Source organism: Eubalaena glacialis, chromosome 3 (assembly GCF_028564815.1).
Source record: "Eubalaena glacialis isolate mEubGla1 chromosome 3, mEubGla1.1.hap2.+ XY, whole genome shotgun sequence".
NCBI classification, from domain to species: domain Eukaryota; kingdom Metazoa; phylum Chordata; class Mammalia; order Artiodactyla; family Balaenidae; genus Eubalaena; species Eubalaena glacialis.
In genome coordinates this window covers 98,929,187-99,175,795 of record NC_083718.1, presented here as the reverse complement: position 1 = coordinate 99,175,795, position 246,609 = coordinate 98,929,187, and the positions used below count along the sequence as shown (strand labels likewise).

General features: G+C 38.5%; 6 protein-coding genes across 10 annotated transcripts; 2 read left to right on the top strand and 4 right to left on the bottom strand.

Annotated features, from left to right (window-relative positions):
• Positions 1-7,051: 7,051 nt before the first annotated feature.
• AKNAD1 (AKNA domain containing 1) lies at positions 7,052-36,724 on the bottom strand. The gene is made up of 10 exons (XM_061186234.1): positions 35,750-36,724; positions 33,664-33,703; positions 32,979-33,127; positions 32,820-32,882; positions 28,119-28,252; positions 19,927-20,083; positions 13,982-14,067; positions 10,713-10,810; positions 7,299-7,421; positions 7,052-7,203 (listed from the first exon to the last, which is right to left on the bottom strand). Exons 1-10 carry the CDS (start codon positions 36,722-36,724, stop codon positions 7,052-7,054), a joined length of 1,977 nt encoding a protein of 658 aa, XP_061042217.1.
• A 36,800-nt stretch (positions 36,725-73,524) lies between these two features.
• On the top strand, positions 73,525-122,866 carry GPSM2 (G protein signaling modulator 2). Its single transcript, XM_061186233.1, has 14 exons — positions 73,525-73,583; positions 82,267-82,488; positions 82,871-83,006; positions 83,362-83,504; positions 84,036-84,159; positions 84,273-84,388; positions 86,898-87,053; positions 88,172-88,280; positions 89,159-89,288; positions 105,755-105,825; positions 109,266-109,442; positions 111,734-111,893; positions 112,807-113,024; positions 122,604-122,866. The coding sequence occupies exons 1-14, from the start codon at positions 73,528-73,530 to the stop codon at positions 122,829-122,831; spliced, it is 2,046 nt and encodes a 681-aa protein (XP_061042216.1). The 5' UTR covers positions 73,525-73,527; the 3' UTR covers positions 122,832-122,866.
• A 1,389-nt stretch (positions 122,867-124,255) lies between these two features.
• Positions 124,256-150,628, bottom strand: CLCC1 (chloride channel CLIC like 1). Of its 3 annotated transcripts, XM_061183767.1 has the most exons (12): positions 150,541-150,628; positions 139,500-139,640; positions 138,997-139,098; positions 136,610-136,717; positions 133,615-133,836; positions 133,208-133,348; positions 131,755-131,848; positions 130,398-130,495; positions 129,970-130,116; positions 127,981-128,322; positions 126,221-126,511; positions 124,256-124,552 (listed from the first exon to the last, which is right to left on the bottom strand). In XM_061183767.1, exons 2-11 carry the CDS (start codon positions 139,626-139,628, stop codon positions 126,251-126,253), a joined length of 1,644 nt encoding a protein of 547 aa, XP_061039750.1. In that variant the 5' UTR covers positions 139,629-139,640; positions 150,541-150,628; the 3' UTR covers positions 124,256-124,552; positions 126,221-126,250. The 3 variants fall into 3 exon arrangements, with proteins under 3 accessions (XP_061039750.1, XP_061039751.1, XP_061039752.1); XM_061183768.1 differs by lacking the exon at positions 150,541-150,628 and adding an exon at positions 150,497-150,524 and having other exon boundaries at positions 124,256-126,511; XM_061183769.1 differs by lacking the exons at positions 133,208-133,348; positions 133,615-133,836 and having other exon boundaries at positions 124,256-126,511.
• A 3,868-nt stretch (positions 150,629-154,496) lies between these two features.
• Positions 154,497-205,897, bottom strand: WDR47 (WD repeat domain 47). Of its 3 annotated transcripts, none has more exons than XM_061186230.1 (15): positions 205,630-205,897; positions 188,993-189,159; positions 186,404-186,487; positions 182,673-182,757; positions 180,328-181,130; positions 177,547-177,670; positions 172,067-172,245; positions 168,133-168,393; positions 165,247-165,322; positions 163,252-163,409; positions 159,962-160,131; positions 159,229-159,399; positions 158,413-158,544; positions 156,811-157,029; positions 154,497-155,098 (listed from the first exon to the last, which is right to left on the bottom strand). In XM_061186230.1, exons 2-15 carry the CDS (start codon positions 189,148-189,150, stop codon positions 154,956-154,958), a joined length of 2,763 nt encoding a protein of 920 aa, XP_061042213.1. In that variant the 5' UTR covers positions 189,151-189,159; positions 205,630-205,897; the 3' UTR covers positions 154,497-154,955. The 3 variants fall into 3 exon arrangements, with proteins under 3 accessions (XP_061042213.1, XP_061042214.1, XP_061042215.1); XM_061186231.1 differs by lacking the exon at positions 205,630-205,897 and adding an exon at positions 187,493-187,729 and having other exon boundaries at positions 188,993-189,046; XM_061186232.1 differs by lacking the exon at positions 156,811-157,029.
• A 17,314-nt stretch (positions 205,898-223,211) lies between these two features.
• Positions 223,212-231,088, bottom strand: TAF13 (TATA-box binding protein associated factor 13). Its single transcript, XM_061186229.1, has 4 exons — positions 231,027-231,088; positions 230,110-230,188; positions 226,488-226,585; positions 223,212-224,401 (listed from the first exon to the last, which is right to left on the bottom strand). The coding sequence occupies exons 1-4, from the start codon at positions 231,051-231,053 to the stop codon at positions 224,231-224,233; spliced, it is 375 nt and encodes a 124-aa protein (XP_061042212.1). The 5' UTR covers positions 231,054-231,088; the 3' UTR covers positions 223,212-224,230.
• A 9,296-nt stretch (positions 231,089-240,384) lies between these two features.
• On the top strand, positions 240,385-243,289 carry TMEM167B (transmembrane protein 167B). Its single transcript, XM_061186228.1, has 3 exons — positions 240,385-240,509; positions 242,435-242,566; positions 243,124-243,289. Exons 1-3 carry the CDS (start codon positions 240,500-240,502, stop codon positions 243,204-243,206), a joined length of 225 nt encoding a protein of 74 aa, XP_061042211.1. The 5' UTR covers positions 240,385-240,499; the 3' UTR covers positions 243,207-243,289.
• Positions 243,290-246,609: the final 3,320 nt, after the last annotated feature.

Sequence of the window (246,609 nt, the reverse complement as noted above, 5' to 3'; positions counted from 1 at the left end):
TATGAGAATGTATGCTAGATATTGTCTCTTAGCACTTGGCATTATGTCCCATGCCTCCCCATTCCATACCACAGGGGATGAAAGCTAAAAAGGAAGTTTTGCAGACTCAAAGGTAAGGGGTTCTGAACAGGTTAGATTCCACCAACGACATGCATTTGGTCAAGTTTTGAAGCTAGAAAGGAGGCAGAGGCCATCTGCTGGAGCTGTGCCAATGGACAAGCAAGTTCCTGCCGACAGGAGTTGTTTGTAGCAACCAGACTCCACATTTTAGTGTCACCTGCTTCATGGGTATGAGGCAGTGCTGGTGGCAACTGGTGGCACTAGCTTCCTGTTCTCTGGATCAGATGGTGATATGACCTTGAGTCTAAAAATATGGCCCCTAGTTTCTGCCCCTACAGCTTTTTCCATGATTTTTAAGGACTTAATTCTCTATGCTAAAACACTTCTTGAAATATCTAGAGGAGTTTCTGTTCCTTCCATGAACCCTGACTGATACAGTATTTAACAGAGATCCATCCTTATTTCTTTCTAAATAGATACTATACCAAATTTTATTGGGTAATCCCTCTTTCCCCAACTGAACTGAAATACTACCTTTCTCATAAACTAAGTTTGTATTTTGGTCTATTTCTGGATTCTGTTTTATTGACTTACAGTTTGTATCTCTTTTTCTCTATTTTATTTTTTTAAATTTTTATTGGAATATAGTTGATGTACAAAGTTGTATTAGTTTCAGGTGTGCAGCAGTGAATCATTTATACATATACCATTCTTTTCCCATATAAGTCATTACAGGCTATTGAGTAGAGTTCCCTGTGCTATACAGTAGGTCCTTATTAGTTATCTATTTTATATATAGTTGTGTGTATATGTCAGTCCCAGGCTCCCAGTTTATTCCCTATTTTGATTCATGGTGTGTTAATATGTGGACATAATCTTTATTCCACCCATACCAAAATTACCATTATTTTTCAGAAATTCCCTGGGTATTACATTTTTTAAAAATGAACTTTAGTCTCATTTTGTTAATACCAAAAGTTATTTTGATATTTTCATTAGGTTTACAGTAAATTTATAGGTTAATTTAGGGAAAATAAGACCTTAAGAATCATTGTTTTCTTTATATAGATACTGCATATCGCCATAATATTTTTCATGGTTCCATGTGAATTGGATCTTCTATTATGCTTTTCAAACAGATTTTTTTAAATTAATTTATTTTTTTGGCTGCGTTGGGTCTTCATTGCTGCGCGCGGGCTTTCTTTTTAGTTGCTGCGAGTGGGGGCTACTCTTCGTTGCGGCTTGTCATTGCGGAGGCTGCTCTTGTTGCGGAGCATGGGCTCTAGGCGCGCAGGCTCAGTAGTTGTGGCTCACGGGCTTAGTTGCTCCGTGGCATGTGGGATCTTCCCAGACCAGGGCTCGAACCCGTGTTCCCTGCATTGGCAGGCGGATTCCTAACCACTGCGCCACCAGGGAAGACCTGGATTTTTTTATATATAGGAAAGTTTCTGTTTTTGATATATTAATTTTAGAACTTGCTATTTTACTAAGTAATGATAACAAAATAATAATGTGCAAATGCTTACTTTGTGCTTTATATGTGAGGCACTGTTCTTAAGTGTTCATATTACCTCATTCAGTCTTCTCATTTAATCCTGTGAGGATAGGCACTATTATCATCTCCATTTTAAAGCTGAGAAAAACAAAAGGCACAGAGAGGTTATATAATTTAACCTGGATGACATGGATATGTGGAGAGGAAAGGTGACAGTAATAAACAGCTCTGTTTTTTTTTTAATTGAAGTATAGTTGATTTACAATGTTGTGTAAATTACTGCTGTACAGCAAAGTGATTCAGTTATACATATATATGCTTTTTTTTTAATGTATTCTTTTCCATTATGGTTTATCATAGGATAGTGAATATAGTTCTCTGCGCTATACAGTAGAACCTTGTTGTTTATCCATTCTATATGTAAAAGCTTACATCTGCTAACCTCAACCTCCCACTCCATCCCTTCCCCAACCCCCTGCCCCTTGGCAACCACCAGTCTAACAAACAGCTCTCTTTGAGACTGAGCATGAGAACAGTACGTTGCCAGTGAGAGGGTTAATTTTTTGGTGTCTGCATTTTATCTGAGATCTTTGTATGCCTTCGTAACTATCTGTCCAGGGTTAGTACATGTGTGGAACAGAGATTCATAGTAATCCAATGCCCTGTGACAAATGGAACTAAGAGTGTGATGACAGCAAACATTGGTCCATTCATTCAATCACTGCACACCTCAGTGATCACTCTGCCCTATCACACTGATAGGAGATCCTTTGAGGCCTACATTTTAGGCCTCAAATTTCACATACGTTTTAGGCTTAGAGTTGGAGAGACCCTTTGTTTCCTAAATTTCTTACTGGATTTGAAGACATAAGAGGTCATCACACATAAATTCCTAGTATAAGCTGATTCCCTACCCCACTCCACCCTCGATAGAATGAGCAGTTACAGATTCTGGTATCAAGACCCTGAAAAAGACTTTTTTCGTTGTTGCTCCTAACTGAAACGATTTCCTATCTCTGAAGCACATTTTTACTTCCTTTCAAACTTTAGTTTTTGCCACACTAATAGGTAAAAGTATATTTCATTATTTTGATTTCTTTTATTATGAGTTAGGAATAACATAGATTTATTTTTAAGCAAATATGTGTTGATTTTGATTTTTAAGAATCAGAGGTCCATTTTTGGTTTCATTTTAGCACATTGTGTCCCCCATTTCTTGCAGTTTTGGTGTTTTCTCTAGAAAGTCATCTTCATAAGTTGTGTAATAAGTAAAATACTTTTGGGGTGAAGACCAAGTTTTCTCTGCATTTTTTTTTAATCCTTGGTTGCCTTGAGTCAAACTAGTATTTCAGTCTATTCCTCCATCTCTGTACTTTGGCAAGATCTTCTGCAATAGTTCTAATCATTTGATCAGTAGTTTGTTTCAAAATGGTTGCTGTCCTTAGGGCATGATCCAAAGACGAGTTTAAAATCTACAGAGGAAAAGTCCACACGTTTTAGTTACATAAATTTACTACTGCTTCTGTTAATTGGGTTCCCTCATTATAGAACATTGCAAAGTGGAATTTTTGGAGTATTCTGTTTTCCACCCAGTCTATTTCTGTTTTTGAGGCTTGGTTTCCTAGGAAACCAGTCTGAGATGGAATATATTTTGTAGTGAAAGGGACAGAAAAAAGACCAACACGTGACTGATGAGCATGAATCAGAGGGTGAAGTCAGCAACCTGCTGGGCTGTTTCCCTGCTGTGGAAAAAGAGATCCGTGACAAAGAAGAAAAGCTCTTGGCGGGAGGGGCATTGAAGGAGATTTAGGGGCCATAACCACTGAGAGGGCACCCAGGGATGCAGCACATGCTGTGGCAGCGTTTGAAAGCAACCTGATTGAAAATAGGAATCTACTGATGGCTCTAACCCCAGTGTCCCTGGAACAAACTTGTGAGCGGCATGCCTTCAGGTCTGCGCCGGGGAATCCTGTAGCTGAGGCACCACCCACAAAACATTTTCTCCAGGAAATTTCCCTTGGAACCAATTTAGGAATAATACAAACCATGTGACTGCTCAGGCTGTCTTTATGTTAGTGCTGAGCACAAGCTGTTTTAGCAGAGCATTTTCTGATGCTCTCATACTGTAATAATTTAAAAGCCATCGGTTTTGTGGTCATCAAGACCAAACTTACAAGCTGCAAAGATTCTAGAGTGTTTTTTTCTAAGTCCTCACCTCAGATTCCGTTTCTTCGATACTGGTAAAGTTGCTTGAGGATGTGCTTTCAGAAATCCTGCAGGAGTGGGAATGCGGTGAGGGTGTAGCAAGGTCTGAACTGTAAAAAAGGCAAAAGCACATTGATACTTGTATAAAGTGCCGTCCTCAACTCTGTGGTTCAGTAGTGGCTGTGTGTGTGTGTGTGTGTGTGTGTGTGTGTGTGTGTGTAGGGGGCGAGGAGTTTGTGCACCCTCTGCCCAAGGACACACAACCAAGACACAAACCCAAGAACTCCCCAGTGGCTACATTCATACACACTGCACTGCACTATGGTAGTGGGTAGTGGGGTTCAGACAGAGTGAGTGTGACTGCACACAGCCTGAACTCCGGTCACTCAGCTACACTGTCGATTCTGCCTCCTAAGTAGCTCTTGAATACTAGACTTCTCTCTTTCCTTTTCTACCACCCTTGGCCAAGCTGCCATCATTCCACCTGGATTACTGTACTAGCCTCTTACTTGGCCTCTGTGCTCCAATCCTTGACTCCTCTAATCCATTCCCTCTCCCTTAGTAGTTAGAGTGATTTTTAAAACACTGGAAAACTTTAAAAAACACTCTGGTTAAAAAATCTCATTGGCTTCCCATTATACCTAAGAGTCTGAAATCCTTCCTGCAGCCGACAAGCCCCTGCACAGCCTGGCCCTGCTCATCTCACTGCCCCATCTTTCCCCCACTGCCTCTCCCTCTTTTAGGCTCCAGCTACATTGTTCCTGAACTTGCCAAGGGCTTTTCCACACCAGAAGGCTCTCTTAGACTGGCATGTTCTTCACTCTTACTCCTCCATCCCCTTGCTAGTTCATTCATACTTATCCTTTGGAACTCAGCTTCCCTAAACCCCCAAATTAGGTAATAGCACTCTGTATGCCCCCTTTTCCTCTACCAAAAAAGTAAGGGCAGGGACAGAAGTTGACTTTGTCACTGTGTCCTCAGCACCTGCACAGTGTCCTGCTATTTACACTCAAATATTTGTTGAATGAATAACTGAATGATTGAAATATTAGCCAGACTTAGGTTTGAATCCTGGCTCTACTACTTATGATCTAGGTGATCTTGGGCAGGTGATCTAATGCACTAAGCACATTGCATGCATCCAAACAATGGGTAGCCATTTTGTTAATCATACTTACTTTCCTGGTATGAGTTCACATTCATCATAAGAGGATTTTGAATTTGCACTCTGGAAACAGATCCATTTTGGTTTTGAATGAGCTGAAAAATGTTAGCTGTGATCAGATTCTGAGCATCAAAAATGATCCCCAAATGGTGGATATATGGATATCATTTCCTGAACTTTTCTGTATGAATGAAATCTTTCATAAAATTTTACTAAGTAAATAAAACTAGGGAACATGGAAAATAGCCATCGAGTATTCTGAATTCAAGAAAAGAAATTCAACATTTAAAAGGAGTTTTATTAGCAGACAAGAGACCAGACTCTAGGTTCCCTTGGTGCTAGCTGTGTGACCTGGGCATGTCTACGGGCTCAACTTCTTCATCTGGCAAATGGAGGGATAATATTTTCCAAGAGTTTGAACTGAATGGATTTCTGAAGTCCTCTCCACTTTAGGAGCAAGGATTCTAGGAGTCAGAAACGAAATTATGTTACTAAGACAATTCCAGAAAATAGAGACTAAACAGAGAAGAAGATAAATGTCACCATGGAAGACAAGAAGAACACCAGGGGAAGGAAGAGAAGAAAGTCAGTAGCCAACAAATCTGCCTTCTCTGTCGCTGAGGCTCTCTTCTCCCCCTTCTCTTGCCTCTCCTCCTCTCTTCTCTATCTTCCCCTCTTTCTCCTTCATTCTCCTGTCATATCCACTGGTCTCTAGTAGCTTGGCTTCACTCCCCCTCAGGAGGGTCCCATTTGACAAAGGAACAGGGAGAGACACAGAAGGCAGGGCAGAAGTCAGAAAGTCCAGATTTAGTCATGCTGTACCCACTCAGACTTAAGTCATGACGAACAGAGGTACTAATGAGCTCAGTCTTAACCCCTTGGTCACCTCCAAATATAGTTGTGGATTTTATTTGAAACACAGAAATTCAGAGTTGGAAAGGGTCATAGGGTCATCTGGTCCAGTTCTCATAGTCTACAGATTACAACATCCTGACAAAGTACATTGTCTCTCAGTCCACAGGTGGGACTCATGACATCCTGCAATAGCCCGCTCCATTTTCTGTCCGTTCTGGAGGTTCTTGTCTAACACTGAGCAAAAGATGCTTCCCTGGGGCTTCTACCCTCTTGGCCACTATATGTTTACTAATGGAGTTCAAGATCACATTTCAAGTGACTCAGTTGCTTTCTTCATTCGTATGTTGGAATAAGAGGTCTCGTGGGCTGTAGACCCCCAAACCAAGGCGATAGTAAAGAAATCTGCCTGTTGCTTCTGCAGAGTCTTAGGGACTATCGTCTCAACAGAACACATCCAACTGGAGGATCTGGCAGCTGGGGGTAAGTAGGGGAGACATAGCTGAGGGCAGCCAGATAAACACCATTCTTTAGTCTTGGACATTGGCAGTTGTAAAAGATCAGAAACATTCTCTCTGGTGCCCTGTCCCCAGTGATGGAGAGAAAGCGCTCTGAAGGTATGAACTCACCCATGAGGAAAGGATGTCAGAGAACCAGATACAGCTGTCGTTCAGAAGCAAGACAAGGGCGTTCCCTTCCCTCCTTTGTGTTCCCTTAGCACACTCTGTGCTCTTAGCTCTTATCACATTTTTCCATGAATTTTCCTTATTTGGGTAGGAGTTCCTTTCTCTCAATAGGTTGTAAACTCCTTGGGAGGAAGGAGCCATGTTTTATTCATCTTTATAAATAAATGTTTGTAGGATTTTAGTTATTTCCAAAGACAGCAAAATTTTGCATTGAAATTAGCAATATGATGTTTAAGGAGTGTAAAATAGTCTATTTATGTGCTGAATTTTAGTGGGGATAGATCTAAAGCTTTTGCCATTTCTGAATAATAACAATAATAGTGACAGTTATTCAGTCAGTTACTTGTTCAGCAAATATTTATGACTTGTTACCAACTTACACTGGTATAGCACTTAGTAACTTTCAAAGTCCTTTATTGCTAGGATTGCGTATCTCCCAGTCCCAGCCCAGCCTCTTGCCATCCAGGTGTCAGGCTGGATGTGGAAGTGTCAGATGAGTGCTGGAGACCTGGCGGCAGACTAGACAGGGCAGGGGCTCCCCATATGGAAGCAGTGGTTGGTATGATATGGGTCTCCCATGCAGGGAGATTAGGTTGTGTACAAAGATGGGATCTTGCAGGAGATGTACTTACAAGGTGAAGAATTTTTATTTTCATTTAAATAGCGGAGCTGGGCAAAGGCATTTCTTTTGCTGTGATTAAAGAAATTCTGTCCCGGGGTGTTGAATATGTAATGAAATTCTAAAAAGAAAAGATTAAGAATACAACTCATTGCCTGGGAGCAACAGCTGTCCCCATTTATGCCTTGTTTTCTGAGGCGGCCCAGTCACTCTCACCTTTAGATGATGCTTTACCACAGACTCTCTGGGAGTTATGAATCTTAGTGCTGCAGTTCTCACATTTATTACTCTGCAGTCCAGTTCCAGAAGCAGAATAGCAGCTGAGTCCTGTATCAGAACCTGAAAAAGCCCAAGTTACACAAAGGAAGTGTGAGTTTTTTTTATTATAGTCCTAAAATATGCTCTGGAGAGTAGAGCCCTGATCGTGCAAGGTATGCATTAGGCCCCAGAGTGTTCAATTTCCCCAAGGGGAAATTTACCAAGGGGGGTTGCCAGCCTAGGGGTGACATTTGGACTCCCCTTATGACAACTGAGAGATGTTTTGATAGGTAACAGTTCTGATAGGAAAGTCTTAAGATTTGCCTAGCACATGTAGGTGTTTAGTAAAGGTCCTCTGAATGGATGGATCTGTGTGAATTTCGTCCATTGAATTATCAGACGATCTTGCATTTGTAGTTATTTTTCCAGATTAGCCCTGATACATCCATATTCTCTTCTTAGACCCTGCGGTGGCCAAGAGCTTGTGTTTTGTCATCCAGGCAATTGGAAAGATGGTTTTCCTCACATCACGTTCCTAAGTCCATATGGGAACTTGAATCATAGCTTTGCCCTCATCAGTACCACAGAGAGGCTAGCAGTAGAGAGCATGTGTGTCCGGTGCAGGTCTGGGTCTTATTCGGCAGGCTGTGGGCAGTGGAGTTCTCCAGGTTAGGCCAGAGTGTGGGAGCATGGGCCCGGCACGTGAGCATATCACACTTGGGTGTCCAAGCAACGTCTTAGCTCCAGGAGAGATGAGGCTTGGGGACAAAGCTTCTGCCAATGCTACCTGCCTTGCTGCACTCATGATTGCGCTCATTTGTAACATTATCTTCCAAAGTGTAAATCACAAATGGAATGAGCTCTGGGAAGGATGTTTTCTTTCCCAAATCTCAGTCAATAGTCATTGAATGCCTTCTAATCCAGAAGTCAAGGAAATTACAAATAGAGGAAGAAGGAGCTACACCCTGGGAAGGTTGTGTTGTACAGGAGAAAGGACATGGATTCAGATAGGCCTGATTTGCAGCCTGGCTCTGCCACTTATTGGCTATGTTGGTTGACAGTATGTCCACAAATTCTTTAACATGATTTTCAAAGGATAGAGTCTAATTCCTCTCTCCTTGATTGTGACAACTCACAATTTAGTGACTTGCTTCTAACAAATAGAATAAAGTGGTAACGATGGTGTATAACTTCCAAAATTAGGTCATAAGAGACATTGAAACTTCCATCTCAGTCTTTCTCTTGGATCACTTGCCTGGGGGAAGCTGGCTGCCCTGTCCTAATGACACTCAAGCAGCCTTTTGGCCCACAGGGTGAGGAACTGAGACCTCCTGCCGGTGGCCATGTGTGTGAACAATCTTGGAAACAGATTCTCTAGCCCTAGTCAAGCCTTCAGATGATGGCAGTATTGGCCAACATCTTGACTGCAGCTTCATGAGAGACCTTGAACCTGAACCACCCAGCTAAATGGCTCCCAAATTCCTGACCTGCAGAAACTATGAGATAGCAAATGTTTGTTGTTTTGAGCCATTAAGGTTTGGGATACATCATTACACAGCAATAGATAACACACCAGGCTCTTTGACCCTGGCAAGTCACTTAATTTCTCCAAGCCTCCATTTACTTATCTATAAAATAAAGATAATAATTCCTACCTTGCAGGGGTATTATGATAGTCAAGTGATGTATACTATATGTCAACCGTTCTCAGTTCTTTAATTTTAGAACGCTCTTACTTACACTCTTAAAATTGAGACCCCTAAAGAGCTTTTGCTTATTATAGTTTTTATCATATATCATAATATATGAAATTTTTTATACCTGTAGTAAAAATCCACCCTCCCCTTGCACTGGAGAAGAGCTGTCATACAACATTCAGTCAACTGAATGTGGATTGGTAGAGAGGTATTTATAAATTTCAAGTCATTTTTTTTTTTTAACTTTGGGTTTATTTATTTAATTAATTTATTTATTTATGGCTGTGTTGGGTCTTCGTCTCTGTGCGAGGGCTTTCTCTAGTTGTGGCAAGTGGGGACCACTCTTCATCGCGGTGCGCGGGCCTCTCATTATCGCAGCCTCTCTTGTTGCGGAGCACAGGCTCCAGACGCGCAGGCTCAGTAATTGTGGCTCACGGGCCCAGTTGCTCCGCGGCATGTGGGATCTTCCCAGACCAGGGCTCGAACCCGTGTCCCCTGCATTGGCAGGCAGATTCTCAGCCACTGTGCCACCAGGGAAGCCCCTCAAGTCATTTTTGCTGTGTAGGAGCATTCAGCTTTTCCTAAGACTGAATGGGCAGACTCAAAGCTGGTTTTTTTTTTTAGAATTTTAAACTGAAGCATTTAAAAAATACTTTGTCATTTAAAAACAGTAATAATCCACTTCATGTTCACAAAATAACATTTTTTATGAAAAATAGCTATTTTTGAAAAAAAATCAGTGAGAAAAATGGCAGTGTTTTACGTTTTGGCAAATTTCTAAAACATCTAGCTTAACAGAAGGCAGCTGGACTTTATAGCTGTATCTCCATTCAGTCTGTTGCAATATTGTTCTTGCACAGAAAAGAGAGGACCTCACGGCCCCCCAGGGGCCCTCTGACCACACTTTGAAAATCTCTACTCTGTTCTGGTGTCTGGTATACAGTAAGTGTTCGATCAATTAAACCTACTATTATTATTAGAAAATGTGTCATCTACAGAGAAGAAATAGAACTAAATGTGACATAACAGGAAGAATACTGAGTTGAAGGAAAAAGCAAGCCTGGTTAGCTCTCTGGCCCCCAGGTTCCTGCTGTATAAACTGGGTAGATTAGGCTCGGGCACTGATTTTCTTCTCAGGAGCTGCCTAAGCCAGCAGGCCTCAACTCCAACTCTTCCTCACCCAGGGCAGTCCTGCCAGGGGATGTTTTTCTGCTTAAATTGTCTTTGGAGAAGGGCCCCTATGACTAAAAATCATTGGATCCCATGCACTGGTGCTCTCTGGGTCTGCTCCCCACTCTAATTTCTTTGCTCCTATGAAACGTGTATGGACGAGTCAGCAGCAACTCTCCCGTGGCGGGTGAGCTCCCCAGGTGCAGATTACAGGTCATGCTGGGGGGCTGCCACGCAGAACTGAGGCCACCTCGTGACTGAGTCACGGAGCCCTGTGACTCCAGGCACAGACAGGTGTGGGCACTTTCACCCTGCTTGACCACATCTCATTTGAATCAATTCATTATTAATTCTTTACATTTTGCAACAACAACAATAATAATAATAACCAACGTGCAACACCCTAGTCTAAGTAAAGCTATTTGACGTGGCAGATGGTCTGCTGGCAGTGAGTGGACCCCAAGGAGAGGGACCATGACAACTGGCCCCAGACCCCTCAACTTACCGAGAACTGAGTCTGGGTGCTGTGCCTTGTCTTGCATGGCAACAGGAAACCTTCCATGGTTGATTCCTCTGTGGCCTTTTTTCTCCATTTTTTGCTTCCTAAAAAAGGTGCATAAAATCCCATAAACTTTTAGTATACTGCAAATGGCGATAGTGAGAGGACTGGTAAATCTGAAATGTGACATTTCTTACATCAGAGCCTGGAATGATGGAGGATGCATGTCATCCTCAACGCAGCTATCCCTCTGCCTGCCTGTTTGAGAGCTTCCCCGTGAGAAAGTGCACCCAGCACAATTTGGCCTGAAAAGAACATGCATACCAAACATTAAAAGTATATCTGTTTTGTTTCCCTGAGGATACTATCTAGTCATGATACACATAAACAATATAGAAATTTGAAGTATGGTATTATAAAATTTGGAGTTTAATTCATTGTCTCAAAATCAGTTCTTCTCAGGGGAAGAAGCTGTACTGCACGTCAGTACCAGATCACGTGGCTTTGGATCCATAAGCACAAGCTGAGCAATCCAAAAAGTCCAGCAAGGTGGATTTTGTCCAGTGTCTACGGGGCTAAAGGCTATGAGAGCATGTGGGGTTAATTTTAGCTGTGCAAGGCCAACAGGGGGCATCAGAAAGATGCCCTACGATTGTCACTTACCGGGACACTTCCTCCGACCTGTCTGTAGCTTCTGTCTCCCTCCTTCACAGAAATTCTAACTCCTCCAAAGGAATTTTAGTTGATAGCAATTCTTAAGAAAGCTCTAGCTCAGCCCCTGGAATACTATAATAGCCCCTAGGGAACGCTGTGCATTCTTAGCATGGAGGGCACTGTGCCCAAGTTGTCCTGGATGTAGCCAGTGAGTCAGGAATGAGACTGATTCCCGGGGATGGAGTTTGAGCCTCAGGCCTTGCTTGCAAATGTGTGCATGTCCCACTGTGCCTGGGCCTGCTGCCGGTGGAGAGAGGCACCGTGCTTGGAGTTTGTGAGGTTGGGGGCTGAGAAGCCAGGCCCTTTCCCTCTTCTTGGAAAAATATGCTCTCCTCATGAGTCACATATTTTCTCACACCTCATTTTCTGTCTCCACCCTCCTCCTCTGGGGCATTTGAACATCTGCTCTCCAAAGTGGAAAACTTGGATGGCACTCAAGTGAGTTTAGTCCAACACATGACTTTCTTTTTCTGCCTCTTTTAAACTTCTTTGTGCACTAAAATCTTCTTGCCAACAACAGCTAAGGGCAGTTCTACTTGAGAAGACAGTTTTTCAACAAAACCAAAAAGCTGAAGTATACTCTTAAATCCAAAATTCTGCATCAGACATAAAGGGATAAGCGTTTTACACGTAGTATATATGTTATTTATCTGCATATATATAAATATCCTTCAAACAGTACGTACATCAGTAGGCTAAATAAAGAACACATCCCATCTGAGAGAGAGCTAATCTTCTAAAAGAGTAAAGAGTATATATAGCCCTCTGTTCAATTAATTCCTCAGGGATGATATAGTTTACCAAGATTTCAATTTATAAATCATGCATATCGCCACATCACACCCCAGCAGTTGATTTACTGTTAGATCTGATTTTACACTTGTGTAAAATTGTGTTTTGCCTTCCATCTTGTTCATTATAAAAGAGAAAATGTAGTCTAGAACACCAGTCCCTGTCTTGGTACTTTAGTGGCTCTGTGAGGTCTAGACTACGAATTTGGAAGAGAAATATTTAGTACCTTGAAAGCTTAATCAAAATGTTTTTTTAATGTCAAACTATTTTTATTATACTTACTAAAACCTAAAAAAAAAAGGTCAAAACCTAGGTTTTAATTCAATAAAAAAAAAATAGTGGATCTGGGATGACTCAGGGATTTGGCATCATTTGTGACCTTTGTATTGAAAGGAGAGTCAAAGCTGATGACGGACACGTTGGTTTAAAATAATGGTCCACACCAGATGACACACGGATATTTAACCACAAAACCATGCTGTTTCTTTTTTTAGAGGGCGGAAGCTCAATAGGATCCTTATGACAAGTGCTCATTCCCGTGCTGGCATGCTTTCCAACAGGAAACTTCGGTCTTTCAGACCTTGTCATCTGCCTCTATTAGAATCCATTATGTTCATGTAATAGTGGTGGCCAAACAGCCCCTCCCTCCTTGCCTCTCCACCTTTCTAAGGTCAATGAGCCAAGCTTTGGCTCCAGTCCACAGTGCCTCTCGAGCTTGGAGGAGGCACCTCTTGCTGACTGATAGAAGCTTCAAATAAATGATTCTGAATCCACGTGGGCTAACAGCTGACCAAAGAGTGTTTCAAAACCATTAAGGATTTCTCCTTAGGATTTCACATCTACAGCTTCTTACCCGATTTACAGCTTGTCACCTCTGGAAGATTTCTTGCTGAGGGATGTGGAGAAGTAAACCCTGGGGCACGGGATTAGGCTTATTTCCAATGGGATTGGGAGGCAGAGGTGGGACCCAACAGGGTAAGTTTTCATTCATTGTGAGGAGAGAGTAGTGAGGCTGCAAGCTGGTACACAATGGTGTATAATAATCTCCCACGTGGGCAAGGTTCAAAGGGAGCCTAAAGGCCAAACCACCCTCCATACGCTGTGGTCATGATTCTTAACCAAGAGGCCTATCAGAATCATCTGGGGAGATTTAAAAGAAAGATTCCCAGGCTTCCCTGGTGGCACAGTGGTTAAGAATACGCCTGCCAATGCAGGAGACACGGGTTCGAGCCCTGGTCCGGGAAGATCCCACACGCTGCAGAGCAACTAAGCCCGTGCGCCACAACTACTGAAGCCCGCACGCCTAGAGCCCGTGTTCGGCAACAAGAAAAGCCACCACAATGAGAAGCCCGCGCACCACAACGAAGAGCAGCCCCCGCTAGCCGCAACTAGAGAAAGCCCGCGCGCAGCAACGAAGACCCAACACAGCCATAAACAAACAAATAAATAAATAAATAAAAATTAAAAAAAGATTCCCACCAGGTCTTCACCCCGGGGAAGGTGATACAGTAGGTGGGGCTGAGGCATGTGCATTATTTTCAAGTCCCCTGGTAAGGTTGATGCTCTCCGCAGTTGAGAGCCGCTGCTAGAGGGATTTGTCAGTTGGGAGGGAGACCGGGCTGCGTGTCCAGCCCTGAGGTCTGTGATTCTGTAACTCGGCCCGTGGCTGCTGGCACCTGTGCAGTTAGTTGATGCCCATCCTCACTGGAGTTACTATCCCAGGACCGGCTCCCGCCCACCCTGGGAATTTAGCAGCCGGAAGCCCTCACCATTCAAGGACCCGGTGGCAGAAGGCACAGCTTGCACCGGTCGTCTCTGCACTGTCCTGCCTTCCCGAAGCGTTGTTAGGCTCCTCCTGCACCACAAAGCACACACAGATGTGGATGTGACCGAGGAAGTGACTCATCCCTCGGCTGCTCAGGCACAGCCCAGCAAGCCGCGTGGACCCCGCCAAACTCACCATCTCAGGACTCCTCCACTCTGATTTCTGGCTCAGTGGGGCCTGTGCTTAATGGCCTGGGGCTTAGAGAAAGAAAGCTTCTACCCTGTCTTGACTTCCTTCCTTCTCCAGACATTTAAAAATCTAGTACAAATGAGAAAATACTCTCCCCACCCTGTTTTCTCTTTCCTTTAGTTTCAAATTACACCAAGCTCCACCAGAGGATGAACCAATTTAAGATGATTTTTAAATCCTTCAATCTGACCACTGGTTAGCAGAGTCTAAAAGCCTTTCCAAAGCAATGTATTCAACTATGAATTAAAACAAGGTTTAGGGACTAACTAGAGGCCTAAATTATTGTTTATATGTCCCTGTTTAACACACAAAAAAATCACACTGTGGAACTAAAAAGGCTGACACCACCCTTACTATGGTTTTACCCTTTATGTAAACAGAAAATAAACGTACTTTTCTCACCATTATAAACAATAGTGAGAAATAAGCATCATTGTACAGACAGCTTTTTCTATATTTTGAATTACTTCCTTAGGAAATGTCTGGGTCGAAGGTTGCGAAAGTGCTTGTGTGATGATACGTGTGACCTAATTGCTTTCCACCAAAGCTGTACAAATTACATAGCCGCCATCAACGTTGGCGGCTCGTTTGTCTACACCTTCCTCTGCATCAGGAATTATCCCTTGAAAATATTCTTGTTAATTTAAAAAGTAGGGGTGGCTCCTTGTGTTATTAACATTTCCTCTGTTATTAAAGGAGATAAACATTTCCCCATATGTTTATTTATTGGTTGTATTTCCTACTTGTGACTTTTAGTTCTAATCTTTTATCCATTAATTTTTTGGAGGGTTTCAGTGTTTTCTTATTAATAAAAACAACCATTTGTTGATTGCTCCTTGTGCCAGGTACCTCTCATATCACCTCCTTTATCCCTTACCACCATCCTGGCATGTCGTCCCCATTTTAGTGATGAATAATCTGCGGCTCAGAAAATTTAAGCAGCTCGTCAAGGTCACACAGAGTGAGTGGCAGAGCTGGCATTTGAGCCTTTCCCCGTACGCTTGTGTCCTTAACCACAGAGCTACTCCTCCTTCGTGCCCTTGTCAGAGCAACTTTGTATGATAAAAATCTTAATTCTGAACAGTGTTTGCTCTTACTATTTTCCAAGTTGTCTGACTTTCTTAAAAAGATTTACTGTGGTTTCAGTTTTGCAAACATTAGTTGAAATGTTGATATTGTCAAAGAGGTGGTGGAAATGGCCAAGAAACATATGAAAATGGGTAAATTTCACAAATAGTCAAAGAAATACAAATTAACACAGTGAGATATCAGTTTTCATTTATCACTTTAGCAAAGGTTGGAGAGAAAAAGAAAACAGATACCCTGGTTTGGCTCAGGTTGGAAGGCACCTTCATTCCCAGGCACTGTTGTGGGCACCACTTTGCTAAAGGCCAGTTTATCCAAATTTTCACTGTGTATCTTTTGAACCATTAACTGCAATCCTAGGTTTTTATTCCAAGGAACTTATCAACTATGGCCAAAGGTTTGCATATAAAATGACTTTACTGAAGCAGTGTTTCTAATATCAAAGAACTGGAAAAAACTAAATGTCCATCAATAAGGGACTGGTTTAATGAATCAGGGTACACCCATGCAATGAAATACAATGCAGTCCTTAAAAATGAAGCTGTAGGTTTATTCAATAACTTTTGAGAGGCCCACAGTATAATGTTAAATGTAAAAAGCATATCCTAAAACAATACATGTATGGGGACTTCCCTGGCGGTCCGGTGGTTAAGACTTCGCCTTCTAATGCAGGGGGTGTGGGTTCAATCCCTGGTCGGGGAGCTAAGATCCCACATGCCTCTTGGCCAAAAAACCAAAATGTAAAACAGAAGCAATATTGTAACAAATTCAGTAAAGGCTTTAAAAATGGTCCACATCGGGCTTCCCTGGTGGCGCAGTGGTTGAGAATCTGCCTGCCAATGCAGGGGACACGGGTTCGAGCCCTGGTCTGGGAGGATCCCACATGCCGCGGAGCAACTGGGCCCGTGAGCCACAACTGCTGAGCCTGCGCGTCTGGAGCCTGTGCTCCGCAATGCGAGGGGCCGCGACAGTGGGAGGCCCGCGTGCCGCGATGAAGAGGGGCCCCCACTTGCCACAACTAGGGAGAGCCCTCGCACAGAGGCGAAGACCCAACACAGCCAAAAATAAATAAATAAATAAATAAATAAAAATGGTCCACATCAAAAATTCTTTAAAAAAACCCCAGTACATGTATGATCCCATTTTTGTAAAAATGTGTATGTGTATCAGAGAAAAAAAAAGACCAGATATACACTAAAATATTAGCAATGGTTTTTCTGTCAGTGAAATGTTCCTCTGTATACTTTTCTCTATTTTCTGATTTTTTTGCAATAAGCCTGTATCGCTTTTATAATTTAAAAAATAATGAGTTTTTTTTTTGCTTCATTTTTCCCCTGTGTTTTCTTTTATTACTTCTGGGCCTTCAGGGAATATCTATGCACTTCACAGTTAAGGCAGATTTACATTAGCAGAATGTACGGGGGGTGCCCTCCGCCTGAACTGGGAGACCTGGGATCCAGTGTCTCCTGTCATTTGTGCTGGGCAAATCTCTTCACCTTTCTAAGCTTCCAACTTTTCTTCTGCAAAAAGTCTATGCAAACAGCAAAGCTCTGAACCAACAGAATTATTACTGTTTATTGCTTATTATAATTTTGTCATTATTATTTTAGACCCAGGGCTTTTAATCCCAGTATTTCCGATTCCTTTATAATGAAATCATCTCAAAGTGTGGTCCCCAGACCAGCAGCATTGACATCACCTGGGAGCTTGTTAGAAATGCAGAATTGCAGGCTCACCCCAGACCTACCGAATCGAAGCCAGCGTTTCAGTAAGATCTGCAGGTGAGTCCACAGCAGGCTGCAGTTGCAGAAGCCCTGCTCTAGAACAGGTACCTCAGGCAGGTTTCTCCTGAGTTCTGAAAGAGTGGAGAGGGTTAGCAATACGGGCAGCTCTCACCAGCACTAACGCCCAGGGCGCCGGATAGTATAAGAGCCAAATGATCTTAATTATGCCAATTTCAGAGTCATGTTCAGCCATACTGGTTGGTTAAAGAGCCAAGGCAATGAACTGAGCGGAGCCAGGACGGGGCTGCAGGACATTACTCCGGAAGCCGAAGACAACCTCATGGTCATTTGATCTGGTTAGTCTAGTTTTTTTTTAAAAAAAAAAAAAAGCAGTTTGAATTTTAGAGTCAGTCCTTGAGCTTCCTGGGCGCCCCACTTTGGGGGATTATTTGGCTTTTGTTTAATCTGGTGAAGTCACTGGGAATTTAATTTCAGCACTCCTGGGACAGTGGGACCAAGTGACCACTTGCCCTGTTCCCACCCTCCCTCCCCTGGGCGTCTCTATGGAGAGAGGGCCCCCAAGGAAGCCAGGCTCCCAGAGGTGGAAGCGGTGGGCCAAGCCCACTTCTCCCTTCTCGGACCCTCGGGAGGGGCCCGTCTCTGCCCTCTTTGCTGGGCTGTGGGACCAGCCTGTCAAGTTCCTCGGAAGAGGGGGCCTCCTGTGTCTGTGCCCGGGGGGCAGGGCGCCCTGTCCACTCTCACCCACATGGCCCCAGCGCCACGCAGGACGGCCAAGGTGCTCCTTGGGTAACTGGGGAGCCGCATAGAGGGACTTGCCATTAGGGCTGCAGTCCCACAGGAGGTGATTCAAAATTGGTTCTGCATTTCCACACCACCCCTAAGGCATCATCACATCCTGCCTGGAGTCCCTTTCCCCGGCCTCCTCACCTAGCTACCTCCTTCTTATCCCCCAGTACTCAATTCAGATCTCACCTCTGACCCTACCCTCCCACTGTGAGTTACTTTTGGTCATATCCCGTCACCTAATTGTCACGGTACCTAACACCCAGGTAATGTGCTTACTGTGAGCCAGGCCCTGTTTTAAGTACGTATATTAACTCATTTAAACGTCCTAATAATATCATTAAAATTTCTAAGAAGCTGGCAGGTGAAGCCAATGCTGCTGGTCTGGGGACCAACTTTGAGATATTTCATTATAAAGGAATTAGAAATAATGGAATTAAAAACCCCTGGGTCTAAAATGATAATGACAAAATTATGGTAGACATAATAGTTCCGTTGGTTCAGACCTTTACAGTTTGCAAAGACTTTTTGCTAAAGAGGAGTTGGAAACTTAGGCAGGTATTATTATCCTCACTTTATACAGGAGGAAACTGAGGCACAGAGAGTTTATATAACTTTCTTAAGGTCACAAAGCTGATTAGTGACAGAGCTCGTATTGATATTTGAACCCAAGCAGTCTGGCTTCACAGTCCTAAGGAATGCATTATTACTTTCACCTACATAGCACTTTTAACATTCTGTAATTCCACATTAATTTTATCTGTTCATTGTATGTGTCCCTCATGGAAATGTAAGCATCTTGAGGGCAGGTGGTTTGTCTACCTTGTTTATATTGTATCCCCAATACCTAGAAAAGTGCCTAGCATTTAGCAAGAAATATTTACTGAATGAATGGATAATACTAGAGGTAGACTCTCTTTTCAGGGCTATTTATCACAAAGTTATAGAGTCCTCATCATCTCTCAACAGTTGCTATAAACTTGGGACCAGTTAAGAAGAACAAACCCAGACCTGAGGGGAGTGCTGAGCAGGAGGCTGGGCTGCCTCACTAGGCTCCCTCACACCATGTTGAAGCTTATTTCGGTTCAGGACTAGAGAGAGAACCAGCTGTGAACCTTGAGGATCATTTGTTAAATCCACAGTGGCTCAGAGTTTACTATACTGAGTATTCACTCCATACCAGGCATTCAGTCAGTTGTTCGGGCTACAAAGATGGGTACAAAGGCACAAGGACAAATGAGACACGATGCTATGGGGACACAGAGGCTGGGGTGAAGAATTCTGCCTGGAGTGGGCGGCTATGCATCAAGGTTATATAAATGGGCTAACTCTGAAGATGGGCCTTGAATGAATGGGATTTTGCCAGGCAGGTAAGGGTTTTGAGGAGGCAAACATACTTGTTTGGAAGGGCTAACATTTATATAATCTTCAATATCCTGTCCTAAACTCTGACAAAAACCTATTCAAGTTTTGAATAACAGCCACGGGCTGTGTCTTCAAATACAATCAATTTAAAGCAATTATCCAGATGATTCCATTTGTCAGAATTTTCATGTATTCTGAAATGTTCTGATAGTTGAGGTTACAAAAAGTACTATAGAAAGACACTGGTAATTGATTTGAATTCCTGGTTTTGCATATGTAGACAATCCAAAAGAATTTAACTTGAGAGAAAGAAAATGTAGAAGTGGACTCATGAGAAATGGTTCTTTCACTGAGTGTGTTATTCTTTATGTAGCAGAGATAGTACAAAACTATTAAGAAGAAAAATTATTTCTTCCAGGCACGCAAGATCTACAAAAAATGTTACTATTCATCCAGAAGAAATAGCTCTTCAGCAGTTCATCAGTTTAAGCTGCATTGTTACATCCTAAACCAATAAGAGATTTCAAAAACCAACACTTGAAATAGCTTCTAATTCTTAAAAGCTGGTTCCACTTTAAATAATATGATTCATAGGCCTTTGGAAAGTTAAATTTTCATGAAATGTTAAGATAGAATTCAGTGATTCCATTAATTAGGATTCTATAAATACATAAAAACCATTTTTCCTGGCATGAAATTTGGCTGTAGGCTGCTATATTACCTCATTTGAGGATGGGGAGGATGTGGATGACAAGTCATCCGGGTTGATTTGAGAACTCATGGGAAGAGAGACAGCTGAAGTATGTTTGCCTTTATTAATTTTCTCTTTAAAATCTTCAAGTAGCATCTCCAACGTGAAGATTTCACCTTCTACTTTTCTAGGTAAGTATAAACACACAGGCATCTTATTGAGTATGCAGTCAACATTCTAATTAGTAACAACAGTTCTTGAATATAGCATTGATCTACATTTTTAACACGGTCGATCTTCAGACAGGAAGGATAATGGGCACCTGCCCTGACAGGCATCCTGTTTATACTTTCACTCCAAAGGCCTGGGCTCTAATACTCATTTTTTTCTTCCAGTTTTATTGAGATATAATTGACATACAGCACTGGACAAGTTTAAGGTGTACAACATAATGACATGACTTACAGACAACACGAAATGATTATCACAACAATTTAGTGAACATCCATCATCTCATATAGATACAATATTAAACAAATAAGAAAAAATTTTTTTCCTTGTGATGAGAACTCTTAGGATTTACTCTCAACAACTTTCATATATAACATACAGTAGTGTTAATTATATTTATCATGTTCTATATTTCTAATTCTCATTTTGTTATTCATTAGCTGTGTATCCTTTGGCAAATCACTGAATCTGTGCCTCCAATGTCTCAACTATAACATGAGATAACAATACTTTGCTTATCTGGATCTGATTATTTTGAGGTCCCTTACAGTTCTAGGAGCTATGATTCTAGGAAAATAGTGATTTATATCAACTGAAAAAGAATGATATGAAAAATCTGAATAACTTAATTAACAAGCTTGATCCATAGGTATATGTACATATAGGTATATGTGTATATATGTACATGCATATATAAATATAAATATATATTTTGCCCCCAAAGAATTAATTTTCCTCAAATTCATTAAATTTATAAAAATTTATCTCATATTACTCCACGAAGAAAAATCTCAACAAATTCCAAAACATTAAAAATTATACCACTTCTTTCCCACTAAGATCAAGAACAAGGCAAAAATATTCCTTCTCACCACTCCTATTCAACATTGTACTTGAAGTCCTAGCTAAAGCAATAAGACAAGAAAAGGAAAGAGAAGGTATACACATTGGAAAGGAAGAAATAAAATTGTCTTTGTCCACAGATGACATGATCATCTGTGTAGAAAATTAGAATCAACAAAAAAACTTCTGGAACTAATAAGCAATTGTAGTGAGGTTGCAGGGTACAAGGTTAATATATGAAAGTCAATCACTTTCCTATATTCTTTTAATGAACAAGTGGAATTTGAAGTTAAAAACATAGTACCATTTACATTAAGATCCAAAAAAATTAAATACTTATGTATAAATCTAAAAAAATATGCACAAGATCTATATAAAGAAAATTACAAAACTCTGATGAGTGAAATCAAAGGACTAAATAAATGGAGAGATAGTCCATGTTCATGGATAGGAAGACACAATATTATCAAAATATCTGTTCTTCCTAACTTGATCTATAGATCCAGTGCAATCCTAGTAAAAATCCCAGCAACTTCTTTTGTGGCTATTGACAAACTGACTCTAAAGTTTATATGGGGACTTCCCTGGTGGTCCAGTGGTAAAGAATCCGTCTTCCAATGCAGGGGACTTGGGTTCGATCCCTGGTCAGGGAACTAAGATCCCACATGACGTGGGGCAAGTAAGCCCGCCACAACTACTGAGCCCACATGCCTCAACTAGAGAGCCCACACGCTACAACTAGGGAGAGAAAACCCACACGCCACAACTAGAGAGAAGCCTGTGCCACAATGAAAGATCCCACATGCCGCAACTAAGACCTGACACAGCCAAAAAAATAAATAAATATTTTAAAAAATAAAGTTTATATGGAGAGACCAAAGACCCAGAATAGCCAACATGATATTGAAATATAAGAACAAAGTTGGAGGACTCAACTTCAAGACTTACTAGAAAGCTACAGTAATCAAGGCAGTGTGGTATTGATGAAAAACTAGACAAATAGATCAATGGAGCAGAATAGACAGCCCACAAATAGACCTACATAAAATTAGTCAACTGATATTTGACAAAGGAGTAAAGGTGATACAGTGCAACAAAGATAATCTTTTCAACAAATGGTGCTGGAACAACTGGACATCCATGTGCAAAAAAAAAATGAATCTAGACACAGACCTTACACTCTTCACAAAAATCAGCTCAGAATGGATCATAGACCGGGAATAGAAGGATCATGTTTATGTATAGAATGAGTTGGGAAATTTTCCCTTTTCTTTTTATGTTCCAGAAGAGTTATTTAAAGTCTTTGTTGAACTCACCCATAGTCCCACTTGGATTTGGTACCTTTTGGGGGTTTGACTGTTTAAAATCTTTTCTATTTTTCTCTGGTTATTAGTATTTTCAGATTTCCTACCTCTTTTTGAGTAGAGTTTAATAATTTATATTTTCCTAGAGATTTGTCCATTTCATCTAGATTTTAAACTGTGTTGATATGAAGTTGTCCAATCCCATTTGATCTAAAATTTTTATTCTGATATTTTTCCTTTCTCATGCTTTATGTTATTAATGCTTTTCAGTCCGACTTTCCAGTGGTTTATTTTATAGGTATTTTCAAAGAAAATGTTTTATTGATCAAATTATTTTAAATTTCATTTATTTCTCCTTCCTTTTATGAATCTCTTCCTTTTGGGGGGTTTATTTTGCTGTTCTTTTTCTGCCTTCCTGGTTTGAATACTTAGTTTTTTGGCTTTGAACTTTCCCCCCTAATAAATGCATTTTAAAACTATAAATTTTCTTCAGAGTACTGCTTTAGCTACATTACATTGGTTTTCATGGTATTTTCTCATTTATTATTGACTTGTAGATTATTCCTAACATCCATTTTTATTTCCTTTTTTTTTTTAAATTAATTAATTTATTTATTTATTTTTGGCTGTGTTGGGTCTTCGTTTCTGTGCGAGGGCTTTCTCTAGTTGCGGCAAGCGGGGGCCACTCTTCATCGCGGTGCGCGGGCCTCTCACTGTCGCGGCCTCTCTTGTTGCGGAGCACAGGCTCCAGACACGCAGGCTCAGTAGTTGTGGCGCACGGGTTTAGTTGCTCCGCGGCATGTGGGATCTTCCCAGACCAGGGCTCGAACCCGTGTCCCCTGCATTGGCAGGCAGACTCTCAACCACTGCACCACCAGGGAAGCCCCCTTTATTTCCTATTTAACACAAGAATTATTTAGATGAGTGTTAAAATTTTCTGATTCGATTTTTGCTATCTTTTTATTATTAATTTCCAGTGATCAGAGAATGTGAGTGGTATAATTTTTTAATACCTTTTTTAGAGAAGTTTTAGCTTCTCAGCAAAATTGAGAGGAAGATACAGAGATTTCCCATATACCCCCTGCCTCCACACATACATAACCTCCCCCATTATCAACATCCCCACCAGAGTGGTACATTTGTTATAATTAATGAACCTATATTGACACATCATAATCACCCAAAGTCTATAGTTTACATTGAGATTTACTCTTAGTATTGTACATTCTATAGGTTTGAACAAATGTATAATGACATGTGTCCACCTTTATGATATCATACAGAGTATTTTCACTGTCCTAAAAATCCTTTGTACTCTACCTATTCACTGTCCTAAAAATCCTTATACTCTACCTAAAAATCCTTTGTACTCTACCTCCCCCCACCCTAACCCCGAGCAACCACTGATCTTTTTGTTTTTGCCAGTTTTGCCTTTTACAGAATGTCACATAATTGGAATCATACAACATGTAGCCTTTTCAGATTGGCTTCTTTCTTAGTAATATGCATTTAAGTTTCATCCATGTCTTTTCATGACTTGATAGCTCATTTCTTTTTAGCACAAATAATATTCCATTGTCTGGATAGACCACAGTTTATTAGTGCAGTTCATCTACTGAAGGACATATTGGTTGCTTCCAAGTTTTGACGGTTCTGAATATAGCTGCTTGAAATATCCATGTGCATGTTTTTGGACATAAGTTTTCATCTCCTTTGTGTAAATACCAAGGAGCATGATTGCTAGATCATATGGTAAGAGTATATTTAGTTTTGAAAGAAGCTGCCAAACTGTCTTCCAAACTGGCTGTAGCATTTTGCATTCCCACCAGCAATAGAGTTCCTATTGCTCTGCATCCTCACCAGCATTTGGTGTTTTTAGCATTCCAGATTTTGGGCATTCTAATAGTGTGTAGTGGTATCTCATTGTTGTTTCAATTTGCCATTTCCCTGATGATATATGATATGGAGCATATTTTCATATGCTTATTTGCCATCTGTATATTTTCTTTTGGTGAGGTGTCTTAAGATCTTTAGTACATTTTTTAATTGGGTTGTTTTCTTACTGTTGAGTTGTAAGAGTTCTTTGCATATTTTGGATAACAGTCCTTTATGAGAAGTGTCTCATCTTCTCATTCTCTTTACATTGTCTTTTGCAGAGCAGAAGTTTTTAATTTTAATGAAGTCTAGCTTATCAATTATTTCTTTCATGGATGGTGCCTTTAATTTTTTATCTCAAAAACCATCACCATAACAAAGGTCATCTAGATAGTCTCCTATGTTATGTTCTAGGGGTTTTATGGTTTTGCCCCTCAAAAGCACCAAATCCAAGTGGGATTATGGGTGAGTTTACCAAAGACCTTAAGTAACTCTTCTGGAACATAAAAAGAAAGGGGACATTTTCCCAACTGATTCTATAGATAAACATTAGGATATTTATTAATATATTTCACTGGATTCATAAAAGAGTTTAAATAGATTTCTAAACCCCATTTGATTAAACTTTTTCCTAAATTTAAAAATATCTAATTCTAGTAAGCTAGGAATGGAAGATGGAAACTTTCTCGATAAAGCTTATCTACTTGAACCTACAGCAGTCATTATACTTGGAAGAATTCCCAATACCATTAGGAACATGACAAGAATGATTGTTTTCACTAGTATTATTCAATGTTTTTTTGGAAAACCTAGCAAATGAAATAAAGCAATAAAAAGAAATGTGATATAGAAAAGTTGGTGGGAAGAAAAGATATAATGTATAAATACTTAAGGGGAAAAGGGAAGTTGAGGGGAACTATTATTATTTTCTGATTGTCATACCTAAAAACTAAGACAATCAACTGAAAATCAACGAAATAGTAAGAAGAAGACTGTGTCAGGTAGCCCCGTATAAGTTAAACATACAATTTTCTTTATTTCCTGTATATGGATTAGAGAAAACATCTATTAACAACACACAGAGGGACTTCCCTGGTGGTCCAGTGGTCAAGAATCTGCCTTCCAATGCAGGGGACGCAGGTTCGATCCCTGGTCTGGGAATTAAGATCCCACATGCTGTGGGGCAACTAAGCCTGCGCTCCACAACTACTGAGCCCGTGCCCCACAACTACTGAGCCTGCCATGCTCTGGAGCCCGTGCACCACAACTAGAGAGCCCACATGCCACAACTACTGAGCCCGCGCGCTCTGGAGCCCATGACACAACTAGAGAGAAGCCCGCGTGCCGCAACAAAGAGCCCATGCACCACAGTGAAAGATCCCGCATGCCGCAAGGAAGATCGCACGTGCTGCAACTAAGACCCGATGCAGCCAAATAAATAAATATTTTTTTAAAAGGTATGTGTATAATCTTGACTCTTAAAAAAAAAAAACAGAAAAAGTATAAAATAGCTAAGAACAAATTTGACAAAACATGTAAAATCTACATGAAGAAAACATGCTGGGGATGTTTTCATGGGAATGGGATGGGAATACTCATTGCAAAGATTTTAATTTTTCCTGAACTGATCTGTAAATTCAACAAAATCCTAAACAAAATTCCAATGGAATTTTATTAAAGAAATTTGGTTCCTAAAACTATATTTCTCAATAAAAGTGACTCTATCAATGAAAAAAGAAGAAATTTGGTGAGCTGATTATAAAGTTTATTAGTAAGAAGAGTGCGCAAGAATAGCTAAAGAAAGTTTAAAAAGAAGAAACATTTAAAAATATACACTAACCTATAGTAATTTAGAACTATGTGGTTAATGTAGAAATAGAAACAGAATAATGGGGAGGATAGACCCAATCCCATGTACACATGGGGGTTTTGTATATGATAAAAGTGGCTTTTCACCAGTGGGGAAAGGCTGCCCTATTCAATGAGTGGTGGGACAAAGATCTAAACATGGAAAACCAGACTGATAAATAAAATATAGGAAAATATGTTCTAGTCTGGCAGGCAGAAGGGAATTCATCAGGTGACAAGGAGAGACTGAAAATTTAAAGGAAGTGAAATGATGGAGCAAGGCCTCAAGGTAGCTGGAAGAGATAGGCTCAAGGACCAAGGCTGGAGAGGTTGGAAGGTGAGTGAAGGAAGAAAGAGGAGGTGAAAACATGCAGATCTGGAGGTGGAGAAAAGACATTTTTTGAGGGAATTTGTGATCTTTTCTGTAAAATGGAAGACAAGAGTGTATGCCAATAATATCAGGGAGGAGGGATTGATGGAGGCAGAACCCCATTTCTTGACTCCTTGGTTTCTGGTGCTAGTGTGTGAAAGAATCAAATGACCATCAGGCTACATTCTGACAAACAAGATACATGAAATCCAAACAATGTTTTTGAATGTTACCTTTCAAAGGCAATAATGAGAAGGTTTTAATAAGAGCACAATAGCTGACTTAAGCAATTGGCCAATTAATTTGCAGAATTCTTTCCTTTATGGAAAGCCATCAACAATGGCCTTTGGACCCATCATTTAGAAGGTTCTCAACACACCAAGACCTCAAGGGTTGGATTGGGTTCTGCTCTTTGCCACATTTTGCCCATTTGAGAACAAGAGGAGCTGAGCACACTTTGCTTGCTCTGAGGCAGTTCTGAGGTGAGTTTTGGGAGAGGCTGAGTCCTTCCCTTGCCCCAGTGTTGAAAGCTTCTCCTGTATATGGGATATAATTGCAGTTGGAACTCTTTTGATTTATACTGGGGCCAGGCGCAGTGTGGGTGTAACTAAGCTATAAATAAGGCATTGCATAACTTTGGTCTTAATGCGCACAGAGGCCTGTCTTTAAGACGACTGCCAAAACAAGTGGGATTTCTTGGAAAATAAATATCCTTACTCTATTAGTTTTTAAACAAATAGTGAAAGCATGTGGAGATCCTTTTTTCCAAGAAAAAAAAGCCTTTGGGGGAAAAAAAATCAATATTAAAACCTCATCCTTGCTGTCTAATTACTCAGTATTGAAATAACAATAGACAGAGATTTCATTCATTTTGAAGAAATAATACCTCAGGACACTAGTGCCAACATATAAACCATTAAAATATTTTGGCATCAAGAATGAATTCGTGTTAAAATGCTATGAATAGAGAGAGCTGAACTTACAAATATTAAGCCTACTAAGTGGGTTCTTTAAATTCATCCCAGGAAATTATATGGAAACAATCCTAGACTTGAGTCCTGGACTACATCTTAAAATTATTTAGATTGGAAAGAGAAGAGCATGGTGCCATCAGAATGGCCAGCTGGAATCTTCATTCAATATGATTGTGCACCCAAGTTTCTAATGTGAATTAATTCAGGAATCATTTGACTTCAAGCTTTAACATTTCGCCTTTATCAGGATTTGTGGGCCCCTCACCCCAACACTAACCAACGTAACAATGATTCATTCCTGCCTGCTGTCTCTCTGGAATTGTCTGTGCATGAGGAAAAAGAGGAACAGAAAAGAAGAACCAGGCAGGGGAAATAAAGGCAGGAGTGGGATGAAGGAGAGGACAGGACAGGAGGAGCTTGGAGAGGAGAGGGTCCTCTGGGGTTAACATGTGAGCCTTTCTAGGGTTTCTTGTACTCTTCTGAGTCTCAGAACCAATTATAATGACATCCAACAAAATGCAAGGTGGTGGCACAATGTCTCTCCTCCAGGAGACCATTATTCATTTGGGGCACTCTATCTGGGTCAGTGCCCTGCACAGGACCTTACACATAGCAGGAATTCCATACTGTTTGTTGCATGGGGTGACACATTCAATGGTGGCACAGTTTTTGCTGACCCAAGACCAATGGCTCTCCAAGCACTAAGCCATCAGCCACATCAGAATCCCACCCGAAGATTACCTGTGACCCTTCCACCTTACACAGTTTAAGCCTCACCTTTCTGGATCAAATTCATCGACACCTGGGGATTCATGCTTGTGGACTTGTTGTTTCAAGGTCAGATGCTTCTCCTTATTGGCCAGAAACTCCTGTTCCAGCAGTTCGAGGTGTCCCTGAACTTTCTCGAGGACCTGTAGCAGTGAAATCACTGGAATCATTCACAGGTAAGTCTGTGTGTGTAGTTGTTTTTCCCCAAAACACAATGAGGATGTACCCCACAGTAGTGTCAAAACAAAGCCATCATCCTTCTCCTGGCAATTGTTTTGTTTCAGAGTCTGACATCTAAAATGTAGACAACCCAAGAGCCATCTCAGCATTTACGACACCTCATAGCACATAGCTGAAAAATATGGTCACTTCTGATTTCTCTCCTAGAACCCACTCGGAGGTGTTTAAATTTTTGTTAATGGGACATTCATAATCCTACATATTTGCAGAATAAATTTTAGCTCATAGAGCACTTTTCCATTCATTATCTTACTTAATCCATGCATCAATGTTGTAAATGTGGCAAAGTAGATTTATTATCCCAGTTTTATAGAGGAGGAAATTGGGGCTCTAGAAAGTATGTCAGAAGTCACATAGATCTTAGAAAAGAACTGAAGTTAGAGGACCTGGGATTGAATCTATGGCACTTGGAGATGAAATGGGGAAGGAACATCAGGAATTTTAGTCAAAAGCTTCAAATGGGTCTTCCAGATGTAGCCTCATGCAGATGAATGTTTAAACTGTACAGTCAGGGTCTTATCTCGATGCACAGAGGCTGCAGCCCAGCAGCCACAGTCACTAAACATTCCCTGAGCACTGCCCGTGTTTGGTCCTGGGCCAAAAGTGTGAGAGACACAAAAGCTGTATCAGGCACAGTCCCTGGTCTCAGGAATTTTATTCCAGTTGGGAAAAGAGGCTGTGGGATGGAATACTTTGCTATGGCTCAATGGAAGAAGTGAGACCTAAGTCAGGCTTAAAGGACTCAAGAGGGCTTGGATCAGGCAGTATCCGTGAAAATGGAGAGGAAAAGATGAATTGGAGAGATATTGCCAAGGGCAAGAATACTGCATCATGGGATTACAGAATCAGACACACCAGGGTTCAAGTTCAGACTGTCACCTACTAATTGTATGATTTTAGTCACCTTGAAGTCTAAGTTTCAGTTTTCTGATTTGAGATAATAATAGCCCTCACCTCATATTGTAAAAATTAAATGAGATAATGCTTAGTGCCAGGAGCATAGTACACCCTCAATAGATGGTAGCTCTCATCTTCATTGTTATTAGTTCTTACTATTATTAAAATAAACAAGCAAGTTTAGAAGCATACTGGCTATAGGGGTATAAAAAATGGCAAGTGTGGTAGATGTTTTCCATTTCTCCCCACTCTGGATCCACCCTCTATCTTTCTCTGTGCCCCAGCCAGGAGGCTGGCCTTCAATGGACTGTATCAATAGGCTCCCATGCCTCTGGCTTTGGTTGATTTCAGCCAATGGAAGACAACAGCAGGAGAGAGGAACTGAAGAAGGATGAGGTAGGGTCTTTATTTCCTTGATTTCCTCCTGTGTGTATCATCATGGATTGGCTGTGTCTCTATCAAAAGCCGCAGAACTTGTCAGCGAGCCCTACAGCTACTGCTACTCTCCTTATGCTGCATTATCTGCTCTTCCTCCGTCCCTCTGCCCCACTGTTCCTTCCATGAGATGGTTTCTGTCCCTTATTGGTTTCCCTTAACCTTGCCCCTGCTTTTGTAAAATAATGCCTTACTAAGCTCTCCTCAATAACGCCACTGGAGTAAGCCATCTTGTTCTTGCCAGGACCCTGACTGATACTATAAATATCACAGACAACACTCAGGTTTCTACTGTGGGAGGTGGGAAGAATGTGAACCCCCTGACGAAACTGAGGAATTTGGAAAGGCTAACAAGTTTGAATGAAGATGTCAATGTTGGACAAGGTAGCATTGTTGGTGAGAGTGGGAGATCCAAAGGAAGATCAACACAAACGTTTGGAGCACCAGATGAGAAGTGAGGACTAGTAATTTAGGAATTGGTAGCATGAAAATGGTGGTTAAAGCCATGAGAAGGAATTAGGTATTCAAAGGAAAGAGAAAAGTGAAGAAAGCCAATTATGAATTATAATTTGGGATCTTGGAATTTTAATTGTGTTCAGAAGAAGATAGGGCATAGTTTTCTTGCCATAAATATACCTCATTTAACTCTCTTAACTAAGATAGGAAGACATGCTACATGTCTAAGCTTGTACAATCAACACATAGAACCAGGATGTTTGCTCCAAAATCCAAATGCTTTCTCCGTGTGCTGCTCACCCTGAGAAAGTTAGTTTCAGTCCTGTCTGGCCTTCCTTCACTGAACCAGATGGGCCCGGAACTCTCAGACCAAGGCTGACACTGGAAAGAGTCACCTCTCTCCTCTTCTCTCAGTCCCGACACGAATCCCCACGTACCCTCTAACATAGGAAGAAACTGCCTGAATCGAGGCCTCAAGAAGGCTAATGCCTTGAACCAGTTTCCTCTGCTTTGCTTGGCCTTTTAAAACTTTATGTTCTCCCAGTTTCTGAAAGCCTGGGTTTTAGGAGATCTCCTTTATCATTCACTCCTTGACTCCTGCAATCTGGCTTCCGTAGATCCACCACTTCATTGAAATCAGGGTTGCCAAGCTCCCTCATGACCTCTCAGTTGCCAAATCCAATGCACATCTTGCTTACCTTCCTTACTTGAAGATTTGATGGTGTGGCCCACTCCCTCTTTCTCAAAACCCTCTTTTCTCTTGGCTTCTATAGCTCTGCCCCTTCCAGGTCTGCCTCGACCATTTGAGTCTCTCCTCATGGATCTCCTTTGTGGACCCCTCTTCTTTTACCTGCCCCTGGTTCTGCTTCCCATGATCCTATCCTTGGATTTCTTCACTGCTTACTCTGCGTGTTTGCCTGAGCAATCGCCTATACCCCACAGCTTCAACATAAAACTATACCCAGATTTACATTTCTGACCCAAACAACTCCTCTGAGGTTCAGATCCATTGCTCTAATTGCCTACTGGACCTCTCCGATTGGATGTCTTATGGGTATCTCAAAATGTCCCAAACTGAACGTGACATCTTGCCTCCTGCCTACCTGGCACACCCATCCTGAACTGGATCCTCCACTTTTATTCCTGGCCTTGGTTACCCGAGCTAGAAATCTGGAATGCATCCAAGCCTCCTCTCTTATTTACCTGGTTCTATCTGCCGCCACTTCCTTAAACTCTTGGATTTCTGCCCTCTCCATCCTCACTGCCAGCCTTGGGTTAGGACTTCATATAACTTGTTACCTGGATTATGGCTTTCTAGCCGATCTCTGTCCCTACAGTCTTGCTCCCATGGTGCTTGCTGTTTCTCAGCTTTAAATCCTCCAGTGTTGCCCCATCACTCCACCTCAGGATGAAATTAATCTAAGCTCCTTAGCGTGGTGTAAAGGCTTTTCATGATGTAGTCCTTATCTACCTCTCCAGTCTCCTCCCTTCCCCCCGAGCTCCATCTGGTCAATTACACTGCCACACAGTTCCTCACACTCTCAGCACTTTCTTGTCCCTGTGCCACTGCACCTGCTGATTCCTTTTCCTGGAATACACCTTTGCCCTTACTCTGCCATATTCTTCCTACAATGCCCAGCTCAGAAGTCCCTTCCAGGAAGCCTTCTAAGGTACCCTCTCACTGGCAAGGGTGAGCCTCTTCAGTGCTGCCATTAGCATCATATGTAACCTTTCCCAAGCTGCATGTTACTTGTTGATTTACTGGTCTGCTGTTCCTAGGAGACCATAAGTTGCTTGAAAAAGAAATGTTCTTCATCTCCAAATTCCTAATGCCTGATACAGAGTCTGAGTCATAGGAAGTACCCCACAAATGTTGTCGAATGAATGTATGAGTTATTTACTTAATATGGTGAAAGAATAATGAACTGTGTGTCAACATTTGCCTCCTCCTAGTTTTTGTCTATACTGTTTGGTTTCTGAAGCACAGACTGCCCTGAGCTTTGCTCGTGTCCTTTATGTCAGGACTTCTGGCCACCTGTCCTGCTGCTGACCCAATGGCCTAAACTACATCTTCAACTTCACACATCCCTGGTTCTAGTAGTCGCAGCTTTTTGCCCCACTGCCATGCTTCACCTCCACTTCCCATGACCCTGACACTGATGAACAAGGCTATGGTTACAACATAAATTAATGATTTGATTAAATGCAACAACAAGCAAGGATGTGAAAGTCAAAGATTTTGATCTGAAAAGCATGTCTTCAAGATTAATTTTAAGTTTTCAAAGTTTTATATATTGAGTTGCCAGATACTGGCAATTTTTATAGCCTGTATCCCTCAGGACCCATCAAATCTGGATGTGCTTGCCCTTTACAACAGCTGACATATTATTCTCTTGAACTTACCATGGTCTCATATTTATTATGGGTTGACTGCTGAGGAAAAACAGCCATAAGTAATAGATCCCCTGAGAAGGAGAAAGGGCTAAATACATATAGAAATAGAAATCTCTAAGCTCTTTTAGACCCTGTAACACAAAGATAGTTTAATCTTCAGGAAAGCATTTCTTACCAGAGCATTTCTATTCCCACCAATGTAGAGAAAACATGATACTATAAAGTCATTTGTATTTTCCCATGGCAAATTCCATAAAAAGATTTTTAAAACTTGACAAAATTTATTACCAGCCTCCTGTCTTGCAAATGATAGGGAGAATCCTGTGCTATGCTTTTGGAAAATTCTTGTACCTGCAGTGAAAAAATGCAATATTTCATTAAGGGCATAGTGTCTTACGTTTGAATTTGGTTATTTCTATTTTTCATAATAAGCTTTAAAAGTATTACTTTAGTCTTCAGTTGATCAGTCTGTTCTTTTAACTTCTGACACATCTGTTTCCCTTGGGATATCTTGTGAAATGTGTAAGAAGAACTTGAGGAAGGGTCTTTCTGAGAAGTCAATGGCATCTTAGAGAGACTTGTCTCAGATTCTATTCCTATGTAAGAAAGAATAAGTTTTGGTTACCATTCATCTCAGCTGCACTGCAGTTTTATGAAGTACAGAAAACAGAAGTCTGTGGCAATCACTACCAATCACTATTTAAAAAAATTTTTTTTTCCAAAATGTATATCTAAATCAAAGAGGTTTAAAAATGCTGGTACCGGGACTGCCCTGGTGGCGCAGTGGTTAAGAATCTGCCTGCCAGTGCAGGGGACATGGGTTGGATCCCTGGTCCTGGAGGATCCCACATGCCTCGGAGCGACTAAGCCCGTGTGCCACAACTACTGAGCCTGCACTCTAGAGCCTGCAAGCTGCAACTACTGAGCCCACGCGCTGCAACTACTGAAGCCTGTGCGCCTAGAGCCCGTGCTCCACAACAAGAAAAGCCATCACAATGAGAAGCCCGAGCACCACAGCGAAGCGTAGCCCCCGCTCACCACAACTAGAGAAAGCCCACGCACAGCAACGAAGGCCCAACGCAGCCAAAAATTAAATAAATAAATAAATAAATATTTTTAAAAATGTTAGTACCTGCAAGATGTTCTTGGTGGATATGTACTGTGGGCTCCATCTGCGCATTTAAAGGAGAAGAAAACATGACTGTTGATAGTGATCATGACGCCATTACTCAGGATGACTCAATGTGTTCTGGTCATCGTGGAGGCCTCCCAGTTGTGTCAAGAGCTGGGGCCCTGATGCCAAGGTTAAATTCCACTCTGACACTTATCTGCCAGGTGACCCAGAGCAATTACTTCATCACTGTAAACCTCAAATTCCTCAACAGTAAAATGGGGATAGTAATAGAACCTACCTCATAGTGTTGTGATGAGAATTAAATGTTACCATAGTGTCTGGCACATGGTAAGCGTTCATGTTAGCTGTTACTACTATCATGTTTGATACTACTACGAGGAATACTCACATATTTCTCCTACAGCTAGACCATAGGTTCCACAAAGGACAGTTGTTGGTCTCGTCACCGGCTCTATTGCTGGTGTTCTCACTAACACCCGGACACATGGTAGCCACACTCCAGAGAATAATAACAGTAAGCGTTAAGTTCCAAAATGTGTCAAGATAGTGATTGTTCACACAGCCCTTTTCTACTCACCACAGGCTAAGTGGATAAGAGTTCAAATTCCGGAGTGATTCACCTTGAGGGTCTTCCCATTGTTTCCAACACACACAGCTCACAAACACGCTAGTGCCAGGGAGCTACTGTAGTGGTCAAACTAGGCTGTGGTTATTATGAATATCTCAATTACATGGTGGCTGTGGAACCTATAGAGTCCAGTTCTCCAACCTGAACTGACAGGACGAGAGAAAATCAGACACCCGACTTCAGACTCCTATTGCCAGAGACAGATGAGCTTGATATTCATTCTGCCCCTACTAACCACAGGGCACTGAGAACTGTGCCCACCGAGGGGCGTTCTCCTGCAAGCAGAATGAGGAACATGGAGACTTCCCAATGTCACAGGGGTGCAGATTTCTCCATGACTGAGAGAAGCACCCCAGTCGAGACCAGGTGGGCTGCTGGTTCCAGGTACGTGTGTATGTGTGTGTGTGTCAGGGGTGGGGGGGTTCTGCTCAAACTCCCCAGAACGTTCAGCTGAAAGAGAAGGCAGCTGAAGCATAAAGAGGTGGAAATGGAAATAGGCAGAGAACGTTCAGTCGGGGGGCCCTTCATAGAATGCTTAAAGGAAAGATCATGCAGTCCTGGCAAAGTGCCAGAGAACTACAGTGTTTACTTTGATCATTATTGTGAACTTACCTAACTATTGAACCTCAAACAATCAATGAGATCCTGAGCCTCAGCATGTTGGGAAGGTGGGTGGAAGGATGGGAAGATGGGGAAAGGGGAAATAGTATAAATTAAACATTAGCAACATTTTGTACTAAATAGTTACCAATATAACAATCTTGAAGCGTGTTATTAAAGATCTTAATTCAGTCCAATTGAGCATTCATAACCAAGGACATAATATGTGCAAACAGAAGGCTAGGCCTCTGGGGGAACTTGGGCAAAGGAAAGATGAAGACGAGGTGGCTGCCTCCAGAGTCTTCAAATCTAGTGGAAGGAACAGATGTTTCCAAGTTGTTAGGATCCAAAGCGGGCTGAGATAAATGCTCTGACAGAATACTAAACAAACAAGGATGGGAAAGACTGTGACTGGGGGCTTCTGAAAAGTCCTGTGGCCAGTGGGGAATTGAAGGAGGCCATGAAAATGAGCAGGTCTTTGGTAAGCAGAGGTGGGATGTTCCACGTGAGGCAGGATCTCAGAGAGGGCAGGGCCAGCCAGGTACCTGAGGATGACTCCTGGGGTGGGAGGGGGGAGTTTAGTTTAGCAGGGTAGGATGACATAAAAAACGGGGAAACGCAAATTCCAGGTTGAAGAACTTGGATTTTATTCTATTATGTGTTGTTGTTAGTTCAGCCCCTGATTCTTCTCAGGAGAAGACCCACTGAGCTTCTGAGAGGTCAAGGTATTGGGCCAGAACTGGAACCCAGAACCTCAGACCTACAATTCAGTTCTATGCACCCTCCAAAGACCCACACTGATATAGATGAGCAGCGGCCCTGCTTATATGTTTGCTGGAGACGGCTTTCACTTACCTCTATCTGTTGTGAAGGTTCAGGAGTTTTCCATTTCTGCTCTTGTTTTTCAACATCGTTTGATCTAGACATGCTTTCTGAAATATCTTGCACAATAGCTGACTTATCTCTCAATTTAGGAGAAAAGCTGGCTTGTTTATCAGTTGTAAGTGGTTTGTCAATTATGTTATTTTTAGGAGCAACCTTAGAGGAATCAGAGAACCAGTAATGAACTTGACCTTGGCCGTATTTGAACCTGTTGCCTGAACTTGCTTTTTCAGCCTGCTGTTTCTGGGGTGTCTGCCCTTGGCAACTTTTTTCTTTATCACCTGGACTCTTGATTTTAGTTAGAAAATTTGAATTTTCCTGATGGCTGCTTTCTCCAGCAGCGACTGGATCCTCTAAATCAGAGGTGTTTTCTTCTGTCGTGGTTGGAAAACAACTGGGCTTATTGCTGTTTTCACCATCGCTTTTGGAGTTGAGTTGGTCAGTGAGTTCTGAGGTTTGTTCTGTCGGCCAAGAATTCTTAACATGCTGCAAAATAATATTTTTAGTAATAGCTCCGTCAAAACTGTCAGCATTAGAGATCTCTGGGAGAGTTTCACAATTAATGCCTTGACCTTTTGAGAATTCCTCTTTGCAAAGATGAAGGAGTAAAATATAAGAAATGTTTGACTTTAAAGGGTCTCCTTGGTTAGATGGAATATGAAGATTTATGGTGCATTGATTCTCTTTATCATATTTTTTGCTGATAGCATTTTCAGTTGTTTTATCCAAAGTCATGGCCATATCTGCCTTTCTGCAAGTCTCTCTATGTGTGGCCTTTTCTTGAAGGTCATCTTCTGTTAAATTCATTTGATTTGAGACATCAAGGATGTCATATTTTGAGGTAAAATTGTAATCGTTGTACATCTGAATTTGGGAGAAGTCCCCATCATAAGGCAAATCCTCCTGTTTCTTAGAATTTGCATCTTCCAAGAAATCGGCTTCATCCATGTATGTGCAGCTTGACCTCCTTTATCGGTTGCTGCCTGGTCTTGATGTTCTTAATTGTAGCAACAGACCTGCTGGTTTTCATTGATTGTCTTCATTGTGTGTCTTAGTCCGTGCAAAACAAAAAGAGCCTCATTATTAAATATAATTTATTTAACGTATGAAACCATGCTTATCCTAGTGTCTATGCCGGAACAAAATGGATGCTTTTCGTTTAGAGAAATGCAGTTATAAACATGAAGGCAGGAAGCTCAGCCAAGAGTAACTCATCCTAAAGCCTACATTAACATAATCAGTGGTATATAAGCAAGGAATTAGAAAGAAGGGGGGCTAAATTTTTTATTCATTAAAATTTGAGGGAGACATTGGTCTCTAGTTAATGACCAAATATTTACCAACTTCTCTTAGGAAGTACTATTTGAAATTTGTTCTCCCCAAATAGAAGCTTGGAATGCAAGTAAAGGATTGATTTTTTTAAAGTACCACGGCTGTCACTTGTCCACACATCACTGATGGGCCTCTATGTGTGGCACCGAAAGCAGACTCAACTCAAACCACCAGCCTACTCTGTTCTGGTGCTTTTTCATCTGTCCTCCCAGACATTCTGGTCCCCTTCTCCTGATTTTCCCTTGTATATTGGAGAAAGGCAGAGAAGGACTGACAGAAATATGAGCAAGGAACCAAAAGGTCTTTTGGACACCCAGAGGCCAATCTGCCATCAAGCCTCCCTCTTCTGATTAGAACCCAGGCAGAACCCAGTTCAAGAGGCTGCCTTGCTCTGAGCAGTCCTGTCAAGCTGCCACAGTCTGATGGTAGCAGCATGTCTCGGGATACTCCTGAAAATGTTCAGAGCAAAACCAGCTGCCATTTGGTATGAGTCTTTTATTCTTTTAAATAAAATTTAAAGCATCCATTTAGATATCACTTCTTGATTTGTAAGCTTTTGGGACAACTTTTTAGAAGTAGTATAATTACCTCCAGTTTTAAGGGAGTAACTGAGGCTCTGACTCAACCAAGGGACCCACAACCACTGGCTGGCCTCCCTTGCCCATATAATGATGGGGTTGGCTGAACAGATTTCTGAGGGCCTCTTCCCCATCTAAATTTTTATGAGTCTGTGGACTTCTGCTTTATTATATAACCTAAAAAGCTAAAGCAATATGTTTGACAAAAAAAGTAAGATTAATTCTCCAAGCAAAAAAAGAGTAAACACTAAATGTGGTAAAGATATCTATAAAACATTGTACAAAAATTTGAATTTATAGATATATGCCAGTGTTAGAGAACTCAAAACTATTTTGTTTAAAGTGAGAGGGAGAAAGAGAGAAGAAAAAGAAGAATTATCGTCATCATCATCACTGCAGGATTACTTTACCAGTCTAATATTTCCTGTAAAGTGAGGTACATGAACAAAATTACAGGCTACTCCAACTGAACTTGAAGAACAAGGGAAATGCTTCCCAGGAAAGTCAAAAGCACAGAGGGGAAGCAGGCGTTGGGAGACCTGGATTTGAATTCCGGCTTTTCCACTCTTTAGCCCTGTGCCATCAGGCAAGTTCCTTAATTTTTCGGAGTCTTAGTTTCCTCTTCTGAAAAATAGGAATAATAACACCTAGCTCACAGGATTGCTAGATGAACATGAGATAAGCTATCTAAAGCTCTTGGCATAGTGCTCGACACAGAGTGAGCAAACAATTATGGTAGCTTAAAAATGAAAAAACCAATCTCGGTGTTGGAGTGCTGAAGAACGCCCAGGTATAGAAGGCTAGGTACTCTTTCTCTGTGGGATATTTACAGGATAAAGGAATACATGGCATATATGAGACATGATCTCTATAGGAGCCTTAAAATGACTTTAAAAATCTACCTGGAAATGAATTTATGGTTTGATGGTGAAAACTATCACCAAATAATTTTAGATAAAACATTGTTTAAGTCGTCCAAATGGCCAACAGGTACATGAAAAGAGACTCAACATTGCTAATCATCAGGGAAATGCAGATTGAAACTATAATGAGCTATCACCTCACACCTGTTAGAATGGCCATCATCAAGAAGAAAAGAGATAACAAATGTTGGTGAGGATGTGGAGAAAAGGGAACCCTTGTATACTGTTGGTGCAGCCACTATGGAAAACAGTATGAAAGTTCTTCAGAAAATAAAAAATAGATTTGCCATATGATCCAACAATTCCACTTCTGGATATATACCCAAATGAAATGAAAACAGGATATCAATAAGATACCTGCACTCCCATGTTCATTGCATCATTGTTTGCAATAGCCAAGACATGGAAACAACCTAAGTGCCATCAATGGATGAATGGATAAAGAAGATGTCATATATATACATTCTTATTCATATTCTTTTCCATTATGGTTTATCACAGGATATTGAATATAGTTCCCTGTGCTATACAGTAGGACCTTGTTGTTTATCCATTCCACATGAAATAGTTTGCATCTCCTAATCCCAAAGTCCCAGTTCATCCCTCCCCCACCTCCCCCTTGGCAGCACAAGTCTGTTCTCCATGTCTGTGCACCTGTTTCTGTTTCATAGATAAATTCATTGGTGTCATATTTTAGATTCCACATGTAAGTGGTATCATATGGTATTTGTCTTACTCTTTCTGACTTACTTCACTTAGTATGATAATCTCTAGGGCCATCCATGTCACTGCAAATGACATTGTTTCATTCTTTTTTATGGCTGAGTAGTATTCCACTGTATATATGTACCACATCTTCTTTATCCATTCATCTGTCAATGGACATTTAGGTTGTTTCCATGTCATGGCTATTGTAAATAGTGCTGCAATGAACATTGGGGTGCATGTATGGAAGATGTCATATATATATATTATGAGAAAGAAGGACATCCTGCCATTTACCATAACATTCATGGACCTTGAGCACATTGTGCTAAGTGAAATAAGTCAGAGAAAGACAAGTACTGTATGGTATAACTTATATGTGGAATCTAAAAAGAGCTAAATGCATAAAAAACAGAGAGTAGAATGGTGGTTACCAGGGGATGGAGGGTGGGGGGATAAGACAGATGTTGTTTAAGGGTACAGACTTGCAACGAGCAGTGAATAAACCCTAGAGATCTAAAGCACAGCATAATGAGTATAGACAACAATTTTGTATTATAATCATCAAACTTTCTAAGAGACTAGAACTTAAGTATCCCAACCACTAAAAAAAATGATAATTATGTAACATGATACAGGACTAATTATCACTAAAATGGTAATCATATTACAATATGTAAATGGATCAAATTAACATGTTGTATACCTTAAAATTACACCTTGTTATACATCAAATATATTTTAATTTTTTAAAGTTGTCTAATTTTTGAGGGGAAAAAGCATCTTTAAATGCCTACAGAGAAAAGAGAAAAGAAAGATGAATTCTAGTTTTGCAGGACTTTTAATGACCCAAGCTATAGCCTGAAACTCATCCTCATGCCTTCTTTGTATCTTGAGGTACTCATTGCTGAGCAGTTCTTGCTATGGAAGCCCTTCTTGCTATGGAAGAAAAGACCCTTTGTTAGCCAGATCCTAATTTCTAAAATATCATCCTGTTTAAACTGATAAAATTTAATTTTTGCCATGACTCTTAAGAAAAAGAAAAAAGAGCAACCACCAAGACAAGCTAGAAGCTTGAGGAACTCTCTCATTACACACAGGAAAACAGCTTCTATTATTATTATAGTTATTTCTGTGTGTGATCGCAAGATATTAAAATGATTTTTTCTGCTAAAGGACAAGCTACATCCTTAGAATCATAATGGGCCCCTTACAGGTAGCTGGAAGCAACTAGACCATCTTCCCACATCAATACTCGGCTCCGTCTTAGAATCCTAAGGTGAATCCTAAGAGGTTCCAGTCAGAACCCAACAGAACTTTTCTATAGAACCCAATTTGATTTACTGAGTTCAGGTGAACATATTTGGGGCCATGACTGCTTTTGCAGCTGTCTTGACCATTATGTGCTCAGCAGTAGCTCACAAATCACCCTGAGAGTGAATACTTTGAGCAAAAGAGGCCAGCACATCACAGCGACCTGGCCCTGTGGAAACAGTTCAGTCTGGGCCCCCGAATAGGGATGAACAGCAAAGTGCTCACCATGCTGACCTCTATTCCCTGTGTGGTTTACTTTATTATGAAGTCCGAATTTGGTGCTGAGGTGCTGGCCTAACCTCACTAATATGCCTAGTTTAAGAGAAGAAAATAACCATGGCTGGGATGACTGCAAATCTGATGGATTCAACCAAGAATGTCTATAGATGGATAAACCAAAACTCCTTGGTGGTTGGAGACCAAAGATGGTCAGCGAATCATTGTTTCTGGCTGGTAGGTGATGTTTGTTCTATCTACCAGGCCCATTTAGTGGTAATACAGATGTTATATATGATGTTATGTATCAGAGGACTGTTTCCATCTTCAAAGGAAAACTGTGGGGCTGTGTGCCTGTGACAGTCTCTTAGCCTCATCCCCAATACTCTCTGTTCTGTGTTTAGACCTCTGCTAGCCTCCAACAGGGTGCACCTGGCCCCGAGGCAGAGGAGAAAACAGGCGTTGTTGCCACCAACGCTTCCCTGCCTCCTTCCACTAAAGAACTTAACACTTAGGTCCTGAACCCCACTCTTCTAAGATCAACCCTACTTTCTGTAATGATAATAGAAGTTGACTGTTGGAAACAATGATTCAACAATCCAAAATCTTCTTACTCCTTTATATGTGTGTCATTAAGAATGTGACTAGATTACAGTTAGGAGCTTTAAGTACATGATCCAATGATATTTTGTGCCCATAAATCAATATGCTCTAAGTCTTCAACCAACAAATGCTGCAGTCAACACGAAGAGATAAAATGACAGCAGTAGCAATAGAAACTCACCTCCATCTTGGGGTCTCTGGACATCAAGGAGTAAACTGGTTGAAGGACCTTGAAATACAGATGAGCAATCCTGTCATTCTAAATCATCTTTTTTTTTTTTTTTTTTTAATAGTTGGAAGTTGGCTGCAATTGAATAATAGAGCAAAACCTGATCATGCTGTGCCTGCTTCTTCTGGGTACCTTCGACTGTAAGAAATCAGCTTTGAAGACTACATAGGGAACCTCTGATGTGATCTAAACTTGTCTTTTTTTGTTGCTGTTGTTGTTCTTTTAAGAGCCTTCAAAAATACTGAGTTTGACTCTGTTTTAATTTGCAAATTCTCTCCCTCTGTTCCTAGCTCACGACTTCTATTTACCCATGAAAGCAAATAGGAGATGGCTCTGAGTAGTATATCCTAGGCCACGCCCAGAGGTCAGGTAGTCACGGATTTTATATCCAGTGTATGGTGTTTCTAGATTAAAATATGTTCAGAGGTAACGTGATAGAAGGCTCCCTCTGCAATGACTGCATTTGATTACGCTCTGGTAATTCTATCAGCTAACTCTATCTCAGAAATGTAGGGTGCCCACAAATGCAGTGTCTGTGACTGTAACCGCACACCATTCAGGGCGATGGTCTGGCTTCATCCAGCTATTGTTGAGTGGCGGTAGGAAGACACTGTGAAGGAGCAACAAACCAATCCAATCCTCCCTCGAGAGCCAATAGATGTATTATTCATAGTCAGCAATGTAGGCTTAGCAATGTAGGCTTAGCAATGTAGGCTTTCCGTGAGTGTACGCAAATTTGATGACCAGCTGCTACAAGTTATTTATCCTGAAACTGTTTTAAAAGAACAAAAAATTTTTTTGAAACTGAGCAAACTAGTGTATGGAGAAGATTCCTCTTGGTGTTTTACCAGCAGCCTTTGCTTATTTTTCTTGCCCTTTGGTGGTCAGTGCTGTCCTTTTATCCAATTTTCCCATTGACATAGCCAGGTAATCATCATAGATTGTTGGATTTGTATTGTAAACAATGGACCTTTGCTGTGCGTTGGGAACATTTAGAAAACTCTTACCAGTTGATTTTCTAAAAATAATTCGTACCACCAATTTCAAAACACGCTTGATTTAAAGAAGTATAATATTTTTAAAAATACCTCATCCTTTCCCTAAACTTTCTAGCTTGAGTTTGGCAACCTCTGCCTAGAGATAAGAAGGGCCAGAATATTTTAGGAAAATTCTTTCTCTTTTGTTTAAAGACTTGCCCTTCTTTTCCTCACATTCTACCCCCTGTCTAAAGGAAGAACATTGACTTGAAATTATCAATAAATGTTTTAAAGAATAAAATGTCAAATATATTGTACACCAATGCCTGATCTATGCTCCTCAAAATGATTTCTGAAAGTTATGATTTTGACAAAAAGTCTAACCTTGCATTAGAAAAAAAATCTAAAGGATGAATCCCCAAATATCTATGTGGTAGGATTACAGGTAAATTTTATTTTATTATTAGAGCTGTCCCTTCATTTATTAAACAGATATTTATTGAAAATACCTAGTAGGTGCAAAACACTATGCTAGGTCGTGGACTGAAAAGGAAATATAGAAAATGGTTAGGCGTGTAGATTTTGGTGCCAGACTGAGTTTGTAGCTAGACTCTGTTACTTATTAGCTGTGCAACTTTGGACAAGTTGCTTAACTTCTCTGTTCTTCAGTTTATCCATCTGTAAAAAGGTGACATTAATAGCACAGATAGGGTTGTGAGGATCATAGGAGTTGTTTTTTAAAATCATCACTTATATAGTACTTACTATGTGCCTTACACTGTTCTAAGCACTTTACAAATATTAATTCATTAATTGCATGCAAAGGATTTAGAATATTGTGTGTTATAAATGGTGATAATTACTATGAAAGATAGGAAAAGAATGTGAGAAAGGAAGGAAAACTTTCCTGAGATAGGATAGGCAGGAAAGAGCTTTCTGAGGACATACTTTTCAAGATGGAGCCCAAAGGATGCAAAACCAGCCATACAAAGAGTTGGGGCAGAGTGTTCTGGGCACAGGTAAAATGTATGCAAAGACTGGAAGATGAAAAAAAACTCTGTGTATTGGTGAAGCTAAAAGGAGCTAGCATGGGTGATGGAAGTGATGAAAGAAATGGATGTCTTCAAGACATAAGGCATATTTTGGAGGAAAAATCAACAGAACCTGGAACTGTGCTTGTGAAGGTAGGTGAGGATAAGGGAGGAATTAATCATGACTCTTTGGTCATGCTTTCTTGTATTTCCAAGTATTTTATAATACAGATCATTTGAATCAATAAGGAAATGACCCCAAAGAGCAAAGGACATGAATTAACAGAAAAGGAAATATACATGGCATTGAAAACTATGAAAAGATGATTATCTAAACATGTAGAAAAATGATCGCCCTTTTTCTATGGTTTAAACATACTTGTAGTCAAATAACATTTACTGAGTACTTAACAATAGTTCTCTATATCTCATACAGACACTTCATGCTCTGGGGACAGCAGGACATGATTTTGAATCCTGGTTCTGCCACTTTCTAGACTCAAAATTTTGGGCAATTGACTTATTTTCCTACTTTGTAAAATGGTGATGACAACTCTACCTCAAAGGCTTAATGTATGAATAAAATAAGACAATGCATTTACTTAGTCCAGTGTCTGTCATGTAGTATGTCCAATAAATGGTAACCATTACTATGGAACCAAAGTCCTTATGCTGTATAAATCGTCCTCCACACTCACCCTCATCCTGATGAACCAGTTATGTATCTGGATATCCATGAAGATAGCAATGCTTTCTAAATCATTGTAGCATGTTGGGGCTGGATTATGCTTATTTTAGCTTTAATGCATGCATAGAGTTCAGAACAGTGTGCGGCACATAATGTCTGATAAATACCACCTTTAAAAAAATTTGTTAACTATTACATAAACTATCTCTTTCAGTACTTCAAAATTTTAGCTTTTTAAACCAATCTGTAGTTTTATCTAAAAGATAAGGATTTAAAATGTAAATCTGTTAAAAATTAAACACTTGTAGAAAAAAATAGCTGGACTTCCCTGGTGGCGCACTGATTAAGAATCCACCTGCCAATGTAGAGGACACGGGTTCGATCCCTGGTCCAGGAAGATCCACATGCTGCAGAGCAACTAGGCCCGTGCGCCACAACTACTGAGCCCGTGTGCCACAACTACTGAAGCCTACGCACCTAGAGCCTGTGCTCCGCAACAAGAGAAGCCACCGCAATGAGAAGCCCGCGCACCGCACGAAGAGTAGCGCACACTCTCCGCAACTAGAGAAAGCCTGCGCACGGCAACGAAGACCCAACGCAGCCAAAAATTTTTTTAAAAAAAGAAAAAAAAAATAACAGCACTATTTCCCTAACCCCTTTCTTATAAAAAGCACAAAGCTCTTTAAATAGTAATCAATTAGACTCCCCCCAAGTAAAGTAAATATTACCTAATCCAACACCAAAATGCCAACTTTTATTGGACAGTTTTAGCTGCTATATTAAAATACTGGAAGTGACAAACATATAAAAAGTAAATAATACTCAACATTTAGCCTTTTATGATAGGCTTGTGTAGGCTTAATAAACAACCATTAATTAAGACAAAACTCAGGTGAGGTATCTCTTCACCCTCTCAAGCAATATCATCATCTCAAGATGGAACCTCGGTACAGTGCTAAACAATTTAGGACAGGAAATAATTACCTGCTCAAAAGATAACAGCTCTTTGCATCTAAATAATGCTTTTTAACCAAGAGTATCTAGCCACATTACAAACTCTAAGAGACTTAATAAACACTCTGAGACTTCATAAAAACACTCTCAGAGACTTAATATCTCCCTTTAACCTCATGGAATAGGTTGAAGGAGAGGAAGCAGTTTAGCCAAAATTATGCAGCAGGTCACTAGCAGTGAGAATTTAGTTCCTTGGATTCAAGTACTAGGTGGGAAGTAAAGAAAGTGAATGTTTATTGAGGGCATACTATGTGCTGGGCCCTTTGTGTATATCCTCTCATCAATTCTCTCCAGGCCCCCCCCCCTCAAAGATAAATACTGTATCATCCCTCCTTTAGGATGAGGAAATGAGCTCAGAGGAGCAGCTAGGATAAGTCAGTCTGATTCCAAATCCAACTTGCTTCCTCTCCTATCAGACCACATGTCACAAAATGGAAGAGGAAATAGAAGTGGTCAGACTCACCATTTTTTTTTAACAGTATTGGTGATTGTATCAGTTTCCTACTGCTGCTTTAACAAATTTTCACAAACTTGTGGCTTAAAACAGCACGAACTTCTTATCTTTCAGTTCTGGAGATCAGAAGTCCAAAAATGGGTTTCACCGAGCTAAAATCAAGGTGTCAGCAGGCTGCATTCCTTCTAGAGGCTCTAGGGGGGAATCCATTTCCTTGCCTTTCCCAACTTCTAAAGACTATCTGCATTCCTTGGCCTGTGACCCCTTCTTCCATCTTCAAAGCCAACATGACAGCATCTTCAAATCTCATTTTGACTCTGACTCTCCTGCCTCCCTCTTCACTTACAAGGACCCCTGTGATTACAAAAGTGGTTCCACTCAGATAATCCAAGATAGTCGCCTCATCTCAAGATCCCTAACTTAATCACATTTATAAAGTCCCTTTTGACATGTAAAGTAGTATATTCACAGGTTCCAGGGACAAGGATGTGGACATCTATGGGTACCATTATTTTGCTTATCACAGTACTCTTACATTTTGGAGAATTCTTAGAAAACTAGAATCTATGCCTCATCATTTCTTCCCCAAGCAGTATCATCTCTTGTACCTCCAGGGGGGATTATTATCCCCAAAGCCCCTCCTAATGTGGAGCTTTGTTATTCCATGGAGCAAATTTGTTGAGATACAGTAAATACTGTAGGAGGGCATACCTCAAAAGTGGAAAGTTTTTTAAAAATGAAAAATGATAACTACTGATACATGCAACTATGTGGATGAATCTGAAAATAATTATGCTCTTTGAAAGAAGCCAGACCAAAAAAAAAGGAGCACATATTTATATAAAATTCTAAAAAAAGCAAACTAATATATAGTGACAAAAAACAGATCAGTGGTTGCCTGGAGTTGAGATGGAGGTTAGGGGAGGAGTTTCCAAGGAGCATGAGGAAATTTTTGTGGATGGATATGATGATTGAGGTGATAGTTTCACAGATGTGTACGTATGCCATTTAAACATCAAACTTAACAAATTATGCACTTCAAGTATGTGCTGTTTATTATTTGCCAGTTACAGCTCAATAAAGCTGTTTTTTTAAAATCCATGAAAAGAAACTTTAAAATCTACCAAGGCACACAAGAACTTCATAAATGAGGTTATAGAGCCAGAGAGAAACTGCATCACACTGCTGTGACCTTATCTATATAGCTCTTCAGAAAATTCTCAAACACCTCATTCAGATGTTATCATTTCAGGTAGACTGAAGATTTGCAAGTATAACACATTGGGGAGTTTCTTTTGCATGTTATCTGAGCTCCTTAGCATGGCACATGAGGCTCCTGGTGAACTGTGGCTTCCTCCCTCTTCAACCTGTCTTCCTGCCACACCTTGACTTGAAACTCATGCTTTAACAATGCCAAGCTCTTTATAGCTGCCAAGCTCACCGGGTGTTCTATGTCTCCATAAAATGTGCTGCTGCCCTCTCCACCTGTAGAATGCCCTTCCTCCCTGGCCTCTTGGGCCAGGAGAGGTCATCACTTCCTCCTCTGCCAACCCCATCCCTTGTACAACCTTCCTTAGTTGCACTTTCCCCACCGTATGGTAAGTAATTGTTTCCGTCTGTCTCTGTCACAGGCCTGTCTGTACTCCCAACCTTGCCATATAACAGACTCAACAGTTACTGCACGGAATTAAAATGCTCCCCATATGTCATGGAGACAAACATCAGAGCCATTAGGGTGTCTGTAGGAAGGACATCCAGCAAAAGAGAAGTTTGGATGTTGAGAGACGAAGGGATAAAGCATGGTCATGAAGTTGGTGGCAGTGACTCTTGCAGCCCAAACTAGAGCAATGGTTCTCAGTAGGAGGCAGGACCACTCCAGAGGATTTCAGAAATCTGTGGGGTGTTTGGGGTCATTACAGTGCCTGGACTAGGGGGGAGGAAGTTGCTGCTGCCATTTATTACTTTTCTCTTCCAGGAGACCAGCCTGGAAGCAAAGTACAACCAGTCCTGTACATAGAAGATTAATCACATCCAGTGCCGATAGGGCTTTCATTAAGAAACACTACTCTAAAGATAGAAAGTGCTTTCTCAACAAAGACTGAAAATACTCCTCTTCCTTAGTGCTTCAGGTGAGTGTGAGGTGCATTCAGTGAAGGACCAGAGTCCTCTCCCCCAGCTACAAGCATTCACTCCCCTTGGCCCCATCTGCCTCGCTGACCACCAAGTTTCCTCTGCCCTCCTACTCTCTGCACTTATTTCTTTTGTTCCTCGAATACCCTGTCTCCTTCCCACCTTGGGGCCTTCCCTTCATGCTGTTCACTCTGCCTAAAGTGTCTGCCCCACCTTCCTGCTTTCTACCTGCTTATTTCTTACCCATCTCCTAGCGTATCTCTTCCTCCAGAACCTTCCCTCATCTCCTATACTAGTTCTGGTTCTCGTGATATAAGCCCTCAGAGCACTCTGTGTATCTTTAATGGCATTTATCACAATTATAAAATATTGGTGGAAGGAAGGGGGGGAGAGAAGGGGACCAGGGGAAGAAAGGAAGGGAGAGGGGAGGAAAGGAAGGGAGAGGGGAGAGAGGGAGAAAGACCCATTTGGCTGTTTGACGAGAGTGGAAAGAGCACACGTGTTTAAAAAAACAGACTCTTAGCTCTGCTCCTTGTTAATTGAGGACCTTGATTAACTTTTCAAAGTGATTTGAACCTCAGTTTCCTCATCCACAATATGGGGATAAAGGGTATTTGTGAGGATTAAATGAGATAAGTATATAGAGTGCCTTGCTCAGTGTCTGACACATGGGGGGGTACTCAATGATTGTCCAGTCTTTCTTCCTTCTTCCTCCTCTTCCCTAGTGGAAGGATATACAAGTATAGAAATTTAATTAAGAAAGCTGGACTTAAAAATTAGCCTTTATACCTAGCTGGATAGAGAGGAGACATGAATAAGTCATCTACATGGGTTTGAGGGGCTCTGAGAACTCATGAACATCTTAAAGAAAGCCTGTGGTCAGTGGGTGGGTGATTGTGACTGATTGTGAGTAAAAGCAATGAAGAGAATTCATAGACGCTGACGTGGTGGTGTTGCTCAATATTCTTAAAAGATCTGCTCTTTTCTGCACAATCCCTCCAGCAAGCAAGCTGGCAAGTATCTGTAGGATGACCACACCTGACTTCTTGGGAGGAATTTGAGCTAACTGGGAAGTAGGGCACCTCTGAAAAGTAACTTAGTCCCTTGCGACTGTGAGTTCTGGGTCCTATCGAGGTCCTACTGATGCAAAACAAAACAATGCTTTGGGAAGGGTCAGTGACACCTATCTGAGGTAGAGTCTAGCTACTAAGGTAGAGAGAGTTCTAAGCAGATATAGTTTAGATTTGCATGATTCCGTCCTCAAAGGGAACCTCTGGGCACATTTGCAATCCCATAATTAAAACTGATAATAACGTCATAAAACAGTGGTTATTATCTTCAGAGGAGAACATCTGAGTATGCATACTATCCTAGAGGCAGACAGACTCTTAGAAGTCAGACACATGGAAGATTGCTGGGGGAGTCGAAAGAGAGTCTCGCTTCCTTTCTAAGCAATCCACCCTCCTAAGTGATCTTTGGAATAATAGGGTAGTAAATAAGTTTCATTGCGCAACTTCTTTCACATGTGACACCATGTGAATTAAGAGCACTTGATTGCTTTGCTAACAGGCAGCATCCAGATCTGCTGTTAAGCTGTGATACTGACCATCTCAACTTTAGATAACCCCAAAAGTTAACCCTGTAAAAGAACACAGCTGTTTCCTGGTTAAAGCCCTGAACTACTTGCTTCTCTTTCTCAGGCTTTGTACACCTACCATCTTTGTTCCACAAGCCCTAAAGGTTGCTGTGCTCACCTGCCTTTACCAACTCCTGTCCTGGATTTAAGATAGAAAGTTCTGCATTCTGAGACCCCCTCAATCCAGGAATGGTTAGTCACCCCAACATAGAATGGATTCCCTCACCCCACCAAATTCCTAACCTCTCTGTTATCCCCTTACTCCTAAGCACTTAATCCCGTTTCATATCTAAGTATTTTTTATACAAAGCCACCAGAAGGAAATGGCAGAGAGGCACACTTATGGGGGGATGGGGATATGCAAATCCACGGTAATTTTTCTTAGTTTTTAAACCTTAAAAAATTCCTTTATGTTTTTCTGCTTATTACAGAAAATGTGAAAAGTAGAGAAAAGTGTAAAGAGAATGCTTCAGCATAATTCTTTCTAGTGTTTATTAAACATTTTTTACATACTTGGGATCATAATACACAATTTTGCAACATGCTTTTTTCACTTAACATCGATTTCCCCATGTTATTAAAAAACTTTGAAGTAAATACCTTTTTTAAATAGTTATATCCACCCTATAGGTATACTGTAATTAATCATTTCCCTAATGACAGACATTTACGTTGTATCCAATTTATCAATGTTTTAAAATAACATAACAGTAAACATTCTTGCTTGTATTTTAAATTATTTCCTCTGGGTAGAGTCTTAGTGGGAAAGTATTAGGACAGAGTGTAAATATTTTAATGCTTTTAACATGTATACCAAATTAGTTTCAAAAGGCATATATTCTCATTAGCAACCTGGGAGTGATATACTGATATATACTCTGTAACACTAAACAGTAACATTTTTAAAATCTTTGTCAATTAAAAAATAATTTCAGGGAATTCCTTGGCAGTCCAGTGGTTAGGACTCCATGCTTTCACTGCTGAGGGCACGGGTTAGATCCCTGGTCGGAGACCTAAGATCCCGCAAGCTGCGCAGTGCAGCCAAAAATTTAAATAATAATAATAATTTCAGTGTTGTTTTAATTTGAAGTACTTTGATAACTGGTGTGGTTAGACATTTTTCATATGTTTACTGGCCTTTTTTTTTTTAATTTATTTTTGGCTGCGTTGGGTCTTCGTTGCTGCGTGCGGGCTTTCTCTAGTTGCCGCGAGCGGGGGCTACTCTTTGTTGCAGTGTGCGGGCTTCTCATTGCAGTGGCTTCTCTTTGATTCAGAGCACTGGCTCTAGGCGCACGGGCTTCAGTAGTTGTGGTGCGTGGGCTCAGTAGTTGTGGCTTGCAGGCTCTAGAGCTCAGGCTCAGTAGTTGTGACACACAGGCTTAGTCGCTCCGCGGCATGTGGGATCTTCCCAGACCAGGGCTCAAACCCGTGTCCCCTGAATTGGCAGGTGGATTCTTAACCACTGTGCCACCAGGGAAGTCCCTATTGGCCATTTTTATTTCTTCATTTGTGAATTATCTCAGTACTTTGCTCATTTATCTATTATCCACAATACGACTAGTTATTTTATTACAAAAGTAACTAAAAAGTAATGAACACGTAAAATGGGTTAGAACATATTAATATTTATAGTGTTTTATAACTTGCTCTTTAAATAACTCAATCCAGTACATTGAGAATATCTTTCTATGTCAACCAGTGTATATCTAAGCCATCATTTTTTTTAAACAAACAACTTTTTTAAACAATATTTATTTATTTATTTACTTTTATTTGGCTGCACCGGATCTTAGTTGTGGCACGTGGGGTCTTCATTGCCACGTGCAGGATCTTCATTGTATCATGCGAGATCTTTTAGTTGTGGCATGAGAACTCTTAGTTGCGGCATGCATGTGGGATCTAGTTCCCTGACCAGGGATCAAACCCAGGCCTCCTGCATTGGGAGCATGGAGCCTTAACCACTGGACCACCAGGGAAGTCCCTAAGCCATCACTTTTAATGGCTGCATAATATTCCATTGTATGGATTAACAAGAACTGTTTTCACCAATCCTCTGGACATGTAAGTTGTGTCTAATATTTCCATACTAAAAATGACTGTGATGAATGTGATGAACATCTGGTTCATTTATTTTGTGTACTTGTCTGATCATTTATGTAGGCAAAGTCCTAAAAAATGGAATTATTTGGTCAAGAGGTACTGAAGTTTTTGACATGTATTACAAAATCTTCCACAATGGTAATACCAATTTCCAGCCCCAAAAGCAGCACGTGAAAGGACTAATTTCACATACCCTCACCAACAGTATTATCGTTCTTTAAAATCTGCAATATGATAGGCAAAAATGGTGTCCCATTGTTTTAATTTGCATTTATTGAAACACTAGTGAAGCTGAAGTTCACATGTGGGCTCATTGTGGTTCCTTGAATTTCCATTGTAAAGTGTTGGTCCCTGCCCTTTGCCTATCAGGTTGTTGCCTTTTTTTCTGTTGGGTTGTTTCATTATAAGAGCTCTTTAAATACTAAGTATTTAGTACTAACCCTTTGTCAGTCACATCTGTCTCCATTTATCATTTTCCTTTTGACTTCACAAGAGGCAGTATAGGCAGAGACACCCTGGCACTGCTATTTACCAGCTGTGGTGGATGCTGTTTAGATGCCCTGTTCAGAGGCCCTTTACTGAATACACATCTCCCAGCTGCTGTGAGGTTGGCTACTAAGGATTACAGCTGCCCTCCTCTCTGTAGAGTTTGCCCTAGAGGGAGCTGCCATACCTGGGGAAGTTACATTTCAGCCCATCCCGATACAGGGGAACTAAAAGCCAGCACCCTTCTCTAAAGTGCGTGAGGTTTATGCTCTAAAACTTCTACAGTGAGGTTTATGCTCTAGACTCTAGAGCCCTCTCTCTACGAATCAGACCAAGGCTAAGATTTCCTTGGAGTTATTCTTGCTCAGCTCTTTTCTGTTCTCTATTCTGTTTCACTCCTTTCCTTACAGGTGCCTCCTGTAGAGCTCTCCCTCAATAAATCATGTGGATCTAAATGTCCGTCTCAGGATCTGCTTCTAGGGAAGCCAATCTAAGAGTCTGTAAAATGGGGATAATATTAGTACCTACTTCATAAGGTTGTTGTGAAGATGAAATATTAATTAAAATAATAGTAATAGCAAAAATTATCTAGTATTTATTATGCACTAGGCATTGTCCTAAGCAATTTACATGTATTAATTCATTTAGTCCTTATATCAGTCAGGGTCCAGGTATAATCCTTAAACAAGTAAAGTGCTTAGAACCGTGCCTGGTACATATTTAGCATCAATTAATCTTATCTATTATTATTGATTGATTCACTCTCCATTTCAAATCAAAGATTAAGCCTGTTAATAGGTTGTTTCCCCTGTATTTTGAGGTCTCCTTCCCATGCCCTTTTTCTTAGGTATTCCTTTGGAAAGCTCCTTCCCCTTCATTTTTTTCTCTTTTATTCCAAAAGGTAGAGCTGCCAAGTCTATATTCTTGCTGAGGAACCTCCACACCCAACATTCTTTTTTTTTTTTAACATCTTTATTGGAGTATAATTGCTTTACAATGGTGTGTTAGTTTCTGCTTTATAACAAAGTGAATCAGTTATACATATACCTATGTCCCCATATTTCTTCCCTCTTGCATCTCCCTCCCTCCCACCCTCCCTATCCCACCCCTCTAGGTGGTCACAAAGCACAGAGCTGATCTCCCTGTGCTATGCGGTTGCTTCCCACTAGCTATCTATTTTATGTTTGGTAGTGTATATATGTCCATGCCACTCTCTCACTTTGTCCCAGCTTACCCTTCCCCCTCCCCGTATCCTCAAGTCCATTCTCTAGTAGGTCTGCATCTTTATTCCTGTCTTGCCCCTAGGTTCTTCTGACCATTTTTTTTTTCTTTTTTTTTTAGATTCCATATATATGTGTTAGCATACGGTATTTGTTTTTCTCTTTCTGACTTACTTCACTCTGTATGACAGTCTCTAGGTCCATCCACCTCACTACAAATAACTCAGTTTCGTTCCTTTTTATCACACCCAACAGTCTGACTTTCTTTCAGTCAAGGGAGCACTGTTATTCTCTGATAGAATTGTTGGAAAAGGAAGCAACAAGCATCATCCACCGGGTTATTCAAATTTGTCTTGACTCAATGGTGTCATTTATAACTCAGAGAAAAGTCCAGCTACCCAGCTTCAGCTTTTAAAAAAAGAAGCTAAGCTTGATCTATCCTAACAACCCAGCAGGTTTTAAGGTTATGCACACTCATTGCTCTCTCCCTTCTTCAAGGCACTGGAAAATGGTCAAGTAAGCCTGTGTCAACACCAGGGCATTCATCTAGTAATGTGGAAATGGTGCAGTAAGAACCCCACTGCTGTTTCCCTAGTACCCAGCGTAGTGTTTGGCACACAATAGGCATTTCAACATATGTGTTATTGAATGGATGACTGAATGAATTTACAAGGCAAGATAGAGCAGTGACATCAGTTAATAGTTGTTTTTATGTATCTATTTATTTGCCACTTAATATGGTCACCATTTCCTTCCTGCATCTTTAACCATCCAAGATCATTTTCCTTCTCGAAGAAGAACCCATATAGCTTCAGTCAGTGAGGGTCTGTGATGGCAAAATCAGTTTTTGTTTACCTGAAAATGCCTTTATTTCATCCTCATTTTTGAAAGATATTTCCACTGGTTAAATAATTCTAGGTTGACAGTCATTTTCTCTGACCGTAATATCAAAGATATTCTGCTTCTGGTTTATTTTTTTGCAGTTGCAAAGTCACATGTCTGCCTAATTGTTCCATTGGTGGTTTTTTTTGTTTTTGTTTTTGGCTGCGTTCGGTCTGCTGCTGAGTGCCGGCTTTCCCTGGTTGCGGCGAGCGGCAGTTACTCTTCGTTGCGGTGCGCGGGCTTCTCACCGCGGTGGCTTCTCTGTGGCGAAGCACGGGCTTCAGTAGTTGTGGCGCACAGGCTTAGTTGCTCCGCGGTATGTGGGATCTTCCCAAACCAGGGCTGGAACCCGTGTCCCCTGCATTGGCAGGCGGATTCTTAACCACTGCACCACCAGGGGAGCCCTCTCTCGCTGGTTTTAAGGTTACTTTGTTTTCAGTGCTCTGCATTTTCATTATCTCATGTCTAGGTGTAAATTTTTTTCTTTTCTTCTTTTTAAAAATCCTGCTGAAAGTGTTGTCTATTTCTCTTCTCATCTTAGAATTTCAATCAGACACGTGTTAGATCTTCTCAGTCTATCCTCTGTGATTCTTTTATATAAAAAAAATTAGTTCATTTCTATCTTCCAATTTGCTCATTCTCTCTTCAGAATGTCTAATCTACTGGTAAACCTGCCCATTGAATTTTAAATTCTATTTATTATGGATTTTTTTAAAAGTCTAGATTGTTTTTAAACCTGCCCATTCATTTTTTGCAGAACTTCATTATTTATATTTTCTATCTTTTATTTCTTTTATATTAAACATACTTATTTATAGTCTATGACTATTTATAATCTATGACTATGATCTATTCCAGTTTTAAAGTCTTTATGTGTTTGATTCTGTTATCTGTTTTTTTGTTTGTTTGTTTGTTTTGGGTTTTTTTTTTTTTTCCTGCTAATTCTTGTACAAGATGCCTTGTCTCTTTGTATGATTTCTGATTTGATTGAGAGTTCACATTTCTTGGAAGTTTTTCTGTGGAAATGTTTGGGGTCTGGCTTAAGTTGGTGTCATAGTCAACTTGGGTTGACAAAATACCGTAAAGTAAAATACCATTGCTTAAAACATCTATTCCTCACAGTTCTGAAGCCTGGAAACCCAAGATCAAGGTGCTGGCAGATTCAGTGTCTGGTGAGGGTGCCTTTTCTGGTTCATAGAAGGCTATCATCTCACTGTGTTCTCACACGGCAGAAGGGATGAAGTTGCTCTCTGGGGTCTCCTTTATAAAGGCACTAATCTCATTCATGAGGGCTCCACTCTTATGACCTAATCACCACCCAAAGCCCTTGTCTCCAGATACCATCACACTGGGGATTAGGTTTAAACAGATGAATTTGGAGGGGGGTGGGGGGGGACACAAACATTCAGCCTATAGCATTTGGATTTCTCTAAACGTGACCTGGTTTACCTTTGCCAGCTGCCTGGGGGCACCACCAACCTGAAACCACTTTAAGGTAAATTATGTGCTTGAGTTTTTCAGACAACTCAGGTAGAGAAGATTATTGCCTTTGGTTAAAAAAAAAAAATCTCAGAGGAAATATTTCCCCCTCCATCCTATGTTAAGGCTGATTATAGGCAATTTCCTTTTGTAGTCTTCTGGAAAGAGGCTGAAGAAGCCTTTTGGGGGATCCTGGCTTTATGTGTGGAGTGTCTTATGAGATTCCTCATCTTGGCAGGAAACTGGCCTTTGTCTCTTCTTTCCATGCCTCATGAGACCATGACAGCTAAAACTCAAATTCATCTGATTTAGCCAAGACAAAGCTTGACTTCAGGGTTCTACTTATCTCTTTTACTAGTTCTTAGCTTCTGAGTAATCAATCCTTACTTTCATGCTAGCTCATTGATAAATTTTCTATTTTTTTTTTTAATATTTAAAAGCATTTTAAGTTGCTTTCAGTCTGAGTTGGACAAGGTATCTATTTCATTACTGTCAGAAATGGAAGTCTACAGAGTGATTTTCTTCCCTACTTTTTATTCTGAAAAATTCCAAATTTCTAGAAAAGGTAAAATAATAATACATGAATAGTAGAGTACAAGAATAGTAGAATAGTATATATATATATCCCCATACATCCTCACCAAGATCCAGTTGTTAATATTTGGTTTGTATTTCTGTCTTTTGCTGAGCCATTTGAATATAAGTTGCAGAAGTCATGGCTCTTTACCCTTAAATATTTCAGCTTGCATCTTCTAAAAATAAATTCTCCTATACAGCCATAATTCCATGTCTGAGAAAAATAACAGTAATTCCGTAATATCATCTAATACACAGTCTACATTCAAATTTCCCCAATTGTTTCTTAAATGTCTTTTATAGTCTCTCCCTTCTTCTCTCTATCTCTCTTTCTCTCTTCTCTTTCCCCTGTCTCTCTCTGATTTAGAACTCCATCAAGATTCACGTACCTTTTTTTGGTTTGTTTTTCCTGACAGTGATGTTTATGAAGAGTCTGGGCTAGTTGGCTAATAGAATGTCTCAAATTCTGGATTTATTTCACAGTGCTTTTTAAAAAAATATAAACAGATCAACTTATTTCCATGTTTAAAATCTCCCACTGGCTTCTATAACAATAAAGCCCAAACACATTCCCCTGGTTTACAAAGGCCTGCACGAGCTGTATGCTCTCCTCTCTCTCTCTGCACTTAAGCCACAGTGGCCTCTTTCCAGTTTCTCAAACCCACAAAGCTTGTCCTCACAGGCATTAGCTTTAGTCCTTGCGTTAGCTGTTCCCTTTGCCTAATGTGCTCTTCCCTGAGCTTGGCTGGAAAGTTGGCTCCTTCTGATAATTAAAATTTCAGTTTGAATACTGTCCTCTCAGAGTGGCCTCTCTTACCTTGACCCTCAATGTAAAGCAGTCCTTCAGTCACTCTTACACCCCCCTACTTTGACTTCTCTGCATGGTCCCTATCACAGCCTGGTATCTTTCTTGTTATTTATTTTAATTGAATTCCAGGAGGGCAGGGCTGTGTTCTTTCTTGCTCGTTGCTACATTTGGGCACCTAGAACAGTTCCTGACACATAGCAAAACAGAATAAATACTTGCTGAATACTGTGATGAATAAGCTGAAAGCTGAGGACTGAAAAGAAGCCAGGCATTTAAAGAGGCTGGGGTAAAAAACTTGCAGAGGGAACTGCCAGGGAGAAGGCCCTGAGAGAACCCTGAGGCTTAGTCTATTCTAGTGTCTGAGGAATGTCCTGTGTCCTTGGAGAGAAGTGAGCTAGCAGGAGGGAGAAATGCAGGAGAGTGGAGAGGTGGGCAGGGAAAGATGGTTTAGGGTTTTGCGGGTCATGGCAGGGAATTTAGATTTTATTTTAAATCAAATGAGAAGTCACTAAAGGTTTTCAAGTAGGAGTAGGAGTCGGACATCTGATTTATACCTTTTAAAAGATAATTTAAAAGATAATTCAACTTGAGTAATATGGAGATAACTAATATGAGTGATAGAAAGTCATATGTGTAAGAGAAGATTTGCAAGGGGGAAATAATGATTCATTTCCGACATGATGAATTTGACATATTGTACTTCCTTTGTGGCTTTCGTATCAACACCCCAAAAAGAATTTATGAGTAAGAAGAGATTATAATACCTATCTCTGAAATAGTACAGCCAGCTAATTCAGTTGTTGCTTCTAAGCACCTGATATTAAGGGTAGTTGTTGATAATAATGATAACAGGTACCATTTATTGAGCAGTCAGGCACGATGTTAACCGCTTAACAAAACTTACCTCACTTAAGCATCACAACCACCTTTATTAAAAGAGGATTTACTATTTGTGTTTTACAGTTCAGGAAACTGAGGCTAAAGAAGATAAGGATAACTCGTTCAAGGTCAATCAACCAGTAAGTGGCAGAGATGGAACTCAAATCCGGGTCTAGTTTGATGCCAAAGCTGTTATTTTAACCCCTTTGCCATTAACACGTTCTTAATAAGAGATACTGAAAGTGGAGTTTTCTTAACACAGCCTTAAGCCTGTAAAAACCTTTAAAGTTCATTTCAGTGGAGAAATATCTATTTGAGAAATAATCCGATTAAATTCATCAGATTAGTTAGCCGAGAGAGATTATAGTCTTAGTATTTTTGTAAAGCACAAACAGACCTATTTTTCAGTTAACTTGACGCGAAGAGGAAGGGAATGGAAATAAAACTTAGCCTTCCTAGTGTCTTTGGAATGTAGTTGCTTGAAACTGAGCAAAGGTGCCACCCAACTTTCCCGGGAACCAGCGATTCTGCAGTCAACACAAGTATGCTTTTTTAACAGCTGGGAACGCCAGAATTGTGACACAGCCTCAAGAACTGAGGCTGCCTTGTTCAGACTTTCACACGGGTCCCTCTGTTCCTTTCATAGAGCCCTCTTTTTCTTAAACATCCCGCAAATGCCGCTGGGGCACTCATTCTCCGGGCCGGAACCAAGCCTTCAGGACCGGCGGCACTTGCTTGGGCTTCCCATCTTTTAAAATGCTCTGCGCCAGACGCCGTCTGAAGGACGCTTTCTGGACGATATTTATCGCCCACCCTTCAGCGTCTGAAGAAGAAACAGGAGGGCAGGAAAGCAACTTCAACTTGGTGGTTGAGGACAGACGCCGGGGCCGCGGAGGGACTAAGAGCGCCAAAGTCCCGCTCAAGCCGATACGCAGTCCCCAGCCCACCCCAGACGGCGGAGGCAGCGCGCCGATGGCCCCGCCCCGCCTCGCCTCCCGCGCTGGCCATTGGCGTGTCCGAAAGACGCGGGGCGTTGTCGGTTTGAATGGGAGCGCCTGGAGCTGTGGGGCGCGGGCGCAGGCGCAGAGGAGGGGCGCGGCAGCGGGCGGGCGGCGCTGCGGGACCCCTGTGTGGCGGCCGAGTGGCCGGGAGGCGAGGAGAGCCTCGAGTTCTGACCCACGTGACCTGTGGGGGCGGGGAGGGTTGTTGCGCGCCGGCCTCCCGCTGTGCCTCTGCCTGGGGACCCGCCGGGGGAAGGGCCGCGGCCACCCGCGCGTAGCCCGGGTGGCCCCTGCTGCAGCTTCGCCGCGCGCGCCGCGCTCCCCAGACTCGCCGGCCCCCGCGAGGTGAGTTCGCAGGGGAGTTTGTGGGCGCCCCGCGGAGGGAGGTGACAGGGAGGGGGCGTGTGTGTGAGTGGGGGGCGGGCTCCTTTGTTCGGGGCGGGAGGTGCCCGGGGTGGTCGCGGGGGCGGGCGTCGAGAAACCTGAAGCTCGGGGTGAGCAGCAGCCCGCTCCGGGTCGAGCAGTCGGGTGCTTTCAGGTTGGAGATTTAAAAAGAAGAGTACATTCCAAGAGCTTCATTCCCTAGTTTTTTTAAAAATAAAAAGTACAGTAGGATACAACGACTTCTTACGTATTCGGAGTGTAACAAACATTAAAAACTCGAAACCCTGTGGAATTAAATCCGAGGCGGGTCGCGTTCACTTGTAGTCGTGGGTTTGGTGTCTAAAGCGGGCAGTCTTTTTCAGACACCTGTGTTTACCACATTGACATTCATGGACTTTGGGGAAACCAACCTGTCGACTTACCGTAGAAATTGATAGTTGCTGCAAAAAGTTTTAGTAAGCATAGAATGTCAAGAAAGCGCTTTCCTGAAAATCTATAGAATATCTTCGAATACTAAAAAGTGGAAAACCTATAATTTCCTTGTATTGATGGTAACCAGTTAGCTCATTTTACCTGGTATCATTTGAACTCTTAAAGAAAACGAGTAAGGATGGAAATTCTATTTGCCTTAATGCATAATTTAACCCTCCCGTGGAGTTGAACGAAGTAGATTCTTGGCTTTCCTTTCAGTCGGCTTGTATTGGAGTCGCTGGTGGCGTGTGTGGGAAGCTGAATTTTCAAGTTGCCACTTTAGAAGGGTGCACGGAAGATTTCTGGCTTGATAATCACCAGTGTGATCACCTCTGACAAATACCACTTTTGCTTGGCTTGTCATTATTCAAGAAGCAGCTTTGGTTGATCGTTTAGAAGTCAGTAAGCAGCATTAAAAAGGGGCAGATCGCTGTTGGTTGACCTGTGTGTGTGAGCGTGTGTAGGTGGGGACTCAGGGGAGGAGGAAGAGTCTCATACCTACTCTTCTTTACACCCTACCATGGATTCCTTCTGGCAAGCTCTTTCTCAGGCCATTATTTATAATATGAGGAATGGAGCAGATACAGAGTAAAAAGTTGTGTGTTATTGTTTTAGAGGCATTCCCTCCAAATCCTCTTTGGCTAGATAAGCTGTTTAGTTGTATTTCCTTCTGTTATTAAATCAGACATGCTGTGTTACAAATATTATATTTTAATATAAATCTCAGACTTGGTACTAGGCTAATTAAAACAAAGATAGGTTATAGTAGTTTTTTAAATGGCCTTGTTCTTAAGCATAAAATGTTTCTAAGATTTACCTAAAAGATAAAAATTCTGTAATTACTTCTCTGGAATTTTAAAATTGAAAACCTGACAAAGATTTAGACTAGTGTTCTAAATCTATTCTAATAGACGTTATTTTTTATAATAACAATGGCAATTATCAGTATTACTACTCTATTGAGTACTTTTAAGTACCAGAGCCAGGCACTGAAGTGCTTTTTATAAATCATATCTCTAATCATCATGACACATGTTGGATAAGTATCATTACGCCAGACCAACACTGAGAGTTTAACTAGCTCAAGATCGTATAACTAATAAGTCACCGTGCTGAGATTCAAACCATGGCCTGGTCCCAAAGCACATACTGTATTGCTTCTGTGTTTGTTTAAATCTCCTCCAGGTCTCTGGATTCCATTTGTAAAGACATAATCCTACTTTTAAGATGCCTGTATGTGCTCTGTTTTGCTGTGAACTGTGCAGAAATATTTCAACCCTTCTTTTAGGACAGCTATTTTCCTTTCAATGCTTTATAAGTCAAATAACATTTTCAGTGTCCTTTTAATCATCTTTATAAAAACAGTAAAAATATGAGTAAGACTTTCCTAAGTTATTTATGTGACTATGAATATACTCTTTACTTTGGAGCAGAAATGTATTAAAGTCTGGTTTTCTCACTACCATAGGATTCTTTGCTGCTTCATAGTTCTTATCTTCTTCCCAGGCAAGAAATCAAAAAAATTTGTTGGACATCGATTATGTGCAAAGCAATTTGCTTGGTGTTGTGAGACAGCGGAGAGAAAGCTTCCTTTTCAGTAATAGTTTCTGGAGTCTTTGCAGTAACTTCCTTCTGTCCTGCTCTATCTGTTGCTGCCAGTTTATCTTCCTAACACAGATCCAGCTTTGCTATTCCTTTGTTGAAAAAATTACAAAGTTTCTCATCATATAAATACAAGGCCAAATACTCCTTCAGCCACGTACATATTCAGTGTCCCTCACAATTTAGCACCTTCTTAGACTTCTCTTTTACTACTGCTAACCCAGTGTGCTCATCCTGGCACACTTTATCTGTGATCCCACCTCCTTACTTTTGCTTGAGCATTCCCCATGACTGGAACGCCTTTTCTGGATTTGCCTAATAACGTTTACCCATCCTTCAAGGTGCAATACAGATTTCCTTGCTTCCAAAAAGCTTTCCCTAGTCCTTTTTACTTAGAATTATTCTTCCCATATCATCTCGTAATGTCACTGAATTGAACAGAAACATTTTTACACTTAATTGTGACAACTTTCAGAAGGAAAAAAGTTATATTTTCCTATGAAGAATTCTGAATTCAAACTCTCTAGGAATTCTTTTTAGGCATTTATAATCATTTTGCATTTGGGATTTATTTCTCCTTAAAAATGTGTTTGAAACCAATTTTGCCATTTCATAGTTCTTCTGTTAAGAGAAATGATTTATTGTCATTTACTAACTCAAGAACAATGCTCAGGAAAAGGGACCACTTCTTTTCTCCTTCACTGTTTAGTTTTTCATACATATATTAATTGATTTAAGCTGATGGCTGACCATCATTGGTAGTAATAAAGGGCTTTTGGTCATATTTCCTGGTGACTTGGTGATGAGTTTTGCTCAAAGTAGTGTTCTCCCCATTGTTTACTAATAAGTATGTCTCTTTTTTTTTTTCTGACATAGTAATGTCCTCATAAGATGATGTTTATTTTGCATTTACTTCTTTGAGCTCCTATTAATTGCATCATGTTTGTCCGATAATTTGTTTATTTATTAACAAAAGATTACAGATTGGAAAGGGCAAAGATTCATGTATATATTTAGGTTTGGTTTTTGTCTTTTTTTTTTTAAGAAATTGGGCTTAGTGTGAATCATAAGTGTTTTTGGATTGCAGACATTTTCTTGTGATCACCTGGCCTTATAACCTGAGTAGTCATTTGGAATGTACTGAAAATACAATTGGGGTTGATTGAATTTTTAAAAAAATTATCATTGTGTCTTCTGTAACCTTGATATTAAAATACTGCTATGTGTCCAATTTTATGTGTTTACAGTAATTAACTAAAAATCATTTATGTGTCTAGTTGAAACTCTTCCAAAAGGTTATTAATTTTACTAATGGATTAAAAGTACAATATACTTTAAATTGTTTTATAGGAGGGAAAATTAACATTATTTGTAGACTCTGGGCTTCAGTTTGAGGAAAAATAAAAACAAGTAATAAGGAGAAAAATACTAATTTTATTCTAATGAACATATATAAGACTTTTCTCCTTTAGTTGGACATACTTATATTCTTAAATATAAATAAGTAATCTTGTTGAAATAGGATTTTTGATTCATTAACTGCTTTGCAGGGAAAAATGGTAACCAAGATTAGAGCTGTTGCATAAAAGAATCTTCCTTTTGTTCTTGAAATTTTTAAGCAACTGTTTCATCCTCTATTAAATTATTGTAATCACTAAGGACTGTAATTTCAGAACAGCAGTTTTAATGATTAGCATAGTCACTGGCATAATTCAGATTGGCTCCATGTTAATCTAAAAATAGCTCCCCTTTCTAGTTTATCACCCCCTTCCCCCAGGAAAATATTCAGTATTCAACTTCTTTCTGATTTATCACAGGCTGCCAAACCTTAAGACACTAAGAGGCTGCCTGTGCAGTAATGATTATATCTGTAGTGCTTCGTGTAGAGACGGTTGGAAACTACTGTTGAACTACAGACTTTCAGCCTATCTCATAAGTAGACTCATACGCTTGGTCCTTTCTCACCGTTAAACAACAATGCTAAGATGAAGGCTTGAAATATTCAAATCCCTTTCTTCTAGGTTACATTTTGTTTTAGTATTTATCTAATTTGAAATTTCATATATGGTGTTTATCAGTGTTTTGTTTATCCAGAGAACATATTCTTTGAAGTCCTTTTAGCTTTATGTGATGGATAAAAATATAAATGCTCTTCACCAAAAAAGGAAGTTTATATATAGTTGTTTAGAATGGTGAGCTTTTAGGTGTAAACCTTGGAAAAAACGAAAAGGAATTCTTGTTTTATATTACTAAAATTGTTTTTGGATTATACAACTTTGAAATAGTTGCATTCATTGTTTTACCTTTTTAATGTCCACAGCTCTAGACCTGAATTTCTTGTTTTCTAATCTGCCAAGAATAAATATGAGAGTTTAAAATCAATAGTGCTTTTACTTTGCATGTATTTGCTGTTTTTCAGAATGACCCATGAGGTTTAATTTCAAATATACATGGGAACCCTTCTGACTGGTGATGTGCCTTTAAGATACAGATTTACTTGGAATCTAGAACCATTATTCTAATCTATTCATTGAATTTATTCTATTTATTTAGCTGATCAGTAGTCACAGTTTATTAGAAAGTTTTTATAATGAAATATGTATTTATTTAACAGTTACACTGTTAGTTACACTTGTTTTTTAACCTAACTTGGCCTAACATCTTACAGACTTATATTTATTGTTGCAGACTTAAAGGTTAGCAATAAATTGAGACGTAACCTTAATTGGAGCACATACTTCAGGATTATATATTTGCTAAAGGAAAACTTTACTGATACAGTTTTTATAGCATACTCTGTGGCAAATTCTCATTTCTCCAGAATGATAGAGAATAGAATCATCTGCTTTACTATGTACTATGATTGTTTATTTTATTAATTTCAGATTGTGTAAAGTAATTTACATTTGATATATACAATTATCAGTTAACATGAAAACTATGTCCAACACTATAGATAGATATAGATAGATACACACATGCGTATAATCTTGAGTTCACAGTATTATGTGAGTTTGATTATATTATTGGTTTAGAAATTTAGTATGTTGAGTAAAGAATCAGACCTTTTTGCATTGCTGTATTTTTTTTTCTCCCATTGCAATTTCTCCTTAATTTTGCCACTGACTCATCACAGTTTTTTTTTGTTTTTTTTTTAAATTAATTAATTAATTTATTTATGGCTGTGTTGGGTCTTCGTTTCTGTGCGAGGGCTTTCTCTAGTTGCGGCAAGCGGGGGCCACTCTTCATCGCGGTGCACGGGCCTCTCACTATCGCGGCCTCTCTTGTTGCGGAGCACGAGCTCCAGACGCGCAGGCTCAGTAGTTGTGGCTCACGGGCCTAGTTGCTCCGCGGCATGTGGGATCTTCCCAGACCAGGGCTCGAACCCGTGTCCCCTGCATTGGCAGGCAGATTCTCAACCACTGCGCCACCAGGGAAGCCCCCACAGTTTTTAACATTGGAATCTCATTGGTACTTTAAAATTTTTTAGTTTTAAAGATGTACAAAATTAAGAATTAGTCACTCATTCTACTTCCCCTCCCCGTCCTTCCCCATTTATCAAATTTTATCTGATATCAAATTTTCTCAAGTTATCTTTTTGTTTCTTTCAGCTATTATTTGTGAACATAGCACTTTACCAAGTATGAGTTTGATACAAATAGTCCATTTTTTTTTTCCTCTCGAAGTATCACTCTTGAAATCCAATTTGTCAGTTACTGTGCATATTGCTGCTGTTCCATCTGTCCTCAAAATTGGAAATCTTGTAAGCTCTCTGTCACTGCTTGACCTTTGCCTCTCACCTAGCCAGTGGGCATTGTTTTCATTTTTTGTAGGTACTCTTAGCTAGATGACTTAATCAAGTACCCAGTCGTACTTGATCCTGACTTCCCTTGCTTTAGGCACTAATTTCCCACATCAGTCGTATATTCTAATGTCAAAATAATTTTTCTTGCCTTTGGCTCCTCAACACCTGCTACACTAAAATCAAGCTCTGAACTCTATGTTGGACTTTGCTTACTACACCCTTTGCTTTTTCTTACACTCTTCATATTCTTCTATGTAAACTTCCTGCTTTTACCTTCCTACTCCTGATTTTACATGTATCGTTCCTTATACCTGCCACCTTGTTTGCACTGTAGCTTCCAGATAAAATGTAATTAGAAATACATGTTTGGATTAGGTGACAAGCCATATTTAGACCATCTACAAATAAATTAGTGTCTGCTTACTGATACATAATTTGACAGAAAATAACCAGTTTACCTAGGGTAGTTACCTGAGTTTATAAGTGGATGTTTTGGCATCCTACTTTGCTACCCCCATTAATACTATGATGTGTATTTGTTACTCTAACCTGTACCCTGAATTCTAATGTGAAAGAACTTTAGTTTAAATGTGTTCTTCATTCTTTCTCAGTATTTATCCCAGTTCCAATTTATAAAGAGCTCCTGTATCTGATTTGAAACATTACAGCTGAAGGGATTTGGAGAATTTGAGCATTGTACCTTAGAGGGAATTATTAGGATAAGAGGAGTTTAAAGAATTTAGATTATCAAACCTGGAGGCAAGAAAAGTAAGTTATATTTATTATCTGATGGGTGTTACCACTTTATACAGACACTTAAATGAAAGAATCAGACCAAAAGTTATTGGCATTTAAGTTGCAGTCAGGAGTAGATAGTTTAGATTAATTGAAAGAAGGACAAAAGATACACAGTTGACTCTTGAACAATGTGGAGGTTAGGGGCTCTGACCCCCTGGGCAGTGGGAAATCCATGAATAATTTTACAGTTGTTCCCCCATATCCGTGGTTCCGCATCTGCAGTTTCAACCATGTGGATTGTGTAGTACTGTAGTATCTATTTATTGAAAAAATTCCCCGTTTAAGTGGACCTTTGGAGTTCAAACCCATTCAAGGGTCAACTGTAATTGTAACTGTCTACCCCTTATTTTTCACAGTCACCTAGTTTGAAGATACTTTACTGCTAATCGAATAAAGCAGGGCTGGGATTTATTGTTTCCTTTGATTGCATACCTTGGACAGTATCTAGAAGTCCACCTAGGTGTATAACGGGAGTCTGCCTGTTTTGACCTCCTAATCAGGTAATTAGACATGAGGTGATCAGAGTTCTCTACTAGTTGATCTTTCTATATGCTTCTGTCAGTTTCTGGGATATGGAAAATAATTATTGCTTTCTCTTTATCTATGGTCAGACCAAAAGATGCTGTGAGCTAACAATTTTGTTAGCAGTGAGGTTTTTGGAGCATTGTTTGTTAAAACCTGGGAGATGCTATTAAGGGCATATGTGTTTCTTGCAAATTATTAGTTGTAAGTCTTAATGGAGGTTGGAGGTTAAACTTGATAACTTCTTAATATTCTTTCAAACCTATAATTTCCATTCCATTTCCTGGTCCTGTCATTAAATTTTATTATCTTAATTATTTTTAAATATTAAAAATAATTTAATATTTGTTGTAAATTTTATTAGTGTTATCTAGTAATATGTAAACTATATGTTAAATATGAAGTGGGTTTGTTAACTCCATGTGGAGCATGAATGAACACGTTAGTAAATTGGTTAGAGAGTTTTTGCAACATGAATCATTGAATCAAGAATTGCTTGTTTGGGACTTCCCTGGTGACACAGTGGTTAAGAATCTGCCTGCCAATGCAGGGGACACAGGTTCGATTCCTGGTCCGGGAAGATCCCACATGCCACAGAGCAACTAAGCCCATGCACCACTGAGTCTGCCCTCTAAAGCCCACAAGCCACAACTGCTGAGCCCATGTGCTGCAACTACTGAAGCCCGCATGCCTAGAGCCCGTTCTCTGCAACAAGAGAAGCCACCACAGTGAGAAGCCCATGCACCGCAATGTATAGTAGCCCCTGCTCGCCACAACTAGAGAAAAGCCCATGCGCGGCAACGAAGACCCAACACAGACAAAAATGAAATTAAAATAAAAAAAAAAAAAGTTAAAAAAAAAAAAAGAATTGCTTGTTTGTTCAGTGAATAATTGTAAGGTAAGAAATGCTACTTAGGGACTTCCCTGGTGGCATGGTGGTTAAGAATCCACCTGCCAATGCAGGGGACACAGGTTCTATCCCTGGTCTGGGAAGATCCCACATGGGCAGAGCAACTAAGCCCGTGCGCCACAGCTACTGAGCCTGTGCGCTAGAGCCCACGAGCCACAACTACTGAGCCCAAGTGCCACAACTACTGAGCCCGAGTGCCACAACTACTGAAGCATATGTGCCTAGAGCCTGTGCTCTGAAGCAAGAGAAGACCCTGAAATGAGAAGCCCGTGCACCACAACGAAGAGTAGCCCCCACTCTCCGCAACTAGAGAAAGCCCACACGCAGCAATGAAGACCCAATGACAAAGACCCAACACAGCCAAAAATAAATAAATAAATTTATTTTTTTTAAAAATGCTACCTAATTGTTATAGAGATTGAAATTTAAGAGTGATTTTTGTTGGGGGGGGGATACTCTTCCTTTGAAGATAGTAAAGCCGTATTATAAATTGTCTTTGGTAAAATGGTGAATTGTGTTCTCTGTTTTCTTGCTTATTTAAAAAGTTTTTTTAGTGGTTCTGTATGCAGTCCTAATCAAGTAAGGTATTTTGCAGCTCCATGTATGTACATTTGTTAATTAAATGCTTACATTTTAATAAGTATGAAGTTAACATTTTTTTAATGATTGGTGAATTTGGGGATTTCATTATGATCTCATGGCTGGAAAAATATTTCAATTAAATTATAATTTAACTTAATTCTAAGTTAAGTTAATTCTAATGCCTCACCTTCTGCCCCGTAGTATAAATAACAACCTAAACCTCAAAGTGGTAGTGGAAGACAGTTTAATTGACAGTGTAGCTGTTGTGTAATTTAGATGCACTTTGGAGCTATTGCTATGAATATCTACACTAATTCCCTTAATGTTTTTTATTAAGGAAAAAAAGTACAGTGGAATTCTGAACAAAAGGAAAAGAGAAGATTTGTTGGATTAATAACTGCTACCTACCTTTTCATCTTTTCTTAAGACGCTGCTTCCTCTGTTGGCCAAGAGAGAGGATAAGAGGAATAATATTTTGTATTTCTTATGTGCCAAACTGGTATTAATATGAAAACCTCATTCCCTCTAGGAAGCTTGTCAGTGTTCCCAAGGCTAATCCTTTCCACCTTCCTCCTCCTGCTCTGTTCCGTACTAACCTCTCTCTAACTATACTTAATTAACAAAGCAGCAGGAGTGTATTATTTAGAGTCTAATTTATAGCTGAAATACTTAAAAGGATGTGGAAGAGGAATTAGGCTCTATTGGATGGCAGCAGAAGGGAGAAATGGGTAGAAATGGAAAGATTGCTCAAAGTGTGGAACAACTGTCTAAAAGGACTATTCAAAATTAAGATTAGCTGCCTTGTAACCTTTCTGGGAGTGTTGTAGTAGTATGTTGGACTAACTGACCTATGGGGTTGTTTATAATGCTGGATTCCAGGAATGAATGAATGAATAAATAAATAAATAAATTTTATTTATATAAGCACATATATCTTAATTTTACCTTATTTGTCTCTCTTAACTGTTACCTTAAAGGTTATAGTTTACTTTCCTCTTTGATTCCATTGTTGACCCATTGGTTTTTTAGTAGCATGTGTTTAGTCTCCATGTAATCATTTTTTTCTCATTTCCTTTTCTGTGGTTGATTTCTAATTTCATGCCATTGTGGTCAGAAAAGATGCTTGAGATAATTTCTATACTCTTAAATTTGTTGAGGATTTTTTTTGTGCCCTAGTATGTGGTCACTGCTAGAGTATGTTCCATGTGCACTTGAAAAGAATGTGTATTCAAGTTTTTTTGGATGTAATATCCTGAAATTATCAATTAAGTCTAACTGTTCTGTTGTATCATTGAGTATCTCTGTTGCCTTATTGATTCTCTGTCTGGAAGATCTGTCTATTGATGTGAGTGGGGTGTTAAAGTCTCCTACTATTATTGTATTCCTATCAATTTCTCCCTTTATGTCTGTTAATATTTGCTTTATGTATTTGGGTGCTCCTATATTAGGTGCGTATATGTTGACAAGTGTAAAATCCTCTTCTTGTATTGATCTTTTATCATTATATAGTGTCCTTCTTTATCTTTCTTTATGGCTTTGTTTTAAAGTCTATTTTGTCTGATATAAGTATTGTGACCCCCACTTTCTTGTCATTTCCATTTGCATGAAATATCTTTTCCATTCCCTCACTTTCAATCTATAAGTGTCCTTTGCCCTAAAGTGGGTCTCTTGTAGGCAGCACATTGTACACTCTTGTTTTTTTAATCCAGTCTGCCACTCTGTGTCTTTTGACTGGAGCATTTACTCCATTGACATTTAAGGTAATTATTGATAGATATGTATTTATTGCCATTTTAAACCTTGTTTTCCCATTGATTTTATATTTCTTCTTTGTCCCTTTTTCTTTTTCCTTTTGTGTTTTGGTGATTTTCTTTTGTATTATACTTATGTTCTCTTCTTTTTGGTTTTTGTGAATCTGTTGTATGTTTTTGATTTGTGGTTACCCTGTTTTTCAAGTATGTTAACCCCTTCCTATATCTAATTGCCTTAGACTGGTAGTCATATAGGCTCAAACACATTCTAGGAGAAAAAAAATCTACATTTTCTTACTCTCCTCCCCCACATTTTATGATTTTTTTTTAAATATTTAATTAATTTATTTATTTATTTTATTTTTGGCTGTGTTGGGTCCTCGTTTCTGTGCGAGGGCCTTCTCCAGTTGTGGCAAGCGGGGGCCACTCTTCATTGTGGTGCGCGGGCCTCTCACCGTCGCAGCCTCTCCCGTTGCAGAGCACAGGCTCCAGACGTGCAGGCTCAGTAATTGTGGCCCACGGGCCCAGCCGCTCTGCGGCATATGGGACCCTCCCAGACCAGGGCTCGAACCCGTGTCCCCTGCACCGGCAGGCAGACTCTCAACCACTGCGCACCAGGGAAGCCCACATTTTATGATTTTGATGTCCTCTTTCACAACTTCATGTTCATCCTTTTGCTGCTCATTGTGGTTATCATCACTTTCACAGAAAATTTTTTGATTTTTTTTTTTAATCTGTGTACTGGCTTATTTAAGTGATTTATTTTCCAATTGTGATTTTCTCTTTCCTATAGATTCTTACTTCTTTTCTATTTAGAGAAGACCTTTTAATATTGCCTTTAGTTTAGGTTTAGTATTGCTGTATTCTTTTATTTTTGCTTGTCTGAGAAGTTCTTTATCTCTCCTTCTATTCTAAATGATAATCTTGCTGGGTAGAGTATCCTAGGTTGCAGATTTTTCCCTTTTAGGACTTTGACTATATCTTGCCACTCCCTTCTGGCCTGCAGTGCTTCTGTAGAGAAATTAGCTGATAGCCTTATGGGGGTTCCTTTGTAATTAACTCTTTGTTTATCTCTGCTGCCTTTAGAATCCTCTCTTTATTCTTAACTTTTGCAATTTTTATTATAATATGTCTTGGTGTAGGTCTGTTTGGGTTTATCTTGCCTGGGACCCTCTGTACTCCCTGTACCTGGATATCTGTTTCCTTCTTTAGGTTTGGAAAGTTTTCAACCGTAGTTTCTTCAAATAACATTTTCGATCTTCTTTTCTCTTTCTTCCTCTTCTGGCATCCCTATTATGCGTAGGTTGGCATGCTTTATATTATCCCATAGGTCTCTTATATTGCTTTCATTTTTTTTTCATTTGACTTTCTGTCTGCTGTCCTGATTGGGTGATTTCCATTATTCTATCTTCCAGGTCACTTATTCATTCTTCTGCATTATTCAATCTGCTCTTCATTGCCTTTAGCTTAGCTTTCGTCTCTGCAAATGAGTTTTCTAATTTTTCTTGGTTCCTCTTTATAGTTTCTAGTTCCGTTTTACAATACTCTGCATTTCTGTTGATAGCCTTTCTTAATTCCTTCAGTATTTCCATTAGCTCCGTTTTGAAATCAGTGTCTGTTAGACTGAAGAGGTCTGCTTCATTTTCTTCCAGGGGAATGCTCTTGGTCTTTTAACTGGGAGTGGTTCCTCTGCTTCTTCATTTTGCTTATATTTCTCTTACTCTGTGAGTTTAGGAGAAACAGTTACCTACTGCGGTCTCGGAGGGCTGTTTATATATGGGGGTGTCTCTGTGTTGCTTGTGTGGGTTTAATATATTTGGTGCGTGGGCTGTTTTAGTATGGATGTCTGTCGCCTCTTTCCTCAGCATGTGCTGGTTGTCATCCCGTTGATAGAGGGTGTGCCCATGCAGTGGCAGGTGCCCCGTCCTGGGGTCCTCGGTGGTGGCGGTGGCGGCTCAGGCACGCCCCTGGAGCACGCGATGGCAGCAGAGGCGGCTTGCAACCACTCTTGGATTTCGGGCAGGCGGTTGTGGGGACCTGTGACCACTCCTGGGGTCCGGGAGGGAGGAGGTGGGGACCCAGGACCACTCCTGGGGTCCGGGAGGGCAGCAGGGGGGGTCCCGCGACCACTCCTGTAGAGGTTATAGTTTATATATGATGGTCTGTTGTTTCTCTGTGGTGTATCTGGATATTGATTCATTTTTATTTGTCCTGCTTAGGACTTAGTATGCTTCTTCAATCTGCTAATTAATGTCTGTCTTTGATTCTGAAAAATTCTCAGTGTTTATCACTGAAGATTTTGCCTTTTTCTGTTTTTCTTTTTGGTGCTCTAGTTAGACCTCTGTTAGAGCCTTTCATTTTTGTCTTCCTTTTCTCTGAAATGCTCTTTAGTATTTTTCATCTCTATCTATTTGTGTATGTCTGGGTAAACTCTTCAGATATTCTTCCAGTTCACTCATTCTGTCTTTAGTTTATCTGCTGTCCTGTTTAACCAGTAATTTGAGTTACTAGTTTCAATGTACATAGCAAAACTTTTAATAGTAGCAAAAAAAAATCTGAAAAACTACAAGCCAAATGCCCATCAACAGCAGAATGAAAAATACATTTGGTATACAATGGAATGTGATACAGCAATAAAACATGCAGATTGTAGCTATGTACGACAAGCGAGGTGAATCTCAGAAACATAATGTTGAACAAAACCATACAAAACTAAACAATATATAATTTAAACCTATACAGACAGTTGTGGCAAAGTTATAAAGAGAAGCAAGGAAATAATGAACACAATTCAGTTTAGAGATCACCTTAGATGGGTTAGGTTGCAGCATCTGGGAGACTTCAAAGGCAGTGCTAATGTTCTTTATCTTAAAGTGGGTGCTATTGTGTCATTCTACCATACACATATTTCCTAAATTTCTTTTGTACTTACTCAGTGAAAACATTTAAAAATCCTCAAAGATTTTAAATAGGATGTGCATTGAGAACGAATATAAGTGTAATATAATTATCAGCACAAACATCTTCTTTGAAGAAATATGTTTACAGAGTTTAGGATTGACTTGTTCAAATGAATTATTGAAATTTCATTTTAATAGCAGTTTTTAAAATCTTAAAGTATCATAATTTTAAGATCCTAATATACATATTCTTCTATGTTTGTAATAGAAAATATTACATAAAGTTATTTATTTCAAACCAATTTAAAAAATTAAAGTACAGGTCTCAAATAAATATCATATACTCACATCCTTATTTAGAAGCCCTCTGACAATTAAGCCCTCTGCTGTTTTTCTCCCGTAATTGACATGACAGCAGTCTGTGAAGTTACCTGTGTGATTATATACAGCTTGGAAGTACTTTAGGTTATTCTTTGAAAATAAGACTTCAAGCAAAACATCTTGTATTCCTTTTGCAGAAATGTTGCTGAAGTGCTGCTGAAAGGGCCAGAGACGCAAGGATTTGGGACACATTTTGAACCTTTAAGCTGTCTGACATTGACCTCCTTTCATTATTAATAAAGAAGAAGCAGGAGCTTAGGATGTATTAACACCAACTCATTAATATACTAACCGGACAATGTTCTGCAACAACTCTACATTGTAGAACTGGATTGGCACAAAATAAAATAATTTTTTATTATACCCAGCTTATAATATGACTCGATGGAGGAAAATCTGATAAGCATGAGGGAAGACCATTCTTTTCATGTTCGTTACAGGTAAGACTACTGCTTTCTTAGTGGGTAATTTTTAATACTTATTTAAACGTGTATTTAACTCTGATCATTTCAGATTTAAATTTGAAAGTACTAAAAATATACTAGCCATAGTTAGAATCTACTTTAAGCAGTGTTTTCTTTTTGTTGTGGTTGTTATAAGTTTTTATATTCTTTCTATAGGAAAATGGTAGTAGAGACCAATTATTTACTATAGTTTGTTTATTAATGTTCTGTGGAAGAGTTTATGAATAGTTACTTTAGACTTCGTTACTCTTTATATAATGCAAATATAAAAATGAAAGATACTTCTGAATCTCCGAGGGCAGAGGATGGATTTTGTAGTGTGGTTGGCTGAATGACCTAATTTTTCTGTTAAAATTTTTAGTGATCTTCTATAAATGAGCTTTTAAAAAATGGGTATTAATGTTGGAATGGGTGGGTACTTTCTAAACATGATAAACTAATAGTTTAATATTTAGTGGTAAAACTGGGGGCTTCCCTGGTGGCGCAGTGGTTAAGAATCCACCTGCCAATGCAGGGGACATGGATTCAAGCCCTGGTCCGGGAAGATCCCACCTGCCGCGGAGCAACTAAGCCCGTGCACCACACCTACTGAGCCTGTGCGCCACAACCACTGAAGCCTGCACACCTAGAGCCCGTGCTCCACAACAAGAGAAGCCACCGCAGTGAGAAGCCCGTGCACTGCAACGAAGAGTAGCCCCCGCTCGCCGCAACTAGAGAAAGTCCATGAGCAACAACGAAGACCCAACGCGGCCAAAAAAAAAAAAATTTAGTGGTAAAATGTTAATGACATTTCTGATACATTGAGGAAGAAAGCAAGAATATCTGCATCATCATTATTTAACATTTATTTTGGAAGTTCTGGTCATTGTACTAAACTAAAATAAAGACAAACATATATTAGAATGGAAGACAGTTATTAGTAAGGTGATTAGATATTAATAGATTCCTTATCAAAACTGTTATAAGTTATTGAATAATATTTTAAAAACATCAGAACTTATGGCTTTGAATTGTATTCAAATCCCTAATGAGTGAAGATGTTTGATACCAAATTTTGGATGTCTTAACACATGCATAGGAAATAGTGAGGAGATTTACTGTCCTTTGCTTTGGAGCAGATGGTCCATGTTAGGGCATGGTGCCAAGGAAGTTTATGTAGCTAAGCTGAGAGCATTTCTATTAAAAATTTAAAAGTTTCAAATAAAAGAAAATGGAAGATATTCACCATAATTAAAATGAGCTTTTAATAGAAATGCTCTCGCTGTACCCTTTGGGGCATAGTTCCAGGAACCTCTGTATCCAATGTGAAGTCTTGCCAGTTTTCCCTCCTAAATGTTGCTCAGATTTATCCATCCATCTAGATCCTCCCCACCACTGCTACAGTTCAGTGTAGCAGTGAACTAAATTGTCTTCCCTCCGGACTCCCCTGCATTCTCCATTCTCTCCACTTGGAATCTGTCTTTTAAATTTGCCTCTAGAGGGCTCTGTCTAAAAACACAGAGTTAACCATGCAACCTGTGCTTTAATCCCTTTGGTGGCTCCTAGTCACCTGTAGGGCGGAGCCACACTTAATATAGCACACAAGAGCTTCCATTGCCGGGCCTCTACCTATTCCTTCACCCTCACTTCCTTCCAGTCCTCACCTTGCACTTTGAGCTCTGGCTCCCTGTGCATGACTCAGTGCCTTTGCTCATGCTACACCCTATGACTTGAATGCCCTTCCCACTTTCTTGGTTTAGCTAATTCTACTCAATATCTAAGATTCAGTTCAGAAATATTCTCCTCTTGGAAACCATTTCTAAACTCCATAGTTTGGCTATATGCCCTCTCTGTGCTCACATATCGTGTGCATATCTCTTTCTTAGCACCAACTGTATTAAAATTCAGTGTATCTGTTTATGTGTTTGTCTCCTCCTCCCTGCCACTCCCTTCTTTTCTTTTTTTTTTAAATTTTTATTTTTTGGCTGCACCGTGTGCCATGTGAGATCTCAGTTCCCCTGACCATAGATAGAACCCGTGCCCCCTGCAGTGGAAGTGCAGAGTTTTAATCACTGGACCACCAGGGAAGTCCCCGCAACTCCCTTCTTTGACCATTTAGCTCCCTAAGGGCAGCCATGATGCCTAGCCTGTGGTCTGGCTTGTAGTCCACATTTGATGGAATTGTCCGTTGAACTTCACTGGACATAACCATCAGATGAACCTGGTAAGGTGTTTATCTGTCTTGCTAAACGTTTTCAAGAGTGGTTTTCCTCTTAATACTGTAACAATAATAGATAAGCAGGAGCGGATTGTACCTCTGCCTATAAGAAGGTCTTAGATTCATCCTTTTTTCATGATATAGCATAGGTCAAACATGGTTATACATTGATATAGGACTTCACCAAAAGAAATTTAAAACTCAACTGTTTGTAGTAAGACTATACCAAACAAATCGCTGGTTTCATCAGTGCTGTAAGATCAGCATTCTATACACTGACTGGATTATTGTATAACTGCAGGTAATAGTTTGTATCCCTTGTGTTAGGAGTTACGGCCCAATATAGGTTATTTTTTTACTCTGCAAAACACTTAGCATGTAAAGGTTTATCCATCTGGTTCTTTCATTGAGGAGATCCTCATCTATCTCTGGAGGAGCTTCTGTGGCACAATAAGTTTGTAATTTTGAAGTGGAATGATTCTTCAGACACTAAGAAACCTCCTGAGAGATATCAGAATGCTTTATGAAATAGTTTACAACTTATTTGTGGAGGCAGAGAGAAATGGAAACTGATAGTAAAATGGGATTTGTTTCTAAACTTTTAAAAAGTGTGCAATTGATTTTAAATAACTATCGTTAAATTTTTTAGGAATGATAATAGTACTTTGATTATATATTTTTTTAAATTTATTTATTATTTATTTTTTGGCTGCGTTGGGTCCTCGTTGCTGTGCACGGGCTTTCTGTAGTTGTGGCGAGCGGGGGCTACTCTTCGTTGCGGTGCGCGGGCTTCTCATTGCAGTGGCTTCTTGTTGCTGGAGCACAGGCTCTAGACGCACGGGCTTCAGTAGTTGTGGGACGCAGGCTCAGTAGTTGTGGCTCGCGGGCTCTAGAGCGCAGGTTCAGTAGTTGTGGCGCACGGGCTTAGTTTCTCCGCGGCATGTGGAATCTTCCCAGACCAGAGATCGGACCCATGTCCCCTGCATTGGCAAGCGGATTCTTAGCCACTGCGCCACCAGGGAAGTCCTGATTATATTTTTTGAAAATGGCTCCTTATCGTTTAGAGTTACATACTAAAATATTTACTAATGAAATTATATGCATTCTGGAATGTACTTCAAAAGAATCTGAAGTTGTAGAGTGAGGGTGGAAGTAAAGATGAAATATATATTGATAATGTATCATATATTGGTAATTGTTGATGTAGAAGGATGGATGTATCAGGTTCATCATACTAGTTTCTCTGGTTTTATATTTCTTTGAGAAATGTTCTTGTTCATACTTGTTACTGTGAATAACAAACATTTCAGTACTTTAATGTAAAAATTAGGTTATCGCACATAAGTTGTAAAGGAATACAGTTTTGGTGTTGAATTCTTCAATTTTGATAGATAAATATAGTTGTTAATATTCTTTCTGAAGAATAGTTTGAGGTAACGTGGAGTGGTGGAAAGAACAGTGGATTTGGAGACAAAGACAGGATTTCACTTCTCAGATTTGTCATCGTATGATCTTAAGCAGGTCACTGAGCATCAGTTTCCGCTTCTGTAATAATACCCATCTCAGAGCATCATTTTGAGAATTAAATTTGGTATAATATATAGTAGAATCACTTTAAAACTAAGTTACCAATCAAAATTTAAATTTAAATCAAGATGGTTTTGCACTTTCCCTTTTATAAAGTAAACTGGAATAATTAGATATATGTGGTAAATTGGATGGATGAAAATTGTTTATGGGGGCTAGGACTGGTAATGGAAAAGATCCACGCCCAAGTAGAACACATAGAAGGTGGAGCTAAGGGCTGTAATGAGAGTGTGGACTGCCACAGAAGACAGCACAATGGAGAAGGTGCAGGGCAGTCTTGCTTTGATCTTAAGTCCTGAATCCCATCATTTATTCTTAATTAGTATGTAAGCCCTTAGAAGGGAGAGTCAGATTTGGACAAAATCGGTTATTAAATTTTTTTAAATGTTGTAGCGTCAAGATTTTAATCCTCTTTTGCTTTCATTGATATACTATAAACACAAGAAACCAAAAATAAGGAGGTAGAAAAAAAATCGAGTTGTAGAAGAAAAGTAAAAAATAATAAAATAAAAAAATTAAAATAAATTGAAATGATGTGTTTGTGCAGAAGATGAGGAATTAAAGCTATAATGTTCAATCTGTTAACAAAAATGAAAACATTTCAGTCAAGGATAGTAATACTGTCTTTATAGTTATTAGAAATGTACTTTTTTGATTATATAATTAAATAGGCCTTTAGGAAGAATAAAAGAAACTTTGTATGTGGGATGTACTTTAATGGAGAGCTAGTTTCCTGGCTTGTCTTCTACTCTGGGTATGTTCTTTGTTTTCAACCCAACTGGTAAACAAATGAAGTAATTCTATTCTCTCATAGAGACAGAGAGGATATGAAATTACGTTCTCTGTTACTATTTCATGATCTTCTAAAAAATTTATAAACCAACCTGCGTTGGCTGTTTTGCAATTAGGTGTATTTGAGGTGTTGGAGATTTTGCCAGAATATTGACTTATTTTCCAATAAAATATACCAGAGCCATAATATATGTCCAAATAAACTCTAATAAGCTAGAGAGTTTTGAGCTTTATTTTGGGCATTTGTTACTGAAATGACTTTTCTAAGGTAGGTTCTCCTGTAGCGCAGTCTCACCTCATGCACTTTAAGGACAGCTGTGTAGCCAGCAGGGTTCCAGGTGGCTATCACTGTTTCCAATGAGAATTATGTAAAATACCTTTTTAAAAATTTGTAGCTCTTATGATACCATTCAGCCTTATAGCTAACTTTTGTTAGATTCAGCAGCATTTGGATTGATGGTTCCATTGTAATGTGTAAGTTTAAGTCCAGAAGGTCAAATATTTGTGGTGAAGATATTTATTTGAAGAAAATGCTTCTCTGTTTTATATGGATATACTGTTATTAACTTCCAATTTTTACATATGAATAGTGCTGACAAAAAATTAATCAATAGTCAATCTTAGAAAGAAAGGGAAAATTTTATTTGCGCCAGCCTGACTGAGGATTATAACCTGGGAGAAAGTCTTTCAGAAAGCTTTAAGGACTGTTCTGTCTTTGAGAGGTCAGTGCACAGTCATAAAAGTTTTTGAGACAAAGGGTTTTACATCAGAGTAACATGTTGACAGTTTACATAGTCCAGCAAGGTGAGTAGTGGATTATTGTGACCCTTACAGGATTGAGAAAGGAATGTTGTGTCTTTACTGAGTTACCTGCTGGCTCCAGGAGGAATTGCTTTTTTTTTTTTTTTTTTTTTTTTGGCAAGTAGGCATTCCTGTGTCTTCTAAGGGGATCTAGTTAATGTATAATGCACGTGCACAATGCACACTAAAGGGGAGAGGGTAGTGGCTCAAATGGCAAAGAAAATTTTATGTTAATTTTTTTTGTCCTGCCTTAAAAATAATTTTGTTTCATCAATAGCCTTATCTCTAATTTCCTGGCCAGCAACCTAATCGTCCTGAACTGATGGTTCTGGTGTGACTATTTCTCTACCTCTCCCTCGGTGAAATCATGTGCCATCATTAGTATTCCATTGTATGGTGGCATGTAATTTTTTTTAAACAATACTCTAGTGATGGGCATTTAAATTATTGGTAGTATTTTGCTGCTGTGACCATCCTTTTACATATATCCTTTTGAATTTGTGTACGTGTAGCTTTAAGATAAATTCCTAGCAGTGAAATTGCTCAATATATAATTTTTTTCCATAATTGGTATCATGCTTAAATTAAAATTTGTTAATAGAAAAAAAGCAATGTATTTTATATGTAAAAATATCTTTTCCAATTTTTTTCCCTATGATAATTTTTAGAAGTTCAGTGGTTTTAGTAGACAAATAAAGACAAGTAGTTCAGGTACTTCATCTAGCAAAAATAAAACCACATTTTTACATATTAATCTTTTGCTGACTCATTTCTCTTCGCACATGTGATACACCAGTAACCTCATAAAACCTTAAACAAAAAAAATCTCTTTTTTTTAACTCTTTCATCTTCAAAAATACAATTCCAAAGGGCAGTTGTCGCTTGTGAAAGACAAAAATTGGCTTTTTTAATTTGAAATGACCTATAAAGAAAAATAAATACAGCAATTTAAGGTTTCCAGTAAACTGATTTATATTTCCACGTGCTTTAGCTCTCCCCCCACCCCCGTCCCCTAGTCTAATGTTGAAGCAAAATGTTAAAAAGAGGTTAACTTGCATTATTTTACCTTGCCCATAAAGTGAGGGTAAAGTCACTAGTCTAACTCTGAACAAACAGTAGCCTTTGGCTAAATCACCTGAATTATTAAAAAAAGATACCTGGATGTAAAACTTAAAAATTACCTGTCAGAGATGACTACTTTCATCTGCTTATTCTGAGCCAGAAGTCTGCTTTGAACCTTTGTTAATTGGCTCTATTAATCTTAGTCCAGACTTTTCATTTAGCTTCACCTGGTTCATTTTCCACTTTTACAATTCCATTTTAATTTATGACTCTAAGGAAACTTGAAGTTTTATAGACTAAAAGCACCTGAAGAAACATTAATTGACCTGCTACTAAAAATACAAAGTGTAATCATATTTGAATGAGTTCAGGGTGAGTGGTGGTTTAATTCATATTTCCTGTTAAAGCAGTGATACTCAACCCTGCCTTGTACATTGGAATTACTTGGGGGCTTTTAAACAATACTGGGGACAGACCTCACGCCCAAGAGAGCGGGACCCAGCGTTGAGTTTTTAAAAATGCTCCCTGTGAGCTCTGCTGTTGTGCAGCCAGGATCAAGAACCACCACTCTGGTAGAGTTGCTCAAAGCTAATTGTAGTAAGGAATAATTTAGTGCTGCTCCAAAAATTAAAATGCTTGATGAGCTAAATCAGAGTCTTCCAAAGGATGGTGTTATACCACTGGTGGTACATAAGGTAATTTTACTCGCTTTTTTATTTTAATACTTCCATATTTGTTTTGAGGTGCATTAGAAAATGAACGTAAGTATCGCATCAAACTCACAGTTTCATAGATACGGCTTTGGGTGAAACTAGATTTTTTTTTTTTTTAACGGCATGTGCCAATTTAAAGGAATTTGCCAAATTTTAGAAACACATTTAAGTGAATGATTATGTAGTACATAGACATGGCAGAAATCATGAAAATGTTGAAGAAACACAATGGCAACTTTGGTGAAGGGCACCTACTAAAGGTTAGGATTAGAATCGGAAGTAATGGTGCTTTTTCTCCTAGATATATTTATAGTAACGTAATTTTTCTGGCTTTTAAAATTCAGTGACAGACTTTGTGAATTAGAATTTCTGCAGATCTTTAAATCATTGCTTCCTAACGTAAAGTTTCTTAACACTTAGTTCTTTCATAGAAGTGTACCTTGTGCATCAAGGTATTTTGCTCCTCTATTTTTCTAAGGTATAGGTGATCCTGTGGTGATAAGACGGGGAAGGGGGTGGGTGTGTGTGTGCTCGTGCACGTGCATGGACACGAGTATGAGATAGGGATGTGTGGTAGGAGGGGTTGATGGACAGGTTGAGTAGATCACCTGCATACCTGGATAGAGAAGAGTATTAGTTATAGGACTTCACCTCCCACAGGCACCCCTGTTCTCCCCAAACTCTCAGAAAGTCTGTAAGTCTGCCACAGTTCAGAACAGTTTAGGAAAAACTACTAGGTTTTCTCATTGGTAAAGTAAGTTGCTCTGGGTGAGCAAGTAAAATGAGCTCTGTCGATGAAAAAATTAATCAGTGGATCTAAGAAAGAAATGGAAAATTTTATTCAAGCCAAATTGAAGATTATAACCCGGGAACACCTCTCAGAAAACTCTGAGAATTGTTCTACCTGTTTGAGTTATGTAAGTTTTTGAGACAGAGGGCTGTAGGTTAGATGACGTATTATTGACATTTTACACAATCCAGATTTACACGTACAAAGCAAGTAATGGGTCAACAAAGCAAGTAGTGGGTCATGGGGTCATCGTGGCCCCTTAAAGATTAAGAAGGAAGGTTATTTCCTAAGGAGTTGTGACCCTTGATGAGATTAAGAAGGAATGTTGTCTCCTAAAGATGTCTGGTTAATGCAGATGTGCAATACACAATAAAGGGGAGGAAGGAGGCCAAATGGTCAAAGAAAAATTTTACGTCTAAATTTTTCTCATCTTGCCATAAAACACGAATTTTATTTCATCAGCTCCATGTAGAGGTCTTTAGCTATCATATAAAAAAGATCTCTGTAGCTGAGAGACATTTGAATAGGCAAATAAGCTTTTGCTATAAATAATAGTTTACTCTTTTATCAATAATGTATATATACTTCAATTATATTGGCTGCTGTTGTAAGCAAGAGTAGCCACAGTCCACATTTAAATTATATTACTGGAAGTTAAAACACTGTGGTGCATTTGTAATGTAATCTTGTAAATGTCTGTCCTATATAATTTTATAGAATGGAAGCTTCTTGCCTAGAACTGGCGTTGGAAGGGGAGCGTCTGTGTAAATCAGGAGACTGCCGTGCTGGTGTGTCCTTCTTTGAAGCTGCAGTTCAAGTTGGAACTGAAGACCTAAAAACACTTAGCGCTATTTACAGCCAGCTGGGCAATGCTTATTTCTATTTGCATGATTATGCCAAAGCATTAGAATACCATCATCATGATTTAACTCTTGCAAGGTAATTAATTTAAGCTGAATTCTCCCTAAATTAACTGTCACTTTAAAACACATTTTCATTCAATTAAAAAAACTAACAGTACAGTACATTTAGTGAGTTCTAATTTATTAGCATTGAATTTTAAAACTAATCTTTAGGCTGAACACAGTTTAATTAAGTAAATGAATAGTAGTGAAATGATGCTAGAGTTTAATTAAATGAATGAAAATTAATTAAATTTAAATACAGAAATGTAAGTTTAAGATTTTTATTTAAAGTAGGTTTCAAGGCTAATGGGTCTTTCTTACCTTAAGCATGTCAGCTGTTCTCTAGGGAAAACTGTATTCTGGCTGCTTTATATTTTAACACACCATTTGCTTTTTTTCTTTTTTTTTCACCCCAGGACTATTGGAGACCAATTGGGGGAAGCTAAAGCTAGTGGTAATCTGGGAAACACCTTAAAGGTTCTTGGGAATTTTGATGAAGCTATAGTTTGTTGTCAGCGACACCTAGATATTTCCAGAGAGCTTAACGACAAGGTAATAAGGAAACATTAGATGGTAGGCCAAATGTTTTCATTGAAATTGCTTTGTGTTTTAATCCTACTTAATTATACTGTAGTTTATCTAAAAGTTAATACCAAAAAAAAAGTATTTGTAGAAAAGTGGAAGAAAAAGGAAACATAATGAAAAATTTTTAATAGATGAGAAAAAAGAAATAACGAGAGGTCCTTCTTTCATAAGTAGTCATGTGTTTGGTTCTGTATGGATGGCTAATGTAAACATTTCTTTCTCTTGACCGTAATATCAAAGATATTATGAATAAATATATGTGATAGCATTATAATACCTGGCCTCTGATTTCCAATTGTAAACTGCTGTTATCTTCATCTAGGTGGGAGAAGCAAGAGCACTTTACAATCTTGGAAATGTGTATCACGCCAAAGGGAAAAGTTTTGGCTGCCCTGGTCCTCAGGACGTAGGAGAATTTCCAGAAGAAGTAAGAAACGCTCTGCAGGCAGCCGTGGATTATTATGAGTGAGTAGCATCAGCAGTCATGTGGCCCACCCAAGCCAGTAGTAAGTTTTTAAGTTTGACAAAGGTTTTAAAATCATAGACTAGTAAGTAAAATAAACCATCAAATCATTGCTAAAATGTTATAGTGTTGTATTAGAAGTAATCCCCTCCCTCCCCAGGAAAACTTTCATTTAAACTGCAGACCAGTGCCACTTAGTGGCACAAACAAGAAGCATCAATAGTTAGTCTAAGTTATTAGGAGTAAACTTAGTCTTTTATCAATAGAATTTCATAGAACTTTTTAGCTATAGGGGTTCTAAGATTAACTCTGTCCTGGACTCTGGGCAGGAACCTACCTGAATGGTTGAGTAAAATGTTCCCAGTTATTTCCTATAATCACCCTCCAGCATAGCTATATCTTTTAAATGTGGCACATTATGGTTGTAAGCTTATTTAAATATTTTTTTCCTGATAAAGAGTTTAGATTTGTAAATAAAGTCAATAAATGTTTTTCTCAAACTCATTTTTTCACAACTTTTTATTATCACTTAGGGAAAACCTATCACTAGTGACTGCTTTGGGCGACCGAGCAGCCCAAGGACGTGCCTTTGGCAATCTTGGAAACACACATTACCTCCTTGGCAACTTCAGGGATGCAGTTATAGCTCATGAGCAGGTATGATGCAAGGCTTTGGAGCCAGGTCGTTTTCTCCATCAGTGTTTTGAACAGTGATTAGATTATTCTTTAGTTTTATTATAGTTACATCTAATTAAAATTTTCTGTTTCAGCGTCTCCTTATTGCAAAAGAATTTGGAGATAAAGCAGCTGAAAGAAGAGCATATAGCAACCTTGGAAATGCGTATATATTTCTTGGTGAATTTGAAACTGCCTCTGAATACTATAGGTTAGTCTAATATTTCTGTAGATAGATGTAAAATGGATAGTTATGCAATCCAAAGAATCATAGGCTTTGGGTTTAAAACTTCTTTGCTGCATACAAGCAGCAGAACCTTGGGCTTTCTAAGTCTCAGTCTTCTCATCTGTAATGGAAGATATCAATACTTGGCTTTTGGAATTGTTATGAGGATTGAATGAAAGAATATATTAAGCACTTATTTAGCACGGTACCTGGCACATGGTGCTCAATACATATTATTGTACCTAATATTTAATAGCAGCAGTATGGCCCCTTTATATTTTTTTTAGCTTTTATCTTTAAAACATTATTTTTAATGAGATTCTAAACATTTAAAATCCTTTAAACCTGTTCAGCATGTATGGTGTGTATAGTTATATGCTCCCACACCACCACCACCAGTTACGGGTTTGCAGAGAGGCCACAAGAAAGCTTGTAACAAATAGATGCCCTAGTTTCCTCCAGTGATCGCTGAATTTCCCGCCATCATCCTACCATCTTACCGAGCAGTTATTCTCCCACCCTCTCTGCCCAGCTTTGATCCTCACTGTAAGCTGAGGCCCCGTTCACTTACTCGAGGAGTTAGTACTCCCAGCTTCTTCTGTGGCAGGGTCTCTTTATCTGTAGACTTGAAGCATACATGATAGCAAAGTTTAAACTGCTTCATATTGCCTGCCCTGTGCTTTCTAGATTATTCAGAGTTTTCTCTAATTAGTGGGAACTGAAGGCCCATCCAGACCTTAGGCAGAAGCCAGTTTGACTGAACCAAAGACACAGTCTTGATTGATTTATATTTTATTGTTGAAAAATCCATGAGAGAGTTCTGGGAAGTTTATCATCTAAAAAAAAAGGTAAAATTGCTTTAGGTCCATCTAAAAAACTAGAATGTCATCCCATCCTCCTTTAAACTTCAACTAATGGTTGATATTTGTTGGTTGACTAGCTATGACTAGTTAGATGTGAAATATCCTTCCAAATAAAGTACATCACTATACAAGGAGCATATGTTTTGATTTTAAATACAAAAGTTTCTTATATTTTAAATCCAAAACACATAGAAAAGTCTTAATAAATGATGTATTAAATACTGAAAAGTTCTGTAATAAAGTGGATGGTGAAGCATGAGTATAAAGTAATGAGTATGAAAAGCATGAGTATAAAGAAAGAAGCATGAGTATAAAGTAATGAAACTTACCCCTGCCCCACACACCCACAAACAGGTAGAACTCAGAACTTTACACATATTCCAAAAATATTGATTAAAAATATTTTTGGAACTCTTCTTTGGAATTGTTTTCAGGGCCACACAGGAAAACTCTCTTAACATTATAGATCCATAATAGAAAGGACAGAAAGCAGTAGTTTGGTAAACCTACTTTAGTAATTGAGTTTGGTTCCAGAAAGACTTCCAACCATTTACAAATTAGCTGTACTCTCAAAGAATAACGGCGTGCCAGAAAGGGTTGTGCCACAGGGCCGGAAACAATTCCAAAAGTCTTCCAAAAGTGTTTGAGAGGGCAGGCAATGTTAGAACAAGCGTGTAGCCTCCCAAGGTAACAGCTTTAAAGGTATCATCATTAAACATATAATTTCAGGTTTGTTTGCTTAAAAAAAACTATCACATTATCATATAGTTATAAATGATATGAAGTATTTATACTGTTTGGCAGAAATTATAGGAAAGAGTCATTTAAATTACTGGATCCAAGAAGCATCTGTAGATTTAAGCACTGATGATAATAATAACAAAACATATTAACATTTATTAGCATCTATTGTGAGCAAGATGCTATTCTAAGCACGTTATATATACTAATTCATTTAATCCTCACAAACCCCTGTGAGGTGTTTTCCCCATTTTATGTAAAAGGAAATTAGTGCATAGAGAGGGTGAGTGGCCTGCCCCAGTCACAGAGCTACTAACTGACAAAGTTGGGATTTGAACCCAGTCAGCCTAGCTCTAGGGTCCATGCTCTTAATTGCTACACTAGCTTCTCGTTGATTCCACAAGGTAGAATTTGGTTAATATTTAAATGTAGCATTTAATATTTTTCATGAATCAGTGACTAATGGCCTATACATAACAATTTTAACTAAGTGTTTTCAATTTTGACAAAATGTAAAGGCAACAGTATGATTGAAAAGAGAGGGTATGTGGACAAACTTACTTTACGTTATTGCACTGCAACAGCGAAAGTTTTTTTTTAATGTTAAAAATACTGTGTTAATCTTTAGAGGCACTTGATCTCATGCATCTGTTCTCCTTTTCTCTGGGGAATTAATGGGACTCCTACATTTATTCTAAAAGTCTGGATTTGCTTTTTGTGTTTCAAGGACATCTTTTCATTTTATCTAGAAGTAATGGAGAAAATATGGGATATTAGGATCTAAAACAGATTTACTTTAAAGGCAGGAGGAAAAGAGAGTTTTATTTTATGGTTATTATAGCCAATATAGTTATAATAGCCATTATGTAAGAATTAATTTCTTTTTTCAGAAAGACACTACTATTGGCTCGACAGCTTAAAGACAGAGCTGTAGAAGCACAGTCTTGCTACAGTCTTGGAAACACATATACTTTACTTCAGGACTATGAAAAGGCCATTGATTATCATCTAAAGCACTTAGCAATTGCTCAAGAGCTAAATGATAGGTAAGTTATATACCTTTTTACTATAGTTATGATAAAATATACATTGTTGAATCCCTAGAATATTTCCTTTAAATTTCTTTTTTTGTTTCCTTTGTTTTCTTTTTAATTCCTTTTTAAGGAATTTCCTCTGTTTCAGTAACATCCTCTGTATGTTACTGTTTGAAGGGCTAGAGTGGATTAGAATGGTTCCATATAACCTTGAACCAAGATCAGTAAATAGGTCACAAACTCAATTGCCTGCAAAGGTCCTCCTGACTAGATCAGAGTGGAAATTGTAGTGAAATTAATAGGCCCAACAGCATTAAGGGGACAGCTGCTATTCAATTCCAGCTAAGTGTTGCCTGGCAGGAATGAGGATCCAGAGCCGCCTCTTTTTTCAAGAGAAGCTGGAAGTCCTGAGTTTCATATAAAATCTTCTGATTTTTAAATGTTGATGGTTAATTATTCTTTTTTTTTTAAACTGTATGAAAAAACAGAATATCTGTGCAGGGCTTTAGTCTGGGATGTTTGCTTTAGTAGGATAGATTTTTATCTCAGTATGAAGAACTCTGTACAGTTATTCAAAATGAAGTATGCTACCTCAAGAGGTGAGTTCTCTCTTCCTCATGGTGTTCAAATACAGACTGAATGATTACAGACTGAATCCTGGTAAGGATGCCATGGAAAGAAAATGGGGTAGTTGAACTGCAAGACCTATCCCTGAGACTTTATTTATAATACACTGCATGTTTAAAAAGGATGTTTTCCATTTTAAAACTTGACTCTGAGTTCATTATTATCTGGTTATTCTAATTCAGTCGTCCCTTGATATCTGCAGGGGTTTGGTTCTAGGATCCCTGTGGATACCAAAAGCCATGGAAGCTCAAGTCTCTTATGTAAAATGGTGTAGTATAGTCGGCTGTATCCGGGGGGTTTCTCAGATCACGGTTGAATCCACGGATGTGGAACCTGAAGCAGGCCGACTGTATGTCTCTAGTATTATGATAGTTTGTTCTTTATAAGAAAGACCAAATAAATCCAAAGCATTGTTTATGCCTTTAATTACTACTAGATAGATTTTATTCTTCACGCAGACCTCCTTTCAGATAACTGCATGTTAGCTTTGAATTATTTTGTAGAATTGGTGAAGGAAGAGCATGTTGGAGCTTAGGAAATGCATACACAGCTCTAGGAAATCATGATCAAGCAATGCATTTTGCTGAAAAGCACTTGGAAATTTCAAGAGAGGTATGAAACTAAAAAATTGTTATCTGTGCTATTGTGATTCACAGATCTGCAGCCCTTTTATTTCTCTAGAATGCTCCTATATGGCTGAGTAATAAATTTAATTATATATTGTTCTCTTGGCATACGAACTGCACAGAGCATTTTGAGATACAGATCAGCGGTATGTTTGCACTGGCCTTGATGTAGGAAGACAGGAAGGAAAGGCTGAGCATGGAGGAATGGGAGAATTACTAACATGTGCCTCCACTGTCCCCCCATCTCTACGTGGAAAAGTAGCATGGTATGAAAGGAAGAACATGGCTTTTAGAATCAAGGACTGGTTCCTGTTACAGTTCTGCCATTTCCTGGCTATTTGAGCTTGGAAACTTTTATGAGCATCATTTCTCTCATCTGTAAAATGGGAATAATAATAATAATATCTGCTTTGCAAATTGTTATACAGATTAGAGATAAAGTATATAAAAGTACCTAGTGTAATGTCTAGTGCTAGCTTAATAAATACTGTTACTATAGGATGGAAATACAGTATTCTAAGGAAATTGTATTCATGTGATGCCAAGTTAACGTGTCACAGAGTAACCTACTTTATTATTTAAGGTGATCATAGAGATTAAGAGCAATCTAATATTTAGAGAAGTAAAGAATTGGTAGAATGTAATTATCTGTCCTCTTGTCATATTTTAGTAACTTTCCTTTTCTTTCTTCTTTAAAATACTATTAATGAAAAAACCCATTTCATTCATAGTATTATAATTTTAAAATAACTATTTTCATCTCCCTATAGTTTCTTCCAGTTTTAGGTTGACAACATTTGCAACTAATCTTCACCATTCTTCACTTTAAATACTACTCTAAAGTATAAATGCTTGTGGTTGTAGGTTGGGGATAGAAGTGGTGAACTAACAGCACAACTCAATCTCTCAGATCTTCAAATGGTTCTTGGTCTGAGCTACAGCACAAACAATTCAATGATGTCTGAAAATATTGAAGTTGATAACAGTTTGCATGGTAAGTATTAGGTCTTCAAAACCCAATTTCTTTATCCTCAAGATTTACATTTAAATTACGTATCTCATGTTTACCATATCCAGAGAGATACATAACATAGGAAGCTCAACTTTTATACTTTTTTGCTTTACCACTGTCCCATTAATTTATCAGTATGGAATACAGTATTTTATAGCTTTTATCATGAACTTAGAAATGGTAAAGGTATAACTATTTTGTTTAAAAAATTTTTAAATACATTTAAATTCTGTATCTCTAGGCTCACTCAAAAATTTATAAATGTGAAGATGTGAAAATTAAAACATTTTATTGTTTAACCTCTTTGTTTCAAATGTCTTTACGTATTTGATTTTTGTTTAGCTTTTATTCCCCCCGTTTCATTTCTAAGGGGGAATCTCTTAGGATTTTTTTTTTTTTTAATTCAGAAAACCCAGAAATTTTCTTTAGGTGCTGATTTGGTTTTGACATTGCTATAAGAAAAGAATATGCTATAATGTCTCTGTTTCTAAGTGAAAAAAAACCACCTACTTTTGATTAAAAAAATAAAAAGGAACAAGAGTAGAACCACATTTTTGGATACCATCTATATGTAACTCTATGTGAGATCCATTTTAAAGATCCAGCCAAGGCTTAAAGAATTCTCAGTCTGAAAAAAAAATTACTGACACAGACAGATATTTTGGACTTGAAAGTCAGTGAAAAATCTAGCTTTTATCTTCCCAATTTCCTCCTTTAATCCATACAAAGAAAAGGAAGAAGAAAAAGAAATTAGTGGCTAGTCATCTAAGACTTTGAAAGAACATTTAATTGAAAAATGATACTGAAGTATGAACAGTATAGTAAACTGGACCGTGTACTTTGTAATTGAATAATGGGCTAAAAGGTTTTCCTGTGTTTAATTTTCAAGTTGGTTAAGTTGTAATAGCTCTCATATTTTAACAAATTATCACTTGTCCTCATGGACCGCTGTAGCTATAGACCTATTCCTTTGTTCTCCTTTACAACAAAACTTGAAAATAACATCACTGTTCCTTGTCTTTACTTCCTCACCTCCCATTCTCTCTTCAAACCACTGGACTCTGGCTTTTGCCCCATCATGATACTAAAACCTTTTCAAGGTTACCAGAGAACTCCATTTTACCAAATACGTTGATCAGTTTTAGATGTCAGCATATTTGATTTCTCAGCAATATTTCCTATAGCTGATCATCCCCTCCTCATAGTACTTTGTTCATTTGGCCTCCAGGGTTACCCTCTTTTCTGGCTTGCCTCCACCTCACTGGCCACTCCGTCTTTATAACTCCCCTCTCTTCCTCATCTTTCCAATCCTTGACATTTGTAGTACCTGGGGTTCGGTTGCTGGACCTCTTCTCCCTTCCCTCTTCCCTCTCTCCTTCTCTATTTTCTGTCCATCCATATCCTTCCTTCCTTTCTGATTTTATCCTTTTTCCTCTTATCCTACACTCTAGATCAGTGCTTCTAATAGAACTTTCTGGGACGATGGAAATGTTCTGTATCTGTGCTGTCCAATATAGTAGCCTCTAGCCATATGTGACTGTTGAGCACTTGAAATGTGACTAGTGCAAAAAGAAGTGAATTTTTAAATATTATTTAACTTTAATTAGTTAAAGTTTTAAAAGCCACACGTGGCTAGTGGCTGCTATATCAGACAGCACAACTCTAGATGATTTCGTTCAGTCGGTTGACTTTTATATCTATATGCTGATGATTTTCAAATTGATATTTCCAGTCATAATTTCTCTCTTGAGTTGGAGTTTCATATATTTAACATTTCCACTTGAATATCTAATTGGCATCTAAAACTTAACACATCCAAAATGGATCAATTGTTTTTTTCTCCCCAAACGTGTTCTTCCTTCAGTCTGCCCTGTCTCAGGAAATGGTACCATGATTCACACCAGTGTTCAGGCCAAAAACCTAAGGGCCATCCTTGTTCCCTTTCTCCCACGCACTCCTACATCCAACCTATCAGAAACCCTACCTTCAAAATATATCCCTAATCTCTCTTACAATGTACACTGCAACAATCTTAGTACAAGCTGCCAACATCTCCCAGTAGAGCATTAGCCTTGCAACTGTTTCTTTTGTTTTCTGCTGTGGATCCCTCACACTGACTTCCACAGGGCAGCCAGAGTGCTTTTATAAAATGTGAATCAAGTCATGTCATTTCTCTGCTCAGAACCCTCCAGTGACTTCCCATCGTACCTAGAACCAAATATTCAGTCCTCATTGTGGCTAAAAGTCCTGTAATCTGGGCCCAGACTGCTTTATCATTTCTTCCCACACCCCCTGCTCACTTTGGCTCCATGAAGACAGGTATTTTTTGGTCTCTTAGGTTCATTGCTGTATCCCTAGTGCCTGGAAAAGCCTGCTGGCTAAAGGAACTGCAAGAAAACTTGTATAGGGACTTCTCTGGCAGTCCAGTGGTTAAGACTCCGTGCTTCCACTGCAGGGGGCACGGGTTCAATCCCTAGTCGGGGAATGAAAATCCCACATGCCATGTGGTGCAGCCAAAAGAAACAAGAAAACTTGTATATTTCTGGTGTTGGCTCAGGGTGGAGAAAAGGAGTCTCCCATAAGAATCTGAATTCATAAGCCTGTCTACACACTGGTTTGGAATTTGACTTATTCTACCTGCACAGTATAAGAAAGCCCAATCCATTAAAGTGCTTTTGGGTTAGAAATGCTCCTAGGGACTTAGCAGAAGTAAGATCAAATATTTTCTGGAGGTAAGCAAGCCATCCTTTATCCAGCCCTATAAAGGCTCACAACAACAACAACAAAATTACCAAACACCTAAAGAAACAAGCCAAAATGAGGAAGAAAACAAACAAAAGCAAAATCAGGTCACCGAGATCTTCAGAATATAAAATGACTATGATTAAATGTTTACAGGAATAACAGAATTGAAACAAAGGAATAGCAAAAATGATCATGCAGATTTGAAAAAAATAATAATAGCTAACAATTATTGAGTGCTTACTATGTGCCCAGGCAGTGCTTTGCCTGTTTTAACTCATTTAATCCTAACAACTCTAGGAGGCAGGAGAGGTTAAGTAAATTTCCTGGGGTTACCTTTGTAAGTGGTAGAGATGGGAGTTCAACCTAGTCAGTCTGGGTTCAGAGTCTGTCTTGGCTGATACTTCTAGCTTAATGTGATTTTAACATACCTCTCAGCAATTGATAGGTAAAAATCAGGAGTCAGAGATCAGTAATAATATAGAGGATTTGACCAGCACAATTAATGGGCTTGATATGTTTTTCAAATTGTGTGTTTGACCCATTTAATGAGTTATAAAATCAATCTCAGGTGTTGCAACTAACATTAAATACACACACACACACATATACATACATATAATGGGGTTATCATACATAATAAGGGCAAGTACTGTTGTGTGGAGATTTTGTTCTACATTTGTGTAAGTGTATTTAGGGTTGCAATGCAAATGTATTTTTTAAAGTTATAGTTGATCTACATTATTATGTTAGTTTCAGGTGTACAACATAGTGATTCAAAATTTTTATAGATTATATTCCGTTTAAAGTTATTATAAAACATTGGCTATATTCCCTGTGTTGTACAGTATATCCTTGCATCTTATTTGTTTTATGCATTGTAGTTTGTACCTCTTAATACCCTACTCCTATCTTGCCCCTCTCCTTTTCTCTCTCCCCACTGATAACCATTAGTTTCTTGCCTGTATCTGTGAGTCTGTTTCTTTTTTCTTACATTTATTCGTTTTATTTTTTTAGATTCCAAACGTATTTCTTAATATGGGTCACAGTTAAAAATATGGGTCACACTGATTTAATGGACATACAGAATACTGTGTCAAGCAACTAATCAATTCACATTCTTTTAAAACATTCATGAAACAGGTCCAAAAATTTGACCACACGCCAAACCAACAAATTTGAAAGAATCTGTATCACATAGGTTTCATGCCCTGAGCACAGTGCAGTTCAGTTAGAAATTAACAAGAAGATAATGTATAAAACATATTCATTTGAAAATACACACTTCTAAGTAACTTATGGTATGATTTAAGAAGAAATCATAAATAAAATTAGAAAATAACTAAGACTGAATTATAATTTATGTGATACAACTTATATTAGTTCTTAGAGCAAAATTTATATTGTATCATATTTTAAAAGGAAAAAGACTCAGTGACCTAAGTATCCAGCTTTTAAAAAGTTAAAAACAAACCAAAAAACAAAAAACTCAAAAGAAAGTAGAAGGCAAGAAATAATAGCAGAAATTAATGAATTTAAAACAAAGATTCAATAGAGAGAATTTTTAAAAACCCAAATTTGGTTCTTTAAGAAGACTAACAAATCTACAGCAAGATTATTTGAGGGAAAAAAAAGAGAGAGAGAAGGGGTTATAATGTAGATGCAGCAGACATTAAAAAGATAAGAGATTGTCCTGAATAATTTTATTTGAAAACCTAGGAGAAATGGACAATTTCTAGAAAAGCAGCTTACCAAAATTGAATCTAGAAAAATCTAATGGTAGAATGTAATGTGAATGGATGGCATCTCCAATGCCTAAAACCATAGGGAAATTTGATGAGTCATTTAAAATCTTTCCACTGAGAAAATACCTGGCCAAGGTGATTTTACAAGTGTGATCTACCAAACATTTAAGAAAATTGATTCCAACCTTCCATAAAATTTTATAGGTAACTAGAAAAGTGGGAACACTTTATCAGTCTGAGAACAGTATAACCTTGATATCCAAACTACACAAGAACAGTACGTACAAGAAAGGAAAATTACAGGCAAATCTTTACTCATGAACATAGATGCAAAAATTTTAAACAAAATATTTGCAAACCAAACCCACAATGTATTTAAAACAAATAAACAGGAATTCAAGTGGACTGAATATCAGGAAATCAATTAATGTAATATACCAGTAAACATAGTAAAGGAGAAAATAGCTCAAATATCCAAATATATCAGTAATTCTATTAAATGTAAATGTTCCATTTAAAGGACCTGGAGTATCAGATTGGTAAAAGAATAAAATCCAACTAAGCCTGAAAGTAAAAGGATTGAAAAAACATACCATGGAAAAACTGATCAAGAGCAAGCTGGTACAGCTGTATTAATATCAGATAAAATGTACTTTAAGGCAAAAGACTTTGTTAGAAATGAAGACAGTCACTTCACAATGGTTAAGAATTCAATTCACCAGGAAGATAAAAGCCTTAAATTTGTATGTATCTAGCAAGCCTAATAACAAAGCTTCAGTGTACATAAAGCAAAACTGACTAAACTAAAAGGAGAAATGGGAAAATCCAGAACCATGAGGGGAAATTTAAACACATTTCTCTCAGGAATTGCACCTATCAGAAAACTAAATATTTTAAAGGATGTCAGTTCTTCCCAAATTGATATAAATTCAGTGTGCTGCCAAGCAAATAATGACAGTTCTTTTGTGGAACTTGACCAGGTTGTTCATGAATGTATATGAAAGAAAAAAGGGCTAAGAACTCAAAGCCAAAACATTCCTGATGAAAAACAAGAGATGAGGAGTACTTTCTCTACAGATATAAAGATTATGAAGCTACAGTAATGAAGACAGTGTGTTACTGGCATAGAGACAAATAGACCAGTGGAATGGAATATAGAGTCTATATTTATAATCCTTGCATATATGGAAATTAATATCACACAAAAATAAATTCTTGATGGATCAAGGATTTAAATATGAAAGACAAGATTTAGACTAATAATTATGATCAGCCAGCTAACACTTGCTGAATGCTTACTACTTACCAGGCATTATACTGACCCCTTTACAGATGATGGTGCATTTATCATCACACAGTGATCTATGAGGTAGGTATTGTTGTCCTTTACAAATGAGAAAATCACAGAGAGGTAGTTGCCCAAGGTCATATCACAATGAGTGATTGGTCTGTTCAATCAGTATGCTGTACTACCTCTGAAAATAGAGGAGAATATCTTCATGATATCAGAGAGGGGAAGGATTTCTCAAAACACAAAAACAAAACCATTACGGAAAAGATTGACACTGAAATTAAGAACTTCATTTCATTAAAAGAAACCGTAAAGAGATAAAACACAAACTGAGAGGACATTTGCCACACAGATGATTAAAAAAGGATTTGTATCCTCAATGTATAAGAACGCCTATGAATTAAATACAAGACAAATAACCTAACTAAAAGATAGGCAAAAGTGATGAACAGAAGAAACACAAATAGCCCATAAATATGTGAAAAGGTATTTAACTAATCAGGGAAAACCATAGTGAGGTAATATTGGTGGATGAGGTGGATGAAAATTAAAAGGCCTGATAACACCAGTATTGAAACAATACAGGTAATAGAAACTTTTATGCAGTGTTGATGGGAGTAGAAATTGGTGTATTCAAAAGAATAGTCTGGCAATATTCTGGTGGAGTTGAAGATGTACCAACCGTATGATCTAGCAGTTCCACTCCCAGTTACACGCATCTGATATCCAGACTGGAACAAAGGCTTGCTCATGTACACAAGGAGATATTTCCAAGAATTTCTGTAGTAATATTGCTTATAATGACAAATGATTGGAAGCAACCTAAATAGCTGTCACCAATAGAAAAGGTATATGCTTTCCTAGTCCTAAAATTGCAATGAAGATTAAACTACTCATACCAACTTGGATGAATCTCACAAACATGAGGTTGCTCAAAGAAAGCAAGTTAGAGAACATACACAGTATGAGACCACTTATGTAATGTTATATAATAAGCTCCATTGCTTAGAGATATATACATATGTAATGAAAATATAAAAAATTAGGGAGGAAGAGGGAAGTTATGGGGGGAATTACAAAAGGGGGAGTTAATGTGTTGCTCATAGTTTCTTTTTTTTTTTTTTTTTTGCTTCTCAAAGTTCTTTTATTTTACAAAGTAAGCACATGATACACAATTTGACTGAAATAATTTTCAGAGTTGGAAAAGTTAGAGATTTTTGTGACAAGAAAACCCAGGGGGCTTCCCTGGTGGCGCAGTGGTTGGGAATCTGCCTGCTAATGCAGGGGACACGGGTTCGCGCCCTGGTCTGGGAGGATCCCACATGCCGCGGAGCAACTAGGCCCGTGAGCCACAACTACTGAGCGTGCGCGTCTGGAGCCTGTGCCCCGCAACAAGAGAGGCCGCAATAGTGAGAGGCCCGCGCACCGTGATGAAGAGTGGCCCCCGCTTGCCGCAATTACAGAGAGCCCTAGCACAGAAACGAAGACCCAACATATCAATCAATCAATCAATCAATAAATCTTTAAAAAAAAAACAAAGAATCCACCTGCCAATTCAGGGAACACGGGTTCGATCCTTGGTCCGGGAAGATCCCACATGCCGTGGAGCAACTAAGCCCGTGCGCCACAACTACTGAGCCTGCGTGCCACAACTAATGAAGCCCGCACGCCTAGAGTCCGTGCACCACAACAAAGAGTAGCCCCCGTTTGCCGCAACTGGAGAAAGCCCGCGCCCAGCAACGAAGACCCAACGCATCCAAAAATAATAAATAAATAAATAACTTAATTAAATAAAATAAAATTTAAAAATAACACAGACTCTTTAAAAAAAAAAAAAAAAAAGAAAACCCAGGGCAGGAACTACTTATGGAAAGAAGACAATTTGTTGAGAAACTACGTTCCCTTACCCCACCCCCGTCAAGTAAAAATCTCAAAGAAAGGGATTGAAAGGGTAGCAACTGGAGAGGTTTACAGATTCACTTTGTACAAAAAGAATGACTTCAGATTTCATTACTTTCTAGTGCATCCAATTTTTTTAAGAAAAATTTTTTCTCTTTATGTAAAATAGCTAAGAATAAATGAAGTAAAAGGCTTGTTACAGATGATGATTCTTCACAAAAATTTATAGTCATAGTTCAAATTACCTTCTCAGTGACTGTGTTTTCCAATTAAACTCAGAGCACTGCAACCAGCCTCATTATTTTGTGAGCTTATTGTTTTAGAAGATGTATTTATTTCATTCTTTATCTTCAAGAGTTTCTTATCAGGGAAGAAAATTCTTGACATCATAAACAGTAACAACCACATTATGTGAGTATTTGTTTTCTGATGGTATGTATTCAAAAGTAATTTAATATTTTTAATCTATTTCCTGCATAACTATTCCCAGAATAAAACTGTCTGAATAGAATAAGGTGTGGGGAGCCAGTTCCTGCTATCACCATGCCTCAAAGAAGATCGTTAGAGTACTTCACATTTAAAATGGAGCTTATAAAGTAGAGCAACAATCTTTTTTTTTTAACATCTTTATTGGAGTATAATTGCTTTACATTGGTGTTAGTTTCTGCTGTATAACAGAGTGAATTAGCTATACATATACATACATCCCCATATCTCCTCCCTCTTGCGTCTCCCTCCGACCCTCTCTATCCCACCCCTCTAGGTGGACACAAAGCACCGAGCTGATCTCCCTGTGCTATGCGGCTGCTTCCCACTAGCTAGCTGTTTTACATTTGGTAGTGTATATATGTCCATGCCACTGTCTCACTTTGTCCCAGCTTACCCTTCCCCCTCCCCATGTCCTCAAGTCCATTCTCTATGTCTGCGTCTTTATTCCTGTCCTGCCCCTAGGTTCTTCAGAACCTTTTTTTTTTTTTTTAGATTCCATATATACGTGTTAGCATACGGTATTTGTTTTTCTGTTTTGACTTTCTTCACTCTGTATGACAGACTCTAGTTCCATCCACCTCACTACAAATAACTCAATTTCGTTTCTTTTTATGGCTGAGTAATATTCTATTGTATATATCTGCCACATCTTCTTTATCCATTCATCTGTTGATGGACACTTAGGTTGCTTCCATGTCCTGGCTATTGTAAATAGAGCTGCACTGAACATTGTGGTATATGACTCTTGTTGAATGATGATTTTCTCAGGGTATATGCCCAGTAGTGGGATTGGTGGGTCGTATGGTAGTTCTATTTTTAGTTTTTTAAGGAACCTCCATACTGTTCTCCATAGTGGCTGTATCAATTTACATTCCCACCAACAGTGCAAGAAGGTTCCCTTTTCTCCACGCCCTCTCCAGCATTTATTGTTTGTAGATTTTTTGATGATGGCCATTCTGACCAGTGTGAGGTGATATCTCATTGTAGTTTTGATTTGCATTTCTCTAATGGTTAGCGATGTTGAGCATCCTTTCATGTGTTTGTTGGCAATCTGTATATCTTCTTTGGAGAAATGTCTATTTAGGTCTTTTGCCCATTTTTGGATTGGGTTGTTTGTTTTTTTGATATTGAGCTGCATAAGCTACTTGTATATTTTGGAGATTAATCCTTTGTCAGTTGCTTCATTTGCAAATATTTTCTCCCATTTTGAGGGTTGTCTTTTCGTCTTGCTTATGGTTTTCTTTGCTGTGCAAAAGCTTTTAAGTTTCATTAGGTCCCATTTGGTTGTTTTTGTTTTTCCATTTCTCTAGGAGGTGGGTCAAAAAGGATCTTGCTGTGGTTTATGTCATGGAGTATTCTGCCTATGTTTTCCTCTAAGAGTTTTATAGTGTCTGGCCTTACATTTAGGTCTTTCATCCATTTTGAGTTTATTTTTGTGTATGGTGTTAGGGAGTGTTCTAATTTCATTCTTTTACATGTAGCTGTCCAGTTTTCCCAGCACCACTTATTGAAGAGGCTGTCTTTTCTCCATTGTATATTCTTGCCTCCTTTATCAAAGATAAGGTGACCATATGTGCGTGGGTTTATCTCTGGGCTTTCTATCCTGTTCCATTGATCTGTATTTCTGTTTTGTGCCAGTACCATACTGTCTTGATTACTGTAGCTTTGTAGTATAGTCTGAAATCAGAGAGCCTGATTCCTCCAGCTCCGTTTTTCTTTCTCAAGATTGCTTTGGCTGTTCGGGATCTTTTGTGTTTCCATACAAATTGTGAAATTTTTTGTTCTAGTTCTGTGAAAAATGCCATTGGTAGTTTGATAGAGATTGCATTGAATCTGTAGATTGCTTTGGGTAGTATAGTCATTTTCACAGTGTTGATTCTTCCAATCCAAAGACATGGTATATCTCTCCATCTGTTTGTATCATCTTTAATTTCTTTCATCAGTGTCTTATAGTTTTCTGCATACAGGTCTTTTGTCTCCTTAGGTAGGTTTATTCCTAGGTATTTTATTCTTTTTGTTGCAATAGTAAATGGGAGTGTTTCCTTAATTTCTCTTTCAGATTTTTCATATTTAGTGTATAGGAATGCAAGAGATTTCTGTGCATTAATTTTGTATCCTGGTACTTTACCACATTCATCGATTAGCTCTAGTAATTTTCTGGTAGCATCTTTAGGATTCTCTATGTATAGTATCATGTCGTCTGCAAACAGTGACAATTTTACTCCTTCTTTTCCGATTTGGATTCCTTTTATTTCTTTTTCTTCTCTGATTGCTGTGGCTAAAACTTCCAAAACTATGTTGAATAATAGTGGTGAGAGTGGGCAACCTTGTCTTGTTCCTGATCTTAGTGGAAATGGTTTCAGATTTTCACCATTGAGAACGATGTTGGCTGTGGGTTTGTCATATATGGCCTTTATTATGTTGAGGTAAGTTCCCTTTATGCCTACTTTCTGGAGGGTTTTTATCATATATGGGTGTTGAATTTTGTCGAAAGCTTTCTCTGCATCTATTGAGATGATCATATGGTTTTTCTCCTTCAAATTGTTAATATGGTTTACCCCATTGATTGATTTGCGTATATTGAAGAATCCTTGCATTCCTGTGATAAACCCCACTTGATCATGGTGTATGATCCTTTTAATGTGCTGTTGGATTCTGTTTGCTAGTATTTTGTTGAGGATTTTTGCATCTATGTTCATCAGTGATATTGGCCTGTAGCTTTTTTTATGGTATCTTTGTCTGGTTTTGGTATCAGGGTGATGGTGGCCTCGTAGAATGAGTTTGGGAGTGTTCCTCCCTCTGATATATTTTGGAAGAGTTTGAGAAGGATAGGTGTTAGCTCGTCTCTAAATGTTTGATAGAATTCACCTGTGAAGCCTTCTGGTCCTGGGCTTTTGTTTGTTGGAAGATTTTTAATCACAGTTTCAATTTCAGTGTTTGTGATTGGTCTGTTTATATTTTCTGTTTCTTCCTGGTTCAGTCTTGGAAGGTTGTGCTTTTCTAAGAATTTGTCCATTTCTTCCGGGTTGTCCATTTTATTGGCATAGAGTTGCTTGTAGTAATCTCTCATGATCCTTTGTATTTCTGTGGTGTCAGTTGTTACTTTTTTCATTTCTAATCCTATTGATTTGAGTCTTCTCCCTTCTTTTCTTGATGAGTCTGGCTAATGGCTTATCAATTTTGTTTATCTTCTCAAAGAACCAGCTTTTAGTTTTGTTGATCTTTGCTATTGTTTGCTTCATTTCTTTTTCATTTATTTCTGATCTGATCTTTATGATTTCTTTCCTTCTGCTCACTTTGGGGTTTTTTTGTTCTTCTTTCTCTAATTGCTTTAGCTGTAAGGTTAGGTTGTTTATTTGAGATGTTTCTTGTTTCTTGAGTAGGATTGTATTGCTATAAACTTCCCTGTTAGAACTGCTTTTGCTGCATCCCATATGTTTTGGGTCATTGTGTTTTCATTGTCATTTGTTTCTAGGTATTTTTTGATTTCCCCTTTGATTTCTTCAGTGATCTCTTGGTTATTTAGTAACGTATTGTTTAGCCTTCATGTGTTTGTATTTTTTACAGATTTTTTCCTGTAATTGATATCTAGTCTCATAGCGTTGTGGTCGGAAAAGATACTTGATACGATTTCAATTTTCTTAAATTTACCATGGCTTGATTTGTGACCCAAGATATGATCTATCGTGGAGAATGTTTCATGAGCACTTGAGAAGAAATTGTAATCTGTTTTTGGATGGAATGTCCTATAAATATCAATTAAGTCCATCTTGTTTAATGTATCATTTAAAGCTTGTGTTTCCTTATTTATTTTCATTTTGGACAATCTGTCCATTGGTGAAAGTGAGGTGTTAAAGCCCCCTACTATGATTGTGTTACTGTCGATTTCCCCTTTAATGGCTGTTAGCATTTACCTTATGTATTGAGGTGCTCCTATGTTGGGTGCATAAATATTTACAACTGTTATATCTTCTTCTTGGATTGATTCCTTGATCATTATGTAGTGTCCTTCTTTGTCTCTTGTAATAGTCTTTATTTTAAAGTGTATTTTGTCTGACGTGAGAATTGCTACTCCAGCTTTCTTTTGATTTCCATTTGCATGGAATATCTTTTTCCATCCCCTCACTTTCAGTCTGTATGTGTCCCTAGGTCTGAAGTGGGTCTCTTGTAGACAGCATATGTACAGGTCTTGTTTTTGTATCCATTCAGCCAGTCTATGTCTTTTGGTTGGAGCATTTAATCCAATTATATTTAAGGTAGTTATCGATATGTATGTTCCTATTACCATTTTCTTAATTGTTTTGGGTTTTTAATTGTAAGTCTTTTCCTTCTGTTGTGTTTCCTGCCTAGAGAAGTTCCTTTAGCATTTGTTGTAGAGCTGGTTTGGTTGTGCTGAATTTTCTTACCTTTTGCTTGTCTGTAAAGGTTTTAATTTCTCCATCAAATCTGAATGAGATCCTTGCTGGATAGAGTAATCTTGGTTGTAGGTTTTTCCCTTTCATCACTTTAAATATGTCCCGACACTCCCTTCTGGCTTGCAGAGTTTCTGCTGAAAGATCAGCTGTTAACCTTATGGGGATTCCCTTGTATGTTAATTGTTGCTTTTCCCTTGCTGCTTTTAATATTTTTTCTTTGTTTTTAATTTTTGATAGTTTGATTAATATGTGTCTTGGCGTGTTTCTCCTTGGATTTATCCTGTGTGGGACTCTCTGCGCTTCCTGGACTTGATTGACTATTTCCTTTCTCATGTTAGGGAAATTTTCAACTATAATCTCTTCAAATATTTTCTCAGTCTGTTTTTTTCTCTTCTTCTTCTGGGACCCCTATAATTCGAATGTTCGTGCATTTAATGTTGTCCCAGAGGTCTCTGAGATTGTCCTCAATTCTTTTCATTCTTCTTTCTTTACTCTGCTCTGTGGTAGTTATTTCCACTATTTTATCTTCCAGGTCACTTATCCGTTCTTCTGCCTCAGTTATTCTGCTATTGATTCCTTCTAGAGGATTTTTAATTTCATTTATTGTGGTGTTCATCATTGTTTATTTGCTCTTTAGTTCTTCTGTGTCCTTGTTAAACATTTCTTGTATTTTCTCCATTCTGTTTCCAAGATTTTGGATCATCTTTACTATCATTACTCTGAATTCTTTTTCAGGTAGACTGCCTATTTCCTCTTCATTTGTTTGGTCTGGTGGGTTTTTGCCTTGCTCCTTCCTCTGCTGTGTATTTCTCTATTCCCATTTTGCTTAACTTACTGTGTTTGCAGTCTCCGTTTCGCAGGCTGCAGGTTCGTAGTTCCCGTTGTTTTTGGTGTCTGCTCCCAGTGGGTAAGGTTTGTTCAGTGGGTTCTGTAGGCTTCCTGGCGGAGGGGACTGGTGCCTGTGTTCTTGTGAATGAGACTGGATCTTGTGTTTCTGGTGGGCAGGATGGCGTTCGGTGGTGTGTTTTGGGGTGTCTGTGACCTTATTATGATTTTAGGCAGCCTCTCTGCTAATGGGTGGGGTTGTGTTTCTGTCTTGCTAGTTGTTTGGCATAGGGTGTCCAGCACTGTAGCTTGCTGGTCATTGAGTGGAGCTGGGTCTTAGCATTGAGGTGGAGATCTCTGGGAGAGCTTTCACCATTTGATATTATGTGGGGCCGGGAGGTCTCTGGTGGACCAATGTCCTGAACTCGACTCTCCCACCTCAGAGGCTCAGGCCTGACACCCGACCAGAGCACCAAGACTCTGTCAGCCACATGGCTCAGAAGAAAAGGGAGAAAGAGAAAGAAAGAAAGTAAAAAATAAAGAAAGAAAATAAAGTTATTAAAACAGAAAAAATTTATTAAAAATAAAAAAGTAATTAAAAAAAAAGAAATGAAGAGAGCAACCAAACCAAAAAACAAATCCAATGATAACAAGCACTAAAAACTATACTAAAAAAAAATAATGAAACAAAACGGACAGACAGACCCCTAGGACAAATGGCAAAAGCAAAGCTATACAGACAAAATCACACAAAGAAGCATACACATACACACTCACAAAAAGAGAGAAAGGAAAAAAGAAAAAAAAATATATATATAGGGCTTCCCTGGTGGCACTGCGCATCTGGAGCCTGTGCTCTGCAACAAGAGAGACTGCGACAGTGAAAGGCTTGCGCACTGCGATGAAGAGTGGCCCCCGCTCGCCGCAACTAGAGAAAGCCCTCGCACAGAAACGAAGACCCAACACAGCCCAAAATAAATAAATAAATAAATAAATTTATAAAGATTCAAATATGTTATAATTCCATTTCTTTCAAAAAAAGAAAAAAATATATATATATAATAAAAAAAGGAAGAGAGCAACCAAGTCAATAAATTGCCAATGATAATAAGCTCTAAATACTAAACTAAGATAAACATAAAACCAGAAACAAATTAGATACAGAAAGCAAACCCCAAGTCTACAGTTGCTCCCAAAGTCCACCTCCTCAATTTGGGATGATTCGTTGTCTATTCAGGTATTCCACAGATGCAGGGTACATCACGTTGACTCTGGAGATTTAATCCACTGCTCCTGAGGCTGCACAGAGAAATTTCCCTTTCTCTTCTTTGTGCACACAGCTCCTGGGGTTCAGCTTTGGATTTGGCTCCGCCTCTGTGTGTAGGTCACTTGAGGGCATCTGTTCTTTGCTCAGACAGGACAGGGTTAAAGGAGCAGCTGATTCGGGGGCTCTGGCTCACTCAGGCTGGTGGGGAGGGAGGGGTATGGATGTGGGGTGAGCCTGCGGCGGCAGAGGCCAGTGTGACGTTGCACCAGCCCGAGGCGCGCCGTATGTTCTCCTGGGGAAGTTGTCTGTGGATCCCCGGACCCTGGCAGTGGCGGGCTGCACAGGCTCTCGGGAGGGGAGGTGTGGATAGTGACCTGTGCTTGCACACAGGCCTCTTGGTGGCTGCAGCAGCAGCCTTAACATCTCATGCCCATCTCTGCTGTCCATGCTGATAGCCGCAGCTGGCGCCCATCTCTGGAGCTCGTTTAGGCGGTGCTCTGAATCCCCTCTCCTCGCACACCCTGAAACAATGGTCTCTTGCCTCTTAGGCAGGTCCAGACTTTTTCCCGGACTCCCTCCTGGCTAGCTGTGGCGCACTAGCCCACTTCAGGCTGTGTTCACGCAGCCAACCCCAGTCCTCTCCCTGGGATCCAACCTCCGAAGCCCGAGCCTCAGCTCCCAGCCCCCGCCCACCCCGGCGGGTGAGCAGACAAGCCTCTCGGGCTGGTGAGTGCTGGTTGGCACCGATCCTCTGTGCGGGAATCTCTCCGCTTTGCCCTCTGCACCCGTTGCTGCGCTCTCCTCCATGGCTCTGAAGCTTCCCCCCCGCCACCCCGTCTCCGCCAGTGAAGGGGCTTCCTAGTGTGTGGAAACCTTTCCTCCTTCACAGCTCCCTCCCACTGGTGTCGGTCCCATCCCTATTCTTTTGTCTCTGTTTTTCCTTTTTTCTTTTGCCCTACCCAGGTACATGGGGAGTTTCTTGCCTTTTGGGAAGCCTTAGGTCTTCTGCCAACGTTCAGTAGGTGTTCTGTAGGAGTTGTTCCACATGTAGATGTAGTTTTGATGTATTTGTGGGGAGGAAGGTGATCTCCACATCTTACTCCTCTGCCATCTTGAAGGCGTCCTTCAGCACCCCCCTGTGGTTTATTTCTTAAGCTGGCTATCAGGTATCATGTATTTCTTACATTATGCCTTTTAAAATATTAAAGATTGAATGTATATGAAAATTCTTCATATTTAGTGATAACTTTTTGAAAACATATTTTGAAGATCTTATTATTTAACTTTTTTCCTGACTGGCAGTAAATCTGTCATCTAATGAGATCTTAAAATGGAAACAGGTTACTCAGAAGAGTAATAATATAGTATTGGGGATGTTATTTTTGTTCTTACCTCAAATTTGAAGGCCTTAGGTTTTCCTTATGTTTCTACTTACCTAAACCTCTCTACAGTTTGTTTGGGTTGTTTTTAGGAGACTGTGTGTATCATATAAAACCAGTTATTATAAAAATGCCTTTTCTAAATTAAGGGGTAGTTAGTAACCAAAGTTAGTTTCCAACCAAAACGTTAACTTCCTTACATCAAAACGTTTTAGAGGGAGTGTATATTTTATTTTAATTTAGTTGGTGTGGAAAATTATTATTCTTGAAAGAATACATGTTTCCTCCTTCCATGTGGGTTTTTATAGCAGACTTTAAATTTGAATAACACAGTGATGCTGAATTTTCAGTCTTAAGGGCTCCCTGGCTTACTTAAATTAACTTTTTTTGACAAAGGTGCACGCCCCAAGTTTGGACGCCGACACAGTATGGAAAACATGGAACTTATGAAGTTAACACCAGAAAAGGTTGGCAGTTTTTATTTCTTGAACTGTTATAACAAAATATTTTAGCAACTTTTAATTTAAATAATTTAAATAAGTCTTGTCATATATGGATATCACTTTAACATTTTCCTTTGAAAAGAATCGAGTACAATGCAAAAAGAATGTGTACGGTATGCTGCCATCTGTTTAAGAAAAGTTTTATGCATATATATCCTTTGTAGATGCATAAGACATTTCTGGAAGAATATATAAGAAACTTGCTAGTAACAATTACCTCTGGGAAAAGAATTGCTGTCTGGGTTAAGAGAAACACTTTATATACTATTTTGAACTGTTTGAATATTTTACTATTTTACCATGTACATGCATTACTTTGTTTTTTTAATGAAAAGAAGAACAGGAAAATCAGAAAAGGATTAGGAAGCTTTTTTCAACTAAATAACAGCAACATTATTGGCAAGATTAATGATACATATGATCAAGCTAGTTTTTTTAGTTGCATTTTTGAAAAGCAGTTTTTTTAACTAACAAAGAAATAACTCTGTTCAAGATGCATCTTCTCTAGGTTTTTTTTTAAGTAACAGAGAAGAGACTTTATAATTGGAAAAAGGTTATTGAAGAACAAATCTAGGCTGCTTTCTTCCACCTCCATTTATCTTAATTTTACATTGTTAAGGTATGCTCTTACTCCTTTATGGTGTATTTCTTGAAACACTTTTTATAAAATGTGTTTATTGTAGTAACTTTGGAAACTTCAACAAGGAAATTAAAATTATCAGTAATCCCACCTCCCAGCAGTAACCAAAATTAATGTTTTTGTATTTATTCGTCTTGCATTTTCATATGAATATCATATTATAGATACTATTTTATAAGACATAGTAATATATCAACATCTTTCCATGTAATGAAGTATTCTTCTGCCCTATTATTATAATAGGCATATTATTTTTTAGTATTGACATTTTTTGTGTAAGTAGTCTTCATGACACCAACATCTGATTTGAACTAATATCCAATATTTTTTTATTCCAAACAGTTAGAGTTGGTTTTTTTTGTTTTTGTTTTTTTTGCAGATAAATTGATCTTTATAAAAATTAAAAACTTTTGTTCTTTAAGGGATACCATTGAGAAAGTAAGAATACAACCCACAGGATGGGAGAAAATATCTGTAAATCACATGTCTGATAAGGGACTTGCATTCAGAATATATAAAGAACTCTTACAAGTCAACAATAAAAAATAGGCAAGGAATTTGAATAGGCATTTCTCCACAGATCACATACAAATAGCTAATAAGCCATGGAAATATGTGCAATCACCATTAGCCATCAGAGATAAGCAAATCAAAACCATAAGACACCACTTCATACCTACTAGATTGGCTATGATAAAAAAGACAGATTAAAAACAAGTGTTTGGTGAGGATGTAGAGAAACTGGAAAAGTCATATACTGCTGGTAGGTATAGAAAAGAGTCTGGTGATTCCTCAAATGGTTAAACATAGAGTTGCCATATGATCCAGCAATTCCTCCCAGCCAAGAGAAATAAAAACATACATCCACACAAAAACTTGTACATGAATGTTTATATAGCAGTATTTTTCATAATAGCCAAAATGTGGAGACAGCCCAAATGTCCACTAACTGATGAATGGACAAATCTATTTATTAATAGATAATAAAATCTGACTTATGTAGATAGTGGAATATTATTTGTCAGTAAAATGTAAAATGTAATGAAGTGCTGATCTATGCTATAACATAGATGAAAGTCAAAAGCATTATCCCCAGTAAAAGAAGTCAGTCACAATAGACCACCTGTTGTATATGAAACAATGTTAGGCAAATTTTGGAGACAAATATGTTAATGGTTGCCTAAGGCTGGGGTGTCTGGGATGAGGGTACAGGGTTTTTTTTAAATTAATGGTACAGGGTTTCTTTTTTGAATGATGAAAATGGACTGAAGTTACATTATTATGACAGCTGTGCAACTGTGGATGTCCTAAAATTAATATAAAAAATTCATTGAATAGTTACAGAGTTTTTAAAAAACGTCTGGTTAACTTCTGAAGGGCTTTATGATTCCCTCCATATATTTACCTCTTATATTGGTGAGTGGTTCTCAAATCCTTAAATCTATAGATTATTTTTTAAAAAAAGACAGAACACAAAAAACTTAAGTCAATTTAGATCTCCTTTGTTTTTCTAGTAGGTAGGAAACTAGTAATAAACAGCAAAATTAATTTGGTGCATCTGTATTGGTACCAACAGTAAATTCCATGAGAAGCTGACCAGATTCAACCCTGTTATTTTCCAAGAGCCTAATGATGATAAAGCTTTATGTCTAATTTAAAATATGTTTAAGTGGAATTAGTTGTTTGTGATTATTTTTTACCTCATAATAAATATTTATTTATTTGTTTTATTTTTGGCTGCCTTGGGTCTTAGTTGAGGCATATGGGCTCCTCGTTGTGGCGCGTGGGCTCTCTAGTTGTGGCCTGTGTGCTCAGTAGTTGCAGCGTGCGGGCTCAGTTGCCCTGCGGCATGTGGGATCTTAGTTCCCTGACCAGGGATCAAACCTGCGTCCCCTGCATTGGAAGATGGATTCTTAACCACTGAACCAACAGGGAAGTCCCTAACTTCCTGTTTGGAAGTCATAATAAAGTCAAAGAGTTCAGTACAATTTTATCAACAAAAGATTACTACTGCTGTGTAAGTTTTAGATGTTATTTTTTAGGGTTATAAATTCTACGTACATCCAAAATTTCCAGTTGTAACAGATTTCTAAGTAACTCATATCAAGAATAAAACTTTGGCTTCTTCTCTGACCATTTAAATTTTATTTTTATGGACTTTTTGCAAACTTTGTTTTCTTTTCTTAGGTTTTTAAAAACCTCCATTTTAATATTTTGATAATGAGAAATCCATAACACACATTCAGTACAAGCTGTTGAAAACAGTGAGTTAGGGACTTTCCTAGTGGCGCGGTGGTTAACAATCCGCCTGCCAATGCAGGGAACATGGGTTTGAGCCCTGGTCTGGGAAGATCCCACATGCCACAGAGCAACTAAGCCTGTGCGCCACAACTACTGAGCCTGCGCTCTAGAGCCCATGTGCCACAACTGCTGAGCCCGCATGCCACAACTACTGAAGCGTGTACCTAGAGCCCATGCTCCGCAACAAGAGCAGCCACCGCAATGAGAAGCTCGCGCACCACAATGAAGAATAGCCCCTGCTCGCTGCAACTAGACCCGCACACAGCAACGAAGACCCAATGCAGCCAAAGATAATTAATTAATTAATTTAAAAAGAAAACAGTGAGATATACTGGCAAAAAGGAATTTATTAAGAGATCTAAGCCACTCACCCCCCTCCCCACCCCCAATTACTAAATGGCAGGTTATATATAGCTTTGGTGTTCTTTTTTTCATGTCCTGCTTTCCATTTATAATTTTGTAGGTACAAAACTGGAACAGTGACATTCTTGCTAAACAAAAACCTCTTATTGCCAAACCTTCTGCAAAGCTCCTCTTTGTCAACAGATTGAAGGGGAAAAAATACAAAACTAATTCCTCCACTAAAGTTCTCCAAGATGCCAGTAATTCCATTGATCACCAAATTTCAAATTCTCAAAGGGTATGTTTAAAATAAGTTTTTGAGTATTGTGTTTTGAGTTTTTTATACTCATACTGGATTTTTGTAATATATTTTTAGATATTCAGTATAAAATATCTTTGTTATTCAAAGAAGTCTTCTGTATTTTCCTGTCTTTTCTGTGTTCTTCAAAGCTAGAAACTATAATTACTCCATTCATAGATAAGTTGCTCCACTACTTTGGGCAGTAATTAATTTCTTTGTGTTTTAAGTCACTGTTGTTTGCAAAAATACTACCTTCATTTCACCAGTGTCTCCCAGTGAAAACATCCTCCACTTAGCCTAGAAGTCAGAACAAATTAAATTCAGATGTTCAAGGAGTTTTAAATACTAATTTAAAATGAAGAATGTCTGCATGCATCAATTTCTATTTATTTCTATTGTTAAAATTATACAGTTAAAAACGATTTTGTTGAAAAGTGAGCATAGAAATCAGATTATTAAATATAAAAAAATATTTAGAAGTTGAAAAATACCATGGGTTTACTGGTAAGTATCAGGGGTATCTCTAGCTACCCTACACTCTGATAAAAAGATCAAAATAAATTACAAAGAAGATACTTCAAATTATCAAGCCCATTTTTCAAGCAGTTGAGAACCTTCAAAAAAATTGTTAGCCTTTTATTTTTTAACAGAAATTTCTATTGGTCCTGTTGTCAGCATTTTTTTTTTTTTTTGTATCTGCACCCTTGTAGTGTCCTTTGCCTTGGTTTTTATCAGTTTTTTACATGTTTCTTACACATGTATGACTAACAAAAGGAAACATTATGGGGTATATAAAAATGGTCCAGGAATATTTTTGTAGATCTGGAAGGCATATCTTTGTTCAAGGTTTGAGGTCTTAACTAAGCCCACTTAGCCCAACCAAAAATGTCTGTATTTTTGGAGCCTGTCTTTTGATATTCAGAATTTTAAATTAGAGGCTTTTTGCCCCTAGAAAAAAGTCTTTTTGTTAGTGATTAAGGCAGTTGACTATAGCTTATGTACATACTTATTCCCAAACCTCAAGCTTGACATGTTAAAAATTGTGCTGTCTCAAGCCCTCCTGTTTTCCTTACTTCAATTAAAGGGATACCATGTATACTACACTGTCACCCAAGCTAGGAACACGGGTGTCATTCTAGACTCCCTCTCCTTCATTGACCACATCCAGTTAATCCCTATATCACTCAGATCTGCCCTGACCACCCTCCCCCCACCTTTAAAAAAAATCTCTGCTACTATGTCTTAGTTCTTAAATGTACTGCTTTATCTCTTACCCAGATTTCTGGAATAGGCACCTGAACTGACCCCTTTCCTTGCTTTATTAACCCTTGCAATCAATTGGAACGGCCAGTTCTGTTTCTGTACAAAACCGCTTAAAATTGGCTATTACCAGTGTTTCTCTTACGTCACATAGGATAAGTCTTAACTTGTTAGCATGTCATACAGAGGTCCTTGTGTTGGCCTCGTCTTCCCCTCCCCTTTTCACCACCCCTGCGTACCCTTCAGTTCATTATCCCCTAAACACTACAAAGCTTTGGAATTGCGTATTAATCAGTGTGAAACATCTCTACCCTGCAAATGCTTATTCACTCTCCAGGAACCGACTCAAATATCACATAAGTTTCTGCTGTTCCACTTAAGAATTAGTTACACCCTTCTCCCAAGGCTCATAACAGTTTGTATATATGTACTTCTATTATAATACTATCATTATGAAAAGTAAAATAATTACTTTTATTAAACATTAGTTATTTTAGTTTTGAAGCTTTCCAAATAAAGTATAACTGGTAGCCCTCTGTCTCAAATATTCATTTATTTGAAGTTTATATTTTTTCAGAATCTTCAAATCTTTAAATACAGTAAAAGACCTTAGAAATCACTATGCCAGGAAAATATACATGCTTTCTTAGTTTATCAGTTCTTAGAAAGATTAGTTTACTTAAATTCTGTTGTAGAATCTTAGAACTGAACTTTGAACCTGGGGTACATGCCTGTATCACTGATATTTGCATAATTCATTCAGTATCTGTAGCAGTTCCCCTAAGTCTGAGGTACATTTATTTAGCTTTAGGAATACAAGGATTAAAAAATAACTAGAAATGCTTTTTGTTAGTTGGATTGAAATAACTTTTTATTACCAAGTGGTTGGCATCTTGTATAAAGAAAATGTCAATTTTTTATTTTTAATCTTCATCGTTTACCATTCGCATTTGAGGTATATATGATAGTGTTTCACTGATGATCTAAGGATAATGCTGAAATATTTAGATTTTCTCTCAATATTTTAGAAAATCAGTGCAGATACTATTGGAGATGAAGGGTTCTTTGACCTATTGAGCCGATTTCAAAGCAATCGGATAGACGATCAGAGGTGCTGCTTAAAAGAACAGAACTCCGGATCAGCTTCAACAGCAGCTTCTGCCACTCCCCCCAGAATGATGCTAGAAAGTAAGCTATCTATCTGTGCTTCTCCTGCGATTTGAATAGTTCCCTTTGATATTCTTGTGATTTATTTCTGAGAATTTAGGAGGTACAGTAAAGGAGCCTGAATCAAGGTATATCTGAAACGCTGGTATTTGTACAGTTTCAAACAAGGTTTTGTTTCAATTCCCCTAAGTTTATCTGTATTTCTAGCCCAGTGCACTTTCTACTAACTATATCATACTGCCTCCCAAGTTTCCTAGGGGTTGGGTAAAAAAATCTAACTTTAAAAAAATAAAAATAATGAGGAAAAAATTATAGTTATACATACCTTATGATTACATGTAAAATGCAGATACTTCATATGTGGATTAAAAAAGAAAAGCCAAGACAGACTGAAGAGGAACCTATGGCTATGGCTGAAGCTAAGGCTTGCCTGAGCCTTCGAAAGATCTAAAATAGGTTACTTAAAATTTTCTATTTCAGCTACCAAAAGACTTCCTCCCCCATAGACCAAGACTTGCCAGCAGCACTTAACTCTAAGTTTAGTTAGTTAGCTGAATGTCCTATCCAGGGCATGGGATAAAAATACTGTCCATTCATCCTGGTCTAAGAAAGTATGTGAGAAAAACAATTTAGTTACCTTCTGAAATCTAGCCCCGTATCTTATAAAGTTACATATTGGGTGGCATTAGATAAAGGGAAATATAGTCAAGTCCGAATTACCTCCAAGTGGACCATCTGAAGTACTCTGGGATTCATTCTTCCCTCCCCACCCATCTAGTCTGGCCCCAGCCTATCAGTGACTCTCAGTGACAGACCTAAAGCAGGAGGGCAGAAAGGGTGTTGGGAGTGAATAAGGCAGAAAGAAATTGTATGTATATAATAAATATGCTTAAATAACTTTATTATTTTTGGATTTCTTTTCCTCTATTCATAGCACCATCTGTTTCCATGGTGTCCCCCAACACAGATGAGTTTTTAGACCTTCTTGCCAGCTCACAGAGCCGCCGTTTGGATGATCAGAGAGCCAGTTTCAGTAATTTGCCCGGGCTTCGTCTGACACAAAACAACAATCAGTCAGTACTTGGCCACCTGATGACTAATGACAACAAAGAAGCTGATGAAGACTTCTTTGACATCCTTGTAAAATGTCAAGTATGTCTGCATATTTTTGTCATTCCGTATATATAGCTCAGATGTTGTTGAGAGCTTTGGCAGTATTATGATTCTAAATTGGGAAAAGCTCATTTTGTATTAGAAAGGCAGTAAGTTGATTATTCAGGGGTCCATCAGACACTGTAGCTTCCTTATGATCGCCTCTTAGTTTGTGTTCCTTTTGGCTGGTGAGGTGGGATGTTGCTGGTGACTCCCTCTGAGCTGTAGTAGAGACTACAGGAAGAGCCCCTCTTCTGAATTTTAGGACTAGCATCAGGAGCAACCAGTGATTAACATGGAGAGAGTCTAGCTGGGGCCCTTTCTAGACAGTTTACCATTTGGGAGAAATGTATATATTGAGATAGCTTTCATATTTTAGCTGTTTTAATAATTATTAACCAAAGTGGTTAAGAAATATCTCAAATGGCTTGGACAGGACCATGAGAAAAATAATGCTTATTTTCACTAAAAAGAGACATTTCCTGTGCCTAACCCTAGTTCTGTGTTCTATGTCTCAGTTTTCTCATTCATAAAAAGATGAGATGATGATCTCTCATTCATTCAATCAAAATATTACCAAACACCTTTTATGTTCTGGGCACTATTCTAGATATTGGGGATACACTGCTTTTTAAAGGATCCTACATTTTAGCGGGAGAGACATTGAATAAGAGTGTGTGTGTGTATAGATACATAGATAGGTAGTATATGTCAGGTACTGATACTTGCTATAAAGAAAATTAAAGCAAGATAGATAAAGAGGTAATGGGTAACCAGGGGTGGTGGTGGTGGTGGTTGATGGAGTGTCTGTTTTAGACGTGGTGGTTAGGCAAGACCTTTCTGGGTTGACACTTGAACACAGACCTGAATGAGGTAAAGCAGTCAGCCATGTGCATATTTACTGGAAGAGCGTTCCACGCAGAGACAGCAAGTCCCCTCTTGGATATAGAAGCTTAGCAGGTTCAAGGAATGGCAAGGTGGCCAGTGTAGTGTGACTGGTGTAGAGTGAGTAAAGGGTAGAGGAAAGTGCTACAGGATGAGGATGGAGAAGTGATCAGTGCGTAGATCATATAGGCTCTTGTAGGCCATGATGAGGTCTTGTGTTCCAGATGTGATAGGAAGACATTGGAGGGTTCTGGGAGATCATCCTGACCATAGATGAAAGAATGTAGTGGCAAAGGGTGTTTGTTTGTTAGTAGGAAAACCAGCTAGGAAACTAATGTGGTAATAAGGCAAAAAATATTGGTGACTTGGACTAGCATGGTGGGAGCAGTGATGGTAAGTGGTCAGAATAGGGATATTAACTTGAAATTATGGTTGGTTGGCAAGACCTGTTAATAAACTGGATGGAGGGTATGAGAAAGAGAATCAAGGATGATTCCTACCTTCTTGGCTTGAATAACTGAGTAAATGGATGGTACCATTTACTGAAATGGAGAAGACCAGAGGAGAGACAGGTCTGGGGAGAAAAGCAAGAGTTTTACTTTAGATATGTAAATGTGGGAAACCTAATTAGACATTCAAGTGGAATAGGCACTATTAAAATAAAAACCTGGAGCCCCAGAGAGAAGTAACTTTAGGAGTCATCAGCATATAGCTGGTATTAAAGCCCTGGGAAAGAGATTACCTAAAGAATAGATAAGGAAATAGGAAGACTAAGCCCTGGGCACTGGAAAACCACTAACTGGATAAAGGAAGATGAACCACTGAAGCAGGAAATCAGCCAGAGATTTGGAAGAAACTTGGAGAGTGTGGTAGAAGCCAAGTGAAGAAAGTGTTTAAGGAATGTTCATCTGTGTCAGATGCTGCTAAGAAGCTAAGTAAGATGATGGCTGAGCCTACTAGATACAGCAACATTTATAATTGTGAAAGATACTGTTTTAGTGGCATGACGGGGCAAAGGACCGAGTGGGTTGAGAAAATGGGAAATGTAAAAGGGGAGATAGATAGTACACAGAAAAAAAGGAAGGCAAAGAAATGAATCATTAGTTGGAGGGGGTTATAGGATATAGGTGGGTTTTTTCTTATTTTGAGAGTTAATATACAGCATGTCTGCTGATGGAATGATCACATAGAGAGGGGAACCAGTGATGCAGAAGAGTATAGGATAAAGAACAGTTTTTGCATAGGTGAGAAGGAAAACAGAGTATATGTGTACAGATTTGGAGGTAGAAGCAAGTAGGAATTATCTCTGGTTGCTTTTATTTTCTTAGCAAAGTAAGAAGTAGAGCTATTTAAGGCAGAAGACCTAAACAGACATTTCTCCAAAGAAGACATACAGAGGCCAAGAGGCACAAGAAAAGATACTCAACATGGCTAATTATTAGAGAAATGCAAATCAAAACTACAGTGAGGTATTGCCTCACACAGGTCAGAATCCCATCATCAAAGAAAGAGTCTACAAATAATAAATACTAGAGAGGGTGTGGAGAAAAGGGAACCCTCCTACGCTGTTGGTAGGAATGTAAATTGGTAAAGCCACTATGGAGAACAGTATGGAGGTTCCTTAAAAAACTGAAAATAGGACTTCCCTGGTGGCACAGTGGTTAAGAATCCGCCTGTCAATGCAGGGGACACGGGTTCGATCCCTGGTCCATGAAGATCCCACATGCCGCAGAGCAACTAAGCCCGTGTGCCACAACTACTGAGCCTGCGCTCTAGAGCCCATGAGCCACAACTACTGAGCCCACGCGCCACAGCTAATGAAGCCTGCGTGCTGCAACTAGTAGCACAGCTACTAGAGCCCACGTGCTGCAACTACTGAAGCCTGCGCACCTAGAACCCATGGTCCTCAATAAGAGAAGCCACCACAATGAGAAGCCCACGCACCACAACGAAGAGTTAGCCCCCGCTCGCCACAACTAGAGAAAGCCCGATGCAGCAATGAAGACCTGACACAGCCAAAAAAAAAAAAAAGACAATTCAATTCAAAAATGGGCAAAGAGGCACAACACTGTAAACCAACTAACTTCAATTAAAACAAACAAAAAACAAAAAACTAAAAATAGAGTTACCCTATTATCCTGCAATTCCACTCCTGGGCATATATCTGGAGAAAACTCTAATTTGAAAAGATACATGCACCCCTACGTTCATAGCAGCACCATTTACAACAGCCAAGACATGGAAACAACCTAAATGTCCATTGACTGACAGATGAATGGATAAAGAAGATGTGGTACATAAATACAATGGAATACTACTCAGCCATAAAAAAGAATGGAATAATGCCATTTGAAGCAACATGGATGGACCTGGAGATTATCATACTAAGTGAAGTAAGTCAGAGAAAGACAAATACCATATGATATCACTTATATGTGGAATCTAAAACGTGATACAAATGAACTTATCTATGAAACAGAAACAGACTCACAGACATAGAAAACAAATTTATGGTTACCAAGGGGGGGAAAGGGGACAGGGGGAGGGATAAATTAGGAATTTGGAATTAACATATACACACTACTATATATAAAATAGATAACCAACAAGGTTCTACTGTATAGCAGTGAACTGTATTCAATATATTGTAATAAACCATAATGGAAAAAAATATGAAAAAGAAAATATGTATAACTGAATCACTTTGCTGTACACCAGAAACTAACACAACATTGTAAATCAACTATACTTAATTTAAAAAAAAAAAAAAAAAAGAAATAGAGGGACTTCCTTGGTGGTCCAGTGGTTAAGAATCTGCCTTCCAATGCAGGGGATGCGGGTTCGATCCCTGGTTGGGGAACAAAGATCCCACATGCCAAGGGGCAACTAAGCCCACATGCCAGAACTAGAGAGCCCATGTGCAACTACAGTGCCCACGCGCTGCCACAACTAGAGAGAAGCCTGCACACTGCAACAAAAGATCCTGCGTGCTGCAACTAAGACCTGACGCGGCCAAAAGAATAAATAAATAAATGAATGAATGAATGAGTGAATGAATGAAAAATAGAGCCATTTAGCAGAGATTGAGGTTGGAGCACGGTAATTATGAAAAAAAAAGGAAGTGGCATATAGTTGACTTGGAGAAACTAAAAGCATGCTGACCAGGGAAAATAGGGTTGCTGAGCTGTGCTGAGGTTCACAGTCATGGAACTAAGGCTGGTCAGTGCAGTTGTATATTTTCTCCAGTCATAACCAGCTGCTTAAGGAGGCAGAGAGATAGATTTAATCAAGCTTTGTATTGCCAGGAGAATAGGATAGAGGGGGAGAGCAATGTCAGGAAGTGCTTTTAGTAACAGATTTTGGAACCTGGACTGTGTCTAAGAAGGGACGTAAGGGAAAGTGTGAAAGTGAAAAGTGGCAGTGGTCTCAGTGGATTCAAGAAATGCTGAAGTTACTTACCTAATAACACACCATCAACATATATAAAACAAAAATTGACAGAACTGAAGGGAGAAATGGAGTTTTTACAATAATAGTTGAAGACTTCAATCCCCACTCTCATTATTGGGTAGGACAACCAAGCAGAAGATAAGAAAGAAAACAGAGGACAACAACACGATAAACCAACTACATCTAACAGATTGGAATAATACACAACAGAACAGAATACACATTCTTACATGTATATGAGACACTCTCCAGGACAGACCATACGTTAGGCCACAAATTAAGTCTCAACAGATATCTTAAGATATCATACAAAGTATCTTCCCCAACCAAAATAGGATGAAGTTAGAAGCAACAGAAGGAAAAATTGGAAAATTCACAAATTTGTAGAAGTTAAGTTAAACAACCAGTGGGTCAAAGAAGAAATTAAAAGGGAAATTAGAAAATACCTAGGGACTTCCCTAGTGATCCAGTGGGTAAAACTCCACACTCACAATGCAGGGGGCCTGGGTTCGATCTCTGATCAGGGAACTAGATCCCCCCATGCATGCTGCAACTAAGTGTCCACGTGATGCAACTAAGAAGTCCACATGCCACAACTAAGAGCCCATCAGCACAAAACCAAGTGTCCACATGATACAACTAAAGATCCCGCATGCCACGAGGAAGATCCTGTGTGCCGCAACTAAGACACAGTGCAGCCTAAATAAATAAATATTAAAAAAAAAAAAAAACCTAGAGACTAATGAAAATGAAAACACAATTTACCAAAACTTATGGGATGCAGTGAAGGTGGTGCTCAGGAAAATTTATAGCTGTAAATGCTTACATTAAAAAAGAAAGATCTCAGATCAACAGCCTAACTTTACAACTTAAGGAACTAGAAAAAGAACAACAAACTAAGCTTAAAACTAGCAGAAGGAAGGAATAATAAAGATTAGAGCAGAGACAGATACAACAGAGAACAGGAAAAAACAGAAAATCAACAAAATCTTTGAAAAGATTAACAAAATTGACAAACTGTTAGCTATACTAAGAAAAAGAGAAGGTTCAAATTACTAAAATTAGAAATGAAAGCAGGGACATTACTACTGATTCTGCAGAAATAAAAAGAATTATAGGAGAATGGTATGAATGACTGTATGCCAACAAGTTGGATAATCTAGATGAAATGGGCAAATAACTAGAAACATAAAACCAAGACTGAACCATGAAGAAATAGAAAATAGATCCATAATTCATAAGGAGATTGTATCAGTAATTAAAAACCTCCTGACAAAAGAAAAGCCCTGGACTTGATGGCTTCACGGGTGAATTCTACCAAATATTTAAAGAACACCAATTCCAAAAATTGAAGAAAAGGGAACATTTCCTATTCCTAAGTCATTCTATGAGGCAAATATTGCCCTGATACCAAAGCCAGTTAAGACTTTATAAGAAAACTACAGACCAATATCCTTTTTGAATATAGATGCAAAAATTAGCAACAAAATACTAGCAACCAGAAGCCAGTGGCATATTAAAAGGATTATATGCCATAACCTGATGGGATTTATTCCTGGAATGCAAAGATGGTTCAACATGTGGAAATCAATCAATGTAATATACCACATTAATAGAATGAAGGAAAAAAACACAATCATCTCAGTTGATGCAGAAAAGTCACTTGACAAAATTCAACACATCTTCATGATAAAAAACAAACTAGGAATAGTAGGAAACTACCATGACATAATAAAAATCATTTATGAACCACATACACAGCTATCATCATACTCAGTGATAAAAGACTGAAAGCTTTTAAGATCAGGAACAAGACATGGATGCCCACTTTGCCACTTATATTCAACATAGTACTGGAAGTTCTAGCCAGTTTGGCAAGGAAAAGAAACAGAAGGCAGCCAAATTGGAAAAGAAGTAAAATGATCTGTTTGGAGATGACAGGGTCTTATATGTAGAAAATCCTAAAGATTTCACCAAAAATCTATTAGAACTAAGAAGGAAAGTTACAAGATCAACATCCAAAATCAGTTGCATTTCTATACACTAATAATGAACAGTCCAAAAAGGAAATTAAGAAAACAGTTCCACTTACAATAGCATCAAAGAGAATAAAATACTTAGGAATTAACCAAGAAGGTGAAAGACTTGTACAGTGAAAACTACAAAATATTTCTGAAAGAAATTAAATATGACGTAAGTCCCTCCCACTGGAAGACTTAAGATTGTTAAAAAGTCAATACTGTTTTGACACCTGACATAATCCCATCACTCCTCATTTGTGGGATAGTGTGAAGGAATGGTCAGACCAGTATACTGGTCTGACAGTTATTTAATAAAATGAAAATTTTTTTTTAAAAGTCAGTACCACCCAGAGTGTGATCTACATATTTAATGCAATCCCTATCAAAAATTTCAGTGATGCTTTTTTACAAAAATTTTAAAATCCATCCTAAAATTCATATGGAATCTCAAGGAAACCCAAATAGCCAAAACAATCTTGAACAAGAAAAACAAAGTTGGAGGAGTCACACTTCCTGATTTCAAAATTTATCACAAAGCTATAGTAATCAAAACAGTGTGATACCAGCATAATGAGACCCAATGGAATTGAATAGACAGCCCAGAAATAAACACTCTCATACTGTCAAACAATTTTCAACAAGGGTGACAAGACCATTCAATGTGGAAGGAAGTCTTATCAACAGTTGATGCTGGGAAAACAGGATATCCACATAAAAAAGAATTAAGTTGGACCTTTACCTAATACCATATACAAAAATTAACTCAAAGTGGATCAAAGACCTAAATATAAGTGCTAAAAAACTATAAAGCTCTTAGAAGAAAACGTAAGGGGAAAGCTTCATGACTTTGGATTTGGCTATGGTTTCTGGGTTATGACACCAAAGGCACAGGCAACAAAAGAAAAAAAAGACAAATTGGACTTCATGAAAACTTAAAACTTTTATGGATCAAAGGGCACCATCAACAAAGCAAAAAGGCAACCCACAGAAAATATGTGCAAATCATATAACATAAAGATTAATCTAGAGTATAGAGAACTCCAAAAGCTCAACAAAAAACCTGATTGAAAAGTGGGCAAAGAACCCAAATAGATATTCCTCCAAAGAAGATATACAAATGGCCAATAATTATAGGAAATGATGCTTGATGTCAGAAATCATTAGATAAATGCAGATCAAAACCACAATGAGGGACTTCCCTGGTGGCGCAGTGGATAAGACTCCATGCTCCCAATGCAGGGGGCCCGGTTCGATCCCTGGTCAGGGAACTAGATCCCCCATGCATGCCGCAACTAAGACCTGGTGCAACCGAATTTAAAAAAAAAAAACCCCACAGTGAGATACCACCTCACGCCCATTAAGATGGCTATCAAAACAAACCAAAAAATGCAGAAAATAGCAAATGCTGGTGTGGATATGGAGAAATTGGAACCCTTGTGCACTGCAGGTGGGAATATAAAATGGTGCAGCTGCTATGGAAAACGGTATGGCAGTTCCTCAAAAAGTTAAAAACAGAATTATCATACGCAGTCCCACTTCTGGGTATGATTGAAAGCAGGGACATGAACAGATATTTGTACACCCATATTCATAGCAGCATTATTCACAACAGCCAAAAGGTGGAAGCAACCCAAGTGTCCATCAGCAGATGAATGCATAAACAAAATGTGGTGTACATACACAGTAGAATATTTTCAGCCTTAAAAACATGCTGCAACATGGATGCTGAGAAATATGCAGTCACAAGAGGACAAATACTCTGATGCCACTCATGTGAGCTAGTTAGAGCAGTCCAATTAACAGTGACAAGGTAGAATGGTGGTTGCAGAGGCTGGAGAGAGGGGAGAATGGGGAGTTGTTGTTTAATAGGTTTAGAGTTTGTCTTGCAAGATGAAAAAAGTTCTGGAGATGGATGGTGGTAATGATTGCACAACAATATGAACGTACCTGATACTGAACTGTACACTTAAAAATGGTTAAAATGGTAAATTTTATATTTATTTTACCTCAGTTTTTTTAAAAATGGTTTACTGGGGGTAGTACTGGGGAGCCTGATCTGGAAAAATAGGAGTCCGTGGTCAACATGAGATATTTTAAAATCATGATTTCAAAGACGGTGCAGTTATTGAGAATGACTGTGTCTGGCCTCTGACCATGGGAGCTAATGGATAAGGCAGAGGGCAAGGATGAAACACCAGAAGAGGGGAGGTCTAGGAACCGAAGCGCCTGAGTGTTGGATAAACTTAGAGGACAGTGAAAGGACCACAAATCGTGACGGGAGAGATGATGAAGAGTGAACCAGGTGTGTGTGGAGGGTGGGATGGCGCTGACTAGGAATCCGGGCGGCCACGGCACCCTCACGGGGCGGCGGGGTTAAACACTCGGGCGTGTTAGTGCACAGCGCCTAGCAACACGGGGCACTCCGATGTCAGCCATCACATTCCTACTCATATTCTTGAGTTACAATACCAGACACTGTCCTGTAGACTTTTAAGTGCTTTCATTTGATCAAAAACATTTCTAACGTACTTCTAAAATAAGAATCGTAAGTCAGAACTTGAAGGAAAAATTCACTCTGGGTTATTTATTTCCTTAACAGATTTTATTGCCTAAGACGAGGGTAGGCAAACTTTTTCTGTAAAGGGCCAGAGAGAAAATATTTTAGGCTTTTCGGGGCCCTATGGCCTTTGTTGCAACTGCTCAACTCTGCCCTTGTAGCAGGCAAACAGCCATACACAGTTCATAAACAAACAAGCGTGGTATTGAAAGTACTGTTTACAAAAACAGTGGGCAGTGGGTTATAGTTTGCTGACCCTTGGCCGAAGACAGTATTTATAAGGTAGTGATGTAGGGTTTTTGAACCTCACATGATATTCCTAAGGATTTGGTACGTTGTATTTGGTGATGCCTATTACGGTAAGATTATAATCTTGAACTGTTATCTCGGACACAGGTGACCTTGCATCTTAACTAATCTTACCAAAGCCATGAAGCTATGGCTTCATAATACTTGTTATACACAATACTTGTTATGCTCTGATTATATAAGTCATTTCAAAGAAAAGATCTTACTAGGTTTCAGGTCTAAAGATTGAGTAAATTTCTAAGAGGCAGTAAACGTTTAAAGCTACATTTTCTTGTTGTGAATGACAGACATAACATACCTAGGTGCTCTCCTTCCCTGCAGTATTTGTATTTTAATCTCTTTCTTGTAAATTTTTAGGGATCCAGATTAGATGATCAAAGATGTGCTCCACCCCCTGCTGCCACAAAGGGACCAACAGTACCAGATGAGGACTTTTTTAGCCTTATTTTACGGTCTCAAGCAAAAAGAATGGATGAACAGAGAGTTCTTTTACAAAGAGATCGAAACAGAGACACTGAATTTGGGCCGAAGGACCTTTTACAGAGTAATGCTCTGTTGGAACTTGAAAATTCAGGAAAAAAATAAGCAAACCACTAGTATACTATGAGTATCTTTTTTAAAGCGACCTTATTTCCTTTCAGAACACTGCAGGAAAATTCAATCTATTACTTTTTTCCTTCAAAGGAGAAATTATAGCACTGTACTGCAGCTTAAAATGTTTTTAGCATGATGTAAATATTTAACCTTTGATAGCATAGTATTAATTAACATTCCTCTGGACACTCGTTTCAGGGTAGAAGTGTCGTAAAAGGTGCTTCATCAACTTTTGTGATTACTGCTTGGGATTATGTTCTTCAGCAACTTGTTAGATTCCTTTACCTAGTATTTGTAAAGTAGGAAGTTAAATGAATCTAGCCTAGGATTTAATCCTCTTGCTGAGGTAGATTTTTTTTTTTTACTCTTAATTGACAATGGCTCTTTTTTATACCGATGTAGTGAGAAATTATGCTATTTCATAAAAATAATATACTTGACCAATGTGTAAAAAATTATTATAGTCTATTAAAAAATCTAGATTTTTTTTTTCCACTAAGAAAATCTCTATTTTCAATATAATTTTAGGCCAAAACCATTATAAAAGAAACTCTTAAAAATAAACTTCTTTAGCATGTTTTGGCCTCTGTAATTTTTTAAATAACTAATTTTTATATATATACATATATAAGTACAGATATGTATATATGTACATTTTGTGTGTGTGTATATATATGTATATAAAATGGTTTAAAATTGCATGTTCTGTTGCAAAATACTGTTGTAAAACTTTTTAGGACCTAATGTCAGTCCAAAACCCTCATGTGACTCTGTCAAGAACCTAGGTCACAAAAATTAAGTACAAAAGACGTAGGTTAAGCCCTCAGTTGTCATTAAGCCTCTTCCCTCCTCTTCCCAGAAACTGAAGGTGGTTTACAAGGGGACATAATACAACATAAGTTTAGCAAAAGCAAGTCAACAAGGATGGGACAGAGCTGGGCCTGGACTAAGGCTGAATTGCATAATACAAATGCCCATACCTGGGAACAAGTTGGCAACTCATTCACCTCTGGTTGCTTCTGATTCTACACAGCTGGGATGGGATCTAGGGATCTAGGCCTTTCTTTGTTCTTTCTAAAAATCCTCCAGGCGATTTTTATGGGCAGTGAAAAGCACTTCTACCAATAGCCAATGTTTTAAAAAATGAGAAGAAAGATAGTTACACAATCTGGACTCACATTAAGGGCTCAGAGGAAAAAAAAAGATTACTCTTTGTTCTGAGATCAGACACAAATTTTGTCAAAAGTACTAACACCTGGATTATATTGTTTTATGTATTATATATAGGGTATAATGTCCTGGATTAGCATCCTTTTAAAACCTGCACTTAAATTCCATTGGGCTTTTTCTTACAAGCATATTTACTGAGCAAAGACAGCATACCAAACCACAATAATGTAAAAATAAGTGTTTATTTTGTGTATATGGTAGTTCTCAGACCCTGTATACATTCAGCGTTATCCATTCCACTTAAAAACTGCTTTTGAAAAGCTATCTGCCCCACTCTGATTTTCCTAAAAGCTTGTTACTATAATCCTTGATTTTAATGATAAATATTGGCTAGACAATAAACAAGCCTGTTTTTTCTAATTATAAACTGGCCTTGATATGTTCAATTTGCTTTAATAAGTCTTCCCTGAATTGCTGTCACCTTTCAACAGCAGTACCTTGCTGCCTTGCTGTCAAAGTAGATTTCATCCCCAAATGGTTATCTGTAATGAAAGAATACAAAGATGAACTTTTTCTTAAATTTTCTTTTAAAGATTCATTTTTGGATTGATAAAAATCAGTCAGAAGTGCAAAACAACATTAACTGTACTCTCACAGTTACAGTCTATCAACTGAGGCATTCATTTCACAGCTCAGAGGATAATTAGCACCTTCGGAGCATACAATCAGTGTGAACAGGCCTAGCCCCCAGAGGACTACTTTATATTCATCAATGTTCACAAATCTATCCCAAACTGCCAGCATCCCTACATGCCTACTATGTTATAAAGTTTTATATAAAATCCTTTTGCATTTCTTGGAAAAAATTACCTTTCTGATGAAATACTAATGTTTGCAGTACTAAGCTAGAAATAATATTAACACATAAAATTAAATTGTTACAGGCATCTAAGTGATGCTTCTGGGAGCCAAAAAGGGGTATTTCTGCATTTCACATAAAAAACATATCAAAAAGCAAATGCTTTAAATACATCTTTTTTTCTGAAAGAAATGCCTGCATGAAAATTTTAAGACTATTCCTGACTGGTATCATTTTTAGTAAGCAGCAGAATATAAATTGTACTGTGAAGGTTAAAATAAAGGATAACCAAATATGTGTAATATATGTGCTTCCTAGTTAGATCTTGTGCAAAATTTATAAATTCCTTTTTTAGAAAGTTTAAAATGAAGAATAGTTTAAAAATCAGAATAACTAATTTGAAATGTTGATTATATCACCTGTCTAGGGTTAAAAAAAACACCCTACTCTGTTTTCCTTACTGTGGTATTTATTCCTCTCTTTGTATAGATCTCTAAAAATTAGAACTTCATATGGCTTGGACAATATGGTTTACTGTAATATAAATAAGACAATCGCAACTGCTGGGATTCTGAGTAGCAAGGAAAACAGGTCTTATAAAGCCTGTGTACTTCATTTGCTGGGGAAATAAAGCCATTCTCAAAGTATGTAAAACTGAGATTACTGATTTAACAAGCTATGTAATCTAAATTCCCCCGACAATCTTCAGTTCTGTCTTAGCTAAGGATAAAGTAAAAGGGGTGATAAGGAAGCAGGCCCAGTAATAGCGGTAAGAGTTGAGAGATGAAGGCTGATCTGCAGGCAGCCTACACGAGGCAGACTGATACTGGTGACGCAGACTCCGTGGCTGCACTAAAATGCTGAAATGAATGAAGAGGGTAAGCATGACTACAGTGACTTTCCTTAAATGTTGTTTTTGAGTACCTACCACTTGAAATATTCTGAGTCCAGTGCACAACAAATAATTCTGTTAACTAAAGTAGGTATCACAGGACTTCCACGAGGCAACACACACTTTGGTGAGTTGGTTCCTATATATGCCTGTAAACAACAGAACTTCTTTTTCAATGTCCCCTAATTCAAACTGGCCTCTTTGATTATTCAAAATCATTAATGCTTGCCATTTGTCATCTATGAGATCCTGTTCCAGAATTAACACTTCAAAACTTTATAGGATGTATCTTAATATCAAAGAAAAGATGAAATTAAAGAGATACATGCGTGCTTGTTAATCCTGATTGTCAGTAAAAATACTGATGTTTAAGTTGGCACCTGTGTAGTAAATAACAGAATATTTGTAGAGAAGAAGAAATAGCTGTGAAGAGTATACTTTACAAAACTCAAAGATGACCTCAGAGCTGTGGTCCATGTCTGTGTTCCTCTAGCCACATGGGCTGCAGTCTGGATCCCTTCCACACACCCTCACTGCAGTGCTTGCTGGGCTGGACGTGCTGCCTTCCTCCGGGCCGCCTGTGGCGTCAGTCCTGAGCTGGGCCTTTTCCACTGCAGGGGAACCTTCCACACTCTCTGGTATCTTTTGGCCAGAGACAGGCTTAGCAGACTGGCTGCTTTCAGTCAGTGTGCTTTCTCCTGAGATTCCACCAATTTCTTTGGGCTTTGTATCCAAAATAGGTGATTTATGCTACAAAGTAGAGAATTACAGTGTTTTAATTGTTTAATTAACATAATGTGAAGGTTTGTAATAAACATGTTCAACAAGTTCCCACACAAATCTGTTATAGCAAACGTTGAACTCTTTCAAGTCCTGGTTCCAGTGCTGGATTGTAATCATATAAATGTTATTAAGCCTCACAGAACTGTACATGGAGGAATGGGAAACTCAGGATATGCTAGGTGGTCTAATGATGCAGCTTAAGGAAGGGTCAGGAAGACTGGTGACCAGTACTGCTAACTCCTCTTGCTAGTGAGAATAATTCATTCAACAAATATTTACTGAGCATACATTAAGTTCTAGGTGCTGGGGATACAAGACAACAAACAGACAAAAACCCCTGCCCTTCCTGGAATTTACATTTAAGTTGGGGAGAGAATCAGGCAATAAATTAACAGTATCATGCTGGGGGTGGGAGGGTTGGATAGCTATTTAAATTAGGGCAGTCTGAAAAGATGACATGAGCAAAGGCTTGAAGAAATGAACCTTATGAATATATGGGGAACAGCATTCTAGACAGTGAACAGCAAGTACAAAGGCTTGAGTTCAAGGAATAGGCAGGAGGCCCTTGTGGCTGAAGGAGAATGAGGGTGGAGGGGGCGCAGGAGGAGAGATCAGTGTGGTAACAGAGGTGGGAAGCCCTAGGCCATCTTGATATCTTTGGCTTTCCCTTCAAGAGAGCCCGGAACTCACTGGAGGATTTTTGAGATGAGTGACAGATAACCATTAACTATTAAAGCTGAAAGGAACATCTTAATTTTCTAGACGCAGGCAGATATGTTTCTTCTAAGGAACTCCATGGGAAGGGATTCTACAATTTCCTAGATTCTACTGCGCTTGTTACTATCTCTCAAAGGTTTGCATCTGCAACCTAAACTTTGCAAATGACAATACAAAGTCCTCTCTCAAACAGAAATGGAAATGTCCCTTTAAATGGCCAATAATGGTGGAAAAGAGGCCTCACCATTCCACAGGTAAAAAGTATAGTCTAGCCAGCCAACGATATAAAAGATTTGGGAAAGCGAGGTTTTTGGTCCTTTCCCAGCTCACTCTTCCATCTAGCTAAGGCTTCAGGGCTCTCCTGCGGGTTGGCTCCCTAAGGCTCCAGGCCTTCAGTGAGGACTTCTCTCTGATCTCTTCAAAGGTAGAAATTTCAGTCATGCTCACTTGTTGGTTTCCTATGAAATGTCATTATGAATTACCATCTGTTCCAACAAAATTACTGTTAAATACTATTTAACATAAAAATTAAATCTCATTTCTTCTGAGGAGGCTGGACTAACTTTCGACCAGAAAGGGGGAGAGAGAGTGAATAATTATGATCACTGGTGATATAATTAACCATGAAAAGTAAGAGTAAAAACACTTAACCAAAAGCACTATAGGAAGCACTTACACCTAGTATTTAGGGACGGCGAAATAAACAGTTGCTGACTTACGCTGGGTACCACCTTGGGATGCTCTCTCGCCTCTGCGTCTGGTAAATCAAATGCCGGAAGCACTTCAAGGCTCTTGTTGCCAGTCTGAAATCTCAAGTCAACATCTTTCTCTCTCAAAACATCTCTTCTACCCTCACATGTTTTGTCATTAGGGCCTTGCTCAATGGGGCCAATTTGGCCGCTATAATAGAAATCTGCATCACCTGCTCCACCATGGGGTCTATAATCAATTTCCTGCTGCCATCTTCTTTCACCTGGCTGAAGTGCCTGGGGTGGTTCTCTTTCAGGACCACCCACATGTCTCAGCATAGTAACTGATTTTCCAGCACCATAGCAGAAACTCTAGAAGGAAAAGAAATACATATTCCTGAGTACTTAATGGCTGACTTACAACGAAATTCTGAGGTGCTTTCCACGGTGCCAACAAAATTTCATAACTTATGGCATTTATAGACATAAACATCTTAATTTCACTGGGTTTTCTCTAGATTAATACAGGGCCAGAGTAGCCAATAAAATTTGAGAAATCGCCAAGTATTAAGTAGACATTTCAATCAGCTGGACACATTTTTATTGAATTATAACAGCAGTTAGGCTAAAGCCTAGAAATTTAAAAGGTATTAATTGTCTGATCATTGCTCATGTGTTGTCTACATTCACACGCATCATATAAGGTAAATGCTGAAAATTAAAGTTGTACACCATTATGTAAATATTCTCCTGTAGGTTTATTTATTTTTTACAAACTTGCTTTAGCTACAGCTAAAATTCAACAGGTTTTGAGTCACACTCCAAGGGAAAAACTAGGCAGCAGTTCTCGAAGTGTGGCCCAGGGACCCCTCAGGGGATCTCTGAGACTCTCAGGAATCTGTGAGGTCAAAAGTTTTCATAATACAAAGACATCAGTCTTCTTCACTCTCCTCTTGTACAGCAGAGTCTTGTGGAGCTAGAGTGACTGCCTCACTCTGATGGCTCATGCACTGTGTGCTTGTGTATACTTGTATTTTAAAAATTTCTGGTAAATATCAATAAATAAACCTCCCACAAACAAGTGCTCTTTGTGGTGTTCAATTCTGAAGAATACAGAAGGGTCCTGAGAACAAAAAGTTTGAAAACCACTGTACTAGAGATACTACTCTTTGAAGACAGAGCAGCCTTTTGAAGACAGAAAAGGCCTTTTCTTAGGCAGCAGATGAAGCAACAAGTGATGAAGGGGTTTTGCTTATAATTTCAGTCTTAGAGACTAAACTACTACTATACAACTAATGTCACCTAACAAAACCATATCCCTAAACCAATGAATCCTAATCACAAGCCAAAAAAACAAAACAAGAATAATTTTTAAGTAAATAGATCATAGTGAATTTTGTATCCTTAAGGGAAAACAATTCTTTAATAATTTCCCCTGGCACATCTGAGTTCTTTGCATTTTGTTTTATGAGACAACTGCTTTATTAGGGTAAGGGCTGAAAATCAACCAAAAAAAGAGCTGAAGAGATGACTCTTCAGTCATCTGATGGATGACTGACAAGTAATATTGTAATATTCCTTAATAAATGTCTGCTCCTGGATCCCCCAAGTTGTTTCTTAGTACACCCACCTCTTTCTACATCCCTTTCTGATTCTATGTTAAACCCAATGTTCTTCTGTTCTCAGTGTGGCAAAAATTCAGACTGAAATAAGGCCCCCTTTCTCAAAGAGGACATAACTGATATCATGTGTATTAATTCATGGAGTTTAAAGAACAAATGTTAAAAGAGGGTATTATTCTAAATCACCGCTTTGACATCTACAATCAAACTTGAGAACCATTTTCTTGCTTAGAGGAATGTACAAGTAAGTATAAACAAACATTTATCACTTAAAAATCATCTTTTCATACCGTTAAGCATGACTTAGCCTGATTTACAACATAAAAGAAACCTAACAATTTCAGAATTGCCTTTTTTCTGTAAATCCTGTTAATTGTTAACAGTGCTATATACTAACCAGGACAGCTAATGCCATAATTATCAGCACTGGAATGTGTAGTAACACTGGGATCTCCTTCATGAGTGCTTTAATAAATTCACCAACTCCTTTTCCAATATGCTTCAATGGCTCCGTGACAAAGTTGGTGAATGTAACTGCTAGTGCCTACAACAAAAGATAAAAACAACAATTTTTTTCCTCAAAGGATTGAGGCATATAGAACAAGCCAAAATCGACTGTACTGAGGCTGAAATTATGAAATTCCATACATTTAAAATGTTATCATATACTTTTCATGTGAAAATCACTGTGTAATGGAAGTATTTTTTTCTAGAACAAAGGTTTATTATTAGCAAAATGATGGTAAAAAACACTAACAATTTTTAATAAGTACAGAGACTTTTTACTTGTTTTATGTAAGTAATTTTCACAAAATATATTCTAACCTTTGTTGGTGGGACCAACAAAACAGGGTTGACTAATAAGAGCTCATAGTATCTTTGGCACGAGTCATCCTTATAGGTCCATGAACTTCTAAGCCATTCTATTTAGAGAAACAGACAAAAACAGAGTCATTTTTTTAAAAAGTCACATTTCATTCCCAAATAAGACAATATTTTAGTTTTAACTGTCCCTCTCCCCACAACCCCCAATCAATTTTAAATTGTTTTGCAAACAGACTCCCAGTAACAGTGATTTTTTAAAATTTCATCTTATGTCCAAAATGTTTATTTTAAAAATCCATTCAAATTATACAAGTCTTATACAGGTAAAATGTATTTTATTAAGATTTCTAAAAGGTAAACAATTAAAAACAGTTCTTTACACACACAAAGGAATCCAAGTAAAACTGGGGAAATCTGAGTAAGATTGGTGGCTTGTATCAAAGTCGATATCCTGGTTGTGATACTGCACTATTGCAAGTATGCAAGATGTTACCAGTGGGGGAAGTGGGTAAAGGGTACACAGGATCTCGCTACCTGTGAATCTATAACTATGTCCAAAAAATTTCAATTAAAAAAGTCAGTTCTTTACTTATTTTACAAAATAAAGTAGAACATTAGTTCTCTTACTTTTTCTAAATCAGACTCATGTACATTATGTACTAGCATGAGCTACAGGAGGCATTTAGTTGTTCCCTGAAGCCAGGAAGCAAGGCTGGGTTGGTTTGGCTCCCGTATCTTTTCAAGAAAATTAATTTTTTGGACACCTTGATTTGTTGCTGAGACTCTATTCTGGGTCAGTCATTACGGACTTGCATTTATAAAGAGACTTTGATCATTAAACCATTCCCACTGTTAGATACCTATAACTAAAGGCAGTCAACATTAGTGAGAATGTTCATAAAATTTGTAAGAAAAAGTAAAATAATTCCTAATAAAAGAAAAAAACAGTATAGTAAAGCTACAATAAGATTTCACAAGTCAATATAAGGAGATTAAATCAAAGATGGAAATGAATTCATATATACATTGATTCACTTCTCTAATAAACTTCTGCTGAGGACCCAGAATGTGCTAGACACTGTGCTAAGGACTAGATGAACAAAAGTGAGTCTAACGCAGGGAGACAGATAATATCAGAGCCAGCAATATACACATTTTCTATCCCTTTCCTGTCACATTACATGAACACAGAAGTCACTGGTCTGAAACCTAAGACTCTTCTTGCCTGTTCTGATACTAAAGATTCAGTCATGGAAAGCCTCCTTCTGGCATTTTATCATTTCTTTGTAATTATTAACATGCTTTTTCATTCTCAGAAATTCTACTCAAAATAAGGCCAAGGGAACCAACACCTTACCCAAGAGACTTCCCGTCCAGTCCATGTTCTCAGCACACACATTGTTTAATGGCTCCATCTTGGCAACTTCAGCCTGATGCTGGGCAAAGGCTAGCTGACCAACACCAAAGGGAACCATGAAAGGCTGCTAACAACGAAGGTTACGCCTACACATCCTAAAAACCTTAGTTCAAAGTATGTCTTCACCATTCACCCAAACCAGATTATTTAAACATTTTTCACAGAAAAAAATACATATTATTTTTAAAAAGTGGCTCTTTTCAGCTCATGGCAAAACAGTCTTAATGCAACAGGTAAAGAACTAACTACAATTGCCTTCTTTGTAAAGTAATTATGAGGAGGAAGAAAACCTTTTTACTAAAAAGATTGTTTTAAAAATTAGTTCAAATATAGCTGATATCATGCCCCCAAATATAGCTATACATATTAAACGACTACTCATTCTCTTATACAATTCATGACAAAATGGTGTTTGGCTTTGGATGATTTTTAGCACAAATGACCAATATGTCTTTTATAAATAAAAGCCCTGGGGGAAATCATTGAGAGAACAATTTTCAACCAAACTACCTTCTTTCCTCCAATTTGTAAATACTTAGTTCTAGAAGCTACAGAACTTAGAGCTAAGGAAATATCACAATGATTTAATCAGATGAATTCACTGAAAATAGTTGGCTACTTGACTCACCCTGCTAAAAAGGTCTAAAATTTTCCTTAAATGATTATGTTATTTTGACAGGAACAATAATGCTTCTTCAAATTTCTATATATAACGTGGTCCTGATTTTTAGAGAATTAAAAATTTGGAAAAAGTTTATAAAGAAATACCTCAAAATATCGACAGTGATTATCTCTAGGTGGTAAAATTATAGACAGTTTTATTTTATTTTTTGGCCATTGCACGCAGCTTGCAGGATCTTAGTTCCCCGACCAGGGATCGAACCCGGGCACCCGGCAGTGAGAGCACCGAGTTCTAACCACTGGACTGCCAGGAAATTCCCTAGACAATTTTTAAGAATTAAATTTCTCTGTATCTTTCTATCTTTCCTATCTTCTCTACCATAAATATACCACTTTTATATTCAGAAAATAACCTAACTTTAAAAAACAGTATTTTGCTATCACTTCTAGCAAATAAAAAGACATACCCCAAATTACCTACATGAGAATTTTTCAAGTGTGTCTACATAATTCTATTCTGATTTAGCTGTCCAGATGCCACCCGTCATCAGGAATTGGGTTATGAAAATCAGTACTGCATATTTTTCCCCACTAACTGGTCAAGGACCCAAAACACCAGGGACACCTGAGCAGCTGCCAATTTCCTCACCATCACCGATCACCGCCTCCTGCCCTCATCTGAGGCACGATTATATACTAGCTCTAAATGGATTACAGTCTTCCATTATGAAATAACATTTGAAAACTTAAAAACCTTCTATCTATACAATACCTTATATAAATACATCCAATTCCATCCCAAACTGATGAGAAAACTGATGAATAAAACACGTCTCAACTGGGTGTACCAACGAACATACGTCCACAGCTCAGTAGCTACTAACATCACGATGCAGAGCAGACACAGAAGCATCTCAAAAACAGAAACAGAACAGAAAGAAGAGTCACTGCCAAGCTATCCTTCCCAACAAAAAACACTGATGGTCAGCAAAAACAAAAGAACTGGACTTGAATACGCAAAATCATTTGTACCATTTTGCTGCATGTTCGTCAACCCAGTATCAGTGACTTAGTATGAGTTCTCAACATAATTATGGTGGGGTTTTTAAAGTGTTTTAAAAAATAAAAACATGTTAAAAATAAAAACATGTTAATCATGTCCCCCTCATCCCATCTTACCATCAATACATTATATGGATCCACTCCAAAGGAATCTTCAAATTGCCACTTCCATGTTTCAAAATTATGAAACTTAAAATTAATTAAAATATCACTTAGTGCATCATCCAAGGCTCCTGGCTTCCAATCCTCTCCACTGAGAAACTTTTGTATTTCTAACAAGGTTTGTCTTTTAAGGATAATCTCGGCATCATAATGCATATCAACTTTGTTTTCATCAGGCTGAATTAAATTTGCCAAAAAAAAATAAAACAGAAAAGGAGAATTTTATCATTATATTACTCAATGAAATATTTTAAGACAAAAGCTAATTTGGAACTAAATATATAATTAGTTCACAATATTTCACAGGTATAAAATAAGAGTAATAATATCTACCTGTCTGTCTCACAGGCCAACATGAAAACCAAAGATAATACACGTGAAAAACACTTCAAAAATTATAAAACTCTATGCAAGTAACATACAGTACATTTTACTAAATTACAGTTGATTCCTGCTATCTGCAGTACTTACATTCTATAAAGTCACCCTGAACACTAGTTAGCAAATACTGAACCATGGCTCCTACAGGAAATACAGGGTTAGGTTCCTGCAAGCACATTTTCATCAACCAATCACTTCATAACCTTTTTATGTTACTGTTTAAAGACACCTTAATATAGGGACTTCCCTGCTGATCCAGTGGGTAAGACTCCACGCTCCCAATGCAGGGGGCCCGGGTTCAATCCCTGGTCTGGGAACTAGATCCCACATGCATGCCACAACTAAGAAGCCCGTGTGCTGCAACTAAAAAAAAAAAAAATCCCGCATGCCACAACTAAGACCCAGCGCAGCCAAAATAAATAAATAAATAAATATTGAAGGAAAAAAAGGAAAGAAAGAAATTTTAAAAATAAATAGACATCGGGCTTCCCTGGTGGCACAGTGGTTAAGAATCCGCCTGCCAATGCAGGAGACAGGGGTTCAAGCCCTGGACCGGGAAGATCCCACATGCTGCGGAGCAACTAAGCCCGTGCGCCACAACTACTGAGCCTGCGCTCTAGAGCCCGCGAGCCACAACTACTGAAGCCCACGAGCCACAACTACTGAAGCCCATGCGCCTAGAGCCCGTGCTCTGAAACAAGACAAGCCACTGCAATGAGAAGCCCGCGCACTGCAACAAAGAGTAGCCCCCGCTCACCGCAACTAGAGAAAGCCCGTGCGCAGCGATGAAGACCCAACACAGCCAAAAATAAATAAATAAATAAATGTATTTTTAAAATAAATAAATAAATAAATAAATAAATAGACACCTTAATATATATACTGTGGATCCATTAACACTGAGCTCATAGCCAACAGCACTATGACTCATGACTGAACTAAGCTTAACTAACAAGGGAATTTTCTTTAAGGCACATCTCAGCCTTCTTGTGCTTAGGAACACTAGACAGCATAACATTTGGGAGATTTTTAAACAGCAAAATTTTAAAAATTAAAAAATGAAAGCCCAAAAACATAAACAGACCACAGAAAAGTACTTGTTTATAACATGAGAGCTGAAAACAAGAAGGCAAAAAATGGCCTTGTTTCACCTCAGCTGAGAATGGGCTCATTAAGCAACTCAAACGTTTTGTCACTCCACGCATGTCTGAAAGTGACCACAAAAGCAGGAGTACTGATTCTGAGGTTACAAATAAAGTTTAATATTCGAAATATTCAAAAATATGGAATCCACAAATAATGAGGATAAACTATCATTATTTTATGATTCCATTTATGACTTTCCATCTGCTGACACAGTTTTCAAATAGCCTAAAATTTGCAGTAGTACAAATAAGAAAAACAAAAAGGATCTCAAAAAGCAGCAAAATCTGGGTTTCCATAAATATGCATGACAGTCACAACTATATTACTAAGAGTTCAGGTTAGCAAAATCATTATAAACATTATCTTTTCTAATAGTAAATACTGATATTTATATTAAAAAGTAAATATAAAATGAGAAAAACCAAAGTGTCATGTAATATCACAAATCATCAGTAAGTATAAAAAAGCGGCCACTGATTAATACTTCTAAAAAACCAGGAAAGAAATATTCCAAGCTTCTCCATCTTGAGTATTTTCTGACGCTACCTGTTTCCTCATCTATAAAATAGACTCTTTTCCACCTTGCACTCAGTTATAAGACTCAAACTGAAGGGTGTACATGTGAGTACATCTGCTTTTACATCTCCAAAATAAGGTGGGATTACTATTCATCTAACATCCCCTTTTTTTTAAGTTTTCTTGATGTTTCGACTCCTCAAAGCGAAAACAATGACTCTAAAAGATGGAATCCTAACATTAATCATGAACAATATGTGCCTGATATGTAATTTCTATAAAGCAGCCTTGCCACAGTAAACAGCTAGGGGGAAAAAACTACTTAAAACACACTTTTCTTTTTCTCAGTATATAATGATATTACATCATCTGAATAAGAAAGTGTGGAAGTGGTAGAAAACAAGAAGTAAGGACTGGGATAGAATTTCCTTACCAAGTCATGAGTTTATTAAGTTTCTAACTGTTCAGGAAAGTTCAAATAGCAAATTTAAAACAACCTCCCTCTGGACTTCCCCTTCACCTTCCAATACAGGGAGGCGTGCGTTCAATCCCTGGTTGAGGAACTAAGATCCCACATGTCATGCAGTGCAGCCAAAATTAAAAAAAAAAAAAAAATCTCCCTCTCCCTCCAACTCAATTAAGTGGTAGGGCAGTGCACAGAGTAAGTAAATCCCCAGGAACTATAGGAAAAAGAGGAGGGATCTGCACTGCTCACTTGCCTTCCACCAAACCACTGTAAAGCAGGCAGCTACCTTCAATCCTGCATGAATAGGTTTTGGTAAAAGGGTGAGTCAGGTATCGTCTGTTGAAGCATAATGATGCTTTGCCACTGCTTGATATAATGTGAAATTAATAAATAACGAAAATATCCACTACACTGATTAGTATCACACCACCAAATACTCACAAGGCCAAGCTTTCTGGTTTCAATTAAAATCTTATTTAAGTATCTCCTAAAAACAGGATTGCTTTGACTTTCATAGTCTTTTCTCTTCTGCTTTTCACACTCATCGATCTGTAACCACAAAATAAATACAACATTAGTTAGCATCAAAGTTTAATGTAATAAGGGTCAAGTTTCTAGCCTAGTGGCCCCATCGAGATCAAAGTAAGGAGCTCGTTATTTTTTTTTTTTTAAATGATTTTTGCCAATGGTTCGTCTTTTTTTTTTTTTTTTTTTTTTTATTTATTTATTTATGGCTGTGTTGGGTCTTCTTTTCTGTGCGAGGGCTTTCTCTGGTTGCAGCAAGTGGGGGCCACTCTTCATCGCGGTGCGCGGGCCTCTCCTCTCGTGGCCTCTCTTGTTGTGGAGCACAGGCTCCAGACGCGCAGGCTCAGGAATTGTGGCTCACGGGCCTAGTTGCTCCGCGGCATGTGGGATCTTCCCAGACCAGGGCTCGAACCCGTGTCCCCTGCATTGGCAGGCAGATTCTCAACCACTGCGCCACCAGGGAAGCCCAGGAGCTCGTTATTTTTTATCAAGCTTGCATTAAAATGTAGATCTCACCTGCTTCCTGTGGGTTCTCTTTGCAAAGGGCAAGTAGGCAACAAATAAGGAACGTATGTCCCACACTGCACGCTGACAGGCAGTTTTCTTGCTGACTTTCAGCAATTTTAAAACTGAAGATCATGAAACAAGGAAGCAGAGATGTGGATAAGCAGAATGTCTGGACCAATCTGCCTCTTCCTAATTCCAAAGTAATGGTTTAACAAAGAAAGGAATGAAAGGAAAAAGTGGGGGGGGGGAACCCAGAAAGAGAGGACAAAGAGAAACAGGGATAGCATGAAGCCGGAAAATGAAGGACACAGCAAAGATTTTCTTGAATGTGCATATTACTTTTGGCCTTTTATTAATTTTTCCTGCCAACTATCGATCACCCCCTACCATATGTCAGGAACCATGGCTTCTCCAGAGTGTCCTACACATGGCACCCCCTCTGCACAGAGTCCTTCAATAGAACAGACTTCCTCTGAAATTAGCTCTACAAACACCACAGTGGCCTAGTCTCTGAGGGAGGGTAGTGCACATCTTACAGACATTCAGAACCTGTGAAAAGTACTTTTTACTTGAGTGTGGACCACAAGTTGCATGGAGCACTGAAGTGGGCTTCAGATGATAAACATACAATAACTGAGCAGCACACACAGACTCAGGACAGAAAGACACTCAAGAAGTCACAGGGCAGTCTCCTCTGCTTTCAGGCAATGTTTACAAACCCTAAAAGTTTTTAGTTTCTTTTTAAGAGAAACAATTTTTTAAAAACAAAGACTAAAGACTCCATTTTACCAATCATGTTGTTACAACGTTTGAACCAAAGTCACAAACAATGGAATGAAAATTTTCAGTAAAAAGGCATTCCTCCATTTCCTAACATCCAGCCAAATTAATTCACTACACCACAAAACGCAGTTAAGACTGAAGCAAATTTTATCCAAGCATTTCTTTGCTAGCACTCGGGTGAGAAAACATTCATATTTGATAAGAACCACAAGCAGCTGCTTATAGATCTCAAATTGGGATATATATGGATCTCAATTAAAAAGCCCTCCCAGTCTCTCAAGCTGGAAACCTCCCTCATTCACGCTAGCCTTCCCTATCCTTTTCCTCTCCTCCCTCAACCATCACAACTTGCTTATTCTACCACGGAAAAGTTACACGCTTTCCTCTTCTCTTCATCCCATCACTGCCTCAGTGTGAGCCTCCAGCGTCGCTGGACCTCTGCCATCCCCCCCATCCCAGCCCCCTCCACAATGCCACCAGCACCCTGCCTCACAACCAGCTGAGGTGGGTTCCCGCAGCATAACCTGTGTTCAAACTCCCCAGCAATCTTGACTTACTTCCTTTCTCATAAACTCTACTTCAGCCACATAAATAAAAGGACTGAATAAATGAATAGCTACCACACACTAAATTATAATAATCCCTTATATTTATAAGAGCAACTCTTATGCTTAGAAACTAGCAGTAGAGCCATTTCTTCATTTGCTACATTTGTTGTGAGTTACTACAGCCCAGCATTGCAACAGGTGATAGAGCATCACCTTGTCCCATTCCTTGTCCCAAGAAATTTTCAGTCTGGTAAAGAAATAATTACAGCATAGTGAGATGTTATTACAGCAAAATAAAAGTACTATTTCGAAAATCAAAGGCCAGAGTAACTAAAGAAAAACAACCATGTATATGTAAATTGTAGTTTTAGATAGAAACACAAATAATGTTAACAAAGACAGGAAAACAGAGAGCAATTTAACATACTATAAATAATACAAAAATCATGAATAAAAAAACCTAACCTTATGAGTTAAAGAATCAAGTCTGCTGTAACATTCTGACAATTCATCAGCATGTGATAAGTCAGGACTGACCTCTTCTTTCTCTGATATACCATACTTCACCTAAAGCAAAGGAGAGAGAGATTTTCTTTCTTTATAGTTCAGTTGTAAAAATAACCTACAGTTAATGAGACTAAAATTTTTACTTCATCATTTTATGGCTTTGCTCGTTATATTCCTCAACTGTATTAAACCACCAAAAAAGTAAGAGCCTCAAATTTATATCCTAACTAAGAACTAAAATCAAATTAGTTTGCTTCTCGACGGGCTTTACATTCAAATTTGAAACAGAAATAAACAGGTGGGGTTGAAATCATCTTAGACTAGGAGGCAAGAAGACATTCTGCATGACTGCTAATCATTGATATAGGACTCTCATAGCTCTGTGAAAAACAATAACAAAAGTAGACTATTTCCATCACAGGACTGATAAGGTGTTATACACACATGCATTTTTTAAATACCTGAGATTTTCTCATTGTTCCTGAAGCAGCATCATAGTTAAGCATGTCTGTGGGGTCAATCCAGTCATCATCATGAGCATAAGAAGTTATCAGCCACAGACATTCACAAAAGAGCACAGAACACAGCATCTTGCATGTAGGCTACAAAAATTAATAGATATAGTGAAGTATGATTACTTTTGGAGGAAACTGTTTTAATAAAAACAGTCTACTTCCTTCTAGTGTTAAGATAATGCTTTCTTAATAATAACTGAAATAAAAATACTCAGTAAAGTGGTATTCGCATAAAAACACATACACACATGCACACATATTCTCACTGAGACAAAAAGTATACATAAGATTTTCTAAGTGATTCAGCAATTCCACTTCTAGGTATATATCCAAGAGAAATGAAAATATACGTCAACACAAAAACTTGTACATAAACATTTATAGTTGCATTATTCACAATAGCCAAAAAGGAGAAACAACCCAAATGTCCTTAAACTGATGAGTACCATACAGTGGAATATTATTAGGCCATAAAAAGGAATGAAGTATTGATACATGCTACAACATGGATGAATCTTGAAAACATCATGCCATGTGAAAAAAAACAGTCACCAAAAACCATATATTATATGATTCCATTGATACAAAATGTCCAGAATAGGCAAATCTATGGAGATTGGTAGGTGTATAAGTCTGAGGATGTAATAAGGGACAGAGGGGTGGTAGTTAAATGGTACAGGGTTTCTTTTTTTTTTGATTGAAGATAGTTGATTTACAATGTTGTGTTAGTTTCTGCTGTACAGCAAAGTGATTCAGTTATACATATGTATACATTCCTTTTTATATTCTTTTCCATTATGGTTTATCACAGGATATTGAATATAGTTCCCTGTGCTATACAGTAGGACCTTGTTATTTATCCGTTCTGTATATAATAGTTCGTGTCTGCTAACCCCAAACTCCCAATCCATCCCTACCCCACCCCTTGGCAACCACAAGTCTGTTCTCTATGTCCGTGAGTCGGTACAGACTTTTTTGGGGTTTTTTTTCAATTTTATTTATTTAATTTATTTATTTTACTTTTGGCTACATTGGGTCTTCGTTGCTGCGCGCGGGCTTTCTCTAGTTGCGGCGAGCGGGGGCTACTCTTCATTGCGGTGTGCGGCCTTCTCATTGTGGTGGCTTCTCTTGTTGTGGAGCACGGGCTCTAGGCGTGCAGGCTTTAGTAGCTGTGGCACGCAGGCTCAGCAGTTGTGGCTCGCGGGCTCTAGAGCGCAGGCTCAGTAGTTGTGGCGCACGGGCTTAGCTGCTCCACGGCATGTGGGATCTTCTCAGACCAGGGCTCGAACCCACATCCCGTGCATTGGCAGGTGGATTCTTAACCACTGTGCCACCAGGGAAGTCCCCGGTACAGAGTTTTTGATGAAAAACTCTGATGAAAAGTTTTAGATCGTGATGAAAAACAATCTAAAACTAACTGTGGTAATGGTTGTACATATCTGTGAATATACTAAAAACTGCTGAATTGTACAATTTAAATGGGTGAATTGTATAGTATGTGAATCATTTCTCAGTAAAACTGTTTTAAAGAAAACAGGTATTTGAACCAAACCTTCCTCATCCCCCATATTTTTTTAACAAATGGGAAATTTAAAAGGTGCAAAATTAAGATTCAAATGATGTGACTGAACTCTCTAACAGTCAGAGAAAACAGCTTGCTTCATCTAAGCCTCTGCATAAACACCGTCAAATCGTTTCAATACAGTATCTCCTCTATTCAACAGTGTCCAACACAGTAGTCATTAGCCACATGTGGCTACTGAAATTTAAATTAATTAAAATAAATTACATTGAAAATCAGTTCCTCATTCTCACTAGCTGCATTTCAAGTGCTCAGTTGTCACATATGGCTAGTGACTACCAAACTGGACAGCGCAGATACAGAACACTTCCATCACTGCACAATGTTCTGTCAGACAGCCTCTCTTATACCTACTCTGAATAAGGATCAGGTAAGGGATTTCCAAGATGAGAATGCCCTGGGCCCTGCCCACAAATGGCTTACACTCTAGCTGCAGGAATAAAAGTAACTCCAGGCTAAACTAAACACTCTTTTGTATTCCTGGTGTGTTCTGTTTCTTCTTCTAGAGTATCACACACTGAAATTAACCACTTACTGGTCAGTCTCATCCCTTAGCACCGTGGCTCTCAGTCTTGGCCGTGCATTAGAATCACCTGGGAAGCTTCTTAATCCTCCAATCTTCTGGCCATATCCCAAGCCAACTGAATCAGAATCTCTAGGCGAGGGACCCAGGCATTGGGATTTTTAAAGCTCCCCACCTGGTTCCATCACACAATGAAGATCACTGCACTGCAACGTGAACTTTTCCAGGGAAGGTAACATCTTACTCAAGTCTAAGTTCACCTTCCCAATGCCCTCTCCATCTTGCCCCCTCCACCTCTCCAAGCCCAACACTCAGCCCAGTGGCCAGCAAGTGAAAGACATTCAGCAAATGTTTGTTAAGCCGCAAATGCAAATGATCAAAGCCTCAGCAGGGATTCAAAGGGTTTTAGGGGCTCACAGGATGAAGAAGCACATCTGACTGGGAGAAACTGGGAAGATTTCATGGAGGAATGGGCATGGGAAATGGACTTTGAAGTATGCGCAACATTCTGAGAGTACGAGATGAGGGAGGCAGAGACAGAGAGCAAAATGTACTCTTCAGAAACTGGAAACACGAGGATGGACGTGGTGGAACACAGAGGCGGAGAGGTGGCTGCGATGACTCTGCAAAAGTAAAAAGGCTTATGACTAACTTCACGGGCTAACAATAGCTTTCAAGGGTGATGGGAACTACATTTTGGGAAGATGAAACTAGCATTAAATATACACTCAGAGAGTTCAACAAGGAGGCTTCAGTAGAAAAAGGATGTTGGTCTGAAAGAGTGACGTCGATGAGAACAGAAAGAACCCATCGGACATGTTTTAAAGATTAATTCTATAGACCTCAGCAACTGAATGCACGTAGAAGGAAAGAAAGAGAACGATGGCAGACATGATTCCAAGATTTTAAGGCCTACCAACAACAAAAATGGTGCTATCATTAACTTAAAAAGGAAATTCAGAATGAGAATAAGGTTTTGGGAGAACGTTCAGCACTCTTTTGTTCAACGTTTACAAAATACCTGCTGGATACTGGGCACTGTCGTAAGTGACAGGGCTACCAGGAAACTAGACCAGCCAGGTCTTCTTTAAGAAACTTACACTCTAGTGGGGGATGACAATGAATTGGCAAAAAAAAATTTCAGATAGTGGTAAGTCATATAAGGAAAATAAAACAAGACAATGGTGTAGATGGATTAGGTAATGCTGGGTATTTTAGAGAAGGCCTCTGAGGAGATGAAACATGGCCTCAAATTCTTTATCATTTCCCGCACTGAGAGATGGAGTTTATTTCCTTTCCTCCTAAATCTGGGCTGGCCATGTGACCAGCCAAAATACTGTGGTAGAAGTAATGCTGTGTTGGTTCTGGGCCTGGCCTAACCTATACCAGGATCAGCTGCTTCTACTTTATCACTCTGGAACACCTGCTTTGGGGACCCCCTCTTGGAACTCAGCCACCACGCTTTGAGAATGCCAAGTCACCTGGAGAGACCACGTGCAGGGGCACACTGAGCTCCCAGTTGGCAGCCAACATCAATGACCAGCCATGTGGGTGAGCCTTCTAGGTGGTTCCAGTCCAATCCCTTGGTAACTGACTTGGTGATTCTGCCAACATCATGTGGAAAAAAATAACTACCCAGCTGAGCTCAGTCAAGCCCCACAAGCCACGGAATCATGAGAGATGATAAAATAGTTGTTGAAAGCCCCTAAACTTTGGGGTGGTTTGTTACACAGTGGTAGATAACCACAACATTTAAACAGAAAAATGATAAGCTAACCTTAGGAAGATTTAGGAAAAGAAAACCCAGAGAGAGGGCATAGCAAGCATAAAGGCCCAAGTAGGGATTATGTTCGAAGCATTCAAAGAACAGACAAGAAGGCCAGAACAACTGGGTCCTGGGAATGAGTTGGAGCGGAGAAGGGGAACAGGCCACAGTAATGAGTGTGGTTTTTACTCTAAGTGTAATAGGAAGCCACCCACTAGAGAGTTGCTTTTTTTTTTTTTTTTGAATTTTTGAATTTTATTTATTTTTTTATACAGCAGGTTCTTATTAGTTATCCATTTTATACATATTAGTGTATACATGTCAGTCCCAATCTCACAATTCATCACACCACCCCACCCGCCTCCCGCCGCTTTCCCCCTTTGGTGTCCATACGTTTGGTCTCTACATCTGTGTCTCCACTAGAGAGTTTGAGCACAGACGTGATAGGATCTGGGTTACATTCTAAAATCACTGGGGCTGCTATGTGGAGGCTGGAAGAGAAGAGCAAGAGCAAGAAACTAGAAAGGAGGATTTGCAGTAGTCCAGTTGAGAGATGAAGGTGGCATGAACTAAGACAGCAACAAAGGCGATGATAAATGATAAGATTTTTAAAATTTGAGGTAGACATTACCACATGTGGCGAAGACCAGCTAACAGGTCACCAAGCACATTCCTTCTTCTTCCTTCTGGACACATGGTAACTACACATCCCAGCCCGTCCTCCAGTTAAGTATGTGACAATTAAGTCCTGGCCAGCGCAACAGCAGTGGAAGGGATATGCACCACATCCATGAAAGCCTCCCACGCGCGACCCTCCATCAGCTGGCCCCCTCGACCATTAGGGAATGGGGAGGACACTGAGCCTAGAGGAGGGCAGCCAAACTAAAGGAGCTGGGACCCTAAATGACCACATGCAAGGCCACCTACTAAGTGGGAACATGTTTTTTGACTTTCATGTGAACAAAAATACATTTCTTTTTTGGTAAGCCCTGAGATTTGGGGGTTTGTTTTTTTAACACCATCTTGTGCTACCCTAACTAATACAGAAATACACTGCAGAAATTGCTGGTAAATTGGATGTAAGAAGTAAGGACAAGAAAAGATTCAGGATGACATCAAGGTTTGTGACCAGGGCAACTGGGAGAATGGGAAAGACTGAGGGACACTCAGGTGAGCAGATAGCAAGTTCTGACATATCAAGAGTTCTGTTTTAGACACAGTATATTTCAGATGCCTACTAATATCAAAGTGGAGATGTCTAATACACAGTATGGAGCTAAGGAGAGGAGTGGGGCTACAGAAACACAGTTGGGAGCCACCAGGATGTAGATGAGGTTTAAAGCCACAGACTGGATAAGATCACCAGAAGATCCATTATGAAGATAAAAGACTGAGTCCTAGGGCATGCCAACACTTGGAGGTCAGAAAGAAGAGGGGGAACTGACGAGACACTGTCAGTGAGTACTAGTAAGGCAGGAAGAAAACCAGGAGAGGCCTGTATTCCAGAAGCCACGTGAAGAAAGAAGGGAACAGATAACTATATCAAATGCTGCTGAAAGATCAGGTGATCAGAGGGCAACAAACTGACCACTGGATTTGGTACAGCAGTTTTTAACAAAGTGTTAGGGACAAGAGCCTGACAGGAATAAAGGAAGAATTCAGGTAAAGGTTTGGGGTTAAGATGACATAGTAACTCCATGCTCCAAAGCACTCCCCAGACTCCTACTTCTGGCCAAGATGGAGTAACAGGGACCAGATTTACCTTCCTGCCTGAACAACCAAGAAAGAACCCTGCATAAAATATATGAGACGGTTTTCAAGAAACTGGACACCAGGCAAGAAAGAATGGTGGTCCTTGAAAGATGGGAAACAAACATGGACAGCCCTTCCACTGCCCCAGGCTACTGTCTTAAGTAACCATGGGCACCCAGAAGGGAAATTCAGGGAGAGCCCAGGAGCTGGGATCCTTGAGGAGATGGAGTTGAGTCTGGAGAAATCAAGGCAGCTGGAGTTCAGAAGGGAAATTTGCATAGAGACAGACCTGCAGAGGTCTGCAGAGGGTCCCTATTACTCCATCTTGGCCTCAGCTCCTTCAAAAACCCTTGAAATTTCCTGAGTGATAGGACTGTCTGTTATGCTAACGAGGTGCCTCATGGTGGGCTCCTAGATAGCTTCAGGTTGGGAAACGGTCATCCAAAAGACCAAGCACATGATTAGAGGGTTGGAACTTTCAGCCATCCAACCTCTGGGGATGAGAGGGCAGCTGGAGATTGAATTCAATCATGTGGCCAGTGAATCAATCATGCCTATGGACTGAAACCCTGATAAAAACTCTGGACACTTAGGCTCAGAGGAGCTTCCTGGCTGGTGACGCAGTGATGTGCTGAGGTGGTGACACACCTGGATTCCATGAGGACACAAAAGCTCTGCGTTCTCCCCCACAGACTTTGCCCTACGTGTCTCTTCATTTGGCTGATCTTCATCTATAGCCTTTATAATAAAACCATTAACTGCAGAACTTTCAGTGAGTGGTTCTAGTGAATTACCCAATCTGATGGGGTCATGGGAACCCCCCAACCTACAGCCAGCTGGTCAGAAGTACAGGTGGCCCCCAAGACATGCATCTGATGTGGGGAAAGTCTTGTAAAGGACTTTGCCCTTAACTTGTGGGGTGTGCAGTAACTGGATAGTTAGGGTCAGAATTGAACTGAATTGGAGGACACAGTCTGTATCAGAGGGATTGGTATGAGAACAGACTCCCTTGAATATTCAGCACCACACTGATCAGTGCACACATAGGAGGAAAGTACCTGAGGCCTGAGAAAGAACATGGAAAAGATTCAGTTCAAAAACAAAGAGTAAAAATTAATAAATTAGAAAACATGTAATAGAGAAGATAACAAAACCATAACTTGGTTCTTTGACGTGATGAATAAAATTGATAAACCTATAGTAAGATTAATGAAGAAAAAGAGAAGGCCCCCAAAACCAGTATCAAGAATGAAACAGGATAAATTCATTCATGATTAAAACAAAACACTTAGCAAACCAGGAATAAAAGAAAACTTTGTCAGAGTACTACAGCAAGTATCACACTTGGTGGTAAATATTGAAACCCTTCCCTCTGAGATCAAGAATGAGACAAGGGAGAAGGTGCTGGAGGGCTTCTGGGACGATGGCAATGTTCTACTCCTTAACCTGGATGGTAGTTACATAGGTGCTTGCTTTTTAATAATTTGCTAAGGTGAACATTTGTATTTTACACACTTTTCTGTATGTATATTTCACATTTTACAAAAGGTTTTTCCCCCCCCATGGGAAAGACTAATTAAGATATAGTTATGCTTATTTGCAAGGCAGAAATAGAGACACAGATGTAGAGAACAAACTTACGGATACCAAGGGGGGGAAACAGGGGTAGGATGAATTGGGAGATTGGGACATATATACACTACTATGTATAAAATAGATAACTAACAAGAACCTACTGTATAGCACAGGGAACTCTACTCAGTGCTGTGGTGACCTAAACGGGAAGGAAATCTAAAAGAGAGGGGATGTATGTATACGTATAACTGATTCACTTTGCTGTACAGCAGAAACTGACACAACATTGTAAAGCAACTATACTCCAATGAAAATTAATTTTAAAAAAGTATTGTTACAGTCTAAACTGCATCCCTCCACCAAATTCATATGTTGAAGTCCTAACCCCCAGTTCTTCAGAATACTGTATTTAAAGGCAGGATCTCTAAACAGGTAATTAAGTTAAAAATGAGGTCATGAGCCCTAATCCAATATGACTCATGTCCTTATAAGCAGAAATTTGGACACAGGTCAGAGGGAAGATGATGTGAAGACACAGGGAGAAGACGGCCACCTGCAAGCCACAGAGAGAGGTCACAGAAGAAACCCACCCTGTTGACACCTTGATCTTGGACTTCCAGCCTCCAGAACTGTGAGAAAATTAATTTCTGTTGTCAAAGCTGCCCAGTCTGTGGTACTCTGTCAAGGTAGCCCTAGCAAACGGATACAAATTTCTTTAGACGTAAAAAAAACTAATAAAGTCTACAACCCATAGACTCTTGATATGTTAAAGAAGTTTAACCTCAATGAGGAAAGGTGTGAATAAAAGAAACAACAACGAGCACGGGAACTGATCAAGCATATTGATAAATTTAGTAAACAACTGACAGTTTTTTTTAAAAACCTAACTTTCTATGTTTAAAAATGTAAAGCCAAAATACTAGATAACAATAATGATGGGAAAGGCATCCTAAAATCCCTGTCACGCTCCAGAGATGCTTAGAAATACTGGATAACTGTATACTTTACTGGGGGAAAAAAAAGAGTTAAGCTAAGGAATAAAGCCTTGAGAAGACCCAAATACAAAAGAAGAGAGTAATAGAAGGCAAGCTAAAAACATGCAAAGTGTTTTATGCAAGAGGGGCTTAACTTGAAGAAGGAGGTATTAGTCAACCATATTAAATACTTCAGAGAAACTGAGAAAAATAAAGTTCGAAAAAAGCCATTGGATTGGTTAATTAGTTGGTCATCTGTGAATTGACTTTCATAGAATGACAGGGAGAAGCCTAATTCTAAGCAGTTAAGAACTAAGAAGGTGAATAGAGAACAGACTTGTGGTTGCCAAGGGGGAGGGGGTTGGGGGAGGGATGGAGTGGGATGGTGGGGTTAGCAGATGTAAGCTATTATACATGGAATGGATAAACACCAAGGTCCTACTCTATAGCACAGAGAATTGTATTCAGTATCCTATGATAAACCATGATGGTAAAGAATATAAAAAAAGAATGTATATATATGTATAACTGAATCACTCTGCTGTACAGCAGAAATTAACACAACATTGTAAATCAACTATACTTCAATAAAAAAAAAAAAAGAACTAAGGAATTCCCTGGCAGTCCAGTGGTTAGGACTCCGCACTTTTTCACTGTGTGGGCCCGGGTTCAATCCCCGGTCAGGAACTAAGATCCTGTAAGCTGCATGGCGCGGCCAAAAAAAAAAAAAAAAAAAAAAAAAGAACTAAATAGGTGACAAGGGGAGTGCCTGAACTGAGCAGAGACTAGGAAAAGATGGCAGTGTCTAAAATCAAGGCTACAGTTAAGGCTTTTCATAGGCAACAAGGTTTTACATGACTTCATCAATAGAAATGAATGAGGAAGGATGGAAATAAAGGTTCTAAAGCAAAAAGAAGAGAAGCTCAAAGTTCACATTACTGTTTGATATCAAGAGGATACTGAAAAAGTCCATTGGAAAGCCCAGAGTGTCCCTGTGCATGCAGAGGCTGGGATGGAGAATGGAGATGTGGAAAAACAGCACTAAAGGAAGCATTCCACAAAGGGAGATGAATCAAAAGCCTGTCAAGCAGCTGAGTTTTGACTATGACCCCCACAAAGTCACGCTATTGGCAACTACGCTATTTTCTCCAATAATGATCAGCAGATCCAGGGGTAGGGTTTAGCAATGCAGAAATGATGGAAGACCAGGAGGTGATGCAGAATAGTGAAATCAGCTGCAAAGTCAAGGCCTCCTGCCAAATCCCTGTGGTCACTGACTTCTCCTTGAGAAATCCTTCAGATAATCTCACACTTCCTCCAAACAAAGCCACATCTAAACCTAGTGGAGATCTTGTTAAGAAACAGATTCTGATTGAGTAAATCCGAGGTGGGCCTGAGATTCTGCATTTCTAACAAGCTCCTAGTGATGGCAGAGACACTGGCCCACAGACCACACTCTGAGTAGCAAAATGTTAAGGAAAAGTAACCATCCTATGTTGCTGTAATTCAGTGGTGGCACCTGTTATTCTACCATTTGTCAGTAATAGTCTCTCTCCCTTAGTTCTATTTTTTAATAATTTTTTCATCTGTGTGTCTTTGACACTAATAATGTCAAAATTATTATATAACAATAGTAACTAGTATTTGATTACTATGTGCGAAACCCTGTTACGTGCATTCATTCATTTAATCCTCACAAGAACTCTTAGAAGTAGTACTATTATTATCTTCATTTTATAGATTAGAAAAACAAGTAACTTGCCCAAGGCCACTCAGCTATTAGGTGGTCAAACCCAGACTGGCTCTACCTAAAACTGCCTCTCCAGGGCAAGATGCTAGTGGCCCTGTGGGGCTATTCTGAGAAGATGGAGAAGAGGAACTGAGGGATCCCCACCTCCACAAAGCAGGAAATACGGAGAGTGGGCTTTAACAGGAGCTACTAGACTGGACAGCTACCAACAAAGGCAGAGATCTCCAATGAGATGCCAGCCACTGAGTGGAAATCGGCACAAAGGAGACACATCTGATTTCAGTGAATTTACACGTGAAATGAGTAAGACAAAGCTAACTTGGGTATTAGAGTCAACTTCTGTATTAACCTAGAAGTAGCCTGGCATAAAAGTCAGGGTCTTGCAATTTAGTTCGTGTGCGTTTGTGTAGTTTCCTGGAACCGTGGTTCTCAAACTTAAGAATATGCATTTCTAACGGTTCCTCGATGACTACGATGATGATGCCCGTAATGGTGATAAGCTAGTCTGGGGACCACACCTTCATAACCACCATCATAGTGAAAATCGTCATTGTTTTTCACGACCCACTCATAAATATGCATCTCTAACTTTTAACATTCAAATTAATTTGGAGTTTTTGAAAACAACTACAACCAAATCCGAGCCATTCTGCTACCGGTATTTGTTCAGATTGTACCTAAAGTTTTCAGAGATAACTGAAGCCAACAACAGTCAACGTTCGCTCGCGTCTCGCTTTGCCCTTCTTGCCCCTTTTCCCTAGGCCGCTCTCTGAACCGCGTAAAGTAAGACAACCGCGTGGCACCCAGAGTTAAGACCGCCAACTGGCCGGGGAGATAAGGGGTCAGGTTTCTCGTTCATCCCGGTCGGCGCCGCGCTCCGAAGTCCCCCGCAGGCCCGGGCAAGCTCGGCCCCCGCCCGGACAGAGGCCCCGGCCTCCCCTGCGTCGCCGCCCGCGGGACCCACCCAGACCGAACCGCAGCCTCGCCCGCCGCACAAAACACACGCGACCGGGCGGACTCACGTCTCTGGTCGCCAGCCTTCCTCTCCGGGAAGACAAACACCTACCCGAGCGGCTGGAGAAGATTACGAGCCGCCCCCCGAGCCGCCGAGCGCTTCAGCGGGGACCTGCCTCTCGCTCGTCCTCATCGACTCGCTCGGCCGGCAGCTGTACGTCCTTCCCGGGTGCGCGGCTGATTGGCCCGCCGAGGGGGCGGGGCCGGCCCCCGTCGGCTTGTTTTTAGGCTAGAGTTTTTTTTTACCCTCGTCAGCCGAACTCTGCAAGTGAAGGCTTACATGGAAGCCAAATATATAAAACGGATACGAAGCGTATTTTCTTAGTATCGATTTATTTTATAAGTTCTCGAATGTGTAACATTTGCAGTAAAACCCGGGAATCTGTTTTGAGTATAATTTTTTAAATGGGGCGTAATGAATGACAAACAGTAGTTCTAAAGTATTGGGTACTGGGGAGGGGTGGGGGAGTGCACGCTATGTGGTAGTTGGAAATAGTAAGTTTTCTTTTGATTTTATCCCTTACTGGCCTTGCAAGCTCAGAAAAATTCTCCAAAGAGGAACTAATGAGTTTTACACACTTGGAAGAAATGGGAGGTGTACGCAAAAGTTATTGGCAGCAAGTTTAAAAGTGAGTTAAAATTTGGTATATCATGTAGTACACTTGAGTGTGCGTGTTGCTTATCACAATTTTTTTAAATTAAAATACACCGGACAGGGACTTCCCTGGTGGTCCAGTGGGTAAGTCTCCGTGCTCCCAATGCAGGGGGGCCAGATTGGATCTCTGGTCGGGGGACTAGATCCGGCATGCGTGCTGCAACTGAGAGTCAGCATGCTGCAACTAAGAAAGTCCGCAGGCCATAGCTAAAAGATCCCGCATGCCACAACTAAGACCCAGAGCAACCAAAATAAATAAATATTTTTTTTTAAATACACCTGACATAAAATTTACCATCTTAACCATTTTTAAGTGTACAGATGTGTCATTAAGTACATTCATAGTTGGGCAACCATAATAAATAAATATTTTTTTAAAAATACACCTGACATAAAATTTACCATCTTAACCATTTTTAAGTGTACAGATGTGTCATTAAGTACATTCATAGTTGTGCAACCATCACCACCATCCATCTCCATGAATCTTTTCATCCTGCAAAACTGAAACACTGTACACCTTAAACAATTCATCATTTCCTCCCTGCCCCCAGCCACCTGCAATCACCAAAGATACTTCGTATCTCTATAACTCTGACTGCTCTAGGTACCTCATACAAGTGGAATCATACAATATTTGTCTTTTTGTGACTGGCTTATTTCACTTAACGTAATATCCTCAAGGATCATCCACGTTGTAACATATATCAAAATTTCCTTCCTTTTTAAAGGCTGAATGATATTCCATTGTATTGTATACCACAGTTTATCCATTTATCTGTTGGACTCCAGTTCCTTGCACATTTTGGCTCTTGTGAGTAATGCTGCTATGAACATCAGTGTACAATATCTTTTTGCGACACTGATTTCAATTATTTTGAGCATATATACCTAGAAGTGGGATTACTGGATCAAACGGTAATTCTATTTTTAGTTTTTTGAGGGACCACCATACTGTTTTCCACAGCAGCTGCACCATTTTTTATTCCCACCAACGATGCACAAGAGTTCCAATTTCTCCACATGCATGCCAACACTTAGTTCTTTTGATAGCGGCCATCCTATTGGGTGTGCAGTGGTTTTCAATTGCATTTCCCTAATGATTAATGATATTGAGTATCTTTTCGTGTGCTTATTGGCCATTTGTCTATCTTCTTTGGAGAAATGTCTATTCAAGTCCTTTGCCCATTTTTTTTTTAAAGATTTATTTATTGATTGATTGATTGCTATGTTGGGTCTTCGTTTCTGTGCTAGGGCTTTCTCTAGTTGCGGCAAGCGGGGGCCACTCTTCATCGCGGTGCGCGGGCCTCTCACTATCGTGGCCTCTCTTGTTGCGGAGCACAGGCTCCAGACCTTTGCCCATTTTTTAATCAGACTTTTTTTTCTTTGGTTGTTGTTGAGCTGTAGAAGTTCTTTATATATTCTGGATATTAATCCTTTATCAGACATGATTTGCAAGTATTTTCTCTGATTTCATGGGTTGCCCTTTCACTGTTATGTCCTTTGGCTTATCACAATTTTTAAAAAAATAATTAAACATTAAAAAAATGAAATTTGGGGAATTCCCCGGCTATCCAGTGGTTAGGACTTGGCATTTCCACTGCCGTGGCCCGGGTTCAATCCTTGGTCAGGGAACTAAGATCCTGAAAGCTGCGCAGCATGGCCAAAAAAATTAAAAATAAAACTAAAAATAAAATTTTTTTAAAAAGTGAAATTTGAATCAGACCTCTGAAGCTTCTGCCAGAGAGAAGTCAAGAACTTCTACACCACCCTCCCATCCCCCCTCTCCCTCCCTGAAACCCCAACAGAGGATTCAGAGACTAGAGATACTTCAGTTCTCGTATTTTCTCTTTCACATGAACCTCCAAGAATCTATTCACCTCCATGCAGAAGACAGTGTGGAGGCACAGGAAAAAGGACATATGTAACCAGACAGTTACTGAAATAAGTAAGATAATTTCTAGTGCTTATATCTAATGCACTGCAAAGTAAAAATACCCAACATATGGGAGGATCTTAAAGTTTTCTCCTTGACAGTGATGGAGGTAGAATACATAATTTTATGAATACTTTTTACCATGAAGTTGATCTGGTCTATATCAAGAAATTGCCCTTTTTTTCTAGTTTTAAATTAACACTAATGGCCTGCTATAATATCTAAAATGTGTAAAACTAAGTATGAAAAAGTAAACTAAAGGAGACTGTGGCCTGTTTTTAGCAGAATTCCCTTCTGCATGCCTGAGAGGTAGGAAAACTGTACTACTGAATATCCACAAGCTAATCATATTTTATTTCTAAAGTACTCGATTCAACATATTTGTAGTCAAAGTTAGAATTTATATATTTTGCCCAGCTTTTATTAATTAACTTTTACAATATATTCAGTATATAAAGTTCTCTAGATAGTGAATAAAAGAGAAGACACACAAAAGTAATACAATTGCAAAGGATTAAAAAGTAAGTTACTATGAGAAATTTAAAAAGAAACTTAAGAAAGTGATTGTGGGGTTCATCCACTGGACCACACTACTGCCAAGTAAACTGGAAAAAACAACACTCTAAACTGAAAACCACAGACACTGAGAACAGGAATAGTTTAAGGTGTCAAGAGGTCTTTATTGAAATAATAGCACAGTTACACTTCTAATACCCTTTCCACTTGTATACAATAGGTTAAAAATGCTTGCTACATACAGTGCACAGACAGTTCAATAATTAGAACCAACTCAACTTCATTTGAAATAAATAAAATAGGCTATTTAATAATTTAAAGTAAAATTACTGTACAATATGAAAATAAAGATACATAAATGTTAGGATCTACAATGCCATAGAAATAAAATCATTATTCTGCATTACACAAAACAGTGCAAGAAAAGAATCCGAATAAGCTTTTGGAGTGCAAAGTTTAAATTTTCCATTTTAAATTATCATGCAGACATAGCATTTCAAGCCATGCTATAGTCTATGGCAAAGTTTTTAATTTTGAAGAGGAAAAATGCTAGCCGGTAAATTTACTGTACCATCAAGTGTTGCATCACATAACGCTGCTGCTCTGCCTACAGTACAGTTTAGAAGGGAGGTATCTTGTTGCATCCAAAAAATTGAAATTAACAAGTTTCTGAAGCAAACACATTTACCTTTTAAGCCTGAAACAAAATAATGTGACAAAAGAGTAATTCTGTCCCTGGGTTTAAGAAAAAAGAAAAGGCCTATACCACATAATGAACTAAGAAGCAGTTTTCCACCCACTTTTAAACTCCATAGTGATCCTTAGTTAAAACAACAATGTTAACTCTGGGGAGACATATAAAATTCTGATCTCTAGCTGACAAGTGATACAATATCATGGGATTGTGAGAAAAGCAAAAGTAATTTCTGAATATCTATGTTTAATCTGTGTAGAACTTGGTTGCATTACATGTAATAATATGCTTAAAGTATAGTTCAGTTTCAATGTGTATATAAAATTGTCATTTAGGCGAAGACCAAGGAATGCATTTAATACTAAACTGTAAACACATCAGCCACCTTGACTTAGAGTGCACACTGACAACATAAGCGCTCTTCCGCAGACTTTGGCAACAAGACTACATATAGCAAGTCACAGCAGCACGAGCTCACATGGAAGACTGAAAGCACTGCAGAATAATACCACCCAACAGCTCCTATCACAGGGATACGTGGTAATAAGGGGCCTCCTCGTGCTAAGCCACCTTCCAGGTCAGTCCGTGTTCTTCAAATCTGTAACGTTCACAACTCAGTAGTCTTAAGTCTGTGCCCTCACTGCATAGACTGACATTGGCTGTACTCTATCCACTGTACGTCCAGAGGGTTACAGTTCTGTCTGCAGAGGACGACAGGAAGGAAAGATCCTGGGTGTGCCACCTGCACTGAATGACTTTGTCCTTGTGTTCCCCCACCACCATGATAGGAAGCTGTTTAGTGAGGTCTCCTAAATTAAAGAAAAGAGATTTGACTTACAGTACAAAATATATACAGATTTCATAGACTTCCTATTACTTTAAGACATTACAGTATATAAAAGCCTAATACATTAATATAGTACATTGAAAAGTTTAAACAGTTTAAATTACTGAAGACCTAATTATGTGAGCAGTATTTGGTAACATATACACAGTAACATGACACGGCTGCCACTCTCTCCTTGAAACTCTCTCCCCTTGATATCTCCCTGACTTCAGTGCCACTACACCTCAGCCTCCTTTGATGTTTGTCCTCTTCTTCCTGAGTTAAAGTTTGGTGAATCCCAACAGTCAGCCTTCAAATTTCTTGTTCCCTGTATACCTCATCTCCTATGAAATTTCACCTAGTACCATACTACCACAGCCATTTATATACTTAAGATTCATGCACATTTCATCTCCAACCTTGACTTCTCACCTGAGCTCGACTAGTAGACAAACAGCTATTTGACATCTCACTTGACTGCCTTGACAGTCATCTTAAGTATAACTTGTTTAAAACAAACTCTTGATTTTCTTGCCTAAACCTGTTCCTCTCCCTACCTGTCTTCCTCATCTCAATGGTACCATCTGCTTGCTCATGCCCAAAACCTAGGAATCAGCACTGATTCCTTTTTCCCTCACTCCCCAAACTTAACAGAAACAAACTAAAATACATCCGTAATTCAGTCACTTCTTACTACCTCCACCTTTACAACCCTAGTCCAAGCCACCATCATCTTCCACCTGAATTGGTCCAATTGCCTCCTCACAGATATTTATACTTACACACTCTCCCTATAATTCAAAATTATTTTTAAAATTTTCAGACCATATCACTCCCTATTTTAAATCTTCCGAAGGATTCCTATTATGCTTTTTAAAATGCCTAAAAAACCCTGCCTCTGATTTATTCTCCTGCCTCTCTCTCCCTCGGTTCACTAAGTTCCAGCCACACTGGTTTCTTGCAGTGTCATGAGCAAGCCAAATCCATTCCTGCCTCAGCACCTTGACCGTGCTATGGTCTGTTCCTAAGGTCCTGGCACAGCTTGTTCTTCTCACCAGGTCTCTGTGCAAATGGCACCTCCCTGGTGAGACCTACTCTAGCCTGCCCAGCACAGTCTTCCCCTAGCCACCCTGTCACTCTCTCCTGCCTTGCTAATCGTTTAACAGCACTTGCCAACACCTAAAATTACACTGTTTACTGCTTTGCTTTTTACTGACCTCTAAAATGTAAGCTCCATCAGGAAGAAAGTTACCTGTCTTATTCATCTCTCTGTCTGTCCATAGTTGGTACACAGTAAATATTTGCTTAATGTATGTTTAAAAACAAAACTAGATACTGAAGATATAATTATACAGATTATACACTACGTTATTTTAAAGTAGCAGCAGGAGTATTGATACATAAATGTATATTTTAACATCTACCATCATTGAACTCAAAATGATTCAGTATAAAAAATGTTGATTCTTTTAAATATTTTAAAAACTATTTAACAATAAAAATAAGACTATTCGCTCAATTTAATAATTTGTTACAATTCTTCTCAATACATTTACCAAGTAATTTGCTCAGTAAAAGCTATAAAACTAAAAGTTGAAAATGCTGTATAGTCAATCACACTAGATTAACATAAAAGAAAGATTCCAAATAGAATAGGAAAGACTAAAAAAAAGGAAAGAGGTCAATTTCCATCACCTTGTAGGTCTGTCACCTTTATTTTCATATCATAGGATCCTGTTAGCAAGTAGTGAGCTCCAGGAGAGAATCGAACAGAACGAACATCACTGGAATGAGGGTGGTAACTTTGTACCATTCTTCCTCCTCTTATGTCATATAACATGCAGCTGGAATCTTCTTGTCCTGTGGCTAAGAGACGGCCACTGGGATCTACCGCTACAGATGCCACTGCACTGCCTGTATAGCAGGAGGAATGGACGGTTCGATATGCAAAAATCAATATAGCTAAACTGCAACAGCTACTTATGTTCACTGAACCATACACTAAAGATTTAATGTAGCTTATCAATACTGTTCAGTTATGGAAAAATCCAAACTGTCAACCAATAAATACTTGCATCCTTTTTTTAGAGGATATATGAAGCAAGATTCTGTGAGAAATGAGAAAGCTCCTTTTTTTTGTCCTTTGGGAGAACGCCCTGGAGCAGCATTACCTATAGTGCAATAGATGAGCCACTTTTCCTAATGCAGTGTTTTCACTGCTGGGTAAGTGTCCAGAAATTCTCCCATACCCAGCTCAGAGTCTAGTTGGGGGAACAAAAGATTAAATAACAAAATATGTTTTAGGACACAGTGTGGGAAATATCTCTAAGCAACACATGATTAACTGCCAACAGGAACTGAACAAAAAATACGTTCTGAGTCTACAGGTTGGACCCTTGACTCTAGGCCACGGAATAATGCCTCCATGGGGGTGCAAAATGGTTCTCAGAGGACAAAAAAATCCTAAATATTAACAATGTTTTGTAGCCCTTCGAAGTTCAGCCCTACCAAACCAAAATCTCATTCCTTAGTATTTAATTTCTTTTGTTAGGAAAAAATTTAATTTTGTTTTTCTCCTTAGGGAAAGCGATAATGAAAATAAGATTGAAGAGCACTACTCTAGACCAAAGTGGCCTGCGAAGACTTAACAGAAAAAAGGGACATAAGTTAGATCTTGAAGAATAGTAAACAGTATAAATAAGAGAGAATGTGTTTACATGTATTACACATATATGTAATTAGAAATAATCTTTGCCTGAATTTTTGATAGAGAAAAGAAGAGGCTATCAGGAGGAATTACATGAGAAAATGTTTAAAGGAAAGGAATAAAAATGTTTAAGAATAGGTAGCTTAGTTTGACTGGAGTTACTTGCTTATATACTTACAGAATATTCCTAGAAGAATAAATAAGAAACTGGTCCCTTAGGGAAAGACACCAAGAAACAGGAGTGGGAAGAAAATGTTTTACACCCTTTTGCTCAATTTTTGCCATGTGTATGCAATTAAAAAATGTTTTTTTAAAAAGGTCTGAGTTCTAAAACGACCCTGCTAACAGAATAATTAGGGCATGATACTTAATCTCCTCAGGCCTTGGTTTCCTTAGCTGAATATTATTTTTACAAATAAAGTAACAGATGAAAGCATTTTGTAAGAATTTAAGGTAATCAATAAAATGCCAAGTAGTTAGCTTCTATTGTTCCTATTTTTTTTTTAACATGTTTTGCAGGGGAGAAGAAGTAAGTGCAATCTATAAAGTTTCTTTCTCATATAAATTTATTTAAATTCCAAAAAACCTACCAGTTCCATGGAATGTTGTGCCAACAACGCGAACACAGCTTGGTACACGGAGATCCCAGAACCTAACAGTCTTATCTTGGGAACCAGACGCAATCATCCAGCCGCTCCAAGTGTAAAGCGCTAAAATATGCCCTATAAAAGATCATATAATCAGTGAGTACTGTGGAACAGTATTTTTCTATAACACATTCAAAGCTAAGTACTCCTTACTGTTGAGCACGTCTAATCTAGTTAATCAAATATACTGTGTGGCAGGGATTTTCCATATATATCAAATATATTGGCAATTTTCAAAAAATTAAATTCAGTAAAAGGCACATCAAAACCATGCTTTATAAACTTAACCTTTTTTGGTGAGTCAAATATTTCAGGACATCATAATTAGTACTGAAAAAATATTATCATTTGAAATTAGGGCAAATTTTCCAAAGAGGAAGCACAGGATTGTGGGATTAGATCACCAGCTTTGGAAGGGACAGACCTGTTCTGCCATGTTTGGCAGTAAGATAATAAGCAAGTCATTTTGCCTTTTTCAAGTTTTGCCTTTTCCACGTATAAGATGGAGATAGAACTTCTGGCCTTATAAGGTTGTTGTGAGGATTAAATTAAGGAATTATGTGTATAAGTAAAGGAAAATGTTAGCTATCATTACTGTGTTGTTATCCAAAGTTCACAATTTAGATTTTTGAAATAAAAATTTCCTGTCCTGAAGAAATCCCTTTTGATGCAATATACCCCCATTAATGAAAATGCGTAGGGGGAAAAAGCATGGGATGAACAAAAAGAAGAGTAGCATCTGAGACTGATATCACATACCGGTATGCCCACTCAGAGCATGGAGGCCCTGTCCTCTTTGACAATCGGTTGTATAAATGTTACAATCCCCTGCTCCAGCACTTATCAAAATAGCTCCACCACTTTCTGGGCCTTCCATAAATGCCAAGTCTCTGATTGTCCCATCATGCATACTAAATTCCAGATCCGGTCCTGAAACAGCAATAAGAATTTTAAAAAAAGACGCTGCTCAACTTACTGTGATAATTTGAGATTGCTAAACTGCCTCCAAACTGACCAAGAGTAGTAGAACGGTAGAATGGTATGGTTTATATTTTCATTTTGGAATTGATATAATAATCAATTTCACTTTACTGAGTAAAAAACTTCAAGAAATCAAAATACCGACTAGGTTATCATCATCACTAAAACAGAGCTATATGTAGAGTTACGTTCTTGGCTTTTATCCCAAAGAAAATGAAAGAAAAAACAGATACTCTCTGGAAGATATTCACTAATACAATTCTGGAAGTTATTTAAAAGTTATTTTTCTGATGACAAAAATTTTCTGAGGATTAGACACCACCTGGCCACCTTGTAAGAACTGGTTAAAAAAGGATAATGCCTCATGAACGCAAGCAATTAGAATGTAAAAAAATTCTTAATGGTATATTCTCAGATTTTACTAAAAACAATACAGAGCTATATCAGAGACACACATAGGGAAACATAAAGAACACACTGGCAAGCTACTGCTTACATACTCGGCCCCTACCTGTTGCGTTACAAGTCTCTGCATTGAAGGGCAGCACTTTGACGTATTTGTCATTTGATCCTGTTGCTAATAACTGTCCACAAGGACTCCAGGCCACACAGTAAATGGATCCTTTGTGATGTTTATTCCTTTTAAAACGTACCACTGGCTGCTTAGGGATGTCATGTGCACTAGAAAGAAAAATCGCAAAAAGATATTTCAATTTCTTGCTTACGAAGGTTAATGGATGTGAAGTGAGTGTGAAGTTCTGCATTATGGTTGTTCTTGAGGGAGGGAGCAAAAAAACTATCACACAATATGTTAACAATTTTCAAACTCTTAGATGAAATAAATTTAAAGCATATTTAAAATCCAAAAGTAAAATTATTAACCATTATTATACTAATCTTAAGTCTTATTTCAGACCACATAGGGAAGAGGATATTTTCTAAGTCTTCATTTCACATATTTTCATATATCTTTCAATTCCCAAAAGAATTTTAAAAAGAGCTAATGATACTTCTAATTCAAAAAGTTCAATAAACATTTATTAAACATATAATATGAGCAATGGCCTAGGGCTAGGGGAAGGCAAAGGATAGAGAAAAGGACAGAGAAAAAATAAAAGCGGCAAGAGCTCTGTCCTGAGTTTAATATCTGGCAGGGGGAGATGTTTCATGACTACCCACATACAGTAAAGCAAGTATAAATATTATAGTCCAATACAAGGTACTAGGTCTTAAAGGACAGGGAGAATTATTACAGAAAAAGATGAAGGCAGGAAAACTGCTTCAGTGAAGACAAAATATAGTGGGGAGACCAGCCCAGCATGCAGCATGGGAAAAAGTCTGTGGGACTGGCGGGGAGAAGCCTGGGGCATTCCAGAGACTGAATGAGACAGACATGATGGGTGAGGAGCAGCAAGCACGGCTGGGGAAGGTCCTAAATGCCATGCTCCTCGATAGCTTGGCCTTTAATGGGAGTCTAACATTGGTTTAGTGGAGTAGTAGCATCTTATCTGTACTTTAAAACATAGACTAATATTAAGATACTATAGGTATAATGATAACATCAAGTCTATGTAAGAAAATGTACATGTTTTTGGAAATTCATCCTAAAGGGTGAAATGACATATCTAGGATTTACCATAAAATACTTTAGTAAACAAAAAGGACGAAGAAATATGACAAAAATCTTGACAAATGCATTTCAGTGTACTAATCTCTACTTCTGTGTATGCTTAAAATTTTCATAATTAAGAAATTTTTAAAAAACAAGAATATTGATAAATCTTCAACACTTACAAGGTGCTTAATAGTGATAGAGAAAATAAATCAGATCAAGATTCTCTTTTCAGCTGGACATCCAGTTCATTGCCAGGGCCAACCAATTCTTTCTTTAAATGGATTTTACCTCCATCCATTTTCCACTGCCATCACACCAGCCATTGACAACAGCCTCCTACCTTTCTCCTAGCATCTAATCTTATTGCCATCTGACCCAGAGTTTACATCACAATACTGTTCTGCTGAAAACTTTCAGCAGCTTCCCACTGCACTCACCATAAAATCCAAAATGTATACAAAACTGCATAATATAGTTCACATCTATCTCTGTAGCCTCATCACACTACAGCTCACAACACTCCAGCCGATCCAAACTTGTTTTGGTTCCTTAAAAAGCCAAGCTCTTTCTCACTTCATGTTCCCTCTAATTACTATCTTCTCCCTTCTCTTCACATGGCTAGGTTCTACTCACCCTCAGATCTCAGCTTTAACACCTCTTCTTCAAAGAGGTCCTACCCTGACTCCCCAGTTCCCTCATCTCCCATTTTACTATGTTACAGCACCTTGTACTTTCTCTTCATAGCACCTACCACAGTGTATAATTACATTTATTAGTGTGCCTATCTCCATAGTATCCATCTTCTCCACTAAAACAGAAGTTCCATAGGTCAATGAACATGTTTGTTTTACTCACAACTATCCCCAAAGCCTAGCACATAGAAGGAGCTCAAAATATATTTGTTAAATAGATGAATTTATTTTCATAAAAATCAGTTTCTTCAAGGGAGTCTATGAAACATCTGTGCCAGCATGAGAAATACAAAAGAGGAAAGTCAATTTAAGATCAGATTAACCTTAAATATACAAAGTCTTTGGCTCTGCCTACATAACTGTTGCTCTTTTCCACACCCTGATCTGGAATTCTGCCTATTCTCTCTCATATAATCCTACTTAACTAACACAATGAGCACCAATAAATTATATTACTATCATCTAACATGATCCCTATTCCCCTTCCCAACCTTTAAATGCTACTGCAGTCCAAAAGCCTAAATGTCTAGTTTCAGATACAGAGATATACCAAAAAATGCAAATAAATAAATAATCTCGCCCCTCTGTTCTCCAAACTGGGGTTATAATAAAAAAGCCTAAGGGTTGTAAAAAGTTTCCAAAACATATTATGACATGTACTGCTTTTTATTTTTAAATTTTTAAAGATGTGTAGCTTGTTTTGTTTGAGTGTTTTTGTCTACTGGTATGAAAACTATTCCATTTGTGGCCATTTATCTAACCACAAAATCTACCAAATAGTTCTTGATCTTTATAATGCCTATTTATTTTGATAGTAAAAGCCTTGACAAATAAATTGACAAAAAGAGTTCAAATTCGGTTTTCTGTGAGATTATATCTAAGGTATATGCTTTCTCAGTAACTTTAAAGAATTAGTTGTACACCTAATACATAAGGTCATGTGCCTGGTTTTTTGCGACATATGCCTTTAGAGATATATCTCTTATTTTCAAATCCCATAATCTGTTAAAACAAGAGACTAAAATCATAATTAGGTTGACCGAATGAAAATTGAATCTTTCTAGGTCAAAATGGTCAAAGATCAGCAATTTCATATAGTTCAACCTAATACTTCTTTGTAGTGTAAGACATTTTAAATTTTCTCCAAGTCTATAACCAGCAATACTTTGTCTTTATGTAATTAAGCTAGAATAGAAGGATCTTGCAGATTTTTTAAAAAATTAACAAAAACCATGAAAATAAAGAAAACTAGACTATTGAGTGAACAATGGCCTAATGAAAAACATTTTATGAAAAACAACTTACAAAGTTAATGGATGATTCTTATGTATATTTCCTAAGTATTGAAAACAAAAATGTAAAAGCTTAATAAAAGGAAAAGAAATAAAAATTAAACACTACTGAACAGCAAGTCTTAAAAAAGGGACCATATAGCTAAATGAAAAACTAAAGTAAGAATGGCACAATAATGTGCCAATAATCATCTATCCTTACCTTGGATCAATTACTTCTGGATAGGCACATACTCTCAGAGTTTTTGAATTTGAACCGACAGCATACAGACCACCACCTGGATGAAAAGCCACTGCTCTAACAGCTTGTGTGTCTTCTAGGGTATTAATACAAACAAACTGCTTTTTTGATTTGTCATCCTATGGAAAGAATGAATATTAAAGTCATTCTATAAAAACATGAATTTGAAAGAATTTGTCTTTATCTCATTTTAAATTCATCTGAACTGTATTATTCACTTCATCACTTTAATGTTCATTATCTACAATCATACATTCTTTTGAATGGCAAATCCAAATTAAGCCCAATTTTTCTATTTTTGCTACTCATTGCTAATCTAAGCTCACAGAGATCACAGACATTCAAGTTTTTCTTCGCTTACTATGACAAAATATAAGAATATGCATTCCCATATTAAGTTCTCTTTAACTGTCAAGGAAAAGAATAGCCCACGTGTATAGTTCTTACAAAAACAGAAAACTGTTCATGTTTCTAAAGGTAGGAAATATAAAACACTATTATTTAATCATTTTAGGGTTAAAAAAAAAAAGTTTGCCATTATCTCCAGCAATGAATACTTTAATATTTCAAACTCAAATTGTAAAATACCCTTTTAAAACTGTAAAAATGATTTTAATCAGAACATTTAATTTCAGCCTCATTTCTATTTTAAACTGTCAACCTGTCTGTCCACAGCCCTCTTCTGAGGAAGGCAAGTTGAAACAGCTCTGTATAAAAGCTTTGGTGACTGCTATTATTGGTATCATTTGAAACCACCCTGCTACCCTGACCAGGACTGGACCCTGGACCTGGAACAGAGCCCTCCAGGCTGGGTGTGGTGCACAGACCCAACCAAATTCTGTCTTTGCGTATGCACCTGACATTCATACGTTCCAAAGGCAAATCACTTCAGCTCTGGTTGTATGCTGAGAGCTCTAGAATCCATAGTGATTATATCAATGAAGAGACTATGCATCTCCCTACCCAAACTTTAATGTATTCAGCAATACATCCTCATGGGGGAGTAGGAGTTAAACCTAATATATTACACTCTGTTTGTCTTATGTAACTGAATTGAATTCTTGTATTATTCATATCAATTTGACTAGAAATACTACATTTTCCATTAATCCATATACAAGAAAGGTGACTATTTACCAAATGAATAGCATGGGTAGATAAGAGGAAAATGGAGGGGAATGACTAATTGATTAAATGGCCGATAGCACATTAATAATAATTACTAAGGGTTGCTTTACAGCAGAAGTGGCAGAGCCAAAATTAACTTTACCTGCTCTTCTCCAGTGTATTTAAATTTTTTTTAATTTGTTGCCATTGAAAAAATAGATTTCACATAAAAATCTAACTTTCTAGCTTTTCTTGAAAATCAAAAGAACTAGAAACACTAGGCCAGCATATTTCTTTGTGCAAGGGACAAATATTCCTATGTACTTATCACAAAAATAGTCAACTTTATTCACTTATGTTACCTGTTTGGCCCCATAAGCATCTGAAATAATTATTGTTTATGGGGTAAAAATCTGAACTAGAGAAAATAAGATAGAGTGAAGGTGTATACTGGTTAGGGAAGGATATCTAGTTCCAAAGCAAAAAACAAATGCATTGATGAGAAGTCCAAAGGAGTAAAGATATAATAATACCTTAACTAATTAACCACAGGGTTCAGAGAGTAGTGACACAGCCCTAACTCATGCGCCAAGATCACCACCGGACAATTAATATGAATACTCTCAAAATGTGATTTGCCAGGCAACCCCTTCACTTCACTCAGTGAAAGCTCAACTACCCTGAGGTAACTACCAGCATTAACAATAAAGACTATTCCTAGTCATAGTCATTATATTATCACTATAATAATGAACAAAGAACTATTGTTCTTTCTTTAAATTGAGAATTCCTTGACAAAATTTGCAAGTAAATATAAAAATAATGAACCTTCCTTCCCCTAAGTATTACCTCTTCCCCTCTTGATCTTGACAGATTCCCTGCAGAATCTCCAGGAGGTGGCTTAATGACCGAATGTTCTGATGAGCTGTGTGAATAGAAATTCAAGTACAGTTTACTCTGAATAACAAAACAGAAACTAATTTATCCTTTCAATCTCTAATATTTATTTTTTTGGCAAATGACACCCACTGACTCCAGTCATAGTTACTCTCTGGAGCCATTTGTTAAGAGGCTCTGGACTCCATAACACAAAGCATAGTTAGTTGTAAGGAAGGAATGAGAAGCCATTCTAGAAAAGAGATTAAGTCAAAGTTCACAAATTTTATAGTCAGATGCCAACTACCTTTTCCCTGCTTAGTTCCAGAATCCTGGTTGCTATGCTTAAATCCTAACCCAGGCAGGAACCTGGATTGCTCTTTAGAAAAATTATCTGGTCCATGAGAAAAGACTAACAGAAACTGGACAGTTCAGGGTCCCACAATAAAACAATGTTTCCATTTAATCACTTTTTGGTGAGGCCAACAGGTAAACACATGCATCCATACATGTGGCCCTTCCTTCCAATCAGCTTTTTTAAAAAACGCCTCACTCTCAATAGTCAAATGCTTGAAGAAAGCCTCCTGAATAAAAACCAGAGACTAGGGTATTCCCTGGTGGTGCAGTGGTTAGGACTCCATGCTTCCACTGCGGGGGCACAGGTTCCACCCCTTGTCGGGGAACTACGATCCTGCAAACCGTGAAACGCAGCCAAAAACAAAACAAAACAAAACAAAAAAAACGGAGACTAAAATAAACAAGAAAGGAATTTGGAAGAAGGAAGACAATTAAGGAAACGAAAGCTACAAAAATATAATTAAAATCCTAAGAAATATAAGGGGAAATAATGAATCCAGGAAACAAGAAAAATATCTATTAAAAAATATAAGGAAAATTAGAGAATAAGAAAGAGCTTAGAAAATAAAAATGATACCAGAAAAAATTAATCAATAGAAAATGGAGGTAAGAAAATTGCTACATAAATGTTTTCAATATTCTAGCACTTAAGTTTCCAGCTTAAAAGAGCCCACGAAGTATCCAGCAAAATGAAGTAAAATAGACCTACTCTGATGTGTATCATCATGAAGTTTTAGAACATCAGGGAAGACAAAGTCCTAAAAAATCCCAGAGTGGAAAAAGCAGCAGTCCTCATACAAAGGATCATATCACAATGGCATCAGACTTTTCAATATGTACGTGAGCATGTAGCAATGACTCCGAAACTCTGAGGAATGATTTCCATTCTAGAATTCTATACTCAGCTATACTAACAAGTCAAATGTGAAATATTTAGACATGCAAGATCTCAGAAACTTCTACTCTGATGTACCCCTTTTCAGAAAACTACATGAGATCCTAAAACAGGGGATCCAATACAGGGAACAGGCAAAGGAAACTCCCAGGAGAATGGTGAAGGAAAGTCCCAGGACTCTCTAGGCCTGAATAAAATGACTTAGAAGCAATGAATATAAAGTGAACCAGGAGTGATCTTGGAGGGGTGTCTCCCAGGGGGAAAAAAAAAAAGGAAAGAGAAAGTACCTAATATTTTTTACTGTAATGAGGAGTTTTATGATTTTACAGTTCTGTCACAGCATCTGCAGATAGTTTAGTACCAAGAAAACTAAGCATGTATACACATACACATGCACACCAAAAATGAGGCAATTACTCCCCCCATGAAAAACAAAAAAAGTTTTGTGAAAGGAAATATATTCATATTATATGACTCAGTTGTAAATAACATTTACATGGCCATAGTAATGTTAACACTGAATACCGATTTAAACAAAAATTGATGTATATTAGAAGAAGGTGTAGACAAAATAAATGTGTTGTGGGTAAGGTATGGTAGCTAAATCTAATTGGCAGGGAATCAAGGGATAATAAAAACAGCAATAGAAGCAGATTATTCAGAAATGTGGAGATACATAGCAAAAGAAACAGCTAACTAGGTTGAAAATGGCAGCCTACTGGAAACAGAAGTCATGGACAAAGATGGGTAAGAGAGGGGATTCTCTTTTGTTTTAAGCCTTGAAGTGCTATTTGTCCTTTTAAACCATGTATGTATATTACTTTGATAAAAATAAAAACCAATTTTAAAATTTGAGTTCTAGTTTGGGGGGTACACAAAACAAGTGTTATAGGAACTGTAATAAAGAAGCAAATATTAGATAAACTTATATTCTTAAGTATAAAACTAGAGTTTTTGATACTAAATGTATAAAGCTAATTCCTGTAAACATCCCAATGCCAAAAGCAAGTTATGCATTTTAAAACGAACTACTCCCAAAGGTGTTTAATGTTATAATAGAGGAAGAAAATGCTCAACTATTCCCACTGCATAAATTAACACTTGTCTACTGATAACAAGATGAAAATTTTTCTCTGACTACTGAAAACATAAATATGCAAGAAGTCTCAATTGCTGTAACTACCAGAGCTGCCAAGACTGTCTTGCTGCAATTATTCCACCATGTCAGAAAACATCTTCCTGTGCCCTGGATATCTGTGAATTAAAAGATTATTTGTTGAAAGGTACCAATGGCAAGGGAAAAAACTGGGGAGGAGATAAAGCCTAAAACTGTATGATCTCTGAGTAAGATGGCTTATAAAAAAATAGAATTGCCTTGGTGGTGGTAAGAAAGCAAAAAGAAAAATAGGAGAATAAAGACTATTAAGAGACACAGAAGTTAGTAGAAGAGAATATAGATAAATGAAGGCAGATCAGAAAAAAAAATTTGGTAGGTAATAAACTGTAAAAACTTTCATTTGTAAGGCTCCAAAGAGAAGTTCAACTTTCCAAGTTTATTTATTAGTATGAAGTTAACATTTCCAGGTCTAACAAAGTAAAGCACTTACATTTGGTTTCCACAAGAAGGTGATTCCTCAAGAAAAGGTATGTGATTTATTGATCCAGGATTACTAGGAGTGCTTGTGTGAATATCTGGAGCATCATGTGTTAATCTCTGACTAGAGTCTTGGGATGGTGTAGAAAAACTAGTGATGGAAGAATTATTAGATCCATTGCCTTTGTTCCCATTACATTGCTGGTTGAGCGCTGGTACCTCATTACCAAGGCTATCCATTCCAATATTTAATTCACCTAGCTTTTGAATGGACCTATAAAATAAAACAACGTAATTATATTAAAATAAAAACTTAGTCATATTCCTAACATATAGAAGACTGAAAATTTGAGAGGGTAAATACATGCACATATAACATATAATATATGACAAGTTTAGTACTAAAAATTACCATCATCAGTTTAAGACATAACCAAGAAACTGAAAGAAGATCCAAATTTTCCTATAGTATACCACTGTAAAGGAGATAGGCATAATGGGTATCATTGATTTTTTTTTAAAGCACCTTTTACCATAAAAAACAGAAAAAAAAATCTGTTTCTTCTCCAGTACAACTTTGGTTCAATTTTCAACATGAAAATTAATTTCCCAAAATAATAAAAATATCACCACTATCAAATTTCTCACCAACAAAACAAAACAAGCCATTTTCATTTCATCTGTCTAGTAATGTCATATCAACTGAGAAATGGATGACTAGAGCAGGTCATGATGGGACAAAGTCAAGTGGCATCCCTATTATCCGCACATTCACTCATTCATTCATTTATTCATTCTACAAAAACTATTTGCCAGGCTCTGATCTAGGCACTAGTGAGATAAAACAGGGAGCAAAACAAGGTGGCCTTGGGGTCTTTCCCTCACCGCAAGTCTCCCTACGTCAGGGTAGCCTGACTCCTTATGCTGGACTCAGGGCTCCAAAGGGCACAGAGGAAGCTGCCAGGCTCTCTTAAGATTTAGACCAGAACTGGCCCAGAATCACTTTCTCCAGCCTAGATTTAGTATGAGAGAGGACTACATAAGGGATGTAACTACCAAGGGGTATTGTGGCTCACTGTATTTTCTAATTTTTCTACATTAAACATTAGTGTTCGTGTGTGTGCTTGTGCATGCGTGAATGTGTATGTTTGGGGCTTAAAAAAGACTTTAAAAGAGCAGTTTAATATTATTAAAGGAGTTGGCAGCCATTACTAAATATTTATCAGTTAAAATGTTTAACTAGACAGTACTTCTAATCTTCTATGAAACACTAATCCTGTGAAATGCTCCCCATAAAAAAAGAGCCTGAGATCAAATAAATGTGGGAAATGTTAAGTATAAAGAATCTAAAATGCAAATATCATATTGATTCTCTCAAAGTGGGGAGGATGGGGAAGGGGCAGAATATGCCTATAATAAGTGCCAATTATTAGTAACAGAAACAAAATATCAAGAGGTATAAAGTAGTGATACAGTACTGTTAATAATAATCCTATCACACTTTAGTTGATTTTTTTCAGTAAGTTCTATTATAGAACATGACTCTTATTTCTCTGCCTCTTTCTATGCCTCTGGGAAGGAAGAAACAAAATTTAATTCTGGAAACTGTGCTCTGCTGCTAGAATGATTTGGAAGACTAAAACATTAAGGGGAAAAAAGTATATTTTAATTTCTAGATTCTATCTCTATTCAATTTGTCCTTGGTATTAGTCAGGTACTTTAATGTCCTGGTACAGGCTCAGATATATAAGGTCTAGAAAAAAAGGACTGAACTATTATTTTAAAGAGTTAGAAAACAGAATAGATAAGAAAAGGTTAAGACAACAACAGAAGGCTTCCCTGGTGGCACAGTGGTTAAGAATCTGCCTGCCAATGCAGGGGACACAGGTTCAAGCCCTGGTCCAGGAAGATCCCACATGCAGTGGAGCAACTAAGCCCGTGCGCCACAACTACTGAACCTGCACTCTAGAGCCCGCAAGCCACAACTACTGAGTCCTGCCACAACTACTGAAGCTCACGTGCCTAGAGCCCATGCTCCACAACAAGAGAAGCCACCGCAAGGAGAAGCCCGTGCACCGGAACGAAGAGTAGCCCCCACTCGCCGCAACTAGAGAAAGCCCGGGCGTGGCAATGAAAACCCAATGCAGCCAAAAAAAAAAAAAGACAGCAACAGAGAATTTATATGAAACTAATTTATGAAAACTTAGGATAAACACCCATTCATATTTATTTATAATAGACCTGGTTATCCTATGGATTTTTATAACATACTTACCTTTAGTACAATTTAAAATTCTAATCTCTAAAGAAATTGAGAACAGTTGTTAAATAATAAATATGCTCTAAACTGAACCTAAATTATAAGAAATAATTTGAATTCTATATATAATTGTCTTTAAAGGAAGAATAAACCATCTTGAATAGTTTAACTTTTTTTCTGAGAAAGGACATCCTTACTACTACCAGAATCACAGAACCTTGCCACTTCATGTTCTGACTTAATGCTAGGTACCTGCTTTCACTGAAAAACAAAACAGTCAGGAAGTCAAACTGCAACCATGACTTTTACTGATATGAAGACGACATCCAAGAACTAGAAGTAGCAATTCATCAAATTACGATAATTCTCATAAGCCACTGACTTGATCAGAGGTGATAAGAAAACGACCCTCAAACTGAATGTTCAGAGGCCTACCTAGACTCTATAGATTACCACTATACAAGTTCCTTATGTGAAGGTTTGAAGACAGGATCAGTTTCAGGCTCACTGACTTGCATAACACGCAGAGTGTCAAGCAGATTACTTCCAGTATTACTGAACCAAGTAAAGACAGTCGCCACTGCATTGCCATATTATAATCATGATGATAGCCAACATTTATGGCATACCTCCTATATGCTAGAAATTATTCTAAGTAATTTTTTATGTATGTTAATTCAATCTTCCAACAACCCTTGCTCATTTAAATATACATATTCAGGCTTCCCTGGTGGTGCAGTGGTTAGGAATCCGCCTGCCAATGCAGGGGACACGGGTTCGAGCCCTGGTCCAGGAAGATCCCACATGCCATGGAGCAACTAAGCCCGTGCACCACAACTACTGAGCCTGTGCTCTAGAGCCCGCTAGCCACAACTACTGAGCCCATGTGCCACAACTACTGAAGCCTACGCTTCTAGAGCCCATGCTCCGCAACAAGAGAATCCACCACAATGAGAAGCCCGCGCACCGCAATGAAAAGTAGCCCCGGCTCGCCGCAATGAAGACCCAACGTGGCCAAAAATAAATTAATTAATTTTTATAAATAAATAAATAAATAAATAAACATACATATTCTGGTTTACTGATTTCTAAAAAAAAAAAATGTTACCATGTATTTACCTCCTATAGTTAAAAATAATATAAGTTCATACTGTCTTGGCAGAAATTACAAGAAAGAATCATTTTAATATACTGAATTCAATAGAATCTGAAAGTTTAAGCTCTCAAAATAACAATAAAAATAACAGGTAACACTTAATATAGTGCTTACTCTATGCCAGGTACTGTTTTAAGCACTTCACGTGGATTAACACATTTAATCTTCATGGCAACCCTGTGAAATAGATGAGGAAACAAGCAAATAGAAGGTAGTAATGTCCCCTAGGTCCTCAGCTACCCTGGGACAGGGCTGGATCCAGAAGTAGTCTACTTCCCGGCTGTGTGCTGAAACCACCACTCTCACTGCTCCCTTTGCTTAGATGTGAAACGCCATTTAAAGGGAAGAAGGACAAAACTAGATGAGCCCTCAGAATGCTGTGACTGGAAGACATTAAGTAACTCCACACTACTTGAAACACTTAAAAAGCCTTAAAATTTCAAACTATACATGGCAAGTAGCAGTTACTGCATGCTCTTAATAGCTTTTAAATAACTCCTTATATTTAAAAAAGTGACTAAAAAGACCGACCTACTGAGGAATTGTTCGGTAAGATTCTGCTGCTGATCAGGACCATCCTCCTGATTCACACCTCCTTCAAGCAGCATCTGTTGGTATATCTGTCGCTGTTGCTCCTTCTGCTCTAAATGCTGTTGATAGCGTAATCTTTGCCTATAATATTCTTGAAATTGTTCTGTTGAATCTCGAAGCTTAAAAATATTAGAAAAAATAATATATTTGAGCAGACTACAATTAAATATGTCACCACTCAACAGTAACTTCTATAAGTGCTGAATAAAACATACAGATAGCTATAAATAACAATCAGAAAATACTTAATATATTGGCTCTTTGAAAAATAACATAGTATCCATGAGTCTTAACAGTCAAGTAGATCAGATCAGTTAATTTGCTGAATTCCACAGCAAGAGATTGACCAAAATGAATGGTCATCCTGGATCCCTAACACCAAATAAAAATACAAGTTACAGTTGTCACAAGGGAGACATAGATAGAGAATACGAATGTAGATAAAGACAAACACAAATCTATCTATATTACTAGAAAAAAAAAATACTTACTGAGGGACTACATTAATATTTAATAAGCACAATATTAATCTTATCCAACACACTTAATTTAAGCATGTAAGTGGCTTAATAGGTTACTCTGGAGGGAAGCTTATAAAATTTCCCTCAAAAACAATACTTTAATTCAAACAGCCTTTCACAAGAAAGTAGAATAAACGGGTGTTAAACTTAGCAGTCTCAACATTCCTTCCTCACTCTTCTAGAAGCCAACTTACAGGACTTAGATATCATAGTGAATTCAAATATTGGCAAAGAAAGACTCCTGCCAAGCCGGAGTCTGGTCACATTACACAGGTCACGTGAACTGGAACAAATCAGTCATCTCTAAACTTGGCCAACACTGATAATAAGCTTATCTAAGAGTCTTGTACCGCTAACTAAAGCTAAAACTGTCTCCCTTTTCCAGAAAATAGTAACAGTCCCCCTTTATTTCATAACATAGCAATAACTCTGAGACAAAATTATCTGTATGTCCTTTAAAAAAAATTTTTGTGGTAAAATAAATACAAATATTGTAATTTTAACCATTTTTCAGTGTACAATTCAGTGGCATTAGATTCATAGTGTTGTACAACCATCACTATTATCTATTTCCAAAAATTTTCATCACCCCAAACAGAAATTCCATAAGCTTTAAGCAATAACTCCCCACTTCCCTCTCCCCCTAACCCCTGCTAACTTCTACTTTCTGTCTCTATAAATTTGCCTATCCTAGATATTTAATATAAATGGAATCATACAATATTTGTCCTTTTGTGTCTGGCTTATTTCACTTAACACGATGTTTTAAAGGTTCATCCAAGTTGTAGCATATTTATTTTTATGGCTGAATAATATCCCATTGTATGGATATATCACTTTTGTTTATCCATTAACCTGTGGATGGACATGGGTTATTTCTACCTTTTGGCCACTATAAATAATGCTGCTATGAACATGGATGTACAGATATGTTTGAATCCTTGCTTTCAATGCCTTTGAGTATATACCTAGAAATGAAATGACTGGGTCATACAGTAATTCTATATTTAGCTTTTTGAGGTACTATGAAACCACAGCGACAGCACCATTTTACATACCAACCAGCAACGTATGAGGGCTCAAATTTCTCTATTTCCTCATCAACACGTGTTATTTTCCATTGCTTTGATTTTAGCCATTTTAGTAGTTGTGAAGTTATATTTCATTGTGGTTTTGATTTACGTTTCCCTAATGACAAGTGATGTTAGGCATCTTCTTCATGTACTTTTTGGCCATTTATAGACATTTAGCCAATTTGCAGAAGTGTCTATTCAAGTCCTTTTTTAGATTGGATTTTTTTGTTGTTGAGTTGTAGTAGTTCTTTACATATTCTAGATATTAAACTCTTGCCAGATAAATGATTTGCAAATATTTTTCCCATTCTGTAGGCTGTCCTTTCACTTTCTTGATAATGTCCTTTGATGCACAAAAGGTTTTTTAAAAATATTTATTTATTTATTTTGGCTGCCCTGGGTCTTAGTTGTGGCATGTGGGATCTTTAATTGCAGCATGCGGGCTCTTAGTTGCAGCATGCAGACTTCTTAGTTGTGGCACATGTGTGGGACCTAGTTCCCCAACCAGGGATCGAACCCGGGCCCCTTGCATTGGGTGCATGGAGTCTTACCCACTGGACCACCAGGGAAATCCAAAAGTTTTTAATTTTGATGAAGTCCAATTTATCAATTTTTACATTTGTTGCTTAAGCTTTGGTATCATACATAAGAACGCATTACAAAATCTAAGGTTGTGAAGATTTATCCCTTTGTTTTCTTCTAAGAGTTTTATACTTTTAGGTCCTATACTTAAGTTGTTGATGTACTTTTAGTTAATCTTTATATATGGTGTGAGGTAGAGGTCCAACTTCATTCTTTTGCATGTGGAAATCCAGTTGATCTAGCATCATCTGTTGAAAAGACTATTTTTTCTCCCACTGAATGGACTTGGCACCCTTGCCAATAATCAGTTGGCCATAGATATACAGAATTATTTCTGGTCTCTCAATTTATTTCATTGGTCTATATACCTATCCTTATACAAGTACCACACAGTTTGGATTACTGTAGCTTTGTAGTAAGTTTCGAAATTATGAAGTGTGAGTCCTACAACTTTGTTCTTCTTTTTTCAAAATTGTTTTGGCTATTCAAGGTCCCTTGCAATTCCATATGAATTGAGTATTGGCTTTTCCATTACTGCAAAAGAGGCGGTGGAATTTTTATAGGAATTGCATGGAATCTGTAAATAATACTGGGGTAGTACTGACATCTTAACAGTATTAAATCTTCCGATCCATTAACACAGAATGTCTTCAATTATTTAGATCTTCTTTAACTTCTTTCAGCAATGTTTTGTAGATTTTAGCATACAAGTCTTTCAACTCCTTAATTTATTCCCAGATATTTTATCCTTTTATATGCCATTGTAAATGAAATCGCTTTCTTAATTTCCTTTTCTGATTGTTCATTGTTGGTGTATAGAAACACAACTGATTTTTATGTGTTGATCTTGTACCCTGCAACTCTGCTGAACCTGTTTATAAGCTCTAGTAGCTGTCTTGTGAATTATTCATGATTATACATATAATATTCATGTCATCTGTGAATAGAGATAGCTTTACTTCTTCCTTTCCAATTTATTTCTTTTTCTGGTCTAACTGCTCTGGCTAGAACTTCTAAGAAATGTTGAATAGCAGCAGTGAAAGCAGGCATCCTTATCTTTGTTCCTGATCTTAGGGAGAAAGCTTTTAGTCATTAACTATTGAGTATGATGTTAGGTTGGTTTTACATAAATGATCTTCACCATGCTGAGGAAGTTCCATTCTATTCTTAGTTCTCTGAGAGCTTTGATCAGCAAAGTGTTTGATTTTGTCAAATGTCTTTTCTGAGATGATTGCATGTTGTTTCTTTTTTTCCTTCATTCTATTAATGTGATGTATATTAAACTGATTGTTTTTTTATGTTGAACCACCTTGCATCCTGCAATCAATTCACTTGGTCAGAATGCACAATCCTTTTAATATGCTGATGGATTTGGTTTACCAGTATTTTGTTGATTTTTGCTTCTATGTTTATAAGAGGTATTGGTCTGTAGTTTTCTTTTCTTGTAATATTTTCACTTGGTTTTGCTATCAGGGTAATGCTGGCCTCACAGAATGAGTTAGGAAGTGTTTCCTTCTCTTATATTTTTTGGAAAATTTTGAGGATTGCTAACGTTTCCTAAATGTTTGTAGAATTCACCAGTAAAGCCATCTTATCCCAGTCTTTTCTTTGTTGAGAAGTTTTTTGATTACTGATTCAATCTCTTTACTCATTATAGATCTGTTGAGATTTTCTATTTCTTTCTGAGTCAGTTTAGTAATTTGTGTTTCTAAGGAATTTGTCCATTTCATCTAAGTTATTTAATTTGTTGGCTTACAACTGGTCACAGTATTCTCTTATAATCTTTTCATTATTGTAAGGTTGATAGTTTTATTTTGATTTTAGTTATTTGTGTTTTCTTTTTGTCAGTCTAGCTAAGGGCTTGTCAATTTTATTGATCTTTTCAAAGAACCAACTTTTGGTTTTGTTGATACCCTCTGTTGTTTTCCTTTTCTCTATTTTATTTCTCTCTCTTCTAATCTTTATTATTTCCTTCCTTCTGCTAGCTTTGGGTCTAGCTTGCTCTTCCTTTTCCTAGCTCTTCAAGGCATAAAATTAGGTTATTGATTTGAGATCTTTCTTCTTTTTTAATGTAAGCATTTGCAGCTATAAATTTTTCCCTGAGCACTGCTTTTGCTGCATTCCATAATTTTGTTGTATATTTGGTATGTTGTACTCATTTTCATTAGTCTCTAAGTATTTTCTAATTTCCCTTGTGATTTCTTCTTGGATCCAGTGGTTGTTTAAGAGTGTGTTGATTAATTTTTACAAATTTTGGATTTAAAAATTTTCCTTCTGTTATCAATTTCTAGCTTCATTCCACTGTGGTCAGAGGAGATACTTTACATGATTTCAAATCTTTTAAAAGTTACTGAGACTTGTTTTGCGTCCTAACACATGGTCTATCCTGAAGAACACTGCACGTGCACTGGAGAAGAATGTGTATTCTACTGTTGAGTGTTCTATAGATGTCTATTATGTCCAATTGGTTTACAGTGTTGTTCAAGTCCTCTATATCCTTACTGATCTTCTGTTAAATGTTCTATCCATTACTGCAAGTGGGGTATTGATGTCTCCAACTATTATTGCAGAACTGTCTATTTCTCCCTTCAGCTCTGCCAATGTTTGCCTCATATATTTTGGGATTCTGTTGTTTTGTGCATATCCATATGTACTTTTAAGAATAATTTTTCTACTTCATTCTAAATATTTAGTCAAAACCAAGAAAACTTATTCAACTTATTAAACCTACCTACTCACCCCTTATAAGTGGGATAATATATATAAGGTAAAATTTACACCCTATTTCACAGTACAATTTCCTTCCCAAAGCACCACAGAAAAATAATCTGGAACTCTAAAGACTTAGATAAAGTATTATTCTATATTATAAATGTCATAATTTCTTGCTCATTAAATCTAATTAGCAAAATATAGAGCATATATCTTTAAAATACAAGCTGTCCACATTTAATGCAAGTTCAATTACGTGAGTGCTCAAACATGTAGGAGCAATGTCAACTGTGATATTTTAAATTGTTAATAAATCCATCCATTAAAAATGCTCCAAAATATAGTGATAACTAAAAATACTATAAATTCTTAAGGAAGAGGGGAGAAAATGATCTAATAAATAAGAAAATCTAGATATTCTCTCTCCTACTCTCAAATATCAGAAAATTCTTTTTAAGTTCTATCCAAGCAAATAGTATCACTTCTTACAAAGAGAATAACTCTAAAAGACTCGAGGTGTAGTAAATATTACCTCATTTTTTTCTTGCTTAGCTGGTCCTGGATTCTGTGCTCCATTTGCAGGCTCTTTTTCTGAAACTGAACTCTGGCCCAGGATTTCACTGCTGATAGGCCGCTGTGCCTCAACAGGTGTATCACTTCAGGGCAAAAAACAAAAAGGAAGAGATAGGGGTAAAGAAAAACATATTGTAGTTAGAGAAATTTTAATTTAAAAAGTGAGTATTTAGCCTAAGTGTTTATCAAATGCACAAAAACAGATTTTTAAATTTTACTTTCTTCTCTTAAGTACACTATGTAAGGGATTTTTAAAAATAGAATGTGCTTATAATGGAAGAGCACTGGATTATTAAGCAAGGAGGGTAGGGGTTCCCATCTAAAATGATGTGTGTGGCCTTGGGAAAATCACTTACATTCTCTGTGGCTCAGCTTCACCTACAAATTAATAGGTTAGATGACCTAATGCCTACATTCTCTTAAAGAACTCTTAATCTGTTATTTTGTTATCCAAACATCAGTTTTCTTTCCTCTAATATATTTCAATAAAATTTTAAGAATAGTTGAGATTTTATTAAAAGGCTTTATTTGCACTTAACACAAAAGCTAAACATACCTCTTTCAAATTAAAAAATTTTTATATTAATTATTTTTATTTATTTAAAATTTATTTAAAATTTATTTTATTTTTGGCTGCATTGAGTCTTTGTTGCTGCGCGGAGGTTTTCTCTAGTTGCGGCAAGCGGGGGCTGCTCTGGGGGCTGCTCTGGGGGCTGCTTTTTTCCAAAGTAAATTTTTATACTTTATCCACAGCACAATAGCTCTCCCATAGTATGTTATTAGTAGCCCTTTTGACACATTGTACTTTCCAAGGGTATGGACCCTGAACAGGGGAAATTTATATTTATTAAGCACTAAGCACATGCTTACCACTCTGCAAGTCAACACTCTATTTTATAGAGGAGGTCATTGAGGCTCAGAGAGATTAAGTAACCATCCCAAGATCACACAGCTAGAAAATGGCAAGGCTACAGTTCAAACCCAAGTCTAACTCCAAAGACCATGTTCTATTCATTGTTCTACACTGCTTTGTCTCGTAAGTTTTCCAATTTCAGAGACATGACAGATGTTTTCTGGGTTATTACTACTGCTCAGCTAATAACACATATATTACTTACCTTTTGACATGTCACGTTTTACCCCACTGCTTATTCTATAATGGTCTAATAACTTATATTCCACTTCTTTCCATCTTTATTCAGTCATTCCTCAATTTATAGTACTTTCTTTACATAGGGAATAGCACGTGTAGAGTCAAATTTGGCTGGATTTTTGTGTGTCTTTTTTCTTTATAAAGGCAATCCCACTGGTGCACAATTCAAAACATGCTATTCATTATATCAACCAAGAAGATCCTATCATCTCATGTACTCAGAAGAATATCAGCAGTTCCCCCAGAATTGAAGCCCAGCATCCCAGACAATGAGAATTTTCTCTAAGGGGATCAGAAAGTCCAAGAAAACTTTAAGATAGTCTCTACCAAGGCTCAAGATTCTCTACTTCTTTAGGATTTAGATAATAGGATGCTCCTATATTAAATTATATTCATTCATTTTTATCACTAGATATCATCTTTATCTTTCAAATATAAAATACAGAGCAATAAGATGCCTTAGGAAGTCACCCTAGGCTTTGGGAAGTCCCTCACTTAACTGATCCCAGAATCCTCTCCTCTCTTTAAAGAACATTAAAGAAAATCACACCCACCCACCCCAACAATCTCACAGCAACTTAACAGAAAATGCTTCCATAAATATTTATCCTGTAATTCTTGTGCCTTAACCCTTAACTAAAGATCTCCTCCTGTTTTAATTAGAAACAGAAATTACAAGTCCAGTGCTCCTTCTTCAATAAAGAATGCCTCCAACTATCCTATATGAATAGTAAAAGGTTTAGGTTTAGTTTTTGTGCTTTTAATGAACTTATTGCAGTCGATAGTAATACTTCATAGCATCAACTCTGAGTATAGGAAACCAGGATGTGTCCCCAGTGGGTTTCCTGGAAAATGGAGGCAGGAAGTTTCCTAAGCCTTGAAATAAAGAACTGCTAATCAGGAAATTATTATTTCAAGCCAGGTTTGAAGGAAAAACTGAGTGGTAGTTTTAATACTTAATTTCCTCATGTATGTATATAAAGAATTACTAAAACAAGATAAGCGGAAATAATCAGAGATTTTTATATATACATGTTCAATACAGTAATATTTACAGGAAACAGTCTACTCTCCTACAATAAGGAACTAGGTAAAATTATGATCCAGTCATACAATGGAATACTGCACACATCATTAATCACTGACCTCAATAAATGTTTAAAAATATGGGAAAAAGTCATGATTTATCAAGTGAAGAAAGCAAATTATATGAAAATATATATAGCACCTTCTCAATTTTTAAAAATGTATTCATAGGAAAAATGTTGGTCATCTAAGTGCAAGATTGGGTGGGATTTTAATTCTCTTATTGATACCCTTCCATATTTTCCAAAATTTCTTCAATGCACATGTACTGCCTTTATAACCAACAAAATGATAATACGGGATATAAAAATAAAGGTTTTCCCTGATAATTGTAATTATCAAAATTTTTAAAACACCCTATAAATAAAGTTTTAAAGACTAACTTTCAACTAAATGGACTTGAACATTTAGAAAACACACACACACACACACACACACACACACCAATTAGATTATCTCACACTTGTGGAGATCTCCCAATTTTCATGAGCAAATACTTACCGTTCAGGGGATTCTTCATAAATACTGTGACATTCTGTATTCTCAAGCATGAGACTTCTACTGAGGTTTTGTACCCCTGGATAATGGAAGTTAGCAAAGGAGTGTGACATTGGAGAAGTTTTGTTCCCAAGGTCTGAAATTCTCTTATCGTGACTGGTTAGTCCACAAGTGAGGCCATCTAAAGCAGGATTCAGAGAGCGGGTCATATAGGCATCAGCTGATTGAGGCCTTCTCATTGGAGATGATGGATAGGGAGAAAGTTTGCTGATAAGAGGAGTCAAAAGATCAGCATATGCAGCTTTTGTGGGTTTCAGAAGTTTGTCAACATGAATATTAAGCATTTTCTGTTCAAAAGCACAAGAGAAGACCGAAGATGGGAGATTCTGAAGCCATGACAATAAACTCAGATCCAAATCATCACAACCATTACCACATAAGAGGTCGATGCCAAGTAGTACTTCACTTTCTGTAATTTCTTCTCCAGTTGCTTTACTTTGACAAAATTCTACACAGCATTCATAAAGTAGGCCCTTCATTACAAGCTGAAATAAACGATTGTTACTTGCTTTAAAACCAGCCTCACTTAGCTTCCTATCAGCAGGGATGAATTCTGCAACCATGACACAAGCCTCTTCAAAACAGTGAACTCGTGCAGTGCTGGGATTCCAGTCCTTAAATTCAGCATGATTGGTCAGACGAGGCAAAGTCAAAAGCAAACAGAGCTTGCTGTAATCATCTTTAGAAGGACAGTACTCTTCTAGGGCATGTAAACATTGCACAGCTTCTTGCATGGTAAATTCCAGCTGTAAGAAAAACATAAGTGATTGCTATAAAGAGAGATGCTATGAGATATGAAAACAATGAGAGTATTTTATTCAAATATAAAGACACTTTACGAACTTTCACAAACTGTTCAATTGCAAAAGGATAAACTCATGTCACAGAATACTCATATAATTGTGAGCTATTTAACAACTTTCAAGTCAGGAACCAAAATGTTTTTTCCTCCTAAAATAAAGATTTTAAAATTTGGTTATTAGCACATTAAACTTTTACCTATAAAAAAAGTGTTGTAATTCAGACTTATACTATCATTTTCAAATGTATAATTTTTTAAGAGTAAGGATAATAAAGTTTTCTAGCAATGAAACTGAAGCATGCCAAAATTCAATTATTTATTATAGCTTGCTATCACTCCAGCTTACTCAAAAAGCAAAAGAGCCATTCTCAAACTTACCTTAGGACAAATGTGTGTGGGGAAAGAAAGCAAATCAAGAAAGGGAACACCTACAGTTCATTTCTACAAAAACAGTGCAGAGACAGAACAAAAGGAAGCTTAGCTGAAAAACAAATTACAATAATTTGTATAGTGAATATTATCTTAGGATCATAAGCTTTTGATGATGTAAGGAACCTTAGAGCTTGCATAGCACAGCTTCTATATCTTACCTGTGGGAAAAGTTAGGGTGCAGATTTAACCTAAGTAATTCAGTTGGTTAGTGACGAAGACAGAATAAAAATTCTTATTGACTAATATTCCAGTGTTCTTTCCACTTTTTTCTTTTTTTTGGCCACACCATGCAGCACGCAGAATCTTAGTTCCCCGACCAGGGATCAAACCCATGCCCCTTGCAGTGGAAGCATGGAGTCTTAACCACTGGACTACCAGGGAAGTCCTTCTTTCCACTTTTAAACATCATTATCTGCAAACATTTCTCTATTATTTCAATGATTACTTACTGGCACTTAATAAAAGTTTCTTTGGTTTTGGATACAACAATACTAATATTAAAACTTTAAAAGTATCTCTCTAATCAAAAAGAATTTAATATCATTAAATCTAAATTGTTATTAAAAATACACATTGTATTAAAAAAACACCTTTGGGGAATTCCCTGGCGGTCCAGTGGTTAGGGCTCTGTGCTTTCACTGCTGAGGGCCCGGGTTCAATCCCTGGTCAGGGAACTAAGATTCTACAAGCTGAAAGAAAGTACTGAAAAGACAGAAAGAGGAAGTAAACATGATCCACTTCTGGGATAAGAAAAGAAGCAATGATGTAGCGTCATCAAGTCAAACATCTTTTGCTATCTATATCACCTTAAACAAGAGGGGAGCACACACTCTCCAACCAGATAGCCACTCATTTATCATCTTTGCCTAAATCACAGAACAAATTCAGAAGCACTACAGACTGAAAGTACTACATCTGCAAAAGAGCAGATCTTGCCCCACCCCCGCTCATAAAAACTTTGAAAACTCATGATACTAATCTTTTGTTTTAGTGAATAGAATACTTATGACTGAAACAAGACTGTGGCGCAAACCTTTAGGAATAAAAATCTTACATGCTGGGGCTCATCTTCTGCTGACATTGCATTGTTAACACATAAAGCTTCTAAAAACTTCTGCTTCAGGATAATGTAACGAAACCTGTGAAAAATAATATATGAAACATTAAAATGATTAAAATCTGAATTATAGCAATGTCGAAGACTAGAAATGAAACTCAAGTTCCTAAAGCAAAACAGGCCAAGTTTTTCTTATAGGACTAATTATTTCTTTAAAAAAAGACTTTAAAAAATTAATTTCCCAATGTCACATAAATCAAATGTACTTATAAGTTACTGTAAGTACCTCTGCTTTCAGAAAATTCTTTAATTATTTTACAAAGCTGATCAAATTGAAGCCATAATTAAAATAATTTCAGTAGCAAGTAATCACAATTTAATACTCAAAGGAAGGATTTCTATTTGCAATATTAATTCTAAGCAATCAAGTTTTTATGGAAGATGTCAAATGTCACCTAATATGAAATCAAAATCCTTTATAGTCCAAATATTTTATTTCCCAAAATATGTCCTCTTTTTTTTTCAAACATGAGGAAGGTCTAATAAAAATAGAGCTGAAAGGATAGGAAGGAATGAACAACATTGCTAAAAAACCGTAAGATAACTGTAGACTTAAAACTTTTTAAAAGGGATTTTTCAGAGAGGGGAAGGGAGTGTCTACCTGACTTCTCTATGAATCAAAAAATGTTGAATGCCTTATGCACTTTAAAGAAAAGTGTTTCTAAGGGCTGAAAGAAAATAATAATGAACTTCACAGTCATTCTTTCAACCACTGTTGTAACAGCAAATATGTGTCCAATAAAACAAAATCCCTGCCTTCAGGAAGAGGGTCAGCTAATGGAAGCAACCCAAGTACCCATCAACAGATGATCGGATTAAGAAGCTGTGGTGCGTGCGTGCACGTGTACACACATACACACAATGAACTATTACTCAGCCATAAAAAAGAACAAAATAATGCCATTTGCAGCAACATGGATGGACTTAGAGATTGTCATACTGAGTGAAGTAAGTCAGACAGAAAAGGACAAATATCATATGATATCGCTTATATGTGGAATCTAAAAAAATGGTACAAATGAACTTATTTACAAAATAGAAATAGAGTTACAGATGTGGAAAACAAACTTATGGTTAACAGGGGGGAAGGGGAGGAGGGATAAATTGGGAGATTGGGATTGACATATACACACTACTCTATATAAAATAAATAACTAATAAAGACCTACTGTATAGCACAGGGAACTCTACTCAATACTCTGTAATGGCCTATATGGGAAAATAATCTAAAAAAGAGTGGATATATGTATAACGGAATCACTTTGCTGTACACCTGAAACTAACACAACATTGTAAATCAACTATACTTCAATAAAAATTTTTTTAAAAGTCACACAAGGAAGCAGAAAAAGAATGAAATATTGCCATCTGCAAAAACATGGATGAACCTAGAGAATATTGTGTTTACTGAAATAAGTCAGACAAAGAAAGACAAATACTATATGATAACACTTATATGTAGAATCTAAAAAGTAATACAAATGAATATATATACAAAACAGAAACAGACTCACAGACACAGAAAACAAACTTGTGGTTACCAAAATGAGGGGGTGGGGAGGGATAAGTTAGGGGTATGAGATTAACAAAGGCAAACTACTATACATAAAATAGGTAAGCAACAAGGATTAACTGTATAGCACAGAGAATTATACCCAATATCTTGTAACAACCTATAATGGAATATAATCTGAAAAAATACTGAAACAATATGCTGTATACCTGAAACTAACACAATATTATAAATCAACTGTACTTCAATTTTTTTAAAAAAAGAAGAGGGTCATCTAATAAATTGCATGAAATATGTATAGGATTCAGCAAGATTTCAAAGGAGTATGAAACCAGGTCTACCAGAAATAGTGAGGGTCTTACAAGAACTGACTCTTGGAAGATGATCAAGAATGTGCTATGTAAAGGCAGGAGATGATGTAAGAAACAGTATCCCAGATAAATGAAGAATGTATAAAAGCAAAGAGGTATCAAATAGCATGGTTTACGGAGAATCAGAAACTAATATGAGGTTCCACTTCTGATAATGGTGGAGTAACTTATATCTGGCTAACCTTTCTGCAAATAACAATTAAACCCTAGATTAAATACAAAAAATATTTGAAAGCACTGAAGAAAAAAAAAAAACTGGCATAACTAGAGGGAAGTCAATCCTTGAAAAAGGGAACTTTAGGGGGTGAGACTGAAGGGTATAAGGCCTTCCAGCTGAGGGCAATCCCCAGTCCACACAGTGTGAGCTAGAACTCAGGCAGAAAGCTGCAGTTTTACAGGCTTTGGAGAAGTCAGGCTTTTGAGAAGTTCAGCTGCCAGAACAGCTGAAAAGTGGTGGGCAGGGTAGGAGGATCCAAAAAAAGAGGAAACCACAATGAAAAATACACCAAAATCTACTGTATAAACTGTGCCTAAATCCTTGGTCATCCCTAAAACTGAAGATGCAAGGGAGACTCCAAAGAGTCCAGGGAAAGCAACAGATTGAAAGCTAAATAACTGAGCAGAGATTTCATCTGGTGTCCAATAGGTGAGGGACAGAGTTTGCACTCTGAAGTACAACAAAGTAAACTCCCTGCATGAATAAAAATCAATACCTTCCAAAGGAAGATAACAGAAATCCAGAGTTTCAACAATGAATCCCAATGTGCAAAATACATTAAAAAATGACTAGACGTGAAAAAAGAGTGACTCATAGTTAAGAGAAAACGCAATCAATAGAAACTGAGCCTGATATAACCTAAAAGTTGGAATTAGCAAATAAGGACTATTAGTGAACAAGCAGTTACTAAAAATATGTTCAAGGGCTTATTGGGAAGTACAGTCACAATGAACAAACAGATAGGAATATCTCAGAGAAAAATTATAAATAAAAGTAAATTCTGCAACCAAAAAGTACAATATCTGAAATGAAAAATTCATTGTTTATGAGCAGATTGCTAATAACCGAAGAAAGTGTCAATAAACATGGCAGGTAAATCAACAGAAATAATCCAGACTGAAGAATACACAGAAAAAATGTTTTTTTAAAAAAGGAACAAAGCCTCAAAACTGTGGAACAATATCAATCTGTCTAATATGGTATACTTAGAAGAAGAAAAAGGGGCAGAAAAAATTTTTGAAGATATAACTGCCAAAAACTTCCCAAACTTGATGAAAGACATAAACTTATAGATCCAAAAAACTCAGCAAACCCCAAGCAGGAAAAAATACAAATAAATCACTTAGGCACATCAAAATCAAACTGCTGAAAACCAATGACAAGGAGAAAATCTTGAAGGCAGCCAGTAGAAGAAGAAAAAAAAGAAAGAAAGAAACATTACATACAAGAGAATTAAGGATAACTGTTTGTCAGAAATAATGGAGGCCAGGAAACAATGGAATGACATCTTTAAATTCTTTGTACTATCATGAAGAAACAACTGCTTCAGACATGGCCCTTGTGATGTTTTATATATACACACTGTTGACTAAGGGGTTTATATATCAAATGTTCAACTAATTGAAGTACATGCAAGCTGTCCTCGAGAAGTGCTCCAACTCAATGGGATTGAGTGTACTATTTGCTAGGAAAGCTAAAAGTCTTGTTTTTAAATTTTTGTTTATTGTTTTGTTTTGCTCAACTTCTACCAATGATAAGACACTAAAAATTTCAGGTGAAATCTTACCTTTTTTTGTCAAATTTTTCCATACATTCTAGAGGCTGAATGAACTGAAGAACTTCATCCCATTGACCATCAAGGATTAGCTGCCTATATAAAGAAAAATCCACACATGCTATCAAATTTGTGTTACACTAATTAAAAGCAGAAGAGATGACAAGATAGCATTAGAACTTCACAAAGCAGGTATTGAGAATAACATTTTACTTGGTTTCTCAACCACTATAATAAACTTCTTCACAACTTATTTGTAACAACATATACCATTTGAGAAGAATTTGTGAATCTGCACCCACTCCTCATTCTAAAATATGTTTTTTTTACCTATGTAAAAACATTGAACTAAGTCTAAAAGTTTCTTTATTTCCCCACTAATCTTATAGTTTAAAGTTATTCTGTATTTTTTAGGGGCCAGTGTGTTGGTATGTTCCAGTCTCACTAAGTCATTGGTTCTCAACTGGGTGCAGTTTTGACCCCTGGAGAAATCTGGCACTGTCTGGGGACATTTTTGGTTGTCACAACTAGGGTGCGACTGGCATCTTCAGGGTATAGGTCAGAAGTGCTGCTAAACACCCTACAATGCACAGGAAAACCCCCACACTCACAACAAAGAACCATCTGGCCCAAAATGTTAACAGTACTGAGGTTGAAAACCCTGCTCTAAACTGTGAATTCAACATCTTTGAGGCATTTAACACTAGAGTTTATATTCTGAGAATGAAAATAGTAATGAATAATATCATATTTCATCCTACTTAAGTAGTCTACGAGAACTTCTAAAAGTTACAAGGCATTCAGATTACTGTTCTTCTTTTATAAAAGTAATTTCCCTATCTATGCTTTTTTACAGCAGAAAATTTAAAAATAGGCAGGAAGATCTACATAGGATTGCCAACTTTTGATTCCACAAAGAATGAATATTAATAAAAAGCAATCACAATATGTATCATAATCATTTTATAAAGGGACATTTTATTTTATTTTGTTTTTTAAAGGTTTTTTTAAAATTTATTTATTTTATTTATTGATTTTTGGCTGCATTGTGTCTTTGTTGCTGTGCACAGGCTTTCTCTAGTTACGGTGAGCAGGGCCTACTCTTTTGTTGCGGTGCGCAGGCTTCTCATTGCGGTGGCTTCTCTTGTTGCAGAGCACGGGCTCTAAGCGCACGGGCTTCAGGAGTTGTGGCTCACGGGCTCTGGAGTGCAGGCTCAGTAGTTGTGGCACACGGGCTTAGTTGCTCTGCGGCATGTGGGATCTTCCCGGACCAGGGCTGGAACCCGTGTCCCCTGCATTGGCAGGCGGATTCTTAACCACTGCGCCACCAGGGAAGCCCTAAAGGGACATTTTAATATCTCAAAAGTAGGAAGGACACAATTTCAAAGGCCAGCAGCCCTTTAAGATGAATACATTTAGTTTAATGAAAAACTTACTATCCTGTAATTTCACCTAAGACCAGTAAAACTTCATAACAAACCATCAGATTTCTGCAGGGGGATATCTGAGAGCCACTGCTAAATTCCAGAAGTAGCAATGACAGAGCCCAAAGAATACTGCCTCAGTACTGGTTCCTGACTATATCGTTGACTAAGCTCCCTGGGGCTGAATGACATTCATAATATCAAATACAGGGAAGTGCAATGAGTTTAAATAAACTCTCCTAATATAATAAAGCTTTTTAAAAAGTTCCTTCTTCATGAGTTAGAAACATTTCATTTCTTAAGGCTTTCCTAGTCACAAAATGCTACATATCCAAGAATCTGTACTCCTTATCAAGGACATTTGGTATCACATAAGCACAGAATACATTTCTGCCTGGAAATCTGGGTTTTTCTTTTTCCATCCAATTCAAGGAAGGATATATTTAGCTTTCCATTTTGGCAAACATGTTAACTCCCTTTTGCTCTGTAATTCCACTTCCAAGAATCTTGTTTTAAGGAAATAATTCAAGATACAGAAATAGTCACATGTATGAAAGATGCTCAGTAGAGCATGTATTTAAGAAAAATTGCAAACAATTTAATTGTCTAAAAATAGGGGAATCATTAGGAAATTAAGTAAATCGAAAATTTTCAAAGCATAAATTTGTAATCACATAGAGAATTCCTATAATGTTAATGGATAAAGCAGGATACAAAATTCTAAATGTGACAAAATTGGTTTTTTTTCAATATGCACAGAAAATTATCAGTAGTATGTGTGGATGGTGGGCTGATTTTTCTTCTTTATTTTTCTATATTTTCTACAAAGAATATGTTTATATAACGAGTATGTTTTACTTCTATAGCATAAAAAAAGGTATTTCAGAAATATTTTTTTTAACTTTACAGAGTCTCTGATTTCTTAATCAAATATCTTTTATGATGATGCCACAAACACAATAGAGTTGTGACTCTTTTTAATGAATCTCTGGATCTTACTCCTGAAAACATTCTACAGAAAACGTTGTTTTGTAAATGTTCTTTATAAAAATAAACATTTAAAAAACTATACTTTGTCTTTTCATGATTACAAAGGTCTATCTATACTGTACCTATTATTAATACTTAACATTTCTTGGAATGAGCTACAAACCTCACAGTGCTAATGAAATCATACCTCAGGAAAAGCATATCATCTGAAAATAGGCCATTTATGACTCCACTTTCCTTCTCAAGGGCCAACATACTAATGTGAAGCTTCTTTGAATTCAAGAAGTCTAAAATTAGCTTAATGATTTCAACCTCTTTTACATTCACTGTTTCTTCAGCCGTCATGTTGATAACCTAAATATTAAACAAAACAAAAACAAAAATTAGTTCTATTATTTCTAACCATTATTAACTATCTGGAAACTACACATAACAAGTTTCTTGGAAATATTTAATACAGTTATTCTAAGTGAAACTAATGTAATATTTGTCAAAACCAAGTCATTCTTTAAGGTTTGATATAGGAATGGCTATGATTTTAAGTCCTTATCTTTGAGAGATACACACTGGAATTACAGATTGATATGAAGTTTCTGATTTGCTTCAAAATAATACAAGAAGAAGCATGTGGGAGGAAGTAAAGACAAAACAATAATCACGACCATTAAAGTAGGATAATGAGTAAATGGAGGTTCATTATATTTGCTATGGTCTAAATGTTGGTGTCCTCCCAAAATTCCTACGTTGAAATCCTAACCCCTAAAGTGATGGTATTAGGAGGTGGGGGCTTTGGGAGGTGATTAGGTAATGAGGGCAGAGCCCTCATGATTGGGATTAGTGCCCGTACAAAAGAGACCACAGGGACTTCCCTAGCAGTCCAGTGGTTAAGACGCTGTGCTTCCACTGCAGGGGGCACAGGTTCGATCCCTGGGTCGGGGAACTAAGATCCCACATTCCGCGCGGCTTGGCCAAATAAAGAAAATTTTTTTAATAATAATCATACGCTGCGATCTATTGAAAGTCAGCCCTCGACACAAGGGTTTGTCGCTCCCGCCGCCGCCGCAGTGGCGGCGGCGGGGCCCAGGGGTGCTCGGCGTCCGTTTCTTCCTTCCTCCCTCCCTCGCTCTCCGGACTCCCCCACACAGCACCCCGCGGGCGGCGTCCTCGGCCCACCCTCGACGGCTGCCCACCATCCGCGCGATGGGAGCGGCGGCGGGTCTCGGCGCGCATGTTCCCGGACCGCCCGTCCCGGTCGGTCGGGGGAGGTGCCAGCCCCGCCGGAGGAAAAAGGGGGCGAGAGGGAATGGGGCGCCCCTCGCGGCGCCCCCCGGCCTCGGCGCGCCGCGCCTCCTCCCCACCCCGCCGTGGGCCTCGCCCACGGGCTGGGACGGGGAAAAGGGGAGGCGGGTGCGGACCGAGAGGCGGGGGACGTCGCAGGACGGCCCCTTGGGCCCCTTTCCCGGGTGGCCGTGGGGGCTGGAGCGGCGGCGGCGGCGGCACGCGCGTGCCGCCGAACGCGGCCGCGGCCGGGTCCTTCGCCACCCTCGGCGCGGGGGGTGGGCCGGGGTTACCGACCGCTCGCGGCCCTTGCGCTCTTACTAAAAAAAAAAAAAAGAAAGAAAGAAAATAATATAATCATAAAAAATAAAAGAGACCCCAGAAAGCTAGTTCAACCCTGTCTGTGAGGATAAAATGTGAACTCAGCAGTCTGCAACCGGGAAGAGGGCTCTCACCAGAACGGAACTATGCTAGCACCCTTATCTCAGACTTCCAGCATCTATTGCAGAACTGTGAGCAATACATTTCTGCTATAAATAAACCACCTAGTCTATGGTATTGTTATAGCACCCCAAATGAACTAAGACAATATTATTTTCTCTACTCCTACATATGTTTAAAATTTGCCATAATAAAGAATATTTTAAAAAGTCACTAATAACCAAACCATGTTTAGCTATGCCCTATACACTCATTCAATAAGCACTTATTGTCTTTTCTCTGTGATAGACACTGTCCCATAGTCAGGACACACTGGCTCTGTCCTTAAGAAACTTACAGAGTGTAGCAGCAACACGTAAAATGTTGTACCCTATACTTTGGAAACAAACAAAACAAGGTTGGTTAAAATGTGCAACTTTAAGTCATATTGGTACTACCAACCTAAACATCAGTGATATTTCAGCTCTCTCAAATCCCTTCTCTCACCTGTAAGTCTGCAGTGATACAATTGAGCACACAGGTTAATTCATCAAGAATTAGAACTAGGAGGAATTCTGAAGATCATTAGATCAACATTCTCATTTTAAAGATGAGGCCACACAAGTTAAATGGCCTAAGTTGTTGCAGTTTTCAAATGTTCACGCTCAGAGCAGTACAAATGACTACCAAGCTAAGCGGACTAGCTGCAAACAAACCTCATCAGATGAAACAGACTGTAAGCGTATCTTTCTCACAGGACCAATTATCTTCTCACAGGACCTATCTTTAACCAAATTCACAGAAACATAAACATATGCATGTATGCACATGGGTTTATTTTTTGTCTACTATTTTGACAATATATTTCTTCATAATGAGAAGTACAAACATCTAGCAGACTAGAATGTTCATCAGATGAATACATTTTCTCTCTTAGGTGGAAGTGATAGAGTAAACAAGGGGCAGAGCATGGAAAAATAATTATGATTCAAATATTTAATGACATCAGACTAAGCTAATCTCATACATCCATCTCCATAATAAGGACATGCCTACCTCAGGAAACAGACAACTCACAAATCTCTCTCCCCCAACAGGCCAGCCACCCAATTCCTCATGCTTTGGGTTTCCCTTTGCTATCTTCTGAGCTGACCACCCTTCTGTTCATAGACTTTGTCCAAAAGACTTTGTACAATAAAATTAATGATATTTCCATTCCATTCAATAAATTCTGATCATATTTCAGAACTGTGTCTCTGAGATTAGCAATTCGAGCATTCCCCAAATCTTCAGATAATTCTTACTAGAAAAGAATGGCTTTTGCTAATTTAACTCTCAGAAAAAATAATTGTAAACTCCCCTCGAATCTTAGAGGGCTCTTCACCTAAATCACCATATACCAATCACAACTTAATACAGAACTGAGACTATAACTTTCTAATGTTCAATACATCCAATGATATTAAACATTTTATAGGCCTCAAATTATTCAACATTCAGTCTAATACTAAGTAACTCTGGAGTTACTACGAATCTATGGCAATAGTCCCACAAGTTTCATGCTGCCATCATTTCTGATCAATAAAGCCTAAGAGAAAAATAAGTAGTATATTCTTACAGATACATATTTTACACTGACTTTATATCTAGATTTTGAATAGATACAAAAAATGTATCTTAATTACCCTAGAATTATTCAGGGTTTTAAAAAATTCATTTAAGAAGATAAGTTTTAATTCTATACTGTAGAATTCCCAGTAGAAAAGTATGATATTTTAATCACCCAACCCAGAATTTTAACTCTTATCAACTTTACTGTTGCTGGATACAACATAAAACATAGACACATAACATAATGACTATATCTTAGAATTATTCTTTTCTAACCCACCCTGTGTTACTGAAACATTTGTAGAGGCTCCCAAAATCCTAGCTATGTAATTTAGAAATTAGATATGTATATATTTTTAAACATAACATAAAAGCATGATTCATGAACATTCTTTAATCTCCTTAAACTATTAATCACTACAAAGCTAGAATGTTTTGCTAATTCAGAAGAGTAGAATTCAATAATAAATGCCTCTTCCCCTCCCCTCAGGGGGACTACAAATCAGTAAGATTTAACTAGCTTAGGAACCACTAAAATTATTTTTTAATGAGATGTACAGTATATAATAAGTGTTCATAAATTAACACTTATTAACTTAAGAAGCAAAAAAATCAATGAAGAAATGTCTCTAAAAAAGTACAGAGTAGATGCTTTTGTTTGCAACTGTTCTAAAAGCTATTCAAGGGAATTCCCTGGCAGTCCAGTGGTTAGGACACTGTGCTTTCACTGCCGAAGGCATGGGTTCGATCCCTGGTCAGGGAACTAAGATCCCACAAGCCACGTGATGCAGCCAAAAAAAAAAAAAAAAAGCCATTCAAAAGGATAAAGCTCTGGCCCTTTAATCTGACTATTTAGCCAAAATCAGCCTTGATAACATCTTAGGTAGACCTGCCAGCCCATGGTACATGTGAACAATTACTCATCAGGCACAATTTATATAGGACAAACAATAAAGTGTATTCCACTGAAAACAGAAAACAAAATGGGGGAGGAGGAATCAGAGTGTTTCAGTATTTCCATATGAAATGATAGATTTACTGTAGAAAAAAAAATCACAGAAACATGAACGCTATGAATTTTCCTTTAAGAAATAAATGTTTACTTATATTCAATATCTGGACTAAGTGAGGTAAGGAAACAAGAGTTTTCTTTAAAAATAAATATATCTGGAAACCAGCTGGAAAGTGGTTAGTATTTTAGTACTAATATACAATTAACACCTACAGAAACTAAATTCCAGATGGCGTCTCTATATGGACTCCTGCTGATTACTATCTTAGTGAATCAAGATTAGAAGAATGTATTAGAGGGCAAGAAATAAAATTATTTTTAGAATCTAAGATTAAAGGTAAAATGTTAACAGATAAGAAAAAAAAGAATGGTAATAGAAATATATTGACTTCTATGTATATTTCCATACATAGATACGGAAAAAGTTTCATGAAAAATATATCAGTGGTAGCTTTCTAGCCAAATATAAATAGATATTTAAATGTTCCTTTGCAATGAGGTTCTTCTTCTACTTACTTATAATACAGATTAGAAAGGAAGAAAAATGCACAAGGCTAAGAATGATTCAGAAGCATAAGGCTGAGAACGATTCAGAAGCATAAGATTAAGGGAATTAAGGCACAGCCACTAAATATTTTATAGTCAAGAAAAAAGTGCATAAAAAGGCTCCATTAATCCCCATCTCTATCCTAAACAATAAACACCACTTTCTTTAACCTTCCAAGAATTACAGAGTGCCTAACGCTGAACAATAGTACTTTACCATTCCAGTTTACAGGCAAAAATGCAGATAAGGAAATGAAGCACTATGAAGCTTTTTCATAAAATATCAAACTGCAACATAAGACTATGGTACTTTTTCCTTAAAAAAAGAAAAAAAAAAGAGTGAGAAAAAACTTGCTAGCTATCTCTTTAATAAAATAGCATTCCAAAAATTTATGTTGCTGCCAGATCATTTAATTGTAAATGTCTGGCCCTTCAGGAATATAAATGTGACATTGCAAGTCACAATTTCTATGGGCCTCAATTTCTTCATACATAAAATAAGAGGGTTAGTTTGGCTAATTTCTATGATTTCCCTTCAACTTTTATAATTTGTTTTAACTCACATTTCAGTAACAGGAAGCATATATTCTTAGGGGGAAATAGCAAGTCTGGAATAATCAGAAGTCTCTGATCCTTAGGTCAGTTTAATAAGAAGAAAGAAAATAGATTTGTTTTAGATCATTTAAGTAAACAAACAAAAGAAAAGCCCTTCTAACTGCAAGGCTCTGTCACATCTGCTAATCAGCTAACATGGATGCAGTGTGTGTCCCTTCTTACTGCTGACAGCTGTTCTCTATTCATCAATTATTTTAATTTACCTTCTGGAACTGTGAATGATTTTTGGTGTGAAGAACAAATTATGTTTAAAGCAGGTGCAGCTTTATATAGCTATAGAAAGAAAAGAATCAATTAACATAAACAATATGTTGTGTATATACATAAAATATCTCTGGAAAAAGACACAAGAAATTGATAAAAATGGTTGTCTCCAAGAGGGAAAACTGGATAATAAAGAATAGAAATGGAAGACTTTTCACTATATACCCTTTTGTACCTTGTCAATTTTGTACCATGTACAATTATTACCTATTCAAAAAAATTGAAATACTATACATGAAACATAAGTAATGAATTTCCAATTGCAAAAAACTGGAAAGAACTAGAAATATAATGAATATAATGTATTCATTATGTATATAATGAAGCAATAACATTTCAGAGTGATTTGTATTTCTTTTATAACCTGAGACCTCTTCTCAGATCGGATTCAAATATTATTTCAATCTTTCTTTATGAGATTAAAGTATTTGAATTATTTGCATATTCGAACCCACAAGTATTTTAAAAACATATTTAATTACTAAAGTACTAAAAATGTACAAGACAGGCAGACACAGGCTGTGTAATTGAGTCACATAAAAACCAGAAAAGGTGGACTTCCCTGGTGGCGCAGTGGTTAAGAATCCACCTGCCAATGCAGGGGAAACAAACAGGTTCGAGCCCTGGTCCGGGAAGATCCCACATGCCGCGGAGCAACTAAGCCCATGCGCCACAACTACAGAGCCGGCGGGCCTAGAGCCTGCGCTCCACAACGAGAGAAGCCACCACAATGATAAGCCTGTGCACCACAACGAAGAGTAGCCCCCGCTCGCGGCAAATAGACAAAGCCCGTGCGCAGCAACAAAGACCCAAAACAGCCAAAAATAAAAATAAATAAATAAATTTATTTTTTAAAAAAACAGAAAAATGTAAAAATTGCTAAATTTGGCACTAAAAATGTAAAATGTAAATCTTCCATTTAACAGAAGTTGCCATAAAGTTAAAAGACAAGGGTCAAACAAGGACCAAATACAATACATATAAACAGCTAAGTGATTACCACCTAGAACATAAAGATAGCATCTTCAAATCAGTATCTCCCCCAAAATTCCAGTTGAACAATAAGCAAAAAATCCAGACAATTCACAGAACTACAAATAACCAAAGAATTTATGAGAAGATGTTCAACTTCACTAGTAATATTAAAGATGCCATTTATGGAAAAATTAAAAAGACCTGATAATATATAGTGTTGGCAAGAGTGTAAATGCCCCTTCATATGCTGTGTTAAGAATATAAATTGGGACAGACTTTTTTTTTTTTTTTGCCTGAGTTGGGTCTTTGTTGCTGCACACAGGCTTTCTCTAGATGCGGCGAGCGGGGGCTACTCTTCATTGTGGTGCGCAGGCTTCTCATCGCGGTGGCTTCTCTTATTGCAGAGCACAGGCTCTAGGCACACAGACTTCAGTAGTTGCAGCACGTGGGCTCAGCAGTTGGGGCATGCAGGCTCAGCAGTTATGGCTCGCAGGCTCTAGAGCACAGGCTCAGTAGTTGTGGCACACGGGCTTAGTTGCTTGGCAGCATGTGGGATCTCCCCAGACCAGGGATTAAACCCATGTCCCCTGCACTGGCAGGCAGATTCTTAACCACTGTGCCAACAGCGAAGTCCTGGGACAGACTTTTTGAAAGAGAATTTGACAGCATGAAATTTTCATCTATGAAAATTTTAAATGCATATACTCTTTGACTCACCGATTCCAATTCTATTTCTAGGAACCTATTCTGCAAAAATACTTGGAAATATATACAAAGATACATATACAAAGATGTTCCTTAAGATTTGCTCGTAATAGACAAAAACTAGAAATAAACTGAGCTCTCATCAATAGGAGAATTGTTAAATTATGGTAAATTCATACCATAGAATACTAATGCAGTGATGTAGATCTACTGTACCTTAGCAATAAAAAGGCACATCACAGAACAATACAGCTATCAATAAATATTTGCTGAATGGATGAATATAAATAGGCCTATTTATCTTTTTTAAAAGGGAGGGCATAATATCTCTGTGTCTAAATAAATGACAAAGAGAGGACTGGAGGGATACATATCAAACTGTTCAGAGTGGTTACCTCTGAAGAGAGGAATGAGATTGGATAGAGGGCAGGAAACTAGGAAGGGAAAGGGGTTGAAGGGAGTTTTTTTACTCGTTATCATCTGTATTACCTGAATGGTTTACAACCAATATATATTCATGCATTACTTGTACATTTATACATACATTTCTTATATAAATAGAATTTTTAATTTTACACAGAAAAAAATGTGAAAATGAAAAAAAATTATAGAATTACATCTCAAAAGTTCTCTTCTATATCAAGGTACCAGGTAGAATAGAATCCCAAAGATAGGATTAACTGCTACATTTACAATGCAAAAACTATTGGGTACAAAAACTATTCTAGGATCTTTACGTATATTGTTTAATTGATCTTTATAACAATCTTACAAGATTGGCAATTTCATCCCCATTTTACAGATGAAGATACTAAGCTTTGTAAGGTTAAGAAATTAGCCTAGTATTTATATTAAGGCTGAACATCTCACTAGCAGCTGAATACTTCTTTCAGAAGTGTGTCAGGACATAAATCCTGATATCAACATCCCTGTCAACACCATCCAGGAAATCTCTTAAAAGTACCTGAGGGAACCTATTTAATTGTGTAACAAAACAAAGGGGCAAAGAGGAGGAAAAAATATATATATTTAGATTAACTTTTAGATCAATTTTTCATTAGTTCCTTAAACATCTGGGCTGTCTTATCTTGATAGACAGGCAAGAAATTGCCTCCTCCTCCCCAATTCATATCCTAAGCTTTGTAACAATGAAAATTAGAATTTCTGACTGTGAAAGAGTAAAAGAAATAACAGACATAGAGGAGAGGCAAAGAGAGACAGAGAGATAGAAATAGGAAGGGACAGAAGGAAGGAAGGAAGGAAGAAAATACAGTAGACAAAGGTTAAAACCCTAGAACAAGATTGGAACCATAAGTTGACCAGATTCTAAAGCTCTTCCTACTGTATCACACTGATTCCCAAGAAAGGGAAGGGCATCAATACTTTACAAAAACAAGGAAAAACATAAAATGGATAGAGTCATCTAAATATGCTAAAATGAAAAACCTTCATTGTACTGAAATAATATATAAAAATTATTCCAACAGAGGTCCATAGTTCTATGATTCTTCATATTATTTTTCTATTAAACAATGTTAATAGGGTGGGTAAACAAGCTAGAAGTCTACATTAATAACAATCTAACCAGACTTTTAAACATACCCTTTTAGCTAGAGAGACAAAATTATTAGCTCAACAGTGTCAGAAACTAAAATGAAATTAAAGATTATTTTTTATTTTAAAAGATCTCTCCAGGTCCAACAAAATATACTTCCTAACCCTACTTGATAAACCACACTTAATTTTTTTTTTTAAGATAAAGGATGTTCTTTTATTTATTTATTTATTTATTTATTTATTAGCTGCATTGGGTCTTCGTTGTTGCGCGTGGTCTTTCTCTAGTTGCGGCGAGTGGGGGCTACTCTTTGTTGTGGTGCGCGGGTTTCTCATTGCGGTGGCTTCTCTGGTTGCGGAGCACGGGCTCTAGGCATGCGGGCTTCAGGAGTTGTGGCTCGCGGGCTCTAGACTGCAGGCTCAGTAGTTGTGGTGCACAGGCCCAGTTGCTCCATGGCATGTGGGATCTTCCCTGACCAGGGCTCGAACTCTTGTCCCCTGCATTGGCAGGTGGATTCTTAACCACTGTGCCACCAGGGAAGTCCCAAAGGAGTTTTAAATAGTTTATTCCTTAAATTATCACAGCAGCTTATGGTAAACATTCAAATGTTTATTAAGAAAAATTTCAACCTATAAAAACACATGTAAATAAGAAATGTAGAATTGTTTTAAGATTAATATTTGTACCAAAAATTTTAATTTTAGACTCTAATCACAAATTAATGCTACATCAACTAAGATCAAAGTAAATATTCATATAAATTCATATAGTATTCTTTATTTATTTGCTTATTTGTGTGTTTTTACCTTATCTGTGGTAAAAGGTATGCTTTATCTAAGAACACAATTTAACCTTTCATTATATGATGAAATCTCTAGTATAGTTTTCTGTCACACCTAAAGCCAAGGTACCAAAACAGTGCTTTGTAAAATAGATTAAAATTATCCTTTATGTTCTTTTTTTACTCCCACACTTTTTTGTTTTCAACGAGAAAAGTAGAACTTAAGATATTTGAGTATGCTTCAAAACTGAACTACATAAAAAATGGTTTGTCGGTAAGTATAGGACTATATTTATTATATAGCGGTACATTCAGAAACATAAGAAAATGTACTGAACCAAGAGTCACAAAAACTTGAAAACGTACTAAAAATAACACAAATTATACAAGTATTAACTATAGAAAGAAGTACAACAGAGTACATACTATATAATTACGCATTAAAGTTTTCCATCCTTAGCTTTTCTACTTCCTTAGCATTTATAAACTTATCATAGAATTGAGTTGGAAGGTACCTCTGTCCACTCTCTAATTTAGTACAGAATATCTGAACACTTAACTCTGAGAGATGGTCTGCCAACCTCTACATAAATGCCTCCAATAACAGAAAATTTCTATACCCCCCAAGGCACCTATGGAAGACAGTCTCTAAGGCGGTCACCAATAAGACTACTAGTGTTTTTACATCCTTTTGTAGTCCCTGGCCCTTGAGTGTGGACTGGATTTACTGACTCACTTGTACCCAAGTGCAGAGTGGAAGTGCTGGGATGTCATTTCCAAGATTTATAAAGAGATGGTAGCATCCATCCTGAGGGCAGGCATGTGCCCTCTCTCAGACTGCTCACTCTGGGGGAAGCCAGCTGCCATGTCATGAGGCAACCTTGTGGAAAGGTCCAAGTAACAAAGAACTGAGGGAAGCCTTCAGTCAACAGCCTATGAAGAGTGGAAGCCCTCAGTCCAACAAGGAACAGAGGTCCAGGTCACTGAGCTTGGAAGGAGATCATCCCCAAGTCGAGTTTTCAGGTGAGACCACAGCCCCTGTAAAAAACTTGACTGCAACCTCAAGAGAGACCTAAAATCAGAGGCTCCCAGCTGGGATGTTGGGACCCTCAGAAACAGTGAGATAAATATTTGCTATTTTAAGCCACTTAGTTTTGGGGTAATTTGTTACACAGCAATAGATAATACAGAATTCCTTTAATTTTTTCTCAAGTATAAAAAGGCATTTTGTTTTGTTTTCCAATATTGAATTAAAATCTACTTTCATCTAGGTATGTCTTTGGGTCAGCATAATAAAAATCTGTTACGTTAAAAACTTTTATACATTTGAATCTGACAATCATCAGGTCTGTTTCCCTACTTCCTTCAACCATTCTTCACATACCTTCCAGATCCCCTACAATTCTAGTCATTCTCCTCTGAACATTTGTTAATCTCTCTCTTTAAAGCATCTGAAATAGAACACAATACTCCAGGTATGGTCTGGTCAACAACTGTACACAGTGAAATTAACAATTCCCATTATGTGGGTACTATACAGTGAACACACCTAGACACCTAAAGTTGCTTTACATCATCTAGTTGTGAGATACTGTTTTTTGCACTTCCCAGAATTTCATTCCAAAAGCTTTTCCTAAAGTTGGAAAGAAGACCAACCCAATTCTATTTCCAAGCTCTCAAAATAATGTAAACAACAAAAAAGCAAAATTTACAAAAATTTGCAAACAATATATACAGTAAGGTGTTAATATCCAAAATATGCAAAGAATTCATACATCTCAACATCAAAAAACAAACAACCTGATTCCTGATTAAAAAATGGGCAGAGAATCTGAACAGACATTTTTCCAAAGACATACAGATGGCCAACAGGCACATGAAAAGATGTTCAACATCACTAATCATCAGGGAAATACAAATCAAAACCACAATGAGATATTACCTCACACATGTCAGAATGGCTATTATTGAAAAAGACAACAAATAACAAATGCTGGTGAGGATGTGGAGAACACGGAACCCTCGTGGACTGTAGGTGAGAATGTAAATTGGTGCAGCCACTATGGAAAACAGTACAGAGATTCCTCAAAAAATTAAAAATAGAACTACCATAGGACCCAGTAATTCCACTCCTGGATATTTATCTGAAGAAAACGAAGACATTAATCAGAAAAGATATACGCACCCCTATGTTCACTGCAGCATTATTTACAAAAGCCAAGATATGGAAGCAACCTAAGTGCCCATCAGTAGATGAACTGAGAAAGAAGATGTGCTCTGTGTGTGTGTGTGTGTGTGTGTATATATATATATATTTTTTTATACACACACACACACATATATATATGCACAATGGAATATTACTCAGCCATAAAAAAGAATGAAGTCTTGTCATGGATGGACCTACAGGATATTATGCTAAGTGAAATAAGTCAGACAGAGAGAGGTAAATACTGTATGATTTCACTTATATGTGGAATCTAAAAAACAGAAACAGTTATACATAGAGAACAAACAGGTGGTTGCCAGAGGGGAAGGGTGTTGGGGGAGAAAAGAAATAGGTAAGGGAAATTAAGAGGTAAATTTCCAGTTCTGAAATAAATGAGTCATGGGTATAAAATGTATAGTGTGGGGAATATAGTCAATAACTATGTAGTATCTTTGTAGTGTGACATATTGTAACTAGACTTATCATGGTGATCATTTTGAAATGTATAGAAATATCAAATCACTATGTTATATAACAGGAACTAACACAGTCTTCAATAATTATACTTCAATTATACTTCAAAAACAAACAAACAAACTCATAGAAAAAAGAGACCAGATTTGTGGTTACCAGAGGTAAGGAGCAGGGGAAGGGAGAACTGGATGAAGGCTGTCAAAAGGTACAAACTTCCAGTTATAAGATAAACAAGTACTAGGAATGTAATGCACTACATGATAAAAATAATTAACACTGCTGTATATTATACAGGAAAGTTGTTGAGAGTAAATCCTAAGAGTTCTCATCACAAGGGAAAATATTTTTTTCTATTTTTTAAATTTTGTATCTATATGAGATGATGGATGTTTACTAAACTTGTTGTGATAATTATTTCATAATGTATGTAAGTCAAATTATTATGCTGTACACCTTAAACTTATCCAGTGCTATATGTCAATGGTATCTCAATAAAACTGGAAGAAAATAGATAAATAAATAAACAGGAAAAAAAGTTAAACCAAAATGGACATTAAGGCACCAATTTTAGCTGAGTTCTATAAAGCTTTCTCAAAGATTTTATGTAAGTTCCATTTTCTTTTTCAATAGATCAACAAAAGTCACAAAACATGGCACTTAATCATAGAAACTCATTCGTTTCACAGAATTCATTATTTAAATCAAATATATCAACTATAGATAGTATAAAAATTTTATGTCCTTTTTCATGTAGTACTGTTTCTCTATAAAATAGAGTGTTGACTTGTGAAATGAGATCAACCTCCTAGTAGAGTGGCAAGCATGTGATTGGTGCAATATAAATTTATCCCCTTTAGAACTCATAAGGTAAGGGCATTGTCCTTAGGGTTGCTAATAACATGCTATGGAAGAGCTACTGTGCTACAGATAAAGTATAAAAATTTACTCTGGAAGAAGTTTACCTTGTTTTTTAAAAAAATTTTAGGTGTAATTTTGAAACACTGGGAATCCTGATTAGATCAATTATGTTAAAGATGCCACATGGAGAGACTCCTACTTGTGGTAACACGTTTGAACTAAGTATTCATTTAAAAATACTTGTGTCTATTATGTGCTGGCACGATGCTGCATCCCTGGGATACAATGATTGAGTTACTATGGTGAACAAGAAGATAAAACACAAAACAAGGGCTTCTAAGGGAGGGTGTGGTGTTTTGTAAGGTATCTTTTTACACAAACAAAAACAAACTCAAAATAAAAAGGAAGAAAAATCAGCTGAAATAGGTAAGCTTTGGCTATTCAATGTAATGGTCTCAAAATTAAATGGCAAAAAAAAAAAGTATTCTCAGACATGGGTCAGCACTGGATTTATAACCTGAAGACCTGGATTAAAGTCTTTTGTATAAAAATAATATACATAAAATATAAACTAAAGAGTATCATAAAAAATTACAAATAAAATGCCATGGAAGTTCTGAGCTATCTTGCTAAGAATGGGTCTGAAGGATTGTTAATATCCTAACATGCAGAGATGGGAAGGGAAAAGGTACCAACATTTATTGTGCATCCACTATGTCAGATCCTGTGCTAAATACTCCCATCCATCACCTATATAACACTCGCAACTCTCCAGTTTCATTTTACAGATGATTACACTAATACTCTGAGACGTTAGTTACTTGTCTAAGGTCACACTGCAAAAAGTGCAGAAGCAAGAATGGGATGACCGGGTCTAAAATCCTGTGACCTTTCCACTATAACATTCTAACATATACAGGGGTGAAAACAAAGAGAGGATAGTTAGGATTCAAGTAATCTTGAGGCTAATGTCAAAGTTTTAGAAAACGGAATTCAACTTATTTCCTGTCCTATGTAGTGATTTGTCATTTATTAGCTGAGTAAGTCTAAGGCAATGCTTCTTAAACTTTTCTCCATAAGGACAGAAGAAACTGAACCCATCCCCACAGAGCCCATAAGCATAAAATTTCTTTGAAGTCTTTGAATTTTACCTAGAAATTAGTGTGAATATTACATTCTCCATATATCTTCTGTTTAATATAAAAACACTATTTTTTATCCAACTCTTCAAGTGAAATTGATGACAACTCCATTAGTGTGTGCCATGTTCTGTGACAACAGATTTATCTCTTGGCACATTGCAGCTTATCGCTAATACTCCTATTTGAAAAGCAAAGGCCAGGGGGGATAAAGTAAGCTATTTCTTGTTTATTCAAGAACCAATGATGCACACTGAGGATTATTTAACACCAAATGAAACTCAAGTAAGAGTTATTGGCCATAGCCTTATTTTCTAAAATATGAGAACACCCTACTGAAAGCAGGAAAGCAATCCTGACCCACATATAGGGAGGAAACACCCTTTTCTCCATGTCACCACAGTAACAAAGAACCTCTGCCAAGGAGTAAAGACGCATCTTAATAGTTTCCATGAGCCCTTTTAAGGCCACTGTAAGAAATAAGGTCCTGGACCTAGAAATGCTAAATAGATCATGCAGAAAATTTTAATTAGCCATGTCAATGCGCCATTCTGTTAAAAGGTAATCAACAGATGCCTTAAATTTTTTTCCAAAGTGCTTTCAAATACTTTATTTTGTTCAACTTCAGAGCTCATTCCCAGACTAATACAATAGCAAGTACTATCATCTGGAAATTAAGTCAATAGTAGGGTAAGTAGCTCTTCCAAGACTGCAATCAGTAGCAAAGGGAAACTTAAATCCTAGAAATCTGATTTCCAGCTTACTGAGCTACTGAGGAAAACTGCATCTTTTCATACTTATTTTGCAGCATATATCAAAGCATATCACACACTATTTAGTAAGTAACTAACTGATAAACTCGATTTCACAAACAGAAAAAGAGGCTGAACACAATTATGTAACTAGGAACATAAGATAGTACCCCTGCTCTCTTATGATACATTCCTAGTACTGGCTTTAAAAAAAAAAAAGAAAAGAAAAAGACAAGAATTAGGAACTAGGAGGGTGGGAAGAAAACAGGTTAAAATTCCTTCACAAAAAAATTACATATCCATAATGGCATCAAATTCAAGTGTTTGTGTGTGTGTGTTTTCCCCTAACAATATACTGTTATGGCTTAATTGGTTGGTCACTAAAATTTTTCTTTCCTGTGTGGAAGCAATCTACCCACTGAAACCTAAGATAAAACTGTTCATTACATTTTCCTCCTAAACGAGACCAAAGAATATGTCATATAAAGGAAAATGGGCTCTTAGGCGTTTCTCCTTTCTAGTAAAATTTCAAGGCAACACGTGCCAACACTAGAGACAAAAAAAATTCTACTTGGATTTACTATGAAGTAAAGGTTTATAGCATATTAAAGCCTACATGTTAATCTCTGTGCCATTAACTTCTTGAAGCATTCTAAGAAGTCCGCAGCAAAGGGAGGGAAATAAGTGTTAGGATCACAACCTATGAATGTGGGTGGAACAAAGACTTCTCCCTTCATTATGCAGAGAGAACCAAGTTGCCAAAAATGCTCTGCTCAGATACCATGCGTGGTTACTGACAGCACCTCTGGGTACAGAAAAGAAAAAAATCAAATGCTGGTCAAAGGCCGCCCCTGCCTGCCCCCGCCCCTTTCGCTCAAGGCCTCGCCCCAGAGCTGCAGCCCCAATCTCTTTCTCCCCAACATAAGAAAGCGGCTTAACCCTAAGAGTTCTACAAGCTCCCGTTCCCGTGTCTCCTACGCAGACGCCCCCGGGACACCGGTCCAACCCGAGTTCCAAATCTAGTCGCTGCCCCCCTCCCCGACCCCGCCCAGACCCCCAAAGCCCTGCTGCCACTGACCACTGACGTCAGAAAGGCCAAACCCGGCCCCCGCGGGGCTGCCCCAGCCCCGCAGCACTCTCCCCTCCTCCCGGCCAAGGCGTGCCCAGAAAGGGACGCGAGCGCGTCCCTCGGCTGTCGCTCGGGCTCGGCAGAGGGGCGAGGAAGGAAGAATCAGTGCAGTCAGCCGCCCTCCCGCCCCGCAGCAGCAGCGAGGTGGGCACCAACCCTGCGCTGGCTTACTGCTCAGGGGCGGGCGGTGCCAGGGCGAGGGCCGTCGCTCGGCCCCCGGAGCCGGGTTGGCAGCGAGAGAAAGGTGTGGTTCAGGAGCGGCGGCTTCCCGTCGGGGCCTGGCCCCCATCCGTCGGCGCCGGGGCCTCACCCACGACCCCAGTCGCCACCCAGTCAGCACCCAAGCCTACCCAAGACCCTTCTCCGGGGCCGCGAACGCCGCCCTTGGGGGTCGCCACGGTCGCAGGCCTGTCAAGTGGTGACAGGCGGTGACGGGTGACCATGGCAACCCGAGGTGTGCAGCGCGGCCCGACCCCGCCTCCGCCTCCCGAAGTCGCTCACCTGAGGGCTCCGGGACGAGCCCGGAGAAACCGTGGAGGAGAAAGCGGCGCGGAGGCCGGAGGACGGGGCCCCCAAGCAGCTGGCTCTGGGCTGGAAAGGGAGTGTGAGGGCGGCGGTCTGGGCTCGGCGTCAGTCCTGCCTCCAGCCGCCCGCGCGTCAATCCATCAGCTCTTCAGTCTGTCCTTCCTCCCGTCTCCCCCTCCCGGACCGGCGACCGTCCGCTCAGCCTCTTACACACTGCGGTTGTCAAGCGGCGCTGCAGCCGAGCACCAGCCCCGAGCCGCAGCCAATCGCCGCGCTCCCCCGAGGCGCCTCAGGACCCCGCCGAGTGGGGCGGCCAGGCAGGTGCCTGAGTCGAAGGGAAAGTCGGCTGGGCGGGCGCCAGCCCGGGGCACGGTGGGGACTGGTCTGCTGGACCGGCTCCCCGCTAGGGCTCCAAGGACCAGCTGGACTCGAAGGAAAAGCCGGCGCGGCGACTGCGTGAGAGACAAGCAGCCGGCACGCAGACCCTTTGGTGGCTGGTGACCCGGCGTCCCGAAATAGGGCGGAGGGGGTTGTCTCCTCCGAATCGAGAGTCGTCTGCGCGTTAGAAGTGACTCTTAAGACTCCTCCCTGTTGATCTATTAATAAGGGATAACGAAATAAATTTCGCCGCCTTCTCCTCTCTCTGCTTTTCCAGGTCCCACTTCCTTCCTGAAGACTCCAACAGTTTAATTCCCCCTTCTTGATGCTTGAAGTATTTTTGTTATTTAACACTGAACACATTCACTGTTTTCCATCACCCGTTTTGGTTGTAAGCCCCATGACAGCAAACCTCACTAGTTCCCACCCTATCGGTGCAGCAGCATTCCACAAATATACCTGATGCTCAACCGAGCTGAATTAAGCATTCAGGGGTAAAACCATGTAGAGCTAACGAAAGAATACAGGACACAAACCTGTAAGAACTTGGTCCTCACAAAGGCTAAAAGCCAACAGTAAGCGGGGCCTCCCAAAGTGAGGGAAATGTGGCAAAAGAGACTGGTAATAAACATCAGAAACATTTCTGGAAAGGAAGAATTTGACCCAATTCAAGATAAAAGAAGCTATAGCTTGAGGAAAAGGTTCTAAGAAAAATATTTACAAATTGATGGAAAACAATTTAAGCACAGACGCTTAACTGCAAAACTTCAATTGCCTAGCCCTGATTAACTCCTGGAAGAAAGTCTTCATTAAGAATGCTCTCAGTGATAAGTGACAGAAAAATAAATGTAAACACAAGTTAATGTTACCCAGGGTCTTGATGTTAAAAACAACAGCAACAACAACAAAAACTTTACAGAACGTATAAAATGAAAAAGTGGGCAAATATATCTTGGGAATAAATAGTCTGTTGATTATTTTACCACTATAGTTTACCTGACAACTCGCTTCTCAATCTTGATTCTCAAATAATAGCAGTTACAAGAACCAGCATCACTTAAATCTTAAACTAAATCTAGAAACAGTTACTAATCAGAAACAATCTGAAAAACATTTGACCACCTAATAGGGGCAGAGTGCTATAAAAAGGAAGAACATGACCTTCTGGCACTAGATTGGTTTTGGTGTTCACTAACTACAAAACAAAATGCTTTGCCTATATTCTCATTTAAGCCTCACAATCTCCCTTAAAGTGCCTGTTAATTATTACCATTTTAGAGATTAAGGGAAATAAATCACCCAAGGTCAAACAGCTGATAGGTAGCAGAACCAAGATTCTAACCATTCTGAATCTTAAAACCTTCTTTATCTACTCCACCTCACTGTGTAAAAACTGGAAAATTTAGCTTGAAGAAAATGGACTTTATTCTGACAAGGCAGAGGGAATAAGAGGTCTTATTCATGTTTATATCCCTCATGCCCTAGGGCATAGTGTTATTTGCATCTAAGTTTTCAGTAAATAGTAATCAGAATTATTGGAAGCAGATGCACAACCATTATATTTCCAGAAAAGGGGGATGGGAGGAGGAAAAGAACCAGGCACTGAAATACAAGACATCTGGTACATCTTATCACTTGTACACTGATAAATGCATTGACTATGTATTTGCTTCCTAATGTAACATCAAGTTTTACACTACAAACTTAATAGCTGTTAGCCTAAGATATCACCTTTCCTTCTACACTCAGCCACACTGGTTAAGATTAGATCTTCTTGTCTTTCACTCTAGTTGCTGCAAAGCAGCGAATTGTTCAAAAAGGACAAGGCTTTGTTTGATGAAGGGCTGTCCTCACATCCTGAGGTACTGCCTCAATCACTCACCAAATATTTAGAGTGCCTCCTCTGGATCAGTAACTAGGCTAGGTATCATTTGAAAATGCAGGTTCTAACTTGACGGAATGATTCATGGTGCCTCGTGACTCAAATAAGCCTATAGGCTAAGGTGGACCCCTTTTAATCTGATTCTCAAATCTCACTTCCAAAAGGGAGAATAAATGTTTTTGGTGTTTCCCCAAAAGTAGAAAGGAAGCTGAGTACAAACCTAAGTAAGGAAATCTTGCCTCAAGTTGTTCAGGGGAAGATCAGTGGGTATAAGGGAATTTGTTTTAAAAGCTCCACTCTCATTAGAATGCATACTCAGAAATATACACACCAAAGAGCTGTGGGCTTCAGAGCCAGCAGTGCTCTAGCTCTGGGAAAACAAAGTACCACCACGGCTGCTTCTCCTTCAAACAGGTTCAAGGATTATGAAGGTAGAATACTGGGTCTACCAGAGCTCCTCTCCACACCCCTAAATAAAAGCTTAAATTCTATGTGGATGGTTGAACCTAGTAAAGAAACATACCTTCTTGTTTCAACATAAAAAAGTATGCTTTTATTTATATTAAGTAAATATCTGGATGTTATATTGAAAACAAAAATAAATAAAATAAAATACTTGTTTTGGAAAGAAATACTCAACCTATTTAACTTAAGTCATTGAAATAGTTCAACAATTTTTAAAAACTAGAAACTATGTGTTAGGAAATGTTAATAATATGTTGGTAAGGGGGAAATCTCCCCCCTATCCTTCTTTGAGTTTTTGTTGGCTGGTCTAATGATTAAATTGACACCAGACAGATTAACAGGAGAAAAAAATTAATTTAATTACCTATGTGTGGGAGTCCATAAGAATATGAGGCCCTAAACCAAGTTAGGCAATTGAGGCTTACATGCCATCTAAGAAAAGGAGAAGGGGTTAGGGATTTGGGACTCCAAAGGGGAGGAAAACACTTTACAGGAAGATGGGGAAATGTTTGGCAAACAAATGTTTGCTGGGCTATGCAGAGACAATGGGACACAAAGAAGACACTTGTCTCCAGGCCCTGAAGAGTTCCCCCTACCACTCTTAGCCCATATTCTGTGTAGGTATCTCCCACGATGGTGCTCTTCCTGGACCAGGCCCTTTATCTAAATTCTTTTAGGCAGTTAAGGGGGAGGTAAAAAGAAAGACTTCCTGAGTCTTTTGTTTCTTAAAAATAATCAGCATAAAATAATGCTCATGCCAAAGAGAAACATTTTAGGGAGGCAAATTTTGCTCCCCTACCGTCCCACCTTTAAAACTTCCCCCAAGAAATTTCATAGTCCAGAAGCTGAGTTGGAAGATTGTTTTATCTCACTGAACCAGTCTCTTAGTCCTGACAATAGATTAGTTCAGTTAGACTCATTTTAAGAGGAGGTGATTCAGGTGGGCTCCCCAAAATAGGGCTGTGGTGCAAGCAAACAGGCATTTAATGAGGCATTTCTATGGGGACAAAATAAAACAATGGTTAATGACTGGAGCAGACACATAATCCCAGTTCCTGGGATCTGAAGGCAGCCAGTGGAGATTTCTAGACATCCAGCTTAAAGCATATTCAGATGGAATAGGGCAGGCAGTGACAATTTGACAGATTTTCCTGGTTTGTCACTTGAATGTCTTTGGTGATGTCATCAGGTATACCAGTAAACTTTCTGAGTGGTCCACATAGCAAGAGGCACAAAAAAGATTGTCTAAAACATGAGCAACTGTGGTGATTTCTCTGAAGTTTGTATCAAGTTTTCTAGTTTTAGTTTGCAGGGCTTCAGGAGAAAAGGCAATTCTCAATAATTCCAAATCAAAAGGATGGGAAAAAGCAGACATTAGTTCAGAGAGTTGTAGTTAGATATGAGGAAACTAGAAGAATTGAGGATCTAGTCCAGTTTATAGGTAGAAAACAAACCTCAAAGACAATGGACAGTATTAGAAGCTAATATCCACAGTGTATTACTGAAACATAAATTTTCTCTCTAAAATCATGTTTTTATAAGTTTATTTATTTTGGCTGTGTTGGGTCTTCGTTGCTGTGCGAGGGCTTTCTCTAGTTGCGGCGAGCGGGGGCTACTCTTCACTGCGGTGCACGAGCTTCTCAATGCGGTGGCTTCTCTTGTTATGGAGCATGGGCTCTAGGCGCGCACGCTTCAGTAGTTGTGGCACGCGGGCTCAGTAGCTGTGGCTCGAGGGCTCTAGAGCACAGGCTCAGTAGTTGTGGTGCATGGGCTTAGTTGCTCCGCGGCATGTGGGATCTTCCTGGACCAGAACTCGAACCCGTGTCCCCTGCATTGGCAGGCAGATTCTTAACCACTGCGCCACCAGGGAAGTCCCATCACCCTAATTTTTTTACCAAAGGTAGTCAACTTACTTAAGACAAATTTGTTTGCAAAATAAGTTTAGTTTCAATAAACTTGGCCTGTTTATCTACCTAAATACAGCAAGAATTGCAACTGACCATGTAGGCCCTCCTAATCTGCTTTGTTGGAACCTTTCATAAGGAATTTCAGACTGGACTTTTTTTTTTCAGATTGGACTTTTAAATGCCTCTTGAAGCCAGGAAGTCAAGCCAAGAACTTACCATCACAATTGTCTGTAATACCTATATATTGGGGTGAATTCCTCTCTTCTCAAGGTCCCCCAAATATCCTGAGGTTCCTGCACCTGTCAGGAATTGACCTTCCTTACTCACCTGGTAAGGTTGCTGGGAACCCTGTAAGCAAGGTACCAGTCTGTTTCTCCAAGGGATTTTATTGGCTACATAAAGTCAACCTTAGTTCTTTAAAGTGTTCTGGTCATATTTCTGAGTCTATGCATGTCTCTCTCAAATATGACAATCCAATCATAGACTTGGTAATATGACCTATGTGTCTAGCTGTGTCCTGTTACAATAAAAACAGATTCTTACTGAACTTATGAAAATAACTATTGATACATCGCCATGAAAATGAGAGTTTCAGAAACTCTCACTGAGAGTTTCTGAATCCTGGAGGGGTCAAGTAGGGAGAAAAAGTTAAATGTTTCAATTCTGCTTACAAAGGTATAACTTACCAAGTTGCTCTAAGTCATAGTTAGCTTAAGAAGAAAGGTTTCTTTGTATCTGGAAAAGAAAAGATTAAAGAACCAGCAATATTTCAAATAAAAAGTCATAAAAATTATAATAATAAGTTTATTCAGTCCCATGTAATTAATTCTGGTTCTGTTGATCTTTTGTAAGACATTTTATGAAGCCATCATTTTCTCCATTAGGGCCCTATAAATTCTTATCCAGTCAGTGGTATGATTTGAAAGTTATCGGAAACTTGATTCTAGAATACTTGTTAGATTCCTTCCCATGAATTTCTCTGAAGGTGAAACACATTTGCGGGAAGGTTCTGTAAAATCACCTGAGGAAAACAATAACTGTCTGTAAATGATAAAAGACTTCAAAATGCCCATTGTTAGAGTTCATTTGATAAGGCAGTGTAGGTTTTTTTATGATGTACAACATTTAAGATAACAACCAAAATTATGATGACAACATTATACCAGGACATATCATATTTTTAGGAATATCACATAATTTCTGGAACACTTATAATATATAACTGTACAGACACAACAAAAAGAAGGGTTAATGTTACTTATTTGACAATGCTTCCCATGCAATTTAACATATCAAATGAGACTAATTAATTTAACATCTCCCTTCTTATAAAGAGAGAGGACAAATCTTTTGAAATGTCCCAGGGTGCCTCTGGACTATTTCAAAGTCAGATTAAGGTCAAAAACACTTCATTTAGAATTTGATTTCAGGAAGTTTGTCAAGAATACCAAAAGGTTTTAAAACATTTGGTCAAGTAGGATTACAGGTCACTGTGAAACAATACTTAGTTATCCATTTAACCATAGTGACAAAGATTTTGCAGGCAGATTTAGAAAATTACACAGTTCTGAACAAAACTTAGTTCTTTTAGTATCAAGAAAACTCAGTTTAGTTAAGTAACCAAAGACCTGATGAACGCAGAAAATACAGGAAATTATTTGGAAAAACACAGATTATTTTTAATTTAATGTGATTATTTTTAATTTAATGTAATTATTTTTAATTTAGGCAGATTATTTTCTTTTTTTTAACACCTTTATTGGAGTATAATTGCTTTACAATGGTGTGTTAGTTTCTGCTGTATAACAAAGTGAATCAGCTATACGTATACATATATCCCCATATCTCCAAAGCCTTTTAGAATTTCTTATCAAGAGCAGACCAATAGTCTAATAAAACTTTGTTCTTTTATCAGAGAGAAAACCAAATTCTAATTTTGCACAGGCTTACTTTTGTATTAAAACTCATTTACTTAAATAAATTTATTCCAATCTTAACCAGTCCTGACCACACATAAAATTTCTTCCCAAAGATTCCTTTTTTCACAATTCTTCTATAACTTTCTATGTCCATTTTAGTTTGTCTCTTGTTCTCTTTCCCATTTAGAAATAATCAGTTTTAGGACAAAGGCACTTTCATTTCCCTCAACAAAAATGCACCTCCATATCTCATACCTTTTCTTAACCAAAAATACATCTTATTTTTCTTGCATACAGAATTGTTTTCCTTATTATTTCTAGCAGCCTTAGTCACACATGTTAATTAGAAACCTTAATTTCTAGTGAAAATAAAGAAGTAAACAATTGTGAATAGTATTAGCATTTTGTGGCTTGGTGAATTTATAAATACCTTTTATAATTTATAGAAACATGTACCCTTGTATTTATTTTTTAACATCTTTATTGGAGTATAATTGCTCTACAATGGTGTGTTAGTTTCTGCTTTATAACAAAGTGAATCAGCCATACATATACATATATCCCCATATCTCCTCCCTCTTGCGTCTCCCTCCCACCTTCCCTATCCCACCCCTCTAGGTGGTCACAAAGCACCGAGCTGGTCTCCCTGTGCTATGTGGCTGCTTCCCACTAGCTATCTATTTTACATTTGGTAGTTAATTTTTATTTTTTGGCTGCGTTGGGTCTTCGTTGCTGTGGGCAGGCTTTCTCTAGTTGTGGTGAGCGGGGGCTACTCTTCATTGCGGTGCGCAGGCTTCTCATTGTGGTGGCTTCTCTTGTTGCAGAGCACGGGCTCTAGGCGTGCGGGCTCAGTAGTTGTGGCAAGCAGGCTCTAGGGCGCCCGGGCTTCAGTAGTTGTGGCGCATGGGCTCAGTAGTTGTGGCGTATGGGCTTAGTTGCCCCTCAGCATGTGGGATCTTCCCAGATTAGGGATCAAACCCATGTCCCCTGCATTGGCAGGCAGATTCTTAACCACTGTGCCACCAGGGAAGTCCCGTACCTTCTTAAATAGTGCAATCTTTCAATGTGGCAGAGGACGTGGTTATTAATAGACACAAATTTATGTTTACTTTCTCTGCAAGAGGAAGATAAAAGTAGATACACATATATTCCATAACTAATATTGTATTACTTTATCTTATTTGGAAATGACCTAGATAGTCAATGAGTTTCCATCATTTAATTTAACTTAGCAAAACTCTAAGGTTTCAAGTTACCAAAAGAATTCTGAAAAGTATTTTTAAGTACACATACCATGATACATAATTGTTGTTAACAAGTTCACCTAAAAACCTTTTATCCTATTTGCATCTATTTAATTTGGTTTAATTATTATACTTAATGCTGATAATGCTAAAGACATGCCTGTTTTAGTTAAACCAATAACCTTAAACTTGCTTTTATTTTCTAAAGATTAATCCTAGATCATGCAAACCTGAAAAATATTTGGTTGAGTTTCTATTATATTTTTGAGAATTTTATATAAGCACTTGTTTAAGCCAATTGAATAGGGCTCCACTGGTATAAAAATATCACACATCTACAACATACATATATAGACTCATATACAAACATATAGACAGATACAAACAATGATCTTATAGCTTTCATTTAAAAAAAAAACTTTAGTCATTAAATGGGCACAATGGTACAAAACTTACTAGTTTACAGAAGAACATTTGGATCCAAATTTTGTTTCAGCAGTTGGAAAAAGTTAAGTTTATCTGTAAACTTAAAGGTTTTTTACTAATACTGGTGGAGAAGACACATGAATTTTCATTCATTTAAATTTTCAAATGACCTTTTCCTCTTTTTGTTATTTTTCTGATACAATGACCTCCCTTAACCCTCCTACACTGTTGGTGGGAATGTAAATTGGTGCAGCAACTATAGAAAGCAGTGTGGAGATTTCTTAAATAACTAAAAAACTGAGTTACCATATGATCCATCAATCCCACTTCTGGACATATATCCAGAGAAAACTCTAATTCGAAAAGATACATGCAATGTTCTTAGCTATACTATTTACAATAGGCAAGACACAGAGATGAATGGATAAAGATGTGGTACACACACACACACACACACAATGCAATACTACACTACTCAGCCATAAAAAAAAAAGAGTGAAATAATGCCATTTGCAGTAACATGCATGGACCTAGAGATTATCATACTAAGTGAAATAAATCAGAGAAAGACATATACCATATGATATCACTTATATGTGGAATCTAAAATATGTTACAAATGAACTTATTTACAAAACAGAAACAGACTCACAGACATTGAAAACAAACTTATGGTTACCAAAGGGGAAAGGGGGTGGGAGAGGGATAAATTAGGAGTTTGGGATTAGCAGATATGAAGAACTATATATAAAATAGATAAACAACAAGGTCTTACTGTATAGCAAAGGGAATTATATTCAGTATCTTATAATAAACCATAATGGAAAAGAATATATATGTGTGTGTATGTGTATGTGTGTGTGTATATATATATATATGTGTATATATATATATGTATATATATATGGAACTGAATTACTTTGCTGTACAGCAGAAACTAACACATCATTGTAAATCAACTATACTTCAATTAGAAAAAAGAAAAAAAAGCAGAAAACCTCCCTTAAGCTTCTGGAACATTTACATCCCAAAGGCACAGGAAAGGAATGCAAGTTCTCCAAGAAGGAGTTGATTTCCTAAGGCTGGAATACTTACACACCTTTTGAGATAGATCAGTGAAGTTAGTTGCTTATCATAGGAATGACATGCCCATCAACTTATGTTGGAATGTTTTTCTTTCTATCCGGATACATTTAGCTTAGGGGAGAAGGCCTAAAAAAATTTCCTATTACGCTCTGAATTTGAGTTATGGTCACAAGTTCAGTCAGACCGGTGGCCTCCCATCTTATTTTCTGCCTTTTACAACAAATCTTTCAATGAAACTATTTTGAAATTTTGAGGCCTTTTGGCAGCTCCTGCATACTAATTACAGTAGGTATCCAATTCTGTTTGATTTGGAAGCCCTTGCTTTTTTATTTTTTTTATTTTTTTTATTTTGGGCTGCATTTGGTCTTCGTTGCTGTGTGCAGGCTTTCTCTAGTTGCCGTGAGCGGGGGCTACTCTTCGTTGTGGTGCGCAGGCTTCTCACTGCAGTGGCTTCTCTTGTTGCAGAGCAGAGGCTCTAGGCACATGGGCTTCAGTAGTTGTGGCACGCGGGCTCAGTAGTTGTGGTTCGCGGGCTCTAGAGCGCAGGCTCAGTAGCTGTGGAGCATGGGCTTAGTTGTTCCACGGCATGTGGGATCTTCCCAGACCAGGGCTCGAACCCCGTGTCCCCTGCATTGGCAGGCAGATTCTTAACCACTGCGCCACCAGGGAAGTCCCAGCCCTTGCTTTTAAGTACACTTTTTAAATGCTCTTATCTAACTGGAACATTCCTCATAATGGCCATTGTCATTCTAGGCTGTAATTTCCTTGAGGACTGGCAGCAGTTTGGTAGGACCCTAGTCACAAATGGCGTGTAACCCACATTTTCTTTCTTTCTTTTTTTTTTTTTTTAATATTTTCTTGGCCGCACCGTGCTGCATGTGGGATCTTGGTTCCCCAACCAGGGATTGAACCCGAGCCCCTTGCATTGGAAGCGCAGAATCTTAACCACTGGACCGCCAGGAAAGTTCCATAACCTACATTTTCTGTCCAACCATATCTAGCTGCAAATAGGGTACAACCCATATTTTTTTTTTTAATATTAATTTATTTATTTTATTTATTTTGGTTGTGTTGGGTCTTCGTTTCTGTGCGAGGGCTTTCTCTAGTTGCGGCAAGTGGGGGCCACTCTTCATCGCGGTGCGCGGGCCTCTCACTATCGTGGCCTCTCTTGTTGCAGAGCACAGGCTCCAGACGCGCAGGCTCAGTAATTGTGGCTCACGGGCCCAGCCGCTCCGCGGCATGTGGGATCTTCCCAGACCGGGGCACGAACCCGTGTCCCCTGCATTGGCAGGCAGACTCTCAACCACTGCGCCACCAGGGAAGCCCACAACCCATATTTTTGTCCAGCTCTTTTTTTATAGATATTTACAGCTTCCAACGCTATAGTTCATAGTCATTTAATATTTCACCCCCCAATTTCCATATAGTTTTTCTTTTTTTTTTTTTCCTTCTTTTTCTTAAGAACAGGACAATTGAACTTCCAATGTCCTAGTTTTTTACAGTATCTGCAAATGTCTGAAGGCAAATAGGAAGGGGTCCAAGTGGATTTTGATTTTTGTTCTAATTTCTGTCCTTCCCTCTTATTAAGAGAGTCCCTAAAGTTAGCCATTACATATGTATATATTTTTAACCCACATTTAAATTTGGTCCTTGGATGAGAGCTCTCTATATTTTCCCTTTTAAATATAGACAATTCAAAGGATGCATCATCTGGCCTTTGATGAGTAGGGTCTAATATTAATTTCAAATAGCAACTCAAATCAATAAGCCTTTTTATGGCTTAACCAAAAATGCAAGAGGCACAAAGGATGAAGCCCTCATAAGATCCAGAAAGTTCATTCCCAGAATTCATCAAGAAAGCAAAGACCAGGACTTCCCTGGTGGCGCAGTGGATAAGACTCCACACTCCTAATGCAAGGGGCCCAGGTTCGATCCCTGGTCAGGGAACTAGATCCCACATGCATGCCGCAACTGAGTTCACATGCCGCAACTAAGGAGCCCACCTGCTGCAACTAAGACCTGGTGCAACCAAATAAATAAATAAATATTTTTTAAAAAAAGAAAGCAAAGACCTTTGTTGTCACAGGTGGTAAGAATGGTGTACTGCAGTGTCTCCAGTTTCTCATGAGAACATGAAATGCCTCCAGTCAAAGACCCACTAATCTGTGACACCAGGCAGGTACTACAGGAATTGGACTTTTCCAGCACTAACAAAACAACGAAGGTTGAGAAGACAAAGGCCCCTTATGGACTGGGACCCCTTATGATAAATTCCCCTGAGAGCTGGCACAGTTGGAAAAGAGAAGCCAGTTGCAAGGCTAGGTTGTTACCTGGGTTTCTGACCAACAGGCTACAGCTGCTCAGAATCCCAGTCTATTTGATTGACTGACTGCCAAATGCACGCTGTTACATGCACCTTCCTGATGGTGGAGACCAGAGAGAATATTCTCACTGGTCATAAAGCTAAGCTCTTAAGACATAGAACAAGACAAACGACACAACAGACAGAGACAAAGAAAAACAGTGACCATCTCTGGGAGGAAAAGGATCAATAAAAACAGAGTACGCATTTACCAAATTTTTACCAGAGTTGTTGTGCCCAAGGGACTTGTTCCACAAACATTTTCTCCTGCTAATCTAAATTTAGAAAGAGAGAAAAAGGGCTCTCACCACTTTTGATTTCACTGGACCATGCAGACAGAGATCTGGGCGGCTGACATGGTGAGAAATTTTACCTTCTGCTGGCTTTTACCAGACGTCTCAGGATCTCATCTGTAGCAGTTTTGGGAGAAAGTTTCCAGCCAGTGAAGATTATCCTGACTACACCAACTGTTGGGGAGGGGGAAATCTCCCCCCTACCCTTCTTGAGTTCTTTTGGCTGGTCTAATAATTAAATTGACACAAGATAGATTAACAGGAGAAAAAAAAACAAATGTAATTACTACATATGGGGGCTCCATAAGAATAGGAGGCCCAAAACCAAGTTAGGCAATTGAGGCTTATATGCCATCTGAGAAAAGGAGAAGGGGTTAGGGGTTTGGGACTTCAAAGGGAAAGAAAACAATTTATAGGAAGATGGGAAATGTTTGGTAAACAAATGTTTGGTGGGACACAAAGAGAACTTGGGTCTCCAGGCCCTGCAAAGTTCCCGCTATCACGCTGAGCCCATATTCTGTGTAGACATCTCTGGCGATAGTGGTCTTCCTGGACCAGGCCCTTTATCTAAATTCCTCTAGGCAGTTAAGGGGGAGTTAAAAAGAAAGACATCCTGAGTCTTTTGTTTCTTGAAAAGTAATCAGCCTAAAATAATCCTCATGCCAAAGAGATACATTTTAGGGTGGCAAATTTTGCTCCCCTACAAATACATAAAGCACACTAAGCAGCATAATTTCAGATGGGTGTTTCAGGATAAAGTTAGGAAGTTTCTAGTAATAAGCTTGAGAGCATGTTTAGTAAAACTTGCTATAAAAATGGTAGGGACTTCCCTGGTGGCACAGTGGTTAGGAATCCGCCTGTCAATGCAGGGGACATGGGTTCGTGCCCCGGTCCGGGAAGATCCCACATGCCACGGAGCAGCTAGGCCCGTGAGCCACAACTACTGAGCCTGCATGTCTGGAGCCTGTGCTCCGCAACGGGAGAGGCCACGATAGTGAGAGGCCTGCGCACTGCGATGAAGAGTGGCCCCCGCTCACCGCAACTGGAGAAAGCCCTCGCACAGAAACGAAGACCCAACACAGCCAAAAATAATAAATAAATAAATTAAATTAAATTTAAAAAAAAATGGTAGAAAAGCTCAGAGATTCACCAAAATCTAGGTAAGTGTCTTATTATAAGTTCATGTGTCCCCAAAATACTTTAAAAAACCCAATTTCAGAAGTATAGTATAGTATTAGTATTTCTTTTAGAGTGTGGTCAGTAACTAAGTAGGTTCTTTCCTAATAAATTTTTATTTATTTATCAAAAATGGCCATGCAAAGGCAAATGACAAAATGATTTATGTTTTAGCTATTGTTCTTCCTGTTCTAAAAGAATACACCCAAGGATTTCGTAACAGTTTACCAGGCTTTCTGTGTTAAGTATAATGAAGCAAACATGTGCATAGAAGTCTCAGAGCTACAAATAACATATGAATTGGGATTTTATACAAAAGTTCAAACTGAAACTCTTTATCAATCTACTGGTAACATATAAGAAATCTGCTCCTTACTTTATTTCTATAACTTTAGAATCCCAATTATCCAGATACCATATAGCAAAATAGTATCTGTGCTATGCCTCAAGCATAATAGGTACTTAATAAATACTTGTCTGATATATCAAAACCTTTTCCTTGATCCTATCCCGTAACATAACAGTCTGACTAGCTCATGCAGCCATTTACCAGGACTCAGGAAAAGCAGAAGCCTCAACAATGCATTTAACACCTTGCTCACTGGTCATCTACCCCTCAGTCTCTATTTGTGGTACGAAGGGAAGCATAGAGACCCTAAGAAAATAAGGCCTAGAGAAATGGGAATGTTTTGGAACACAGGGAGAGCTCTTAAAAAGTTCTTGATTTTCAGGCCCAATGCTCAGTGTTGTCAGCTCTTAGGAGCAACTATGAAGCTTCCCTGAAGAACTTAGAAATAAAATTGCCCTCTTTGAACTACCTCTGAGATGAACATTTAAATGAATTAGAGTAGAAACACACAAAGTCACTTTAAAGCTGACCAACAGGGGCTTCCCTGGTGGCGCAGTGGTTGAGAATCTGCCTGCCAATGCAGGGGACACGGGTTCGATCCCTGGTCTGGGAAGATCCCACATGCCGCGGAGCAACTAGGCCCATGAGCCACAACTACTGAGTCTGCGCGTCTGGAGTCTGTGCTCCACAACAAGAGAGGCCGCGATACTGAAAGGCTCGCGCACCGCGATGAAGAGTGGCCCCCGCTTGCCGCAACTAGAGAAAGCCCTCGCACAGAAACAAAGACCCAACACAGCCAAAAATAAATAAATAAATTAATTAATTAATTTTAAAAAAAAAGCTGACCAACAGACAATGCTTGGATGGATACTGTCAATGGAAGTGAAAACTCAAGCCAAGTTTCTAGTGACAGTAACAAGGCAGTCTTGAAGGAAGATACCCAGGAAACACACCCCTCTGTATTGCTTCAGGCCCTGGGGAGCCATTTTTCCCGTTTCTGTATCAGCCCTAATCTTATCTTACCTGATGCTCTAGGTAAAGCATTCATGTAACTCCCCAAATTCTGATTTACCCTCATAATTAATGCTTCAATTTCCAACATGTCTGCCTGGAGAAGGGAAGAATTTGCTGGCCACATGATGCAAGTTTTACTTTACATCTGTAAATTGGCATCCATTTTCATACATTGGTCTTATGAACTTTGTTTCTGTGAGTCTGAGTCACCCCAAGAGATGGATGTGCTCTCCATTTGCTGATGAAATCGGTTTCTGAGCCTGCAATGCTGCAAATCAAACTCTGGACTACAATACATTCTCCCAAGTAACTCAACCTCCTGAGGCCTCTTGGGATGCAGCCAAACGACTCTCCAGACAACACCTCTCTCCACTGATGAGAGGCCAAGTGAACTATTTCCCTCATTTAAAAATTTCTACACTTAGAATTAATATTACAGTTTTTACTTAAGAAAACCAGCTTAAATACAGTAAAAACAGTTTCAAGTGAGTCTTAGATAGCTATTAGACACTCTGCTTGAGCAACTAATAAACATGCTAGCTAAAAAAAATAAAAGGTATGAATTTTTTCAAAGAAAGAGCTTCACTTTAAACAAAATGGGGGAGGGGAGCTATTAGAGATTAAAAGAAATTTAGACGCACTCACCAAATGCAATGGGCACCTTGTTTAGTTCCTGTTACAAACTATGGTAGGCAGAATAACAGCTCCCAAAAGATGTCCTTGTCCTAATCCTCAGAACCTGTGAATGTTACCTTACATGGTAAAAGAGACTGCTGATGTGATTAAGTTAAGGACCTTGAAATGGGGAGAGTATCCTGGCCTCTCCAGGTGGGTCCAATATAATCACATGGGTCCTTAAAAGCAGAGAACCTTTCCCAGCTGGGGGTTAGGGGGAGCTATGACTATGGAATAAGTATCAGAGAGATGCAACATTACTAGCTTTGAAGATGGAAGGGGACCGTGAGTCAAGGAATGCAGCCTCTAGAAGCTGGAAAAGGCAAGTAAACAGATTCTCTTCTAAAACATCCAGAAAGGAACATAGCTATATTGGTACTTCGATTTTAGCCCAGTGAAGACCGTGTCAAACTTCTGACCTAAAAAGCTGGAAAGAATGAATTTGTGTTGTCACTATATTTGCAGTAACTTGTTACAGCAGCAATAGAAAACGAATACACAAACTCAAAGATATTTTGAGACAAATCAGGAGAGTTAAACAGGGATTAGGTATTAGATGGAATACTGAGGAATTAAGGTTAATTTTTGCTAGGGTACGGTAGTAGTATTTGGGCTTTTTTATCCTTGTAGAGATACATACTGGAGTATTTATAGATGAAATGATAAAGTGATATCTGGGATTTGCTTTAAAATAATACTGCCCCTCCCAGCAGGTAAGATACTAAATTAGTGAAAGGTTGGTTAACTGTTGAAGCTGGGGGCTCAAGATACTATTTTACTATTGTATATACTTGAGATTTTTCATAGTAAGTTAAAAAAAAAGTAAATTAATTTAGGAGAGTGCACCTGAACGCTATAGATCAGCACTATCAGAAATTTTCTATAATAATGGAAATGTATTGGTACTGTTCAGTGCAGTGGCCACTAGCCACAGGGCTACTGAGAACTTGAAATGTAGCTAGTGTAACTGAGGAATTTTAATTTCAATTTTATTTTAATTGGCTAAATTTAAATAGCCCCACATGGCTAGTGGCTACCATATTACACAGTGCAGCTCTAGATACTGGAAAAGAGCCATGCTGCCTTACTGTTAGAATTCAGTTAATAAGTAAGCTCATGAATCGAGTCAGTGTACGCCTTTTATTTCTATCTGCCCAGCTTCTCTTTCCCTTTCTTGCTAATAGTAGTACCCAGCTCCCAGCCCCACTCCAAGCCCTTCTTCACCAAAGAGGTGGGGCATGGGATCCAGGCTACAGTACAACTTCTTCCTGGCCCAGAATAATGACCAGAGCCAGGACAACCACACTCCTTGCTTGGAATCTTCTGTATTAGGAAGTAAAGTAACTCCCTTGATCAGGAGTTGTATGGATGGAACCCTAGAACTGCTAGCCATCATGTTCCCTTGACACATGATGAGACTCCTAAGAGAGTAAAACCAAAAGTAGGATAAAGATGGGCAGAGTCTTGATTCTCTTCAAGTTCTTAGATCCAGTCAACTGTGGAGTCAACTCCATCCTTTCTTTCCCTTCTTTCAGTTGGAGAAGCCAATAAATTCTTTTTTTCTTTTTTCTTTTTTTGCTTATGCTATTTTTGAGTAAGTTCTAACAATTCCAACTTTAAAAAGTTTTAATACAAGGTCCCATAAAAAACTTCTTAATCCCAGGGTCATTAGCAAAATAGTAAGACTAATGGCACTGCTATAAGCTGAACTGTGTCCCCCTAGCCCCCATCTGACTATATTGGAGAAAGGACTTTTAAGGTGGTGATAAGGTTAAACGAGGTCATAAGGGTGGAACCCTTATCTGACAGAACTGGTGGCCTTATAAGAGGGAGAAACAACAGAGGTCTCTCTCAGCGACGTGAGGACACAGTGAGAAGGCAGCTATCTGCAATCCAGGAAGAATCCTCACCAGAACCTGACCATGTTGGCACCTTATCCCAGGCCTCCAGTCTCCAGAACTGTGAAAAAATAAATTTCCATTTTTTAAGACACCCAGTCTGACATTTTGTTATGGCAGCCCAAGCTGACTAATACAGGCACCCAGTATAACTCGCCTAATGGCAGTTACTACCAGGTCCTTCTTCAGGGTGAAGTAGACCCTGACTAGCAAAAATAGTGATATTGATTTTTTGTTATTCCACTCTCAGTCGTTGCTTTTTAACTGGTTTTTACTTTTTCAAATAAAAAGATCAGCCCAGCTATCTTGAATCTCATTACCAATTCAGAAGCATTACAAGAATAATATGGAAAAAAGGTTTTTAGTGACATTAAGCAGCTAGAATTACATGGGGGAGAAAAGCTGATAAATCACATAGTCAAATTTGATAAATCACATAGTCAAATTCAAGTATTGATCTTTTTAATTTTTCATACTTTATTCCTTATATTGATAGGTTAAGTAAAATTTTCCTAAGTACTGATTCATAATGTTTATAAGTGGCACACAAAACATTCAGTTTCACAAACAGTCATATCCAATGATCCCCTTAAATGCAATTTTAAATCCTTACTTTACGCTAAGTGCAAGAATAATAAGCTAAATACACACAAAACCTGTATATGCTGAACTACAAAAGTGGTTTCCATAGCCACACATGGTCTTAGTCAAGTACACATTTCCACAATGAACAAGTACTAACAAATATGTTAATAAAACACTACCCCAAATGCTTATCCTACCATCAGCTTTTTCAGCAATGCCATTCCTGCTACTGAAAACACTTACATTTAGAAGCTTTAATTTGACCTGGGAAAATGAGTTCTCTTAAAACCTGACAAACAGTATAAGCCCCAAAGATTTTAAATCAAATAGGTCTTCCAACACAGAAGCATTCATAGGAAACTTTTAGTTTCTCAAAAAATAAAAAAATTAAAATCAAAAAAATCACTCATTATCTAAAGAAGAGTATTAAAACAAATTATCTTAAGACAAATAAACACTCTTTAAAAAGGCTGTATTTTCTATCATTTTCTCCTTAAAAGAAACACAAACCAGTTCACTATCTTTTAATAACTTAGACTACTGTAATCTAAAAACTTTAGAAACATGAAACACATGTCTTAGCTATCAAAGGTACCATTTAGATGTCACATATTAAACAGCCACAGTACAGCCTACAGTGGCAAAAAATCAGAAGGAACTGAATGGTTTGCAAGGTACTTTGACGTACATGTGGTCGTTAAAATCCAGTAAGTAATTCAAAGTATGGTAATATAATGGCAGGCAATTAAAGGCTCAAATATCACTCTAAAATTGAAGACATGAAAATAAAGACTGAAAACTTTGTGGTTCTCTATCTTTCATTCACATGGCTAGATATCAGAACGTTACTGTGGAAAATATAGTTATTAAATATGGTTTCCCCCGAAAATAATGAAGCTTCAGAAAGTACAAAAGGTGTCAAGATCCATAGTTTGCTTCATCAAATGCTTTTCTAGCTCGTTTCAATTCTTCATTCATAGTAAGCAAGTCTTTAACCCTAGCAAACTTTCTTGGGTCCTTTCGAATCAAGAAGACGATATCTTCAACTTGTACCCGACCTTGTCTTCCAATTGACATTGCCTTGTGAGTCTATTACAAAGAAACATATTAAATTCAATTAATTTTTTAAAAATCTAACATTTTATTCTTTTAACTTGTGTCTATTTAATGCTGGTGAGTTTGAAACTTTCTCTTCTATTTATTATAGCTATTCACTTATGAATTGTCTTTCTATTAATGTCCTTTGCCCACTTTCTACCGTTATTATCAATGTTTCAATGCTCTATAGACATATTTTAATACTAAGGACATTAAAACTATCAAATTCATTGATTTAAAAAAAAATTTTTTTTTACATCTTTATTGGAGTGTAATTGCTTTACAATGTTGTGTTAGTTTCTGCTGTATAACAAAGTGAATCAGCTATACGTATACATATATCCCCATATCCCCTCCCTCTTGCATCTCCCTCCCACCCTCCCTATCCCACCCCTCTAGGTGGTCACAAAGCACTGAGCTGATCTCCCTGTGTCATGCAGCTGCTTCCCACTAGCTAGCTATTTTACATTTGGTAGTGTATATATGTCAATGCTACTCTCTCACTTCGTCCCAGCTTACCCTTCCCTGCCCCTCCCGTGTCCTCAAATCCATTCTCTACGTCTGCGTCTTTATTCCTGTCCTGCCCCTACGTTCATCAGAACCTTTTTTTTTTTTTTAGATTCCATATATATGTGTTAGCATATGGTATTTGTTTTTCTCTTTCTGATTTACTTCACTCTGTATTTCAGACTCTAGGTCCATCCACCTCACTACAAATAACTCAATTTCGTTTCTTTTTATGGCTGAGTAATATACCATTGTATATATGTGCCACATCTTCTTTATCCATTCACACTGATGTTTCTTTTTGTGTGTTTTGATATATGTAGCTTGTCTTCATTTGCATAAAATAATTTTATAATTTCTTTGTAACCACCCACTTCATTTAAACTTTGTGTCCATCTCAGTAGCTGATAAATATTGGTGGGTTTCCTTAAAATCAAATCTCATCCCCTACCATTACTATTCATACTGCAAAAACAAAAATTCATCACAGCATTATTTCTAATGACTGAAAAAGGGAAACTAAATATTTAATAAACTGAACAAACAAATTTGAGCACATCTAGTCAATTAATATTGTGAAGCCATCAAAAATATTAATTATGCGATGACACAGGGAAAATGTTGTAGACTGACCTAAGTGAAAAAGCAGGTTCTACGACTATATATACTATATGATTTCAATTTTATAAAGTTTAAAAATATGTGTAAAAAGACAAAAGAATATTCACCAAAATCTCAGCATTAGTTATCTCTAGGTAGAAGGATTACAGATTTTTATTTTTTCCCCTGAACTCTTTAATACTTTCTAAATTTAATCAATATTACTTTTATAAGCAGAAAAAGATTTTAAAAAATGCACTCTCTGACCCAATAATTTTACTTCTATTATTCTTTACGAAGGAAATAATCCAAAACACAGGGTAAAAATTTATAAGAACTGAACACAAACAAACTCAGTATTCCCATCCCTGCGAACATATCCAAAGAAGGGGGAAATTTCATGAATATGGTCATTCAAACTTATCTACTCAGTTAAAAATAATATGTAAATAATTTCAATAGGGTAATGGTTAAGTATATTAGAAAATAATTTGAATGAATTTTATGCAGCTACTAAAATAATTGTGATTAGAACATAGGAAATATTAAAAACTTTGAGTAAAAAGAATGTTTACTATGATCAACACTATGTAAAACACTGTGTATCTTTACATAAATACTGGAAGAGGGAAATTTATGTTGGATGATGGGATTATGGGTAATATTTTACATTTTATTCAAGGATCTTATAATTATGTTCTTATAAATAAAATTCAGAGGAGGGGGTAGAATATATTGTGTGTGTATGTGTGTGTGTGGGTGTTTGTGTGTTTGTGTGTATACACCCACACACACTTACATCTCTCTCTATCCTTAATGATAAATAGTAACCAGTAACTTCCACGAAACAGGCACTCAAATGGCACTCAAGCTTATTTCAAAAGGATGCCATAGTTCTAGTCTTATCTAAAAGTTAGAATTTCAAATCTATTCCTTAATTAACTAAGATCAATTACCAAAAAAAACTTACCATTTCAGTGATGAACTCTATGACAAGGTCTTCAAGAATATCTACTGACTCAGTATAAGGATTCTGGTCATCCCCAAACCCATACATCATACACCGTACTGTAAAAAGAACAATCATTTTTGTTTAAACAAACTTGACCAATACTTTTTTCAAATTAGAACTGAACCAAGCTATAGAAGATATTGGTATAAAAGTATATTTACATTGTAGTTCTTGTCTCCAAGTCTGGATTTTGGTGTAAAGGGTATTAACCACTAGCTCATAACCAACTGTTCTTACCTAGCCTTCCCTAGGTAGGAACTCCCCTTCCCTCCCAGCTACTGAACCCTGATATCAATACTCCTTCCCTAATCTCTATTATCTACTCACCAACAACCCCAGAATACCTTTAAGTAGGAAACTTCGTAGCAGGAACAGGATGAGTAGCAATGGTTTAGCTTTTACTGGGAGTGTTTTCAGGTGAGGGGGAGGTCTTGGAAAAAAGAAGGCAAAATCCTTTCTGATACTACCATAAGGAAGAGGACATGAGAGAAAGTGCTCCAATTACCTTCTTATAGGAAGAACAGGTTAATCAAAAGGAGAAAGCAAAGGGCTTACTATACAGAATCTTGACATTTTATTCCCTGGATCAAAGCAACTGCCAGCAAAGCCCTTTCAGTCTTCATCTGAAGGAACCATAGAAAATGCAAAAGAGAAGAAAAGTCTACAGAGTAATGAAAATAACTGCTAATAGCTAAAACTTATATAGCCTTTACTACATGCCAGGCACTGTTGTAAGCTCATTTAATCCTCAGGACAATCCTCTGAAGTAGAAACTACTATTATCCGCATTCTACATAGATGAGAAAATTGAGGCATAGAGTTTAAGTGATTTACCCAAGGTCACACAGATAGTGAGATGGAACTTGAATTTGAACCCAGATGATCTGGCTCCAGAGTCTATACTCCTACCCACAACAGTATTACACTTCTTGGTGATTTAGGGCAGATGGGATCCATATGGATTCTTATGCTATAGCCTATAAACTCCCAATCAGTCCATGGACGAGCTTTGAGAAGTCCTGGAACCCTACTGAAATTATATGTAAAAATTTTATACATTATTTGTGTGTGCATTTTTCTGGGAAGAAGAATCAACTCTTAGCAGATTCTCAAAGGGGTATATAAATACTAAGAAACTCTGTCATATGTTAGAAATGTTTTGTATCTTGATCTGACTGGTGGTTACAAGTGTATGTATATATGTAAAATTCATCAAGCTGTTCAATGAAGCCTAGTGCAATTTATTGTATGTAAGTTTTACATTTAAAAAAAAGGAAAGAACTCCTAGAACACTTCTAAAAGCAGGAATGAGTACATTAAGAATAATTCCTATTTAGGAGAAGCAAAAGCAGGCAGAACTAAGAAGACAGTAGACCAGGCCTGCGGAAGAAAAGAAAGGGGTGACCTGGAAGCCAGCCTAGGATAGAGAAGTACCCCTAGGGTTTATTCTGGCAAGAGCCTTTAGGTCCAGATACAGGTGGGAGAAAACAAACACAGGAGCCAATATTTTCTCCCCTCCCTCTTTTTTGGATTCTGAAATTTTTTTTTGCTTTTTTTTTTTTGGTTTGTTTTTTTAGATAATTTCAGACTTAGAGAAGAGTTGCAAAAATAGCACAATGTTCCCAAATCCCTATATCCAGTTTCCCCTTATGTTAACATCTTACACAACCAAAGACATTTCTCAAAACTAAGAAATTAACACTGGTACAAATACAGAACTTATTCAGATTGTACCAGTTTTTCCACTAGTGTACCTTTTCTGTTTCAGGATCCCACAATATTTAGTTGTCATGCCTCCCTAGTTTCCTCTGTTCTGTGACAGTTCCTCAGACTTTCCTTGTCTTTTTTTTTTTTAATTTATTTTTGGCTGCGTTGGGTCTTCGTTGCTGCGCACGGGCTTTCTCTAGTTGTGGTGAGCGGAGGTCACTGTTCGTTGCGGTGCGCAGGCTTCTCATTGCAGTCGCTTCTCTTGTTGAGGAGCAAGGGCTCTAGGCATGCGGGCTTCAGTAGTTGTGGCTCGCGGGCTCTAGAGCGCAGGCTCAGTAGTTGTGGCGCACAGGCTTAGTTGCTCCACAGTATGTGTGATCTTCCCGGACCAGGGCTCGAACCCGTGTCCCCTGCATTACCAGGTGGATTCTTAACCACTGTGCCACCAGGGAAGCCCTTCCTTGTCTTTTATAACCTTGACACTTCTGAAGCATACTGGTCAGTTATCTTGTAGAATGTCCCTCAATTTGCATTTGTCTGATGTTTTCTCATGATTAGGTTGTGGTTATGCATTACTAGAAAGGGAATCACAGTGATGATGTACCTCTTAATGCATCATATCAGGGGTATGTAATGTCAACATATATTACTGGTGATCTTAACTTTGATCACTTGGCTAAAGTAATGTCTGCCAGGATTCTCCACTGTAAACTTAATATTTTTCCTTAAATATTTTGAGGAAGATACCTTGTCATTAACATTCTGATGGGGAGAATTCATCAGTAGGGAAATATACTTCACTGAAAAAGGAAAAACATACTAGACAGGAAGTATGTAAACTGCATTTGGTTAAAGGGTCTGTAAAGACATAAACAAACAGAAGTGAATGCTTTGAAATTTTGTGTTATATTAGCAAAAAATTTTTTTAAAAAAGAAGGTCTAGGAGAACAGATCTTGGTCAGTAAGGCATAGGAAGATTCAGGTAAGACAAGGAAAAGGCTGTGAAGATTCCGAATTCTTGTCATCACTCTGGGATGCTCTGGTGTAGGAATCCCCTTCTTATGCCGACTTAAGTAAAACCACGTACAAATGGAGCAAATAACATCAGAGATGGAATAAGGAGTGGTCAACTTAAGGTGAGAAATTGAGATACAGAAAGGGATTTGAATGGCAAAAAAAAAAGACATACTGACTGTAGTTTCAAGAGCATTTGGGAACTGCTTACATTTGAAACAGCATAAATAAACCAAGTGATGTGTCGCCTCATCAGGTCTGGGAGATAGAGAGCACTTTCTCACGGTGCCTTTCAGGGGCTGGCCTCGATCATCAGTAGTAGCAGCAGCTCTCCTTGCTGCTGCCACAAAAGGTCTACTGAGAACAGACTAGACAACCAAAACCTTATAATCTCTATGCCACTGGACTGCCTCACATTGTTCACCATCTTCCTGCCTTGTCCATTGCCTTAGTCCAAAGCCCCAACTTAATTCCTACCGTCAGCACCTGTTCCAGGATCCAAAAGAACCTTCGGCTTACAGTCAAAGGAGTCCCTGCTCCTACTGCTGAAAGGTAAGGGACAGCAAAAGTAATGGAGGTATGTTCTTAGGCCCTGAATTGAAACATTGATCACATCTCTTTACTTAAAAAAAAAAGTATATGTATGTGTGTGTGTGTGTGTGTGTGTATACACGCATATATATAAATACATAAATTGGGGTTAGGATTATTACTATCTATGATTCACAGGTTAAACAGAATTTATATGCAAGTCTGAGAATATTGTCCCTACAAGGAAACACATTCAGAACAATAAATCTTTGAACTGACATACCCAAAAGTTTTTATCTATAAAAAATCATTGTCAAATACTACTTACATTCTTTAGAAAAAAGTCTCTTTCTTTTACCCTGTCCACCTTCTGCACCTCCTCCAATTTCTTCATTTTCTTCCTCAAACTAGAAGTTAAAATGTATACATAGATACGTCAAGCACTGCTTTTGACTTTTAATTAACATTTTTTTCCATCTTCAACACTGATATCATGCCAGAAAGCCTAAATAAAGCAAGCAGCAAAAAACCATGAAAACCTTATCATTTTAGGGGCCTTACAACTATCCTGTCCAACTTCAGACTCATACAGGAATGGCTTCTACAATGTCCCCAACAACTGTACTGCCTCTCCTGGAACAGTTCCAACGACCATACATTCTTTTTTTTAACCAACAAAGTTGGCCTATTTCTAGACGGTTTTACTATTAAAAGAGTTGATATTGAATCAGAGTAAGCAAAACTAGTATTTACTAAGCACTGCTTACACAGTGCTAAGAACTTACCTCAAGTAAGACTTAAGCCTATTTTATGACATGAAAACCGAGGCTCAAAGTTAAATAACTTTGCTCACAGAGAACAGAGATTTTGAAACCCATGTTCCCTGACTTTGAGTACATTATTTTTCCACTACTTTACAATAAGTATATAGTTTTGTTAGCAGTTGAATTGTTGGTTCATAATGAGGGCTAACAAATACTAGCTTTGTCCTCTGATGATTCTCTAGGTGTTTCAAAGGGTGTCTGGCAAATATGTACCGAAAGCAAAGGGCAGGGGACCACCCTCCTACTCTTCCTGCCCCGCGTCCTAAGATTAATCGGAACAAAAAGCCTAGCACGGGGTGAAGTCCCCGATTCTCTCGGCTGAATTCACTAAGGGAAACAAACCCGATTCTCTACTCGGCCTCCGCTACTGTGCCCGAGAGAGTGAATAAAAAAGTGGGATGGAACAGAGGCGGTCACTCACGGTGGGGTCTTCTTCTTCATCTGCCATCCCAGCAGCCAGCCACCTCCAGAGCGCGCCCGCCTCCCATGGAGCGGGTTTTACTACTTCCGTGGCCTCACTTCCGGTGACGCGAGGAGGCGGGGCGGGGCCTAGTTGGAACCCTGCCTGCGGAAGTGGGGCGTGCGCGTCCCGCCCAGCGGTGGAACCACAACAGTACTAAAGGAGGGAAGGGTGACGTCTTGGCAAGAAGGAATTAAAAATTAGCAACGAAAAGGAAATCACTGGCTAGGTGCCGTGTATCTCGCTGTCACCTTGAACTTGCTTCTGCGTATCAGATCACCGCTTCCTGATTCGGGACTGCGAAGCTTTGGATCATTGAGGGGCTAGCCAGTGGTGTATTTAAACAATTTCAACAACTTAGAGTTCCACTATGATTTATTGCCAAGCTTATTGGTTATTGGGGATATTGTACTTCGCTACCAGTTCTCAAGGGAATGTTATCTCCCCTTAGACTGAGGATTTAATTTTTTGTGGGTTTGTTTGTTGTTTTTTTAATCAGAACAGTGCTTGGGAAAACCAGGGACTTTAGAAGGCTAAAGCTAGGGATATAAGGTGTTCTGCAATGCAAGAGATGATGTCACACAGGGAAAGATTGTTCAACAATACACTATTTCTGAATGTCCTGCTAAACATTCCTGTGAGTGAAAAATCTGTTCATAATTAGCTGGGCCTAGAACATAACTTTGTTAACATATAAACACAAAGCATTTTCCTATGCTTTTAAGGTACATTGAATTTTCTAGGAATGCAACTGTGAGATAGTAGAAAGTACATGTATTGGTCTCTGCTCACCCACCCCACCCCTCTTCCTGGCACAGAGCTCCTAAAACCCTTGTAATTTGCTAAGTGATAAGAGCACTAGAAGCAGCTCCTGTACTAATGAGGCAACTCTAGGTGGGCTCCTGGATGGCTCCTGGATGGGGGCTGGTCACCAGAAAAACCAAGCCATGATTAGAAGCTTGGAATTTTCAGCCCTCTCCAGAGCGGGGAGAGGAACTAGAAATGGAGTTAGTAATTAATCATGCCTATACAAGGCATAACAATTGCCTTGTATTGCCTACTAATTCCAATAGTAGGAGGTTCAGAGAGCGTTCAGGTTGGGGGGCACATCCGCTTACCTGGAGGGTGATGCACCCCCAGCTTCATGGAGGCAGAAGCTCTGTGCTCAGGATCCACTCAGACCTTGCCCTATGTGTCTCTTCATCTGTATCCTTTACCATACCCTTTAATAAACTGGTAAACGTGTTTCCCTGCATTTTGTGAGTTGTTCTAGGAAATAACCAAATCCAAGGGGGAGGAGGTCATGGAAACCTCTGATTTTTAGCCAAGTCAGACAGAAGTTGTGGGTAACCTGGGGACCTACTACTTTCGATTGGCATCTAAAGTTGGGAGCAGTCTTGCGGAACTGAGCCTTTGATCCGTGAGATCTAACACTATCTCCAGGTAAATAGCGTCAGTATTGAGTTAAATTGCAGGACACCCAGCTGGTGTCACAGAATTGTTTGGTGTGGAGGGGGGGAGGGGGGACCCACATATTTGGTCATGAGAAGTGTCATAAGTGAAGCGTTCAGTGTGAAAGTAAAGGAGAAAGATACACGGGAAGGAAAAAGCTGAGAGTTTTCCCCCAAACAGTAACTACCCTGGAATTGGAGAGATATAGTATTTTGTTTTATTTGCAACTTACCAAGAGCTGTGAAACATTTCAGGAAACAATGTCATGAAAGGCTGTATCACTTGTAATAGTTTGGATAGCCAAAACTCACTGGAGTCAGTCTGCATTTTAGCTCCTGCATTCATGGTGACTCTACATATAGGTGCAAGCATCTGAAATCATTATACCCCCTAGTGTAGTGATACCTGAGCATTTACATATTGAAACACATATTATTATAATTTACTGTCTTTATTTTACTTTACATTATAGTTAGGACATTATATTTTATAGTTACATGGGTAGTTAGGTTAGTTATTTATTACTGTGAAACAAATTATCCCAAAACTTAGTGGTTTAAAACAATGAACATTTATCACACAGTTTCTGTGAGGAATCTGGGCGCAGTTTAGCTGGATGCCTCTGGCTCAGGGTCCCTTATGTTGCAGTCAGGGTGTTGGTTGGGCCTCAGTCTGATCTGAAGTATTGATGCGGAAGGATCCGCTTCCAAAATCACTCACGTTGTTGTCAGCAGGATTCAGCTACTTCAGGTTGTTACATTAAGGGCCTCAGTTCTTCACTGGCTATTGTCAGAGGGCTCCCTCCATTCCTTGCCATATCAACTTCTTAGGGCAGCTGGCTTCTCTCAGAGCAGGTGAGGGAGAGAACCAGGAAGAACACCCAAGAACACAGTTTTTTTGGTAACCTAACCTTGGAAGTGACATCCCATCATTTTTGCCCTATGCTATTCACTAGAAATCAAGAAATGCAGCCCACACTCAAGAAGAGGGGATTACACAAGGATGAGAATACCAGGAGGCAGACATCATTGGGGGCTATCTGAGAGGCTGCCTACCATAGTAGGTTATATTATTTGTGAATTTCATTTCAGAATACTAAAGGAGACATTATATTTGTTATTTAAGGAGGTTTGTTGGGTCTGAAAGGGTTGAGAACTGCTATGTTAGGTAGTAATGAAACACTGGCCTTGTCCAGGGAATCAGGTATAAAATATTCACAGTGTCCATTATTAGGGGAATGGATAGGTAAAATGTGCTGGATGTATACCAAGGTGTACTATACAACAATCAGAAGCAATAGACTAGCAACATGGATAGAGCTTAGAAACATAGTGCTAAATTTAAAAAGTAAGAAATATGAGATCTATAACAAAAGACCATTTATGTATATTAAACACATATACACACAAAAAATACATATTTTACAGGAACATATAAAAAAAGCATAGACATCAAATACATTAGGAAGGTTACAGGGTAGGAGACATAAGAATAGGGATAAATGGGCTTCCCTGCTAATGCAGGCGACACGGGTTCGAGCCCTGGTCTGGGAAGATCCCACATGCCGCGGAGCAACTAGGCCCGTGAGCCACAACTACTGAGCCTGCGCGTCTGGAGCCTGTGCTCCGCAACAAGAGAGGCCACGATAGTGAGAGGCCCGCGCACCGCGATGAAGAATGGCCCCCGCTTGCCGCAACTGGAGAAAGCCCTCGCACAGAAACGAAGACCCAACACAGCCAAAAATAAATAAATAAATACATAAAATTAAAAAAAAAAAAAAAAAAAGAATAGGGATAAAGAGAATGCATAAGATACATAACAAGTGAAGGACTTGGGAAGGGTCAGTTACGATAGTATGGCATGAACTGTGGAGTGTGAATAATTCAACATTCTGAGCCTGAGATCCAAAATGTAAAGGGAAAAAAAAAAAAATGCAGTGTTGTGAGTAGAGCAGAAATAAAGCCCAGAGAGTGAAAAGTCATGGTGTGCTTCTAGAGGATGTTTCAGGTGGGTTGCCAGAGTCAAGTTTGTTGGGTGGAGATGCAGAAAATGAGGCTGGAATGAAACTGGAGTTTGAGTTTGTGAAAGGCCTTGAATATTCTCTTCAGAGACTGAACTTCATTCAAAGTGCAGAGTGCCTGGGAGGTCTTTAAGCAGAAGAGTCACATGACCCATCTTTAAAAAAAAAATCACTTCAGCAGGGAGACCACCTAGGATGAGAGCTGATTAGAACATGAATTAAGACGAAGGAATTTTAGGAGCAGAAAACACAGGACTTTGTGTCTGGATGAATCTGAGAGCTATGGAGAGAGAGGTTTATATCCAGATGGAATGCTATTAATATGAATTGGAAAGTAAGATGGAAAAGCAACTGGGGAGGGAAGGAAATGAGTTCAGTGTGAGTGTGAGAGTCTAGAGGTGTCCTGTAGACAGATGGAGGTGCAGGTCTGGAAATCCAGAGAAATCAGGACTAGAGAAAATGGCATGGGAGACTTCAACGCGGGGGCAATAGTTTAAACACTGCACAGAAACAAAAGTGAGAGAAGGGAGGCAACGGGCAGATCCTCAGAAAGAGTACATCATGGGACAGAGAGAGAAGAAATGGTCCAAGAGGCAGAAAAAGATAAAAGAAGAAAAATGAAGAGGAAGTGAGGGAGGAGGAAGGGAAGAATATACAGTTGACTCTTGAACAACATAGGTTTCAACTGTGTAGGTCCACTTATATATGGATTTTTCTCAATAAATACCTACTACAATAAATTACTTTTCAGCATTACCTTCATGAACTCTATAATCCAGTTCCATAAGGCCACTTTCAATTATTCATGCAACAAATATTTATCAAGCACCTGAACAGCACTTGCTATGGGACTGTTGATAAAATGATAACATAAATACAGTTCAGTGTTCATGAACCTTACAATGTAGCAGGGAGACATGAATAAAATAGATATTGTATGCTTTGGAAGATTATGATGGGGAAAGGGGACCCAAGAAGGTCAGAGAAGACTTCCTTGTGCAAATAACATTCGAGCTGAGAACTGAGAGATGAATGGAGTTAGGCAGTGAAAGAGGAAGGGGAAAGTGGGCTGTGCCCCAAACTTATACCATCTTCAAGCCTATGGTTACACTACTCCTTTCCCACTAGGATACCTTTCTTTTCTGTTGAAATGCTACATGCCTTTCAGGCTCAGCTAACATCTCTGCTCCTCCATCAAGCCTTCCCTGAGTGCTCCAGCTGAAAGCACTTTCTCTCTTACACTCCCACCAGCACTTACTTTTCATTTTCCTTCAACACTTCTTTCTAATGTATTTTCTGATTACTTATACACACAGCGTGTCTCGTACACTAAATCTTAAAACTAACTAAGAAAAGGGTCTGTTTCTTATTCACCTTTGAGCTCCCAAAGGCTAGCACATTCCTCAGACTCCCGGAACAAATATTTGTAGCATAAATTAATGCTTGTTTGACATCCCTTTTCAAATATGTTGTAATTCAATGAAGCTATTGTTGCAAGCTGTGCCTTTGGGACTGAACTTACTCTTTGGTTAAACCACAATCCCATAGTCATGGTCCCCATGACTGATTAGTGTTTGCCACAGGGACTGCAACAACCCTAACAAACGGGCAACTGTTCTTGACTGACAGGCGTTTGGCAACAACTGCCCATCCTCCAGTGGAGGCTGAAATGAACTGAGGAAGGACTGTCCAAATTGAGTCCCCATGCAGTGGGGCTCTATTTATCCCTTGCATTTGGGCTGCGAGAGACAGTGGCCCAGGCTTTGGCGTGAGGCTTTGGGGCTTTTCAGGACAACAGAAACACTAATGCTTGGAACAGAATCGTCAAAGATCAATATCAATGGACAGCATCCTAATTTGAGGCAGTGTGATAACAAGGGGAAGGGAGCTTTGAAGTCAGGCAGACTAGCTCTGTGATCTCACCCATGTGCCTTCTTTGAGCCTCAGATTTCTCACCAAAAAACTATTCTGCAAAACAGTTGTGAAGATCAAAGATAACGTCTTTACACATACAATGCCTGTGCTCTACTAAAATGTGTTTATTCATCTATCTTCCCCAATATAGTTTGTACTCTGAGGGCAGGGACTCGTTTTTTGCCTCTACGCCTGCAAAATTTAGCAAAGTGTGTAAATATTTTTTAAACAAATGAACAACAACAGTGATAGCTAAGATTTATGGAGCACTTACTTCACGCCAGATATTGTTGTAAATAGTAATTTATTTAATCCTTCAACAACCCTAGAAAGGAGCAACCATTATGACCCAATTTTACAGAAAGAAAGCAGAATATAATTTTTAAAAATATGAAAGTCTTGGTATAACTAATTTTGAAATAAAAATCTGGTGAGACTCACTTTAATCAATAAAAAAGGTAAAAAAAAAAGTTTTTTTTTTTGGCCACGGCACCTGGCTTCCCTCGCCCTTGGCGGTGAAAGCGCAGAGTGCTAACCACTGGACCGCCAGGGAATTCCTGTTAAAATACTTTTTAAAACCTGGAAATGAAAAAATACGGTGGAAGGAGAAAGAAGGAAGGAAATAAATGTAAGAATGGGAAGAAAGAGTAGGAAGAAGAAAGATAGACACATGGAAAAAGAAGAAACAGTAAGATACTGTGGACTATCACTGCCCTTTGAAATAATAAGTCGACAACTAATCACTCTTCCCAGTTCTTCAACTGTGATTTCTTTATTCTTAAACTCCGAGAGTGACAGGGGACGAAAGACTTATCTTTCAGAGCATGACACAATTGGAGTGGTTTCCATCCAGTGAAAAGACGAGGAGACAAAGTTATCTCCAAAAGAGGATGGCATGAGCAAAATGTGAAAGCAAAGAGTACATTTGAAGAGCACTGAACAGTGTTTTCACAGCTGAAGCTTGAAGTCTGCCTGTGGGAACAGTGAAAAATTCTGCTGGAAGGCCCTGAATAGCAGGGTAAGGAGTTAGACATATGTTCAGCAGGCAGTGGCTGCTGTTAAAGGAAACAGCAGTTGTGGTCTGGAGCAAAACGTTCTAGTTCTGAGTTCAGAAGACCAGAATTATTGTTCAAGTCTGATACTGGTTAGTCCTTACCCTAAACCTTAGATTATCTCTAAAATAGGGGTGATAAGGCAGTTGTAAGGATTAAATAAGATATTATGACAAGGTGTGTTCACTTTAAAAAGTAAAAATGTCACACAAAAGTAAGTTTTCACTGGACTTCCCTGGTGGCGCAGTGGTTAAGAATCCACCTGCCAATGCAGGGGACACCAGTTTGATCCCTGGTCTGGGAAGATACCACATGCTGCAGAGCAACTAAGCCCGCGAGCCACAACTACTGAGCCTGCGCTCTAGAGCCCGTGCTCTGCAACGAGAAGCCACTGCAATGAGAAGGCCGCGTACTGCAATGAAGAGTAGCCACCCCCCCTCACTGCAACTAGAGAGAAAAGCCCCCACGCAGCAACGAATACCCAATGCAGCCAAAAAATAGAAGAAATAAATGAATAAATTGAGGCATAATTCAGTTTAAAAAAAATAAGTTTTCACTGTTGTGAGGATTTAATTGATGCTTGAAGACTGAAATGGTAAAATCACTAAAGTGATGGATGTAGAAACGAAAAGGGGGCAATTGGAACAACATTTTGGAAAAAAAGGAGTTAATCGATTCGAAGATAATTCACAAATTCTAAATTCAGTGATTAGGGGAAAAGGAATATTAACCATAGAAACAGGGAAATCAGAAGGGGGTGAGTTTGGCTTTAAACATTTCAGATGTCAGAAGAACATCTGCTAGAAATGTAGGACTGGAGCTTGGGTAGGACATCAACTTAAGACCTCTGCACGGGGAATTCCCTGGCGGTCCAGTGGTTAGGACTCCGCCCTTTCACTGCGGAGGGCTCCGCCACTTCGCCAAAAACAAAACCAAAACAAAACTCTTCGTAGAGGTGGTAGTTGAAGCCGTGGAACATAATAGGTCACCAAGTAAGGGTTAATAATGAGAAAAAGAGGGTGAGGGTATCTTAGGAACGTCTATGTTTACGTGGAAAAAGAACCTGGGTAAAGAGAACAACGAAGTGCGGGTCAGGGAGGATAGCACAGTTCCATAGTATGTAAGAAAGGAGAATTTTTTTAGATGAAGATGAGCTACATGATTCAGTCTAAATTAGGGAACATTAATTTGTTTAGGACCTGGTTAGAGTAGCTTGGGGCTTTTATCCAGCTTTGGTGCAGGGAACTAACAGTTGCCAGTGATGATACTAGTGCTGATACTGTTTTAGATAACTATTGATGAAAAGTTCAAAGGCCAAGACAATTAGGGATTTTTTTAAATGTCTTGTTTTGTTTTTGAGTAGTCCTTAGCAGTTCTTTTGGGCAGGGGGATTTGTGTATGTATTTGCACACATTTATTTGCTTTGTCTTATTTTGTCCTGTATGTCTTCCCTGTTTTTTGTTTGTTTCTGCATTTAAGCACATTTTCACAAGGAGTCTGTCCTGCATCAGACTTTTTTTTGGCCTGCCTTTCTACTCCAGCTCCTAGGAGGCTTTGGTAGCTTTTCTTCTGCGTAACCAAGCAGGCCGCAGCCAGCAGATGGCACTATAGCAAGAGGGGCAGAGGGTCCCTTTAGGACCTGACAACAACTGCGGACTAGTAACTTTACAGTTTCAGCCTCGGACGATTCAGTTGCACTTTCGCCCGGACTCTAATAAAGCAGGTCAAGCTGTGTGCAATTAAGAATTTCAGTGTACAAAATGGGATCTGCGGCTTTGTCCCCTCCATCCTGCGCCACCATTAAACTGAAGGTATCGTCAAATTGTGAAAGTGTTGTGAGAAGGTCTGTCCCGATATCGCCGTTCCCTGGTTAAAGTGGCCAAGGTGACCCCACCTTAAGTAAATACAGAAGACAATCGAGACTATCCTGATAGTTTAAAGAAAAATTCATACAAGTAGGCAATTACCTAAGCGTTTCCCGACAACGTGTAGCTTTAGCATATGAAATTCGCGACTTGTTTTTGTTACAATGTTCCTAATTTCATTTGAAAGTTCAGACACAGCCTCACTATCCAGATTTACATAAGGAGTAACAAAGATCCGCTGCAGTTCCGGAGGCCGCAGGGACGGCCTCTAGACCCCTATTGTCCGGGTTCTCTTACGTGGAAGCTTGAGACGGAGGCCTCTGTTGCAGGTGGGCTGCTCCTTACAGACACACCAAACGCACACACACAAATAGAGCAGCCGCCATAGCGGAAAACAAAGTGCAAAACTGCAAGCCTTGGACTTCCCTGGTGGCGCAGTGGTTAAGAATCCGCCTGCCAATGCAGGGGACATGGGTTCGAGCCCTGGTCCGGGAAGATCCCACATGCCACGGAGCAACTAAGCCCGTGCTCCACAACTACTGAGCCTGTGTGCCACAACTACTGAATCCCGTGTGCCTAGAGCCTATGCTCCACAGCAAGAGAAGCCACCGCAATGAGAAGCCCACGCACTGCAGCGAAGAGTAGCCCCCATTCACCACAACTAGAGAAAGCCTGTGCACAGCAACGAAGACCCAACTAGCCATAAATAAATAAAATAAATTTATTTTTTTAAAAACCCCAAAAAACAAAAAAAACTGCAAGCCTTTACCTTTTCAAACACAACAACTCGAGCAGGTCAGGTTACGCCCCAACACTAACTCTGCAGGGGCACCCAGAAGAGATTGGTTACCATGGCCACGTAGGAAGCCTCTCGGATACTTTTCTTAGCTTTCTTCTTACACACACCTACTCACGCGAGCTCCACCTACGCAGGTCCCTAGCTCGGCAATCTGCTAGCCACGCCTGATTGCGTTCGGCGCTCGCCTCTCTGCCCTTGCACCTGCGTACTACGGCGCCTGCCCGTCGCCGCGGCCCGGATCGGGAAGTGTCAAGCGGGAGCTGGGTTCCCCCGCCTTCGCCGCTATCACCGCTGACCCCCGGACCCCAACTCTAGGCCCGGGCCCAGCCGCCATGACGAACGGTGAGAACTAATGCCCAGAGCCGAGGATGGGAGTGCAGTACGAGTGGAAACCTGGCGGGCGGAGCCGGGACTGACGTGGCCGTTCTCCCCGCCCCCTCCCAGCCCAGTTCCCCTTTGGCCTTTCGATGCCCCAACTCCTGTCCCCTATACTCCTCCGGGGGTTCCCCCGTTCCGCGCCCATCTAGAACCCCCAGTGCCTCTTGTGCCCACACCCGTAGTCCTTGGTTCCCACACTGTGCCCTTCTCCCTTCCTAGAAGTTCGTTCTGACCCTTACAAGCCACTTCGCGAGGCCAGTCCCGGTTGAACTATTGCTTTAGCACCAGGAAAAAGAGGATCCTCTTCACAGCCCTCTGTGTTCTCAGACTTTTGGATAGTAGGCTCGTTGGGATGACCGATAAATCACACAGGATTTTAAGCCCCGTACTTTTTGGGGGGCGGGGGTGAATGTAGATCCTAAAAAAAAAAGTTCTCTTTGTTTTGTTAAAATGTCGGGAAGCTTTCTCGTATTTGATTCTAAAGTCCTGCCTGGGCGATCCCATCTGGAGACCGTGGCTAGTGTTGCAGCGGTTGGATTTAGACACTGCCTCTTCTAAAGATGATGTGGCAGTTGCCACCCTGTTTATCTGACCTAATTTTCCAGGTCTCTTCAAACACTTTATAGACATGATTTCTGAATTCCAGAGAAGCGCAGGAAACGATGACTTTGTGGTCTTTAGAGTCGATCTTACAGGAAAAAAGATGTCAAGATCTCTTAGGCAGTATGATTTGAAGGGCATGGGAAAGCATTTCTCAAAAGTACCTTCTCCATAAGCCTGGTACTAAAGTTTCAAATTTCACCTCCTTGTGACTTTTGGCTTTGCAAAAACTTACGGGAGAAAAGACTAGCACATATTGTTCATCATAAAACTTGGTGTATTAATTTACTGGACCCTTTCCTGTGTGACATCTAGTTGTAAGATAGTTTTACTGGAGGCAGAGAGGGAGATGGAGTGGCCCAGAACTGGCAGACGCCAGTTGTGTTAAAATATCCTTTTGGAGCTTCCTGGGCAGTCAGAGGTCTGAGGTTAGTAGGCACAGTACAAGAACGGACATCACCTGGAGGAAGAAATCATCTGAACTGAGAAATAAGAGAGCAGTTGGACACATAGTAATTAATAAATAAGTTTTAGTCACCCTTTCCCCTTTTGTGGTTTGATTTTTTTTTTCTACTTAGGTGATTCTTTGTGCTTACAAGACATAGCTTGGTTTACAAATGTAAGAAATAGAACTAATTGTTCAAAGCTTTTTCCCCACAATTGTTCCACCTTGTCGAAGCCTCAGATCTTTTTTTGCTTGTTTGTTTTCAAGAATCTGTTTACTCAGGCAGAAATTTGGTTTGTAAGTAGAGTATCATGCGTGAAGTGTAAGATAAGCATAGGAAAATTGTAGTCATATGGATTCTAACTCTTGCAATTTCCATTAAGCTTTACTTTTGCCTTAACATATTCTTCACCAACAGATGCAGATCTGAGAGACTTGGCCAAATATCTACCTCTCCTTTATCACATGAGTGATTTATAGGAAGAACATGTTTCATTCTCTCAGCTCAGGCTCGAAGGATTCTTATGCCTCTCTCAACCTAATGCCAACACTGGCCATTCCTGGTAGGCTGATTCCACATAAAGTGATGCACTCTTCTCAGAATTTATACTTCTTGAAAGGAGAGGGAAGGGGGCAGTGAAATCTTTGTAAGGGGGTTGTCTACAAGTGATTTGGGGAAAGAGAAAGGTAACCTTGTTAGTCCCAGGACCTTGGCTCCCTCTTGTCAGGGCTGGCACTGCAGTTGAGGTTATCATCTTGATATTATATCACACTCTGTTCTCCAGGGGGATCACCTGTCCCAAGCTGGATTAGCACCAAAGGTTTTCTTCTCTTTCTGTAACAGTGTACTCCTTGGATGGGATTCTGGTGTTTGGTTTGCTCTTTGTTTGCACCTGTGCCTACTTCAAGAAAGTACCTCGTCTCAAAAGCTGGCTGCTCTCAGAGAAGAAGGGAGTTTGGGGTGTGTTTTACAAAGGTAAGATCATATCTGTTCAGGGAGAGGAGATTGCCATCTCTGGACAGTGAGGTGCTGCAAGGTGGGGGTGGGATAGGCTGGGATTTTATGTGGTTCAACTTTTACATAATTGTTTATTTTAGCTCCAAGGTAATTTTAGTATTCTCCATGGAGTAAAACTATATAAATTAAAACAATTTCAGACTGGACTAGAGTTGTTGGAAGGAATATTTTCCCAGTGAAAAGTTTTTTTCTGAATTTCTGGAAAGAATATATTGGAGTCTCTTTTAAGTATTGATTTTATTAACTCAGATGCTTTTTTACTTTTTATTTTGGGCATCTTCATCTGGAATCCTACTTACCTAGATCTTTTTTCAAAATAAGGCAAAATATAAACTAACAGTATATTCATCTAGAACCTAGGGCTTAAGGGTAGTATTTAAATACATTCCTGGGTGGATTTTTGAGACCCTTGATAGGTCTCTTCATCTGTGATTAGAGATTTCAAATCTCGAAAGTGAGCACTTATATGAAGGGCAGGGTTTGATTTCTTTTCTCGTTTTATTTTTTCCTGCTAGCTGCTGTGATTGGAACTAGGCTGCATGCTGCTGTAGCAATCGCCTGCGTTGTAATGGCCTTCTACGTCCTGTTTATAAAATGAATTCCAAAGCATCCATTTCATCAACTGCCAACCAAGGGGACGAAGGTGAAGAACCTGTCAGGAACCTGGGCCCAGCGTAGGAGAGTTCAGCTAAAATCATCAAAGTCCCCAGGATGACACCACAGCATCTGCCCCTACGTTATGTGGGGAAAACTCCTCGTGGTTACAAACATTATTTATGCTTCAGGGGACTACAGAAAGCCAGCTTCCTTTGACCTGTGTGTAAATCAGTCCTCAGCAGAGAGCATATAATGTCCAGATAAATTACACCCCTCAGTGATACGATTACATACCTCCTGCCTAAAAATCTGTCACCTATTTTCTTCTTCAGCCCCTCATCAGGAACTTTTCACACTGAGGCTCATTAGGGGAGGATATAAGCTGTATTCAAACTTCTTGGAAGGAGAGATAATTTTCAAAACTTGACTTTTTTTTTTAGTGTTTGATTTGGATTTGGCAAATTGCAGGGGGCTGGGAGGCTGGGGTGGGGAGGCTGGGTGAGAAATAGGAGTTAAACAATGCCAAGGAATTTTTTGGCTTTGGAAATTTATCTTTCATATACCCGTCTGGGCACATAAGAGAGAGGCATGATCCTCATTGCAAAAAGAGAACCAACAAAATAGCTGTGCTGTGTGCTGGTAGCCAGAGAGTTTTGCCAAGAGAATCTGGGCCTACATAAGATTTGGAAATTGTCTGTGATGAGACCAGAAAGGAGTAACTTAGACAAGAAACAATGTTCTATTCACCAGTATTCCCAAAAGGAAACTTCACCCCCTCAAATGGTATATTGAAACTGTTGCTATTTTCCTAAAGCTTTTTAAATATTTTCTAAATTACTGAGTGCTAAATACTGTTACTCAGTTTTAAATGCCACCACTAGGGGAAAGAGAAACTACTGAAGAAATAATTTGCAGTTGGGGTAGAAGAAATAAATAAATCTAGTATATTAATTCATATACTAGTAAAGTCATCTAGAATTTATTGTGATGTTAGATGGAAGTTCTGTCATGTTAACCAAGATACAAACTTATTCTTTGTTTAACTCTGGGTTATTATGGCAATTTTCAGTCGATTACTTGTGTTTCTTGGCCCACTTTTAATTTTCTTCATATTGTAGTATTCTTTAGCTGTCTCTTGGAAATTATAAGAACATGGGAAATTTGAATGAGAGAAGTTGATGGCATTCATAGGCATGTTTGGACAGTTCAGAGAATCCATGAATAAAATGAGAGTGTTTTCTAAAGTAAAGGAAAGCAGAGGTTTGCAATTGAGATTGATGGGCTTTTCCATGGAGTATGGGAACTCCTGAGCAAATCATTTTCGATGACTCTACATTTGAAGGGAAGACTTCTCCATTCCCTCCTCCTTTTATCTGCAAAAGGATCAACTGTTGCATTTATGAAGCCTAGAACTTCTCTATTAAAAAAAAAAAAAGTTGGTCTAAAATTAAATTATTGTAAAGAGCAAGCAGAGACATAGGTCTACCAGTGGAATTGTTCACTAAAGTAAAACTTGACTGTGGACAAGTTGGCTGTGGTTGACCCCAGTGTGGCAGTAAATTGTCTTTTGTCTTATTCCAAAAGAACAAAAGCTGCTAGGAAGTTTAGGTTCTGAAACATGCAGTTTAGTGCTTTGACGGTTCCTAGAAGTATAGAAAGTCATCAAGTAAACACTGCATGTCTAATCATCTCAGAGTTATGGCTGTTATCTCTTCAGGAATTGGTCCACAGGGTAAATTTCAATGATTCATATATTTTTCATTGTCATTTCTGAGGATCTTTCACACAAGAGAAAGGGAAGCTAGTGGAACAGAAAGAAGAGTTACACCTTGTGGGTGTGAGTTTGGAACCTGTTGGCCAACGGGAATGTCACTCTCTGGAAATACAGGTTCAGCATGTTTTGCACTTGTTATTTTGTAGCTTTAATGACTTTTGTTTCCTAATAGGGCTAATATCTCTAAGCTTGGTGTTTAGAGCTTCTTCATATTTTAAACTAGTCCCATTTCACAGTTCAGATCAATTTTTACAGCCTCCTGGGTGGGTCATCTTGACCTAAACTCTTGAACTGTTATATTTTGAGATGTTTTCATACCAGAGTGTACCAAAAAGTACACAGAGTGAAGGTAATTTACAGCAAGAAACAAATACACAGCTTATTTCATTTCTTGACTTTAGATAAGCAGAAACTTGTTTAATTCATTACTTTGGTTGATGTGTCATATATTTTTGACTGAAAATTGTAGGAAGTTGTTCCTCTAAGGGAGTCTTTTAGGGGTGGAAGAAGGGGGATAGCAGTATTGCCTCAGATTCAAACTGGTATCACCATAAACCCTGTATGCCAGGGCGGAATGAAGTCAGCTTTTTATAGTTGAAATAAGACTTTTTATTCACCATTGTCTGCACAAATCCTTGAAAATAAAGTTTCTTTCCCTACTGTTTTTGTCCATTTTGTCACATGCATGCTGAATTATTGAACTTTGTTCAATACTCCCCTGGGTTCTGCCCATAGTATACCTTTTTAGTTTACATTAGTGAATATCATCAATCCTGTTAACCCCTTGTGATGGTCACTGAATGTATGATATAGTTCAGAATCTATGAGGGTATAGCTTTCTCCTTTGAGGGAACTAATTATATATATATATATATATATATATATATATATATCTCAGCATATATATAAATACATTTTGAGGTGTATTAATGTAGATAACATTCCCCAATAATTTTACCTACTACTGCTATTAAAAGTATCAACTGCCATTACAAGCCACAAACTTCTTCAGTGAAATGAGGTTATCGGGTTACCCAGCCACATACCTAGAAAATCCTTGGGCTTCTGGTGCATACAATGGACACTTTTCCCCAGTTTGTTTATTCCAAGTACATGGTGGGACTGGCACAAGTACAAATGATAACTTCACAAAATTCTGATTTGTCTTCCCCCCTCACATATGTATTTCTTGAAAAAGGAGAAAGAAGGAACTGAGACATTCAAATTGTGCTTTGTGATGTGAAAGGAGCTAATTCTAACTTACATAATTGTTCTTTTTTTTTTTTTCTTACACTCATTCTTGAAAGATTTATTTTAGCAGATATGAAAGTAAATGAAGATTCAGCAATATGACTGCCACAGCAAGTTCTGGGTAGCAAGAGGGCTCTGTGGGGACAGGGATATGTCTTCCTACCTTTACTTATTATACTACTACCTAGAGTATATTAGGTAGTATATTAGTAGTATATATAGTTACTATATTCTAACTACCTAGTCCTTGGACTTAAGTAATCTATTCTCACCTTTCCCTTTGGTAAAATGATGTTTGCCTTCTGCCATGGGAGAAGGAGCTCCTAGGGAAGCTGATGTTGGTAATGACCAGAATTTGCCTTCTCCCTGGGAAAGAAAT

Excerpts from the sequence above, each read along its gene's own strand:
- AKNAD1 (XM_061186234.1), bottom strand. The coding sequence starts at position 36,724 with ATGGATGAAGCCGATTTCTTGGAAGATGCAAATTCTAAGAAACAGGAG. Across the intron at positions 28,253-32,819 it reads ATTTGCAAGACAGGAGGCTG|GTCCTCGAGAAAGTTCAGGG; the intron begins GTAATAAATTTT and ends TCACTGCTACAG. Across the intron at positions 14,068-19,926 it reads CCTCCCCATCCTCAAATGAG|GAGGAGCCTAACAACGCTTC; the intron begins GTAATATAGCAG and ends TTTGTGGTGCAG.
- GPSM2 (XM_061186233.1), top strand. The coding sequence starts at position 73,528 with ATGGAGGAAAATCTGATAAGCATGAGGGAAGACCATTCTTTTCATGTT. Across the intron at positions 83,505-84,035 it reads GCAGCCGTGGATTATTATGA|GGAAAACCTATCACTAGTGA; the intron begins GTGAGTAGCATC and ends ATTATCACTTAG. Across the intron at positions 84,160-84,272 it reads CAGTTATAGCTCATGAGCAG|CGTCTCCTTATTGCAAAAGA; the intron begins GTATGATGCAAG and ends TTTCTGTTTCAG.
- CLCC1 (XM_061183767.1), bottom strand. The coding sequence starts at position 139,628 with ATGCTGTGTTCTGTGCTCTTTTGTGAATGTCTGTGGCTGATAACTTCT. Across the intron at positions 133,837-136,609 it reads AAACCAGAAAGCTTGGCCTT|CCTGATGAAAACAAAGTTGA; the intron begins GTGAGTATTTGG and ends AATTTAATTCAG. Across the intron at positions 126,512-127,980 it reads ATCCCAAGGTGGTACCCAGC|CATAAATCACCTATTTTGGA; the intron begins GTAAGTCAGCAA and ends TCTACTTTGTAG.
- WDR47 (XM_061186230.1), bottom strand. The coding sequence starts at position 189,150 with ATGACGGCTGAAGAAACAGTGAATGTAAAAGAGGTTGAAATCATTAAG. Across the intron at positions 172,246-177,546 it reads CTAAGCAAGAAAAAAATGAG|CTTCGAGATTCAACAGAACA; the intron begins GTAATATTTACT and ends AATATTTTTAAG. Across the intron at positions 163,410-165,246 it reads CAAGATCAAGAGGGGAAGAG|GATGACAAATCAAAAAAGCA; the intron begins GTAATACTTAGG and ends TTCTTTCCATAG.
- TAF13 (XM_061186229.1), bottom strand. The coding sequence starts at position 231,053 with ATGGCAGATGAAGAAGAAGACCCCACC. Across the intron at positions 230,189-231,026 it reads ATGAAGAAGAAGACCCCACC|TTTGAGGAAGAAAATGAAGA; the intron begins GTGAGTGACCGC and ends TTTAACTTCTAG. Across the intron at positions 226,586-230,109 it reads GAGACTTTTTTCTAAAGAAT|TACGGTGTATGATGTATGGG; the intron begins GTAAGTAGTATT and ends TTCTTTTTACAG.
- TMEM167B (XM_061186228.1), top strand. Across the intron at positions 242,567-243,123 it reads TTGGGGTGTGTTTTACAAAG|CTGCTGTGATTGGAACTAGG; the intron begins GTAAGATCATAT and ends TTTTCCTGCTAG.